Raw genomic sequence first — 265,058 nt, 5'->3', positions numbered from 1 at the left:
TGCTTACCGGTCACTGGACAATCGACACACACGCGGAAAAGCTAGGGTTAACATTTAACCCTCATTGCAGAAGCTGTGGAGATTTTTCAGAGAAGGAGACTGTTGAGCACTTTCTCTGTAAATGTCCGGGTCTTGCAGTTAGCCGATTAAGATCATTGGGTTCATACTACAACAAGAACCATCATAGTATAATCCGGAGTTTCGACTTTATATAAAATTTGTTAAAATTCGGCAAATTTTCATCAAAATTTCAATCTTTTTACTCAGAATTTTAAAAAAATTTAGGAAACTCAGTTTCACATATCATTGAATTTTGGTATAAGAAAGTGAAAGTTTCAAGTAATTTAGAAATCGTGTGGATTTTTGACAATTTTTTCTGATGGCGGTGATTGTTGTTTCCTTCCGCATAAAAAATGTGAGAAAATGCGTTAAATGGAGAAAATTCACAAGACCGACAATTTTTCAAAAAGCAGTGTGATTATATAAGTAATATATACTCAAGCTAATCAGCTCTCTTGATGACGCCAATTGACCTCAATGAAGCTCCAACTTCACATCGCTAGACCATTCGGAATTCACAGAGAGAACGTCGGTTCGAATCTCGGTGAAAACACCAAAATAAGAAAAAGATTTTTCTAATAGCGGTCGCCCCTCGGCAGGCAATGGCAAACCTCCGATTGTATTTCTGCCATGAAAAAGCTCCTCATAAAAATATTTGCCGCTCGGAGTCCGCTTGAAACTGTAGGTCTCCCCATTTGTGGAACAACGTCAAGACGCACACCACAAATATGAGGAGGAGCTCGGCCAAACACCCAAAACGGGTGTACGCGCCAATTATATATATATATTGTATATATATATATATATACTCATTCGAATAAAGCAAAAGTTATTGAAAAATAGCTAAGGGTGCTTTTATAGCATTTTGAAAAAGAAACCACCCAATGACCCACCATTTATAGTACCTCGATCACCCGAAAGAACTGCCAGAAGATGCTCAAAGTCAACTGATTTGAGTTCTGTTTTCTTCTGTTCCCTTTTTCTTTGTTTTTTCGTTAAATAGTTAATCTGTGATTAACATTTTTACAAAACACTTTTATTGCCATTGCTTGACATTTGTAAAGATTGCACCGTCGATTCGTCTTTTCGATGTTTTACAGTTTTAAAAATGGACATCAAGTTGCAATGGTTCAATGGTGCGAAAGTCTTAGAAATGTTGAGAAGCTGTTTCAGTAATGAAGCTCAGCCATTTACGAGTGGCATAAACGTGTCAGAATAGATCCTGAGACCCTTGAAGATGACGAAAGTAGTAGCAATCCATCGTCATCGAAAACTGATGAGAACATTAATAAACTCAGAGAAAAGTTGATCAATAACTGCGAGCTAAACATCAGAGAACTGGCAGAGAACTTGAGCAAAACTTCATGAAAAACACAGATATCGCCAGAGAGATTTCCAAGACGGAATCTGACTCAACATTCATCAAACGCAACGTTCCTGGAGACGAGATATCAGGCGAGTGGATGGAGAGCTCCGAATGAACCAAGACCAAACAAGACCACGTCGTTTAAAGTCCAAAAATAAAGCGATGCTTACAGTTCTTTTAGATTTCAACAGGGTTGTCCATATGAATTTTTTTAGAAGATCAAGCAATTCATAAGGACTATTATTTGGCTGTAATGAGACGTTTGCGTGAAAAAATTCGCCAAAAAGAAAAGATTCGTGGGAAAACAACGGGTGGATTTTGCACCATGATATCACGCACCATCGCACAATGCCATCGATATCCGTGAATTTTTGATTGAGAACGAAACGAATACCAAGCAGTAGGCATCTGATTCACCTGATATGGCTCCCTGCGGTTTTTTTCTCTTTGTTCGAGTCAAAAAACCACTACGGAGACACATTTCAACAGCCGGAAGAAAGTGATTAAAAAATGAAAATAATCGAAGACGGCTCTGATAACTATACCGAAAATAGAGTTCCAGAAATGTTACCAGAGCTGCATCAAACGCTGTCATAAGGCGCTGATGGGGTTGATGGGGAATACTTTGAACGCGTGAAATATCACTTTTTGGGAGTAAACTGGAACTTTGAGTTTTCTGAATATATTCCGGGAACTTTTTGATCAAGGTGCTATGGAATTGCAATATGCAATTTGTGCTACAGCATTTTTAAAAAGGAAAAAACCCATTATATGGGGGTTAGGCTGAGCTCAGCTTCTTCAATTCGATAAGGACAACCCGCAGCCTTAGCGCCAATACGCTAAATACCATGAAACTGGTTCATGGCGGACGGTATTACAATTAAGAGTATAAAACATAGTAAAACATTAGTAAAAGACATATCGCAAATAATAAAAATAATAAATATTTACAAAACCGCTTCTCGGGCACTTGCGATTTATAAAAACTGCGTCGATAGTTGCTTGTTTATTTAATTCATCAATATGTAAACAAACATTGGCCGCTAACGCTTAGTGCTTAGTACTCATGCACCACTTCCCTATTGAACACAGAGTGGCCGTACAAGCACAATGCAGGAAGACAACAAGTGCAAGGCTGCCCAGACGGCAACCTCCATCGATGTGACTACCGTAAAGCGGTGATTGGTGGCCGATGCGTAATTGAATTGACGCAATGCGCAAAAGTTGCATAAAAAACCACAATAAATAAAAACTTAATAAAAACAAAGGCTCCCAATTAAAAAGAACCACAAATACTCGCACACGCACACACACACATACAGGCCCAAAAGGCTTAGAAAAACAATTAAAGCAGAAAAATCACACCACGATTTGCGGTTTTATTTGGTTATTTCCTTAAAAGCAAAAGCATCAACAGCTAAAATTGATGCCAAACGAGCACAACAAGAGATGAGGCTTACACAAACAAGAAGGTAAGCAGGTGAGTAGACCAAATTCAATTGTGTGTTTATGTAGATGTTTATGTGCTATGGCATACAAACAAGAAGTAATATTTCAGTTTATTAGCTTGCGGCATTTGTAATGGGTCATGATTTGGTACCAACAAACTGTGCTATTTTTTTTTTTGTTTTTGCACCGAAATGCAAATTAGCTGAGCATTCTTGCACTCACACCACCGAATCATGCTGGAATGCGCTTACTTTACGTCTCGCTTACCAGCTAACCCCATCACCTGCAGCTCTGCGCCTGCGAACCTCGGTCGCGTGCGCTACACATAAACCCCTTTTTAGTGCTTTCAACACAGCAGCAGACATACCCCCCCTGCAGTGCGCTCGGCAAGAACTGGTTTTTAGAACAATAAAAAGTGTTCAGGTTTGTAATAGTGGTGATTGCAGCAAAATCTAAGTGCACACTGGCTGTGCTTTCGGGCGAGAATTGCATATTACGTATACACACCGTTGGCCCTAGTGCTGTGGCGTTGGTTGGGCCATCGCGCATAGGTATATTTACGATACGTACATAAATAGTTGCATGTGCATTAGATTGTTGTTGTTGTTGCATTAGATACTTATAAATCATTTGTGGAATTCTCAACACCACAGAACTTGATTGAACTATTGACTAATGGCACAAGCGAACACACATACATACACATAGTAAATACGTACATTAAATACGTATGTATGTATGTATGTATGTCTCTTGTGTACTTGCAAGCAAGTAAGTTTGTGCTCCTATGTTCGCTAGCGGCCTGTGGAAACCACTCGATTTTGCCGTGGACGTTAGAAGTTGTCGCAGCCAGCGCAAACATTCAATTCACATGACATATTATATTAGTAAATGCGGGTGGCAGGCAGGTGTTGTTGCTGGAATGTCTGTGTTTTTTTTTCTTCTTTTTGCTGTCTTTGTTTCTTCATTTCATTGCACTTGTTATTGCTTTTTGCAGTTAAAGAGTAGTTCACCTTCTGCATAGCAATCAACTTTTTTATTTGCATTTTTTTCCAACCTTTTATTCTTTGCATGTAATTTTAAATACTGCTGTTGTTGTTTTTCTTTTCTTCTTTTTTTTCTTGTGTATATATGTGTACGTCTATACGTTATGTGAGCCAATGCATAGGTCGTGCTTTAAAATCATCTATCGCAGCGAGTGGCGACATTTGATCAGGAAATTTGTAGAAACTACTAAAGCGAATAATAATGTCGGCGGGGTTATGAGTCGGCTGGTGAGATAATAGTGTGACACATGCATACATACACATATGCACTTAAAAACAAAATGTAGAGGAAGTATGCGCCAATAAATTAAAATATTATATTAACATTTAAAATGTTCTGCTAAAGAAAATTTCGACTTCAAAGAATTACGTGAGTCAAAATATTATACAAATTTGACAAAAAATACATAGGGAAAATCTTTTTTAAATAATATTAAATTAAATTAAATTAATAATTGGCATTACACTTGACCAAGGTCCTTCCCCTATTTGTGGTGTGCGTCTTGATGTTGTTCCGCAAATGGAGGGACCTACAGTTTAAGGCTGACTCCGAACGGCAGATATTTTTTATGCGTAGCATTTTCATGGCAAAAATACACTCGGAGGTTTTTAGAGACAACTTTGTCTATCTTTTGTTGTTGCGTGCCAGGAGATTCGAACCTGTGTACTTTGAAATGATAGCCGCACATCAACTCATGCCGCTATGGCGGCCACTAGATTTTCTATTGGGATTGAGGCTTAACCTTTCCTGCTTTAGCTCTAAATTATTAGAGGCGGTAGAATTGGAGGATGGTTCCATGTGTAGAAGTCCACGCAAGTGGGGAAAGTTACTGATCGCCATTCCCTTGGGAGTGACCAGGACGATTCTTCTGCATATGGTTCCTGCAGCTCACAACGTCCGGGATTAGCCCACGTATCCTCTGGGTAGCTTCCGAACACCCGTTTGGGAGTGAGCTAACGTGAGAAGGCGAAGCATTCCAGGATAGCTGGTTGTGCGTTGGGTTTGGGACCCGCCACTTAAAAATCCCCCCCAATGAAAAGAATTACAAAGCCTCGGATGAGAACTACCTTTACTGATGACGACCCTTGCAAAAGAAATAAGGAATATGATTTGAGGGTATGCACCTTGAATGTCCGGCCCCTTAATAGGGAAGGTGCCTTTGCCCGGCTGGTTGATGTACTCGTGAGAGTAAAGGCTGACATCACTGCCATCCAAGAGATGCGATGGACGGGGCAAGGTAAGAAAACCATAGGACCTTGCGACGTCTACTACAGCTGCCATGTAAAGGAGCGCAAATTCGGTGTCGGATTTGTTGTGGGAGAGAGACTTCGTCGCCAAGTACTGTCGTTCACTCCGGCGGGCGAGCGTCTCGCAATAATCCGCATCAAAGCGCGATTTTTTAACATCTCGCTAATTTGCGCCCACACCTCGACGGAAGAGAAGGGCGATGCGATCAAAGATTCCTTCTATGAGCGCTTGGAAGGTTCCTATGAGCGCTGCCCCCGCCCTGACATAAAAATCGTGCTTGGTGACTTCAACGCCAGGGTGGGCAAGGAGGGAATTTTTGGTCCCACAGTCGGAAAATTCAGCCTGCACAACGAAACACGGATCATTACCTTGTTGCAGCCAAACTGCGCACACGCCTCTGTGCAGCAAAAAACGTACATCTACCTACGCAAAGAATGTTCAACATCCAAAAGCTGCACTCACAATAGACAGCCAGAAGATTCGCCACTCGACTCTCACTCCTGCTCTCAGAGAGCAATGCACAGTGGTCCGGCGGCCGGACAAAATTCAATTGTTCAACATTTTTGAAATAAAAATTTGATAATGCAGATGTTTTCTTAAATATTCGAGGCAGATTTCCTGAAAATATTACTTAATTTTAAAAATTTTTCATTGTAGTTTTTTGACTTTAAACATGTAATTGTATGCAAATCGTACTTCGTACAAGAGTTTCATTTTCATGTCTGCAAATAAATATTACCATTTGATTGTTAACCAAATATTGAAAAAAAGAAGATAATTGAATATATTAATAATAATTCTATTAAGTTGTGGTACAAAATCCAATTTTTTTTTTTGAAATTTCAAAATTTTTCTTTTAAGATCATTTTTTCGAGTGGTCCACACCGGTCCACTTGAAATCAACATGAGTGATGTAGCCACATATTTCAGCTATGATCTCAAACTGAAACCTGTTGCGCAAAGTTGCGCAAATTAAAAAAAATGTAGCTTTTGTGCATTTACCCACAGGCAAAACGTTACATATGGCTTATGCAATTTTGTGTAAAAGACAGAAAAAGACATCACAGACCCCATCAGCATTAAGAGACAACTAAAAAAAAAAAAATTTTATTATAAAAACAAATTTTTTTTTTTAATATTATTAAAATATTAATATGATATACATATGTATGTATATGCATATAACACTATATACAATAAAATTAAACATAATAATATAACATTTTTATCTGTCACTGACAGATTTATTAAATGCTTTGCTTTGCTCATCAGATGTAATTATAATATCAAAAACTAAGGTTCCGAAAAACAAGCCAAAACTATTTTCAAAAAAGGTTCTTGCGCTTTTAAATTTGAGAAATGATCCAGCCTCAGAAAACAGCTCATCAGAAACCGAGGATTCTGAATCATAAAAAAAAATTTAAAATGAAAAACAAAAAAACAACTAAATATCCGAAAAAAATTTAAAAACTAAAACAAAAAAAAATTTAAAAATTAAAAATAAAAAAAAAATTAAAAATTAAAAAAAAAAATTTTAAAATTAAAAAAAATAAAAATAAAAATAAAAAATAAAAAAAATCTAAAAACAAAAAAAAAATGAGGAGAGAATAACCTTACCGTAAACCTCCACGTGGTACTCTCTGCGGTCGTGAAAAATGTAAAAATAAACTCACCAGCTAATTACGGAAGTAAAAATGTATTTATAGTATTTAATGAATTTAAAATTTGCTAAAACTAAGGTCAGATTCGTCATCACTGATCCTTAAAACCCCTAAATATATATTTTCAGCTTAATTAAATCAGTTTTTGAATTTTGTCCGCCAACGCCTTCCGGTCGGACCACTGTGCAATGCCCAACAAACCGGCATGCACGAGCAATGGAGCAACATTTCTCGTTCTCTACGTACCGCCGCAGAAGAACAAATCGGATACCGACGAGCCCGAAAAAACAGTTGGTACGACGAAGAATGTCATGCTGCCGCCGAAAGAAAAGATGCGGCCTATAGAGCCACGCTGCGATCGGGCGCAACGCGAGCCATGTGGGATCGCTACAGAGAACTAAAAAGGAATAGAGACGTATTATCCGAAAGAAGAAACGAGAGGCCGAAATACGTGAGTGCGAGGAGCATGAGATGCTGGCCAACAGGAACAACGCCCGAAAATTTTATCAGAAATTTCGGCGGCTTACAACAGGTTTTAAGACCGGGCGTTTTCCTGTAAGAACAAAGACGGCGAACTGGTGACTGACGTACAGAGCAATCTTAAATTATGGAGGGAACACACTCGAACCTGTTAAACAGTGGCAGCTGCGCATGTCACAGAGAATGTGAAGATCCCGATACCCCAATCGTTGACGACGGAATTGTCGTTCCGCTACCCGATCATAACGAGGTGAGAATAGTAATAACACGGCTAAAGAACAACAATGTCGCGGACGCCGACGAACTGGCGGCTGAGCTATTCAAACATGGCGGCTAGAAGCTGGTAAGGTGCATGCATCAGCTTCTATGCAAAATATGGTCGCATGAAAACATGCCTGCCGATTGGAATTTAAGTGTGCTCTGCCCAATCCATAAGAAGGGCGATCCTGCAATCTGTGCCAATTACCGCGGGATTAGTCTTCTAAATATCGCCTATAAGGTTCTAGCGAGCGTATTATGTGAAAGGCTGAAGCCCACCGTCAACAAACTGATTGGACCTTATCAGTGTCGCCTTAGATCTGGAAAGTCTACCATCGACCAAATATTTAATATACAATACGCCAAATCTTTGAAAAGACCCACGAAAGGAGAATCGAGACACACCATCTTTTCGTCGATTTCAAAGCTGCATTCGACAGTACGCTGCCGCGATGTCTGAATACTAATACGGCAATGGAAGATGACGTTGCTCAAGACCAGCAGCGCCCTCAGAATTGGGAATGACCTCTCCGAGCGTACAATTGTTGGCGTATGCCGATGATATCGATATCATCGGCTTTAACAACCGCGCTTTTAGTTCTGCCTTCTCCAAACTGAATAAATAGGCAAAGCGAATGGGTTTGGTGGTGAACGAGGACAAAACGAAGTACCTCCTGTCTTCAAACAAACAGTCGGCGCTCTCGCGTGTCGGCACCACGTCACTGGAGACAGTTATAATTTCGAGGTTGTAAAAGACTTCGTTTATTTAGGAACCAGCGTTAACACCGATAACAATGTCAGCCCCAACCAAACCCCAACCAAAATATTATTTTGCAGTATTTTAACTTAAGAATACTAATCTAATAATACTAGTAATAGTATTAGGCACTAGAAGTGTAAGAAATTAAAAATACCATAAATTTAGTTGGGAAAATTTCCTTTATTCAATGCAAAGTAAAAAATGTGTGAAAACAATACAAAATTATGAATCAATTTACTTTTGCTCGCTATGAGCACCTTTTGCCTTGACTATGGCCTTGAGATGGTCCAGAAACGAATCGCAAGCTTCCAGAATGTGACTTGCAGGTATTTTAGCCCACTCGCGGACAATGGCTTTTTTCAGCGCCTCGAGACTGGTGAATCTTTTAGTTGGGGCAGTGCTCTCCAAAATGGTCCAAAGAGACTAATCCATCGGATTCGCGTATGGTGAATTTGAGAGCCATTATGTGGACGTTATAAAGTTTGGAACGTTGTTTTTTAGGCATTCTTGGCTCACTCGAGCTGTTGAAACGTCCCTGGTCTGCCTCCAAAATATTTGTCTGCCCACGGCTTCAAGGCAACCTCCAGAATACTTTTCAGATAATATTTCGCACTTACTTTGACGCCAGACTCGATGAAAACGATTGGAGAGCGCCCATCTGCAGTTACAGCGGCCCAAACCATTACCCGTGGCGGGTGCTGGCTCCTGGTGGACAATCGATGACTCAAATTCTCGTATGAACGGTCGGTCAAATAAACCCTATCGACTTGGGAGTTTGTGAATTGCTCAATTTCAAAAATTTCCTCGTCAGAAGACACAATGTTCGGAAATCTTTCACTCTCTCAAGTCTGACTTGTTGCTGCTTTGGTGTGAGATCATGAGCCTTTTGAATCTTGTAAAGCTTGACTTTAGAGATCATTTTTCAGTATGCGGCGGATCCTACCGTCAGATATTTTCAGTTCTTTCGTCATTTCATTGGCACTTCGTCGGGGTTTTTACTCCAGTTGCTATTTGACTTTTTGAACCATTTCACGTGACGTTGCAGTCTTTTCATGACCACCTCCATGACGTTTCGCGAGGCTACCAGTATCATTGTAACGAGTAATGGTGCGATAAACAAAAACTTTAGTTACTCTAAGGTGCTCGAGTTAACGAACAATCGCTGGTTGTGATTTTCCAGCCAAATATAATGCAATCACACTTTTACTTTTAAATTCCATTACCGATTTGCTTTTTTCGCGTTTACTCTCGACAAAATGCTTCCGCACGCCTAGAAACAATACTCTGGACTGTCATTTAGCCAACTAACCGACAGCTGATGGCCGTGCAACAGCTGCGCGAGCGGTCTGAAGCTGGTTACACTTCGAGTGCCGGACCCTGTAATAATATTATGAGTTTGGAAGAAGAGAAATACAGAAGTGTGGATCGAACAATTTAAAGTTTGTGCTAAGAAGGCCAGTACCATCCGGGCTCAGTCGCATTTAATTTTCGCAGAATTTTAGTGCAATAAGACACATCTCACACCAAATTCATATTTCGCTCTACAAAATGCTGTTCTAAGGAAAATGACTACTTCGTGTTAAACCAGACAAATATTGAAGGCATAAAACTTATTGTACGGAAATGGCAAAATTCAATGACACTTTGTACGAATTTTGTGGCCGGTCATAAATTTCAAATCCCCCCACTCGAAGTCTAGACATCTGGTAGCCTGATCGATACAATTTCCCATATGCACACATACACGCATGACTACTCAGTACTTTGATTGCTACTTTTGCAATGAGCAATCAACATTTGACCGTGAAATTATGATTACTACTTACCAGCTGCTTTTTAAATACCCACCTATAAGTCGATTCCAAGTAAATACAGTTTTTGTGTGGCTGCCTAGCCGCAGCTTGGGGCCTGCGTTGCGCTGCGCGGCTTTGCTGTGGTGTGCTGTGCTGCGTTGGGTTGGGCCGGGCTCATTACCCTGTAATCAAATTGCGCGTACACATATGCACTACACAAAGCTGCGCCTGAAGATCAAAGTGCTCAAGCAATGGCCGTTGTGACGCATGACTGATGAGAATGGAGACATTATTTAAAAAAACTTTCAGACACACTTCTTATTTAATTTTTTTTCTTAAATTCTGTTTATATGTATGTAAAGGGTGTTTTTTTTAGAGGTTAGGTTTTCAAGATGAAATAAAACGTATATAATTTAATGTTATGGCCAAGAATTTAGCTTTATTATAAAGATAAGGGTTTGCCATTATGTTTTAAAAATGATTTCAGACAAGTGGCCGCCGCGGCTGGCTCGAATAAATTCCAGCAGAGAGGCCCAATTTTCGACCACTTTTTGCAGCAATTGGGGCCGTATGTCAGCAATAACGCGCCGAATATTCTCTTCCAAGACGTCAATCGTCTCGGGCTTATCTGCGTAGACAAGCGACTTCACATAGCCCCACAAGAAATAGTCCAGCGGTGTTATATCGCACGATCTTGGAGGCCACGCCACAGGTCCACGGCGCGAGATAATGCGCTCACCAAAAGTTTCCTTCAATAAATCGATTGTTGCGTTGGCTGTATGGCATGTAGCGCCGTCTTGTTGGAACCAAAGGTCGTCCACATCAACATCGTCCAATTCAGGCACGAAAAAGTCATTAATCATGGCTCTATAGCGCTCTCCATTGACTGTGACATTATGGCCGGCTTCATTTTTAAAGAAATATGGACCAATGATTCCCTCTGCCCATAGAGCACACCAAACAGTGACTTTTTGAGGATGTAACGGCGTCTCAGCAATGGCTTGTGGATTATGTTCACTCCAAATGCGACAATTTTGCTTATTGACATACCCATTCAACCAAAAGTGAACTTCATCGCTGAACAAAATTTTCTTGTGAAAATCGGGATCGGTGGCCATCTCGTTTGGGTAATAAATTTGCACGATTTGCAAACGTTGTTCAGGTGTAAGTCTATTCATTATGAAATGGCAAACCAAACTGAGCATAAATCAAGTGACAGCTGTCAAAAAGACCATCTACGAAAAAAGTAGTGCCAACTTGAAAACCTAACCTCTAAAAAAACACCCTCTATGTATGTGTTTATGTAAGACTGTAAAATAAAGATGAAACTGCTCGTATACATGGAATACATTTAATTTTGTCACTAAATGTACCTGCAACGCATCACAAGCAACGTTTGCTGGAATTACCATCGCGATTACTCTCTAAGCTTTGTTGTGCTCTGTTCATTTCCTTTACAGCTCACATTGAATACTAAATAGCTCTTTAATTCTTGATTGTCTTTTTTTTACTCTTTTTCTGGATGATTTAGTGGCAATAAAAACGTAAAGAGTGGCTTTGCATATCTTAGTCAAATGAGGGTGAAGATAGGAGAGTTTTTCAACAGCAATCGAGCTGAATCTACTACTAGATTGAGGCGGGGGTCTATGAGGAGTGTATGTATTACGTGCTTTAGATGTTCTTTGGTGAATCCAAAGTAAGGTCTATAACGCAAATGTTCATTAGGGTGGGCCAATGCACCGATTTTTCTCGACATCGTTTCTAGCAGATTCGGATTCTACATAAATTTCGAATACAATTTCGCGGGTATAGCTAAATCATATTAAGGTAATATATTAAAATTTAATTTCGAGTTCTCCAAACTTTAAACGAAGTTATGTTTTTCTTACAGGATATTAACATTGGAACACTGCTTCAAATCGCTTCTCATACGTAACTCTAAGTTTTAATTTTACCGGTCACCCTTCTATCAGACATACTGCATATTTTATTTACGACGCCTTCAGTGCTGCCGCAATTAAAATCGTAAAAGTAACGTATCCAAAAATGGCACACTAGGAAGATATGAATTAATAGAAAAAAATTTTTTCATATACATATTAGTTTGAGGGGGGATAATCCATTATTTTTGCTAAAAACTTTTACGCAAATGGTTTAAACTATTTTACGGTTCATCTTTAGCTGCTGGGCGATGCTACTACTACTAGCATAGTAGCCGCCGTACCATTCGGAAGTGGCCATTCTGGAACTTCCAGACACACAACAGCAATTGATAGGAACATTTCTTTTTAATGGCGGTCGTTCCTCGGCGTTAATGGCAAACCTTTGAGTGTACTTCTGCCATGAAAAATCTCTTCCTAAAAAAATCATCTGACGTTCGGAGTCGGCTCAAAAACAGTAGGAGCTTCCCATGATTCAATTATTAAAGGTTTGCTCACTTGTCACTTAAATTATATATGATACAAACGGAAATTCCCAGAAATGATATTAAAAAAGAACCCAGATTGAAATTTTGTAAATTAATTTTTAAATTGGAAACTGATCACGAAGTTGGGAAGTTTTGCTAATTTGACGCTATTATATTACCTAAGCATTATGGCCCTAATAAAGCTTTTCAGAGGTCAAGCGAACTCATCATAAATTTAGTTGACTAACAACAAGCTGTGAGCATACTCACGTCCACGTAAGTTTATAGTTTCGAGATTATTCTTACATTCCTAACTACTTGACAAACTAGCCCGGCCGTGAAACACCAAATGATAGAAAATGTTGTTTGTAATACCGGAGGCTCCTCGACAGTCAACGACACACCTCCGAGTGTATTTCTGCCATGAAAAAACTCCTCATAATCTCTGTCATCAGGAGGCTGTGATTAATTACATATTTTTAAATGAGCTCTTGTTGGTACTTATGTATCTTTAAGGTAACCTAGTGAGTACCTGTACGCCCCCAACCTGTATTTGAAAGGCATCGGATTCAAATTGTCAAAACGTCCATCTTTCTCGTTCATTGCCCCAAAAATATGCTTTATGGTATCCTGATTTAAGCTGTATTTCAGTATGTTTTCCATACCGTTTTGGTTATTCACATACCGAGCAAGTGCTTATACACCCTTTTGAAAACAAAATTTTTTTCCTAAAAATTTTACTTTTCTTCCACTTCTGCTAAAAATTTCTATAATTTGCGACCCAGTGTCTTGCTAAGGGAGCCGATTTGTCAAGAGGGAATGAGAAAGCTTCTTACTGAGCAAACCTTTTATTATTGAAACATGGGTGCTTCCCAGGTTTTCAAACAAATATTCGTGTAGATATTTGGCACAGCTTCTTTGAAGTGCAGGACATTCAAAGAGGAGGGGTTGTGCCGACTCAAGTTCTTCTTCATCTCCACATCTCCTGTAAAAGTCATTGTGAAGTACACCCCTTCTACTAGCTAAGATTCCAATGACCTGTTTTAATACCTATGAGAACGCTGGTAGTTGATCTGTTGAATCCAAGCTGATATTTTGTCCTCTTATGATTGAGTTTTGGCCAGAGCGTTTTGGAGACCTTGAAGTTAGTAGTCAAAGGCCACCTGCTATTGGTGCCCACTTACAGTTACTGCTGCATGTTTTTAGATCTAAGTATCTGAATAGCAGAATAGCTCATCTCGCATACTTAGAACTTTAGTTGATATTAAACTTACCACCTCTTTTGGAAGGAAAAACTTGCTGTTATAAGCATTTACACAGCCAGGCCAGAACTCATTCATATTGAGAAATCTCTTAGTGAAAATCAGGAAAGAGCAGAAAACCACTTCCTCACATCGCCAAATCAACAATCAGTGGATCAGTGAAGTCTTTCAAACAGTTAAAAGTTGTAAGTGCAAGTAACAACACAGTACAAGATTTGTTCTGCACTCTACACGAAATCCAGCATGGAGCGAATTTACACAAGAAGGAGAAGTCGATAATGCTCCGAAAAGTTGTACAAATTTAATGCAATTTTTTATGAAATCCCATTCAAAGTTGCCTTTATGTTTAGCTTAATGCCACAGCACTTCCTTTCAGCTGACTTCGAGACAGTATTTAAATTTTGAATACTCACTCTTGTAGTTGTAGTTATATATCAAAGAAAATTAAATTGAAAAATTATTATTACTAAAATAAAAAATTACTATCTTTCTTTTTTGACTGCCATGATTCATTACTTCGCGAGCAAAGCACGCCATTGTATTTTTGAAGCAAGTACTCAAGTATACAAAGGAAATTACCATAAGTATGCACATACATACATAAAGTAAAAGTAACAAAGGGACATATCACGCATCAAATGATATTTGAAAAAAAACGAATGAAAAAAGATATATCATACAAAACGGCTTAACAAATCGACAACAGAAACTCACCTACTCACACCTACGCCGAATTCCGTGAATATGGAAAAAGCTGCAGAGCAACATTACCACCAACAATGTAATTACATATTCTTGGGGAATTAATATCTACAAAACAAACTTCCAAGCGAGTAGGTATTGCATTGTATGTATTGTGAAAAATTATGTAAATACTAAATCGGCTTATGCACCCCTGACATTTCGCCGAAAAACTGTTGGCTTGACATTTACCATCACTTGACGAGAGTTTATTTTTTATAATATAAGTTATACCTCGTATATGTTTCTTATCTTGAAAGTGCAGTCATTTTGAGTTCCACAACACATTCCACAAAAGACTTCAACGCAAGCAACAAACTTGGACTTCAAATTTCTCCGCTTTGCTATGGTGAAAAAGGCCGAAAGGCTGGGGCGCAAGAGTAAAAGAGCGTTGCTCGTTGCTACACTGATTGGTATGTCCGTGGTAAATATTGGCAGATTAAATATTTGAAGCGATGCGTTATTTTTTGCGATAGTATAAACAAACTTGTTTACAACTTAACAAAAAAATGTAATGCAATTGCAAAAAATTTGGAATATTTGAACACTTTTTAACGAGCACGCTTATAACATGCTTATTAGTATTGGTGGGCAATAAGGGGAATAGTTGGCATGGTAAGTATAACTTGAGAGCGCTTTAACAGGATTTGGCAAAAACGTATATGTTTTGAGTAATGAAATTTAAATACTGCTGGCAACAAATTTTTGACGCTCATTACACATACACAAATTTTTACGAAATCTTAAAATAAATACTCGTTTTTTTATTAATACAAGTTTTTAATTAAATTGTGTGCAATACCTTCACTCCACCTATAACCAAACTCTGCCATACTCAACCAAGGTAAGCTACGAATGATTTCTGCGAATTCTGACTTTTCAAATTTTTGCTTATATTTTCTTCCTCCTTCTCTCCGTCTCTCCCTCTCTCTGGCTCTCTTTTCTCTCTCTCCTCTTCTTTTAACTCTCACTATGATTCGCTCTCACTTGCCCCTTCGAAATACAGTTTTCTTATGTATTTTCTTGCGCTACTTGCATACTACAAGAAATTCACCACACTGCCCCACTGAATTGGCCATCTTAATAAATAGAACTTGTTGCCAGTGGCCAACACCTAGTGTAAGCGTGGCTGTGTATCGAGTGAAAACCTCGAGAGCTGCCAGTTGAAGATATAAACCAAATTTTATAAAAGTAAATTAGAGTTTCATCAAAATATTACTAAAGTTTGAAATTTCATAAATAATCAAATTTTTTCCATAAATTTCAGTTTAGTTTTAGTGGAAACACATACGCAATATGGCGCGTGTGTTGCCAATTTTCTCTATATTTTTGCTGTGCTGTGCGCTGGGTGAGTAAGAAAAAGAAGGAAATGAATTTTTAATGAAATTAAATTAATTTTAAATTAAAGTACACAGGAATGTACCGTTGCTGGGTTATATAAAAATAAAATGAGTATATTATTTAAAGGAAAGTGTGTATTTATAAGTATATGTGAACGTTACTTTTGCTGAAGCTTCAAATTTTTACATTAAAAAAACATTGTTTTTCGTTTTAAACATTTTTTCCTCAAAAAAATTGGTTTCGTAAAAAATTTTTTCCTAAAACAAAATTTTTTTAAATTGAGTTAAAGTTAAAAAAAAAAGTATTTCTTTTAACACAAATTTCGTTGCCGCGTTTTTATTTCAAGAAATGTATTGTTAATCTATAAAAAATGGCGTGTGCGTTAATGGATTTTCAATAATTAATATTTGTTTTCTGTGATTTCAACCGGAAGTGATGTAGTCTCCAATTATGTCGTCCAACTTTGAGTGATAGAGCTCCTTTTATACACATCGTGTTTCCAGTTATCTGAAAAAAAAACCAAAAAAAACGTAACTCTATTTTAATACAGTTAAGTGAAGTAATTAAAATTTTTTCCAATCATAATTAAAAATTTTAAAATAATTTTAAAAAGTGATGCTTATACAATTTTCTTTAACTTTTCCCCACTAACTTGCAACCAATTATTTATTTCTAAGAAAACGTTTATTTGTTTTTATATGAGTTAGTTAATTTATTTTTATGTATTTTATTTTGTATACTTTTATTTTTAGCCAACTATTTAGATATTTCTTTTTCATGCATTAAACTGTTACTCACATATTATGGTTACATGCTTATGTTAAATTAAAACCAAAAACAAATTTCTCGAACTTAAGAATCGTTTGAATATGCCTGCATATATCGTCAAATACATATATATATATATATATATATATATATATATATAGTACATATAATTAGCCCTTACATCCCTTGCATGCTTCTTGATGTTTTTCTACAAATAGAGGGACTTACCGTACAGAAATACAATCGGTGGTTTGCCATTGTTTGCCGAGGCCGACCGCTATTAGGAAAAAAAATGTCTACTATTTTGGTGTTTCGTTCTCACAGCACGTTCCGAACCCGATCCCTACCGAATGCAGCTACGGCGGCCACAGTCCAAAGTACTACCATCCAAAATGAAGAGAACAAAATCATCAGCAACTGTGGAAGTAGCTAACATACGGCAATGCTGTTGTTGAGATGAGAATAGCAAACAACAGTGCAAATAGTTAACAGACTGCAATGCTGTTATCCCGCTTTTGAGGTCAGAATAACAACACACAGTAGAAATACTTAACAGACTAGATCACTCTTGTCCTGTTGTTGAGGTCAGAAAAGCAAGCAACAGTAGCGGTACATTTAGCAATTGTTAATTGTTGTTATTGTTTAACTTCCGTACCTAACATTTCTGTAATTGGAAAAATATGTTTTTTGCATTTTTATTTTTTTTATTTTATAAAACGTATAAATTTTCATAATTTTTTGTTATAATATAAAAAATAATACAAAAGAAAAAACCAATAATTATCCGCAAACTGGTTTATTATTGTCGATGTCCATCAAGCTGGTTAAGAAAAAATCAAGGTTGACAACTAAAGGCTAAACGCAATCAAATACGTACTTAACCACATGCATACATATGTACATACATATATACATGCACATATACGTATTGACATTTGAATCTAAACGCTTACAATTGAGAATGGCAAAAGTTAAATTGCAGTGCAGCAAAAAATTGATTTGGTATTTGCAAATAACAATAAAAAAATATGGACGAGTTAACTCACTTCAACACAAACTCACTCACTCACACGCCTTCACAAGCACGAATTGTTTTTAATAAATCGTTAAAGCCATGCAATGTTTCGAACTGTGACTTCAATTAGTTGGCTTCATTTGTTACTCGTACCATTACAGCCGGTTGCTTGCTCGCTTTTTTGCCTACATTTGACTGCACTTGCATGCACAAAACCCACATACAGATGTGTATATGTATCCACATGTTCACACACATAATAACATATGCGGTTACATATCTCTTTGTCTGCTACCTTTGAAGGTGCGGCCTCTCGTAACAGATTCCACTTCAAATTCTTAGATGGCCTTTGGGAACTCGAGTTGAAGAAAAACTTGTAACTACTGCACCTTAAATTTATATATTACACATATATGTATGTGTGAGTATGCATGTAATTCTTTGTGTGTGAGCGATGAGGGTGTTGCAAGAAATTTGCTTAAGTTAAAGCATGAATGCTTTTTAAAACTAAAGAATGAAAAATTCAAAAAATAAGATTAATTTTATTGGGTTTCATAGCTCATCTGCCCTTAAATTCAATAACTACCTCCAAACATTTTTAGAATTTTAATGACTACTTTATTATCAGAAGATATTTTAAAATATTATACCATTTCGAAGAATTTAAGAAGCCTCTTATCAACTGCAATCAACGACCTCCCCACACAAAGCTCCAATAAATAAAATATTTAAATTTATTTTGACTATTTATTTATTGGAATAATAATTATGAATAATTTTATTGAATTACTAAAGGCACTAGTAGCTTAGACTATCGTCCTCATCTTAAAATAATAAATGAACTGGTGCCAAAGTAAATATTAACTCCCCACACAACTTTATAGCAACTGCTAACTGGGAGGGCGCAATCTGGTATTCTATCATACTTGTCAACTGGTCACGCATAACATATTGGCCGATGGCTCTCTATTCATAATCAGCTATGGACAAAGAACAGTTAATAGCATTAACATTAATTAAGTAGGGGAATTTTTTCATAATAACAGTCGACGAAAGATAGGTGATTGGCGATTCCAAGATCTGTTATTCAGGCAATTCCGCTTGTTTGTGGGATAACATAATGATGAGTTGAAGAAGAAGTTCGTTGTAAGCCTTTCAATTTTTAATTGTTATTGATCTAATTGTTATCGCGGCCGCCGTAGCCGAATGGGTTGGTGCGTGACTACCATTCGGATTTCACAGAGAGAACGTTGGTTCGAACCTCGGTGAAAACACCAAAATTAAGAAAAATATTTTGCTAATAGCGGTGGCCCTTCGGCAGGCAATGGCAAACCTCTGAGTGTATTTCTGCCATGAAAAAACTCCTCATAAAAATATCTGCCGTTCGGAGTCGGCTTATGTAACAACATCAAGACGCACACCAAAATAGCAGGAGGAGCTCGGCCAAACACCCAAAAAGGGTGTACGCGCCAATTATATATGTATATATATATATATATATAATTGTTTTTGTGTTTTTTTGTTTTTGTTGCTTTTTCAATTTATTTGTGATTAATAATACCGATTTTAATTAAATTAAAATTTATATTTTATTTTTAATTTTTATGAATCTATATTTAAATTTTATGAAGCAAAAAAATTAAAAAATTAAATGTTGGCCTTCCCTGCTATTTGTAGCCAATTTTTTGTACTCCTTTTTTATTTTTATTTTAATTATTTAGTAAGCCATGTGTCGGAACCATTTAAAGTGGATATTATTATATAATATAATAAATTTATTTTTTTTGGTTATTTTTATTATTGTTGATTAAAAATATATAAATATTTTTTTAAGCCTTCATTGCATTAATATTACAATCTTTATTTCAAAAGAACTAAATATTTTAATGACTTGCGAAATTCAATAAAAATTATGAAGAGTGTTAATATTTTTTGCAATAATATTTTAAAAAATTTCAATTTAAATTGTTTTTAATTTTAAAACTTAAATTTGAATTTAAACTTTATAAAAATTTTTAATTGAAACTTTTATCATAAAAAAGTGATAATTGGCATACGCACTTCTGTTAGCTATTTGGCCGAGCTTATCCTTCTATTTGTGGCTAGATGTTGTTGCACAAAATGGAAGAACCTAGAATTTTTAAACCGACTTCGAACAGCAAATGGTTTTTATGAAGAGCTTTTCGTGGCAGTCAGGGGCTTGCCATTGCCGGCCGAGGAGCGATCGCCTGTTTTTCTATAATTTTGATGTATCCTGCACGGAAATTCGCACCAACGCACTTCCGACTGGCAGTCACCCACAAACCCTTTCGGCTACAGCGGCCGCTTATTATTGTAATAATAATTTAATAAATTGCAAACTAGGCTTGAGTCCTTATTAATAAATAATCAATATCCTATTTATTAGAAAGTGCATTTTTTTATTGAAATGTTCACATAATTATTTCAATTTTTATAAATACAATTATCATAATAATTTATTTCAAAAGAATTTATCTACTATTACTTTATTATATTTATTACTACGTACAAAAAAATTTAACTATTTGTTACAGTTCCAAATAATTTTTTTGCTTTTTTTTAATCTTCGTCTATTAAAAAATTCACTTCATTGCTGCATAAAAAATGCATTTTTCAATTTTACTTTCTAATAAATTGCTAAATAAATCGAAATCTCGAGTGAGTTTAAAATTAAAATCGCTTTTTAAATTATTCATTATTGCATAAGACAGGCGTTTAACTATTTCAAGCTCCAAGAAGCCATTAAAAAATCATTATAATTATAAACCAACCAGTTAGCAGCTCGAAATTCACAATTGGCTTCAATATTATAATTAATGATTACAGCTCTTCATTAAAATCTAAATATTATGCAAAACGGTGATTTTATTAAGGCCAGTAAAACCACAACTGATCCAATACCAGTTTGTATTTCCACACCGCACAAAATTAATTAGCGAATTATGTTTGTGTTCACGCAAGTGTGCACCCATTCATATGTATTTATGTACCCGTGTATGTACATGTATGTGTGCATGTACAAGTATAAAAGAAATACCAGATTAGGCCTCACTTTGACTGCAAATCTCCCTAATAAATTAATAATCGCTTATCCCAAAATTCAATATTTACATAAACAATAGATGATGCCACCTCTGCAGAACAAAAAAAAAATTATAATAATTTTGCCTTCGGCTTTTTCCACTTGAAATGTAAAATAACGCACAAAAGCAGTTCAAGTTGTTTACACTCTTTTCTTATTCCATTTGATAATCGGTTTTATGCAATCGGTTCGTAATCTGTAAAACGAGTTGTTGATTTTCTTGTACATATTAGTAGATTTTGTTGGTAGCACAAACAATGCTTAGATGCTGCAGCTTTGGCAACACGTTCGCCAACCGCTACTGCTGCTGCCGCATAACTTTTACTTTTTATCGGCATCAATAGATGTATTTGTGTGTGTTTTGCTGCGGCAGTCCGAACAACCGAGCCGTAACCGGTTTAATGGCATTAATGGTTTGATATTTTCCAACACAACTTTTGTGTTTATCTCGAAATGTAGATAGTACCAACCATTACCAGTCTGCAACGGCTGAGAGCATTTCTCCTTTCAGATTCGTTATGTGGAAAAATGTTAATGCATATGTATGTAGGTGAGTGTAGAAGCGTATAAATGCGGTAAATTGTGCATGCATGCATGCATGTATGTATGTATGTGTTAATTGTATATTATAAATATTCATTACCTACAAATTGCATTAATTATCTGATATGCAATGCCTTAGGTTATTTATCATATTTTTTTTTAAATAAAGTGCTAAATTCAGTTGAAGCACTAAAAGCACCAAATGCTTTAAAAATCATGAACTGCGAGAGAACTTGCAATGGCTTTCAGAAGCATTTATTTAAGGGGGGAAGCTGGTCTAGATCGCAAAAAATGGGCATATTTTATGAATTTATTTTGACTCAACAAAGGAATCAATCGAAAATCTGTGAAATAGGTTTAATAATATAGCTTTCATGGTACAAATACAAAATTTTTCGTCTGAATTAATTTCAAAATGGCCGCTGTCCAGCAGTTCTCCTAAGGCGCCTTTTTTTCTAGTGGGTCCATTGCCGAAGACGTAAACTCCTTAATTTTTGTCCTGGATCAAAAAATAAAATTTTTTTAGTTTCTATATAACAACAGAAAGAGACGTACGTAGGATTTTTTCGATATTTTGTTTTTTCCCGAAATGGTGCACGTTTGAACAAAAAGTTACAATTTTCACTATAAAGAACGACATAAAATTGTTGATTAAAAAAAAAACTATGTAATATAAATAAAAAATCCTACGTACGTCTCCGGAGAAAGGTATTTCGAATGTATTGTCAAAATTTCGTAAGAATCGGTAAAGATTTGTTCCAGTTATGTCTTCGGCCAGTTTAAAAAAAGTGATTTCGAGAAAAACGCGTTTAAAGTTGTAATTAGCGTTCGGGGCATACCTGCGAGGCACTGCCGTCGAATGAAAAATTTGGGCATTTAGACATTTTTGCTGGCATCCCTCATTTGGTATATTATTTCTAAGACCCTAAAGCACCTTTTAAGACAAAAAAAAATTTTTCGATTTTTTCAAAATTCTAGACCAGCTTCCCCCCTTAACATAAATTGCACGGCAGTATTTTTACAGATCACTGAAAAGCCAACAATTGTCAGAGCTTGCCGCCTTTCGCTCATTCGCAATAATTTAATAACAATTTTTTTTTTTATACCAGACTTAGAACAGAGATCGTCAAACTCTTTTAATTACTATAAATTGAGTTGAGTTGAAGGTTTATTACACACTCCAACCCGGTGTATGTAAGAAGACTCACTCACCCGGTGTACCCATTGCAACACCACTTACCTTCCTTTATTTTCCCCTAAGTTCAATTAAACGAACGTCTCGTGAAGCAGGCCCAGCTCGACAGCTAGAAACAAAATACTTTGCAATATTCTTCAAGATGTATACTTTTTTATTAACTGGAGCAACTTCATTTAAGTGGCTGCCTCCACTAACTCTGCAGTAATGCAACTTAAGAAGCCAATTATCAAAGGCTTTGTTTGCGGTTTCTGACCTATCTAAGCCCCTAAAAGTCTGAAGCCAGACTTATTTTCTTTGTAGAGTTTAAAGCTTCACCTTCCTTGGATTCCTTTATACTGAAATGTCCTTTCAAATGCTTTTCGGAAGGGCTTCTGTCAAGCAATTTGCATTTAATTGTGAATTTGTTTATAATTTTTTTACTTAGATTTATTTTGAATTCTAAAATTACTATAGACACTTTTTCGCATTTTTCTTTAAAATCTGGGTATCATGACTAACTTTTAAATCCAATTTAGTTGAAATTCCCGAATGAAATTGCAAAAATTAGTTTTTATTTTTTTAACTTCACTTACCATATGAAACAAGTGAACCAGTAGATTTTGGATTCTTCTCAGTTAGTGTAAACTTAATTTACATTATTTATCTTAACTTAACTTAACTTTCTTAACTAATCTTAACTTAGCATTTACTTTGTGGATGATCTTCCTTTTAAGCTGCAATTAGTGGTGCCGTAACCATAACGTCATAGCCGTAACCATAACCATAGCAGCAACATAGCAGTATTTGTCGATTAGTCATGCCGTAACATTAAACAGCCGTTGTTGAAGTAGAATTAATGATAACATTTGCATATTGTCTTAACAACATTGATAACTTTCCACTAAGTCCATTAATTTTTCGACACTCATTTCTAATACTCAATTTTTTATCGCAAATATCAAAACAAATGAAAAGTATTGCACAGCTGCTTACGGTTATGGAAAAAAAAAACAAAATTCAATAGATGCAAACGGCTTGTTATGGTTACGGCGTTATGGTGCGCCACCTACAATCGTTTACAGTGATGTCCAGATGTTTGATTACAACATCTGATTGTTATGGTTACGATTAAGGCTAGGGTACGGCACCTATAATCGCAGCGTTATTTTAGCGTCCACAGTTGTAGGTTTAATATATTTTATTTATCACATACTACAGGGTTGTATTTATCATGTAATACTTAGTTTACACAGTGAAATCTCTTGATTAATGTTTTATTTAACACTTGATTTTATTTTTACTTTATTATTATCTATTAATTTTTCCTTATTCTATTTCACTTTTTCTAATTCTTTATAAACTCCAGCAGCGAACATTCCTGGGAACTTTTGACAAAAAAAACTGAAGTCGACTTAACAGTTTGTTAATTTCTTAACAAATTAATTTAGCCTTCCTAACAACTTCTAACTTTTAAATCATAAATTACTGCATTTTGATATTTTATGGTCTTTTAAATATAAAAAGAAGTCTGTAGAAGATCGTCATTTAATGATCTAAAAATAAAGCTTGCAAAAGCTATTTAATTAAGCCTTTTTATTTCAAAGGTTCTTAGCTGTTATCTCTCAAAGTCTACCTTAACCTCATTTTCGAACTTCTTTTACATATCTAATAATTTTTTTAATTTTCCACTATTTCCTCCATACAGCAACTTGCCAGGACTCCAGAGACAAACTTGAGGGCGTAGATGTTGAAGAGGTGTGCTCCGACAGACCCGCTGATGAGTACTTCCGTTTGGATACAGAAGGCGATTGCCGTGAGGTTTACAGGTACGCTTCAAATTTTCACAAATAGTAAAAAAATCTAATCACATTTCAAAATTAAAAAAAAAAAATTAAAAATACATAAAAAGTCCTGAATATGAAATTTAAATTCGTAAAAATACAGGAAGTTTTTCACATCAAAAAAAAGTAACTTCTTATGCTTGTACTTGTGTAGGCTTTATTAGCGTTTGCTTGTTTTTATATTAATGTTGACATTTTCTTTGCAAATTGAAGATGTGACAACGCCGGTGAAAATGGCAGCACGCGCCTAGCCAATATTAAATGCGCTGGCGGCCTGGCGTTCGATATCACACGGCAGACATGCGATTGGAAGTCGAATGTCAAGAATTGTGATCAACTTGAGAGTAAGTCGACCGTGTATGGTCTGGCCTGAAAGTTCAGTGATGTTGTTGTTTGTTTGTTTTTTGTTGTTTTTTTTCTATTCGTTGTCCTCAATCTCCATACATAAATACTACTACTTAGTAAACACTGCACACAAAAAGTGAGAAATTGTGCAAAGAGAAAAATTTAATGCTAAAAATTCCACAATACATTGGCACAAAAAAAGTAAATAAATTTGCATACGCATACTTACATACATACATATTAACCTGTTTAATATGCGGTTTTTTTTTTTGTTTTTTCGTTGTGTGTCATCTGCTCGTACATTACATACTCGTATTAAGTGCCCCAAAATTTTTTCATACTCTGTGCCTTGCCATTAAAGAAAATAATGTCGACCGCAAAAAAATGTATAGTTTTTCTTTAATTTTTTGCTTTCTGCGACATAATTGCCAAAAATGTGAAAATTATTTTTAGCGCCGACTTTATTTCGTTTACTGGCGAGGCGCTGTGTCTTTGTTTCTAACTTCAAACTGGTGGTTTTAGCCGCACTGTTGCACTCTTCTAACTGTCAGTTCAACTGTCATAGCTGGCATATTGTATGTTCGTACTACATTTGTTTATTTTCATGTTGGTTGTCTTGTTTTCTATGTTTTTATATTTATTTCGTTCTCGTTGTTTCTCCTTACATGTAACTAACAAATTCTATGTTTCCTTTATTTTCCATGTGTGCGAATACTTTTCGTATATACTTTCCTGATCTTTACTTAGCATATATTTGTAATTACAATAACGCAAAAAGAATTATCAAAAACTTCTGTCGAAAAACCAAAGTTCTGCGTATTTTATGTGAATCAACGAACCCTGTTATTTTTTTTTTTAAGTTTTTATATAAGGACTTTTGTTACTAAAAAGTTTACTGTAAAATTTTCCAAATATATATTTTATTAAATAAAAATTTGAAAAACCAAAAAAGATAGAATAACGAGTACACAAAGCCTTAACAACAGACACATTTTGCAATCTCTTTGTGTTCCCATAGATGCACAAAATCGGGTTTGAAAGAAATTCAGTGCCCCTCCGGCTTGGCCTTCGATATTTTAAAACAAACCTGTGACTGGAAAGCAAAAGTAACTAACTGCGATGAGAAAGAAAGTAAGTGTCTGAAACTCAAATACAACTACAAAAATAATATCCGAAATTTTTGCTAATACATACATAACTGTAAATAGAGTAGACATATTATTTGCGTTCACTGTACACTTGCTATGTACTTAAGTAGCTACTTTAGTTCAGAGCTTTCGGCTTGACGGCGCATAATTGCAAATGTTTTGGTCAACATGGCAATTACGTCCACCGCCGAAACTCATTCACATTTAATTGTCTGCATTTATTTCAACAATGAGAGAAAATGTATACTTTTGTAATAATGTTTTGCACAATGGAGGATTTTATCAAAATTTTAGAACTTTGGTTTTGGTGCTGTTACACATAACTGACTAACACATTTTCGGTTTACACGTTTTTGTTTTCTCCTAACTCTACTCTACACAAACTCTACCACTTTTGTATGTCTATGTAAATAGTTTTATGGGTATGCTAAACATAAATTTCTAAACTAAAGTTGCATGTAAATCATCACTCATTCATGGCAATAAATAATTCAACTTTTTTTGTGCTTTCGCTCAACTTAGAACCACGAAAAGTCAAGCCCATATTGAAGACTGATGAGCCCATCTGTCCAGAGGGTAAACTGTCCTGCGGTGATGGTGAATGTCTCGACAAAGAGCTTTTCTGTAACGGCAAGCCCGACTGCAAGGATGAATCCGACGAAAACGCCTGCTGTAAGTAGTGCACCTGATTTCATAGCACATCCACATTTCGTCCACAGTTTTTATTTTATTTTTATTCAAACCTTCTCTATTTAAATTTTGCAGCTGTGGATGACGATCCAAACCGCGCGCCCGAGTGTGACCCCACACAGTGCGCATTGCCCGATTGCTTCTGCTCTGCTGATGGTACCCGCATTCCCGGCGCCATCGAACCCGTGCAGGTGCCACAGATGATCACGATCACCTTCAACGGTGCCGTTAATGTGGATAATATCGATTTGTACGAAGATATTTTCAATGGTCAACGCCAGAACCCGAACGGCTGCTCAATCAAGGGCACCTTCTTCGTTTCGCACAAATATACGAATTACTCAGCTGTGCAGGATTTGCATCGTCGTGGCCATGAGATCTCCGTCTTCTCGCTAACACACAAAGATGATCCGAACTACTGGAGTGGCGGCTCATACGATGATTGGCTTGCCGAAATGGCTGGCGCTCGTTTGATTATTGAACGTTTTGCGAATATCACTGATGGTTCAATAATTGGCATGCGTGCTCCATACTTGCGTGTTGGTGGCAATAAGCAATTCGAAATGATGGCCGATCAATTCTTCGTGTACGATGCTTCAATCACTGCTTCGCTGGGACGTGTGCCCATCTGGCCCTACACACTGTACTTCCGCATGCCACACAAGTGTAATGGTAATGCACATAATTGTCCATCGCGTAGCCATCCAGTTTGGGAGATGGTCATGAATGAGTTGGATCGTCGTGATGACCCGACTTTCGATGAATCGTTGCCCGGTTGTCATATGGTGGATTCATGCTCGAACGTCGCCTCAGGTGAGCAATTCGCGCGCCTTCTGCGTCACAATTTCAACCGTCACTACAACAGCAACCGTGCTCCATTGGGTCTGCACTTCCACGCCTCGTGGCTCAAGTCCAAGAAGGAGTATCGCGATGAGCTGATCAAGTTCATTGAAGAGATGTTGACGCGTAACGATGTCTTCTTCGTGACAAATCTGCAAGTTATTCAATGGATGCAGAACCCAACTGAACTCAACTCGTTGCGTGATTTCCAGGAATGGAAAGAGAAGTGCGACGTCAAGGGTCAACCCTACTGTTCGTTGCCCAACGCGTGTCCATTGACGACGAGAGAACTGCCCGGTGAGACACTGCGTCTCTTCACCTGTATGGAGTGCCCTAACAACTATCCATGGATCTTGGATCCTACAGGCGATGGTTTCTCAGTTTAAGTTCGTTAGTAGATTAGAAAAGAATACACACACACTCACACACACACACAAAATGTAGAAAGCAGAAGGAAGAAAATTTTAGTAATTTATACTTAAGCCCGGAAGAAGTTTTACAAATTCTATTTTATTACCTTTATTTGTAACTTAATAATTTGCAACTCGTAGTAGTTCCACCGAGAGTCTGATCTATTAAACAAAAGAAAAAACTAAATTTTAAATGTAATGATTTCTTCAAAATGCAAAACGAAACATTGTTACCGTGGAAATACTCATTCTTCCCCTTTTCGTGCCTTCTTTTTCTAAAATTTACTTTTCCATTTCTCTGAACTTTATCCTTAACACTTTTTCTTCACAGTTTATTGAAGACCTAAAGTTCTGTTCTATTTCTTCGCTCAACTGTATCTAATTCTTCTATTCTAATTTTAAACTATCCAACAGTACCTCCACTTCTTCCTTTTCTACTTATTACTTCCTTCATCTAACTTTATTTATTTATCGCTCCCTACCATTCTTTACACTTTCCATACTTTCCTGAATTGCATTCTTGCTCTCCATCATAGTTTTCCATATGACTATCCTTCTAGTGTATGAAATTTCTTGTACAAAGTGATATATTCTTAATTTTCCACTCCTTCTTTTCTAAAGACTTTTCTCTCTCTTTCCTCTATACTGATTTCTCATTTCCATCTATTCTGTTTTTCACTTCAAGAAATGCGCCAAATATATCACGACAGTTTATATTCGTTTTTAATTATGTTAGTATTTTTAACTAAGGAATACAAGAAAATGAATTTTTCTCAAAGAAAATTTAATTGTTTTAAAACAAAATAAAATTCCTAAACAAATTAAAACGTCAAGTTTTTTATTTACACGTATTTATGTATGGAGTTATCAGACAGGAAATTTAAATAATAAAGAAAACAACGATGAAAGGGTTGGTGCATGATGAAACGGCAAATCTTAACGAATCCTTCGGCAGCTGGATGTCTTTGGTACTTTAGGAAGATGCTAAGGGCCTGGAATTATAGATTTACCAGGTTTGGCCCATAACTATGGTGAAAAACAAAATTGTGAGGGGAACCTCGGCTACCGCGTCACAGGGAGAATCCCCAGACGAATTCGGCACGATCATTTCACATGTATTCACACCCTCATCCAATTAGAGTTGTTCAGACGGCAACGAAGTGTCATTGGGTGATTCCTTTCGTATATCACTAACACATTCTTAATTTTTTTCGTAAGTAAACCGATTCATAACCCCTGCTACATCAGCTCATTCGCGTATAATATTGGCCACACCTCAAAAATCTTTTCACCATGGCTAAAACATAACAATTGGAATAATTATAATTTCTAATTGGGCACTTCATATTAATATTATATATGCAAGGTGACTCAAATCATCCCATTTTGTTTTTTGAATTACTTTTTTATTAAATAAAAAAATTATCTCGAGTGATGGAATTCGGAAGTCAAATATCTTGGTGACTTCTGTAAAACGATGTTCGGGAAAAAATGAGGTATCAAGCCACGTATCGTACTCTGCACATTTTAGTGGTTCTGATAATTTGGACATATAGCTGCCTAGTTTGGTGCGTAGCTTTTCAAAAGGACTGTAACACCACTAAATTAGAGAGAGTGCAGAAGGCTGCATGTATTGGCATCACTGGGCGCGGAGAACATACCCCCCTACCACCCTTAACGCATATCTGCACTTACTTCCGGTTGACCTTCGAGTACAAACATTTTGAGACAGATTTCTCCTTCCTTCTGTACTTCATAGAGATTTCTCCATCCGCAAACTAGCATTTGAGAGTTGTGGTAGAACTTTATTTCCAAGCAGGCTGGATTGGAAGGACAGGAGAGTCCGCACGGACATAGGTACCTCTGGTTTCATCGACGGACCCAAGATCGAATCTGGAGCTGGAGCAGGGGATTTCTCTAGATAAGCCAATATTTCAGTCTCCTTTAAACTGCCGAAAACTACTAGTGTTTTTCAAGCAGAGGTCTTCGTGATCCTGCAGGCAAGCAAAATGCTTAGTGATCGCTATTGGGAGGGAGACCTTAATATCTTTTCCGATAGTCAAGCTGCGATTAATATTTGCATTGATAATTTCACACACTTTTTTAAACACCGCTTGACGGCATATCCTCTATAACATTCGAGTAGAGAAAGACCGAACATCAATCTTAAGACAGTACTTCAGTCAATTTCAGCCGAAATCGAACCGAACATTTTATAGGGCCCTAAAAATAAATAAGCAAAGATTTTTTCAAAATTTCATATTTCATTTTATTAATAAAAAACCAAGAAAGGTGCATAAGTCGCAATTACATTAATTTCAACCATTGAGTAAGTAATAATGTAGAGTCACGTAGAACGAAAATTATGTATGTATTTTGTATGCAGGACTCTCTGACAGTGCTGGCTCACCATTCCCACTCAAACATGTTGTGGCCCCCTCAATATGGCGATGTGCATTGGCGCTGAGCGGACTCTACTCTTTAGTTGTTTATCACTGAAGATGTATCGCTAACAATGACAGCGAGTTAGGTGCTTGTTAGAACTTCTTCAATTTGTGGTGCGCGTGCACATTAAAATCTACCGAACTATTTGTTTTAGATGCTACTGAATGGCGGATTATTAATATTATAATATGAATCCACGATGTGTAGGATACAGAAAGGGCGCCTTCCGAAAATCACTACTTTATTTTTCGCGATTTTGATAACCGCACGTTTTTGTCATAAATGAACAAACAAGAAGAAGAGAAGATGCTTGGTTGTGAATATTCAGCAAATGCAAGGATGACAGGATAGGATAGAATTCACCATGCGGTGAATGCATTGGTGCATATTGTGATTTCAAGATTTGTGATTTTTAAATTAAACAAAATAATAAAAATGCATATTTTTTCGCCAGCCAATAATGCATAACCAATTTCATAGTAAAGTCATAGTACTAGTATAGTTATAGAATTCAGCAGATAAAATTATGCAACCATTATGATCAACAATTAAATTGATGAATTAAATTAAATTGATCAATTAAATTAAATGGAACAATGAAACGCTCCCACAACAGTCGGTTCTAGGAACCGAAACGACACGGATTTATATCCGGCCAAAAGCTATTACTTCAACGTATATGTATGGGGAAAGCTTTATACTGCTACAAAAACAACAACTTTAACAATTAAGGTTTTTCAATTTTTTTTTTCGTTAAATTATACTTACTTAACGGAAATTATCGTTCCTTCATTTTTTATTTACTAAAGAAAAATTTATTTCAAGAACTGTTTTGTGTAAATTTGGTGTTTGACCGACCTACTCCTCCTGTTTGGGGCGTACGTTCTTGATGTTGTTGCACAAATGGAGGCACCTGCAGTTTTAAGCTTTTTCGTAGCAGAAATACACTCGAGGATTTGCGATTGCCTGCCGAAGGACGACCGCTATTAGAAAACTCTCTTTTATTTATTCGCAAAATGTACTCTGCTCTTTTAAACGACGGTAAAAAATAGCTTCTGGCAGCTCTGTTTGACTTTATTCTCAAAATATTATTTCTATGACATATTTTGCAAAACACATTTGCCTGACAGCTGTCACGATTTGACAGCATTAATTTATTTCATTAGCTGGGTTCAATATTATAAATTAGTACGTGTTTCTTTCGTAGCTTGGGTGTAAATTTAATATTCTTGAAATAAATAAATTATACTTTATTGCAGCACAATGACAGATTATCAGTTTAACGACCGTGCTTACGCCAAAATTATTTTTCATTCCGCCAAATATCCACACTTGGCAGTGAACGGAGTGTTGTTGAGCGAAAAGTCGCCCAAAGGTAACACAGTGCAAATTGTGGATGCAATACCACTATTCCATCAATGCCTCTATGTAACCCCAATGGCAGAGATTGCGCTTACACAGGTACATATGAAATTTTAGTAGTCAGCCGTACCTTTATTTTTGTAATTTAAAAGGTTGACGCATACGCTGATCGTGAAAATTTAATTGTGGCCGGCTACTATGTTGCACCCGAAAACTTCTATGATAACAGTATAGAGAGGGCACCCGCCGCCAAAATAGCAGAAAAAATACTTGAGAGTAATAAAAATGCATGCTTCGTGCTGGTAGATAATAAGCTAATGAGCCTAAATCAGTCAGAGGCGGCGCTAAAAGTGTTCAGTTGTAATGGAGAAGCTACACGTTGGACCAAAGCTAATTTCACATTATCGCAAACAAAGGCAACATTACAAACAGTATCAGAGTTGTTACAGCGAGGTGCCATGCGCGAGGTAGTAGACTTTGATAACCATTTAGATAACCCAGAAAACGACTGGACAAATCAACACTACAACCGCGACTTGAAACAGCTAATGGCCATGTACTAATTAAATTGAGAAGTATTAAATTGAATGGGGGTTAAGGTGTTTGTTTAACTGTAGCGTGCAATTTTATTTTTAACATATATGCATTTCAGTTTATTGGTATTTATATGAAAATATTTGAACAACTATGGGACTTATTTAAAACATAAATAAAAAATAAATGTAATATAGCATGATAAACGCGCATTTTGTAGTATATTTATTTGATTTTAGTTAATCTCTGAGAAATTACATATTTTTAAAAATTTTCACACGCTTCGAATACATTCCGCTTGAGTATAAGTTTCGTTAACACTGAATTTACAGCCAAAGGCGTACTTGTTGGTCCCAACTAGTAGAGGCAAGGCACATGCCATTCGGCGAGAGGCCAATGCATGTGACGCGATTTTCGTGACCTTGCAAAGTGGCTGGAAATATATTTAAAGAAAATTTTAAGAATATGTTTAGAGCTCGAGTAATTTGAAGGGCTAACCGTTGTGTGTAACTTTAACAGTATCCCAAGCGTAAATATTGCCCTCGATTCCTGAGCACATCAAATATCGACCACTTGTTGATAGCGCTGTTTAAAAAGAGTTGTATTTTATTTAAAATTTCTATTGAAAGATGGAAACAAAAAGTATTGTTCATTTACCACAGGAAGTGAAGCCTGTATTTTTCTGTGGCGGCTCATATTGAGCTATTTGCTGATCCGACCGAATGTCATACAGGCGCGCTGTCTGGTCCTCCGAACAGGAAGCAAAACCTTGACCACTAGGGTGATACTACGAAGAAATAAAAAAGGTAAATTTGTATCAAAAAGCAAAAACCATCTAAATAGAAGTAAAATGAATTCATAATTACAATGATTTTTACTTACGAAAACGGAATTTACGTCCATTTCATGGCCAAAGAACATTTGCTTGTATGTATCCTCACGCACATCCCAAAGTTTGGCTGTCTTGTCGACCGAGCCTGTTATGTAAGTATTCATGTCGGGTGACAGACTTAAGCCAGCAATATCACCAGCATGACCATTGAAATCCATTGTTTTCACACCTTTTTCCAGGTCCCAATGACAACTGTAAACGTTTTTGCGTGTACAAATTTATATGAGTGAGTTGTTCTCTAGCAAAATTCAAGCATTCAATCTACATTTTCATATCACCCGAACCAGTTATTAGATGTCCATCGTCTAGAAAACGACAAGAACTCAAAAAACCTTCGTAACCCAAAAGTTCTCGAGTCATCTTGGCTACACCCGAAGCATCACGATTATTAACATCGTATACAGTGCACTGATTATCCATTCCCCCACAAGCTACGAAGTTGCCCGATGGTGAAAAAGCGACTGTCATAACCCAAGCCGAACGCAGTGGTATAACCTAGAAAAACAGAATTTATAATAAATCAATTGCTTTGTAATTCATATACATATACATACATACACACGTGCGTATGTATATATTAATGTAATTAAAAAAGAAGAAACCACTAAAATTTACCTGAACTTTGTTGGCCGTCCATGTGTCCCAAATTATTAGTTTTCCATCCAGAGAACCCGTTACACAATGCCTAGAATCGCCAGCAAAGTGTACGGAATTAACTTTGTTTATGTGACCCTTCAGAATCTTCTTCGAACTGAGTCGCAGCTTGGGCACATCACCCATATCGCCACATTTTTCCGCCCATGTACAGTCCGCTTTTGCTTTTTGGTCGTCCTAAATATTTATTTCGAAAAATTAATTCAATTAGCACATTTTCTGCTAGCTAACGGTTTGAAAATGTTTGTGGTTAAAGTAAAATGATTTATTATCGAAGCTAAATAATTAAATTATAATTTTGTATATTATTGAGCGCCACCTTAAATTTTTGAATCATTCCGTTGATTTCATCATAGAGTTTTTGAGTTTCCGGATCAATTTTAGGCATTTTGATGGGCAAATATTTTCACTTTTAATATTTATTTTATATTTTTATATATTTTTTTATTTTTTATATATATTTGTTTACTATAACTAAAACTTTTTTAATTTTTTTATTCAATTTAAATATATAAGGGAATAATATATTATAGAATAAGAGAAATTCCTATGCAACCAACAACCGTTAAGTCTACCCGCAACCACCGTTTCAAAGCCAACGTCTGCATGCAAACTGAACTACAAAAACTTTTTGAAAATTTCCACTGTTTTGATAATGCGCCGTTTTAAAAACAAAAACATTAATGCAATTAACTAATTGGATTTAAATTTTAGTGTGCAATAAAGAGCGAGGGTGCATGTGTGAACTGAAAGTGAAAGGTTCTCTCATAAAGGCATGTTGCGCTCATTATTATGGTTCTCATGACCGGTAAAGAAAATAACTGAAAAATGAACGTTTGAATAGGCTTTTCCCGATATACATTTTGGAAAAATCTAGTAAAATTATGGGTAAAAAAGCGAATTTGATACTCTTGGCACTTTCTATGTGATATTGATTGTTGTTGGCATCATTGTTGTTGAAACAGCAATGAACATCCACAAAACATTTATAATTCAGCGAATTCCATACTTTTGCTGAGTGCTTTCGATTGTCGCTATTAGACGTTATTGCTATTTTTGCATGATAGCATTGCACATTCCACAAACATGTTTTCAAAAAGCTTTAGAATGACAGCCCTTGAAAGAGGAGAAAATTCGCACAATTCCTGTACCGTAGGTTCAAGTGTACTATTGTACTCATAGATAATATTGTACTATAAGAGAACCCTCTCATCTTTGCTGTTGCCTTCTCTGCCTATTTACATTCTGTTGAAATTTTTCAATTGTCTTGTTTGTTTTTTACATTCCCATTTCCCATTGAATTTTAACATTCAAACCACCAAACCTCAAAAACAGAATGCAAAAGTGAATTCATAGAAAATGATATTCGTAGAGCAACAATATTAATATTTTTTTGTTGTTGCAATTTGGTGGTTTGAATGTTAAAATTCAATGGGAATATAAAAAACAAACAAGGCAATAGAAAGAAGTAGTGCACTTTGACATTAAAACCACCAAATCGCATGAAAAAACATATCAGCTGTTCTACCTAAGTCATTTTCTCAAAATTCATCTTGGTGCTACAGAAATATTTTTTAGTAACTATTACTAGTAATGTGCTGATTTTTCGGTACGTAATACTTCTACCAAATTTCGGTACTTCACACTTTGTGCTCATTTCTTGGTACGTAATACTCCTACCGAATTTCGGTACTAAACACTTTCTCTCCTATTCTCGATAATGGATACATTGATTTCGCGATACACTGGCCGTTATTGTATCGGGAGTGTTTTAGCTGCATGAGAACTGTCAATATTGATATTTATGGTTTGACAGCTGAGAATGGCAAACTCTGTTGACATTTCCGTTCAGTAACAACACTTCGTATGATTTAATTACTTTATGGATTACTTTTTATGGGGGTATATTAAGTCAAGGGTTTATGCCGACAAACCAGCAACTCTTACATCATTGGAAGCCAATATTCAAGCCACTATTGACGCCATACGTCCAGATTTATGGGAAAAAGTAGTCAAGAATTGGACTGATATAATATTCAAAAAGTAAATATGATACCAAGAAATTGTGTACCTAAAGGTAATAAAAAAATTCATTGCAACAATATTTTTTATTTAGTATTGTGTTTTCTCATCCTTATAATACGTTCACATATAAGTAGATGATCTACTTTTTCTTGCTTAACTCCCAATCCGTAATTAAAAAGCGCGATTTCCCATACAAAATTTCTCTCTCAAAATCTGAGATTGTAAAATAATCCTAGGTAATAACCATACTTTTTGATATACAACCCTGTGTTATTGATAATTATTATTACTCGTAACATGCAAGCACATCAGGTAATGTAAGGAGAAACAGCAAATTAAAAGCCAAATAAAATGGACCAGGCAAAGAAAACAGGTTTGTAGACATAATTCTAATAATTTTTTTGTTAAATATTATTAATTATGCATTTACATTATAGAAAATAGCGTCTGTCCATAAACGCTTTCTCATCTTATTACTTATTATAAATTGTAATATCGAATTTCTAATGCTTATTGGTGCCATAACTTTTTGAAACCTCAATAAACGTCGTTTACGGATTTCCTCCAACTGTTAATTATTAGCAGCCAATTGCGCAATTAAATTAAATTTTCCTTCTCCTCCTAAATTAGCTATAGTTAATAATAATTAAATAAACCAAAAACACCGAAATATTCCATCAAAATAATTTCTATGAAGAAAAACCTTTCACAACAGTATTGACAGCTGATTGTCAATTTTGCAGGTAATCTGCCATATGTGATGCGGGTAGATAACTTTTGTTTATTTATAGGTAATTAATGCCTATGTGAACGTACTTTTACGTTTGAACTGTGATAGTTATTTGCATGCCCGTGTTCATCGCGTTAATTAATGATATGGCAGCACCAACATCCCTTACATTTGACAGTTTGTTTAATCCGTAGTTTTTGACATTTCACTTCACCCACAGAAAGTGGAAAAATTGTTTTTCTGATTTCTATTTAAGCCAAATATAATCTTCCACATTTAAAGGCTATGGAAAAAGTATGTTTATATTAATGAGTAAGAACAATGTGCAGAAAGTGACAACAACGCGAAAGAATATAAGAGTGTGATGATGGATACTTTGGCATTGACCGAAACAGGTAGCACCACATCCATGCATGTGCAAGTCCATCTGGATGGGCAATCGCCCCAATTAGAGCAACAACGGCATCATTTAAATCAGCAACAGCAGCATAACATCGTTAGTCTAGGCAATATCTCGGAACTAACACACGAATTACATGAAGACATTGTGTCCATACCCAAAGAGGTTGTGCTCATATCGTTGGTAGCGCAAGAGCAGGCCCTTTATAATCCCAAGCATGAGTACTATCGTAATAGTCACCGAAAGGATGCCAAATGGATGGAAATTGCAGAAACTGTTGGTTGGTCGGGTAAGTTTTACAAAAATAATAAATTGTGCTAGTTAAGATCCATATTACATATCGGCCTTCATCACACAGAGGCACAATGCAAGTCCAAATGGAAAGCCATGCGAGACCAATATTGTCGCGAATTGAAACGCAGCAAGTTCAATGCCAAAGCTAATGTCAAATGGCGGTACTTTAAGGAGTTGGATTTTCTGCGGCCATTTGCGTTGTCAAGGAAGTAAGTGAAATTTTTTTAAAATAAAGTCAACATGTTCTTGGATACAAAATTGTGTATAAGGTTTAGTACAGGCGTTTATATAGAGTTCTGAACCGCGTCATATTTTACATCTTTTAGCTATCGACCACGTGCCAACACTACAATTGCCAAAAGCGACAATTTAACTGGGCCTAATGCTAGTGGTAACATTAAATGCAACAAACTACCGAGTATCAAAATCGAAAACGGCCAATTCACTAGCTGTGAGTTTAATACGGATGAAAATGTGTTGGATGCGGAAGACAAACATGAGGCAACAACTACACGTCTATTAACATCGTTGACGGACGAGCAGTTAAACTCAGTTATGCAACAACACAGTGGAAGTTGGAATTACCTTACCGCAGCGAACACAACAGATACTCGTAACATGCAAGCACATCAGCACAGCGTCCATGAACTGGATGATAACAACTTATTGCAGCATGCACAACAACACTCGGGCGCTGATGACATGCTGTGTGCCTTGGTGGAAAGCGTAACGGCTGCAGCAGGTCAAATGCATCAGTCGCAATCACATAATGACGAAGAAGATGACGACCCCATACACACTTTTCTGAATATGGAAGGCTTTTTCGAAAAAGACCTCATCAGCATGGTACAACAAGAGGATATCTTGTATAATAATTTTCATCCGAATTATAGAAATTCGAAAGTAAAACTTGAAGTTTGGGACGAGATTGCGCAAAAATTAAAAAAACCAAGTAAGTTATTTACAAAGACCAAATTATTTTTAATTTTTATGTTTATGTATGTTTATTTAAAATTTAATTAACAGTTGGGCGCTGCCGCTTAAAATGGAAGGCACTGCGAGATCAATACATCCGGGAGCATAAACGGCTAAAGGATCGTGAAAATTCCGCATCACTGCCACGTTGGAAACACTACGATGCACTTAGCTTTCTCAAAAAATTTATCAAACATAAAACAAGGTAAAATTAATGCAGCTTAAAATTGCATTACCGTATATTATCAACAATTAATTTGTAGGGATTTTGATGCCAAAAATATTGTACAACTACCCAAAAATGAGACAGACACAGATTTAGAAGAGCAAATAATTGACAGTTCACCATTGCGTTCGCCTGCAGAAGTGGCAGTAGAGACACACGAGCTGGAATCGCAAACATTACCTACACTATCAGGCCCGCATACACAACACCACCAGCACCAACACCAACACCAGCACCAGTTGCAGCACGACATTTGTGTTGTTAGTGGTAGCAGCGTTGGTGGTTATGACGAGATGGACATTGACCACTACATAATTGGACATGCCAGCGATACAGGTGTGAACGACGACGGCGATGACATGGATGCAGAAGATGACGATGAAGATCGCAAATCACACCAGCACTTTCCGGATTATGCACCAAGTTCAACAAGCAACACAACTATCAATAATAATTCAAATCAGCCAGAATGCGGTAATAATCTAGAGAGACAGGAGAACGAGTACAAAGATATAAAGGAAAATAATGCAGAACAACAAGGCGTAACATTACAGCAACAGCAACAACATCAACCACAAGAGCAGCAAACGTTATTGAAAGTAGCAACGCAATCTACGCAGCAGCATCATCAGTCGCAACAGCAACAGCATCACCACCAACAACAGCAACAACATTTGCTTACCCTAGAAGTTGGTGGCGAATCGCACACTGCCACACTCACCACTAGCGATGAATCGATCATACAACATCAGCAACATGACTACGCTAATGATATGAAACAACAACAGCTACCGCAACAAACTCATGCACACGGTTTGATTAATGGCGGGAACACAAACTTAACTGCCAACAACAACAGTGCAAATGTGTTGGGTGAAAATTGCGGCATGGCGGCGATAATAAACGCAAGTGCCTCACTCAGCATGGATAGCATCAATCTACAAACTCTGACGAATAGCAGTCCCATGACAAGTAGTGCGTCAACAACGGCGACTAGCGGGACAATGAGTGGTGCTGCACCCATTGCTGCAGCTGTCACGTCTACCTCAACAATTGCCAACCTAACATCGACTGAACACTTGGGAGATGACGAGGTTGGCGCTTTCTTTAAAGCAGTTGCAATGAAAATTCGCAGCGCTAAAATGTCGCCGGTGGCATTCACTGACCTACAAATCGATATACTGCGCGTTATCAACGAGACATTGCGAAATCATTAATTGAAAAAAGATGCAGCAAAGGCTCTTTTAAATTATTTATATGCAACACTTGGTTGGTTTTTTAAGATTTTGCTTTTAATTGCTCTCGGTAACTATGTTTACTTATGTAGGTATATTAAAAACTGTTTCTGCACTGTACGTACATATGTATGTGTGTGTGATTATGCGAACCTGAGTAGGTTAGTTTGTAGGTTTTCGCCGAGAGCTTACATTTGATGCTCTTAATAATTACATGTAAAAACATAGCTAATCACAGCAGTTCAAAAAAAGAAAAACCTGTTAGATTTCTCGACTGATTCTGGTATGTGTGAATCACGGATATCAAAAAATAGTTCATCTGATTTGGTTTCCACGAGCTCTGGAAACATCATGTGCTGCATGAGAAACATGAGTTGATTTGTATGGGCATAAGAAAACCTTTTAATAGATTTTGCCTCTCAGTAGGCAGAGCTTAACTTTCGGCTGTATGCATTTCTGATATGAAAAAAGCTTCTCATCCACCGCCTGTAGGTGGCATAAAACTGCAGATGCAGTTAGATTCCGCCATTTGTAGGGCCATGTCAATATGACGCATGCCGTAGCTTCTAAACTCTGAAAGCTCGCTTGATATAGAATTCTAGCTTTAAATTTCTATCTTAAAATATCAAAAGAAAGTCTACTACTAGAGGAAGAAATCATGTTCACAAAGCAAAGTAACAAAGAAAAAAAAAACAAATGTACACGGCAAGAAAATAAATTTAATTTTCATATCCTGTTAGATTTAAATAATTCATATAAAATGATCCTGTATTCTGTAGCATCTTACACTTGGCCGCTTGGAGCTCTGAAGCATCTAAACTAGCGACTGCAAGGCTATAAATTAATGCTGAAATCTGATTGTTGTGTGGTTTTTTTTTAATTTTTTTTTATTATAAGAATTTATATCCACACGTATGGCTATTTTATATAAAATCAACACTTTCAATTCGATAAAACGGTAGGTAAAACATCAATTTCTGAAATTACACAACAAAAAAAGAAATGCCCAGACAAAAATTTAATTTTGAGTAGTAGATTACGGATCTATATTCCGTTCTTTTGTAACAGGTAATTTTATTTTATCAAGTATTTTTTAATGAAAAAATTCGAAGTTTATTACTTACTTTCTTATATGGCCTGATCAACGACGAGAACCCGTTACCGGATTAAAGCCGAATGCAGTTTTTTGGTACTATGATTAAAAAAAAAATCAACATTAATATAAAAAGTTGTTTATTAATATTTTCCAATTTTGGACACTTCAACATATTTCTTCCAAAATTTTGTACTTAAAAAAGCTCAACATTAACATAGAAAGATGTTCATTTTCAATGGACTACAAATCATCCTTTTCATTTTTTTTTACCTATTTCTACCAAATTTTTATATAGGACTATGAATAAGTTCGTTACGGTTTTACAACAGATGGCGTAACTTGATTATTATTCCATCGATCCACATTTCCAAACATTCATTGGAGAGCTACTGTCGTAAGGCACAAACGTCAGTATAAGTTTTTTATTTGAAGCGTAAACAACAATATTTTTACCACACTTGAAAATGTCGAATTTCGTGCCAAATAATGTGTTTTTGCGGGGAATTCTTCTTCATTATTTTAATATGAAGAAAAAAGCAGCCGAAAGTCATCGTATCTTGGTGGAAGTTTGTGGTGAGCATGCTCTATCTGAGCGAACGTGCCAGAAGTGGTTTGCACGCTTTAAAAGTGGTGATTTTGGCTTGGAAGACGAAGAACGCGAGGGTGCGCCGCCAAAGTTCATGGATACCGAATTGGAGGAATTGCTCGATCAAGATCCGGCTCAAACGCAAGAAGAGGTTGCAAAAACTTTGGGAGTTGATCAATCAACCATTTCCAAACGTTTAAAAGCCATGGGAATGATCCGAAAGGTAGGCCATTGGGTGCCGTATGAATTGAAGCCAAGAGACGTTGAACGCCGTTTTATGGCATGCGAACAACTGCTTCAACGGCACAAAAGAAAGGGTTTTTTGCATCGAATTGTGACTGGCGATGAAAAGTGGGTCCATTACGACAATCCAAAACGTCGGGCAACGTATGGATACCCTGGCCATGCTTCAACATCGACGTCGGCGCAGAATATTCATGGCCTGAAGGTTATGCTGTGTATCTGGTGGGACCAGCTGGGTGTTGTGTATTATGAGCTACTGAAACCGAATGAAACGATTACGGGGGATGTCTACCGACGACAATTGATGCGTTTGAGCCGAGCACTGCGAGAAAAACGGCCGCAATACGCCGATAGACACGACAAAGTTATTTTGCAACATGACAATGCTCGGCCACATGTTGCACAAGTGGTCAAAACATACTTAGAAACGCTCAAATGGGATGTCCTACCCCACCCGCCGTATAGTCCAGACCTTGCGCCATCCGATTACTATCTCTTCCGATCGATGCAACATGGCCTGGCTGACCAGCACTTCCGTAATTACGATGAAGTCAAAAAATGGATCGATTCGTGGATTGCGGCAAAACCGACCGAATTTTTCACAAAGGGAATCCGTGAATTGCCAGAAAGATGGGAAAAAGTAGTAGTAAGCGATGGACAATATTTTGAATATTAAATTTGTAACCATTTTACGTCAATAAAGTTTCAAATTTCGAAAAAAACCGCACGAACTTATTCATAGTCCTATATTTAAAATTTTTTTTGTAAATTGTAGTAATTTTTTCGAATTAAGATAATTAGGCAAGCCCTGAAAATCGTGTGATTTAATGCCGTATCCGAAATATCGATTCGCACGAAAGGGTTCAAGTCATGACAAATTAATGAAAGTGACTTCGCTAAAGCAACAACAGCATTTACAAGTACATATTTTGTTTTTGCACCTTTGATGAATGTGAAAATTACATTGAGAATTGAGTCAGAATTGAGAATGTAAACAAGCAAAGCAACAACAAAGAAGCTGGGCACCTCGACATGCAAGGCAGCAAACCGGGAGAAAAACAAATCAGCTGCTATAGCGAAGTTACGTTATGTGGTTTCTCATTGGCTGAAGGTTGCTATTTAATTTTGAAACACACTGGAGAAATTATTACACTGGTGAAATTATTACACCGGAGAAGTTACACGACGTATTTTAAAAGAACAGCATAACCCGTTGGATATTCCAAAGCCACTCTGTCGTCTTTTACAGAATTATTGGTTATGTTTACATGCAACTGCATAAAACTTAAAGAAGTTTTTTTTTAAGTTTTTTTAAAGTGTTTTTTTTAGTTTTCTCTTAAAAAGTTTTTTTTTTTTTTTAAGTTTCACCTAGAAATGTTTAATAACCATATTTTAATACAAAACGATGCAATACTTACGAGCACATTTTTACTGTGGTGTTTTAAAATTTCGCTTGCCTTCGATCTAATACTTAAAAAATCGACAATTGATTTGAACCACTGATCCGTGCCATAGAGAAATGCATCCAATGCCCGAATACTTTACAATAGCTGCGTTGGCAAATCATTATATTTTCCAGCGACTGAGACTTTTTTCTTTAAAAAATAATCGATAAATCACTTGAGAGTCTTGAGAAGCTTTACATCGAAATATTTTGAAAAATCTAACTGATCCAGAAAAATGCAACACACAGAGACAATACAAACTTAGAATCGAAATATTTTGAGAAAATTACGTGCTCCAGAAAAACGGAACACAGATCCGTAATCTATGGCCTAAAATAAAATTTAAGTGTCTCGGCGATTTTATGTGTAATTTTAGCGTCCCTACAGTGTAGCATGGACTTTTTCGCTTTGAATTGTATAGGTACATTAAGTGAAGAATTATAGGCAATTCGTATGTACATAAATATTTACGAACTTAAGCACTTGTAAAAATATTATTAAAAGAAACTTAGAGATATGTAAATAAACATTTTAGCTAAACCAAAAATTGTAATTTTTTTAATGTAATTGAAAATAAGACATTTTCAACATTTCACGAGTGATTTCACCCAAATTGCGACATCGAGGAGAACTGTAGGTCAGATGAATCAGTGAAACGCAGCACGAAAGTGACCACATACACAGACAATGAGCTAGGCGTACCCTTGCTCATTCCATACTCAACCGCCTCCCTACGATTTATTTAACCATAGTACCGGAGGCGATCGGTACAATGAGGGTGGAGGGTTTGGTTCGAGTTAAAGTCCCACACTGGCGGGGTAAAGGCTTTCGTTGCTTCCCCTTACTACAGACAAACGAGAGTAAGTCACTTATTTTTGAGAAAATTGTAAGAACAGCGAACGAAAGATGGCGTAACGAACGCAGTTGCAGAATCGAGCAATAATTGTGGCCTACTCTCAATGCTAAACGCACAAAATCTCTTATATGCAAAAAATGCATAATATTAGCCCATTGATAGCCTATAATAGGGCAATGTGTAGTAAGCAGACACGCCCAGGCAGGGCCGTAGAGAGCATATCCGGGCCCCGGGGGAAAATCCGGGCCCCGGGGAAAATTGCAAATGCGGGCCCTTTCCAATGATGTCTAATTCATATAAATACGTATAATCTCGAGTCCGGGCCCCTCTGAAAACTCCGGGACTGGGGGAAAAAGTACCCGATCCCTCCCTCTCGTCGGGCCTGCGCCCAGGTGAATTGAGTAAAGATACATGACTTCTGTTGAAGCTGTCCACTTATAGAGGAAGAAGAGAAAGAGATGATTTTGTACCTTCTGTGTCACTGTCCTGCTCTATCCAGACGCTTATTTACCATTTTAGGTAGACAATTTTCCAACGAAAGAAAAGCTGCAAGATCTCAGCTCGATGGAAATCGAGGGACTTCTAAAGTTTCTGAACGGTTCACATTGATTTTAGGAGAGATAAGAAAAAGTTCCCCACGCATCACCACTATGGACTATGAGCCTGAGTGAGCCTAGTGTGTTCACTAAGGACAACCGCTACAACCTAATTTAACCTACACTCATAAGGCTATTTACATTTGTGTGAACCACTTCAACTGATGAAATTCACCAAGTGTGTGATAACTAAACCTGCTATAATCGCAGGTGTCGCAAAAAAGTGAGCGCCAAGACGTCTGAACAGGCCGTGGAGAGAGTATTCAGGCCCCGGGGGAAACTTGAGATGCGGGCCCCTTCAAATTTTTTTTATTTATCAAAATGCTTATTATGTTATAGTGATATAACATTTAAACATTGAAAAACTCATTGATGAAATTTTTGATAGAATTAATTATGAAATATTGATTAAAATTAATTTTAGAAAACTCTTCAGCAAATCTGAAATAAAAAACGCAGCTGAAAAAAGTTAACATTTTTAACAATATTTGAAAATGACTGCCACGATGCTTAGAATTTTGCTTTTCTTGCTTTAGGTGAGGCAAAAGCTCTTATAATATCATCGAAGTTTCCTTGCTAACTCAGATTCCAAATACAAAGTTGCCAATCCTGTTACTCGACTCTGAGTTGAACAAGAACGGTGGTAGTCTTTGATCCTTGATAAAGCGCTGATCGATCTTTCGGCGCCGGCAACCGATACTGGCAGGGTGCAGAATATTCGCCAAGCAATGCAAATGTTCGGAAACAGAGTATCCAAGTTTTTAGCTGTGATGGCATTCAACAAGTCGAACGGAGGCATACAACATTCCCAATTTCCAGTAAAATTCGCCTTGTACAGACTCTTCAAGTGACACATCTCAATTGAGATTTCTTCCGACACATCAGAAGGGTATTTTTTAGCAAACTTAAGAGCTTCTGTCTGAAGTTCTGCTTTTTCAATTTTAGGAAATAGCCACAGGAATGAGAAAATGTTGTTTATGTTTTTAATTGCAGTAAACCGATTTTCAATACTAGTGATAACTGAGTCCATGATGACGAGAAATGTGTTCCTCTTGAAATCAATTTCTTCGGCGGTCATATTTTCCGCTAAATTCTCAGGTTCTTCATCATTACGTTTCTTCTTTCGGCTTGCTGGCAATGTTGACGAAGTATTTGGCAAACCTTTTGCAACAGTTTGACATTCTTTTAAAATCGATCCCCATTGGCTGCGTAACAATTGTAGCTCTGCTACTAGGCATTCAAGATTCTTTACCTCGACGTCAATCGTTGCTTCTTTTCTTTGTAAAATCAAACTGACGTAGTTTATTGCTGTGAGAATCTTGAACCATATGGAAGACATTAAGACACATTCAAATTTACTTATGTACTTAATAATTCCATCGACATGGCGTTTCGTTTCTACGGTGAGATTAAGTCCTGTCACTTTTGTAAGAGCTTTCCTCAGTCCAGGTAGATTTTGAGCAAACGCTTTGCCAGCATCAATTCGATTCAATATTCAAAATAACTTGTTTTATTTTTTTTTTTTTTTTTTTTTTTTTTTCCATTATAAATTACGATCTGTTAATATTAACAATAAGTAATTGGTGTTAGGGTTTGGAATTAAAATGTCCCTTCCCTTTGAAAGAGAACATTATTGTCTTTGGTGGTATTTAGTTACAATTTTACTAATACATAGTTTTCTACAATTTTATATTATTATATTTTATTTTATATTACAGTACGAGCAAGATCTGTGGGTGTTTTGCGCTTTAGTCTTCTTGGTTTAAGTTCCATTTCCGGTATCAGTCTCATCTCATGGTTTTTGTGCTCTAATAGTCGCAAGATGTGCTTACTGCTGCTTCTTTTTACTGCTTCAGTGACAGTGTCTATGCCGAGGTCGCGGTGAATATCGTCATTTTTTATATACCAGTTTGCGTTTGTGATGGTCCTTAGCATCTTAGATTGACTTCTCTGAATGATTTGTAGGTTTGATTTACTGGCAGTCCCCCAAATTTCTAGTCCGTAGGTCCATGTCGGTCTGATTATTGATTTGTATATCATTTGTTTATTAAGTAAGCTTAGGGTTGATTGTTTTCCTAGTAGCCAGTAGAGTTGTCGGAATTTGTTTTTCATCTCGTTTCTCTTGTTTAGTATGTGTTTTTTCCATGTGAGTTTTGAGTCAATCGTTATACCTAAGTATTTTGCACTTGAGTGTATTTTTATGTCTTCCCCGTTAATTTGGATTGGATATCTTGCAGATTTTCTCTTCGCGTATATTACATGTTGTGTTTTGTCTTTATTGACCTCAATGCCCCATTTTTCAAACCATTTTGTTGTTGCTGATAGCGTATCTTGCAGTGTTTTTGTTGCTGCTTCTTCATTGTGGTTAGCTGACATTAAAACTGTGTCGTCTGCAAATGTAGCTATCATTGATCCTCGAGTAGTTGGCGTTGGTATATCTGCTGTGTATACTAAGTATAGTATGGGGCCCAGTACGCTTCCTTGAGGTACTCCAGCAGTCGCCGTCAAGATAACAGAGCACTCATCGTCATATTTTATGAAGAAGTGTCTATCAGACATGTAGCTTTTAAGGATATTAAATATGTTAAGTGGTAAAATGTTTTTAGTTTATATAGAAGTCCTTTGTGCCATACTCTGCCAAAAGCTTTCGCGATGTCCAAATACACGGCAATGCAATATTTCTTCTTATCGAAGTCGTCTGTAATTTTGTTGACTACTCTGTGAATCTGTTGCACAGTTGAGTGTTGTTTTCGGAAACCGAACTGGTGTGAGGGGATAACGTCTTTTTGTTGTAGAATCGGGGCAATTCTGTCAAGCAGTATTTTTTCAAACAATTTAGAGAGGATGGGCAGCAAGCTAATTGGTCTGTACGAGCTAGCAACAGTGGCGTTCTTGTTTGGCTTGGGGATCGCTATAACTTGTGCAACTTTCCATGCTTTTGGGAAGTATTGTAACCTAATTATTCCGTTGAAGAGGTCTCGTATGTATTTTATTATAGTATCGGGTAGTTCCTTTAGTATTTTCCCATTTATTTGGTCATATCCCGGTGTCTTTTTGTCTTTAAGTTTCTTTATATAATATTTGATTTCTTCTTTTGTCGTGTTTTGTATTGTGTGGTCTGCATTCTCAATTGTGTTCGGCAGATTAATGTCTTTATTATCCATGCTATTTGTAAATATTGTTTTAAAGTGGTCAGCTAATGTTTCAGCCTTTTCTTTGCTTGTTCTAGCCCATGTGTTGGAGTTTGTTTTTATTGGAGGCTTGTGTATGATTGTTTTAGTGAGTTTTTTAGTTGCTTTCCATAGGGAATAGTTAGTAGCTGTAGTTGTTTCGAGGCTGCTAAGGTACTTCTTCAGTTGGTTGTCATTATGTTCTTCGAGAATTTTTTTGAGTTCGTTTGATGATTTGTTTAGTTTAGCTTTATCGGATGGGTGTTTGGAGCGTTGCCAGTCTTTCCTGAGTTTGCGTTTTTGTTTGATTTTGTCTAAAATAAAAGCAGGGATTTTCTTTGTTATTAAGGTGTCTAATATTGGTGTCGATTGTGTTACTGCTTTTATTATGTTATCGTTTAAGTATACGATTGCATTGTCCAGTTCGGAGGAGGATTTCAAAGAGACTCGAGTTTCCATGTTTTCTTTTAAGACATCACGAAATATATTCCAGTTCGTCTTATGGTTATATAGCGAAGTGATGGTTTTTCTAACAGGTCTATCCTGGAGCGTTATTATTAATGGTGAGTGGTCTGATGATAAGTCAAGGCATGATTTTATTGCAATGTTTTCGTGAGTTAGGTTTTTCGTAATACAGAAGTCGATTAAGTCAGGAAGTTTTTTATTGTCAGTTGGCCAATACGTCGGTTCTCCTGTGCTTAATATGCTGTTGTTATTTGCCTTAATGGCCTCATATAGGTGTCTTCCTTTCGTGGTGGTTATCCTAGATCCCCATGTTACGTGCTTAGCATTGTAGTCTCCCCCTGCTAGGTATCGATTTCCAACTGATTTAAGATAATCAAGGTATTGGTGTGTTGTATTATTATACTTGGGTGGACAATAAACAGCTGATATATTTATTGGGCCAGTCAAAGTGTTGATGCAGACTGTAGTCGCCTGTATATGTTCTGCTTTGTAGCCATCCATTTCTTCGCATTTTATTGCTCTTTTTATTATGATAGCTGTGCCTCCATGAGCTTTGTTGTCAGGGTGATTTGTATAATAAATATCGAAGTTTGGTATGTTTATATAGGTCTTCTCAGTGGCATGGGTTTCGGAAATGAGCATGATATCAATTGCATTGTCTGTTAAAAATATTTTCAATTCTAGTAAGTGGCGGTATAGTCCGTTAGCATTCCAGATAGCGATTATTAATTTATTGTTTATCAAGTTTAGTTACAAGCAAGGTTATGATATTCATCATGTTGGTCATTTGAGCAACTAGTTGTTTCATCATTTGTTTCAATTCTTGTAAGTCGTCTTGTTGTTGCGTCGGGTAAGTGTTAATTGTGGGAGGATGCTGTTTATGGCTCGCTGATGAAGGCATATTTTTGGTAAGTGCTTCTGCGTACGTTATTTCTGGGATTATTTGTTTATTTGTGCCAGAGTTCTGATACTGATCTGTGGGTGGCGTTGGCGTTGCTGGTAGTTCTTTTTTACGGAGGGAGGGGAATTTTTGTATTTGTAGGGCTTTGTAGACCATGCATCCTTTATAATTTGCGGTGTGATTTTCGCCGCATAGGGCACATTTAATTTCATTTTTGTTGGAGGAGTGATGGATTTTGCAGTTAAGGGTGTTATGTTTACCAGCACATTTTACACATACTGGGTCTTTTGTGCAATAATTCTTCGTGTGGCCATATTTTTGGCAGTTTGTGCATTGGGGGATTGTCCGCTTTTGGTGAGGTGGCTCAAACGTGACTCTGCAGTGTAGAAGGGTTACTATTTTGTAGATTTCCTTGTTATTGTCTTGCTGCTTTAGTTCTATAGCGAAAAGCGGGAGAGGTTGTTTTGTGTTACTGCGTTGAATGTTGTGTATGTTTAGCACTTCATGACCAAGTTCTGCTAGTTCCATTATGATTTCGTTTTTATCAGTTGCATGATGAACGTTGCGAAGTATTACTTTGAAGCCTCGTTGGTCTTTAGGTCTAAATGTGTAGAATTTTGTTTCTTTATCTTTTAATAGTTTCAGAATGTTTGTGTAGTGAATGTTTTCTTGTGGTTGGATTTTAATTTCATTTGTTGAGAGTGCTTTAAGTTCGTATTTTGTATCAGTTAGTGATTTAAGGGCTGTTGTTAATGCATGTACATTTTCAACGTTTTGCACATAGATGGGTGGTGGTTTAAGTTTGCGTTGTTCTGTTTGGATTTGTGGTTTTGTTTTCGGTTCTGTCCCACTGTCAGTATGTAGTTCATTCGTTTCAGTTTCTTGTGCTAGCAACTCAAATCGGTTGCTTGAATTAGGCTTGTCCAGCCAGTACTCTTTGAGTGTCTTTTGTGCAGTGTTTTGAGTTTTGTTTTTATGTTTTTTATTAGTGTTCATCTGTTCGTTTGAGTTGTTTGGGGACTGTCCGTCACGATGTCGTTTTAGGTTTTCTTGCTTATTTGGTTCTTTGGGGCTAATGGTGTAAATATTTTGTACTTGCGATGTTGTGGAAGTTTTTGAAGTTACTGCCGAAGAGGAAATCAGATGTGCCAGGGAACATACTGATGTTGTAGCTGCTGTGTTTGTTGTTGTTGTTGTGTTGGTTGTTGATGTTATTGTGGGAGGAAGAGTGGAGAGAGCGACCTGTTGGTTTGGTATTGTTAACAAAGTGGAGGAGGATGTACCGGTTGATGTTTTTGATATGTGCGGGAGAATTGGAGTTGATGGTGATGCGCACTGGGCACTCCAGGGAGTATTGATATTGATATCTCTATCAGGCGCGTTAAGGCAACTGTTACCTTGGGTGTGGCTTGGTGCGTGTGAATATGTGAAATATGCATTATTCACTTTTGTTTTTGTTTGAGGCTCTCGCCTTAGAGTTTGAGCGTTATTCACGCTCATTTTTTTTTTTTTGTTTGAAGTATCTAAAATGCGAAAAGTGTTCACTTGTTCAGAACGTATAAGTTTTAAACTCAAAATAATTGACAAAATTACCAGAATGTAACGTTATTTCACACAGCAAACTTTTCTTGAAAGGGGCCACGCATTAGTTGCCGAAACATAAAAAATAAAATAAAAGTGTGAAATTGACTGGGGAAACGAATTAAAATTATTTATATAATAACATACCCAGTGAAAAATCAAAAATTTCTAGTCTATAAAAAGTATTATTGATATCTCTACATTTAATTCTTTATCAACGTAAGGACAAATTGCTTTAAAGAATAACTACGTTTCAAAATTGTCTTCATTTAAAATACAACTATCTAAATTTAATCTAATCATCACTATAATTATTAATTACCTTATAAATCAGTAGCATAAAATGTTCCATTTTAATAAGAGCTCAATAATATACACTTTTGTATCACCATATTATATTTATTCTTCGTAATCGTGATCATAACATTCGATATGGTGACACCAAAAAAAGTCTGTGACGGAACTCTAGTAGAAGTATTATTTACTATATTTTTTCAAGCAGGAAATTTCTTGGAATTACCCTCGAGTCCGGGCCCCTCTGAAAACTCCGGGCCCGGGGGAAAAAGTACCCGATCCCAGGAAATTTATAAGCACTTTGGCTTTGTGAATTAGTAAAATTGTTTTATTTAGAGCAATATTATTCGCAGGTAACTGTATAATCAATGCAACTAAAAAAAGTAAAAATTGTTGTAATTGTTGGTGTTGGCTGTAGGTGACAGCCGGTTTGGATGCCTCATCATATACACACAAGGGCCACCAAATAAACTAATCAATATTTTTTCAAACTTTTTTTTTTATTTTGAAGATTGAATATTGTCATTTATGAATGAAAAATAATATCGTTCAAATAACTGCCACGACGGGCTTTACAGTAGGCCATTCGATCAACCCAATTTTTAAGCACATTTTCGATTGTTTGGGCTCCAATTTCATGAATGGCAACTTCGATTTCGTGTTTTAAAGCACCAATCGTCTCTGGATGGTTTGCATAGCATTTGTCCTTAACGGCTCCCCACAATAGTCCAACGGGCTTAAATCACAGCTCCGAGCCGGCCAATTGATATCGGAATTTCGGCTGATTATTCGGTTTTCAAAAACGGTAGCCAAAAGTTCGAGTGTAACTTTGGCAGTGTGACAATTCCATTTTTGGAAACAACTCGTTGAGCATGTCACGGTAACGCTCGCCATTTACTGTAACCGCGGCTCCTCGCTCATTTTCGAAAAAAAATGGCCCGATGATGCCGCCAGACCAAAAACCGCACCAAACAGTGACTCGTTGTGGATGCATTTGCTTCTCTATATTAACGTGTGGATTTTCTGAGCCCCAAATCCGACAATTTTGCTTATTGACGTAGCCACCGATGTGAAAATGAGCTTCATCAGAAAAGATGATTTTTCGGTAAAAATGCTCATCTTCTCATTTCTCACAGTTTGAGTAGAAAACTTACCACTTTGGAAATAAGTTTTCAATATTTCCCAATTTTGTTCAAGCGTATAGCGTCCCATTTCGTAAATGTCAAACCTTTAAGTAAATTATGAACACATTTGACATGTCACCCTGTATAATCGTTGGACTGTGATCGAATATTTGGTAAAGTTAAATACACCGAAGTAATACATTGGCTTGACCCAGTTCAAATTATACGAAGAGCCGGTCTGGCTTGCCAAAAAGTTCTTCAATGTAGATAACACTCTTCTACGGCTACTCCGACTGGAATCATGCAAAATATTCACAGTGCTGTGACGACTTTGAAAAACTGTACGAATTTCTAAATTTAATTTATAGGAATTATTCAGCCGTCGTCGAATCTCAGATGGCTTCATGAATAGTGTTGAGGGCGCTAATTTTTACAGAATGCTGCCAACTGTTCGCGGGAGTAATATGCGTCTGCAAATGATGCTTATTTTTCGGCACATCTGTTATTCATACGAAAATTTTCTTAAGTAATTTTAGGAACCAAATTTAAAATAAACTTTATAGTATTCATTTATTTCATTTCAACGTCAACGATTTGGTTTTGTTTCGTTGATTAGTTCCTTATCAGATAGAAGTCAATTTCCTTACAGTTGCTGAACATCTCTGTATTTGAAAATTCATAATGAAATATTTTTCCACACTCGGGTATTCTGAATCTTAAAAGCTTTGTAGCGATTAACCCTTGCCACATGTGTATAATACATATCAAAATGCATATTCCATCATTAAGGGGGGAAACCGGCTTAGGTCGATAAAAAACTCGATTTTTTTTATTGCATAAATCTTTAGTATAACTACTCAAGAATATGTGGAATAATTTTAAAGCGAAATTCGCATTATTCCCGATTCTATGAGCACTTAAGTGACTGCCCGTCGGTTCCGCACCGTAGCGCGCGTTAGTTAGAACGACGTTTTTCTCGAAACTCCTTTTTTTCAACTGGTGGGAATTCTAGCTTAAAAAGTAATCGACCAATCGTTCTAAAATTTTTAGGGATGTTTTCTTTATTCAATTATAATCTATACGAACCTAATTTTGGGATTATATTATTATTTAAAATATGGGTTTTTAAGCAAAATAGATGAAAAAATATGCTATAAAAAAACTACTTTGTGTTCAAGCGCCTCAAAAGCATGCAATTTTCAATATTTTATTACCACAATTAGGTTCATATTCTTAGGAAATATGTTGTTAATTAAAAAAAAAATTGCTGTTGATTTCAGAGAAAAATTGCAACTTCAGGAATTCCCACCAGCAAGACACTCGGATGGCGATCGTTCATGGACAGCACGCGCCCGCGGAAATAGCTTCAAAAAAATTTAAAAGTGTACCTAAAAATATAAATAAAATATCCTCTAAACTTAAACAATTTCTGATTATTCCTTCTTTGTTCAAAGAATTCTCGAAAAACACAAAAAATTTGGCATCCTAAACCGGTTTCCCCCCTTAATGCCGTACAACTCTCTAAAAATCCGCACGTAAAACGAGCACCGGAACAATGCGCGATACCAAAATTATATGTCTCTGCGCATGACGTCACAGGACAAGGAATTATAAATTCTTAAATAAATTCGTACCCAAGGGGGTAAAAATAAAGCAAATAATTACCAGTACATTCCACATTTGTCCGCTGCTGTGCGCTTTGTAAATGGTTTACAAACAAAAAGTACCCTTTAGTCATGACTCAAGGTTTTGAAAATCGGTACGGTATGAAAAATTCGCGAAAACTAATTATAATTTAGTTTTTGTATATATCTACCTACATATGTATGCATATATTTCGGCAACGGTCTCAGTGAGTTGGTTTATAGACCGACTGTCAATTCTACCTACCTATGTACTAGGTTGTTCAATAAGTTTTGCGGTTCGATAAGAGAGGTCGTTGTTAGTGTCGAATTTGTTTCTTTTTTTTTTGTTTTGCTGATACACTCTTCGTATGAACGTATGCGAAACTTCATTTCAATTCATTCGTTGTTTACAAACCATTTAGTATCGACGTGTCACAGCTTTTTCTACAACAGAAAAAATTAAGCATCGCCGTCAATTAGTACAAAAGAAACCTGGGGTGCTGAATTGAAACGTAGCCCTACAAGCCTTGAAGACGATCCACGTCAAGGACGTCCAACAACACCAGATATCGTAGAAAAAATACAGGAATGAACAATAGAACAAAATCACATTCGAATGCGACTTTCTCAGCAACATTGAGAGCGTTTTCGAAAGCACAAAGTGGATTGTGTGTGTCGATTCATCACTATGGACGAGACTTGGGTCTACCACCATGATCCTAAATCAAAACAAGAGGCTAAAGGGTGGTGGAAACCTGGTTCTTCGGATCCGAAACGAGTTCGTGTCCAGAAATCGGCCAAAAAGATGTTGGCGTTCCCACGACAGTCGGTTCCACGTTACCTTAACGCCCCGGATTTATATCCGGTCAAGGACTGTCACTTCAGCAGCATTCCCCATATATATATGGGGATGGCTTATGCTCCTACAACAACAACAACATGTTGGCATCAGTTTTTTGGGATATGAAAAGGAATTTTGTTTGTGGATTACTGGCAAACTCGTAAAGCAATAAATTCTGAATATTATTGTAACCTTTAAGAGCAGCTGAAGGAAAACTTTCAAGAAAAAAAGGCTCAGACGAGTCACAAGAGCATTTTGGCAATGGCTAAAATCTCTGAATTAATGTTCGAATTGTTGGAGCATCCCCCGTATTCACCAGATTTGACCACTAACGACTTCCATTTGTTTCCAGATCTTACAAAAAGTTCATACGTGGAAAGCAAAACGCCTCATCAAATGATGAGGTCATAAAAGCTGTGGAAGCGTATTGTGCAGCTCTTCGAGCTTCTCACTTCAGGGATGTAATTCATAAATTTCAATCCCGTTAGAACAAGCGTATTGATGATCAGGGAGACTTTACTGACTAATAAAGTTATTTTGAGCCATAAAATTGTGTTTTTCTTATCGAACCGCAAAACTTATTGAACAACCTATTATTTCTGGTTTGACTTACTCTTTTTTTTATCAAAAAAAAAAAATATATAAAAAATACACAAAAAATGAGAAAAAGTTTCAAAATAGAGGTTTTGATGCACTTATTGCGATTATTACAGAGAAATATGCGAAAAATTTTATTAAAAAAATTATAGTTTATCTTTGTCATAGGTCAAAAAGCGAGTGCGGGTTTCATACTACATTTCTGAAAATTATTAGAGCAACCCGAATCTACTTGAAAAGATATTACTAATATGTCCATACTTTGATGTGCGTCAAAAAGAGAAAAGTGAGTGCAGTTTGTTAAAAATATTTTTTATGATGGTAAGTGGCTTGGCACTTTTCGGAACTACACCCAAAATGTTAATACAAGTTTTATTTTTTTTTCGTGTGCTCTCAGCAATAAATCAAAAGGAATTGCTTGGGATGAAATTTCACAAAAGTAAATTGGAACCAATTTTTTAGCCACTGGATCTCCATAACACTATTTCTGCATATACTTTAAGTATATTTTCCCGAACGATACAACTTCACAAAACTCCATCAAAAGCGAGACGGCTAAAAAATTTCATAGTATTCAATACAAGTAGTCTGTAAAAAGTTTTTTATGCCTTTCAATTTATACTCTCTTCCTATGGAGCGCCCAATTACATTAAGCGATTTTGCTTCCATGTATTGAGAATGCAAACATGAATATGTAAGCATTTGCTCTTCACGCCTTTCCTGTGAAGTCCGTAGTCGTCACTTTGTACTCACTACTGCAACAATGCAGTCAGAAACATTGTAAAGCTGTCAGATATCAAATTCTAGGTAGCAAAATAAATGAAGATGATTGTTGGCAACAGTCAACAGTCAACAGTCAACATACAATTAACACAAAAAACTCTTGACTGTTTTAAAACTACCGAAGGGAAGTAAATAAACAAAAAGTAAAAAACTACAAACAAACAAAACATGAAGAGCTACCATCTTGGTAAATAAGGAGCGCTAAAACGGCTCAGTCCTGGGCTCAAGTGTGTTCATTATGCGAGTAAAATGCAGCAGTGCCTAGGCGTCACAGGTGTGACCGAGATGGTGTTTCATGCGCTGCTACCAAGTATATAAACACTTGCCCACTCTCTCAAGGTGACCGTGCGCTGCTGCGGGAGTGAGTGCCTATATCATCACACCAGGAGTATTCTCAAACAGGTTTATGAGAAGCACCAATCATCGAGTGTGTGTGAAAGAGAGCGCGCATTATACGCTTACAACTTGTGTTGCATGGCAAGCATGCCTGTGTATATATTTACTTCTGACTAAAGGTTGGGCGTGGTTACGCTCCAAACAAAAGCGGGGAAATGGTTTTAGCGATGGTTGCAGAGTGGGTGTGTAGAACTCTGCTGCTGCAATAAATATTGTATCAAATGGAGCATTCTGTATTTTTTTTTGTTTTGCTGATGTGCAACGAAAACAGAAATCAAAATCACTGATCTTTTTGCGAAAATCAAAGTTGTTTGTTTAATTGTGTGTTTGTTGGCTTTTCCCGTTTGTCGATGTGATTTGTTTGATATTTTTTTCTGGGTTTATTGGCGCGCATTTCGGTTCCGCCACAGTTGATTGATTTTTCATACGAACACCCAGTACGAATCCGCAAAATGTTGCTTACTACAATTATTTATGCCATATATGTTTTTACGTACTCTTATATGGACGTTTCGTTTTTTTTTACCATGTCGGTACCATGTAATGCCGTAGTTTTAATTAATGGGAAATGAAAGGTTTGACTATTCATTTAATTGCAACGAATTGAAGTTTTTAAAGCGAAGTGACCCGATTAGAGGCGTGGGCGCCCTTAAATTTGTTCATTGTTCAACTTTGTTGGATGTAGGTAATTTGTTGTGGAGAAATATGGGGTAAAGGCACAGGTAGGTAAGTGATGTGCTACATTTCAAATTTTTGGCCTGCTTGTCGCCATTAATTTCTGTTGGCATTACCTTGCCTTTGATATATAGTATAACATATGATAGATATGTTTCGCTTGATGAAAATCAGAATACAAAAAAAAAAAAAAATCTCGAGCCCAAAGTTTTTATTGTATGTGAAAGTAATCATTATTTTGTAAATTTTTTTTTATTCATCTGATAGTTAAATATGTTTGTATGTAATATTTAGTTTTCGAATACGGGGGCGTTAATCCGTGAATCCACGCAAAATAGTGACATTGAGGTTATATGCAAAAAAAAAATTGTGAAATTCCAATTATTATTATTATTTGAAATGTATCGACATGCAATACCGCAACAAAAGGGCCTTCCAAAAGTGCTTAAGTCCTAAATGTCAGTGATGAATAATTCTTAGACGATACCTTTTTTATGCCAACTTTGACATTTGTCAATCAAACAGATTCCGATTTTTACGCAATAGAACAGGGCTTAAAAATTATTGAAACTTATTATGAAAATGATCGATCTTTGAGAGCAACATTTCGACGAATTCTTAATTGTTTGGGGGGAAATAATCATCCAAATGAGTCACAATTCAAAGGTTGGTGAAACAGGTTGTGTTTCTGTCGAGGTTAGAATAAGGACTGGACGTTCTGTTGAGAATACTGTTGTTGTAGCGCAAAGAGTTGCTGAACAACCTTCAGCATTGATATTTCGACGCTCTCAACAACTAAGCATTCATAAATCGACTGTTTGGCGGATCTTACTTGTAGACAATGGGATTATGCCATTTTTTACTTAAAATTTTTAAGAGCAGTATTTTGATTAAAAATAGTGTAATTTGAAAGAAAAACAATTTTCACAATTTTCTTATTTTAAAACAACATCCAGGCGTATCTTTAGAAATAGCCTTTATTTGCTTTGATAACTTTTCAAGACAATTTCTTAATTCCATTAATGAGAAAATCGTCGTCCCTGCGGTCAAAATATCTTACCAGCTAATTTTTATAAGACTGTTGTTGTTGTTGTTTTAACAGCATAGTTAGCCCTGTCAGTGTAGGTATATCATCTGTCGTCTTCGTCTAGCTCATCTAGGGGTAGGCCCAGGAAACATGCTGTTTCGACGGGTTGGGTCCAGAGGGAGAGGGGGGTTAGATGAGTCTGATTAAGGGGGCATGTGAAGAGGTGGTTAGTGTCGTGCGGGGTACCTTCACATGCCGGACATGTGTTTGGTATGTCGGGGTCAATTCTGGATAAGTAGGAGTTTAACCTGCTACAATATCCAGAACGTAATTGTGCCAATGTTACACGAGTCTCACGGGGAAGCTGGAGCTCTTCATCTGCAATGGGTGGTGGTTGGACTCCGATTACGGCATTCACGGGACGGGAGTTCATGAAGGTGGTAACGGACTCCCGGTGAATGTCGTTTATTGACTGTCTGAATACTGTCCGGTCCAGTAGGTCTCGGTCAGTTTTGTCCTGGAGTTCGTCAGCGTAGTCGAGGAGGTGTCTCCTGACGTGCCTGGGAGGCGGCTCAGGCTCAAGCAGGTGTCTGCAGGGGTGAAACCTGCGGTAACACCCCAGCAGGAACTGCTTGCTGAGCAATTTGTTGTGCTCCGCGACTGGGAGCATTTGTGCCTCGTTGTGCAGGTGTTGTATGGGTGACATCAGGAGGCACCCGGTCGCTGTCCGAATGGCGGTATTCTGACATGTCTGAAGCTTTATCCACTGCGAATCACTAGTACCAGGCGACCAGACAGGCGCAGCATAGTTTAGAACCGGCCGGCCAATTGCCTTAAATGTCGAAAGCAACAGTTCTTTGTCCTTGCCCCAAGTGCTGCCGGCCAGCGATTTGAGGACCTTGTTGCGATTTTGGACTTTAGTGGCAATTGCGGTTGTGTGCGCAGAGAAGGAGAGCAAGCTGTCAAAGGTTACACCCAAAATTTTGGGGTTATTTACAGTCGGAATTGGTGTGTCGTCGACTTTTACCTTAAGGGACAGCTTGACCTCCTTTGTCCAGGTGGTGAAAAGGGTCGCCGTGGACTTGGTTGGGGAAAGTTGGAGATTCCTCGCAGTGAAAAAGCGAGAAAGGTCGGTGAGGTAGTTGTTCACTTTGGAACACAGGCCATCGATGTCATTGCCCGACGCCATTATCGTGCAATCGTCAGCGTATGAGATCAGGGAAACTCCCGCTGGTGGTTGGGGGAGCTTCGAGATGTAGAAGTTAAAAAGCAAGGGTGAAAGGACACCACCCTGCGGTACGCCTTGCTTAATCTTCCTCTGCTTTGACATTTGATCTCGAAAAATCACTGACGAGTGCCGACCGCTCAGGTAGTTCGCGGACCACCTCTTCAGCCCTGGCGGGAGTGTCGACTGATAAATATCATCTAGTAGCGTGGAATGGCTGACTGTATCGAAAGCCTTCTTTAGGTCCAACGCTACTAGGACAGTCCTCTCGCAGGGGCGGTTTTGGTTAAGCCCGCGATTTATCTGGGCGTTTATGGCGGTGAGTGCCGTGGTGGTGCTGTGCACTCGTCGGAATCCGTGCTGATGTGGGGCTGGGGCCAGGTGGGTCGTGAAGAGTGGGAGTAGGAGGGCTTCAAGTGTCTTCACTACTGGGGAAAGGAGAGTTATCGGCCGATAAGACTCCCCTTGGTTGGCGGGTTTCCCAGGTTTCAATAGTGGGACCACTCTCCCTGCTTTCCACTTGTCAGGGATGATGAGAGTGGCCAGAGACAAATTGAAGACCCTTGTGAGGTATCCTACTCCCAGGGGTCCCAGATGCTTCAGCATCAGCGCGTTAAGTCCGTCAGGGCCAATGGCTTTCGATGATTTCGACTTGTTGATGGCCCCCTGAACCTCATCACCGGAGAAAGTAAGTGGCGCACTGTCGTTCGTCAGTTTGTGCAGCCTTCTGGTAACACGACGTCTGGTTCTGTCGCCCGGAGGATGCAGTGTAAACAGCCGGCTAAAATAGCTCGCGCATCTCTTCGGGTCCGACGAAGTACAACCGTTGAAGGTGATAGCCACCTTGTCGTTGTGTTTCGTCGGGTTCGACAGGGACCTAACGGTGGACCAGAGCTTACTCACTCCGGAGGTGAGGTTACAAGTCTTCAGGTGCTCAACCCATTTAGTCCGCTTGTGTTGATTTACCAGTTGCCGGATCTCCAAATTGAGATCCCTTATGCGGGGATCCCCGGGATCGGCCTGGCGTAGGTGGTCACGCTCGTTTGCTAAACTGGCTGCTTCTGCTGGGAAGTGAGGACGGATGTCCTTATAACATCCAGCTGGGATGAAGTGAGCCGCAGCAGCTGTGAGCACCTTGCGGAATGCGCGTTCGCCGACGCGCACATCAGTGGGGATGGGAAGAGCGGCGAAGGTGTCCTCGGTGAATTCCGTGAAGCCGGCCCAATTAGCTTTTATAAAGTTAAAATAGGACCGGTGATTCGCGGAAACGAAATCGGCAGGTCTCTCGATCGAGACGATAATGGGCAAGTGGTCTGATGCAAGCGATAGCATAGGTCGCCACGTTATGCTATTTATCAGACCCGCGCTAGCTATTGTTAGGTCAGGCGAGCTGCTACAATTGCCCACTACCCTGGTGGGGGCGTCGTCGTTCACTGTGCTGAATGTCGAGTCGTCTATCTGCTCTGCCAATTGCTGTCCCCTACGATCATTTGGCAGGCTTGAATGCCAAAGATCGTGATGCGCATTAAAGTCACCTACAACCAATCGGTTTTCACCTCTGATGAGCGCACCTATATCAGGGTGATATCCTGCCGGGCAGCAGGTGACAGGGGGTATGTATATATTAAAAATTTCGAGCTCGGAATCGCCTGACCGGACAGCTATGCCTTGACATTCTAAGGTGCTGTCCCTGGGGTCGATTCCTTCATCGATAAGACGATACTGCACAGTGTGGTGGACTATAAACGCTAGGCCACCACCGTTGTCTCGCTCGCGATCGTGTCTGTGCACGTTATAGCCATCCCTGGTGATCAGAGATGACCTAGCGTGCAGCTTTGTTTCTTGGACCGCAGCTATCTTGATACTGTGCCGGTTCATAAAGTCGACTATCTCGTCGACCTTACTCGTAAGTCCGTTGCAGTTAAACTGGAGAAGCTTGAAGCTTCTCGGTGAGGTCAGTGTAATCCGGGGGGTGAGGGACGCGTGGGGTTGTCTACGTTGGACCTGCTGTGCAATCCACTGTGGTTGTTGCGGCCTGATGGTGGTGGGCGGCCGCGCCTCCGGGGGAGGTAGTGGGTGCAGAGCTCTGCAGCAGGGGGCAACGTAGGCAGTTGTCCACTCACGGGTGGTGCGCAGGCCGGAACATCTCCGAAAATGGCACCAGCCACTGCAGGAATTGCATTGGACTGATACCAGATTCCGAGGTATTACGGTCTGACACACGGAACAGACTGTACGGGGGACCAGGAGCTGCTGGTTTGTCCCCGCACTGGGGTTGGAGCAGGAAGGGATAGGAGGGGTTAAAGGGGAGTTGTGTTGCTCCGATAGGCTCCTCACCGTGGAGGTGTGGGTTGTGGTGGCGGTTGGTAGTGCCGACCTATCAGGGGGTGTGGTAGCCGTGGAGGCATCAGACGCCTGTTGGCGGGAGCAACACGTGGCCACATACCGTGTGGACCACTCCCTGTGCGACTTAAGGCCTGAGCAGGTCTTAAGGTGGCTCCACCCGTTGCACTTATTGCCCCTAACCGAGGTGGAGTTCGGGTGGAGCCGTTGATGGCAGACGCAGCAGTAGAATACCTCTGGCCCAGGGTTGGAATCGACTCCAGCCCTGAGGAGAAGTATTTGGAGCAGGTTAGCTGCGAGAGTTTGCTCCTGTGACGTAAGGGGTGGGGTGATATACGATACACTAGACAGGGCTAGTGTACTGGGGCGGCGGCCCTTGATCGGGAAAAACCCGAGTCATTCCGGTAACGTAGAACCGGCTGCCATGGGAGTAAATATATACTTTATAAGACTGTCTTGTGGCCTGCTTTATACCATTCCGAACAATTTGCAAATGCTTGAAAAACTGGCAGGCCTTCTAGAACCTTCCGTCCAAGCTTTTGCAGCCTCTGGGGTGCGTTGTTAAAGGAATGTAAGAGTAAGCGTTGTCTTGGTCAAGCACTACATTCTTAGTATTCGCTAATTTAACCGCTTTTGGTGGATCAAGTATTTAGCCAATTAAGAGCTGCTTATAAGAGATGAATCCCCTCTAATCCTACCAAACACACAACAAACCCTTTTTGGACAATAGCTCGGTCCTGGTCGACCGTTATTCTCGGATGTGGCCCTTTTCCATCGCTCGTTACCATCCGCTTCAATAATAGGTTAGGTTAGGCATATCTGGCTGATTTGAATAAATCTCACATAGGCCACAAGGGTCCGTAGTGTTACTAGTTTTGTTGGACACGTGTTAAACATAGTTCGTGAGACATGTCATGGCGAGTTTTAATAAACAGTTTAAACTTTTGTCAGCAATATCCTTGAGAGATGAAAAGTATACCGATCCCAGGCAATTGTAAAGAGCTCTGCTTAGAGCAGGGCAGTGGAAAAGGAGGTGTTCTAACGTACCCCTTTCTTCGTCGCATAAGTAACACGCGTCGTTCTGGACCAATCCCATTTCCAATCCCGTACTCCAACAAATATTTTACATTCCTTCTTTGGGAGTAATAAAATAAAATTGGTTGTTTTTGTGTTACAAATTCGTAGCTTTATTTTGGCACTCCTACAAAATTGGGCTTCCCATATAGATTGTGCTTCGAGACTTAGTTCTTCGTCTTGTTCCGTCTTCAAAACTGAGAGTGAGAGATATATGTTCGACGGCAAGCAGGTTCCTAGGCAAACAGGTCAAGGCAACAGCCTTAGCAAGCTCGCCAACTCTCTTATTTTCCTTGAGCCCTGGCACCCAGTAAATTGTGTTCTAAGATTTGTGAGTCTTTAAAGCCATTATTGCTTTAATAGCAGCTGCGAGTATCGAGAGCAGTAAATTCTTACGCTAATTCAGCTGCTTTGATTACAGCATAGATCTCGGCTTGAAATATGTTACAGTGATTAGGAAGACTGTAAGACTTTTGGAGATCAAACTGTGGGCAGACGACAGCCGCTCCTACTCCTTCCGTCCTTTTAGATCCATCTGTCAAGAAATTGTATGCGTGCTAAACGGATTCTAAACCCTTCTGCCAGCCATTCTAAAACGAGAAGTCTTTCTTTTGCCGCTGTTGGAATTGTGCTCTCCAATGATTTAACGTACTTCATTTTATCACCACCATACTAGCGAACCATAGAGAGTTAATGGTCTAATGACCGACATGTATATCCAATTTGTGAGTCGAGGAGAGAAGCCCCAAGTCTTACACTTTTTCAAAATAATGCATTATTTTAGGAATTATGTGTCGGTTTTTTGGGAGATTTCTAGAGAGAACGAGAACGAAAAATTCGTATAAAATTCTTATTTAAAAATCGCGTTAAAAAAGTTGGTTGTAATCTCGATTTTTTAAATTATTATTTTTAAATTAAATTCAAATCAAATATTTCAATTAAAACAAATTAAAATATAATAATAAAAGGAAATAGTTTTTTTTAATTAAAATTATTATTTTTATTTCTCTGTTTTGTAAAATATTTGTATTCATTGACGGTAGTTAGAGGGCTGGCCCTCAGCCAAATCGACCACTAGTCATAGTGCCAACTGACACTTCTTATCAAAGAAGAAGCAGTGAAAGATTAGAAGTGTATCCCAAATTAGCTCAAACATACATACACATATACATACCTACTCTTTGGCATTTGCACTATTTAAGAAGCTGCATTTTTCACTTCGTATGTGTACAAGTTCGCAGGAAAATTCGACTGCTTCCAAATGCGAGAGTATGTCATTTTTTTGGAATTTTTTTGAAGAAGGAGACTTGTTTCAATTCCATGCCATAACCTTTCTTAACAAATCATTAACTTTTATGGCATACAAGTGTATATACGCCCCATACTGCAACGCTGTGAACAATAATAGTATCACTTTTCCGCACCTATAATCAGGAAATGAGTCCATCTCCGAAGGCGCAAAAAAACAGCTTTTCGTTTTGCCAACGAAATGGCAAACAAAATTTAATTTTCTGCTTCAGGATATAAAAATGATTATTTTACGAAAAAGTGCAGCAGTTAAAAACGAAATTATATATTTTCCTTAACGAAAAAAAAACCGATTGATGTTGAAATAGCGAAAAATGAGGCAAAGTGAAAGAAGTTTTGCACATTTACCCGCAGCCTGCGGCAGTCACTGACGCATTCAGGCGCACCAAACGCGATGACACTCCAGCGTAGTTGGCTGAGCTGTTACATTTTCACGTTACGCCTGCTTGCCGCCCACTCAGCGCGCATTCAAAGGTAGCCGAGTTGAGACTCTCTAGGCAGAATTGAAAATCCTTGAATGATTTCAGCGTGACAATTTGATTTGAAGTGTGTGCGAGTGAAGCGCTGAACCATTAAAATGCACGCTGAAGTGCCAAACGCGTTGTCTTCATAGGCGACGCTTGGGAAATGAATGTAAAAAGTATATAAAAATAAACGGAAAACCTGTAGCATAATTTTTAAATCGCTTTAATAAAAATCCATCAAGCGCGCATTAGTGCAACTGAGTGCAAAAATAGTTTCCGGCGTTGGGTAAAATGAAAAAAAAATTACGTAGGTATAAAAGGATTAGTTGATAATTTTTTTATTTACTTTTTAGTGAGTGTGGAGCAGATTGAAAAGTAGGTTTAGCGCAAAGGGTTTCCAAAAAGTGATGCTCGAAATGAATTGTGTTGCTGAAGCAATGACGGTCAAATTTGTTGGGAATTTGAGTAGTCTTTGACAAAAGCCATGCAGTTTAGAATATAAAACAAGGTAATAAACTTTTAAATTTTTAATTTATTCAAAAAATAGCGACCGATTTGAGAAATATTACACTGTGCTGCGGCTTACCATACGCTACTGCTGTGCGGGAGTGTTCCAAAATTTGGTCTTTCTGTGACTTAAATTTCACATCGAGTTTGTAGCAGCATAAAATTCAGCAGACGCGGGAACTTAAATAACTGAAAGTTGGTTTGTGTGTTTGGAAAGCGCTAAAAAGTTTTTTTGGAAAATATTTATTATAAAATATTTCATTTATTTCCTAGGTTGTTGAATAAGTTTTGCGGTTGGATAAGAAAAACCACAATTTTATTGTTCGAAATAACTTTATTATTCAGTATAGTCTCCCTGGACATTAGTACACTTATTCTAACGAGATTCCAATTTATGAATTCCATCCCTGAAATGAGAATTTGGAGGGGCTGCAAAATACGCTTCCACATATGACTCATCATTTGAAGAAAAACGCTTTCCACGGATGAATTTTTTTAGGTCTGGAAACAGATGGAAGTCGCTAGAGGCCATATCTGATGAAAATGGTGGATCGTCCAACATTTCGAACTTTAATTCATGGATTTTATTTAGCCATTGTGAAATGCTCTTGTGACTCCTCGCATTGTCCTGATGAGAAATAATTTTTTTTCTTTTGCAAACTGGGTATTTTTGAAAAAATTTTTCCTTCAACTGATCTAAAAGGTTACAATAATATTTAGAATTTATTGTTTATCAGCAAGTAATCATCCATAAAAAAAAATTCTGGACACGAACTCGTTTCGGAACCGAAGCATCAGGTTCCCATCACTCTTTAGCCTCTTATTTTGATTTAGAATCCCGGCTTTACTCTTTCGAAAATGCGATTATTTTGAAAGACCTTTTATATATAATTCACTCACTTGAAATATTTATTGTGGATGTTTTGGAAAAAATAAATTTTTGTTAAATTCTGCTTTGACCCCTTAACATCCCAAGTATGGACACTGGTAGGTCAAAAGTGTATATGAAATACGAAATACTCCCAGTTTTCCTTCACATAAAAGTTTATATTTATATTTCTCCTCAAACCATTTATTTAAGAGAAAATGGTCTTCAAAGCAATGTATCATTTTTGATCAATTTTTGGGCAATAAGTGAAAATCGCATGTCGCAAAATTCGCGAGTAGCTAAAAAAATTAATATGATACTTTTGCTACTCCATACATTTCGTGTGCGCTGTGTAGATCATTCATATGTATGTATCTATGTGTGCAAGTATATTTGTTAACTATATAAAGAATTTCAGCAAAGAGATTTTTTCTGAAAATTGTTAAGTTTTTAAGGTAAAAAATTTAAATACTGCTTAAAATTTGTTTAATTAACTTAGAAAAATAAACCATTTTTATGTTTATTTGTTAAAAAGTACCTCCAAACGCAAAATATATTAGGTTGCGGAATAAGTTCGTAGCGACTTTTATTTAAACAAAAAAACTTATATCAATAAGTTAATCAATTAAATATTCACCGTTGCTGTTTACAACCTCTTCCCACCTCTCAACTATTTTCTTGATGCCGTTCCGCCAAAAATTGCCTGGTCTGGTGTCAATGAAGTTGTTGAGCCAGTTTTTAAGGACCTCTATGTTATCGAAGGTAATGCCTTTCATATGATTTGACAGTGAGCGGAAAAGATGGTAATCGGTCGGTGCAAGGACCGGAGAATACGGCGGATGCTGAAGGACCTCTCATTCGAGCTCTTGGAGTGCGGCTTTCACGACTTGGGCAACATGGGGCCTGGCGTTGTCGTGAAGGAGTATGATTTGACCATGTGGATCAGATCTTTTCAGTCGAATAGCCTCATTCATGCGATGTAACTGGGCAATGTAGAGCTCTTTGTTAACCGTGGCATTATTTTCGAGCATTTCTCAGTACACCATGCCCACACATATCATGATCTTCTTTGGATCCGGCTTGACTCTCGGCTTTGGCGTATCGCCTGGCGCTACCCACTCCTTCCTTTGCTTCATATTGATGTGTAGGTAGCATTTCTCATCTCCGTGGCGATTCGGTACAAAAAGCGCTGTTTATAACCGCGTGTTGCTTGATGGTGGACGAGATGCTGAGAAATAATTTGAAGGCGACTTTCTTTGTTTTTTCGTTGAGCTCGTGAGACTCTCAAGCTTCTAATTTTTCGGTAAATCCAATTGAATGAAGGTGATTGAGAATCGTTTAATGATCGCAGTTAATTTTTTCCACCAATTCACAACGTGTTTGCCGACCATTCTCCTTCAAAAGTGATTCGAGACGTTCTTCATCGAATACAGAAGGCCTTCCGCTGCGGGACGTGTCACCGACGTCAAAGTCGCCACCTGCTCTAGACTCGCCTATGATACCTTCTCCATACACGTCGCAAATGTTCCGGGCTGCTTCGGCAGCTTTTTCACCTCCATGAAAAGCAAAAAAGAGCACGTGTCGAAAATGTTGGTGTTCCATTTCTAAGCCTCAAAACTAATAAAAAATGTAATACCTTAAAAATACATTTTAACATAGTTTTGTAGAGCAAAAAAGTTCTATCAAATGAACACTTACCTTTTGCCAAACAGCAAACAAATTGTTGTTAAATAAAAGAAAATGGAAAAAAGCTATGAACTTATTCCCAACCCAATATATACATATGATCGTGGTGGCTCAATATTAATCACCCTATCGGAAGATTTATGGTTTTTGGATATGGCGTTGTACGCCAATCATATTTGACACTTGAGAATGAGACAAACAGATATATATATAGTAAAAAAGTTATTCAAAAAGAAAACAGGATACCTAATTTTTGATTAATAAATATGGTTAAAATAGAATGGTCTCATGTAATATGTTTGGAAGCGTTATCTATACTAATATTATAAAGAGGAAAACTTTGTTTGTTTGTTTGTTTGTTTGGTTGTAATGAATAGGCTCAAAAACTACTGGACCGATTTTAAAAATTCTTTCACCATTCGAAAGCTACATCATCCACGAGTAACATGGATTATATTTTATTTTGGAAATAGGGCTCGAGATATAGGTCAAAACGTGGACCCGGGTAACCTTCGGATGTGTATGTACAATATGGATATCAAATGGAAGCTGTTGGTGAATGCTTTAGTCCAGAGTATATTTCATGCCGCTCCGTGACTGGGGTCTCGAGATATAGGTCAAAACGTGGACCCGGGTAACCTTTGGTTGTGTATGTACAATATGGGTATCAAATGAAAGCTGTTGATAAGTGCTTTAATACGGGGTAATTTTCATACCTATTGATGACTAGGGTCTCGAAATATATGCCAAAACGTGGACCCGCCGTGTCTTTGCACCGAATTAAACCAAACTTACGCACATTGTTAAGTAAGTATTGAAAATGGGTCTCGTAAAGTTTGGTTGTAATTCGGAGCACTGGCAACGGGTACAGCGTTCTTTTGAACCAGCCATAATGTCGCTTACTTTTTTAACGCTTGGGGCGGAACTGAACTGTCAAATTGACAGTGTGAGTTACAATGTGTCAATATTTCTTTCTGATTTGGATGCCATAAGGAAAAAACGTAAGTGCAACATGTAAAAATTGTTTGTGAACTTTTTTGGAGTGGATTTTGGAACAGTGAATAATTTCTTACGAAATTTGAGAATTTAATGTGAAATCCGAATGAAATTATGTGTTCGTTGAAAAAAATTTTTTTTTCGTTTTTTTTTTTTTTTGAAAAATATAAATGGATAATGGTTAAAAAAGCTCCAATGCTTAATAAAACCTATAAATTGAAACGAAAAATTCATGGATGATCAGGAAAAAAGACGATTGCTTATTCATATGCGTTGATTTGAAATTTAAAAACAATCTTCTTTTTCCCTGATTTTCAATTTATATTTTATATTTACTCAAAAACAAATAGAAAAACAAAAAAAAATGTTTATGCCAAAGCGCTTGAATAAAGAATAAAGAAATAAATAATATGAAAATCATATATTTTCTGTTCTAAACCATATCTATTCTATTTTAGTGTGCCCAGCGAAGGGGGCCGGGTTTGCTATATTATATATAGTAGCAACAAAAAAAATATTTCTATATATCTTCAAAATCTTGTTATTTCCATGTCTCATTCACACAAAACACCCTCATTTTCTTATCTACTGGTTTTTTACAGAAATCTACGAGAAAATAATCGATATTGAAAAAACAAATTGTGATAGGGCCTTGTTATTTTAAAGTGACGATATGTAGCCAATGGCCCCGTTAGTCCAGCTTTACTCTATATAAAGGATAGAAATTGTAGATAAAATTGTATATGTATAAAATTAATTTATTTCATTTTATTCGGTCTTATTTGATTTAATTTGTCGTTTTATTCTTTTTTTAATTTTTGTTTTTTTAGATTTTATTTAATATTATTCATTCCTCATTTTATTTTCTTTTTAATTTAATTTTCTAAATTTTTATTTTATTTTATTACTTACTGCACTTTTTTAAGTTTTTATCTTCTTTTATTTTATACCAGTTTTTAATTTTATTCTATTCCATGCTGGACTCATCTTTGTTTTATTTTATTTGGCGTTTTATTTAATTTTTTAATTTTATTTTATTTCTCATTTTATTTTCTTTTTTAATTCAATTATATATATTTTTTTTTCAATTTTATGTTTTTATTATTTTATTACTTATTGCTACTTTTTTTAATTTTTATCTTCTTTTATTTTATGCTATTTTTTAATTTCATTATTTTATTATTATTATTTTTGTAAATTTTATTAATTTATTAATATTTTTAATATCTTTAAATTTTATTATTATTATTTTTTATTTTATCTTATTTTTGTTGTCTTTTATTTTATTATTATTTTTTTTTATTATTTTTTATCGGGTCAAAAATATTATATTAATTTTATTTATCTAGTGGAGTTTACTCGATTTCGCGCAGCTGATTCGACTATGTACATGCGTTGCTCGCGCGGGTGCGATTGTGGAATGCAATTTCGAATGAAATTAGCATAAAATAACAACAAAACATGCCGTGTTGGCCGAGGATTCAGCAGTCGTAGCAATTCATGAATAAAACATTCAGTTAGACTTGCAGCATTTTTGCTGTCATTGTGATCGCCAATGGGCTTATTGTTGTTACTGTTGCGATGTTGTTTTATCATTGCAGTTGCCACATGGTAAATGGTAGAGAAACGTTTACAAACTTCCGTACAAGCCATCAAACATTTGTTGTCATCGATGACTTTGTTTGTTGTATTTGCAGTTTACTTGCCAGCCACATTGGCGGCAACGATGCTGTGTGAACGCTAAACTGTAGATATATGCATACATATTTACACATTTATGTATTTACATGCATATGTACGTGTAGATCGGAGTTGTTTCTTGCAAGTTCGGGGTCCATTGCTGCTGTTGCCGTTGGCGTCGACGCTGGCGTTGTTCCGAGAAACAATTCAAATTGCGCCATCATATGTCGTTATATAGGCCATCATCACTGGGGTCGGACTGCACTCAACTCTTAGTGCTTTTGGACACTTTTCTTGCCTTATGGCTGCATCTTGGTTGCCTACTGTGGCTGTTTATTAACAGCAATAAATCAGTTTCCAAGCGCTGCCGACGAACTTGGCTAGTTGGTTTATTGCTGCACAACTTGGTTACACCTTTCTTCGCTTCACACATACCACTTATGCATGTAGTATGTATGTGTGTGCATGCACGCATATGTATTTCTAACTTGCTTGTGTCGATTCATTATTTCTTTTTCATGAATACAAATGTCTATCGCAACTCCAGGTCATTTCAGGACAAAGCGCCCAATATGGACTGCGTAAGCGCTCAAAATGGATGGCGGGAGCTGTAGCTGAATGTGCTTATGAGTGTCTTGATGGCAGCAGGTCCAAGGATCGAAATAGAAAGCGGGCATGTAGCGTCGAATAAAATTATAGGGCCTCCCATATGCAGAACACTCCCACTCTTAACAAAACAACTCAGGAACTAAGACGAGAAATAAATAATTTAAAAAATGAGTTAATGAATCTATATTTATCTGAGTTAACAGCTAATAAAAAAACGACTTCTCTCTTTGGAAATGCACGAAATATTAAAAAAGACCAAACTGTCACGTTCCGCCAGTGAAAAACGCGAACGACACTTGGGCGAGCAGTGATAAGGATATGGCAGTAACATTTGCAAAGTATCTATCCAAAATTTTTCTACCGAACGAGAATCAATGTGACGACTTATATTCCTCCATAGATCAAGAAACCACTCAAATCCCTTATTTAACTATAACCGAACTGAAAAGAGAAATCAAGCAAAGAAAAGAAAAATTAACAGCTGGATTTGATTTTATTACAGCGGAAGTATTTATCAAAACAACTACGCGGGGTGCATTTTATATTTCGGGATTAGAGAACAAAAACAAATTTTAATCATCGAAAATCACTTTATTGTTTTTCAAAATATTCTCCATGAAGATCTATACACTTTTGCATGCATTTGAACCAATTGTCTAAGCACTTTTGCCACTCTGAATGAGGTACCTCCAAAACATGCATTCTGAATGCCGCAACCGCTTCGTCAGGTGTAGAAAAACGTTGACCTCTCAATTTGTTTTTTACGTACGGGAATAAAAAGAAGTCATTCGGTGCCAAGTCAGGACTATACGGTGGATGACCCATTAATTCGATGTTTTGGGTGCTCAAAAATGCAGTTGTTTGAGCCGATGTGTGAGAGCTTGCATTGTCCTGGTGAAGAGTGATCCGTCTTTGGCGATTGGTTTTCCTAATTTCTTGGAAGACAACTGGCAAACAAATGGTTGTGTACCACTCAGAACTTACTGTTCTGCGTTGTTCTAGTGGTACGGTTGCGACATGTCCAGTTTTTCCGAAAAAACAGGCGACCATTTACTTGGAAGTGCTTCGTGCGCGAACAACTTTTGTTGGATTTGGCTCATCTTGAAACACCCATACAGTCGACTGCTGTTTACTTTCGAGTTCATACGCGTAAATCCATGATTTATCACCTGTCACGATGTCATAGACGTGTTTCGAAGCCCCGCGATCGTATTTTTTGAGCATTTCCTTCGACCAATCGACACGAGCCTTGTTTTGAGCGATTGACAAATTGTGTGGGATCCAACGCGAACAAATTTTTTTGACAGTCAAATGTTTATGCAATATTGAATGTATGCTGGTCCCACTAAGTCCTAAGATTGTCTCAATCTCACGATAGGTCAGATGATGATCTTGCAATATCAGTTCGCGCACAGCATCAATGGTTTTCGGAACAACAACTGATTTTGGACGACCTTCACGAAATTCGTCTTGGAGTGAACTACGACCACGATTGAATTCACCATACCATCGATAAACACTGGTCCTTGATGGAGCTTCATCGCCAAAGAATGAATTAAGTTCATCCATGCAATGTTGCTGACTTAATCCACGTCGAAAGTTCTAAAAAATAATCGCACGAAAATGTTCACGATTTAATTCCATATTTGGACCGAGATGAATCTTTTAAGTTACTGTAAACAACACAAATAGCGCCGGTATTTCAAAACGTTCTGAGTACGTAAAACCAAGAAAATGTCAAACTTTGCGATACAGCTGTCAGTTGCCAGATTGCAACACCAGGGTTGCCAAATCCTGCCAAATAAAAGGCACCCCTCGTACCCAACGAAAGCCTAGTAAAATTAGCCATTCGCTTCGAACGCACCAGAGACGTATATAACAACTTTAGAGTATATGGATCAACAAAGTCCGAACTAAAACGTCGAATACACGCAAGCACAGAATAAGACTTTGAAATGGTGTATTTGAAATGTCTTTGAAAAGAGAATTTAGAATCAAATACCACACCAAGATGAATAATTTTACTTCGATCGGATAAACTAGATCCACAAATGTTGTAGGAAGTGGGTATAAGAGAACAAGATTTAGAATAAGAAAAATAAAAACACTTGCTTATATTTAAATCTAACTTATTTCTTTTACAACAAGCAACAATGTTATCTAAATTAGATTGAAGGTTTAAGGGGGCAGATACCTGTAAAATTTCGAAAACAATTTTTTTTTTTTTAAATGTTAATATAATCTTTTAGAATATGTAAAAAAATTTTTAGAACGTAAATTTAAGTATTTCTTATATTATAGATCTCAACCGTGACGACTCTATTCTTTGCGTTCGCGCCTGGGAGAGGTATAGTTACGTTGTATTCAAACTTTAGACGCGTTTTTCTCAAAACTATATTTTTCGAATTGGCGTACACGATAACTCGAAAAGTTATTGACCGATCTCCCTGAAATTTTGCACACATATTTTTTATGATATTACTTTCAATGTGAATTTCAGTTTTCGAAAATTTTTCAAAAACATAATTATTTCGAAGGCAAAATAGAAGGAAAATTCGCCCCAAAGTTCATTTTTTGATGCATTTTGTTCCGCGAATTTTTTTTACATTTTTTTAAATTCATATAGAAATTATATCATATATTATTGTAATAAACAAAAAATTTTTGGTTTTTTGTATTCAGGTCACTGACGTCGATGCTACAATGCCCGCCGATTGAGAAGCCCCGCAGCGATCTTTCTGGAAGAATAGAGTGTACATCCGCCATTTTAAACGATTAAAATAAAAAAAAAAAGTTTATATTATTTTAATGTATAAATAATGTATAAATAATTTTAATGAAAATCAGGGAAAATATGGCCGTTTGTCCCCTTAAAGGTTTTGATCTTAAAGGTCGACCATTTCTATAACAAATTTCAATAATTTTAACGCGTTCTTCTGTCGTGTAAAACTGTACGTCAGTCTATTTGACAAATGTCAATGATGTCATAAAAAAAGTACCGTCTAGGAATTATTCATTACTGACACCTAGGCGTCACTTTTTAAAGATCCTTTACTTCAAATCGTTTTTTATTATATTTAGTATAGATTCATTCAGTAGTAGCTTTTTAATTGTTATGGATTTTTAAAGTCACGGGAGCAGTTCAGAATGAACAAAAACACTAATTTCATTTTAAAAATTACTTTTCAATTTTGTTTTTTTATTGTATATATTTGTTTATTACATTATATTTATTACATTACATAAACATAACATCTGCATTTGCTACAAAGCATGAAAAAAGGCTGGACGAGTACATAAACCCGGTAGCTTCAGCACTTAGATAAGACTACGAAGAACCAAGCCTCGAGACTTAGTAGCCAACGCGCCATAGTTATGTTGTAAAATTTTAATTGTTTGTATGTTATCAATTAATTATTTAGAAAAATAATACTTATTAGCTTTGCTAGGTGTAATACTGTGAAATGTTAAGCTTTCTTTGTTTGTTACGTTTCAATAAAAAACATTTCTTACTCATGTTCTCGTTTTCCCAACATTCAAGAGAACAAATCTTTATTTTTCAATTTCCAATTGCCTAAACTATATTTGTCTAAATCTATGAACAAAAAAATAACAACAAAAAATACACCAAATTGACGCACAAATCACCCAAAAATATTCTCACTCGCTATAACTCATCCACTTTCTCTATCTCCAAACGGGATGGTATACCACTTTTTCAAAAGAAACAAAAAAAAAACCCCACAAAAAGCAGAGCAAACTTAGTCTACTGTATGTAGATATGCACAAAAAAGGATGTTAATCGTCAAATTTACAACTTCTCTAGATACGCTTTAAAAAATCTCAAATGGGGCAGAAATAAAAAATACAGCAAATCGTTTTGCAAACTACAGAGCCATTACACGACGAAAAACAATTCGAACAAATGCAGGGGAGTCGAAATTCACAAAAGCGACAATTACCACTTTCCGCCACATAACACCTCCATCCCCATGAGTATCCCCACAACATGCTACGGTGCCACGATGCCACTATCACTTACTTTAACTGCCAGCGACAACCGACCGACGACAAACTCAACCATATCCTCATTCGGATCTGCAACCGCAATTCACACACATCCGCTTCCGTTTGTAATCGACGCCTAATACTCGCACTCGCACTCGCTCTCGTGCAAAAGTAAGGATTAGCGCAGGGGTTAGAGATAAATATGAAGCGGCTAGTATGTGGGTACATAAGTTTGTGCGTTCAAACGTTGAAAAACATTTGAAAAATGTACTTTGACACCATCGCAGCTGCTGGCACTTGCCCTGCACCGATGGAGAAAAAGGGTACTTTCACACTACGGCTACTTTAGTAGCAGACACTGGGAGTCACTGGGCTGTGAATGTGTTTGTTGTAAAATACCATGAAGCCTTTGTAAGTTAGATAGTTACTTTTAGATGTATTCTTGTTGTTTTTTGGCAATGCTTGTAAAGAAAAAAACTTTATCTTTTCTCGCTTGACAAAATGTTGGGCACATTTACACAGAGTTAAAATCTAGCGATGCGATTCGTGCCTTTTAATAACTCAACTTGTGTGCATTTTGATATGTGTGTGTGTCTTTTTTTTAAGAGAAGGAAGCATTGAAAGCCTTTACTACCTCAGTGTTGGACTTTAATCCGAACTAAACTTCCTACCGTCAATGTACCGATTCCCTCCCGATACCACGGTTAAGTAAATCGTCGGGAGGTTGTTGAGCACTGGGCTCTACGCCAGTTGTAGTACCTACTATTCAAATGCAGTCCGCCAAAAGTTGTGATGTACTTTAATTTTCTCACGGTTTAGTTTATTTCCGAATAAACCACCCTAGTGGTACCTGTCCACCCACGCATACTTATCGCACGCATATAATATTTTGAAGGCATTCTGATGTCAACTATGTTTTGTGATATTATAAGATCTTCGGATAGTGTCGCTAAATCATACCTGCTAGTCGCAAATTATGGACATTATTTTTTATGTATGTGCTTACGAATATGTATATGTACACTAGCCAACGATTGGAATTATAAACTTAATTAAAAAAGTATAAAACTAAACTTAAGGATTGGAAATTTTAAAAGAATAAACTAAAAAATACGAAGGAATTCTTTGTTAATGCTCGCCGGGCTCAATGAAAACGACTGGAGAGCGCCCATCTGCGGTTACAGTGGCCCAAACCATTACTTGTGGCGGGTGCTGCCTCCTGGTGGCCAATCGATGACTCAAATGCTCGTATGAACGGTCTAATAAAGCCTATCGTTTTGGTAGTTTACGAATTGCTCAATTTGGAAAAATTTCCTGGTCAGAAAACACAATGTTCGGAAAATGACCGCTTTCTTGTCTGACTTGTTGCTGCTTTGGTGTGAGATCATGCGCCTTTTAGATCTTGTAAGGCTTGTCTTTGAGATTTGATTTGATTTTTCGCTATGCGACGGATGCTATGGCCAGATATTTTCAGTTTTTCGCCATTTGATTGGCACTTTGTCGTGGATTTCGCTCAAGTCGCTTCTTAACTTTTTTAACCATTTCAAGTGACGTTGCAGTCTTTTGATGACCACCTCCATGACGTTTCGCGAGGCTACCAGTATCATTGTAGCGAGTAATGGTGCGATAAACAAAAACTTTATTCAGTTTACGGTGCTCGAGCTCACGAACAATCGCTGGTTGTGATTTTCCAGCCGAATATAATACAATCACACTTTTAGGTTTGAAATCCATTACTGATTTTCTTTTTTTGCCTTTACTCTCGGCAAAATGCTTCCGCGCGCTTATAAACAATACTCTGGACTGTCATTTAGCCAACTAACGGACAGCTGATGGCCGTGTATCAGCTGCGCGAGTGGTCTGAAGTTGGTTACACTTCGAGTGCCGGACCCTGTAATAATAATAATCATGATTCTACAGGAATCATGAATTGGATCAGCGATTATGAATGCAGTTTACATAAAGAACGATGGTCCAATCTAGAACGCTGCAGAACTGCAAAGTGTTTTGTGACTTGGTAGAATGTTGAAGACTTGGTAGAAAATATTTTCGATTGATGGTCGGTATTATTACAGGACACAACGCATGGGGCAGTATATGACCACCATTGCAATCATTGAGAACCCGATTTGCCTGTATGAGAATGAGTGAAATTCGTTATCTAGGGCTGAAGGATATTTTCAGAATCTGAAGAATTCTTACATGACTAGCTATCTCTGTATTTGTCTCTATTCTATCCTATCTCTTTCGCTCTGTCACTTCCTCCTCGACTATCAACCTTTTGACTTCCCAGTGCTTTGAATACAATGGACATTTTAGTCGGAATGTTTTAGGAGTTGCCATTCTTTCGGTGCTTCTTCTAAAAGTTCTTTTCAACTTGTCGGCGAACAATTTCGAAAATCAATAGTGTTCAGAAAGGAGTGATCCGAAAGTTTAATACAGCGTTTTTCAATAGGTGCGCTTCAACTTTTTTCCGATAGGGAGGGCGAACGACGCAATATTTTTTATTTTTCGCTTGTCATTTGTAAACTTCATTAGTATACATTTCATCATGGAACGCTACACACTTGAGCAGCGATTGCAAATCGTGCAAATTTTTTATGAAAATAATCGTTCTGTTGCTGCTACTTTAAATCCAAATAATTCCAAAAAATCATCTTCAGTGATGAAGCTCACTTTTGGCTCAATGGCTTTGTCAACAAGCAAAATATGCGTTACTGGGCAGAAAGCAATAAACACGTGATTCATCAGGCACCGTTGCATCCCGAAAAAATCACTGTTTGGTGCGGTTTACATGCCGGCGGCGTAATTGGCCCATATTTTTTCGTTGACGAGAACGATCGCCACGTTACTGTGAATGGAAATCGATACCGCGATATGATAAATGATTATTTTTGGCCGCAATTGAATGGTATGGACTTAGACGACATGTGGTTTCAACAGGACGGGGCCACAAGCCACACAGCACACGCTACAATTGATTTGTTGAATAGTAAGTTCGATGAGCGCATTATTTCCAGAAATGGACCGGTCGAATGGCCGCCGCGCTCGTGTGATTTGACGCCTCTAGACTATTTTCTTTGGAGTTAGGTGAAGTCATTGGTCTACAGTAACAAGCCGGCGACGGTTTGTGAGCGCAGAGCCAATATTGAACGCGAAATTGCTGGAATTTCGGCCGATTTATGCGAAAGAGTGGTCGAAAATTGGGTTCAACGATTGGACTTCGTAAAACGTCCACGCGGTAGTCATGCAAAAGAAGTCGAATTTCATACTTAAATGTATATGTTCAAACTCGATAATAAAAAAAAATTAGTTAAAAAAGTCAAACCGTTTGTGTTTTATTCAAAAAAAAAAGTTGAAGCGCTCTTACTGAAAAACGCTTTACTTTGAAAAGTTACTTTGAAGTTGCAAGTGCTACTGCACTCGAATGTTGTCATGTGACATTATATGCGAATTGTTATTTCAATAATAATAAAAAGTTTGCTGAAAAGTAAAAAATAATGAATATTCATACTTTCTGAAATGCAAATCCACAAGACTTTTCAATTCTAATTAGAAAGGTTTTGCTTTTTGATTCAGTTTAAAAAAAAATTTTTAATCTTTTAAATTTTTTTTTTTTCAAATCTAAAATTAACTTACTAATTTAATGATTTTTTTCTTATTCACTCCTCTCGGGAGCATAAGGCCTCGAAAAGACTCTTCCATTGCATACGATTCAGGATTGTTGTTTTGTGCTATCCTGTGTGATGTCGGCATCTGCTAGTTCACGCAGCATCGACCTTCTCCAAGTGTTTTTTGGTCGACCGCGACCTCTGCTCCCTCGCAGGTTCCAGTCCAGCGCCATTCTCGTGATGCTATCTGGTGGTTTTCTCAATGTGTGACCTTTCCATCGCCACTTTCTGCGTTTGATTTGCCTAAGGATGGGTTCCTCATTCGTTAATCTTCACAGTGCGTCGTTACTGATGGTGTTTGACCAGATGATGCGGAGGCATTTGTTGATGAAGGATTGTAGCCTCTATGTGATGGTGTTAGAGACCAGCCATGTTTCGCTTCTGTACAACAATACGGACTTCATGCATGAGATGAATATTTGTTGTTTAGTGCGCCTTGAGATTTTCGAACTCCCCCATACTGTATGCTTTCGGCCGAATGCTGCCCTTGCTTTGTTTATCCTGCAGTTGACATCTTCATTTGCTCCACCATCTGCCGTGATGATGCAGCCGAGGTAGCAGAAGCTTTCGACGAATTCCACCGGGCATCCGTCAACCAATATCTGCCTTGCGTTATTGTGGTTAACTCTCATAGCCCTGGTCTTGGCGATGCTAACCTCCCGTCCGACAGTGCGTGCCAGAGCGAATAGTTTGTCCGCCTTCGCTTGCATGGCAGCGAGTTTGTGAGAGAGGAGGCAGATGTCATTGGCGAAGTCCAAGTCCTCAAGATGTCTGGTAAAACTCCATATGATGCCGTTTTGTGTGCAGGATCAATTGGCTCATGGCAAAAAGAAGGGGCGACTGGGGACTACCTTGCCTTACACCTGCGTTGATAGTGAATGGATCGCTGATATCGCCTTTGTGAAGCACTGCCAGCTTGGAACCATATAGTACGAATAATTCCTTTTTACACGAATTGTTTTGTTTTAACATGATTTTTTCAATATTTTCTGAATTTTTCTTGAATCTCGTAGAGCGAATGGAGTGAGATTTTTCGACACATGTGGAAGGCAATTAAGCAAGCCTCAGGAAAAGTTTCTGAGACTCGGTAGTTTTTGTTCTCGCCGTTTAATAATTTCTTTCTTATAATATATTTAATGAATTAAAATGTGTAAGCAGGAAATAAATTCTTAAGTGAACTCTAAAAAGAGTTTTTTAATACTGTTTTTACATAATTCTTTTTTTACACGATTTTTTTGCTAACGAATCTATCGTGTAAAAAGAGAATTAGGTGAATACAGGAAATTTTTAAGCGTTAACCGTAATTTGCGGTCAAAGAAAGCCCTCTTTTGTATAGTTGAAATATCTTTACTGCTCGTCGCTTGAACGAACTTTACGCTCGTATGCGACCCAATAGGCGAAAGAGCTGCACTCGCAATGTTTATCAACTTACAAAGTAATGGCTTTTTTGCACAAAGTATTCACATGCATGGATGTGGCTTATTTAGAACATTTATAACTACGCTGATAAGTTTTTAAATTTTTTTTCTACGCACTCAGTTTAAAGATTCAGCAGACTGATAAGAGTTTGTAAAGCAGCCGAGTAACAGTAATAAATCCACCACTAAAGCGGAAGGGACCGCTTGCTGGCACACACATATGTTTGTGGAATTTGTGCACACGTGCCAATTGGCCATCCACACACGTTGATTATGTAAGCAATATCCAAGTAAATGGTTTGAAAACTGAGCCCAGTTGCATTTTCGCGCACAATAAATTCGAATGGTGTTCTACAAATTTCAAATAAAGGTTGGCCAAAAAGTCTTGCGGTATTTTTATTGAATTTTCAATTGTTCATAAAATTGGTTATAATAATGCGATTTAAGTCAAATATGCGCCGTTTTGTTCGATGACGAGTTCCCAACGAGATGCCAACTTCATAACGCCCCTCTTATAGAAGCTCGCTTCCCTATTGTCAAAAAACTCGGAGAGCCAATTTTCACAGGACTCTCTTGTGAACAACTTCCGACTACCAAGCTCGTTCGCCATGGACAGAAATAAGTGGTAATCTCTTGATACGAGATCCGGACTATACGGTGGATGCAAAAGAACCTCTCATTAGAGCTCCCGGAGCTTCTGGCGCGTCACCAAAGAAGTGTGTGGCCTGGCGTTGTCCTGATGGAAGACAATTCGGCCTCTGTTGATCAAAGATGGCCTCTTCTGCATGAGTGCTGCATTCAAGCGGTCCAGTTGTTGGCAGTACAGGTTCGAATTGAGCGTTTGGCCATAGGGGAGCAGCTCATAGTGGATGATTCCCTGCCAATCCCACCAAACACACAGAAGAAGCTTCCTGGCCGTCAATCCAGGCTTGGCCACCGTCTGGGCAGCTTCACCGCTTTTCGACTACGACCGTTTGCGCTTCACGTTGTCGTAAGTGACCTACTTTTCATCGCCAGTCACCATCCGCTTCAAAAACGGGTAGATTTTGTTGCGATTCAGAAGCGATTCGCATGCATCCATACGGGCAAAAATGTTCTCTTGCGTCAAGTCGTGTGGCACCCATACATCGAGCTTCTTTTTGAATCCAAGCTTCTTCAAATGGTTTATAACGGTTTGATGACTCATGCCCAGCTCTTGGCCGATGCTACGGTTGCTACTATGCCGGTCTATTTCGATCAATTCAGCGATTTTATCGCAATTTTTGACGACAGGCCTTCCGGACCGTGGCGCATCTTCGATCACCTCTGCACCAGAACGAAAACGTTGAAACCATCGTTGTGCGGTGGAAATGGAAACTGTATCGGGTCCATAAACTGCACAAATTTTATTGGCAGCATGAGATGCATTTTTGCCTTTATCGTAGTAGTACTGTAAAATATGCCGTATTTTCTCTTTATTTTGCTCCATGTTTGCGACGCTATAACTCACGAACGACTAAAAGCAAACAACAATTAATCAAACACGTGTTAGCACGTGAAAAGAGCTTTCCAAAAAGCTCTAGCGTGAACCGATGCGACGAATACAACTAGAACTACGCGCTTGCAAAGACAAGCTTGCGGAAACACCGCAAGACTTTTTGGCCAACCTATGTAACATTTATGTTCCACGTTTTGCCATTAAAGTTGCCATAGCCTAAGCAATCGCATAACGTTTCAAATTCCTTACAAATCGTTTACTAATTTATATTTAGTCATTCCCTGCACTTCTTCGTGCGCTTGCGAAATTCACGACACATGTGTCCTCAATGACGTTGATTGAGCATCGATTCTGTAAATCTCAGCACCGCCGCACCCACTCGTCCTACTTCTATCTACTTTTACATACACATACATATACAACTTTGCAACCTTTCGCTTTTACTGCTATCGTAACGCTTGTTGCATGCCACTGCTGCTGCTTAATCGTGCTTATCACACACTTGGTGCCTTCCCCACGCAGTATGAGTAGTATTAACACTGATGACATTTCAGAATTTGTAGCAATTATACCCCACCTGAGCTGCTTGATTCTGTTGTTGCTTTCGCTATTTTATATGCAAGCGCAACGCAGCATGACGACTTGCTTGCAATATTGCACATATCAACAACACAAATGCAACATATGCAGGTTTGGCAGCAACAACATACCGGACAAATCACTTTTTGATGATAAAATTGGTCTGGTGATAATTAGACGAGTAGACAAATGTTTACGCAAATAAACTTGAACGATACTGCAGTGGATAACATAAATACTTGTGCTGGTGTGTGTATCAGATGGTTACAATAATTGAGTTTGAAATGCCGGACGTTGCTTTATAATTACAGTCGGTACTCTTATGGCCAAATAGGGTGAGAACTTGGGTCTTAAAGCGTGCTGGGGATTTGACAAATGATGCTGCATAACCGAATGCATATTTTGGAAGATTTTGTGAAAGAACTCAACTCGTAAAGGGCGGACCAAATACAACTTCCAATCACAAAATAAAATAGTCAAGGCAAACTAAGCAAAAAAAAAAAATGCTTTGTCAATTAATTCAATTTATTTTTTAAGTTAAATTTGGTGATCCAATCCAAAAGGTGATAAGTGGTCGTAAATGGCGATGGATCGGACACACTCTCAGAAAGGACAGGGAAAGCATTTACAAAATAGCATTGGAATGGAACCCGCAAGGACACAGACGACCCGGTCGTCCACGAAATACTTGGAGGTGTTCTAACCTTCGTGAACCAGAAACAGTTAACCAAACGTGGGATGGCGTAAAGAGATAAGCTGTTATCAGAATAAGATTTAAATGTTTTGTTGAAGCCCTTTGTCCCAAGTGGAATAATAAAGGAATAAAAAAAAAATTACTTGTAAAATGCACATTTGATTGCTAAAAGTAAATAAATAAAAAAAAATAAATAAATAATTGGCGCGTACACTTCTGTTAGGTGTTTGGCCGAGCTCCTCCTCCTATTTGTGGTGAGCGTCTTGGTGTTGTTCCACAAATGGAGGGACCTACAGTTTCAAGCCGACTCCGAACGGCAGATATTTTTACGAGGAGCTTTTTCATGGCAGAAATACACTCGGAGGTTTGCCATTGCCTGCCGAGGGGCGACCGCTATTAGAAAAATGTTTTTATTAATTTTGCTTTCACCGAGATTCGAACAACGACCTCTCTGTGAGTACCGAATAGTAATCACGCACCAACCCATTCGGCTACGGCGGCCACAAAATTAACTTAATTAAAAACAAACAAAAAATAATATTGCGTAGAAATATTTTGAGAAACTGCGAATTTAAGTTGAAAATTTGTTTAAGTTTTTTGAGTTGAATTAATTCATTATATGCATTTAATTGTTAACAGTAAATAAATGTGAAATACAAAGAAATTTGCTTTAATACAAAAAAAAATATATATATAATGCGTAAAATTTTTTTAGAAAAGGAAGAAGACCAAAATGAACTATCCAAAAAATTTAAAAACAAAAATTTACTTAATAAAAAAAAAAACGTATGTTGCCTAAAACTTTTTCTAGAATAGGAAAAAGAACAAAACGATGCGCAATATCCAGCGAAACTAAGTCAAATTGTTTTTTTTAGTTTTTTGTGTTAAATTCTTTATTTATATACATTTGATTGTTTCAGGTAAGTAAATAAGATTAAAAAAATTTCGTTCAATAAAAAAACATTATTTTACGTATAATTTTTTTTGAATAGGAACAAAGCAAAATTAATTCTCGTATGCTTAGCGAAACTGCGTCGAAGTTTGTTTTGTTAGTTTTTTGTGTCGAATGATTTGTTTACATACATTTGATAGAGATAGCAAATAGTGCTGTTAGACTACCTTTTGAACCAGAGAACGACATACCAAAACCGCTAAATACAATATACAATGAATTGGACGACTACATGAAAAGGCGAGTGGAAGCTAGGTGAACTAATCTGACCACATGCAAAACAGCCAAAGTCATGTGTAAAACTAACGACAAAAAACTGGCTCAATTCGTACTTACGCTCTCGCGAAAGTACTGCAGAACTATCATAGGTATGCTAACAGGTCATAATCTATTGGCTGCACATGCGTACAAGATAGGGATTGCTAACACGGACAAATGCAGGAAATGCAGAGAGGATGTGGAGGAAACTTTAGAATACCTTCTGTGCGCTACTCCGGCATTATTAAAAACGCGTTTAAAATGCCTGGAAGCCCCATTGTTTGAGGGTCTGGAGGACGTCTCAAAAGCGGATCTTCCAGCGGTGCTTAGATTCGCCAAAAGCGCTGACATCCTACAAGATGTCTACTTTCGGTATTTATAGAGGTCGGTCTCCATCTGGTATTGCTAGGGGCCAAAAGGTCTATGTGTGGCTTGTTGCCAACCAGGCTAACCTAACCTAACCTTTAATTAAATAAATAAGATTAACAAAAATTACTTCTTTAAAAAAATCTTATGTTACGTAAAATTTTTTTAGAATAGGAGCAAAATTAACTATCCAATTCCCGAGTCAAAATTAATAAAAAAAAAATGTATGTTGCGAAAAATTTTTTTAGAATAGAAGAGCAAAATTAATTATACAATTCCCACGCTAAACTGAGCCAACAAAAATTTTTTTCGGTTAAATTAATGCTTTTGTACATTTGATTGCTAAAATTGAATAAATAAGAAATTAAAAAAAAAAATTAGCTTAATTGCAAAAAAAAATGTATATTGCGTAATTTTTTTTATAATAGGTAAAAGGGCAAAATTAACTCTCCAATGCCTAGCGAAACTGAGTCGAACTAGTATAATGATGCTATGTAAAAATAAAAACACACTTTCCAAATTTAAATATTACAACAAAAAAATCTCCGAACTCATCTTCACGAGTGTAAACGGTCCTTTAATTCGATAAGAGATACATACAAAATTTTAGTTGCTATTATCTACTAATCGGTTTGGCATCTCCTTACATACAGTTGCATGTTAAAAACATAACCAGACTGACAGACGCCGTCAAAGCCTTTGATGAACCGTAATTTTTTGTATTATTTTTTTATTTTTGTTTTGTTGCGAATCGCTGAAAACAACTGCCAAGCAAAATTCTTAATTCACCCATAACAATAGCGAATTCGTGAAAATTAATCATCGCATTCCTTCACCAGTAGAGCCGGTGGTGGAATAGCTGATCCAAGCTGTAGACGTTAAAGTAAACCCATTGGCAAGTAAGCAGGTAGAGATCCCACAAAATATGGTGCCTGTGTCGGTTGCTTTATCACCACAGAATGGCAACTTTATTAAATGAAATTTTATAACTTGCGATCCTTGCAGCGTTCCAATGTTGAGAGTCTAAAAACTGCAACACGTACAAAATTCCAACATCACACATCATTATTGGCGCAAAAAGCGCTACCAAAGGCGACATCGGACACAGACATCGTACATTGAGGCAGAAAACTTGCTTCGAAATTTCACTGCCAACAGACGAAATAAAAATTCTCGACAGGAATTTTTGCACATGTGACAACTAAAATTGCAATTATTAATCTATACGCAGGCAATGCTGGTGTGCAAGGCGGTAAGGTGGTAAGGCGACGAGGTGATGGTGCAGAGAAACTCCAAAGTTGGTGGCAAAAAGTGTGCTCAACCATGCGCTGAGGTGACGCTTCACGATGCGACTTTTGTTACACCTTTTGCCATTCCAAACGCACGCTTCCGCCGTTGCGAACACAGCGCGATCGGTAAGATCCTTGATGTGTCCCCGCGACAGTGATGGACAACTTGTTTGAACACTTTTGTAGCTGTTAAGTATTTGTTGTTATTGCTATTATTAGTATTACAGATGATGTTATTTTTGCGTCTGTTTTGCCGGCTGACATTTATGATGAGGTTCTTAAGACTACCAAGAAAATTTAATTGAAATACCGAAAATGGACAAAGTAGTGAATTGAGAGGCGGCGCATGTGTGAACGAACGGCACGATAACAGTCCCAACATATGCATCAGGCAATCAGCAAACCTATCGAAACTCACAAAGTTATGATGAAGACGTCAAAATGTCTGCGATTGTCGTCGGCAAATGTGCCGTTGATCAGAGAAACTCTTTTTGCGCAAAATGCTTTAATGCGCATTTTTGTCGGAGCGAACGAAGAGCTAAAAAACAAAGTTTTGATGATTCTCTGCGCTTTTGTTTCTTTTTGTGGGTCGGCAAACTTTGTATTGCCCGCTTTAGAGCAATTTTCGCAAAATTTTTTATTGACTCTCGGTTAATAAAATTGAGTTCGAGCATTGATCACTTATACAATGCTGACAGGAGCGACAAACAGAACTGTTTTTCTGCAAAAAAAGTTATAAATAAATAAAATAAGATGTCAATTTCATTGCAACTGTTGATCACCATCACTGTTGTGCCTAAAGTAACACCAAAAAAGCTCAGATACTGTGCGACAGTGATCTTAACAGCTACATATCAAAGAGTGCAAAGAATGTGGACAAAAGGTATACACGCAGACGTACATATAGTACTCACATATACATATATATGTATGTACATACTTACTTGTGAAAGTATCGGCAGTATTAGCGGAATATGGAAGCAGACATACGTCTCAACAATGTCATCACGTCACAATTTCAGCGTTGATTTTTTACTGATTTTCTGCTGATGTTGATGACGCCGCTCAATATGGTCTGTTATTTTCAAAGAAAGAAAATAAAAAAACATTAAAGTTGCTTTGGCTTTTTGTTCGCTTTTTTACGAATTTAAACAGCCACATCCAAACATGCGCCTCGATTTTACCCAGCTTCTTTATTGCTCATTTTACAATGAAATGACTTGCACAGCCAGGGTGTGGAAGTTGGAAGTAGTTTTCACGCGACGCGCTCAGCATGTGACCAGTTACCCGCAAGGTGGCAAGAAATGTGTGCGTTTTTCCACGCATCTACATAAAGACATTAAGGTAATACAAGTTTGCGTGAAATGAAATTTAAACTATAGAAAACGAGATAAATTTTTAATTTTAGCGGAAAGTAGAAATTACGATTTTTTCACGAAAAAAGCTGGAATTTATTTATTTTGTTAAGTATCTACAAAGTAAGTATCGATTATTGGTATACAATTTTTGTTTAGTATTATTTATTTATTTATTTTATTAAGTATCTACCAGGTCTGTATCGAATACTGGTATAAATTTCCGCCTTGAGGGGTTACATACGATCAGCAGCGCCAAAAAATGCGCTAACAAAAAAACTGTTTCTAGAAGGGATAACAATAGAAATAAATATAGAAACATTTTTAGCATTATTTATTAGTACTTAAACTTTATAAAAAATGTATTTTAATTTTTCTTTACAAAAATTAGTACATAAAAAAACACGTGACAAGCAGAGTGAAAAAAAAGGTCTGCATCATTTTTCCTTGAAATGTTGATGGATCTGTAAAAAGTAAAAAAATTCTTATAATATCAAGTGGAAGCCGCATTTTTTAATTTCGAAAAATGTTGCAATTTATGGCGTTTAAAAAAAAAGAATGTGTTTTACGTCACAAATGTCACACTTTAATTTTGTTTATAAAATTTTTTAATAAAAATATCAAAAAATCCGGCTCAACAAACTATAGAGAAAACCATTTCGAATATTCTAAAACAAACAACATCTAAAACTATTAAAAACTATATGAGTTCCGTAATTTCGAGAAAAACGAGTTTAAACTTTCAAGTGCCTCAAATGAAAAACAGCTACTTGTGCGCGTAGAACTCTTGTCGGGAAGTTACATTTTCTACCATAACTTTGTATCTAGGGGGAATTTTTACAATCGACTTCTACAGAAATAAGCCTAAAACTATATATATATATATATATATATATAATTAGCGCGTACACCCTTTTTGGGTGTTTGGCGGAGCTCCTCCTCCTATTTGTGGTGTGCGTCTTGGTGTTGTTCCACAAATGGAAGGACCTACAGTTTCAAGCCGACTCCGAACGGCAGATATTTTTATGAGGAGCTTTTTCATGGCAGAAATATACTCGGAGGTTTGCAATTGCCTGCCGAGGGGCGACCGCTATTAGAAAAATATTTTTCTTAATTTTTGGTGTTGCACCGAGATTCGAACCCATTCGGCTCCGGTGGCCGCCTAAAAAGCCTAAAACTATAAGGGATAATAATCTGTAAAAAAAAATCGTTTTTTTTTTAATCCTGGACGTATGTAACCCCTTAAGCAACGACTACATTTAACATTTTGCTACACAACTTGTTTCACTTGACTACACTAGGTTTGCGATCTGTGAGTGGAATATGAGCTTAAAAAGTGATTCAGAAAAGCTCGATATTTTCGCTATGCATCATTCTGGCTAACTGAGATATGCCCACAATGAAGCCGAGTATATTTGTAAGTCACACACCAGCAGTAGTACCCTGATGCAATTCCATTCTTGGCATAAGAAATGAATTTTTCAAAAGCGACCAATTTTCAGCGTGTAATAGAAAAACCTCCGAGTGGCCTTGTGCCGTGGAAAAACTGTTCATAAAATTCAACAAAAAAACATGATCGGTAAGGAAATTCAGTTTAGACAGCTTTCAAAGATACAGTACAAGTGCCATTATTTATTTTATTACTACTTTGTAGCGAGTGGCGTACAAAGTGGACCGCGACCTAGGTCCGCTTATAAATGTCGAAAATGTTATACGCTTCATCAAAGCGCACCAGTTACGATGGTTCGGTCATATAACAAGAATGAACGGTGCGAAGACGTAGAAGGAATTTGTAGAAGCCAGAGTGTACAACACTAGAGCAAGAGGAAGACCGAGAATAAAATGTGTCGACGATTTAGGGGAAAACTCAGTAAACTTGGGATAAGGAATTGGAAAAAAGTCGCAAGCGATCGAGATGTATGGAGGTCCCACGTGCAGCAGGCCAAAGCTCACAAAGAAGTGTGGTGCAAAAAGATGATGATGACTTCTTATTCTTCAATCATTATTCACACCGGGGGTCGCACCGACAAAATGTCCAACTACTGGTTCAAATCAAGGTATCAAACTGTAACTACTTGTATTCTTGGGCGTTCAAATAAGCTCGACTAGTTTTGATGGAGCAACGACGTTCGCGTCTGCCTCTTCTGTTTTAGACGTCATTTCATCCAGAAAAATCTGAAATATAGTATACTCCAGTTGAAGATTCGTTCTTATAAAAAACATTGATGATAACAATTAAGTCATTTCTTAGGATTCTTCATGTGCTCGAAGTAAAATTTCTCAGCAAATACTAAAAGATCACAAATTCGATATAAGCAGACGGTTCTTTAGCTCATACATATCGAATAAAAAATAAAAACTGATCGTCTTATATCCAAGTTACTAGAGACGAAAGTCGTTTGAAAATCTCGTGCAAAGTCAGGTAGATTGAGATTAAATTTAGTTAGTAGCATCTCTTGGAAGAACATACACCAAGTTTCAGCCCGATCAGTATATTTCTTTGTGTTTGGGATGCCTTTGAATCGAGGAAGTCGAGTTTGCCACCAGCCTAATTTGAATAAAAGGCTGGAGGTGGAAAATATTTTATTCAAACGAGGAGTGAATTGCAGAAACGAATGGCTATTTTTTAGACTGGGACAAGCCCTATTATTCGGAACGGGTCAACAAACTAGAACAGCGTTGGACGATGTGTATATAAAAGGAGACTATGTCGAAGAATATAGAAAAAATTCTTCCTCACTCTGCCAGATTCAAATTGTAAATCGAATTAAGTGGTTATATGAAGTGGTAGTTAAGTGAAAAGTAACAAAAAAGTGTGGACTTGCAACCTATTCAAAGTCAACTATCAAACTATACCAATGAAGTGAAATGTACCAACTTGATCAAAGAGATCCCGAAATATATTCAGAAAATTCAAAATAGCAGTTTATTCCTCAAGCATAATATTATCGCCTTCAAAGTACTCCCCATCGACAGCTACGCACCTATGCCAGCATTTGATCCAGTTCTCGAAACATTTCTGGAACTCTAATTTCGGTAAAGCCATCGATATTTCCATTTCTTCTTTCAAATTATATATGAAGTTTATGGTACGTAAAATAATTTAGTGTGCAGCCAAAAAGAAAGAAAGAAAATCTTACCTCAAGGGTCTAAACCATTTCCAGGCTATCCGCATGATATTAATATTTTCAAGGTATGCCACAAAAAGTCTTAGAGGACGTAGCCTAAGAAAACGCTGCTCTGGAATAACAAAATTTCAAACAAATTCTTTGTTCAACTTGAATTTCCATCGTTAAATTCGAAGAACACACTCGAGCTTGACTTGTTTACAGTAGCACAGAAAACAAACTATGTGACATATCACGCTGAAATTTGCCATGTAAGCTTATAACAGTCCTACCAAAAAACAAAAAATTTATTTTTGCCATATGTCATCCGCGGACCGTTTTATTGATAACGTCTCGTTCATCTTTGAGCAGAAGGTATATATATATAATTGGCGTGCACACCCTTTTTGAGGGTTTGGCCGAGCTCCTCCTATTTGTGGCGTGCGTATCGATGTTGTTCCAGGGGCTTATAGTTTCACGCCAAATCCGAACGGCAGATATTTTTTGAGGAGCTTTTTCATGACAGAAATACACTCGGAGGTTTGCCATTGCCTGCCGAGGGGCGACCGCAATTGGAAACAACTTTTTCTTCATTTTAGTGTTTCACCGAGATTTGAACCTACGTCTTCCGAATGGAAGTCACGCACCAGCCCATTTGGCTACGGCGGACATACAAAATTTAACAGAAATTCTATTTGGTAAGAAAGTATCCCAAACACTTTATGGGACGCGTACTTTAATGCTCAAGCGATTGGTGGATCAGGACAAGTGTTAACTGACTGACTTTATCAGAAATATATTTACACTACAGGTGCTTCTTGTGCATAAACATTTTTTGTTGTGACCTTATATCGGCCTGTATATACCTACGCATTTGTACACTCATATGAACTTCTTTCGGCTGAATTTTCATCACCATTCACCCATAAAATAAAGTGAAAAAGCCAAATTGAATTTTTTACAAACTTCTTCGTTTCTGAGTAGCCTCAGTTACAAATGTCACAAGCAATTTAAAATACCATTTCTACAATGACGATTTATTTGTTGACATCTGCGGAAGCCCAACCCAGTACCAACTACTTGCACTATTCTTTATAGTGTTGATCAAAACGAAGCAGATATGCAAATGCCACACCTATACACAAAGATTTGCAACTTTACATGTGTTTTGCTTTAGTTGCGATCCAAGAGATGTCAGGGCGCTTACATGTAAGGAGACTAGGTTGAAAGTACATATGTGAGAGTGTGCACCACTCGATGGAGGATTATATAGATTGGCAGTGAGGCATGACGACCTGAGAAGTAGTAAGGCCAAGTCAATGAATGGTCAAATTGTGCACACTCGCACACAAACATATGTATGGTACATATAGTTATATGTAGATAGCATGCAATAAATTTCCCAATGTCAATATGAAATCGCTAGCCGAACGATTTACACAATACTAAAGGGTGTGCCATCGATTGGTTTTAAATGGCATGGCCGTCGTAGACTAGAGGCTTTGTGAGAGACTGCCATTCAGCAGGTTCCGAATTCCGAAAATACTGTGGGCATGAAAAATCAAATGAGAGAGTTTTCTATGATAGCGATCGTCCCTCGGCGGGCAACGGCAAACCTCCGAGAGCATCTGTGTCAGGAAAAAGTTGCTCATGAAAAACTGTTTAGCATTCGAAGCCGTCATAACACAGTAGGTCGCTCCACTTACAGAACAGCATCAAAATGCACACCAAAAATTGGTAGAGGAGCTCGGTCAAACACACAACAAAGGATATACAGGCTCGATCAGCTCAATAGAGAATATTGCTTCTATCCAGAGAGCTCGTTGCAAATCTTAGTAACTAAAAAGTAGTCGCATTCGTCTGAGAAGAATTTGACATAAAGGCCTCTTGTTTATTCGCTGATATAAATAAATTACAATTGAGCCAAAAACTAGACGCAAAGGAGCCCTCGCTTTTATATCATCTTTTAGGCTTTGGCAGAATTACAAAATTGACGTATTTGGAGCTAGAAAACCATGCATAGCCGTTTAGAGGCCAATGAATTCGGAGCTTCCGATTTTTTGGAGCAGTTTATGCGGTGTAGCATTAATAGCCAATTTTTTTTTAAATGAAGACAGCAAGGGAAAATGAAGAAGGTTACAGAGGCAAGCTAGCGATTTTTATTTTACTTTTTTCTTAATTTTAATCGAAGCAAGCTGCCCGTCGTTATTTTGCGCACTAAACTCCATAATCCCTTTTTGTGCAGTCAGATGCTCCCTACGGGGCTGCGATTTGGCACCATTAGAGATATTTGTGGCGTGTCGTGAAAGATCTATATTACGAATTGAGAAATAATTCAGGTACGCAACTATTCAACCGAAAAATTAATATTTTAAGAATTGTTTACCATACAGGAACAAAAATATTTTTAATTATCAGATTTGGTTCAAGACTTAACAAAAATCAGAAATAAACTTCTAAGGAAAATAAAGTAATACCGAGGCGAATCTTTTAAAGGTGGTCTTGGTAAATCAGCTGATTTGTTTTTTTTTCGTTCGCCGTGTAGTTGTGGCTGTCAGCCCACAATGAAACAAGGCGAATTAATTATTTGTTTTCTTCTTTGCGAACACTTTGCTACAAAACATTGTTGTTGGTCTAGGGCCACCACCTTTAACTAATGCGCCTTGAGTAATACCCAATTATTATGCGGTAAATGGGATAGAGGAAGGTTTGCTGCTTAAAAGCAGTACCGAAGGTGTGCGGGACATAACAAATAGGTGGCCCACACCACTGCTGTCTAAAGGATTAAGGCTAGTACTAAATTCACAGCCCTGAAATTTCACCAAGAATATGGATTTGACTTACCGTGAAATGCTGCTAGCCACATTGATTATCAAATGAGAAGAAACCTCAAATTTATAAGTTTCGCCCCTCAGCAATTGGCAAATTTTGGTAAAAAAGTGATTTAAACAAATTAATACAAATACAATTGACAGAAAAAAATATAAAGAAGATTTAGTTACATTCTTTGCGAATACGTTTCGCTTAAAAATGCCATGCCTTCAGAATATTCGGCACTTCAGAGGTTATATACAGCTAGAAGGCCAAAAAAAGCAAATTTTGCAGAACTTTTTCTGAGAAAACTTAAATTGTTTATAAAAAAAAATATTTATGGGTGAGTAAAAATCTTCGATTAATTACTAAAAAATATATTTAAGAAACTCGTGTTAAAATTTGAGACTAATCGGTTTAACCGCTTTCGAGTAATGTTGGTCACCGACTTTGAAAACACCATTTTGAGAAAAATGCACTCTGAAATGCCTTTTCAAATTTGCATGTAACTTCGAAAATATTCTCCAGAACGATATTAAATTATCGGTGTGTATTCTTAAATATAGGTATGTACAATACATTAAGAAAAAAGTACAAAAAATCGATTTTTTGTGAATTCTAACTGCATATAACCCCTTCAGTCGCAAACGAACTGTTAGTTTTCGACAGTAGGTGTTAAAAATATATTGTCGGCATGTTGCACGGTATTTTTCCCAGCGTGTACTGAGTACTGCATTGCCATGAGATACATATGAAATTTCACGCATATTTCACGCCAATGCAATATGTATGGATTTCGAAACCATTTCACGTGAAACTCGAACTTGATACTATGCTTTGAGTACAATATTTTCAATATTCCCGAAAGAGAGGTCAAAATCATCGGAAACCTGCAAAAATTGGTTGTCAGGATGCACTTTTGCAGAATCAGCTGAATCAGACGCTTCAGATCAAAATGTGTAAAATTTCTAATAAAGCATAAATCACAGCAAAAATATTGATCAGCACTCATTTAATATTTTAAAAAGATAGCAGCCTATGGCCTAACCTATATTTACAGAGTACATACATTTAATTTTCTTTTTAAGCTCGATGCCATCTTCATAAAATACAATACAGTGCACTCGCGATAACTCGAACTAATTAAAACAGGCGCTGTTCGATTTATCGAATTTGTTCGACTTATCAATTGAGTGTGCTATGTTAAAAAAACAGTCATCGATATCGATTTTTCGATCGATTGTTGAAAATGGAAGCCAGTAGAAAATTTCTGTAGTATAGTTTCGTTATACGAATTACATTTTGGTCCATTGGCTGGATCAATGGTGTCACATTCGGCGCCATAAACATGGTTAAAATTAAACCATCCTCGGACTTTAATTCGATTTCGTTGGGATGTGATGGGGCATTACCAATTAGAAGAAGAGCCTTCTCAGGTAGTCCCCCATCTTTCAAATATTTTCTTACCTAAATATTAAAGTCATTTAACTTGGTTAAAAAAATTGTTTTAATGAATCTGGATTTTACCTGCGGCACGAACGAGTTATGAAACCAGTCTTTGAAAATCGCCGAAGTCATCCAGGCTGATTTGGAATTTTCGTACTCCACCGGACAGTTAAAATTTTTGAAAATACGAGGATTTCTTGCTTTGTCAATAACGAGAAGTTTAAGCTTATGGTTGCCGGTAGCGTTAGTGCAAGCCATAAATTGCCTTATCTTTCTTTTTTATAAGACTTATGGTGGACTTGGCTACCCCATATTCCTTCGCTAGAGAAGTAGCACTACGTCCACGTTTAATTTTGTTAAGGACTTCAGCCCTCTCTTTTAATGTTAAACACTTCAACCTTTTACGATCCATTACTCACGTGCACTGATATACTACAAATGACAAATTTAAAGCAATTTGGTCAATGCAAGATGTTGTTCCCAGAAAACCAACGGGATATTAACGCCGAAATATTCATATGGACAATACACTAGTATACATATAATTTATATACATATACTATTACATATGTATGTATGTACAAAATGTACATGTTTGAAAAGAATGTGTGTACAAATAAATTTGTTTTTTTGTTCGAGTTATAGCGCTTTTTTATTGTTCGAGTTACAAAGAAGTCAATAGGGGAAAAAATGTGTTCGAGTTAGCACGTCGTTCGACTTAGCGGCTATTCGAGTTACCGCGAGTGCACTGTATAATGAAATATATTTGTTTGCTCTATGGCCTTCTTTCCTTTCTCTCTTTTTTCTCCTTTTTCCATTACCAAAATTGCAATTCGTGGCTTTGTTTTTCTCTGCCGCACTGCCGCCCATTGAAAATCATTCATTTTGTCTTTCAAAACTCAATTTGCGCCAATAAATCGTCAGCGAAAATTTTTTGACAGTTTACGCGGTCCAGCGTGGTGCGGCATCATCGTTTAGATGGCGCGTATAAATCTTGATTTTGATATGTGATTGCGTTTTCTTTGATTGTCGGCCAAATCACTCCACTTCGGGCCCATCAAAAGCAACTCAACTCTCAAGCCCGGTACGACTGGAATCGTCGCCGCCGAATTGGTGAAGTGGCCGCCGTCGATATTTGTGGGATCAATGGACCACTACCACTACCCCTGCATATAGGCATCTTCGCATTGCCGTTTTTCGGTAAACACATACATATTTAGCATTATTTGTTTCTTTTGTGTCGTTTAACATTCCACGAATGCAACAACAACACTAAGTGGAGCATTGCCAGCCTGAAGCGCATAGTCATAACCTGGCTGGATGTTGCTGTGCTTACGGTGGCTACTGTTTACGAGTATGAACCTCTTCAGCGCGCGATTCCGAATATTCTGTTTTTCTTGCCTAGCAGTCACTGCCGCTTTACATACTACCGTTTCAAAGTTGTTTCAATGCGCATTGTATTCAATTTGGTTTCTTGTTTGTTGTCGCCTTTTTTTGGTGTCGCTTGTTGTCTTGTCGTCGCTTTGTCTGTCAGTGGCGGTTAAAAGCGGCCAATTGCGATTTTCCGTAATCGGTTTTGGCTTCTGAATGCGAACTCGTGAAGTGTATATGTTTGTGCATATGTAATACATGTACGTATGTATGTATGTATGTGCAAATGATACAAGTAGGAATTTGATCCAACACTGGCGAATGACATGTGAAAATTTGTACGACCTAAGACAATTTTCGTATATAAATATTTTTAAATCACTATTACAGTTAATACAGTTTTCGGAATTTTCAACATCTGCGCCTGAAAAACGAAATTGAGGGAATTACTTTGGCTGTTACACTACAGGGGACTCGATAGCCAATTGCTAATTCGTTTATCACCAACACAATCTCAGCTTTTTCGTAATCAAATCGCTGTCATGATCTCGGTTATACCAGCCAATCAGCTGGTTCTTTCAAATTCGCTAAGAGCAAGTTAACGGTCTGAATTTCTTTCACCATGGCCTGCGCCTAAACTATCTAGGTCCTAAAAGGAGTCAGCCAGAATTCTAAACTGCATTCTTAGCAGTGGTGAACACTCGCACAGTCATCTGTCTGTCTTTTTTATGTTCTTCAGTTGTTCATCCCATCTCTAAATAACCTAAAACTGAAAGCTAGCGCTCGAAAATATTCTTTTAAGGAGTCATCTATTCGATAACCTAAACATTAGTAAGTTTGCAAGTCTTTGAAATTTAATTCACTGACTGATGTCTGGGTTAGTCCTGTTGAAACCGATTGTGGTACGAGGCTTTCTTCGACGTGTGAGAATAGGAAACCCAAAATGACTTTGTATGACTATTTTTTCTTGCAATCCTCTGCTTTTTGCTTTCTTAGACTATTACTTTGTGCAGCGGCCTTTTGTACTTTTAAAGAAGTTACAGAGAATTTCTAATACATAATTCTAACACGGCTGAAGTTCTTCGCCTATATACATATGGGGTTTTTTTCTGGTTTCTCAATAAAACATTCATAGGACGGGCGACGGTGAAAGTAGCTATGATCTCTGGATGAATGTCGTTCAAGGTCTGACGATATACCATTTGGATCGCGTCAGTGCACAAAGAGGTAAGTTCTGGTATCTCCCGGCTTGCCTTCCAGTAGGTGTTTCCTGGTGGGATCCTCGCAATAATTGTGCTCCTTAGCTAGGTATATGGGGTAACGTATATGAGAAAACGGAAAGCACTCCGTTTTTCTTCTGATTTCGATGCTCTTGAAATCGCTTTATTCGCTCTGGCCTGCTGGTTCCCGGCGACCAGTTCTGGGATCATCAAATGGAGAACTGGAACCCCATGTGGATTATATAGGATTTCAAGCTGATTCTTTCGAGAGAATGACCTTTGAAGTTTTGATCAAATTCAATTTCCTCACTGTGATGAAAACTAAGACAAGAACCTGAATTGAGCGATTTGTTTGGTCGGCTAAGTCATGTTCGAGCTAAAATACTTTATACAGAAGTTATAGGAATTACGTTGGCCGTTTGAAAAATCTGTTCAAATATAATTGAGCCAAATGAGCCTGATATCGAAGTATTCGGATGCAATCGAGAGAGAAACCAGACATTCCCGACGAATATCGAACGCCCACACAACGAGCCCAAGGCCCTAATTGCCGCTTGGCTATCGAAGTAAATATTTACTTCCTTAACGGTAATTACCGAAGTAAGCAACCAATCCCCTGCTTCCTTAATTGCGGCTACCTCCGCTTGGAAAACACTACAGTGGTCCGGAAGCCTGAATTTGAGCTTGATGGGGAGCTCCTTACAGAATACTCCCCCACCAACCCTTCCTTCCGTGGGTGTACATTGATCCAGCACCATGGGGATGAAAAAGGAAAATCACTCGACGTCCTCGATTCAAACGAATGCCAAACACAAAGGAATAGACCGATCTGGCTGTAACTTGGAGTGTGTTCTTCTAAGAGATACTACATAACCTCAATACGCGCAGTAGGCCATCTTTCTGGAAATCCAGATGGCAGTTAAGTCGATTTGCAGCCCGAAAACGGTATTAAACTTGGAAAGTTCTGCAAATAAAAAATTAACATAAGTAATAATAACAACACATTTATTTTAAGACTCTCATAAATTTTGGTTGCACCCCAATTTTTTTTTTTTATTTGACACCTAAAATTTGAGTATTTTTATAGAAATTTTGCAAGCATTGTGTATGAGTTTGTTTGTATATTAAATAGAAAAAGGTTTTGCAATACTAGTAGACTTAAATTTCAATCCATTAACCTTTAAATGTCTCAGTCAAAAAGATCAGTTTCCAATGGCATCCAAAATTTCTCAGTTTTATAATAAAATTTTTGTTACGTGAATGTAAATGTCTATGTATAGCTAAAATTAATTATCTGATTATGTTTGATGAGCAATGAAAATGTTTAAATTATGCTCTTTAGCTATGCACTTAGGACACTTTAAACAAGAGTTACGAGAGGACATAAATTTAAGCAGAAGGGGAAGAATGTTTACATTCCGTATGGCGTTAAATACTTTTACAGCAGATATTGAAAACTCAAACGCCCTGCAAAAACAGGAAAAGCATGCAAACAACAACAAAACCCAAACTAAATCGTCCAAAAACAACTGCACACAGCCGTTGGACTTTGGCAACAGATGGAGGCAACAACACCAAGTTGCAGCAATGAAAATCATATTGTAAACAGGAATGTGACTAATTGGAAAATGTGTGCAATGACAATGAAAGGGGAAACACACAAAAAGGGAAAAGGACAAATAGCTATGGCATGGATCATCAATAGTGGAAACAATGAAACAAAAAAAAAGTGTAATAGCATTATTTTAACGCACAGCGATGCTTTACAGCGGCAGCAGCAAAAGCGACGGCAACCAGTTGCAAGTGTATCGCTTTAAAAATAACAACAAACATCAAAAGTAATGAGCGTAATTAAGTGAGATATGGGGAATGGGGAATGGAGAATGGTGAAAGGGGAAAATGAGGCGATACATACACACATACATACACACATACATACATAGGCACAAGCGACTCTCACGCACATGCGACTCTCGACTCTAGGGTGCGCCGTCACGGATGGGGGAGTTGTGAACACGTCGCTGGTGGACCCACACAAAACCGCGTACGCGTACCAAGCGCGGAAGTGTCTCGGCGTCGATTGTCTTGTTGTGGCATGTCACACGCCGCATGCTTCATGCCGGCCGCCACACGCTCGTTGAGCGCCAACACAGCCATGTATCGCCAAACATAAATTGCCTACTCTGCACAGCGGTTAATGTGCACATCAAAATGCGAATGGGTGGCAGTTGGGCGTATGGCCGTGTAAGATTGAGAATTTACGCACAAATTAAATCGTTCCATTTTCCATTTAACCCCTTCATAGCATTGCTTTTGGTATGGTTGGTATCTTTATTCATGCCACACCATTGAGGAATTCAATTTGTTTACTTTTGCCACACCCAGCCGCTCGTCTTATGTATTCATACACGCATAGCCTCATAAGAGTAGCCAGCGCTAAGGAATCACTAAATGAGTTGGCATGCAAACGTGCGTGTGTGTTTGTATATTTGCATACGTCGCATATCTTTCGAATGGGTTAAGTACTTCTTAATCTTTTAGTGACTTTTGCATTGTTGCCTTTTGCTTTAGCTGCCTCTTCTACATCATCGCTTTACTTGCAATGCCTCGCTTTGAGAAAATCGTTTGGTAATCGAAACATACAGAATATTTTTGTGTGTATATTTTGTATGGGAGATGCGGTATAGTCTTTGGCGTGTGGAAGTTGGCGCCATATGTTGCCAATCGGTTTCAATTTCACTCACCATGACTGTGGCAATCATACGAATGACGATGATGATGTGGCTGATTTGTTAGAAGCAGGCTTTGGGGGGTTTATAATGTGCCTAATTGCCGGAATTCATTCATGCAACTGAGTTGTTGTTGTTGAAGCACACTGAAAGGTGTCGAAACGGGGTGTTACTCGTGCGACAAATACTGTCTACTTTTTACCGACTGTTTTAAGGAAAAAAATATAAAACTTTCATTGTGCAAAAGAAGTGCAATGACTTGAGCTAAGCATGCAAGTGGAATGTTTTTTTTAAACTTACCGTTGACACAACAGTGTCAACAACATCAGTACGCCGCAGTTGCTTTTATAAAACACGAAAATTGCCAACAATAAATAGCATAATACGCCTATGCAGCATTGCAATACATTTCGACAGCAGTGCGCAACAATTATTGCCATAGAAATCAGCGGGCAAATTAGCGCGTCAATTGCAGCCGTTGCACTGCCTCATTTTCAGCGCTCCATTTTATGTCTGCATAGACATTGGCTTCGAAAGAGTGGGCTTTGATAGCAATAAGACCTTAACGCATTTCCAGTTCATATACGCCAGTCATGCCACATCAGCGCGACTTGCAGTAAGTTGTTAACACAATTTCGGAAATTTGATTGGAATGGCTAACCATTCGAGATGTAACATATCGCATCAAGGTGTTCTACACAAATTAGCTAACCGTAAGGCACGTCGATTTCCTTTAATATTTCAGCTCGTTTGTCAGAAACTTCACGCTGCCAGGCAGAGATCTGTACGAAAGTATGTTTGCAGCAACATTTATTCATTGCAATTTGGAACGCAGGAAGTAATTGATCTGCTGTAGTAGAACAGAGTTTTCGGGTGTGTTAAAATTTATGAAAATCAAACTGGACTTCAAGCAATTTACGAGAAATATCGGCATTTTGGTTTAGGAACATTTGCGTATACTTTGAGGAAGCGTTAGATATACAATTGGCGCTTGTAACGTTTTTGGAGGGCTAGCCGAGATTCTTCTGCTATTTGTGGTGTGTGTCCTGATATTGTTTCACAAATAGAGGGGCCTACAGTTTTAAGCCGACTCAGAACTGCAGTCATTTTTTATGAGGAGCTTTTCGATGGCAGAAATACACAAATGGAAAGGATTGCCCATATCCCGGAGCACAAATCGATCCACTGTTTGAGGGTTCACTACCTCTTCTTCAGGCGATAAGGCGTTAAATGCTTTCTTCAATTAAGCTAGTGCGGTAATACCCCATGAGTTCCTTCAACCCGGTCAAACTGATTTGTGGCCCGGGGATTTTGCACCAAGGAAATATAAATCCAACCCCATTTCTTTCGCTGTTAGCTTGTGACAAAAGGTACAAATTTTCGTGATTTTACTGATGCCAGAATATTCGGGGATTCAGGATTCCGGGACTGTGCCAAAATTAAGAAGTTTCTGATTTTGTTAAAATTTCTTGTTGAAACAGTTTCACATGTACATATAAACGATCTATCATAGTATCATTTTATAGTAAAGGGTTTTCCAAGTAGAAACTACGGCATTAATAAAAATAGAACGATACACGCTTAAACAACGCATTGAATTTATTAAAATTCACTATAAAAACTATGAAAATTTGGCAAAGACGGTTCGTAAAACTCGAACATTTTGGGTCATCGTGAAGCATCTTGTCGGACCGCAATACAGAAATTGGTGAAAAAATTCGAGCTGTTGGGACAAGTTAGTGATGTGAACAATAAAACCCGTGCACGTCGCTCAAGAACAGCCGAAAATATTGCTGTTGTAGCCGAAAGTGTTCAAGAAAACCCAGGTTTGTCCATTCCTCGTCGTTTTTTGGAAAAAGGCATTCCACAAACGTCATTACACCGTATTTTGCATACAAATTTGAGTCTTAAGGCTTATAAAGTCCAGTTAACTCAAGAACTCAAGACGGCCGATAATCAAGATCTGATTGGGTCTTACTGGAAAACCCTTTATTTTAAATCAAAACAACGTATCGGGTGTATGACGACTATCGATATCGATAACTATGATTTGACAGCAGAGAACTTGACAGCTGACATTTCTTTTCAGTAAGGTTTGGCAAGACATCATGAGTCGTTCAGCATCAGAAAAACGACACCAAATTCTGGAATAATTTTTGTTTCCAAAAATTAATCAGCTAAACATCGACGACATTTTGTACCAACAAGACGGTGCAACTTGCCACACAGCGCGCTTAAAGCCACCATTGACGCCATACTACCATATTTATTGAAAAATAATAAAAAATTGGACTGATTGAATGGACCACATCACCTTTAGCCACGGGGGATATATGCTGGATATGATTTCCAAAATTAAATGGCATGAAATTATCTACCAGATTATAATAAAAACAAATAATTCATTCCAACAATATTTCTGTTTTCTATTATCATTTTAAGTTCTTAAGCTCTCAAGCCTGATATAAGCGAATTGCTTTTTAAGATTAAATTACTGTTTATTTTGATTAAACTGTGATCGTAAATAAATTAAACCCAAAAAATAATTTTACTCAGCAATTACTAGATTTAAATCGACTAGTCCTGCGATTTCGGGCGGCCGCCGTAGCCGAATGGGTTGGTGCGTGATTGCCATTCGGAATTCACAGAGAGGTCGTTGGTTCGAATCTCGGTGAAAGCAAAATTAATAAAAACATTTTTCTAATAGCGGTCGCCCCTCGGCAGGCAATGGCAAACCTCCGAGTGTTTTTCTGCCATGAAAAAGCTCCTCATAAAAATATCTGCCGTTCGGAGTCGGCTTGAAACTGTAGGTCCCTCCATTTGTGGAACAACATCAAGACGCACACCACAAATAGGTGGTGGAGCTCGGCCAAACACCTAACAGAAGTGTACGCGCCAATTATTTGTTTTGTTTTTTTAGTCCTGCGATTTCCGCATTCAAATAAGGTCCAACAAGATTCAAAACCTACTTGTAAGGTACATGCAAATAATTGTAATCAAACTGTAAAGCAATTCTCTTAATTTGAAGCGCTGATAGTTTGAAACAAGGCGCATCTATTAAAGGTGGTGCCACTACCCCAAAAACCAATGTTTTGTACGTTTGATTGTCAAGGCAAAATATTGACGAAGTAGAAAACAAAGAATTAATTCGCCTTGTTTCATTCTGGGCTAACATCCACATGGACACGTCGAAAGGAAAAAAACAAATGAGCTGATTTACCCACACCACCTTTAATATATTCGCCTTGGTTTGAAAATAAGGGGAGCAGGACGATTTGCAACTGGCTGTACTCGTTGCTCCCAAAATTAATTTCCATAGCAGTCGTTCATTTTTTCTTCTATGTATGTATGTATGTTGATAATGAATTTTTAAGTTTTTATTTTCTATTACTAGTTTCGTCATTACATGTAAATATTGCTAAATTCATAACTTTTTCGTCGTTTCTGTCATAAAGCAACAAAACCCCGTCTTTACCTCTATGGGTTTTATGAGTGAGTGGAGTAGAGTGAGTGATGAGTAGAGCAAGACGTTCACAATTAACTCCGACTGAGCCACCCGAAAAATGGGAAGGCAAAATCTATAAACTCATAGACGGATCAAACTTTGACAACTACTTGGCCGCCTTAGGCGTTGGTCCCGTATTGCGTAAAATAGCTAACTCAGTTCGCCCAGTTATAGCTTTGCGGAAGAGCAAAAATTATTACTCTCTCATAACGGCATCGGATTTTGCCACAACCATATTGAAATTTCAGCTGTGTAAGGCTTTTGATGAAGAGACGTTGGATGGACGAAAAATGCGCACCACTATATCACTGTTCAACAACGTCTTGATCCAGCACCAACTGGGTGAAATACCTTCAACGATAGTGCGAGAATTTCATGATGACAAAATGATTGCCAAATATATGGCGAAAGATGTTGAAGCAGTACGCGTCTTTCACGTGGTCGATGAGGATATGTGCAGACAAATATGGGAGGCGAATGCACAGAACCCAATGTACCAGAGCGGTTGTTCGAATGGATATGGCAAAGCGCAGGAAAAGTAAAATGGTGAAGAGAACAAATTCGTTTTTGTGTGTAAAAAACAGGCAATGGTATGTTTTAAATGAAATTTTACCGTGAGTGATAAAAAATTTTAAGTTAATTAAAGACGGTATAAAAATATTGAGGATATTTCGTTACCGAATTATTTTTAACTAAAAGCATTTTATCATTCTACAAAGCATTTCAAAGGTACTCTGTTAATAATTTATGCATTAAAATTAGTACACAGCACTAAGTATCCAATTTTTGGCTTTGTAAGATGATATTTGTATATTTATATGTAAACATACATAAATAAAGTGTTGTCCAATACATGCGAAGTTTCGGGGATTTAGAAAGTAGTGGACGGTTACGGGATAAAGCCTTAATATTAAAAGGCATCTCCGATCTAAAGAGTGGAGTTATGAGAGAACATTTAGCGATCTTAGAATACTTTCAAAATACAGCTATGCGTTATGGGCAAGATACGTTATCTCCCAAACCCATTCTCTTAAGGAGCTTCCAAGTTCTCATTAATGAACGTACAGCCTGGAAATTAGAAGATAGTAGAACAGGGCCGGGAATTAATTGGTCTAAACTCAAAAAATCGATTCCAATGGGTTTTTATCCAACAACATTTCAGGCAGAAATATATATATGCCATAGAAATATGTGTGAGGGAATATCTCCGCAGAAAAATGAGAGGAACTCACATTAACATACTTTCATATAGACAGGCGGCTTTAAAAGTCCTACTATCAACTAAAATCACCTTAAAAATGGCAGGCAGCCTGAATCTTCCCAACATGCTAGAAAACTTCAACACATTATTATTAGGTTTGGTTCCTCAACACGAAGGATATGAGAGAAATGAAATAGCAGACCATCTAGCTAAAAAAGGGGAAAGCATCCCCTTGATTGGTCCCGAAACTTTCTGTGGACTTACAAAGGGCCACATCAACGAACTTCTCAGAAGGTGGGAGGAGAAGAAGTTTGTTGAACACTGGCGAAATTTTATCGGCCACCGACAAACGAAACAATTCCTAACGCCGGATAGACGAATTTTTGATAAGATACTTTAACTCAGCAGTTAGACTGGTTACTTTACAGGCCACTGTAGCCTAAGATACCACTTAAATAAACTTGGTCTCTGTAAGACCATCATCTGCCGATTCTGTGAAATGGACACTGAAAATTCAGAACACATACTTTGTAAATGTCCTGCACTAGACAGAAAATGGCTACACCACATGGGTGGTACTGCCGTGCCTCCATATAAATTATGGAACAATAAACCACAAGAATTAGCTAACATTTTTAAAAAGCCTTAAAATATATGGTAACTCTGCCGGCTTTGCACAATAAAGGCAGTAGCCTAATAATAATAATAATATAAATAAGGGGTAAAGTACTGTGTCCCACTTCTGTTTCATAACAAATAGAACCTGTCGTATTGCTAGCCTGATTTCTTTGATCATTTAAAATGATCGCATGCGAAAAGAGCCCTAGTGTGGGGTAATGTAAAAAGTAAAGAGTCATGATTCAATTATTAAAGGTTTGCTCACTAGTGACCTTCGATTTTTGACACTCTCTTACAAAAGTTTATATTTAACAAGAGGAATGAAGTGTAACAAATTAAATCCTTTTTGGTAAAAATAGTAGCAAAAAACTACTTTCTTACCTAAATGGAAACAAACTCCGAACGGTTTAAAAAATTAATTTTAATTAATATTGGAATGTAAATAATGGTACAAATACGAGTTATTAGCGGAAATTGCCTCGTGCAATATTAAAACAAGAAATTATTTCACTTAATCCAAGATTTTATTTTGTGAATTAATTATTAAATTTAAAACCGATCGCGAAGTTGCGAAGCTCCGCCAATATGCAACTATATTGTTAAAAATAAAAAAATAATTGGCACGTACAATTCTGTTAGTTGTTTGGCCGAGATCCCCCTCCTACTTGTAGCGCGTGTCTTGATGTTGTTCCATAAATGGAAGCACCTACAGTTTTAAGCCGATTCTGCCAGATGGTTTTTATGAGGAGTTTTTTCATGCTGGTACTGTGCTATGCTAAGCCTCCTCTGGACACTTCATCCATCCATGGTAAGGTGGGCTCATTGGAAACACGTTCCGTCAATCCCAACTTTTTCATAATGAGGTATGCAATGTTATCGGTCGCGTCGAGACTATTCAATTATTCTCCCAGTCGTAACTCTTTGGGAAATGCTAGCTCTTTGCAAAACATGATATCCTTCTAAATCAACGCATCACAAGAAATAAAGCTTCGTAAATTCTCCACTCATCGATCTTGGATTACGTCAAATACTCTATCATGTCCTGACTTAAGAGGTATGTATTCAATGTAATACTACCATAGTCCTGAACATACCGATGAAAACTCTTGAGCGAGTTGTTGCTCGTTAGCAGACCGTTTTCAAAATGAAATGTCTTTTCTACAAATTGTACTTTTCCTCCACTTTTACTCAAAATTTCTAGAGCTAGCATCCCAGTGTTTTGCTAAGGGAGCCGATTTGTCAAGAGAGAACGAGAGAGCTGCTTACTGAGCAAACCTTTTATCATTGAATCATGGTAAAGAGTAATCAAAAAAAGCTCTTGACAGCGCTTTTGTTACATTTGCGAGGGTTGCCTTTTATACTTTCGCCCAATTGGAAAACTAGAAACCAAATAATGAATTCGCCTTGTTTCATTCTGAGCTGACTGCCCCATGGACACGGCGAAAGAAAAATACGAAATCAGCTGATTTGCCAACACCACCTTTAATAGATTCGCATTGCATTAAGTTGAAAAAATTTTCAAAGTACTTTTGCCACTCAGAAATGGATACCTCCAAAACAAATTTTTTTAATGAATTTTTTTATTGTAATCTGGTAGATAACTTAATGGCATTTATTTTTCGAACATGCGGAATATCAAGCATATGTCCGCCGCGACGCGTGACATGGCCCATTCGATCAGTCCAAGTTTTGCAATGGCGTCAATGGTGGCTTGAATATTGGCTTTTACTGCTTCAAGAATTCCTGGTTTATCGGTAGAAACCATTGACTTAGCATAGCCCCAGTAATCCAGAGGCGTAAAATCAGACGAACGAGGAGCACAGTGAACAGAACCACTTCTGGAAAGAAAGTTGTCTTCAAATTGGTTTTGCAATAAACTGATTGTTAAGGGGTTATATACACTTGTCAGGCTGAAAAGTCACGTTTTTTTGAGAATTTTTTACAAACAACGATTTTATTAAACAAATACAATTTTTAATTATTCAAATAATTTTGAGAAAAACGCGTTTAAAGTTTGAAAAGCACCTTACATAGGGTAAAAATTCTCTGAAACGCCTTTTCAAATTTGCGTGTAACTTCGAAAATATTCACCGAAACGATATTAAACTTCCTGTGTGCATTCTTAAACATATGTATGTACATTAAGAAAATAAAATAAAAACAAAATCGATTTTTTGAAAAATCTAACTGTATATAACCACTTAAGCGCGCTATATGGCGAGTGCTCTATGAACTTCGTGAACAGATTTATTTATTTTTTTTTTTTCAAAAGTTAAGTTCCAAAATTTGGAAGCGTTTTTCTAGCGTTAAACGATTCATGATGACTTGCCAAACCTTATTGAATAGTGTTGACATTTCTCTCCTGTTTGCCATTCTCAGCTGTCAAATCATAGTTGTCGATATCGATAGTTTGCAGCTAACAGAAACACCCTATATTTGTAGAAGTCCGACATCCGATTAACAAGTCTATTTGTTAATAAAATTCGTACTGGACCTATGCACGCTTTTTAAGTTAAAAATTAATTAATTCCCTGTGGGCAACACTTTTGAGGTAGCTGAATTACAGAAAAGAAATCAACAATCCACTACTGTGCACGAGTACCAATCTCTGGAGACCTTAGAAGCCACGTTAACCCATCATTTGCATTTGCAGCTACCAAGCGCAATCAAAGAGAAAAAACTAAAAAAAACAACAAAACAGAATCTCTTACATATCAAAGTTCAACTTCCTTTGAAGCCATATGGCAACTGCAAAGGCAACGCTGCAGCACTCATTGTTCAACATTGGGGTATTGTATGAAAATTATGTAAGTTCGGTGAGCTCTCAAGTACAAGTTGTCTCACCCAACTTAGTGTTGCAAGTTATGTACCTTGGACACTTCGACCGCGCAGTGCATGAGTACAAAACCAAAGGAATGGTGGTGTGCTGCCACAAAACGAAGACCACAAGCTGAATAAAATGTAAGTTTAAACAAAGAAAAATAACTTCTCGATTATTATTTGCTATTCATATGCAAAAATGTAAGTTATACACCAAAAAACAAACATATTTACATATACACTACATACACACGTAACGTACATTTAAGCATGCACACTTCCTAGAATTCAGCGCAACAGTAAACGCATTTTTTACCTTTATTTTTTTCCACTTCTCGATCTCGAATTTGCCGACATTGGACGCTTCGCATGATCAAATACAGGTGTTTGATAATAATTTTGTAACAACTACATACGAACGCAATACATGCATAATAGCAGCGGTAAGCGGACCACACTTGATCAGCAGCAGAAAGTATGGCAACTACCCAAAAGCTGCAGCGCTTTGCTGCACACATTCCGATCCACCTCTAGCGTTTTTAGCAACTTTTTGCACATATTGTTCGCGCCGCTTACACTTTTCAATCCTCTTTGTTGTATTTGTTGCAAAATTTTACGCGCTACTGTTCGCCAGATTTGCTTTGCGATTTCACAAGCACAATAAAAACTACAACATTTGCATATCGCCAATTCTGTATGCAAATATGCAATGCCAAAACCGAAATGCAGTGAATATCTGCACACGATACGAATGGACATCGAAGATTGTCGCTGACCAACGTTGACATTGCCACGAAGTCAAAGTCCCAGGAAGAGGTCGGTGTTTTGGCGGCATGATGGTACTTGAAAAGTAGTCAAATGAGTCGGTTCGCATATGTATGGTATGCCATCACGCTGTTGGAAATTATGTATAAATGAAATAACTACCCTGCAGTATGTCGTACTAGCGCAGTACTGATACTCGCCCTTCCCCTTACAATGCTTTGAACTGTAAACTTTTACACGGCGATGTCGTTTGTAATATTCGAGAGATTCGATTCTTCTCGTAAGTATGAGATGTAGCTTTTCTACAATAAATATAGCTCAACTGAATCCTTTGTACTAGGTGGCACAAAATTAATCATCCTTTTTTTCAAATCAGATTTTTACTAAATAAAAACAACTATTTTAAGGGGTTATACGCAGTTATGACTTACAAAAAAATCGATTTTTTTATTGCATTTTTGTAATGTACATATATTCAAAAGTATACGCACGAAATTTGAAGTAGATCTAAGCAATACTTTCGGAGTTATACCTAAATATGTAGAGATGCCTCGGCACGTTTTAAGGTAGGTATTGAAACTTTAAACGTGTTTTTTTCAAAACGGCATTTTTCAAGTCGGTGTACACGATATCTCGAAAACGGCTTGTTTGATCGGTCAACCGTTTTAACTCAATCTTTAAAGATACATTTTCTAGTAATTAATCATTCCTTTTGTAAATCTGATACTTATTTTCCATTTTATAATCAATTTACGGCCAAATTTTAACGTAAAAATCGAAATCATTTCTTTTAAAAGCTGCCATTTTGTGAAAATTCACTATTTTGATTAGACGAACGATTAATTACTAGATAATCTAATATATTAACAAAATTTGTTTGGTTTTTTGATTTCAGATAATCCAATCTTGAGTTACGATGTACACCGTAAATCGTCTTTTTTTTAAAGGAGGTTCCAGAAATCGCCTGCAGCGCGCTCTATAATCAACATTTTCATAAATAAAAAATTTTGTTACGTTCTTGAAGGATGCTTTTATAACCGGCAAAAATTTTCAAATTAAAATATTCTGAAGTTTCTTCAGGATAAATCCTTGACAACCCGTCTTTTATTTGCTTCATAACTGCGTATAACCCCTTAAGTCATGTAAATCTTTATTTTGGCCTTTGTGCGCTCCATTACTTGTATGTTTGTGTACTGCAGCTGTGTAGTTCACAAGCGTCAAATATGAATGTACGACATCTATAAAAATGAGAAATCTTCCGATTGGGTGATTAATTTTGCGCCACCTTGCATTATCTTTAACGTATTAAAATCTCATTATTTACAGTTTCTTGAAAATAAACCCCAACTTATAAAATAGCAATTCATAGTTTTTGAATCAGAGAAGCTGTAACATTTCTCCACTCTAATTCTAACCAGAATTCGGAGCCATCAGCAGTCGTAGTCAACTAACGAGGCTAACGTCGTCATGTTAGTTATTATCTTTTTAAACAGTTGGTTTAAACAGCTGACGCACGTTTCGTGTTTTGTTTTACTGTCAAACATCTTCAGTTTGGTCTATAATTTAACCATGAATCGTCTTATAAACGAACAACGCTTGCAAATCATTGAATTTTATTTGAAGTTTATCGCGCGCTTCTTCCATTTTATGGTCAGTTTAATCGACCCACTGAAGCGGCTATTCGAGCTATTGTGACTAATTTTAGAACCAAATTTACATTATTGGACATCAAACCACCAACACATTTACGTAGAGTGCGAACTGAAGCTGTATCGGCCAGTGTTAATGATGGTCATCAATTATCGATTCGTCGCCGTTCGCAGCAATTGGGCCTCTGATACTCAACAACGTGGAAAATTTTGCGAAAGGATTTAGGTGTGAAGCCTTTCAAAAACAGCTGGTGCAAGAATTGAAGCCGAACGACCTACCGCAACGCAGAATTTTTGGTGAATGGGCTCTTGGAGAGTTGGCCGAAGATCCACTTTTTTATCGAAAAATTGTGTTCAGCGACGAACTCCTTTTTGGATCAATGGGTACGTAAATAAGCAGAATTGTCGATTTTGGAGTGAAGATCAGCCAGAAGAATTGCAAGATCTACCAATGTATCCAGAAAAGGTCACAGATGCTGCGAATCGTAACGTAACTGTGAATGGTGAGTGCTACCGTGAAATTATATCCAACTTTTTTTGCCCAAAATGCAAGAGCCTGACTTGAATGACATGTGGTTTCAGCAAGACGGTGCCACATGCCACACAGCACGCGTATCAATGAACTTGTTGAGAGGCGAGTTCAGGAACATTTTATTTCACGTTCGGGACCTGTCAATTGGCCACCCAGATCGTGCGATATAACACCTTTAGATTATTTTTAGATGTTTATTCAGACAAGCCTGCTTCAATTAACGCATTGGAAGACAACATAAAAGCATTTATATGTGAGATACCGGCCGAAAAATTGGAAAGTGTATGCCAAAATTGGACTAAGCGGATGGACCATTTGAAGCGCAGTCGCGGTCAACAATTGCATGAAATAATCTTCACACATTAAATTATATGGACTGTACTATCGATTTAAATAAAAATGCCATGCATTTTTCTGAATTTTACGTGTGTTTTTTTGAAAAAACTTTCCTATAGCTCTTAAAAAATCACCCTTTATATAATCAGTGCGGCTACTACAGCAAACTCTAATATTAGCTGTCATTCTACTCGTCTATTTTACACTAGTTCGTATATGGGCTCGAAAGTGTAGTTCGAAATTAGCACTTTCTGGTACTAGCCCAATTTTTTACATCAGAGTACAACACTTTTTAATATAGAAAAATTTAACAAAATATATTTGTCTAATTTAATAATATACATATATGTTTGTATGTATGTACATTAGAATCTACAAAATTTTAGTTTATACAAAAACATGAAAAAAAATTTATATTTACCAAAATTATTTTAAATTTGTAACTTGTGCATACTAAAAAATAGTCCACTTATTTTTTCTTAAGGCATTTTGCGCTTTAAATGAAATCATCTTAAAAGTTTCGCATTTATGTTAAGATTCGGGGCAAATTACTATGTTTGCGAAACCAGAATTGATGAAATAGAATAAACAGTACGCAGAGGGCACTTGCCGCCTAGTGAACCAATTTGAATTTATGGCACGATCGTTGAAGCAGCAATGCATGGTGAAAAGATTTTTAGAGGTGTACTACCTAGCAGACCGCTATTCGTCTCTGAGCGAATTTGACAGATAAGCCGACGTCATTCGTTTTGTGTTTCACAAAATTTAGCTTCAGCTTAATGATTCCAAAGTTCTCTTGAAAAAATTTTTTTTCACAATACCTAACGAGCAAACCTAGTATCTATCATCTTTGGCAGCAGTGGTATATCAAAAGCAACGCTATTTCTGTTACTTTAGCAGTATTTTCACTCAAGCCGACGTCGTGAAATTCCGATGAAAACATTCGTCATGCTATTCACAGTTGGCGAGATGTTAACTTCATGTTATTCAGAGTTGTCGTGCTGTTAACTTCTCTGCTCTGGTCCGTGTCAGATAATGTTAATAAGATTGAGAAGAAATACTGAATGTTAATGAACAATGAATGTTAACGAATCGTACTAAATATATCTAACATTTGCACCATATTTAACATTTTATTAATATTCTCTGCTAATATTAGATTAGATTTGGGTTGGACAAGTCCAAGCACTCAGTCAGGAGTCCATTGTACTATCTGCCAATATTATGTTCCAAAGAAAATAAATTTGTACGTGGTGCGTCTTCTATACTCGTATAAAGTGTGTTGTGTTACCACACAAGCGAACCGTTTTATCTACTATCTTTAAAAGTCACTTTATAGTGGTCGTAAATGGATTTTCGATATCTCAAGCGCTCTTGAGTCGGTATAATAATAATCCGCTCTTTTCGTAGGTAGCTTTATTAATTTAATATTTAATGATACATAATTCTTACAACTCAGTTAACAAATATGAGCTTAAAAACTAATAGTGAGAGTCAAAATGTAAATTGTTGCTGTTATGTAACAAAGACAAATAGACTGGTTTAGATCAAGAATGATAGAAACAAGATTGCGCTCATCAGAGAGTGCGTGACGTCACGTTTGACGAGTTGTGTAGTGTTGCCAACCATTTGCTCTTCGCAATAAATTTAGTGCTTTTTTATTTTTAAGTTGATGTTTGTTTCTTTATTTAATACAAAGCTACCGAATCTGTAAGTTAAAAAAACTGTATTATTAAACAAAAGAATGTTAAAAAGGTCACTCTGAGAAGATTTTAGTGCTAATACAAATTTGTTGGTTCTTATAAAGTTTGATATTTTGAATGTTCTTCTCTCAACTCTTCTTAACATTGAAAACCGTTTTACACATTTTAAAAAGCGTTTGAACTTACTGAATGCGAATTGAAGCCATATAGTTGTAATCGTTTCGTCCGGTCCTCAATCCTTAGTGGGCATCAAGAGGTTTATTCATAGTAAAAATAAGCAACAAAATACCAGAAAATACTGAAAAAACCATAACGACATTTTTACAAAAAGAGTACCTTATTTTGTTACATAACCTGAAATATAGCAAATAAGTCGTTCACTTAACAAAAGAGTTTCTCTATACAAAAAAAACTCATAAATTAAATCGTACATAACCATAACACATTTATTTAAAAAAGCGCACATTTTAAAGGCAATTCGTCACGCATACAAAGTTCTTTAAGCAATTCAATAAATATTTGGTATTTTATTTTCTTTAAATGGGCATTTTAGTACGTTTTTATATCCAATGCTAGGCAACAACTGCAATCGCGAGCAATGCTACCAGATGTTAAAAAACTGAAGCTAAATAAAACTGAGAGAATTATCGAGCTAATTTTTAAAAAATGTACAATATATTTCACAAAATTATAAGCATTACATTTTAATTAGAACAGGCTAGAAAAATGCCATGAAGAAAGAACTAAAACTCCGAGACTAAATAACAAAAAAAAAATGCCAAATCAAGTTACGAAAATGGTAATAGGAATATGGTGCTAAAACGACGTAACTCATTGCCGAATTCGCTGAGCGCAAAGTAACGGTACCACGATAGGAGCCATCTCATTATTCTTTCCATCATGGGTTTAGATAATATCATTTCCGAGAAAAGAGCAAATTAAGTGGGAGAGGTAAGGGAGAAATAAATAATTAGTCAAATTGGGATAACAAAGTTTTGATTCGTTCATTGTAGGCAAAATGACATAAAATGTACGTGTGCATGTATGTGTCAGAAAGTTAGAAACAACAGAAATTTAATAATGTGAAAACAAATTAGGTTAATGACAAGAACGCAAAAGATCTTTTAAATCAAAGTGTAGGCCATTGGCCACACTACAGATACAAATATACTAACACACAGTTTATCCGCTATTTGTCTTGCAAAGCAGTTTATTATCTAGTAAAAAAGGTCCTATAATTTTTATATATTTCTTTTATTTTTATATATTTCACAATGCATTAATTCAAAATTTTATTTAATTATCTTAGCTTTTTCATGCTTTTTATCTCTTCATATCTATTCTGGTGTTAAATTCGCTAATTCACTTGCACTTTGATGTTTGAACCGTTAAAATTTGACTCCGCTTAGCATATCTCCATCTGTCGCTTCCTGATTGTAAGCTTCTTTGCTTTTGTTTTCAATTTGATTTTCTATCTTCTTTATTTTTTTTCTACTTGTACATTCGTGTTGGCAGGTGTTGCCTGTCTCTCCATCGCTAATTGTAATTTTTTAAGTAGCGCATTTTTCTCGAATTTTTATTTTTTTCTCTCTTTTTTGGGTCGAAAATCACCCCAAATAAATAAGAGGCAAATTGTTGCTTAATTAAATTTTTTCTTCGGCTTATTGCCTTCACTGAGTGGTAAGCAGGTTTGAAGATTGGCATTCTGTCCAAATGCTTAACTAACTGGAAGAGGCAGTTTGGTGGTGTCGTTTACGGTTTGGTGTCGATGGCGTGATGATTATGCGGATTTATAACTTTACAGCGTTGATTAAGTGGAGGAGGATGCTTTTTTTTATTATCAATTCAATTCTAACGGCTGATGTTAATTTAACACGCAGTTTAGCAAAAGTGGGGCAAGATTTGTTAAGTTTCAAATAACAGGTACATATTTGTGTACATACAGACACAAGTACGAGTATATACCTATATTTGAAATATACAGAGACAGGTTCAAACAAGGGTAAACAGGTTCAAGTAATTTTCATATGTCACTGGTAACATTATCACACGTTTTACTAACTATTGGTCATTTCGTCTCTCTCAAATCAGTGTTGCCTTTTCATAAGTGCGAACTGGTGCGACAATTCAGTGCTCGATTCTAAAAATGCAAAGGCAAAGGGCCATTTTCTCCCTTGCGAAGCTTTTCAGATCGGTTGGTTGTCTTGAAAATGAGCTGAATACTTAAAACGTGGATATTAAGAAATCTGTGTGCAGTGACTTGTGCTCTTTTCTGCGTAGGCAAAAAACATGCCTGTTTACAGGGTTCAGTACAATATTGAGCAATTTGTACAACGTGGAAGGGCTTCATTTTTTCATAGAAAGAAAGGCACTAGCAATGTTGCCGAAATCGTCCAAATAATAAAAGTGATGTTTGCACAAAAAAGCATCAAGATAATTCAATATTCACATATAAGCAATATTCTTCTAAATGCATTAAGATTCAGGAGTGTGAATTCCTTTTTGAGGCTAAAATACATCGCGGGTTGTGCTGCTGCTTCAATTCTGCGGCTACCCTTCTACCTTTTTCAGTAAGCCATTAGATACCCTACGATCAGAAAGTACCGGGAATGTTTAATTTAAACGAACCTCGCACGTGGGAACCCGTCCAAATTTTTCTCTTATGTTGGTAGGACTATAAGACACACATCTGTTACTTTTTAGCACCATCGGATCATTAGTATCTGCCTGGCCGGCCGGAAATATGGGCAAACAATTCTTGCATTTTGCATGATGATAACGCGCCATCGCACCGCGCATAAATTGTGCTGGATTATTTGGCAAAATACCAAGTAAATACCATCGTGCAAGCACCGTGGAAGGAGATTTCAGTCGATAGAGGAGATCAAAGAGAATGCGACGAGGGAGCTGAAGGCCATCGCTTCGTCGGCCTACCTGGGGTGCATGCAGGACTGGGTTAAACGTTGGCACTTGGTTGTTGCTTCTGTCGGGCCATATTTTGAAGGAGATAAAATAAATTTGCCTGAAATTTAACACTGTTTTGTTTTATTTAAACATTCCCGGCACTTTCAAATCATATGGTAAAACGTCGAATTTAAAGGTCAAAAAAAGGTATTGGAGTTTTCCTATGTTAAGTAGGGAGGCTTAAGTGGGGACATCACAATGTACCCAGCACTACCACTCTGACCTTTCTGATGCCGCAGTGATTACTATTCCATGGTTGGGATTAGTTTGAGCTTCCAGCCAATGACCGTATTGTTAAAATTTCGTCTTCTTTTCTTAGTATACGAGTAGCGTTTTTTTCTCAAATTGTGGTACCTGCTCCAAAAAAATGTGCAACAATTTCTGCCTTCTACCAAAAGTAAAGGTGAGCCTTGTTGAGGTGGTTTTTGTTTATCTGTAGTGGTACAGAAACTTTAATTGTTACAAAAGTACCAACCACACTGAGCGGACCGGATTGAGGGCTGTACCTTCCCTTCCCCAGACAAAACTGAGGCCATTCGACCCGAATTAGTTGAATTTCGACTAGTCGATGAAAATAACGTTGCTCCAAAATTCATTCGAATTGCTCAAGTATTCTTTAGCATAGCTTAACCTTTTACTCACATTAATCCTTGAAATAGGTTGTATAGGTTACTGTGCATAAAATTTCTGATAGTTTGTGGGTGTATGTCCACAACTGACTAATTTTTAAGTGATGTGGCAATATTAATTCCAGAAATTTTCGGGTTCTTATTTACTAAACGTATAATCCTTCTCTTGGTCACATTTGAATTTTGGAAACTCTTTGAGTCCACTTTTTGTAAGAAAAAAATGGTTTTCAATATATTTTTATTATACTGTCAACTTAGGTTTTTTTCGCGATTTCACCCACACTTTTGTCTTCGGAATGGTATTTCACCGTTAGTTCTTTTAAATCTCTCGCTGTTTGCTTATTCATCTTCACTCTTAAAAATTGCAAACTCAATGGCAAAATGTGAGAAATAATAATAACTTTTGCAGTTCCCTTCCGAAAAAAATAACGGAATAAACATAGTTCTCCTAAATGTATATTTATTTTATTATCTTAATTAAATAATTTGCGGAAGTATTAAACTTTTATATTTTCAAATGAAATACGCAACATTTTCACAGGGCGTATGGCAATATTTTCGTAATGTGGGAATGTAATGAGGAGGCATCTTTTTTCGAGAAAAGAAAACACTATTCGGCGCTTGGGGCGAAATCTAGCGAAAATTTATACGCACACTTGACAACCTGGTATATTTACAGATATTCTGACGAATCGAACTCTAGTTAATGGCATTTGAAGTTGTCAAGGACGTCGTCCATTAAGAAACCTGTGAGGTCCATAGTAGTAATTATATCGAGGGCAAACTAGTATTGAGATCACACGAGTTGACTTATTCGCTGTAGAGCCGGAAGAAAAAAGGGAAGAAAACCGTGTCAAACCTATCACAGCTGGTCTAACAGACTTGTTTCTTCTTAAACCTGTGGACGTGCCAAAAACCCAAAAACTTCACCCTATACAAGGTGCGCCATCTTTTATGTCGGTATGTAAACGCTAAATAATAAATTTGTCATTTACCAACCGATTGACTTCAACATAAATGTTTTCGACACGTCAATTCAATACAATTTCAACCATGGATCGCTTTACACCGAAACAACGCGCTGAAATAGTGACGATATTCATCGAAAATAGTCGTTCTATTGTTCTAACTCAACGCGCATATTGCAAAAAAATATTGCGGCAAACAGGCAACGTCTGACAGTACTATACGTCGTTTGGTGTTGAATTTTTGAGTACGGGACAGTAGAAGATCGTCAAAATGCCGTTCATCAACGACCAAGACGTTCCGATGAACTTGTTGAAGCAGTGAGGTAGAGCGTCGCCCAGGATTCAACAGTGTCGTATGTAAATAAGTTTTTTTTTTCCAAAGTTATTCAATTCATACCGACATAAAAGATGGCTCCTGTACATTTTCGTGGCTCTACCAGCTGTACTCTGCTGTTTTCATTTAGGAGCAAATAATTTCTGGCGTCTTCGCAAAGCAAAAAAATATCATATTTTGGTCTAATCCATGTTTGACTTCATTTATAATATTTTTACTACGAATGTACTAATTCTCTGCATTTCATATTTTTCCCCTCAAAATACTGTTGTAACTTCTCAAATGCAATTTATGCCGGATTTACGTGGCCACATATGATGCAGGAATACAAAAAGGGCCCAATGAATAAAAAAGGGCAAACTGAATAGAGAATAAACGAGTACATGCGGTTGTGCATAACTCCCACCAAGCAGCGAAATGCAGGCTTAAATGAGCTCAACTTATCCATGAAGGCCAGCATTGATTTTTCTGCAGCTAATGCTGCAGCTGCGGCTACCACTTATGCAACAGCAGCGAAGTTTTTTCTTATAAAATGTAATATTCAGCTTTTCACCCCCACAAGAGGCGAGAAAGTCTCATCATAAAACCCAGTCATACTTGTGTGTGTGTGCGTGTGGCGGCGTTTGAGTGTGGGAGTTCCTGATTCGCGGGGTAAAAGGCGGAAAACATGATTAGCCGTCGCATTAACATATCAGCTTGTGGTTTTTGTTAATTTCTGCTGTTGCATGCTTGCCATTTTTTATTACCCATCGACCAGTTCGCCTCTTTTCATATATACACGGTACTCAAATATTGCTTTGTTTTTGTCACCACTATTACCCATACAAGGGTATGCAAGTTGTGAGACAAGTTGAATCTGCATTTATTATGCGTGCATTGCGAAATCCTCTGCAGGTGGGGACGAAATCAACATGTAACATAAATTACAACAGCTTGCGTTAAACGTTCGGCAAGTTGTGGTAAAAAGCTGAAAATAAGCAGCAAGCACTAACAAGTGCCAGATTTGCTACCAATTCGCATATCTTTTCACACCCCACTGCAAAAACTTATTTTTTATTTTGTTGTTTTAGGTTTTGTTTTTTCTTTGGTGCTGTCTAATTTCGCCCAGCGTGCCAGTAGCACGAACACATACAAGTATATGTGGATTTGTGTGGTCATTTGCTGCTAATCCGTCAATGATAAGGTTGGATTGCCACATCTTGTTGTTGTTACAGTCTACTGTCATTCTGTGGTCACTGGTGCTCAACATATCCGTTCTGCGGCAGAACATTTAGCTATTAAAGTTGTATTATAATCTCATAAACACCCAACTTGCGCAAAGTGATGGCATGAGCATCAACTTTCTTGTTGTTACTCGTTTCTTGTTTTTTTTTTGGCATCAGACAATGCTAACTTGGGCATTGAGGACAGTTGCGTTTAACACACAGAGTTGAATGTAGTTGCATATCGTCATATCTCACCCCCTTCTCGTCTGCCAGCCCGTTATTAGTATTCTTTGCCAACACAAATTCATCACACATGTTCAATGTTAATATTTTTCGCGAAACTATACAAACATACAAACAAGCAAATGTAGTACTATGCGCATTACCGTTAACTTCCATGTGATGAGTGTAAGAAAATGTGTGAGAGCAGTAATTTAAACTTTCTTGTCATTCATCATAATCAGCTATAGGTAAAATCACAGTTGTTGGTTGGTTGTCTACAGCATTTGAGTGATAAAGCTCGATTAGACGTGGACGGCGGCAGTTGTTTGGACTTTATTATAAAAGTTGTTGACGTAAGTTTAGCACTGCTGGCTCCATTGTCTATAAATAAAACTTTCATAGGTATAGTCGGGTATGAACGTACTTGCATGCCAAAAGTTACATAGCAAAAACTTTGGTAGTTTAATAAAATAACTAGTGCCCTGCCATTCATCTATTCATCTCGTGACTGCCTACAAATTGATTAAAAACAATGCAGAGTACGCAGTTGACACTCTGCCCTGCGTTGGCTGCGCAATTTTGTATTTCAGGGGTTTTCTATTACTTTTTCACTGCGACTGCCTTAACACTTATGGACGGGAAGCCTATTAATAGGCTTTCCAGTTGCAGTTATTTTATAGAGGAGTCAAATGCATAAAAGTACATTAGGCATAATTTTACTGGAAGTGAGTATTGTTACAGGAGTACGCCCATGTACTTAAAATTTTGAGGAAGAATCTCGGAACTCAGCATCGATGTTTGGTTCGTCCTGTCATAAACCGGAAACTAAACTATCAGTCGCCTTTAAGATCCTACCAGCTAATTATTTTTTGAGAAATATTTAGCAAACGGTAGGGTGTAAACAGTGAATTTTGAATTTCTTGTCGTTAGTGCAATAGTGTCCTAGTGGAAACCGTGAAAAAGTAGTTATTGAAAAGACTCGTTATCGGAGTCTCATTTTATAATAGTATTGGTTGTGTTTTACAGTGTATTTACGTACTTTCAAATTGTAATCCTTTAAAATAGATTTAGCGAAAACGAAGAAGTATTTGTTGATTATTTGTCTGAATGTTCTGTGAGCAGTGATTTCAGTGATGATAGCGATGATAGCGGGGATAGCGATATTATAAGTTACCAATAGCATTCTGGATTGTCACCACAATACAGCGACTCAGAAGATGATGTTACTGTGATATATGATAATAGTCGGCCAACGACTGATAAACCAATTACTATGGAACCTTTTGAGGGAAACTCCGGGATAAAAGTTATCCCAAAATCGCAAGAATGCGTAGCACATGTTATAGAGTTGTTTATTGAAGAAGATTTACTTGAGCATATGGTCGTCCCATCAAACATATATCATTCTCAAATAGAGAAAAGATTGAAAATATCATCAAAAACAAGAAAGTGGACGAACATTAAAGTACCAAATATTAAAAAAGTTTTAGGCTTAATTACTATAATGGCTGAAGTGCGCAAAAAACGACTTAAAGATTATTGGTCAACTGATCCATTTATTGAAACACCAATATTTTCAAAAGTTATGAGCAGAGACACATTTATGCAAATATGGCAATAAACTTTAATGATCGCAAAACCGGCCCGGTTTAGGTGCAATTTACTATCCAATTTGTCCGCACATGAAGTGTTAAGTTAGGTTACACTTTTATGGCAGTTGGTTTAGGATAGCTAACGCACTTAGACCATGTAGATCCGTTTTAGTACCACTGTGTAACACGAGAACCTCAGTGTTTATGCATCACAAGCCACGACCTTCGAGATGTTTTCCCTTGAGAGGTTAAGCAATTTTTCTGATCTCACTGCCTTAGGAAGTAATTCTTTTCAGACGCTCTTGTACGCTCTTAAAATTCGACGCGTACATTAATTGCATATAGAATTCTAAAGGCTAAAGAATTTCGAATCATGTTCGTGCATTTATTAAAAAATTTAGCATTAAAATCAATAAGAAAAATTAGCTTAATTTCTTCACTAAAATTATGTAACTTATGGCTGAAGTTTTGACAAACATAACTGCTTTCATTTCTTTCACTAAATTGATTTATTAATTGTATTTGGACTTGATTTGTGAAAAAATATCAAAACGCTCTCCGCAAATAGGAGGAAGAGCTCGAAAAAACACCCTATGCAGAAAACCCAGTTTCACATTCCACACAACGTAGGATAGGATAGGACAAATGGCTGCCAACGCGAGGCGCCCACTTGGAAACAGAGCGAAAAGAGCCAAATCGGGGTAAAAAAGAGAGAGAACCCTTGAATTGGAGGATTACGACAAACAGTGACTAATTACGTTTGTATCAACCGCTTCAAGCTACTGATGAAATTACCAGGTGTGTGATATTTAAAACTGCTATATGGCGGCCGCCGTAGCCCAACCCATTCGGCTAGTTTCACGGATTTTATTAGTGCCATCAGTTCAGCCTGAAAGACACAACAATAGTCGGGAAGCCGACTATACCCAGATGTTTGAAAAAAACGCCTCTCCCCACTCTTGAGTAAAAGGGCAGTTGAAACAATTCAATGTGAACGGCATAACAATCCCATTTGCTCTGCCTGTTTTGAGTATGATGGGGTGATGGAATAATCTGCATGCACTTGTTTCGGAAAGAATGCGTTGATGTGATCCTAAACTCGCCAGACGGCGAATTTTTCAGAGACCGTAGAAATATCGTCAAAATATAATATAAAAACTGCTTACGGACTGGTTTTTTACTTTGAAAAGAAAAAAAAAATAATGATGGAGGATTTAATCAAAATTGTTATTGTAACCTAAATCTCAGAGAAACTGTGTTAAATTTTTTATTTTATTTTGTGTTATGAATGTGACTAACTTTTTTTTCCTTGTTCACTCCACTTCGGGAACATAGGGCCTCGACAAGACTTGTCTTACGTTGGTTTCGTTAATCTATTTCATATCTGACAGGGTAGGAGTTTAGCCTGCCGCTACCAGTCCTAAATAGTGGGAATGCCCACGCTTAGAAACAACGCCTTCTTACTGCTTGGATAGCCATCTGTGTTTCACATTTTTCTGGCAGAAGGATCGCACAGATTTTGATTTTTGGTGTGTCTGCGCTATTACCGCGGCTGCCCACTTCCTTTTACTGGCGCCACTGATGCATTATGTAACTGTGTGTTTTTCTTTGCTTTTGCTTGTTTTGCAGCCACAATGCAAATGCTGACTATTGTGCGGGAGTAAGGATGGAAAGGATACGTTTTTGGGTTTGAGGAATGAGATTTGTTTTTTTTTTTTTGCTTTTTTTTAGAAACAGGGAAAGTAGGTAAATTAGGAAAAGTTCGAGGGCCGTGCTTTACGTGGGATTCGAACTCACAACCTCTGGGATGGCAGGTTAGTGCACTTACGCTAGACTACCGAGGCCGCGTGACTAACTTTCTTGGCTATATTTGGTTTGAGATTCCACAGCTTGCCAGTATTTCCTTTAACACCATTTCAGTTCAAATACGAATCAAGCAGTTTATGAGGTTTTACCCTTTTGGTAGAGTAAATGAAAAATTTTGCTATTTAAATACTATTTTAGTCAGTTCTCCCAGTTCCTATATTCTGTGATGAAAGTAAATTTTGGTGCAATTTTAAGATTGTATTTTCCCACCTACGCGTGTACATCGTGCAAGACTACATTTATCACTCTCAAATCACGCCACTAATGCGCACTAATTGACACTCTAATTGACAACAACATCAAAATAAACTGTGATAAATATTTATAGCAAGCCGTGTCTCTGAGCTCAAATGTAAGCAATTTCCAAATCCTTACCGTAACTCCACTCCACTCCACTTGCTTTAATCGCATTTGCCCGAAATGGCCAGCAAATTATCCTGCCGTTGTAATTTATTATCATTTGTGGTCGAAGTGAAAGTTATCGAAGTCATCGTCGTTGCTTAATAAACAGTTTCCTACAATATCAGTGACAAAAACAGCAACAACATTTGCAATAACTATGCGTACAATAACATTTTGCAAGGACATTATAGCCAACTATTGACTAGTGTCAAGCCCTCTACAAATAGTCCCCATGACAAGAATGATGCTGCTATTCACGTAAGGGTGTGTGCGTGTGTGGGTTTTTGTAATCTCCCCTTGAACTTCTTGAACTTTTAACTGCTGCTGGGCTTAAGTGTCAACTTGCCCAAATCGTTAGTTTACATAAATGTTGGTGGTCAAAGAGATACGCAAGTACAACAAAACAAAGCTCTTCACATTACTAAAGGATGCACAGCTCTTGGAAAGGATAACGAGCATTTATAGCAGTTCATGGTTGTAATGGTGTTCACGGCCGTAAAGAAAATCTTTGAATACAGAAAATTCATAGTAGTGTTTTCACCATTATTGTTGTGTAATTTGTTTCCATTTTTATAATTCACCTATGCACCATTACTCTCCCTTTATAACTCAACTAGCCCTTTCTTGCTTAGAGAAAATTGTTGATGTGCCATATAAAACTTCGTACCTGATGGGATATAACCACTTTTCTGACTCACTCTAAATATTTGTTAAAAAAAATAATAAATTACCAAGTGTCATATCTTGCATTTAAAGTCCACAGAATATTATTTCGAATACCTTTTTTCACTTAATTTCTTTGAAATAACAAATTGCCCGTAACGTCTCAAGTAAATTATGACTCGAAAAATATGAATACAAAATAATATTACGTTGAACCGTTTTATGATAATGGCATTTGTATCGTAAATCTACGGCTTACGATTATTCAATTTTAGATGTGTATATACATACATACATATATTTACACATATGCCGCTCGGAGAAATTTAAAGCTGTTATTGAAGTTTCGATGTATTTACAAACGGCATCACTGCTTCATTGCGAATTTAAAAGGCCCGTTATATTATTTTGGCAACTAAGTAATTGCGGATTCAATCATTGCGGAGCAAAAAAAAATTTTCATGGATATAAATAAATTTATTCTGTAATATATTCCCCATTTTGATCAATAAGCTTTTGCCATCTTTCAGGCAGCATCATAATCCCACATTCATAAAACTTCTGTTTTTATTAGCAAAAAACTGAATCAGGTACGATTTGACATCATCATCATTATTGAAATGTTTACCATTCAAGAAGTTTTGTAAAGATCGAAACAAAAAGTAATCAGATGGTGCAAGATCAGGACTATATGGTAGATGTGGCAAAACATACCAACCAAGCTCCATTAATTTTTGCCGAGTGACCAAAGATGTATGTGTGGCATTGTCATGATGGAATACAATACTTTTTCGATTTGTCAATTCGGGCCGCTTTTCTTCAACTGCATTGTGTAATTTCGTTAGTTGTTCAATGTAGACATCAGAATTGGTCGTTTGGCTGGGTGGTAAGAGTTCAAATTAGACAATTCCTTTGTAATCCCACCAAACTGATCACAAAACCTTCTTTCGATGGATATCAGTTTTTCCTGCAGTTTGAGTTGGTTCACCTGGCCTGCTCCCCGATTTTTTCCCCTTGACACTGCCGTTCTTTTAAGGATTCGACACCATGAACAGCACATAACTTTTTATGAGCTTGCAATGCAGTGTTCTCTTTGGGGAAATAAAAAAGCAAAATATGACGAAAATGTTCCTTTTGATTTTCCATTTTTCAACGAAGGCCAAACGAAAACTACGCAACCGATCAAAAAATGTTTCTTACTGATTGACAGCTGAATTGCCAACTGTCAAATAACAAAATGTGTTTTACATTTGTACTACGGCTGCAAACCTAAAAATTCAACTGAAGCCATCTATGAGTGAAATCCGCAATTACTTAGTTGCCAACCCAATATTAAGTTGTGTTATTGGTTGCACAGATTCGGTCATTTTCATAAAGTGTAATTTTTGGTACCCACTAATAACATCTATTAAAAATATGAATTTCTTTCAAATATGGGTCATGCGCCGCATTGCACAGTTGAGGAGCAGCGGCTTGTTGTCAAATACAAAGAAAAATCGTACAAATTTATGGCTGAGTCACTTGGGCAGTCCGAAAATTTTGTTCTAAATGCCCTTTCTCTTCATTTTTTGTCGCATTGAATAAGACTGGTCAATATGAATTTTGAGTCTGAGTTCTGTACGTCTGATTTTGATTACTTATGCCTGATTACATAAGATTTGTTGAAAAAGTCCAAGCACTCAGTCAGGAAGACCATTGTACATACTACAGACGGATAAATTACAGTGGAAATTATAGAGAGACAGACTGGACGGGAAAATTGGGTTGAGGGCACTCTTTGTCAAATCTTTTGGATTCATTGATAAATCTTAAGAAATCCGGTAGAGCAAGAGGATGAACTTTATAGATACTCAGTAGAAGTATATCGCAACCCAACAGCCTAAGTCTGATTATGGACAGCTACAGAGAAAATACTCAAAAATCACTTAGCTACTCTGGATACTCATGAGTCCAACTCAGACCAACTACTTCTATGGGTAGACCTCATGAAGTCGACAATCCATAGTTGAATCGATGCAGAGTTGACACCTAGAAAGGGTTCAGGGCCGAGTGGTATGCTTGCAGAGGCTTCTTTAGTCAGCTTATCAGCCAACTCGTTTCCTGTAATACCATAATGTCCAGACATCCAAATAATACAAGCTTCGTGATGTTTTGCAACACTGTTCAGTTTTGTTTTAAATTCACCGACTAATTTCGAAGAGCAGCGAGGGTTAGCAGACCTAATTAATGAAAGAAAAAATATTTTTATCTAATAAAGTTTGCAGTTGGATCGAATGCTCGAAGAGCCGCCTAATCAGTTATTTTTATGGCCAAAGTTTCTAAGTCACACATTAGGAAGGGCTTGATGATGGACTGATGAATTGTGGCTTTCTTTTATTCACCAAGATAGAGGTGCCCACTTGCCAACTCAATTCGACGACTGTTAATATTAACGGTACTAGTGCTGATTCCGAGTGAATGATCTACCTGAAAATTGTGACTGTCAACGTGATTCCTGTAGCAGGAATAGCTCTATTTATTTTACTTCAGGGTATACTTTGCCTTACTCTAATTCACCTTCAGACCAGTTTAGTAAAGGCTTAAGTAACAACGTAGCTTTCAACGCCGGTGATGTCAATTCAGCATTCTTATAAAAAAATGGTACTTTAGCGATTTAATTCTGCAGTATATATTCTTTTTCAGCAACCAATTAATTAAGGTCACTCTAGCGCGAGTCACTCTGCTTGAAATTTCGTTTGGTGTGAAGCGCCTCGGAATTGTGATGGAGCTGCTGGTGCTGCTCGAAGCTGTGCCGGGATACCAAATTCGGGCATGTCAGTATATGGGTAATCCCTTTCGGCATTCAAAGGCTTCTTTATTATCAATAAAGAGATGGTGCACAAACACTTTTCTTAATATCTGGTGGATGGCACATTTAAAGTCAAAGTCATGAGATCCACATTAACGATGGGCTTAAGACTTTCACAAAATACCTTAAATACCTTATTTGTAGGCAAAGATTACAGGATTGCCCTTCTGGTGGGTTGAGCACAGTACACGCTAAATTTTTCCGAGAAGTTTACATATGCACAGTACCAGTTCCTCGCCACCTTGTGTGAATAATTCATCTGCTAATTAAAAATACCACCAATGTAATTATAAATGATTTCACACAAAAGTACGAAATTTTCCCATTTGTAAATTTGGTTGGACATATACATCAGGCAATAGTTAATAAATTCGCCTCTTCGATACCCTTCAAATATGAAATACTTCTGGCCAATGGCAGATAAATTTGCAATCACGTTTTTTAAATTTCAAACGCATTATTTCAAGTTCGTTAGCTTTCAGAATATCAAATACGATATCATCCACAAGTCAAACATAATCGAGAATGCAAAACATTGAATACAAGTGCAATAAAAGGTAGGTATGTATGAGTAGTAGGGTGAAGAGTGAAGGTGGGGGTGTAGAGTGGTAGGCTGGTTAAAGTGTCGCAAAGCAAACATAAATCGCAAGTGAAACCAATGCGACTGGACAATACAGTTTGCAAGCGTTTTAAACAAAGCTGACAGTTTGCAATTTATGCAAATCTTTTTTGAGGGAAAATTAGACGAGGATTTGTTTTTACAATTGGCTGCGTAGGAAAATATGTAAAGCTGTGGAAGTGAAGGACTTTGTGTTAATGTGGCACTTTTCGTTTAGAGAAAGCGGGGTTCGAAAATAAAAAATGCTATAATCTGAACTACAGATAGATAGGAGGCTGCCGAACCCATCGCACTGCACCTATGGTAGCAATTTAAACAAAGAAGACGAAATCCATTTTTTTTTTATTTAAAATTGGAAAAGTAACGAATTACAATCACAATGATTTTAAAGCATTAGCGGCTAGGCCATTAGCTAATTTTTATTAAGATAAAATGCATGAAATAGAAAAAGGTTTTTCCAATAGCGGTCGCGCCTTGGCAGGCAATGCAAACCTCAGAGTGAATTTCTGACCTGAAGAAGCTTCTCATAAAAATCAGTTTGACGTGCGGAGTCGGCTTAAAATTGTAGGTCCCTCCATTTGTAGAACAACATCAAGACGCACACCACAAATAGGAGGAGGAGCTTGGCCAAACGCCTAGCAAAAATTTATGCGCCAATTATTGTTTTTAAATAGATGAATGGCTTAGGTGTTGTAGCAAACCATTGAATAGTGGGGAGATATTTTCGGGATTAAAATATCCGCACTGAAAAGCAATGAACCAACAGAGTACATTACTATCATTGCAGGCACTGCGTTAAATTCACGTCTTGGTTATACTTCTTATTTCTAATTAGAACTGGATAGCAGGTAGAAAACCATCGAGTGGCCCAAAACTATTTATTTCCAATTATGCCTACGCAAATGTGAACCAAATCTAAACTTAAATACCATATTTTCAGATATATATAAAGAAGAAAGTGCATTAAATTGATATCAAGCAGTAAATACATTCTTTTTAGTTTCGGTGCCTGCGAATATTTTTATTGGTACGTATTTCTTTTCGTGTAAACTATTTGAACCAAATCGAATTGTAAATAGATTTTTAGTATTTTGGGCTTTGAAAAAACTTAAAAGCGGAAAAACGGTTTTATCTTCCTAAAAGTCATAAAGAAGCCTTCGCAAGTATTGAGAGAGCAGCAAAATGTATGGGTTTAGAAAAAAACAAACCAAAAATAAAGGGCTAGTTTCAACTACATCGGACTCTGTCAGGCACAATGTGGGTAAAATACTAAAAATCGGTGACTATGGTTTCGAAGTACTGAAGGAATTTAAATATCTTGGTGTAGTCATTAATCATGACAACAAAATTTCTGCAGAAAGCGGCCACAGAATTCTTATGGCCAACCGCTGCTATTTTTCGCTTGTAAAGAGTCGCCTCCTAGACAGAAAAACAAAGATTTCACTGTATCACTCAATTATAATTTTCATCTTGCTTTACGGTAGTGAAACGTGGACACTCAGAGATACAGATAAACAGAAGTTGCTGATTTTCGAGAGGGGAATTCTGTGTGGCGGAAACGCTACAATCATGAATTCGAAAAACTACATGCGCACCCATCTATGATAAACACAATCATGATCAACAGATGGGAGATGGGCAAGTCACATATTGCGGGCTAACACGGGTTACCTCAACAAATACTCTTCGGTAAATGCCAGAGACAGAGAAGAAGGAGCCGCCCCCGCTTAGATGGATTGACAGTGTAGAAGAAGATGCAGGCTTCTTGGGATTTCGGGCATGAAGGGCACAGGCACGAAGCCGAGACAATTGGAGGCATATGAGTATGCTACAGCAGGCGAAGACTCGACCAGGGTTGTTCTGCCAACAATGGTGATGATGATGAAAGGAAATAAGTATACCAAATGAGTTATTTAAAAATATATATATATACGAGGCACGTTTGAAAAGTCCGTGCAAGTCACAGAGAGATTGCACTACTGGCGCGTATTAAGGTTATGTTTAGTTAGTAATATCTGTTTCAGCCAGATCGGTATATTTCTTTGTATTTGGCATTCGTTTGAATTGAGGAAGTCGAATGATTTTCCTTTTCCATTAAGACAATGCACCAGCTCACGCCTCAAGTCGCAAAATTAATGGAAATAGGGTTCCAACTCGTTTCACATCACCCATGTTCTCCAGACTTGGATCCCTCGGACTGCTATTTGTTACCCAATGACTTGCGGGAAAAAGATTTTATTCAAACGAGAAGGTGTTTGCGAACGGCTATTTTTTAGACTTAGAACAGCATTGGGCGAACTATATAAGCCTAAAAGTGTATAAATGGAAAAATAAAAGAGGTTTACACCAAGCAATTAAGTTGTTTTTATATTTGCAAAGACTTTTCAATTGACCCTGGTATGTATATGGAAAGCGGTTCAGCATTTTTTGAGCCAGCCCGTTTCAGGCATTTGTCGTATAAGCAATTCTACATAACAGTATAAAAGTTGTCAAAATCGAGCTTTCCACTTTACAAAACCAAGTCCTCCCACCTCGAAGATATTTGCCAAATTGTCAACACAAAATATTTACTACTAAGAGTTTGATACGATCCCTAGAAATCAGGAGTAACAGCACACATTTAAATATAGCCAAAAATTAAACTTTTTTCCAGCAAACTTCCCATCCAAATAGGCAAAAATTAAGAGTGGTGAGAAGTAAAGACAAAAATGGCCAACAGTTTTGTTGCTGTCAATGATATTTTCATTAAGTTGACATCAATTTTCTCAGTCGATAAATCCGTTGTGTACACCCACATTTACAGAAATCATTACTTTTATGTGCACACATAAATACATATACATATGAACGTATGTATGTAAGTATTTTTACTTTTATTTTCATTTTGTTTTATTTTTTTTATTTTTTTTTTTTATTCAAATACAGAATGAAAAATGTGCGAGACTTACTGCGAATCAAATTAAAAACACAGCTGGTCCAACGGCCATTGGTTTCGATTGACAAACACAATACAAGAGCCATTCGCCGACAGTAATCGACCGCTGGCCACAGTCTGGCCGACAAGTCTGGTCATCTTAATTGCAGGCAATGCCCAAAAGTACACCGCTATAACATGGATGGCTGATTGTTCGTTGCCACGTTTGGTTGGTCGTCGGTGTGGGATACAAAAGTGTAGTGGTCATGAATTAAAAATGGCTTAAATAAAATGGAATAATACATGCAATAAAAAGTAAAACGAGAAAGAAAAATAAAAATAAAAAGCGAATACAAAAAACACAACGAATGCGTTTACAAGATATACAACACAAAATGACCACCGATCACAACATGATGAGTAACCAAAAATGGTGTTTATTAAACGACAACTGGCATACTGTGATTTATGATGTTTGCTTGCGATACACGGAGTACAAGTAAACTGTTGTAGAACAAATATACCTACATATATATATTCGTACATATATAATTACATATATTATATTTATGATATTAGTGCATACATTCGAACACATATAGTTGCCATTGCAATCTTGGCCGAACATCTGTTCTGAACGTATAAAAATATACAAAACGATATTGAAAACTACATATATAAGTATATACATATGTAAACATCGCTCGTTAGCTAGAAGAACATCATAACTCAACAAATCAAAAGCTCGAGAAAAGTAAGTAAAAACACGTATCCATCTAATAAGTTACAGCTTGAAAATATTTCCATGGATTTCTTACACAGCTTAAGAGAAAAGCTGGAGGTTATGCCTGCACACTTATCTAAAAAAAAGGTTTTTTGGGTTATGTCGTCCTTCCAGCAAGCAAGTGAAATATATTTTTTCATATTTTTTATAAGCAGTTTGAGTTTAAATAACTGATCTCATCATAATAACTGATCATAAAAGGTCTTTCAAAAGACACGCCTAGTTGTTGTTTTAAAATAAAACATGTAAAAGTTTAGATTCGTTGAGGTTTCACCATTTTTATCCAAAATAGCAATTATTAATAATTATATGTGAAAACTCACATCATTTGAATGTTCACCATACGCACTTCTACAGGTAAAATTCGCCAGTTAATTCATGAATGCCTAATTGTTGAGTGTCGAGATGTTGAAGCAATATTCTCAACAGAATGTCCAGTTTTTGGTCTGTCAGTCGTTATTTTCTCAGAATCAGTTTCTTGAAATTCTCAAGAACCAGTTTCTTGAAATTCGTCCACCAATGTTCGAATTGTCGACTCGTTTGGACGATTATATATGTATAGGTATAATTGGCGCTTACACCCCTTTGAGGTGTTTGGCCGAGCTCCTGCTCCTATTTTTGGCGTGCGTCTTGACGTTGTTTCACAAATGGTGGGACCTACCGCAGTTGCCGAACGTCAAATGGTTTTTTTATAAGGAGATTTTTCATGGCAGAAATACACCCGGAGTTTTGCCATTGCCTGTCGAGGGGCGACCGCTATTAGAATAAGCTTTTTCTTCAATTTAGTGTTTTACGGAGATTCGAGTCGAATACACTTCGAATTCTGAATGGTAGTCACGTACCAATACATTTGGCTACGACGGCCGGACGAATATTTCCATCAAAATAAAACGAATTTTGTGATTTTCCACTTTCCTGATAAGTTTCAATAATTTTAACAAAAATGCAAAATTGTGCATCTGTCAACTTGACAAATGTCAAAGATGGAATAAGAAAAGGTACGGTCTAGGAATTATCCATTACTGGCATCTAGGCTTCACTTTTGAAAGACCCTTTACATACACATTTGGTCATATTATTTACTTTGAGACTTAAGAATGTGGCCTATCCGGTTAAAATAAAGGGTTTTCCAATGGTCGGATGTTTATTTCATTATAAAGAAGAAGGTTTGCCGTTAATAGTGGAAAATAATATCAGGCAAATGAACACCACGACCACGCTTACAGGCCAATATCCTTTTCATGAAAGTTTCCATAACTAAATTGCAAAGTGGCTGCCCTTTGTCCTCGATAGTCTTACGAATTCCATCATTGAGGTCTTGAATCGACCCTGGGCTGCTGGCGTAGACCTTCTATTTCACGTGGTCCCAAAGAAAAAAGTCATAGCGGGTTAAATCACAAGATCTCGATGGCCAATAGTGATCACCTCTTCGAGAGATAACACGATCCGGAAACTTTTCCCGTAAAAGATCAATGGTTTTGTTACTTGTGTGGCGCAGCGCCGTCTTGTTGAAAATAAACATTGTCCAAATCAATACCATCCAATTCCGGCCATACAAAATCGTTAATCATCTCTCGATGGGGCAATCCATTCACCTGTAACAACTGTTGTTGGAAAACCCTTTATAATATTTTTGTCTATAACCAATGGGCTGAAAAGTTCGGTGTCTAACACATAGATGCGACTAGTTTTATTGCATTCACTACTTTTTCAGTTTGTGCTAACCTTAGAAAAGACAGCTGTTAAAATTTCATGATATTCTCTGCATTAGTTCGTGAGTTATTGGGCTGAGAGTGACGCTACTTTTGTTATTCTCAAAACAATGGATCCAAAAGAATTTCATTTTTTAATTTTTCACTGATTCTTAATGGGAAAAATACCATTCAAGCAAAGCGACAGCTTGATAAGTGTTATGAGGACTCCACTCCATCAGAAACAATAATAAAACGATGGTTTGCAGATTTCAAACGTGGTAATAGAGACACCGAGGATGCACAACGCAGTGGACGTCGAAATAAGGCGGTAACACCAGAAAACATCAAAAAAATCCACAAAATCGGTTTGAATGATCGAAAAGTGAAGTTGCCTGAGTCAGTAGACATCGTGAAGATATCAAAAGAATGAGTTGGCTTTATTTCGCTCTGTTCAAAGTGGGTGCCGCGTTTGCTCACTGCTGACCAAAAACAAGAACTTGTTGAGGATTCTGGGCTGAAACTGAGGCCTATTTTGAGTAAAAAAATATAAATCGTTCTGCAAAAGTTGTACTGAAATGTTAAAGCGGCGCTGGATGAATAAAGCTAATTTTGAACAAAAACAAAAACGTGTTTTCTTTTTTAGGCCCGGGACTTTTCAGTCTATGTGTTAAAACTCTTGTTTTAAAAGGCTTTGAATTAGTGATTAATGAGTATATCTCATAAAGTTATACTCGTATAATGCCAGTTATAAAATATTTCACGTGGTAACACATTGTGAAACCACGGCGCCATATACGAAACATATTTAATCACATCAAAAACCAAATTTCAAGGCAGGCATTTGGACAACGCATTGAATATCACCAAAAGCACTAGCACTGCAGCCTCGCTTGAAAATTAAAATGAATAATTTACTTTTAATTAGCTATGCGCTGCAGAACCCGAAAAGGCGTAAGAATTTCAACATTCTGTTAAAATCGTACGAGCTCTGTGTGCCTATTAGTGTATACACTTATTTTAGTGGGTTAACGCCACAGTAAGTGAGCTAGAAAAAAATTATTCAGCGGTGTGGGACTTTATTATTTATTTTAAAAAGCTGTGATGTGTGGTGGAATTATAAATAATTGCGAGCCATTTGCGGCACTTGTGCTTCAGTTAGTTGAATATTTTTGCATGGACTGGGAGGTTTATGGGTCAAGTGCGGCTGTGCAGCAGCACTATTTCAGTATTTATTGTCAAATATCACAACAAAATTGCTAAATGAAGCGTTAAGACCGCAAAGCTCAAATTTGCCAAAAATATGTTTTTAATAATTAGAGAAAAGCTAATAAATATAATTTAATAAGCATCAGTGAGCAGAGTTGATTTATTTAATTGCGTAAATTATGGCGGTGAGCACACATTTTTTTATTTTATATTAGTTAGACGGTTTAATGATTGTAACAGAAAAATATTTAACTAAAAATGACAGGGTTGTAACGTGTTTAGTTAGCTTATATTAGAGGAAACGCCGAGGCCAGCGTTAGTTGATTAAAAAATCTTTATTGATAAAAAATAACTATTTAGTAATCTTAAACGCAGCTATCGTTAGCGATGTGGACGCAAAAAGTAGGAAATGAAAATCCAAGAATTTCAAAAATTTCAAATAAGGACCTGGGTTACTAGAGTGCGTGTACATACATATATATCATTTTATCAAAGCATATATCTTATAGAAAATCAGTGCGCTTAACAATCCATTTATTGCAATATGCAAGCCACCATTGACGCCAGATTAGTTGGAAAAAGTGGTCGAAAATTGGACTAACCGAATGGGCCATGTAACTCGTAGCCGCGACAGACGTATGCCGGATAACATATTCAATAAACAAATGCCATGAAATTATCTACCTAATTATAATAAAAGCAAAAAATTCATTCCAAGTTCTCAAGCTCTTAAAAAACACTCGACACATTAATGGGAAGCATTTATCAAGTGACTATCTTAAGTTTTAATTTTAGAAAGCGGCAAGCATTAATGCCACTTTTGTATAAATAATATGAACGCCGCTCCAACGCTGAGCTGGCGTAGACATAATTTGATCATCACAATTAATTTTGATAGGCAACGAAAATAATTATGCAGAAAACTATCACTAGAAATATTTACTCCTCTTCAACTAAGATCACTTTGCCCACAAGATCATACTGCTAAGAAAATATATGGAAAGCTTCCACCTTGCTTATAAAAACCAAAAAACAAAACATATATCCTCTTATTTTTTACTCTTCATCTTTAAGTTGCACAGATGTGCACACAAAGTCCCATAACGAACTCTACTTCACAAGAAATGAGTGGACTTTTGCTTCATATCTTTTTATACTTTTTTTATTTTTCGTCTTCTACTATAAGGCCAACTGGAAGCTCTCATGGACACTCCATAAATTAGCTGGCACTTTTTTGACAAACATTCGCACAAACCGATGCCCAAGTCAGAGACGTAGAAATGTGAAGAATTACATATGTATGTACCTACATAGGTACATATGTGTGTACAATCTTTTGCACCCATAATGAATGAATACACAAATACATGAACAACGAAATCAGCAAAAAATAAACTGGGCATATAATTTATTAAAAAGAAACTAAACAAAGCAAGTATTTAATTTGCTGATACTACGAGCTGTCATAGATGCACAACACGTATACGCCATGCAGTCCCTAATATGTGTGTGCATACACACACTAATATTTGTTTGTGGGCGTCGGTGCCGAATCCTGAGCTGCGGAGCTGTCTACCGTTGTATAGCTACTCTCAGAGCTGTGCACTCGCAACAACATAAATAAAATGAAAAATCTACTGGGAAAATGCACTGGTACATAAGCGACTTACTGCCAGATGGCTGGGCAGGTCGTGAGTTACACGAAGGAAGTAAGCGAGAGCCAACAACAACGGTGAAGGGGACTACTCTACAACTCAGAGTTCACTATATACGAGCTTAGGTACATTAAAGAACTTGGCATACGGTAAATAAAGAAGAAGAAAGAGTAAAGGCCAAAATAGTATGATGAGCGAAGGAGCGGATAATAGTGATAGGCACCAGATGCTATGGCATACCTATGTATGTACAAGTAAAATATGCATGCATGTGGATGTACATAAGTTGTTGGTACAGAGAATTATTTTACATAGGAATACCCGAAATTAGGGAGCATGCGCTCCATCAAAGTTGCTTAGTTTACGGTAGAAAACAGTAATTGTTGAAAAAAGGTGCGAGAGAGAAAGAGAGCGAGTGTGTCAAGATGTAGTAGAAGTAAATGTAGAAAACGGGCATTTGAAAAAAATTAACAGCAAATTACCACAGCATTTGAAAAAAGTAAGATTGCAGACGACGCCAGATGAACTCTTTTCTTTATACAGCACATCTTTCGGTCTTTCTTACAAGAATGTAGCAACAAGAATTATTAAGTCGCATAGCCCTCACAGTAAAGATTTCACAGCAAAGCCATTGCAAAAGATGTTTCGCTTCCAGCAACAAAACAGACTCAAGTGAACACCACAAGAACTGGCAAATACAGTTTTTTCCAAAGAAAATTTACTCACAAAACCTAATTAAAAAGTAAACTCCGGCTACGAACTAGGCGGTGCATGACAGCCGTACACACATACATACATATGTATGCACGAAAAAGGTGTGGTCGTTCCACTACTTCTCTCCACATACACAGCATTTTTGTGAAATTACTTTGCTGCCATTTTCGTTTCTTCAGTTGTTGGTTTTATTTAATTTAGACTGCAGTACATTTTCTTGCGATAGTTTCGCTTTTTCTGCTTGCCTTTGCTCCGCCTTGATGTGTGTACACTGTACAGCCATTGAATTATATATTTTTCTTTTTTTGTGTTTTTTTTTTTTCGTTTTGTCACTATCTGTTTTTAGTAACTTTCTGGCATTCTTTCACTTTAACAACCGATTCGCTTCACTCAACTTCATTTCTTCCCATGCCGTACCGCATATTTTTTACGGCGTATATATGTATGTTTGTGTAGCACTAAGTATATAATAAGTTACAGACATCTGGTTGCATGCCTGCACAATCAGTTGACCAATTGTCGCCAGCATAGAGATACTTTATTTAGTTATCTTCATGTTAACGCACTTAAACAGCTACTGAAATCAGTTTTGCGGCAGGCAGTCGCTATTGTTGTAAACGTTGTGCTTTTTTGGTTGTTGTTATTGCCTTTACGGTACGCCATTATGGTTTTCCTTGTTGTTGGGTGTTGAAAAGGAATTCAATGTTGTGTCTGTATGCCATTTTGCCTTTGTTAAAATTGCCTTTGTACTTGAAGAGTATTACCACAGTGTAGACGAAAGCGATTTTAGCAAAGAAAATATTTTCATTATAAAAGCATGATTTGTATTTTGAAAGGGTAAAAACAAACGTGCATCATTGAAAAAAGTGCAATTCAGACTCATATTGGTGATATTTGAATTCCAAGAAACAGAATGTTTTTGAGTGATCAGAAGGGACACAGGAAGAGTCTTCAATTTGTAAGCAAAAGTTTTCAAGCAGAATTGTCTTCTTTGATTTCGTGAGTAATGAGAATCGTATTTCAAATTTTCTACTAGGTTATTATTGTTATTGTTGGGGCATATTGTACTACGATCTTTGATGTGGTCTATTACGTGGGATTTTTTTGGTGCCGACATCCATTAATTGTATAGAATAAATGTATTTTGGTGAATCATCAGCGGTTCTTGCTTCTCAGTAAAACACCTCCATCTGATTCTATTTTTTGCAAAAAGCTTGATTTCGTTCCAAGTTTTTCTTAACGTTTCAACTTCCTTCTGAATAGTTCTTTTCCAAAATATTTTTGGACAGCCAACCTTGCGAGCACTTTGTGAATTCCAATCCAGTGCTTGACGACAGATGTCATTTGCATCCTTACGAAGCGTATGCCCAATCCACCTCCACTTTCGCAGTTTTATCATGTTAGCTACCCACTCTATTTTGCACCTCTCGTATAGATCGTCGTTACCTCTGATGAAACACCAGATCTTCAATATAATGCGTAAACATCTGTTCACACAGCTTTGAATTTTGTTTTCGATCCAATTATTTGTGAGCCAGGTTTCCAATCCGATCGGCGGATGGTTCCATGTGTAGAACTCCACGCAAGTGGGGAAAGTCCCTGATCGCCATTCCCTTGGGAGGGGCCAGGACAATTCTTCTGCATATAGTCCAAGCAGCTCGCAACTTCCGGGCTTCGCGCAAGTATCCTCTGGATAGCTTCCGAACATCCGTTCGAGAGCGAGCTAATGTGAGAAAAAGTAAGAAGAAAATCCTGATGAGGTGACTCCGACATATCCGGTTTAAGGGCTATCAGTATTGCAACGTCTGTTCACCATGTTAGGTGCGGCTGCCAACGGGTGTTGCAGCAAGCGGCTCGTCTGAGCCTTGAAATCTGTGCTAGTTCAGAAAAGGATGGTACATCCTATTAGCTTCTGCTTTGCACTTATAATCATCGAACGGAAATTACCAACGAATACTAGTTTAGCAAACATGAAACATAAATAATGCAGATATATGAAATTAAGAAAACGCAAAAAGCTTAAAAAAGCTAAAAACAATCAAAGTTGCGGCAATGCTAAGAAACGTGCAGTTAGAATTACTTTTGCCGGTAATATGGGGCACTGGAGTATTTTAATTTATGTGATGATAGTTCATTCTAGTTAGATGATGGTGCAAAACTAATCACTCAATATTATTTCGAATAATTTGTTTACTAAATAAAAAAAATATTTTAAGTGATGGAAACCTTTACTTTGATTGTGTGTTTGTATAGTGAAGCTGTCCTCCTCGGCCAAGCAATCAATAAAAGGGGAAGCGCCAATTAAAAGCATAGATACTTATTCTCAGTTACGAAGGGACGAAGGTATTAATGTTGAATAACGGCGTATTCAACCCGTGGAATTCAGAATAACCGAGTACACATACGCTACATATCCCTATTGGGAGCCTCGATTCTAATTAGTATCTGCGATTAGCAACAACTGTTTCTAAAAGGTTGTTTTTTAAGAGCTATAGGAAATTCTTTCAAAAAAACACACGTAAAATTCAGAAAAGTGCATGAAACTTTTATTTAAATCTATAGTACAGTCCATATAATTTAATGTTTGAAGATTATTTCATGCAAATGTTAACCGCGACTGCACTTCAAATGGTCCATCCGCTTAGTCCAATTTTGACTTACACTTTCCAATGTTTCGGCCGGTATCTCACATATAAATGCTTTAATGTTGTCTTCCAATGCGTAAATTGAAGCAGGCCTGTCTGAATAGACATGAGCTTTAACATAGCCCCACAAAAAATAATCTAAAGGTGTTATATCCCACGATCTGGGTGGCCAATTGACAGGTCCCGAACGTGAAATAAAATGTTCACCGAACTCGCCTCTCAACAAGTCCATTGTTACGCGTGCTGTGTGGCATGTGGCACCATCTTGCTGAAACCACATGTCATGCAAGTCAAGCTCTTGCATTTTGGGCAAAAAAAAGTTGGATATAATTTCACGGTAGCGTTCACCATTCACAGATACGTTACGATTCGCAGCATCTTTGAAGAAGTTCGGTCCAATGATACCTCCAGCCCATAAACCGCGCCAAACTGTGATACATTGGTAGCTCTTCACTCACAAATCGACAATTCTGCTTATTTACGTACCCATTGATCCAAAAATGAGTTTGTCGCTGAGCATAATTTTTCAATAAAAAAGCGGATCTTCGGCCAACTCTCCAAGAGCCCATTCACCAAAAATTCTGCGTTGCGGTAGGTCGTTCGGCTTCAATTATTGCACCAACTGTATTTTGAAAGGCTTCACACCTAAATCCTTTCGCAAAATTGTCCACGTTGTTGAATAACAGAGGCCCAATTGCTGCGAACGGCCACGAATCGATAATTGATGACCATCATTAACACTGGCCGATACAGCTTCAGTTCGCACTCTACGTAAATGTGTTGGTGGTTTGATGTCCAATAATGTAAATTTGGTTCTAAATTTAGTCACAGTAGCTCGAATAGCCGCTTCAGTGGGTCGATTAAACTGACCATAAAATGGAAGCAGCGCGCGATAAACTTTCTTAAGAGAACACGCATTTTTATAATAAAATTCAATGATTTGCACGCGTTATTCGTTTGTAAGACGATTCATGGTTAAATTATAGACCAAACTGAAGATGTTTGAGGATGCTTCGAAACCATTGCTATTTTTGGTAATTCCTTTCTAGTGCTGCCAACACATGTTTATTAATGCCAGTTGCTTCATCTATTCGCCACGTAGGCGCCTTTTGATTCACAAATAAACCACGCTTTTCCGAATTATTCTGAAATGCTGAATCCGAGCCAGCACGTCAAGTCTTCGAGTTGCAGAGCAAAAAACAAGAGTTTTGGCTATGACTGATGTTATGTAGCATATTGTGATAACTTTTTCACAAGGCCGTTTCTTAAAGAACAAATCTCCCCAATATGTTTTTACCATATCTTCCGAGGATCACGTCTGTTGAGCTTAGGTGGATGCAACTTTTTTCTGCTCTTTACTATATATGACGCTGACTAAAGTGACAGCTGGATGCTATTCTGAGTTCAGATTCGAATTCAGTACGTAAAAAGTCTTTGAAAAAGCGTAATAGTCGTAATAATAGTCGCATGGTGCCGAATCAGGCGAATGCGACGAATGGTGCAACAAAATAATTTTGTCGCAAATTCACTCACAACTCTTAACGGATGAGAGGTTCTTCAATACGTGTTCGGGTTCGATAAGAGTGGGCGTTCCTACTAGCCTAAATTTTTCCTCTTTTGAATCTGTCAATTCATTCTTTGAATGTCCAACAACACCAGACAGCAACAACACCAGAAATCGTAGAAAAAATACAGGATATCGTTTTGGAAAATCGTCGAGTAACTGAAAGAGATTTAGTAAAAGCCCTAGACATCCCTTATCTGTGTAAGCAATATTTTGACTGAAGTATTGGGTTTCAGAAAGCTATGTGCACAACAAAAACACATTCGAATGCGACTTTCTCAGCGTTTTCGAAAGAATAAAGTAGATTTTGTTCGACGATCCATCACTATGGTTGAGACTTCGGTCTATCACCATAACCTTAAATCAAAACAAGAGGCTAAAGAGAAACACACCTACGAGGGCCAAGCACATTTATAGAGTGAGCACGTGAACTAAACCGTCTCTATCCAAGGGAAGATGCAAAACCTTCAAGGGACCAAAAGTTGGCACAGAAAATGGCGTCACTTGACGAACGGCAGCGAAGATGGGATCACTCTGCTGCCCGCTGCGCGCACGAGTTTATCCCTTATGGCGAAGACACGGAGAAGTATTTTACTTCCTCTCCCAAATGCTGAGCGGACACTTTTAGTATTATCTGCATAGGTTTGGTGTATCCGCTTCACCACTCTGCCCTACCCCAGAAAAGGTTGAAGACGCGCGAAACGCACTCTTCTACTGTCCAAGATTCGCAATAGAACGTGAGGAGTTGGACACTATCCTTGGAAGACAGCCACGTGAAACTAATTTAACTGGCAGTGTGTGCATTTCAAAACATTTCTGGGATGCTGCATGCAAGTTTCCCAAGCAAGTATTGCGTACGCTACACAAGCAGGACGATGAAAAGCGAACAATAGAGCTGTTTCAGTACCGGCAACTAGAGCAAAATAATATTAACACCCTGTGACGCGTCTGATTAATCCGAGCATCCCGACAAGTGCTAAAATTAACATGAAACAGTGTTCCAGAAGAGATCGACTCAGACATACCGACAACAGTTACGGACGCTTGAGTTAACGACTCACGACCATATCATACGTAGACAAGAGGTAATGCATACGACATTACTACACACTCGAAGATCCAATTACTTCTTAATGGAGTAATGGAGACTATCAGCGACGTATAACCTCCATACGTCATAGGTAGAGAGCGTGGACGCAGGTTTATTTTGTGATTGTTATGCACAATCACGGCTTTACCCTCGATGTAACGCAAATGCGGTCCCGAGGAGGATATGTAAGAAATTTTGTTAGTGGGGTATTTGGTTATTTATATTGGTAAAACAATAAATTCTGAACATTATTGTAATCTTTTAAACCAGCTGAAGGAAGAAAAAGCTCAGTTTGCGAAAGGACAAAAAAAAATTTATCTGGACAATGCGCCGTATCACAAGAGCAATGGCTAAAATCACAGACAACGGCTAAAATCCATCAATTAAAGTTCGAATCGTTGGAGCATCCATCGTATTCACCATATTTGTCCCATTGCGACTTCCGTCTGTTTCCAGACCTAAAAAATGCATGCGTGGAAAGCGTTTTTCATCAAATGATGAGGTCATGACAGCTGTGGAAGCCTATTATGCAGCCTTCCAGCTTCTTATTTCAGGGATGCAATTCATAAATTGGAGTCCCGTTTTGGAACAAGTGTATTTACGAAGACTATACTGAGTAATAAAGTTTATTTCAAACCACAAAATTGTGTTTTTCTTATCGAACCGCAAAACTCATTGAACCACCTAGTATTACGTGTTATCGATGTCGATTTTCCTCATTATGAAAAATTTGTTCTATATTTGCGTAGTATAATTTGGTCTTTGTTGAATTTATTGCTAGTCCATAATCGAGCGGTAAAAATACCTCTGTGAGGCACCACAATTGCTGTATCCTCGGAGTGTGCAAATTCTTCGCGGTTTTTAAGAGCTCTGTGCAGACTATTCTCGTATAATATATAAGTGAACCTAATGTAGATCTCTGCGGGCTCGATGTGAACCTGTTTTTACTTACCATATTCACTTTGTACTTTAGCTCGCGATCACTTGGATAGTACTCAAGCAACTATGTGATCGTTTGGCTGTCTGTAAATGAATTGACACTTTTTCCATGCCTGATTTTCGATATCAGCCCATTTATTACAATCTAGATAAATAAATTATTTTTTACTAATTTGCCCTTATAAAAATGACCAAATAATATGTAACTTTTGCATTATTTTTTACGCACATAAAGTATGTATCTTAAAAAAAAATTTTAATTCATATAATTTGTGTGACTACAAATGCGTACAATTTTTACGTTTGTCGAAGTTATTTTTGTCACGAACTCACTAAATTTGTGTACTCATAGATTATGAATAATCTGTTTTCGAATTACCTACGAACATTAACGCCTATTTAGCATTATTTCATATAAATCATTAAGTTTAGCAGAAATGTACTTACAAGATGTAGTGTATTGCGTACATATCAGTCTAGGCTTACCTATATAGGTATACATGCACATATATTACATACATACATGGATATGAATGGATTTGTTCCCAGCGCTGGCACAGGTGTCAAACAATAGCTTCCTGAGGACAAGCGCTAGACAGCTAAATAAATGAGTTGAATACGCGCAGTCAAACCAAAAGTTGAATATCTCTCTACCTCGATACACACTTAAGTAGATAAACAGATATGTACACTGGCATATGGGCAAAGTGGCAAACAAACATTTTGGAGAAACAACTGACAGTCGGAATAAACATTAAATGCAAAGTGCCAAAGTGCCAAAGTGGGGGCGAAAGAAGGCAATTCACATGCGCACGCTTCACTGCTTAACAACAGCAACAGCAAAAACAACAGCAGCAACAATAGAAAGAGAACTAATACAACAATAATAAGATGTAAACAAACAAAAGCCTCGCATACATTGCTCGTAAAATCATGAAAAGTAAATGAAGCGAAACATATGGAGGCCCAACTGGTGCCTGGCGGACCAGCAATCCATTTAGTACACACGGATATGCACGCACACTTGCAAATTAAGGTCACTCATGCAGAATCATACATGCATAGTAATATGGTCAAATGTACATACATGTTCACAAATACATATATATATATATATATATATATATATGCACATCAAGAAGCACCAAGTGGGAACTAAACATGTAATGAGGGAAAGTGCAGTAAGTGTGAGCGAGCGAGTCAATACGCCAAGTTGAATTCACTGGTACTTTACAGCTGCTGGTATTTATATAACAGCATATTCACTACAAACAAATGCCAACAGTCAAGTAGCCAATCAGAAACGTTTGCGCTTCCCCGCTGAACCAAATAGGCGTTGCCAAACACCCCTGCGCTCGATTTTTAGTCGCATAGTAAATGGGCGCAGTGCGCAAGTATGGCCCCGGCCGCATAACCAGCTACGGCAACAACAATAACAATATGACAAGGACTTGAAACAGGTTTGGCTATGCTACTGCCGCAGTAAGTTCATTGCAGCAATTCAGTTTAGCGCAGAAATCGTGTTCACGCGGGTGTCACAAACGTTCGCACGAGTCGACGGCAAAATCGTATTGAACACAATAACAACGGAAAAAAATCGAAAAGTAAATACCTATTGTAATAGGTGGGGTGAGCAAGAAAAGCTCGTCATAAATGCATGCATACATAAGTACGTATTTATATGTATGCACACAGTATGTATAGAAAAAATAATAATACATAACATGAAATTAATTAACTGCGCTGCAGTAAGTTCGGTGCAGTGTTTAGTGGCAGCAGCAGTTGTTCAGAAGTAATTAAATTCATGCACGTCGCCAACTTAAACGTCAACCGACAGACACCAACGACATCAGTTCATTCGTGAGCGCATCAAATCAACCTACGCGAATTCTTTAACGTGCCAATTACAACAAAAATTATAAAAAAAAGCTTAACTGAATAAAAAAAATAAATAATAATAATAATAAATTAATTATAAGATTAATGCAAGTTTAATGAAGTATAGCCCAAAATAAATCTCAGCACTTTCGAATGTGTTGTAGCCGATCAGCACCAGCAATCACTGGGTACAGTTTTTCGAAATTGTTCATATTTACATTTTTCATTGTGCATCAGTAACAAAATTGTCTATAGTGAATATGTACGCGCTTAGCTGCGACCGTCGCCATTACCGTGATTTACTTTGATGCACATAAACACCAAAATTATTTGGCGTCACTTGAAATTTAAAAATTCATTAAAGACAATAAGTATTTGACCGATTCAAACTTATTGCTGCGTAGTGTACAGAGATTCTTTGCGAGCGTTTGTTGCGAGCGTTTGCCGACGCGCGCGTAGTATGGAAAGCAACGCATTTGGAAGCAGCCATTTGCCGTCACAAGCTTTAGTCGTTCTTTCGGAGGCTGCTTCCGGTTTGCATGAGGCTTTAAGGGGCCAACGGCCTTTTCCAACACGAGTAAGTTCAATTGTAGTAAAAAAAACAACGAAAAAACACAAACCTTTATGCAAAAGTGAGGATTATGCAAAGGATCCTCTGCATAAGTGAGTGAAAATAAATTCTAAGGCAGAGAAACGTTTGTTTGACGGCCAAAGGCATTGAATGGGATGAAATGATTCTGCGTAATTTCTAACAACTTTATATTAAATATAAATAATTTCTTATAGAGCCACTACGTCGGCGATACTACTTGATTTGTTCTCTAAAAATAGTTAATAATATAAATAGTTGATATCCTGCAAAAAGAGAGAAGATATCAGAACGCTCTTAGCGCTTTAAGTTCCTCTACGTTCTCTTACCATTTTATTCAATTTTTCTACCCAAGAATTCTATAAACAATTATGAAGCTTTGCTGTTATCACCTATTTGGACTAGTTTGACGGGCCTACGGCGCCGTTGGCTAAAGTTGTTCGAACTAAGTCGACAAATTATTTATAACCTTGCAGTACTGAAACTAAGAAATAAGTTGGTTTTTTTCTTTTCTTTTTAAATAACCAAAAATCGTGAGTTATTTAAAGTTAATAGTGGCGATCATATAAAGAGCACACCGAAAGTTCCAAACGACAATTGCAGAAAAAAAAAACAAAAATTATTATTTCGGCGATTATGAAAAGTAAACATAAAAAGATTAAGCTGACATTAGAAATAAAGGATGATCAGATTGGAGGTAATTCTCCAATAGTTTTTTTTTTGACAGATCACACGTGACTACAGTCAAACTAAATACATACTTTTTTCTGTATTCATTGACTTTTCATCATGGAAAGACTTACGCTTCAACAACGTTTACAAATCGTACAACTGAATCCCGAAAAACGAGTGCAAACTATCGGAAAATTGAAAATAATTTTAAGTTATTGGATAATACTCGGCCGATTAGACCAGTACAGTCCGAAGTGAAGATAATATTGCGGATCTAAATGAGAGTTTTGCCGAAGGCCTGCAAGAATCGACTCGGCGCCGATCTCATCAACTTGGCCTATTTTATGGTCTTGGGCGATTTTACGTAAAGATCTTGATTTGAAAGTGTTCAAACACAGCTGGTCCAAGATTTGAAACCGGCCGATCTTCCCAGTTGTCATAATTTCAGTCGTTGGGTTCTTGAAAAACTCGCTAAAGATGCGCATTTTGGGACTAGAATTTTGTTCAACGTTGAGGCGAATTTTTGGTTTAATGACTAAGTCAATAAGCAAAATTGCCGTATGTGGGCTGAAGAGGAACCCAAAGCCATTCAAGAATAGCCATTACAACCACCCTTTGGTTCGGTCTATAGGATGGAGGAATCATCGGCCCCTATTTCGTAATTTCTCCAAAGACGTGGATAGTGCCAATGTAACAGTGAATGCCGAATGCTATCGCGCCATGATAAACGACTTTTTGATACTGCAAATTGAAGCCCGTGGTCTCCATAACATTTGGTTGCAACGAGACGCGCTACTGGCCATACAACCCGTCAAACAATGAAACAATTCATTTTCTACGTCGTCGTTTCAGTGAGCCACAGAATTGGCTACCAAGATCGTGTAATATCACAGCTTTGGACTTATATTTGTGTGGATTGGTAAAGTCTAAATGCTTAATGGAGAAGCCAGCTTCAATTGAGGCATTAGAAGCCAACATCACTCAAGTTATTCACGAGATACCGACCGAAGTCCTCCAGCTAGTCATTCAAAATTGGTGTTTACGGATGCCCAAATCACGGCGCAGTTGCGGTCAACATTTGTGAAGGGATTATCTTTAAAAAATAAATGTCATTAATGGTTCTATACAAAAATATTGAAGACTACCCAATCAATTTGAATTTTCGTTGCTTTATTTCAAATTAAAATCCGATACCTCTAAATAAAACACCCTTGTGAGCCTTTTAGCTTGACAAAGTTCTTGTGTGACTTCCCAATTGGCAATTCTTTGAGTATTCTCCCAACTATTTGTCCTCCATTTAGCTTCTGCCCAGTTGATATCACAGTATGGTTCTGGACTGTGAAAATCTGCTGTCGATCCCGCCCTAGCAAATTCATTAGCAATTTTAGAGTAAACTCTAGAGTGACGCAGAACCCAGCAAAATACAATCTTATTTGTTGCACTAAGTTCGTTAAGGAGCTGATAACTAAGCAAAGCTTTTGGCATCAAAGTTAATGTCTGTAAGACAAAATACTTCGTTATATCTTTAAGCGCCACACTCCATGGCAACCTAGAAGTCTGCTCATATTTTTTTCACAAACTGGACAGTTTTAAATACCTGGGTGTAAGCCCTAGCAGCGCTGCAGGCCCCCTAATTGGAGTGAAGCTGCTAATAAAAGTTATTTTGCTCACCTGAAACTTCTCAAAAATAAATTGCTATCGAGGTCGTGTAAGCTAGAGTCTAGAGGACACTATTAAGACCAGTAGCAACATATGGCTGCGAAGCATGGGTACTGACATCTAAGATAAAGCACTACCTTCTCCGCTTTGAACGTAAAATCCTAAGAAGGATATTTGGACCAGTAACAGAAGCTGATGGATCTTACAGAATCAGATACAACGATGAGATCGAACTGCTGCTATCACGTCAAAACATTAGGCGTTTCGCTACAGTCAACTGTTGAGATGGTTTGGACACCTACTCAGGATGAACGACCGCAGAAAAAGAGCTTCAACTCTCTTATTATGTGCAGTAAAAAGCGTGTAAAACCGCCAATAAGATGAACAGAGACTGTTGATGCAGATTTACGCCTTATAAGTAAATGCTAGGAGAAGCGACGCAGTTAGCCGAGTCGTATGGGGCGCGATTGTGAAGAAAGCACTGGCTCATGCCTGTAATTGACGATGATGTTGATGAGGTTGGTTTGGGTTGTTAAGGCATTCGTACACTAGTTTCGATTCCTCGGAATTTGAAGCTAGTGCTTTAAATGCAGCTTAACTGTTCAAATATATATGCAGCTATGCTTGCACCCTCGTTGCCGGTCATATGATTTATCTTCGTACAGATTGAAATTGCTTGAATTTCAGCCTGAAAGACGCTAAGCCATTTTTCGTTTATTTCATTTATTTTATGTCTGAAACATAATTTTACTTGCTACAGCCTACTTAGAGCTAATATGAGCTTAAATTACTACAGATAATTAAATAAATAAATTAAAATACAAGAGTTTAGAAATTCATAAAATTCATTATTTGACACCGAAAAGTCAAGCGGAATGAAACTCGAGATCTCGTTGAATTCTCTTAAAGCGCGGGCAAAAGGAGCATTACGCGCATAAATCGTGTTAAGAAATTTAAGATGAAGTTTGTAAGTGTTATGTAGTTGCGTAGAGATCTAGTTAACATATATGAAAGTGAATGATCCATAAAAGTGATAAACAATCAATTTCTCCTTTAATTACACTAAAAACAAAAGACAGTGAGAACAGTGAGCGAATGGGCCATCTACTCTCTAGACACCTTAAGTTAAGTAAAAAACAAACAGGAATTATAGGAGGGGATAGAATTTGAGAATTTTAGCCACCTGCGAGTATATTTAAGGGGTTCCGGTGGCTTATGTAGGGTAGGCCATGTAAAATTTGCTTTTTGAATCGGCTATAAAAAAAAACTAATCAATATTTTTTCAAACTTTTTTTTTTTATTTTGAAGATTGAATATTGTCATTTATGAATGAAAAATAATATCGTTCAAATGACTGCCGCGACTGGCTTTACCGTAGGCCAGTCGATCAACCCAATTTTTAAGCACATTTGTTTTGTTTGAGCTCCAATTTCATGAATGGCAAATTCGATTTCGTGTTTTAAAGCATCAATCGTCTCTGGATGGTTCGCATAGCATTTGTCCTTAACGGCTCCCCACAAAAAATAGTCCAACGGGCTTAAATCACAGCTCCGAGGCGGCCAATTGATGTCAGAATTTCGGTTTTTAAAAACGGTAGCCAAAAGTTCGAGTGTAACTTTGGCAGTGTGACAAGTTGCACCGTCCTGTTGAAACCAAATGTCGTGCATGTCATCCTCTTCAATTTTTGGAAACAACTCGTTGAGCATGTCACGGTAACGCTCGCCATTTACTGTAACCGCGGCTCCTCGCTCATTTTCGAAAAAAAATGGCCCGATGATACCGCCAGACCAAAAACCGTACCAAACAGTGACTCGTTGTGGATGGATTTGCTACTCTACAGTAAAGTGTGGATTTTCTGAGCCCCAAATCCGACAATTTTGCTTATTGACATAGCCACCGATGTGAAAATGAGCTTCATCAGAAAATAAGAAGACTCACCACTTTGGAAATAGGTTTTCAATATTTCCCAATTTTGTTCAAGCGTATAGCGTCCCATTTCGTAAATGTCAAACTTTTAAGTAAATTATGAACACATTTTACATGTCATTTGTGTTACCATTCTCAAAAAAATAGGTGGTTCAAAAAGCAAACGCTATAAGGCCCACCCTGGGGGTATTTTCAGGAACTTTTTTCTAATAAAAAAAATAAAAACGATATTTAAATTTTTTAGGCTTTTTACTTTACTTTTTCTACATACAGAAACTAAAACAAAAAACCGTAATTCATAAATTAAATTTTGTTTCATAAATTATGTCCCGTACTAGAATAAAAAAAAATTTACAAAATGGCGCGGTTTTGAATTTGGCACTCTAAAAATCGGGTTTTTTCAGTTTTTTAATAAAAAAATACGAAAAAATTGAAATAATAATAGGATTCTAGTACGGGCAATAGCCACTAATGTTGTGAACAGCATATTAAAATTTCAGACGATTCAGTTTAATAGTTTTTTTTACAATACCCCGCCGAAAATAGTCCATTGATGCCCCCGCGTGACGACTCTAGCTCTACCTGCTAAAACGGCTATATAATCGAAAATACTAGAAATATCCTTCCAAAAATTTTACAGTATATTCTTAAGAGCCTATACTTTCGAAATCTCAAAAAAAATCGATTTTTTGAAAAATCTAGACCACCGGGACCCCTTAAGCAGCACCTTCTGTACCGTTCAATTTTCTCAACTGCAAATTGGTGGCAAGGTCTGCAGATAAATGTTACATATTCTCATTTAGAGCGAACAAGGAAAGTAAAAAGTAATTTGAAGGTGTAAAGGTCCGAGAACTTTGAGCTATTACGCCATATAAAACCTAAGATTGAGTATGAAGTGAATACAACAAAGGTAATGTAACTTTTTAATGAAAAATGGGAGTCAAAGATCACACCTTTGAATTCATGAGCAGATTAAATAAAAATATTATCAGTACTTGGCTCCTTGGCACCACAAGACCTACTCAGATTTCTTCGGATGTCGAGTAGATTTAAAGAAAATTAATAAGGGAATCGGAGTGCAGAACAATGGACTTAATTGTGTCTGAGGGCTGTACTTGCTAGTCTGTCCCTACAGAAAAACAAAAAACTATAAAACGACTGAAAAACATTTTGAGTTTTGTCGAAAGTAACATGAAAATATTTCTTGATATTTAGAGAGATGCTGGAGTTGCTGCACCAGCGAACGAGCGCATTAATTTCCGATTGCAACATGGAGCATTCTCAGTTTTTCTAATCGCAAAAAATAATTTCAAATCATCAGCAAATCAAAGAAAATTGCCAAAAAAGAAACATATACTTCCATTATTAATAAACAGAACAAAGAGTGTAGGCCCTAAAATACTGTCTTGTGGCACCGCTGAAGATGCAATGAAATGTCCCGCACATTTACCCGCAATCGTTACCACCCGACGTCTATCGAATAAATAAGATTTCAGCCATTGAAGGGAAACAAAATGAAAACCAAGTGAGGCTAATTTACGTAATAGAATAGTATGAGAAGCTTTAGCAAATGCTTTAGAAAAGTTCACACACATTAGTTTTAAATAATTTTTTACTAAAGCCCCAATTTCGAACTTCCAAAGTCAATAACGGGCTTTTGGAAGCTAGCTTTGAAAAACGGAGAAATTATTTTTTTTTATGCCATTGAGCCTCTTAAAAACATTGGGTTGGTCGAAGACCCAAAAAAATTTTTGATTTTGCCTTATAGTCTAATCGATGCACTGTTCACCAATTTTTGCAGATTTTTTTTTTTTTGTTTGTCATACATAGGCGATCATTTTTAAGGTATACCTCAGAGTAGAAAGAATAATTCTTTATCATGGGTGCTACTCATTCAATTACATTAGCAAAGTTCAGAAGCTTAAAATAATTCAGTTTTCAAAGTAACAAAAAACATTTGACATTTGTATGCGATAAAAATTGTTGTAAATTACATAAATGAAGTAATAATTTCTATTTACTCAGCTTTGCTACTGACTCTGCGATTAGTAAAAAATTAGCTTTTACAATTAAACAGATGCAACTAACAATGAAAAGCCGTCAACCAGTCATTCTCTCACAATCAACAAACAGTTAAGATGAACGTAAATTAAATTCCATTTAACGACAGCTGCAATTCGTGAAAATTGATCACTGATCGATCATTCGAACATTCAACCGAACATTAATGCGATGCATCGAACATTTAACTGATCGATTGATCGGCCGTTAATGGGAAGCACGACTATTTTCGCATACGAACTACACTCACTTGTCTCAGCAATTTCCAAATGAAAACAAACAGTCATACCAATTATGGCAAAATGTGTTAGCAAACTGGTTGGTAGAGTAAAAAAATTGCACACCCGTCAATAACTGATAAATTACTGTTAATTAATATAATTATCTACAAGCGCTGACACAAAATGGTAGAGAGCGAGAGAGAGCTAATGAAAGTGCGGTAGGGTGGAGAAATTTCGTTTACGGTTAAAAGTAAGACAGCATCCCCTAAATGGAAAAAGCAAACTGACTTTACTTCTTTTTTACTAATTTATGATTACTTTGCTTTGAAAATTGTGAATACTGATTAGTATCGACGTGAAAAGAATGCTATCAACTGCACTGATCTGTCAACGCGCGATTAACTTGAGTATGTACTGAGCCAGTTTAACAATTTCAAGAATTATAAGATTCCTCTATACAGCCGACACATCTGAGAAGATCTTTGCGCTACCGGACATATTGTTCGCATGTTTAACATAACTTTACGCGGTTGGAGACGAATAAAACTGCTGCAATAGCACTCTACGTTTTCTCAGTGATCTGACAGCCGTGTCACGAACATCAGCAGTCAACCAAACTTGATCAAAGCGAATATTTTTCATCATTTGTAGCATCAGCGTCAAAATCATCGCTCATGTTTACAATGACAGACCAAACAACCGACAAACAAACTTCGTAACAAAAAGACAAACAAGCGCATACATTGAGTTCCAAGTGAGCAGCAGGCAAGCACCTATCTGTACACACATTCCCACATACTCGCACATAACGCAACCTCTTAGCATAACCAGTGATCGAACAGGGCAAACAGAAGCCAACAACCATCAAGAGACGGCGGGTAGGGGACAACGGACAGCAAGCAGCCAGCAGTAAGCAGCAATGCATTGTAGCAATCATAAATCGTCAGGCAAATCTGCACACAATGGGTCACAACACAACACAAAACGGAGCGATGTGGAGCAGCAGTAGCGTCAATAGTGGCGACAACAAAACTTACTGCCTCCGGAGGCGCAGTGACAACCGGCGTTTCTAAGTTCTACCAAAGTGGCAACAGCTCCGCGGTATTCGTAAACTATTGCTGGCTGAAATGAGGCACTTTTACTCTTTTTCGTTTTTTTTATTTTTATTGTTTTTATTTTTTTTTCGGTTTGCAAAAGTAGTGCATTGTTTCAATATTCTGCAGTTTCCGTCGAAATTGTATGCTGAGGCGTTTTGATACATTCAAAATCGAAGCGCGCGTCCGAATGCTCATTGAACGGGTGTGGTGATTTATTGAGGCAAATAAACTACTGTACTCGCGGAGTCCCATGCGATGCGCGCGCTACTCAACTCAATTCGACATTTTATGATCGTTTCAACTGAATTTATAAAAGTGGTTGCCAATAAAAAAAGAAACTGTGTTATAAGTATTTATCTACATATGAACCGCAAAATTTAGAAAATAATAAAAACAAAACTGTAGAAATTAAAAAATGCAAGTTTTATTAAAAATGCTGTAAATGTAAATTAAGTATCTTTTAAGGAGCAATTTACACTTACAGAGGAGAAAATTGATTTACTTATAATTCATCGAACTCACACCCTGTGCCAAAATAGTGGCACATCAACATTTTCACCATGAAAAACATATATTGTAAAATTTTGTGCAAAAATTATAAAAATTCTAAGAGTCCAATAACCATGCTGAATCATATCGACCTCTGCGAGCCGTAAAATCCCAGCTAATGAAGCTACTGAATCATCAGATCATACAATCCCGTAATCTGGGTATAATGAGTGACCCTAGCGCCGGTTTGCACGCGAAGGAAACGGCTGGCATGCTTTGTTACTTTCGGTCAAAATCGCATAAGCAGTAATCGCCCCAATCAAGAAGAAGAAGATTAACCCTAGAACGTAGTTTCTATGCGTCGCACATAGCAGGAGATGGCAAAAGCACTATTCATTAGATATCCACACTCACTTTTCTTTTGTGGTAAAGTGTTTGAAGTTGATTGCAGTTTTTTATTTATTTATTATTACTTATTTATTTATTGGAAATATTACGTTACGAAAGGCTCAAGGAGCTAAGACTGTCAGCATATTATTGTGATTACAGTTTTATTTTCAATGAATTATGACTCGATTTTATTGCGTCGGAACATAAAAACAAAAACAGCACTTGGACTAAACACTAACAACACTTCTTTCTTTCGTCTGTCTGGCAGTTTTAGCGCTCATATTTGATATTCTTGATAACGTGGCAGCTAAACAAAAATGTACCGCCGATGAGTTCTCTAAAAGATTATCGATAGCTGTTATGTCTTCGTCATAACTTCACTCTGGCGTCAAATAACTTCACTCTGAATCTGACTTGAGATTTTATGGCGCTCAATGTGGACAATTGAGAAACTGATGATTAGAGTATACGAGGTGTAAGTAAGGCATATTTTCAAATTTCGAGGGTAAACCTGTTTTGGTATGCTGGGCGATTTTCTGCTATCGTAAAAAGTATATCATAAAATCGCGAAAAAAATTCTTTTGCTGTTTTTTGTTTATTCAATTCAGTTATGATGTTAACAATGGAAGTCAACAAAGAGAAATCTCGGTGGATTTTACAGTTTTTCTTTGATGAAGGCGAAAATGCAACCTAGGCAGCTGAACTTGTGGATGGTGTTTATCGTGCCGATACTGTAACAGTAAACTGCAAATCACGTGCAATTTTGGTTTCGCCGATTCCGTTCAGACATTTTTGATGTTAAAGTAAATATCGGTAATGTCGAAAATGTCTATAAAATCACTGAAATAATCGAAGTTGGCTAGCATGTTAGTAGTCGTAGCCTCGCGCAAGAGCTAAATATCCAAATGTCCGAAAATAGTCCAAAAAAGTAGGAAAAAAGCAAGAGAAATAGTTGTTTTTGTTTTTTAATTTTGAATTTTGTTTTCAACTTGTCAGGCTCACTACAAAAAACAGTTTACGTTGTTTTATAACATTTTTTATACAGCATAGAGGGTAGCATTAAATAAAAATTATATATAGAAATTTTTTTTATATATTTTTTATATATGTTTTTATATATACTATTTTTTTATTTTATTAAATTTTTTTATATTTTTTTTATATATTTACTTTTTATATATGTTTTTATATATAAAATTTTTTTTTTTATTGAATTTTTTTTTTAATTCTTTTATAAAATTTGTTTATACATATATATATATTTTTTTTTTGTACGTTCCAAGTATATTTGCCAAGTATGCACTTTCATTCAAACAAACATTTCAGTTGCTAAACATTAAGCATTTTTCTCAACATTGTAAAACATGAATATGTATGTGTGCATGTAAGCTAGTATAAATTGATTTATTCATTTGTAAGTCGAAATAATAAAAATTAATAATAGCCAAAGTGTAACGAATACACTCACCCGCAAACTCAAACCGCAATTCATACAAGCGAAGAGGTGGACATTTGGTTCTTCCTGACTGTGCAACATATTAAAAATGTCAAATGACTTAATGGTGACGCGAGGATAATGTCGTCATCAATTCTCATATATGTATGTATGAATGTAACTTACAAGCGAACCGAACAATAAAACAGCGCGCATAGGCACTAAGGCAAAAACAACAAAAATTGCTAAGAAGCATGAAATTTCCATCCCTTTAGGCTACATGGATGCTTTGATGCAATGTGGCCATATTTTATTTTTTCATGCAGTGGAAGTGGTAGAGAGTATAACAACTTTCACTTTACCTCTGCATGGCAACACTACTACCCCATCCATATGCGACACTTTCACGCACTTGCCACATTAAATGGAAAGCTGAAAATACATATGCGTGATTTACCTTTCAAATTCGCAGCCTTGCAACAAAATATGACATTTTTGGCGACGCCACAGCATGTGGTACACGCCAAAAATTATGATGCCTGTTGTGCTTTTCGCTATGCAACGCTCACCACTCTCCCTCCACACGCATGAAATATTCCAATAGCTTTTATTTTAATTTAATAACGTAACTACAACCAGTAGCCAAGAAAAATAATAAGAAATAGTTAACTGAATTCCTCTCTTCACACATGCACGTATACAGTAAATGCTTTGAGTATGTGTGTACGTGTGTATGCTTTGTGTATTATAAAATGTTCGCAAGGCGAAATACGTACATGAGCATTACACCTTTTGGTTGCGTACTTTGCAGCTACTTTATATGTGTGTGTGCTCGGTTGCATATGCAAGTTCCTGCCAGTCCCATTCCAGTAGCGTTTTACCGCATTCCATGGCACTGGCTCAAATTAATGCAATAATTCATTGTAATAACTTAACTCAACCAACTGACTAACTGGCTAATACTGGGCTAGTGTGTGGCAAGTGGAGTGAACTCGTCTAGTTTATAGGGCTTTTTGTGCTCTTTGGTGTGTCCGGTTGCTATGCCACCATTTGCTGTATTGCTTATACCGCGCACAATTCATTAATGTTTATTATTTTTATTCTTATTGTTGCTGTAAGTTTCGGTGCATATTTCTACTGCTGTTGTATTATTATTACTTTTTTGAGATATATTATTATTATTTTTTGTTTTTTTGACTAAGTTGAGTTGCCTTCTCCCACGAGTATTATTTTATTCAATGGTCTATTTTCTAAAAATTTTAAATTTTAATTCTTTACGCAGGAAACAGTGATGTTGAAAATGAAATTTAAAAAAGGCAAGCCAAGAAGCACCGAGAGAATGGTAACTCCTAACACACTCCAGACTCTTTGCCAAATCTGAAAATATCCTGCAGTTTGAAAGAACGAATATTACTCATTCTCATGACATCGGAACCCAAAATGTGTAGCCTCACTTTAGCAAAGGCTGGACACGCACAGAGAAAATGCTCAGTGATATCCGCCTCATTTAAGCAAGACAGGCAAATCAGGTCCTCAGTGATTCCAATGATAATTTGAAATATTTTTTTATAAATATATAGTTCATACTACAATAAAAACCATATAAAGCAAAGTTTCGAGGTTAGTATAAAACTTGTAAACATTCGACAAATTTTCGTCAAAACCCCAAACTTTTTACACAGAATATTTAGAAATATATGGGGTATGCAGTTTTATAGATCATTCATCATTTTGTTCCAATAAAATGAAAGTTTTAAGTAGATCAATAATCGCACTGATTTTTGAGAATTTTTTCGGACGCGTTCTTATGCATTTTCCCCATTCAACGCCTACTTCACGCTGGCAGTACATACAAGTGAAGTCCAAAATAAACAATACTGACCTAAAATAGAAACGACAGGAACTTTGATCTGATAACTTCGAGTTTATTTATTCAAAATAGTCCCTTCTGGCCTCGATACACTATTTTGCGTGATATGAAAGCTTTTCGAAAGAATGTTTCAGGTAAATGACTTGAATGTCCTTCAGGATGTCGGTACAAGCCTTTTGAATGGTCTCTACGGACGCAAAACGTTTTTCTTTCATGGCCAAATGCAATTTTACGAATAGGTAGAAGTCACAGGGAACCATATCAGGCATATATGGTGAGTTATTGATGGTTAAAATGTGATTTCTAGTCAAAAATCAGTCAGAAGAGTGGATCGAAGAGATGGTGCATTGTCATGCATTGTCAGCGACAGCTCCCTCCAACGCGGTATTCAGGGCGAATTCGACGAATGCGATGCAACGAACACTTCAAAGCGCTAAGATAGAAAATTGCATTCACAGTTTGGCCCGTTGGCACGAACTCCTTGTAGACAATTCCCTTGGAATCATAAAACCAAATGAGCATCGACTTGATTTTTGACTTCTCCAAACGCGATATTTTGGGTGTGGCTCATCTGGGGCCTTCCATTCGGCACTTTGATGCTTAGTTTCAGGTTCATGTTGGAAACACCGCATTTCATCACCAATTACAATGTTGTAAAGGAAGTTCTCATCTTTTCTCGCCCCTTTAATGAGGTCTTTCGAATGTTGAATTCTGAGAGATATTCAACTCCGATTCCATGAATTTCAATGATGAATCCGGTTCATTTCTGATAAATTTACGAACAATTTCGGCGGAGTTTTCGGTGATTACTGATTTTGGGCGGCCCGTATGTTCATTGTCAATTATATCCTCACAACCATCTCTGGAACGTGTAAGCCACTCTTGAACTCTGGCGCGAGATAGACAATCATCGCCATACACTTTTTGCATCAATTCAAATGTTTCGGTAAACGTTTTACCGATTAAAAAAAATAGTAATTTGTTCTAAACTCATTTTTGTACCGATGACACAAACATACTGACACTTTAGACGCAATAACTTCGCTTCCACTGAACCGAATGTCACCAAGTTTTCACTGGAAATCAGCTAGTGATGTGACTTCCAAAGCATTAACTCACTAAAAAGATGGCGCCATCAAAAACATTTTTATGGCACCAGTCTTTTTTATTTTGGACTTCACCTTGAACATATGAATGTTACTTATTACGACTGAAAAATATATTTTAAAAAGCGCGAAATTATCTAAATTTAGCTTTTAGAGTTTCCTTTCTGCTTTTGACTGTTTTAATTCGATAAGTGGATTAATAGAAAAAAGTTCATACAAGCATAGGAAAATTGCTATAATTAATCGCTTTTGAACTTGTTTTTTATAATTTTACATTTGTTTGCCATTGTTGAACATTATTCTTGAATTAAAAAGCCACCAATATTTAGCAAAAATTTTTCTAATTGTAATTTATGTACAAATGTAAAGAGTGGTTAAATTTTAAGGGCCGATATTGAATGTGAACCACACCTAAACGTCTAGTTTTTTACTGCATTTCATTTGACATTTTCCAATTTCTGGCTAACTCAATTTTAACTATAGAAAGATACACAATCGAGCAATACGTTAAAGTTATTCAGACTTATTATGAAAACGGGCGTTCAAATCAAAACGCATATCGCGCACTTCGTATTCATCTTCATCTTCAGTGATGAGGCACATTTTCACCTCAGTGGACTCGTCAATAAGCAGAATTGCCGCATTTGGGCGAATGATAATCCAAGAGTGATTGCCGAAAAACTAATGCACCCACAAAGAGTGACTGTTTGGTGCAGTTTATGGGCCGGCGGCATCATTGGGCCGCATTTTTTTTCCAAAATGAGGCCGGTCAGGCAATTACTGGGAATAGTGTTCGCTATCGTGAGATGATAACGAACTTTTTATGGCCCGAATTGGAAGATATGGATGTGGACGATATGTGGTTTCAACAGGACGGTGCCACTTGTCACACAGCTAACGAAACAATGGCTCTTTTGCGCGAAAAATTTGATTGTCGAATAATCTCACGTCGCGGCGATGTCAATTGGCCGCCAAGAGCACCGTTGGACTTCTTTCTTTGGGATTATTTGAAAGAAAAGGTGTACGTCGATAAGCCAGCAACAATTCAAGAGCTAATGGATGAGATAATTCGGCACACTAACGGCATAGAACCTCAATTATGCCTCATCGTCATCGAAAATTTGGACCATCGGTTGGAGGCCCATATTTTGTTCCATACGTAATTGAGCCATACCAATATTGTCGTAATAAAGAGAAATGACAATAATTTTCTAAATTTATTCAAAATGAACACCGGGCCTTGAAACTTAATCACCCTTTATGTAAAAAAACATTACTAATTTTTCTTTCAACTAAATACATTCGTTTACAAGCCTCCATACATGTGTATAAAACATTTCCGCAAAAGCTTGTCTCTAAAATTGGCCACACAATACTCGTATCATTAGCAACTGAACGACCTATGCAATAAAACTTCTCTTGACCACATAATTGCGCCCATAATTTACAGCGAAACAATGCTTCGACAGTGTGACGAGTACCAATTATCCTCTAATAAAATCATTTGTTAAATGCACGCGTGACTCTATGCCGCAGAAAACAATTGTACTGAGCAGGTTAACCTGCACTTTTTGAGGCATGCTACAAATATACATGCACACATCTACATACATAATATGCATATACATTTGTTCTAAAGCAAACACATACATACATACATACGTATGAAAATGATTATTAGTTCCCAGGGAATATCATTTTTAAAAATGTAGAGTATACAAGTATACCTAAGTGCGTTGCATTATATACCCATCCACACATACATATAATTAATATAAAAAATAAAAAAGATAAAAAAATTTGAAATAGTAAAAATAATATTTTCTTCAATTTTGGTTTGAATTATCAAGCTTGGCTAACATTTTGACTTATTACTTATTAATGTTTCTCTAACCCACAAGTGAGCTTGGCAGGCTGAGAGAGACTGCAGATGGACAAAACTGATGTTACCTGTCATATCCGAAGCACATGGAAAAGGTAGACACCTCAGACAGTGTACTCTGCTCAGCTTGTGGAGAGGAGGATGAGACGGTAGACCATTTTCTGTGCGTATGCGCGGCCTGCACTCGACTCAGGCTTGAGGTCTTTGGCACTGTTGTGTTAAGAAGCGACCACCTTGGCTCCTTGGCACCAAAAGATCTACTCCGACTTCTACGGCGATAGAATTGATTAGAGAAAATTAAAAAGAGAACCCGAGTGCAGTGCAATGGACTTAATTGTGTCTGATAGCTAAGTTCTAAGTAAAATACGCCCACAATTATGAATAAACAATAACCACCAATATTAATCTTCCAATTTTGTTTTAAAATAAATGAATAATTGGTGCGTACACTTTTGTTAGGTGTTTGGCCGAGCTCCTCCACCTTACAGAATATTATTAGGTACGCAACTAAGTTCCCAGCAGTGAGTGCTAGTCGATTCTAATGTAACGTCATAACCAAGCTTAGACATATGGTAAACAAATTGCTTCTACACATTAGTGATTTTGCTTTTTTTTTTTTTGTATCATATAATTTTGGTTTTGAGAAAATGTCTGATTTTGTGCCGAATAATCGTTATTTGCGGGAAGTGTTGATTTTCCCCTTTCATTCAGAAAAAACGGCGGCTGAAGCGTCGAGCTACAAAAAGTTTATGGATATGCTGCTTTAAGTGAAACAACGTGCCGAGATTGGCTCCGTCGCTTCAAAGACGGTGATTTTAATGTTGACGACCGTCCGCTTGAAGGAAGGCCAAAACCCTTCGAAGACGCTGAATTGGAGGCATTGCTCAATGATCCGTGTCAAACGCAAGAAGAGCTTGCTTCAGTATTAGGAGGTAACCGCCAATCCATTTCCAAGCAATTGCATGCTTTGGGAATGATTCAGAAACAGGGGACTTGGGTTCCTTATGAGTTAAAACCAAGGGATGGTGAGCGTCGTTTTTTCGCCTTGAACAACTGCTCCAGCGGCAAAAAAGGAAGAGTTTTTTTCATCGCAGCGTGGTGGGTGATGAAAAATGGATTCATTACAGCAATCCAAAGAAAAGAAAGTCATGGGGACTGCCCGGTCATGCTTTCACGTCGTCGCCTCGGCCGAATATTCACGCTACGAAGGTTATGCTATGTATTTGGTGGGACTAAGTTGATGTTATTTATTATGAACTGTTAAAACCAAGCGAAACCATCACTGGGGATCGGTATCCACTTCAATTGATGCGATTGAGCGGAGCACTGCGCGAGAAGCGGCCGCAATACGTGGAGAGGCATGAAAAAGTGATTCTACGGCATGACAACGCTCGGCATCACGTTGCCAATCCCGTTAAAACCTACCTGGAAACACTGAAATGGGAAATCCTACCCCACCCGCCATATTCTCCAAATATTGCGCCGTCCGATTATCACCTGTTCCGATCGATGGCACATGGTCTCTCTGACCAGCAGTTCCCTTCATAGAAGACATCAAAAATGGCTTGATCCGTGGATAGCCTCAAAAGATGAGCAGTTTTACCGCGACGGTATACGAGATCTACCAGAAAGATGGGAAAAAGTAATAGCCAGCGATTGGCAATACTCTCAATGATTCACTTGTAACCATTTTTTCAGAATAAATTTGTATTTTCACAAAAAAAAACAGAAACTTAGTTGCGCACCTAATAACAATAGCTTTACAGTTTTCCATCGGGCGTAGCTCGATTCTGAACTAAGTAAAAGTCTAATTAGACTAATTAGTCTTATTTTGTTGTTGTTCTTGTACTAGAAATTAATAGCATTAATTAGTATAAAAAAGGTGATTCAGTTGAAATAATAGTCTTTAAAAACTCATTCAGAGACATTAGAGGGTTAAGCAATTTTTATGTATATTACAAAAACAGCATCTCTTACTCAGAAATTGAGGGAAACTGCTGGGCTGATGAGCTGGCTGTACAGGGTACGTTGGAGAGAATTGCATCGCAAAATGAGAGGATTTTGCTTTCCCTCTACTTCTGAGCTGGTGTGCAAACGTAGGCCACTAAGGCTAAGAAAGCGAATTTGGTAGATATCTTTCCGGGCATTGTCCGTTAGGTGTCCATGCGGTGAGACTTGGTTGCTTGAAGCCCTTTCTGCAAAAGATGTCTGGGGGTTAAGTGCAATTATCTCAGCAATTTCTACTCAACTGCCATGCTCCCGTCGGGCGAATAATGAGACAACTTTTTGGCTACACCTGCGCATATTGCAGGCTTAAATATCACACACCTGGTGAAATTCATCGGTAGCTTGAAGCGGTTAACACGAATGTAATTAGCCACTGCTGGTCGTCATGCTCGAATCCAAAGCGCATTTTTCCTTTTTCCACTTGTCTGCATATTTTCCTTCTCCTTTCACCTCCTTGTATGATATCACATCGAATGAATTTTGCATTGCATTGCCTTTGCATTGAATTTAATTCTTAAGTCAACTTCAATGAGATCTTAGGGAGGGCAAAATGCAGCTTATGCTTTCCACGACTTTGGCTTGACTCCACTTTGGCCACGAAACTAAAACAAACACAGTTCAGGTGAGGCGAAAACCAAACCTAAATTTCGGTAAATGGATGGTTTTTCTTGTAAAGTATAATATAATATATAATAAATTTTTGTTTTATATTATTATTTTCATTGTTATTTTTCTTCGGCAGTATCAACAAACTTGCTATTACTAATATAATATTTTCAATTCGAATACCAAAATCAGTGCTTTCTTTGCGAAAATGAGTACACATTTGATGAGGTACCAAAATTATCAAAATTGCATGAAACAACTTTCAGCGTTAAATTATGATACTTGTGTAGATAATTTAGTACTTTTCGCTTGACTAAGAAATTAATATTATATTTTAAATTTTAGCCCATGTTTTTTTTGTATTAAAAATTCAAATATCCGAGTGTAGTTTGTCAAAAGCTCTTAAATTCTTTTAATGCAATGCAAATAAAGGATTTTTTTATTCGTTTGTTTAAGGAAAGTCTTACATGCGATTATGATAACGCGACAAGTTGAGTGTAAAAAGCAAACAGAGTCTTATGCAAATTCCAACCAAACCAGCCAAAGCACTACGACGCGCACTACCACCACTATTACGATGCGCACAGCTGACCCCGCACGTACCATACCCAGCCACATAACGGCTGTGAGCGGTGCAAAGTGGGTAGTTATAAGAGATAATATTGGATGATCAGGGGTTGGTTTTCATTTGAATGGATGTGCACAAATCACTTTAATGCCCAATATTAAAACACACAAAGGAAAGTAGCCGATTACACACACCAGGCTGAGTGGCTAGTATTTTTACAAAAGTAAACAGAAAAAGCACAAGCGCGGGGTGGTTATCCATGCAAAATCATCATATTTATCGTTGTAAATCAAAACAATGTTGCTGATGTAATGAAATAAAAATTTATCCTAGATAACAATGCGCTGAGAAATTGGTATAAGGTTGTGAAATGCTCGAACACCTGCGTCCATGTTGTTGGCTGATGAATTATGAGCGAGACACATATTCGTAAATATGGAATTACTACTTGTTTATTGTTAGCAAATAAATGAATTACACTTTTTTGCATATTACGAAATGAGACGGGAAAAATGTGTAAAATGCGTAACACTCAGTGACAAGCCGCGTAGTAATTAAATGGCGATTTATTGTAGGATTTTGCAATTAATCAACGAATTAATAAATCACTGTTGGGCGCCTGAGTTGTGGCAACGGAAAATCATAGAAAATGTCAGCTATGCTGTGAGCCGACAAATGCAATATTCACAAGTCAAAGCAAGATAAACCTAATTGGATTGACGGCTGAAAATAATTTGTAGTTAAAAATTGGAGCATGCGCTGATGAATATCGATTTAGACATATTTTACGCTAAACGTATTGGTTGCGATGTTTACAATCACGCGTGTAAGCATAAGACATAAAATAAATTAGAAATTTTCGTTTGCAATTTTGCATCAATAGTTCACTTCAGACAGGGAATTTTGTACCATAGAAAAAAAACTGCTCCAGTGCAGCCCAATATCGGTGCTACGAGTATTAAGAAACAATTCATATAAAGTGTAGGTTATGTGCTTGTGTATGTTTTGAATTCGTTGTTGATCGAAATCGATCTGGTAAAATCAAATAAGAAATCAAAGGAAATTTAGATATGAATAATCAATGAAAGTGTAAAAAATCCAGTTTGGAAATTTTTAAGAGTATACAACGAGTCTGCTATCATTCGACTGGATACTCACTAGCGTTGTGTTTGATTATCATATACTCGTAGTCTACTGACGAGACTGAAAGTCTTAATTTCCATCGGATTTTGTAGGTATTATGTAAAGTTAAAAATTACAAAAAAGTACAAAAATATTCCAATGCGAATATTTTAAGGTATTGATGTATCCACATCAAACCAACCCTAATATATGATAGTTAGTCAGCGGCTATGTTGCGAATTGTGTTGAGAAGGCCGAAAACGTGTAAATATCAGCAATAATTTTTTTTTTAAATATCAGCTTTTTTAAATATAGCTAACAAATACGTAGATGCGAACAGCAGTGCACAATTTCAATAGAAATTAGTATATTTCGTGGGCATTTAACTTTTTTCGCTTCAATTCAAAACTTCTTTTCCTGTTTAAGGTATGCATTTTTTAGTAATTTTTAATATTTGCGCAACCTGTTCAAGTATACTAAAGGTGGCGCAAAATTAATCAGCCTAACGGAAGATGTTATCATAATAAATTTGCAAATAGCATCGTGTGTCAATCGTATTTGACAGTTGTAAACTAATCAGGTGCAATATACAAACAGACAAACAATGGCGTGCTATACCCCGCAAGTGCGTGCAACAACTGTGTCGTTTTTTTCACCAATATTTGGTCGGTGGTGTTGGCGCAACGTGATAATCGACGTCGATTTCCTAATCGTGTCGCACCAAGTGGGCAAACATTCCGGCGCTTAGTTACTCGACTCGAACGGACTGGAATCACACGATAAATTGCAGGGCGTGACCACCACCGAGCTGGATGTTCGGCCGAGAATATCGCTTATGCCTACCTTTGTCATTGAGACTCGAAACAGAATTGCAGCGGGATAGCGGGTAACGGGTTAACGGGTGGTAATCAGCTGGTCCACTTCTGCCGGGAAATGTGGTAGAAGCATGTCGGTTTTCAGCTGACATTGGAGGGCTGACGGTGGTTACAATAAAATAAATTTTGTACTAAAATCTTTTCGTTTGCTATATTTGTGGAGCAACTCGTTGAAGCTCATTCTTACAGAAAAAAATTACTTACTCCTAAATTATTGTTAATTTGCAGGGTTTCTCGTGCAAATCGAATATTATTTGCTTGTCATTTGCCTGGTGTTTCTTGTTAACAAATAAATTGTCATCAAATAATCAGAAAAGCAACCCCGAGACTTCATCCCGTCGGACCAAATCGAAATAAATCTAATTATTTTGACGCCGTAAAAATAACCGTCAGTGAGAAATCCTTCCCCGCCGCAAATCTGTGCAATTTCATGGTATTAAATGTGTTCTTATTTTGACAGGAGATACCCTCAATTGGGTCACGCACTTGGCCGCCACCAGACATATTCTACAGCAGATTTTATTGAAATACTGACCCATATTCACGTACAAAGTGCAAAGAGTGCATCAGTTAATGCCTACTAACCGTCAGACGCGTTTGAATTACTGTCAATCTCAGCAACGAAGAGGACGATTTTGTGTGAAAAATCATCATCGACGAGGCGCTTTTCCACTTACGCAGTTACGTCAATAAGGAAAATCTTCATGATAGTCCGCGTATGATGTACGAAGAGCCATTACATCAACTCAAAGCCCCTGTGTGGCGCGACATTCACGCGGGTGGAGTGATTGAGCTGTATTTTTTAAGAGCATCGTCGGCCAACGTTACAAGGCCCTGATAAATGACTTCTTACTGCCGGATGTAGATGAGGTTTCAGCAAGATGGTGCAACCGCGCACGCAGCACAGGCTACAATAGATATTAGAAGGAAGCGCATAACCAGCCGTTTCGTCGGTTTGGCATGGCCAGTAAGAGTGCCCGATTTCACCATCCCAGACTTTTTTCTTTCGAACTATTCGAAGTCGCGTAGTGCACTGTGAGAAGATGGGCATGCGGCACGCATATGCATTTGATTTAATAAGAAGTTTTTTTAAAAAAATACAATAATAAAAAAATAATTCAATTTTACTTCAATTTGTTTCTGTTCCCTTTAGATTCTTTAACAGTATATTTCAGTTTTTCTAAAAACACACAACTATGCCACTACTTTTGCTCAAAAAGGGCAGAAGATTAGCTTAGAATTTGCTACGATGACCTGGTCAAGCTTTGTTTCTGCGATACTACTCGTACCTGTACATATTATGACCATCAATGAAGGCGATGATATATGTTTTATTTCATCTTAGCCCAAAAGCGTAATTACTTGTGGAAAACAAAACCTACAGGGGTGATAAAGCGTTTACGTGGCACTTGATAACATCTATTAAGCGCAATTGACTTAATGCTTTGTATCAAAGCGGACAGTGTTAAATAAATGACTTGGCATCTTATTGCAAAAATAAATCTTCTAGGATTAACATGCATGCATACGTGCATACTTACATACGTATATAATTAGTGCTGCCATAAGTTCTGTTACCAGTTAAGTCCATTATAGATATGAAATTATAATAAATTTTTTAATGAAGTAAGTTTTATTTAATTTTTCATTCGAAATGGTCACCATTTTGCTTTTACAAAAGCTTTCAAACGATTAGGCCATTCACCTATTGCAACACGCACGATTTCCATGGATATTGACGTCGCTGCTCGAACCAAAGATGATTTGAGACTCTCCAAATTTCTGTGATTTCTTAACATGTCATGATCTCCAATTCTGACCACAAACTATAGTTCAATGGATTCAGATCTGGACTTCCAGACGGGCAATCTTCTGCGGCTATGAACCCAGAAAAATTGTTTTTTTAGCCACTGCTGGGTGGTTTCTGCCTTATGGGTTAGAGCGGACTCTTACTGGAAGATCCGACGCTCTCCATAGAAGAGAGTACTGCTGAACTACTTCACCACGCTTTCTAAGACATCTTCTTGGTACACTTTTGTGCCGGTCTTAACCTCTTTTTCGCTAATTTGAAGAGATGTAACGCCTGTATAAGACACGGAGGCTGGATGGTGACCACGCTGAACCATTGGAACAAGATTTTTTGCGTCTTTAGAAGTTTTAGCACAGATTCTGTCGTTTTGCTTATTAAAAACTTCTTCAACAGTGAACATTTTGTGAAACGAATATTTTCATGGCCGTTGACCGCGTGCCATCGTAGAAGCTGCTTGCATCTGTCGAGTCTAATTTTCTTCAAGCGCGTTGTTGAGCAACGGTAATGCAAACTCTGCAATGCGATTTTCCTTAGTTCTCTACTCCATTGTTAACAAGCGAAGTTATGCTCGAAACTGAGTATAATTTATGAGTAGGCAATGCAAACGAACAAAAGCAAAAATAACGGAACTTTTTTCAGCGAATTTATAATATTTGTCACGGAATTTATGGCAGGCTCTTCTTCTTCTTTTTATTTGGCGCGATAACCGCTTACGCAATTTTGGCCGAGTGCAACAAAGCGCGCCAGTCGTTTCTTTCTCGTGCTAACTGGCGCCAATTGGACACACTAAGTGAAGCCAAGTCCTTCTCCACCTGATCTTTCCAACGCAGAGGAGGCATTCCTCTTCCTCTACTACCACCAGCTCGTAACGCATCGAATACTTTCAGAGCCGGAGCGTTTGTATCCATTCGGACGACATGACCCAGCCAACGTAGCCGCAGGATCTTTATTCGCTGCGCTATGTCTATGTCGCCGTAAAGCTCATACAACTCATCGTTCCATCGCCTGCGATATTCGCCGTTGCCAACGTCCAAAGGTCCAAAAATCTTGCGCAGAATCTTTCTCTCAAACACTCCAAGCGTCGCTTCATCGAATGTTGTCATCGTCCGCGCTTTCGCGCCTTACACACATGTGGGCAAGAGAGATTCTACGTTGGATTTCCAGGCTGACATTGTTATCGGTGTTAATGCTGGTTCTTAAGTATACGAAGTCATAGCTGCCAACAGTGACGTGGGTGCCGATACGCGAGTGTTCCGACTGTTTGTTTGATGACAGGAGGTACTTCGTTTTGTCCTCGTCCACCACCAGACCCATTCGCTTTGCTTCTTTATCTTTGCTTTATGGCAAGACTAAGTAGGTACATCACATGAGATATTCGTGTTAGAAGGCATTTTTTGCTCATTTTTTCCACTTATTAAGAACGAAAATAAGTAATCAGCAATAGCCATTCTAACTCAACTTTTAACGCAGTATTGAAGCTATTAAAAATGCATGAATTAAAAATAGCACACACAAACAGCTACAGTAACATTTCTATGTTCACATTACTCGTTAATTGAAAAATATCACACCGGTATAGGTGTGAACTTTTATTAAGTAACTAAGCCTTACGACTTCATTAAGTTTTTATAAGTTAAAAGCAAATAATTTGCATTATTTATTATTTTCTTGCTTTTTCTAGAGAAACTTAAGGCCTGTTTTGCTTTAGACTTAAACGCGAATATGTTTGCATACGTGACTGTAAGTACATAAATCAACACATGAGAGCTGGCGCTTAATTGCCATGCGAGCATGTTTCTGTTCAGGTCGTACCACAGCACACATACGCACATTCATATGGCTACGAGGAGTTTTTACAGTTATCTTATAAAGTTAAGAAGTTCATAATGACACCCAAATGAAAGAAGCAACTTTACCTTTTTCAATACGGCAGCACTTGCTCTGTTTGCTCATTAATCTCGAGTTGGAAGATTAGTCGCGTGATTTATTTACTAAAATATTACACTCCTAAAAGGCCATTTTCTTAGTCAAAGTAGTGGGATGTGTTATCTTAATTTTAATGCAATAAAAGACATTCTTGCTAAAATAGCAATGAAAGCAAAAACCTGGTTGTATGCTACATTAAGTAGCTTTAACTAGTGGAAAAATATTCGAGTTAGGAAGTCTTGAAATATGGCATCATCACCACTATGGCTCACTAGGAGGCCAACAAACATGTGCTGTTTTGAATCCAGTTGATATTGATTTTCTATGAAGCCAATTCCGCATTATTTCCTGCATTTTAAAAACCCCAAAGTGTCAAAAATAAAGTCAACACTGATTTACTTTTAAAATTCTAAAGGCATAGACCTCAAGTTGACCATTTCACCGAAGCAAGCCCAAAGTTCTATCGTGCTCATACGAAGAATGATGGAATACAAGATTTTCCCATCAAAGGGTCGTGACGTCAACTCAGAAATAAAGAAATTAAAAGAAGAAAAAGAAGAAGACGCGAAAATAAATGAAAAGCCTAGGTAGATAAAATACATCGTGCACACATACTTTTGCACACACAGGTTTGTTTATTTTCTGCACTGTCCTCACTCAGTTTTCAAATTCGCCAAGAACAAAATAGCGATTTGCCGATGGCGCCACCTTTGTGTTCCCTACATCGTGTGCTTGCCGGCCTATAGAAAGTTAGCGCCGGTGGAAGGGAAAAGAAACAAGGTGTTAATATGAAAGATTCTAATATATTTTCGGCTAGTGGCTCAAACCGGCCTACCGTAGATCTTATAATTGCCGTTGAGCCGGTTTAAGCGGACATTCCAGCTGCCATTTACAAGAGCCTGATTATAACAAAGAATCAGCATATGCTTTGAAGCTGTTGGATCTTTATGCACTGCCCTTTGTTACCAGTTTCGCTATGAAGCTCAGACAACTTAAAGTGTGTACCATCGTCTGTGAAATTGATTGCGGCAACTCGTAAAAGTCCTAATTATGGCACAGTAGCTGCTAAATATAACTCAACTAAACCTGAAGCTAATTCATCAAATGTTGTTGCTGTTGTAACATAAACATTCCACATACATGTTTGGGAAATACTACTAGAGGATATAATTGCGGTTCGTTCCAGTAGTTTAGAATCGGCTATCGTGGGAACGAATATTCATCGTCCAGACTTCTGACACGTACTTTACAAGAGAAGTAGTCTTATGAGAGATTTATAAGATGTGATTTTATTCGTCAAGAAAGGATTTCACTACTCAATTGACTACTGAGTTCAAAGTGGATCTTATTGGTAAGATAAATAGATTATCCTTTGGATTTTAAGGCTGAGTCATAAGTTTTGATAATATTTCCCAAGTTATAAAAATTGTGTTTGCTGTTATTTTTAAAGAAACTCTTTTATTTTGGAAGGAAAGAAAAATTCAGACACTGTTTAGTATTTAGGTGCAAGTCATGGTGAAAAAGATTTTTAGAGTAAGAATGTTCTTACCAGCAACCATTTGCATATATTTAATATTTTTTCTAATTTGCTACAAATTTATAGACATGAGAGCATACTTCAGACAGTCTCAAATTAAAACCTTATTTCTCCATACAAACAGATATGTACATATATGTAGTATTGTACATATCACAAAATACATTAGGGTACACGACTCTCCTACCAAAAACCAGTACTGTTTTTCCTTCAGAATTATAAAATGTATTATATTTGAATACTTCTGCTAAAATATTTCGGGAAAATATTAATGTTTAATATGAGTTAGACCAATTTTAAAGCACCTAAAAAAACGATTTTTTTATAAATAATCTCAAATGAAAGAGGAGCTTAAGCTTAAATGGTCTACATAAAACTCTTTGAAAATTGCTTCAACAGAATCAAAATAATGGTTCTTACGAAAAAATATGAGATGTTAATAGGTTAATTTTGGTAAGAAAACACCCTTCCAATAAAATCTTAGACCCCTAATTCAGGACTTGGATGAGTTACTCAAGCTTTCCTTAACCTATCTTCCAAAACGACAAAAATAATACCAAAAAAGGCATTATTTTGATTTCGTTGGGAAAATTTAAAAAAAATTTCATAGCAAACCTTTCAAGCTTCAACTCTTCTATTATATACAATACATTGTTTAAAAAGTCGGTGCAAAAATAAAAATTACTTAATTGTTTGGGGTGAACCTTTTTTTTGTTTCGATAGGGTATGATCTGAAAGTACCGAGAAAACAAAACAGAGTTAAATTTCAGGCAAATTTATTTTAACTTCTTCCAAAAATATCCCCCGTCAGAAGCAACACATTTGTGCCAACGTTTAACCCAGTCCTCCAAGCACTCCTGGTAGGTCGACGAAGCGATGGCCTTCAGCTCCTTCGTCGCATTCTCTTTGATTTCCTCTATCGACTGAAATCTCCTTCCACGGTGCTTGCACGATGGTATTTACTTGGTGTTTTGCCAAATAATCCAGCACAATTTGGGCGCGGTGCGATGGCGCGTTATCATCATGCAAAATGCAAGAATTGTTTACCCATATTTCCGACCGGCCAGGCAGATACTAATGATCCTCTCGCTAAAAAGTAACAGATGTGTGTCTTATGGTCCTACCAACATAAGAAAAAAATATGAACCGCTTCCCACGTGCGCGCTTCGCTTAAATTAAACATTACTGGTATTTTCTGATCATAGGGTAGTACCTATCCTTTTCGGCTTATACACTTGGTCCAACGCTGTTCTAGTTTGTTGACCGCTTCCGAATAATAGAATTTGTCCAAGTCTAAAAAATAGTCATTCATTTTTGCAATCAACCTCTTTTTCTCGCCATTTGTTCTTCAAAAGAACAAATAGTAGTCCGAGGGGTTCGAGAGAGCCAAGTCTGGAGATTAGGGGGATGCGAAACGAGTTGGAAACATATTTCTATTAACTTTGCAGCGACAGCCGCTGAGGTGTGAGCTGGTGCGTTGACGTAATGAAAAGGAAAATCACTCAACTTCTTCAATTTAAATTAACGCCAAACACAAAGAAATACCAAGAGATGCTACTAACTCAACATAACCTCGATACGCGCTATTAATGTCATTTCTATAACTTTGAACGATCTTTTCAAACGACCCTCGTATATATAATTACTACTTACACGCTTTTTGGATGTTTGGCCAAGGTCATCCTCCTATTTGGGGAGTGCGTGTTGATGTTTCCCACAAATAGAGAAGCCTGCAGTTTTAAGCCGCTTCTGAGCGGCTAGGTAGATAGGTGAAATGGTTGAAGTGTCAGTCTGGCACTCTTCAAGTAGGACTAAAGCGCCGTTTTGATACCATTATGAGACCTCCGACAGGCAGATATCTACAGCCAGCCAGAGCTGTTGATATAATGGACATGATTGATGGGACTTAGGTTGGCGCACTGTCCCGGGCTGTCGAAGAAAGGAGCACCCAGTGATATTAAACGGCTAACTGCCAAACGCGGACATTTACAGAGAAAGTGCTCAACCGTCTCCTTCTCTGAAAGGTCCCTACAGCTTCTACAATGGGAGTGAAATGGTAACCCTAGCTTTTCCGCGTGTATGCCGATCATCCAGACCGGCAAACATAGCTAAGTGATTTGGAAATTGAATGGCGAAGCAGGATCGCAAAGACTTCTGCTTGAAAAACACTAGCAGTATTTGGCAGTTTAAAGGAGATAGATAAATTGGCTGATTTAGAGAAAACCCCTGCTTCGAGTTCCGATTCCATCTCGGAACCGTCAGTGTAGACTGAGGTGCAAGCTTCGGTGCAGATTTTCAACTCGATCCAATCCTGCCTATTTGGAAAGATTGCCGTAGCACGACCCTCAAACTCTGCGGTTACTTTTTGGAAAACAAGTTTTTAAAAACTAGTTTTATACATAAAAAATTCATTTTTGGAGATTCAACTTACGTAAATCTTAATATTTTTCCGAACTCTTTTTTCGGTAGTCTTAAAATATTATAAATTTTATAATTCGGAGAGAAAAGCAATACTGATTTTTTTGATGAGGCACCCTAATGTATGTATACACATATGTATGTACATATGTATATGCGTGCCTATAAATATTTTTTTCTCTACCGCCGCCTTACGCTAGTCATGTGTCGCGGATTTTCCAATAACGTTTAACCATTTAACAAAGTAATAATCTTTGCATAATTTACGGCGCATTTACGCGACGTTTAGTCGAGCAATTTTCAGAACTGTTGTCAATGAGCAAGTTTATTTAAATTTTCTACTTATCGCACTCATATAAATTACATACAAACATGGAGTTTCCCCACTTTTATACGGAGTGCAAGGGGGCGGGGGATTACAAGAGTATTACACACGTCATTTGTGTAAATGATATGTGGCACACACGCGCGCACCCACGCACACCCACGCACACATCACATGTGGATAGATATGTGATTACGGCAGTGCGGTGACGGCTGATGTCGCAGTCAGGATAACGACATTTATGCTAAACCTAAGCGTCGGCAGTAGAACATGTGGCCAGGCAAGCAAGTGTGTCACCAACCCTCGCGTTTGGTTTATGCTCCGGGTGGCAACGTAGTGTGGATGCTTTGGCCACTGCTACTTTGTTGATTTAGTTTGAAAAGTTCTAAAACATTTTGTTTGTCAAATTATCGTACAAATTGTTCGGAAAATGTGCGAAAATCGCTTAAGTATTTGCATGGATTTTTGCGCCTATTACATCACACATTAACATATCCAAGAATTCCAGTGCAATTTAGTGGAAATTTAAATAAGTATTTATATACTTGTAGAGACGAGTATGTATGTATGTGTGCTTTAAGAAGTTTTAGAATAGGCGAACTCAAAAGAAAAACAAACACACAACTAAAATTTTTTTGTTATGTTTTTTTTTTTCATTTGCCATTTATTTTCTGTTTTTTCTTTTTATTTTTGCTAACTTCCCATACTAGTCCACTTTTTGCTCTAAACCTAATCAAATGTACTTGAAGAATTTTATAAAGCCCTACAAAAGCCCATGTCTTAGCCCCACTCCCACATTGACAGCTTTTCTGCACAATTTGATTTTACTCATAAAAAATACTCAACCCATTCGAATGCAATAAAGTTTCCACTTCATGCAACCGTCAATAGCCACAACTGACCCACAACAAATCCGAGAGAGATGAAGACAAGCAAAGTGACCCAAGCTTAACATGTCATTACCCTGGGTGGCAGAAGTGCCAATAAACAACTACACTTTATGTCATGCATACAAAAATATTTTCATATTGTAAATATTTTCATATTTTCGTGCAAAAAACTTCACATGTGAATGAATTGGGATAGTTTATTTGCACGCCATAGTAGCCGTAACAAAGGAATGAAAGTGTTTCATAGAAAAAAATAATAAAAAAAAAAGGATTACCATCCACCTCCTTGGTCAAATAGGTACACAATTTATGGCAATAACTTCACTTCACTCTGCACTGTAATTCTGCATATTCTGTACTTACTTCTTCTTTTGTTTCATCCGTCTTTCAGTTACCAGACGCCAAAGATCTACACAACATGTCACTTGTCGGCAGTTATGGCACACATCTGCTGCACAGCTTCCATCCACACCTTCTACAGACGCTCAACCATGGCATGCTGGCGGCCAATGGCGGTCCAGCGAGCTACTTTGCCGATCGCGGACTCGGAAAACCGTCGGTGCTATCGAATTTTCAATTGCCTTCTGCGTTTTCACCACCCAAATATATTGGCATATCACTCGATCAGGTGAGTTTGGTGGGAATGTTATTTAGCAAGTTTTAAATGTAAATGTATGTACATATGTTCCATTTGCCGTTCGGAGTGGGCTTAAAACTGTAGGTCTCTCTCAGTTTGTGAAACTAAACGCAATCCACAAATAGGAGGAGTAGCTCTGCTAAACGCCTAACAGAAGTGTACGCAACAATTATTTATTTATGTATTGTAAACATGTTTGATGTAAATGACTACGGAGTAGTAACCAAAATATTATCCGATAAAATTATATCCTGGTACACATATGAAAATAAGCAATCCAGAGATATTAAAGTTGTAATAAAAAATTTGCACCACTCAAATCAACTAAGCAGTTTACTAAAAGATTTAGAAGCGCAAGGTTTTAAGCCAAAAAGTGCCATTAACAAACTAGCTTGGAAAACCAAAAAGCCACTAGATATGTTTCTTGTCAGCTTTGAACCAACCGATAAAATAGAAGATATATTCAAGATAAATAGAATATTAAATACTGTAGTTAAAGTAGAACCAGTAAAAAGTTCGACATTAATACCATAATGTAAGAACTGCCATTCGTATGGACATACTAAAAATTATTGTGGAAAACCACCAAAATGCGTAAAATGTGGAGAAAAGCACTTTACAGTTTATTGTACAAAACTGTCAACTGAAAAACCAAAATGTAGCAACTGTGGAGAAGCGCACCTAGCAAATTATAGGGGATGTGCAGTTGCCAAGGACTTCAAAAGCTCAGAAATAAATCTCGCAATATTTTAAATACTAAATCGCATGAAAAAGAACCTGAAAATAAAAATTTAGAAACAAGAGCACAACAGACATATGCTACTATAGTTCGATCTGATAATGCACCGCAGCCAACCGAAAACTTGGATACTAGTCAAATCTTACAAAATATTTTGTCAAAGCTATTAAATATGGAAGAAGCTATTACAAATATTGATGAACGATTAAAACAACAAGAATATAATAACGGAAAGAGTATCCAAAAGAAGAAGTAAACATATTGAATACCTTCGAAGTAATGCTATGGAATGCAAACGGTCTTTCTAAACATGAACATGAGTTACAAACTGTTTTAGACAAAAACATAGATGTCTGCTTAATAGCAGAAACACATTTCACAAAACAGTCGTTTATAAAATTTAAAGGTTACAACTTGTATCACACAATACATCCATCAAATTCAGCAAGAGGAGGTAGTGCCATAATCATCAAAGAAACGTTAAAGTGCAGTGAAGAACCAAAATATCAAACGGAAAAAAGCCAGGCAACACTAATTAAAATTTATACAAAGAAGTACAGCATAACGCTAGCAAGTCTATATAGTCCACCAAAACATGCACTTAAAACAGAAGATTATATTGTATTCTTCAAACATGTTGGAGATCGCTTTATTATAGGTGGCGACTTCAACGCAAAGCACATTGGGGATCCAGATTGACAACAACGAAAGGAAAGGAGTTACTATGTGCAATAAACCAGTATAATTGCGAAACTTTTTCATCAGGGAGTCCAACATACTGGCCCTCAGATCAAAACAAAGTTCCAGACTTAATAGACTTTTTCATAGTAAAAATTATCAGTTGCAACTATCTACAAGTGGAAGAAAGCGCTGATTTAAACTCTGATCACTCACCAATTGTATTCACTTTAAGCGAATACTTAATATCAAAAATAAACAAACCAACACTCTGGCAAAGTTTTAAGTTACTCTCTATAACAACTTATAAACTCTCTACACAACTAAAAGAAGAAATAAAACAACTTAAAAATGACTCCATTAGAGATGCTCTAGAAAATTTAACGAGCGATAAACGTACGGACTATTCACTTTGGAAGGCAACTGAAACCTTGAAAAGGCCTATTATGCATTCCCCACCAATAAAAAATTATGATGGCAGCTGGGCCAAATCTAACGAACAAAAAGCTGAGAGTTTTGCCGAATATCTTCAAAACATTTTTCATCCTAACGAAGGAGATGAGTTAGAGTCGACAAAAAATCGATAAAATCCCCTTGACTTCCTTTAAAGAGGTAAAGGACACTATTAAAAATAAAATAGATAGCAAAAAAGCACCCGGTTATGACCTTATAACAGGGAAAATATTAAAAGAATTGCCCAATAATGCTATTGTTAAATTGACACATTTGATTAATGCTGCATTTCGTTTAGAATATGTACGGCAACAATGGAAAATAGCGGAAGTTATTATGCTTCCAAAACCAGGAAAGCCACCACACGATGTGACATCATACCGGCCAATATCGTTGTTACCAATTTTATCAATCTTTTGAAAAAATCTTGCTAAAAAGATTAAAACCATTGTTAGATGCAAAATGCCTTGTACCAAACCATCAATTTGGTTTTCGAAATGAGCACTAAACGATTGATCAAGTGCACCGCATTGCTCATGTAATTGAAAAATCACTGGAAGAAAAACAAATCTGTTCTGCGGTTTTCCTGGATGTATCGCAAGCTTTTGATAAAGTATGGCATGAGGGACTAATCCATAAACTTCAAGCAGTTCTACCAATCCAGTACTCAAACATTTTAAAATCCTGCTTAACGAGCAGATACTTTAGAATAAAGCAAGCAGATGTCTATTCAGAACCGAAAGATATTAATGCAGGTGTCCCGCAAGGCAGTGTACTCGGGCCAGTTTTGTATCTCTTGTATACTAACGATATACCCACATGCAGCAATACAACAACTGCAACATTTGCCGATGATACTGCAGTATTAGCAACTGATGAAAAACACTTAGAAGCAATTCAGAAGTTACAAGCATCAGTAAATGCAATTCAAAATTGGACCAAAAAATGGCGTGTCAAGTTAAACGAAACCAAGTCTGTGCATGTTGACTTCACTAATAGAAATATAAATTATAAACCAATATTTATCAATAATACGGCAATAACGCATGCAAATACGGCAAAATATCTAGGAATGACCTTAGATGCTAAGCTGAGATGGAAAGCACATGTCAAGAAAAAACACGAGGGGTTAATTTTTAAATACAAGAAAATGTATTGGCTGTTAGGCCGACATTCTAAACTCTCTATTTATAACAAAATACTTTTATACATCCAAATACTGAAACCAGTGTGGTCATATGGATTACAGCTCTGGGGCTGCACCAGTGAAAGCAAAAAAAACATCATTCAACGATTCAAAATAAAGTATTACGCGACATCGTTAGAGCGCCGTGGTACATTCGTAATTGCAATCTACATAAGGATCTTAATATAGACACCATTACGGATATCATAAAAAAAATCGCAAATAAACATAAAGAGAGACTTCAGCAGCACATCAATGATGAAGCAGCCAAACTACTTGTAACTGATGGCCTCACGAGAAGATTAAAAAGGACCAAACCGCATGATCTCTTTTCATAAAAGTTTGTCTTTACTTGAGATGTTTTAGAATGCAATAGTAATAAAATTAAAAAAAATGTATTTTTATGTATGTAGAAATTAAGAACCTGGTTAAATATTTGCAGAAAGAGGTAGATATTAAAATAATGACTCTTAAAAATTGCGGATGGAAAAAAATGCGCTCTGTTAAAGAGAAAATTTCTCAGCTGCTTAATAACAAATGCCTAATATCTTTTTATCAAATGTTTTAAAACTATTTTATGGACAATCTTTAGCACCTGCGCGATGCTACGTCAACTGCGATTATTTCTGTGGTATTATCGACATTTTCTTTAACATCAAAAATGCCTAAACGGAATCGTCGAAACCAAAATTGCACGTTTCGCTGTTGGCTGTTATAGTTTTGGCACCATAAACACTATGCACAATTTCAGCGGTCTGGCTTGAATTTTCGCCTGACTGTAAAGTGTACCGAATTCTCTCTTTGTGGGGATAGAGGAAATTGCTCTCTAATATTATATAACAGCTAGTTTTCTTGCATACATTCTTTATCTGTTAGAGAACTGTAAATTAATTAATGTGGTATAAAACCGCTTCATATCATATAAATTTATTCAAAAAAATTGCAGATTTTTATTTATTTTAAATATTATATATTTATTATTTATATATTTTTGCAAATTTGCGAAACTTTATTTTCGTTGAAGCAAATAAAATGAGCTGATTTGACATGCTATCCACAACGTAAAAATACATGCTATATCACCTACATACGTATTACTGAATTGTATTGTAACATTAACAGAAGCGGTCCAAATACCCCTTCTATTTTCTCGTGTACGTGTATACTATCATTAACCATATACTCTCTCATATTTTCTCCTTAACAGAATCTTTTCAACGGCAACGATTCATTTCGCACAGACTCGGCAAGTCCCACTTGCACTTCCCACGAATCGATGGAAGGATCAAACGATTACGACAACGGTGAAAAGGGTGAAAGTCCGCGCAGCAACAACTCCGATCCGAGGGATTTAAGGCGTAAGTTTGTATTACTTTCCACTCAAATGCTTGTATCTTTTACCACACACTTCACTGACACTACAGAATTTGTGGGCGTATTTGCATTTGATTACTTTCGCAACAAAAAAATATACATAAAACTAATAAATAAATAAAAAATTTGCATCCGCAAAAAATGCGACCCAAGATATGTAAGTCAACGAAAAAACGTAGGATGAATGCCAGGCTGCTTGAAACATGATAAAAATCAACAGCTTGTTTGCAAAACTCCTTTTTGACTTTGATTTTGTGCGCTTTTTAAATAGGTACGACACAATTTTATAAAATTAAATTTTTTTCGATTTCCAAAATACTTAGCAATTTTAACGCATGAATGCGCTGTTGAATTGAAACGTCATACATCAGACTGTCAAGTCATCCTTTTCAAATAAGATATTTCACTAATTTCGGCATAGGAAATGTTCTATATGACTTTCATGCACCCACATACAAGCGTATGTAGGTGTACAGTTGTGTGTATGAAAATAGCAATTCAAGAGTTAATATATTAAGATTTGAATTTGAATGATGAAATTTAAAAATTTTGCAATGCTTGCATAGCAGATTATTAAAATAACATAAAGAATTACTGAGAAAAAAATTCTATAAATTTTACCCATATTTTTTATTTTATTTTTCATTCCTTCCACTCCTCGAAGCAGCATAAGGCCTATACAAGGATCTTCCAATGTACACGTTTTTGTGTTGTAACTTTAATAGCATCCCAAGTGATGCCCATTGAATTTAAGTCGTACAGCGTGGATCTTCGCCAGATATTTTTTGCCATATACTTTCTGGAATTTGCGTAAAAAAATCGTCTGCCGTTAAAATACTAGTGATTGACATGAGTAGCTGAAAATATAAAAAAAACGGGAAAGTCGCCATGAAGAAATCGATTTTATAAATTAATATTTATTTAAAGGTTAGAATGAACAACCAAAGCAACACCTAAATGAAAATTACAAAGCAAAATGGAAGTACCATCTCGTAATATTTAATGCAGTAGTCTATAAGACTGTAAGAACAAAGACGCCGATCTGGTGACCGACATCCAGAGCATTCTTAAATTATGGAGGGAACAATTCTCGAACCTACTAAATAGTGACAGCTGCGCATGTCACAGAGAATGTGAAGATCCCGATACCCCAATCGTTGACGATGGAATTGACGTAACACGGCTAAAGAACAACAATGCCGCGGACGCCGACGAACTGCCGGCTGAGCTATTCAAACATGGCGGCGAGGAGCTGGTAAGGTGCATGCATCAGCTCCTATGCAAAATATGGCCAGATGAATACATGCCGATTGGAATTTAAGTGTGCTCTGCCCAATCCATAGGAAGGGGATCCTGCAATCTGTGCCAATTACCGAGGGATTAGTCTTCTAAATATCGCCTATAAGGTTCTAGCGAGCGTATTGTGTAAAAGGCTGAAGCCCACCGTCAACCAACTGATTGGACCTTATCAGTGTGGCTTCAGACCTGGAAAGTCTACCATCGACCAAATATTGACAATACGCCAAATCTTTGAAAAGACCCACGAAAGGAGAATATACACACACCATATTTTCGTCGACTTCAAAGCTGCATTCGACAGTACGGAAAGGAGTTACCTGTATGCCGCGATGTCTGAATTTGGTATCCCCGCAAAACTAATACGGCTATGTAAGATGACGTTGCTCAACACCAGCAGCGCCGTCAGAATTGGGAAGGACCTCTCCTAGCCGTTTGATACCAAACGAGGTTTCAGACAGGGTGACTCGCTGTCGTGTGACTTCTTTAACCTGATGTTGGAGAGGATCGTACGAGCCGCAGAACTTAATCGCTCACGCACAATTTTTTATAAGAGCGTACAATTGTTGGCGTATGCCGATGATAACGACATCATCGGCCTTAACAACCGCGCTGTTAGTTCTGCCTTCTCCAAACTGGATAAAGAGGCAAAGCGATTGGGTGCGGTGGTGAACGAGGACAAAACGAAGTACCTGTCATCAAACAAACAGTCGGCGCACTTGCGTATCGGCACCCACGTCACTGTTGACAGCTATGATTTCGAGGTTGTAAAAGACTTCGTATACTTAGGAACCAGCATTAACACCGATAACAATGTCAGCCTTGAAATTCAACGTAGAATCTCTCTTGCCAACAAGTGCTACTTTGGACTAAGTTCATCTCTCGATGAACAAAACTAACACTCTACAAGACTCTCATCATGCCCATCCTAACGTAAGGCGCAGAAGCGTGGAGTGTTCGAGAGAAAGATTCTGCGCAAGATTTTTGGACCTTGCACGTTGGCAACGGCGAATATCGCAGGCGATGGAACGATGAGCTGTATGAGCTTTACGACGACATAGACATAGCGCAGCGAATAAAGATCCAGCGGCTACGTTGGCTGGGTCATGTCGTCCGAATGGATACAAACGCTCCGACTCTGAAAGTATTCGATGCGTTACCAGCTGGTGCTAGCAGAGGAAGAGGAGCGCCTCCTCTGCGTTGGAAAGATCAGGTGGAGAAGGACTTGGCTTCACTTGGTGTGTTCAATTGGCGCCGGTTAGCACGAGAAAGAAACGACTGGCGTGCTTTGTTAAGTCTGTGAAGTCTGAGACTTTTGCTTATGTAATATTGCAAGACCAAGCCTCGGCTTACTCTAACAAGATTAAGAATTACATAGAATCTGTCGATCAGCGGTGTAACAGCTTGTTAATGACTAATTGAAAATAATTTGAAAGTGAGATGTTGCAGGAAGAAATCTCTTTTCATCCAAGAAGTACGTCAATGTAAGACAAAAATTTCAGAAGACCACCGATAAATACTCCAATACTACGAGTATCGCTGTGGAAACTAAAAATTTCCAATATTATATTTTGTATGCCTTATTTAAAACACTTCCAAAATAGTTGCCAAAAATGTCGACATATCCATGACTCAAGAGTCGTTGTTAATGTTATTGATGTAGTAGCACAACCATTCCCTATACAAGTACGAAGAATGCTGTTGGAGGGACAGTCCTCGGGCGGTTATAAATCCGGCTCGTTCCAGTAACGCGAAACCGACTGTCGTGAGAACGACTCAATGGTCGTATTGCCAGGTGATATATGCTGTCAGCGTCAAAATAAAGTGTACACCACATATTCATAAGTTTTGACTATTTATTTTGTAATTTCATTTTTTTTTTATCATCAAAATTTCAAACTTTATACTCAGAACTCTTAGAAAAATTTCTGGTTTGCAGTTTTATAGTGATCGCCCCTCGGCAGGCAATGGCAAAAACAGCTCTTCATAAAAACTATTTACCGTTCGGAGTCGGTCCCTCATTTGTGGAATAACATCAAGACGCACACCACAAATAGAAGGAGGAGCTCGGCCAAATATCTAACTGAAGTGTACACGCCAATTATTTATTTATTTTTATTTTTTAAATGCAAGTTTCAAGTTGTTTAAAAATCCGTTGCAAAATTATAAACACACTACCATTTTTTTATAAAAATATAGTTTATACTACAACAAAAACAACATTTTATAACTTTTCTGCGTATGCAGTTTTATAGTTCTTTGGATAGTACACCAAAGCGCAAGTTTCAAGTGACAACAAATTCCGTTGATTTTTGAAATTTTTTTTGCGCTGAGATGTCTTTTTTTCCACATACTTCGTGTACGTGCTCGAATTATTTTTGTGTATACTCACTCCGAATTTTTAACAAATGAATCAATAAATGCTCTTAAAAGTAATTAAAAATTACTTAGATTACAAAAACTGTTATGTTTATCTTATTCTTTCTCAACTTGGAAGTTAAGACCCAAAGCCCTACTATTTTCTTGAACACAGCTGTCTAAATAAGCATGCATGGGGTGATTAGCATATGAGTGGGTGTTATTTTGAAACAACAACAAAATTTGTATAAATTTAGTTTTGTAAATACATGTTCATATATACACCTACATATTCATATACACAAAGCCGAGTAACTGTTTAAGTAGAGCAAACGTATTTGAACATTCCAGTGCCCCTCACAAATAAACATTCCCGTCACCAAAACCTCTCCACATGTTGCTTAATCGCATTATATGAGTAGTCGCCATATTGGCTTTCCACCTACTAACTAAATATGGAAAGCATTATTTGCATGTTGAGTTCACAATGCCTATGAATGGATTATGAAAACCAGTTTGTTATTGTGTAAATTTTAACTATTGAATTTGTTTCCAACCAACCGGCACTCCGCGGCGGCCACAATTAGCCATGGCGTATCCTTTGGCAACGCGGTTCGTATACAAATGGCCGTCTATTTATTTAAATATAAATGATATGTTTTTAATTAGCTTTGGCTTTGAAGCGGCGGTAATACTTTTTAGAAATGCACTGGCTTTGCATCCTAAATGGACAACAGTTGGCGCAAATTGCCGTAAAATAAAATATTGGAAATTTAATAGTTGTACATTATTTGTGAGAGTATATACATATGTATGTATATATTGAGTGTATAGCAGACAATGAGTTATGATTATAAATAAGCCCACAACAGCGTGCAAGCGTGTAGCGCCGATAGTTGTATGTATGTAAGTAGATATCGCTCGGCGATTGGTCACGTTCCCAGATGTTTGACAAACTTTTCTAATTACTCAAATATATTTTCAGTAAACAAGTGCAATGTTGAAATTAATCTGTGACACATGAGCTTGTGGGCATATTTAAATGAATACGAGTTTTCACTGGAAAACTTTTGAATGTGAGACGAGAATTCCAAAAAGTCCTCGATTTTCCTCCCATTAAACATTTAGGGCTGCAATCAGCTGGTATCAGAGTTGAAAACTAAAATGTTTCTTAATTTTTCAATAATGAATCTCAAGAGTACCTTCAATTTAGAGTTATAACACTTCCAACAAAAAAGGGGTTTTTTTGGGTGTGGCATAAATTTTTCGAAAAACCTCCTCATAAAAAAATATCTGCCGTTCGGGGTATGCTTAAAACTGTAGGTCCCTCCATTTGTGGAACAATATCAAGACGCAGACCACAAATAGGAGAAGGAGTTCGGCTAAACACCGAACAGAAGTGTACGCGCCAATTATTTAATTTTTTTATTTTTAAGCATTTTTTAATGAAGACAATTTTATATATAATTATTATATTATGTTATTATTATGTTATAAATTCTTCAAAAATCATAAACACCCAAAATTTGATATTTTTCACAGTTAAAAAAATTATAATTAAGAAATCGGCGATTGAATTGAATAATTGAAAATTCTATCAGCAAAAAAAGATTAACAAATTGAAAATGAATTAATGTATGCTTTATACTTATACCGACGGCATAGTGAGACCATATGGTAATGCTCACCAAAACAACATAAATTTATGTACACAAATACAAGCTGCAATCATACGGCAGCCAAGCAAGCATCAGCCCAACACAAGTACGAATGTTGCAGGCTGCCAAAGAAACTTTGCTGCTCACTTAAAATAAACGAAGTCAATGCAGAATACTTATATGTGTGTGTGTGAATGCATGCTCATTTCGAAGCAAGAGTGTATGGAGCGAAGTGCAATACAAAAGTCACGAGTTCCAAATTGTGGCCACACAGAAAACGTCAAAAGTCAAAAAGTTACATTAAAAGGGGAAAGGTACATACGTGCATATGTGCGTGTACGTATGGATGATTGTGTGTGACACGTTTATTTAACCCTTTCTACAGGCACCCAACAACATTACTAAATGTGGGGTGGGTGAAAATGTGATTTATAGCCGCATGTATACATACATATCAATGAGATTGCATACATATGTGTACGTTTATATGACAGTTTACATAAGGAGAATGCGGGTGTTGTAGCAAATGCGTGAATTTTCGAAACGCTTTAATTGGCTTATCACATCAATTTTTGTTACTTTCGAATGCTTTAATAAAAACCAAGGGTTTTACAAATATTTCAATTCTCATTCATTTGTAGGTAAATTAGGCCATCAAGTGTTTAAATGACAACATCAAACGATTTACATATTTACATGTATGCGCATATGTTCGTGCACGTGATTGCCATAATAAAGCGCCGGGCAAGCATAAATAAACGCGTCTTCTGGCCATTATGCGGCTGGAGTGTGCTCTTGACAATTGTACTTGTACTCTGTTATTGTGGCAGCGCTTCTTAACAACACTTACGTTGTTTTTTGAGTGGTGCCACAAAGGCTTACATCGCCAATGAAAATGCAAACAACCCTTTGAGCTGTTCATTTTTTCATTTTCCAGTCTTCAAAATTAGCTATTAATTCAGCCGTTTCCAACCACTTGAGTGTCGAGTAGATTTTTCGCAACATTCAAGTGTTGATCGAGCTGCGTTTGGCAGCCTGTGCGTTTTTCTTTACAGAAAATTCTTTGATATTTTTAAGTACTCTTAATCATCTTTTTGATTGTGCGAAAATCTGAACCTTGATATATTCAAAACTCATTCAATAAGAAATTTGTCATTCAAGAGAAAGGAGCCATGGACAAAAAAACTCTTTGCTAAACTGATTTATATCTACATACGTATGTATATATTTGTTTAATTTATATTTACATACATATGTATGTATGTATTTGAAATGCAATGTCCGTATTTCATTTTGGTTTTCGGGGTTTAAAAATTTAACCTCGGAAAAAAAGCACCCTTTATATGCTAATTAATTGTTTAAGAAACAAGCAGGTCAAATCTGATTAAAATGAAGAAAGCACAGTGCTTGCCAACAAATTGGACTCATCAATAATGCCAATTCTAAGCGGTGGAAAATTTAAAATTTTATAATTAAATATAAATTTCTATAAATTAATTTCCATCTGGCAATATATCGGGTGCTTTTTAGACCTGAAAAACTTAAAATGATAACACCAAACAGAAATATTTTTGAAATAAATTAGTTTAATATAATCTGGTAGATAATTTCATGGCATTTCATTCAAAAAATCAATAGTCCATTCGATCAGTCCAATTTTTGACTACTTGGCAAACCTTACTGAACAGAAATGTCAACACAGTTTCCCATCAAACCTTTGTTATCGATATCGATAGTTCTCATGCAGCTAAAAAAAAACTCCCGATAAATGCTATAGTGGTTAAACTCGAGCCAACACATTCGCTATTGAATACTGCGGTGCTCATGAAAATATCGTAGTTTCAGCCCGATTAAGGAACTCTCAGTTGTTGCCTATAGCCAGTCTTGCGTTCTCGTTCTCGTTACGCCCTCGTTCCATAAGAAAATATAATCTTGAGAAATCTCATTTCAAACAAATCCACAGTGCTCAAGATTTTTTCGTATTATGAAAAAGTAAATTTCGAAAAACAAGTTTTAAATTTTCAATACCTTGCACAGGGACAAAAATTCCCTGCTCTGAACAAAATTCTGCTGATAACTCAAACCAAGGATTTTCAACTCAAGTCGTTTTTTTTAAGGTTGTTCTATCGATCTTAATTGCCACCTTTTTAAAATTATGAATATAACCTCAAAAATTCGTTTGAATTCTACTTTGAAAATTTGTATTGGAAGTTTTTTGGGTCACTGATGGTAAATTTAATTTAATGTGGAAAAAAGACTTGAAACAAATTTAAAGAGTATAAAATGGTAGCCGGAATACGACAAATATTGGGTTGCCAACTAAGTAATTGCGGATTTTTTTTTAGAATATCAAAGACAATTTTCTCATGGAACCTTTTGCCATCTTTCAGGTAGCTTCATAATCCCACATTTATCAAACTTCTGGTGTTTATTAGCAAAAAACTGAATCAGGTACAATTTGATATCATCATCATTATTGAAATTTTTGCCATTCAAGGAGTTTTGTAAAGATCGAAACCAAAAGTAATCAGATGGTGCAAGATGTGGCAAAATATACCAACCACGCTCCAATAATTTTGGAGGAGTGGCCAAAGATGTGTGTGGCCTTGCTTCGATTTGTTCGATTTGTCTATTCGGACCGCTTTTCTTTAACTGCATTGTTTAATTTCGTTAGTTGTTCAATGTAGACATCATAATTGATCGTTCGGTTTGGTGATAAGAGTTCAAGGTAGACAATTCCTTTGTAATCCCACCAAACTGATAACAAAACCTTCTTTCGATGAATATCAGCTTTTGCTGTTGTTTGAGTTGGTTCACCTGGCCTGCTCCACGAAGCAAATATGACGAAAATGTTTCTTTTGATTTTCAATTTTTCAACAAACGCCAAACGAAAACTACGCAACCGATCAAAAACCTTTTCTTACTGATTGACAGCTGAATTGTCGACTATCAAATAACAAAATGTGTGTTACATTTGTACTACGTCTGCAAACCTAAAAAGTCAACTGAAGCCATCTATAAGTGAAATCCACAATTACTTAGTTGCCAACCCAATAGTTCCCCTTAAATTGGGTACCTAAATGTTATATTATTACTTGAACAATTCTTTCGTAAAATCGAAGAACCTTTCTTATTAACAAAATTTTACAAAAATCACTAAAACTTCATAAAATTGCTACATCGGAAATAAGTATATTTGTACATATACACACCTAATTAAATGTACGGGCATTCCTGTAAACGCTTCCAGAAATAATCTTCCTTATAACATTGTTCTTATCGCCGTAGGGGAACCTCATTTCACCAACATCAATAAAAAAATACCATCTCAAAAAATTACTATTTCCTACTATGTACAAATAAATTTATTTTTAGTTGTCTCTTATTGAAATTGTTTATATTTTTTATCAAAATAAGTTTATTTCACTGTTAGCAACAGCTAGATGATACTTTGGCAGGAGTTTAACTGCAATATCTGAAAAATACACCACTAAGCACTACCCAATTTCTACTCTCTATTTTGGGCTTTGTGGTGTAGTCGCGCATGAATTCTATTTTCTGACCAAAAAAATTAAAAGCACATTTGTAAATATGGGGAAGCGCTGTTAAATTCATATAAGAGTAATACAAATATGTCTACATGCATATGTATGCGCATATGTGTGAGTGAACTATGGTTAACCACAATGTTATGAAGGCACAATAAATATAAGCAGTTGTCACAGCGAACAAGGCAAACACTGATGTCTAAATATCTAATACAAAACCTCTGAATTAAACATAACCAACTAACGAATCAGTAAATAATAAGCCGATTTTTTTCTTACTTTTATTTGTACACGAGGCTTCGCATATCTGGCCTAAAATATTATACAATATTTTACATTTTGGTTTTATAGAAATTTTTCAACTGAATCAACTGCTGGAAACAGTTACAGTTGGACTCGTTTGTTGTTTTTAACAACGACAATTTGTTTTGCGGTTTTCTGTGGTCGGCAACAGAGTTTTGCTTGTGACAGTTGGATTTTTTTTGCGGGCGCTAAAATTATTAAAATAATTAAAAGAGGTATAAATGCGGACAAGCGTACATTCCAGGGTGTACATGTGTGTTGTATGTAGCTGCATTGGTATGCAAAGGTGTTTTTGCGATTAAAAACTGTTGTCTTCACGCCCAGTTGTTATGCGAATACTTTAGTTGAAAATCAAAAAAAATTCTAGCGACTTTTACATTAAAAATTAATGTTTTGTGTAAAAAGTAGTTGGCAGCATGTTTTTGAAAATGATGTACATCCTTAGCAATTGCTCGCTCCTATTTTCCCTTCCTATCGTACGAGTCTTATGTGGAAAAAATAGCCTTTACTATGATATTGTAAATCACAAGATTTACATTCCTTCAGCGTATCTAATAAATCGCAATAATTGCTATGTATTACAACTATGAAAACCCCCTAAACACATTCTAACTGTACACTTAGACATTATTCAAATCCATATGCATGCAAAAGTCGTTAACTCTCAAATCATTCCCGTACACTCTCCTCGAAAGCCGGGGAAGGATATGTGCAGCAATCAAAGTCAAAGCAATTAATTAAACCAATTCGAACACGTTAAATACGTGTTAAAAATATCTGAAACCACCCAACGTATCATGGATTTTATTGGTCCACCAACAACACTTTCTGCCAGTAACAAAGCCGGAAAATTTATGACCTCAATATTCCATGTACTACTCGTGTAATGCATATTTGTTCAATGAGCTTTACATATTTTCGAATACCTAAAACGATTGCCCTTTGCTAAATAAAGAAATTTATCTAAACTGGGGAAAATGTTGAACACTGAATCCATTCCCTTCCCCTTGTTTTCACTTCACCATCTACACTTAAGTAAATATGCCGGTACTATGCAAAATAAAGTCCCCCTATTTCGAGTGTGAGTTTTATAGATTTTCAAAAATGTAATGAAAACAATTTTCAAATTCCAACGGCACACTTTTGTTGGCATTCCTTTTCCTATTTCTGTTGTGTCGTTTGCAATGTAGTGGGGAAATGGCTTTATATTGGGGAGCAAATTTTTAAAGCCAAATTTACCGCATATTTGCTTCTTCAATAAGCAGACGATTAATTTTTATTGCTGTAAATGGTACGTAATTGGCAGTAACCAGAATAAGGGAGTATGCATTCTCAGATAGGGTGGGGGTGGCCACTTTTTGCTTCGTATGTAGTGTTTTTCAACAGCACAAGTGATTGATGAATTATAATAAGATTTTGAAAATATGGTATAGTGTAGAATTGGTTGTTTGCAAGTTTTAATACAATTTATGAAATATTTCAAATAAAAGATTTGTTGTGATTTAATTGAAGGACATTCAAATTTTCATTGTAGACCAGGAAATTGTGTGACAGTATTTGCCTACTTTTATGGAAAAGCAGTAAGCATTAGAGGCCTTATTTGTTCCATACATTTTGCTAAATTGTTTGCAATCTTTCCTTCGGCAGTAGAATATGTATGAAAATAGGATGCTGAAAACCAAACAAAATGGAAATTAAAATTACAGTTTTGAAAAAATTGAAAACCGCGATTTAAAAGTTTGCTATACAACAGCTTTAAGTCCTGAAGAAAAAAAGTAGTTTGGCCTTTTATAAAATAAGCCAGCCTGAAGTGTCTATTTGCTACTTTTTTATGAATTTTCAAATATATTTGTGAGAATTGTCCCAAGGCGAATCTATTAAAGGTTGTATCCAAGGCGAATTGAGTATCTTAGGTGGCGCCATTAAAAAACTATTACTTCATTTTTCGTGATTTTGACAAGTCTGACGTCAGCTCCCTTCGCAATACAAAACAAACGAACAAAAAAAACAAAAAGAAGGACAATTTGCAGGTTTGTGAAAATTCAGTGAGTGGCCTAGTAATATTGTGATTTGTAAGATTAAAACTAAACAAACGAATGCAAACGAAGTGCCGTTCGTTAATTGTTAGAGCACAAATTAATATAATGCCTCCAAATGCATGTTTTTTGCGGATGGCGCCGTGGCAAGAAAGTGTGTGTGTGTGTATGTGCGTGTAACTTCTGATGTATAGTTGTTCCCATTGCTTTCGCCCACTCTTCTGCTTCACAAACAAGTAATTCCCCTTGCTTTTGGGCATTGACGACACAGCGAACTCGGAAGGCGCAACCATGTATTCTATCATTCTTGATAAAACAAGGCGAATTCATGCTTTGCTTTCTACTTTGACAATCAAACCTACAAGACATTGTTGTTGGTCTAGCGCCACCACCTTTAATGAATGCGCCTTGGGTCCAGATAGTAGCAGTTTTTCCTAAATTCAAATACTTTAAATTGTAGAAAATTTAATGCAGTTAAAAAAAACAGGTTTCAAATCAAATTGTACAAGGTGGCGCAAAATTTAAATACAAATACATCGAAAAATGAAAATATTGTAAAATTGTGTTAAAAGAAGCAAAAGTGATACTACAAGGTGGCACAGAATTTATCACTCACTCGAATTATAATTTTTTCAAATAACGTCGTACGTCCATCATATTTGACACTTGTGAACTGGACTACACAAACAAGCAAGCAATGGAGCGCGTAAAGGTCAAAATAAAAAAATGTCCATCACTCAAAACAATTTCTTTTTTAATTAGCAAAAAAGTTATTCAAAAAAAAAATTTAATGATTAATTTTGCGTCACCTTGTATTTGAATTAGCCTTACATAACGGTTTATCAGAAGTTTATCCTGAAGTAAATTTCCATTCAACAGATAAATTATCTTCCCACATCTACACCCTACGCGTATTCTTAACATACTTAGGCATTTCCATCAACTTGGTACCGAAAGGTGCCGTTGTGATTTGACCTCTAGAAACTATGAACAGTCATACTTGATATGGTGGAAAAATATATTAATTTTTAAGGCCCTAATAAACGTTTATGTTGTATGTATTTATGTATGCATGTATGTACATTAGGCCGAGTAGATTTGTGGGGAGGCAAAAAATCGCCCATTGCTCTGTGAAAATCATATTCTAGGGATCAAAATAAGAAACTTTGCCGAAGGAACCATACCTCTAAAACGAATTCTGATGTCCCCCAATTTGGGTCGAACTTTTTAGTTTTTTTTCTCATGTAAAGGCCAAAAATGGTGATATTTTGAAATGATTGTATGGGGAACCACCCAGGGGAGTTCCAGGGGTTGTGCCACTGGCATGGGTGGATCGGCCGTCCAAAGTTAGTGGGGGACGGTCACACATTTGGACTCGATTGGAGCACTCTAAATGGGTCAAAGTGGTATTTTTCGTTCGACCCAAATTGGGGGACATCAGAATTCGTTTTAGAGGTATGGTTCCTTCGACAAAGTTTCTTATTTTGATCCCTAGAATACGATTTTCACAGAGCAATGAGCGATTTTGTACATATATAATATGTATGTATATAACACCGGATGCAAAAATTTAAAAAATTAAAAAACTTTTAAAAATTACTGTTCCAGAAATTTATTGAATCTTCTCTTTAACAACGCTTATTTTCACACATAGTTACGCGCAAGCATATTTTTTCATATATACGAGTGCATACATATGTATGTGTGTAAATTTTCGAATATAAAATTTACTCATTAATTTTTTCGCAAATATGTTTTCATATCTTTGTACCTCAATTATTTTCCACTTAACTGCACTCATTCAAACGTGTCGGATGGCCAATTAAATCAATTTAACATACATTTAATTAAATGCCCACACATTACTGTCCCTGTTGTCGTTTGACATGCCTCAGCCATTATGGCACACAAACGCGCAACAAAACCAAAAACATGCAGATACGCATTTCAGCAACCATTCATTCAAACAGCCAATTGCCCTTCCTTAATTTTTTGCGAATTGAAACAGACCACAACAAAAAACAATGCTCCCAAAAAATATTTCAACTGATTTGTTTTTTTTTTTATTCGTCCTTTACCACAGATGTCCACAGCAACAATGGTGGCGGCAGCAATAGCAGTAGTAGTAGCGGTGGCATTGGTGGGATCAAAGCGTCATCAGCAGCTGCAACGGCAACTTCCATGGCGGCCGCCGCTGCGGCCGTAGCCGCCTCAGTGGCGTCAACCACATCCTCGCCTGCGTCAGTAAATCATCTCGGTCATCACCATCATCATACACACCATCATCACCATCATCCGAATGGTGGCCTGTTAGCCGCGGCGAGTTTGGGTGGCATGGGTAGCCTCGGTATACCGGTAAGCTGTGCAGGTTTGCGCGGTGTGACGAGTGGTCTCAGTGGCTTGACCACAGCTGGTGCCGTTGGTGTGGGCATTGGCAGCGGTGGCAGTTCGAGTGGCAGCAATAGTAGCGGCCTAGCAAGTGTACTCAGTTTGCCGCCAGGTCATGTGCCAGATATTTGCCCCATCTGTGGTATTAAAATTTCGGCAGAAGAATGGAATTCACACTTTCTGACCGAACTGGACCGGCTCTATAAGCTGAGCTCGGGTTTGGAACGTACGAATTTACAAGCATCTTACATGTTTGCACCGCCATGTCCGGCGCAAGAGAATGCCATACGCACCAGCCATAATCGCTGGGAGGTAAGTGAAATGATGTCGTTGTTGTGGATTTATGTGGCATTAGAAGTTGTTTATCACATTTATTTGAATAGTCAAACAATTATTAGTGTTTTGAATGTTGTTATTTGGATTTATAGACTTTCCAAAGGATACGCAATAATAGACAAAATCGTTTAAGAATAAAGGGGCGAAAACGGAAATATGGAAATGATCTGTACTTTATGGAAAATCTCTTCTGCAATTCCTGCCCGATATGCAAGCGAAAATACGCGATCGAAGCTGGAAAGATGCCGCCGGAGGTGAGTTGACACTTTGGCTAGAAAAGTTAGGAAAATTCAGGTGAAAGTGAATAAGAGCTTAAGTATTATAGAAAGTAGCATAAAGCACTGAGCACTACAATTGCCCTAGTATAGATTTAAATTTGGATTTATTGGAGGTTTGCACTTCGACCTCATTATCTTTCGGGCTCTGCTCTCGTATATAAATATTAGTTAACAGTACTATGTTTAACGGTTAACAGTATTTTTTGAAGACTGCCTAAGTGAGGGCAGCTATTTGCTGATTGCGCACTATTTTACTCACCCATATCTAAATTTAGCCATATCAACTTAAAAAACAAAAATAATTGCTTGGTATATTCTACGAATTTATAAAATTTAGTGTGGCAAAAAGTCTGGCTGATATGTAACAGACGGTCACCCATCCACATGCGCCAAAAATATTAAAGAAAAAAATGTACTCGATGAGAAAGCAGCCGATGCTGATGACTCGCTCGTATCGGGACAAAACTTTTACACAATCTTTTGGGAAAAAAGGTTTTTTCGGTAGCTTTAAATTAAAAAAAGAAACAAACACGAAACTTCCAAAAATTTTCCCATTTTGGGTATAAAAAAACACTAAATTTATTGCGAAGAGCAAATGGTTAGCAATACTGCACAACTCGGAAAAACGTGACGTCACGCACTCTCTGATGGGCGTAATCTTCTTTCTATCATTCTTGGATAGATACCAGGTTTGCTCGTTAGGTATGGTGAAAAAAAATTTTGAGGGGAACTTTGGATTCTCATTCGTTTTGTATTTCACAAAATTTAGATTTAGCTTAGTGAAGCACAAAACGAATGACGTCGGCATATCTGTCAAATTCGCTCAGAGCCGAATAACGGTGTGCTAGGTAGAACACCTCTAAAAATATTTTCACCATGATCTCAGCCCATCAGCTGATTCTGTCAAATTCGCCCAGAGCCGAATAACGGTATGTTAAAGAGCTCACCTTTGAAATCTTTTCACCATGAGTTCAACGGATCACGTATCTCACCTTGTACTCGACTATATGAAAACAACTGGGTTGGTAGCTTTCCTCATGCTACGTATTCACCTGGCATGTCCGCGTGTAAGTTGTTCTTGCTCGCACAGTTCATGTTGGAATGCAAAGAAATTATGGTTGGACGGAAATTTTAAAAGCACTCAGGATATATTGGTCATTGCACTTAAGGCTAGGAAAGGGGACTCATATTACTATTTCGAGGAAAGAGTTTTGCGGTGAATGTGGCGATTAAGCAAACAGAAAGAAGTTATAAGAAACGTTGGAAAGTATATCAAATAAATATGAAAGAATAGTTGAAGAGATTTTATTTCAGTGATAACTTCAGGGTCATTTTTTTAACAGAAGTTGTGCTTGTATGCATCACACAGGGTGCGCGCGTTTAAAGCCATCTTCCGGAAATTCCTTATGAATCTTTTAGACAACTTCTTGCATTATATTTTAGTGCCGATAATTTTTGATTCTGCGGAATATTCGCTTTTTTTGTGGTGCACAATTTTATTTTTCTCAGGTTAGCTCTACTATTGGGCTAAGATTCTACACAACTTTTCTGCTCTCTAACTTCTTTTTTATTTGTATTTACTAAAAACCGTTTCAGGAGGACACCAAAATGCAAGAAGAAATCGAAACGGTTGATGTGGAGAGTTGCAATGATGATGTGCCCGATTCCGGCTCCGAACTCACCTCACACTCTCAGCTCAGTGTGAACAGTTTGAGCCATGGACATCACCATAATAACATTGGTAATACGACGTTGAGCACCAATATGCACAGCAGCAATAGTCAGCCCGGAAAATTAGATGGAATCTTGTACCGAACGGCTTGTGTGATCAATAAAGATGCAGCAAATAGTGAGGATGATTTGAATGCAACCAGCACTAGTGGGGGAGGAGGCGGTGGTATTGCACCAAATTGGAATCAGGCGCAACACAATACAGCTGCCACCATTACGACGCAACAAGGACATATCAGTGGTAAGAAACTTTAATGAAATTTGTGCGTATATTTTAGAAATAATACGCGCATGAACACCCGGCATGCATACTTATATACAAGGTGGCGCAAAGTGCATATTTATTTTGAACTTTACGGACCCGATGCCTTGTCTGTTTGTATACTGAAGTTCACGATGTCTCAAATAGATGAACGTCATACATTTACAAAAATTATAAATCTTCCCATTGGCTGATAAATTTTGCGCCACCTTGTATACATTGATGACATATGTATAACTTAAATGTGCATGTAATTTGTTCGTATCCATTTTTTAAATCTACCTACTTTCTTGTACTCATTTTTACTTCCCTTGCCACCAATTACAGTGAAAAATGTCAGCGAACTGTCATCGACAACCCATCACTTCTACAACGCGGACTCGTGCGGCGCCGTTGATGAGCGCTCCAGCAGCGGTGTTGCGGGGGGAGGCAACTGTAATGGCAAGGATGTTTCAATGGAAACATGCAATGCCAATGACAGCGACGAGGATGTCATTGTGGACGACGATGATTCTATTAAAATTACGAATCTCTGCAGCAACAAGAAACGAAAGTACGAGGAAACCGTAGTTAGTAGCAGGTGAGCAAGGCGAGATGAAACTCTTTCGCATAAGCTTTAACACGGCCAAAAAATGTATGTATGTATGTTTAATTGCTTGTCCTTTTGATGTCTTGCAGGACATCGGATAATCACTCTCCAATACTTGAGCAAGAACGGCCACGCTCGGAGCCACAAGTGACCAGCACAGAGCCGAACATGGAAATGGCTAATAATAATAATAATAATATCAACAACAACAATTCCAAATACACCACCTTCGAGGAGTTGCGTGCAAAACAACAACAGCAAACGGAAGCGGAGAATGGGCATAGCATTGGCGGCAACGTAGGCGGTGTTGGAGGTGGCAATGGCGGTGGTGGTGTGGGCAATTGTGGCTCGAATGTGAACTTAATGGTGCCGGGACTTACGCAATTGGACACAAAGGTGGGATTTAGTTCGGATAATAAACCGGACGATGAAAACAAATGTTTCATTTGTAAGGTACGAGTAAATTGAGTTTCTGTTTTCCGTCTTCATAAAAACAAAAAAAAAAAAACAAATACAAAAATGCACTAACTTCTAACATGCTCGATGTCCTTATAAGTACTACACTATAAATTCTATTTGCACTCAAAAATAATCTTAGAAAATCACTTAACTAAGTGCATATGCCCATATTCCTGATTTGTATGCTTGTGCGAGTATTTAAAATTTCAATCGCATTACTTTTCTGCTCTTCTCTTTAAGACAGGTATAAAGGATTTTGCAACGGAATCCTTCTTTCGCGGCCGCAACTTGTACTTCCATCAGAGTTGTGCGAATGTGATGAGCAGCTATCGGCTAAGTAAGGACTTGCAGCAGCAACAACAAAACCTGATACAACAACAACAGCGAGAAGCACAAAAATCACCATCGCCGCAACAGTTGGTGAATCTTTAAGAATTTATATTATTAAACCCCCACATACAACACCCTGAACCACATAGATAAGTACATACATCCATCCCCCTGCACATGCAAACTCGTAACTCGTATAAAAAGTGGAAAATGGACTAGCAAAGGTGTGCTTATGTGTACCGTAGTATTTCAAAATTAAGAAAGTAGTAAAGTGCGGGTAGTGTGGCGCGCCGATATACAATACAAACACGAGTTAGGGGTGTTCTTATATGTATGGTATTTTTTGTTTGTTAATAAAATGTAGGTATTTTTTCTCTATATATAGTTTTTTATATATTTGAGGGCATACGGGATTATATTGTATAGAGACGCAAAATTAAAACAACCTTTAACAAATTTTTTTTAGTTCTTCTCAGTTATTCAAACAATTATTCAACCGATAGCAAATTATATAAGTATACGTCCCTGTTATGCTGAAGAAAAATACGTGTGATTGCGATAGCAAAACAGAAATCCTTTTTAACTTTTAGAATCTTTATAAAATGTTGCATATCTCTCATTTAAGGAGAGAACATCAGGAAGTGGATTATTGTACTGTTTAATATTACAGTTTTTGCTGATCATAATGAAATATTAAATATTTTGGTCCAAAAAAAAATTTATTGTCTGGGTGATATACGAAAAAAATCAACACAGTCCTTGCTCATGTTACTTCGTTTCCGTCTAAAAAATGACTTATTGGGCAAGTGTGTGAATACGTGTAAAATAAGCGAGCAGAAAACCTGGTAATATATCATCCTCGTTCAAAACCCACATTTAAATTTTTCATCCACGTCACCGAGGATTCGGCAGCCGAATTCTGCAAAAATCTTTTCGCCATGAAAAATGTCACCCTTGAATGACGTTCAACATTACATTGATCATAAGAATATACATGGGTTACCAACGCAGAATTGTTATGTCCCTACTGGGAAACCTGTTATTAATTAAAAATTCATGGCTGTAGTCGAGAAATAATTTCTATGAGACAATATCTACAAATTCTAATAGTATAGTATATATATAGTATAGATCAACAATACCTAAAAAAATGTCCATAACATTTTTGACCTTTTTATATTATCACATAAAAAATTCACCATACATATACTGGAAAAAATTTAGAGTAAATATAAAATGTTTACCCAAGGAAGATAGGTTACCAGGTTTGGCCAATGTACTAGGATGCGAACAACTTGCTGCGTCACCGGGAACTCAGCAGCCGAATTCGGGCTGCTCATTTCACACGTATTCACACACTCGTCGAATCAGTCGTTCAGACCACAGACGACAACGAAGTAATATGACCGATTTGTTGATTTTATTTGGTATATCATCAACACAATCTTAGTTTTTTCATAAGAAAACGCTACCGTGAACCCAGTGACGGTAGCCAATCAGCTAATTCTATCAAAATCGCTTTGATGCAGCCTGATATTGGTCACACCTGTAAAAATCTTTCCCCATGAAAAAAAAATTAGAGTAAATAAAAAATCGTTTTCCTATTTTTTCTACAGAATAGGTATAGTAAATTTTTTTAATGATGAAATAAACGAGTCAAATGTCGTAGAAAAAATTTACAGTAAATAAAAAGTTTACCCAATCCTTTTTCCATTTTATTTAGAATATGAATAGCGAATTTTTTTGTGATGAAGTAGAAAGGTCAAATGTCTTCGGCGGGCCTCCGTATATTTTTATAACTTAAAACTCGTTCAAAACAAAATTGAGAATAATTTATTCCCATATACTCTAAAATACGCACTGCAGTTCGTTTCTACTCAAATATATCTACAATTTGATATACATCTCGCACAAGATATATTTTCACTGGCACACAGCCTTAGAAGAACTTTGAATATGGACGGCAATTATTATGGCTTTGTTCGTCTCCAGGCACCTTTTTTCAGATTTCTAACTTCATAACCAGTAAAGTATTAAAGAATAACCAGCTTTTACAGAAAAAAATCTTGCGAAAAAAGTTAAGACAATTTTGAGAATTCTTGAGTATTATTATTAAACAAATGTCTTGACCAGTTTAAGAATAACTGCCTTCAGCTCGATACGCTTCTATTAAATGTAGTTCACTTAACCTGAAAATTTGAAAACATTCTATTTTATTAAGGTCCCAAAATTTGTATTCTCAATGCAAATTAAAGGACACCCCTAACTTATACTCGTACACACAGTTACACACACACACGATTAAACATTAGCTACAGAGTTTTAGTGAAAATGCGTGGAATCCGAATGTATGCCGATTAACAGTACATTTTATTTGTAGACTTCCATCTTTTTATTTCTACGTTAACATACAAATTTTTAAAGTTGTTTTGTTTTAATAAATTAGTATTAAAATGCATTTCAAATAATTTCGTATTGATATATCAGTACTGGTAAGCACAATGTTGATCTGTAAAAAAATTTATAGCTGTATTTCTGATTGAATAAATACCTACTAAATATAATTTTTTAGATTCATATTTTTAGTTTTGTTGTTTAGAAAATATTTATTAATTTATGGTTTTAACCTTTTTCTAATATTTAAAAACAAAAATTGTGTGCTATAGTTGTTAAACCTCTGTGTGTATCTTCAGATTAATACAGAAATGTGTATTTAGTTTCTAAGCAAAAAGTGTATTTAATGAAAAAATGTAATTACCTAAATAATACTATTAAAAAATAGTGCTAAATAAATTAAAAAAAAAACTAACGCATTAAAAATACTTATAAATCCCTAAACATCTGAGTAATTTATTTTTATGAAAATGGGTTTGTATTGCTTGTATTTTCTTTATATTTAGTACCAAAAAGTTTCACATGAACTTTAAACACCGCCTGAATTGCAAGAAGTGCTCAATAAAGAAACACTAACACCAACTAAACTTCCGGTTCTCTCCCTTACAACTGGCCGATGCTCCACAAGTTAATATCAAAAATTTGGTATTGCTGCGTTTCTGGGTGTACGTTGGACGATTCTACTCAATGTCGATTCTTAATAGGACTATGAATAAGTTCGTTACGGTTTTACAACAGATGGCGTAACTGGATTATTATTCCATCGATCCACATTTCCAAACATTCATTGGAGAGCTACTGTCGTAAGGCACAAACGTCAGTATAAGTTTTTTATTTGAAGCGTAAACAACAATATTTTTACCACACTTGAAAATGTCGAATTTCGTGCCAAATAATGTGTTTTTGCGGGGAATTCTTCTTCATTATTTTAATATGAAGAAAAAAGCAGCCGAAAGTCATCGTATCTTGGTGGAAGTTTATGGTGAGCATGCTCTATCTGAGCGAACGTGCCAGAAGTGGTTTGCACGCTTTAAAAGTGGTGATTTTGGCTTGGAAGACGAAGAACGCGAGGGTGCGCCGCCAAAGTTCATGGATACCGAATTGGAGGAATTGCTCGATCAAGATCCGGCTCAAACGCAAGAAGAGGTTGCAAAAACTTTGGGAGTTGATCAATCAACCATTTCCAAACGTTTAAAAGCCATGGGAATGATCCGAAAGGTAGGCCATTGGGTGCCGTATGAATTGAAGCCAAGAGACGTTGAACGCCGTTCTATGGCATGCGAACAACTGCTTCAACGGCACAAAAGAAAGGGTTTTTTGCATCGAATTGTGACTGGCGATGAAAAGTGGGTCCATTACGACAATCCAAAACGTCGGGCAACGTATGGATACCCTGGCCATGCTTCAACATCGACGTCGGCGCAGAATATTCATGGCCTGAAGGTTATGCTGTGTATCTGGTGGGACCAGCTGGGTGTTGTGTATTATGAGCTACTGAAACCGAATGAAACGATTACGGGGGATGTCTACCGACGACAATTGATGCGTTTGAGCCGAGCACTGCGAGAAAAACGGCCGCAATACGCCGATAGACACGACAAAGTTATTTTGCAACATGACAATGCTCGGCCACATGTTGCACAAGTGGTCAAAACATACTTAGAAACGCTCAAATGGGATGTCCTACCCCACCCGCCGTATAGTCCAGACCTTGCGCCATCCGATTACTATCTCTTCCGATCGATGCAACATGGCCTGGCTGACCAGCACTTCCTTAATTACGATGAAGTCAAAAAATGGATCGATTCGTGGATTGCGGCAAAACCGACCGAATTTTTCACAAAGGGAATCCGTGAATTGCCAGAAAGATGGGAAAAAGTAGTAGTAAGCGATGGACAATATTTTGAATATTAAATTTCTAACCATTTTACGTCAATAAAGTTTCAAATTTCGAAAAAAACCGCACGAACTTATTCATAGTCCTATTACTTCGACCCAAAGTAAAGCCTAGATTATGTTGGTGACCCATTCATTGAGATGCGCTATCCAACTCGAGTGAACCTTGTAGAAGGTGACCCAAAATTAGTCATCCTTTTTTACTCAATAAAAATAAATTATTTTGAGTGATGGAAATCTTTAATTCGACCATTATGCGCTCCACTGCTTCTCTGTTACTGCGTCTAATACTGCAGCTGTCTAGTTCACAAGTGTCAAATATGATTGACCTACGACGCCATTTACAAAAGTATTAAATTTTCCGATAGGGTGATTAATTTTGCGGCACCTTGTGTTATGGTGGAAAGACATCGATCTTTAAAAGTGGTACCCCAAAGCTTTCGGTTTAAGAGTCTACTAAAGTAACAGCGTCGGTTCACGACACTTTTCAGCTGAAAACCAGCATTAGATTTAGAGCAGGCGAATCTCTGCATAAAATAACACCTACGTAAAGTCCTCTAGCAGCGAATTATAACCACACTCTATAGGTCTCTCATCACGCCCATCCCATTTTCTGGCACAGAAGCATTGACGATAAGAACACCTGATGTAAATGGCTCTTAAAGTATTTAAGAAAAAGATTCTGAGCATGCTTTATTGGACTTTGCGCGTTTTGGCAACGGCGAATGTGATAGGTCATGCAACGATGGGCTATATGGGATGTTCACAGACATGGAACTAGTGCAGCGAGCTAAGATTCAGCGGCTCCGCTGGCTAGGTCACGTCGTACGAATGAACGCAAATGCTACAACTATGAAAGTATTCGTTACGATGCCTGTGTAAAGTAGTAGGGGCAGAAGAAGGCCCGCACTGCATTGGAAGCTCCAAGTGGAAAAGAACTTGGCTTCACTTTGCACTTCTAATTGCCAAAACCTCTTAGGCGTTTACTGCGCCAATAAAGATGAAGATGTATAAAAATATACCCCACAGAGTTCCGAAAGCAAAATTACGAAATGCTTTGAATGCGAACTCCTCTTTTTGATATGAACTTGGATCTATATTGTCTTCAGATCCAGTGAAAAAACATACTTTAAACGAATGATTACCTCAGTTTAGAGAATATTTCAGGACCCAGGCAAATTTCTATAGTTAAAAGAATGGTGATCTTATGACCGTTCTCAGGACCATAACTGGTTGTTACTTTCTTTCTGCTGCCGGGTTTTCACGTTCCGTGCGTTTACTGATCTATCTAGTAACATTTGTAGCAAAGAGTCGTCTGGGTAACATCAAAGGTACCATTCTCTAGGTAACTACAAAATATACTGCTACTAATTGCTACTATCTTGTTCTTATTCTTCGTGACTGGCGCGATAACCGCTTAAGCGATTTTGGTCGAGTTTAACAAAGCGCACCAGTAATTTCTTTCTCGTGCTAACCGACGCCAGTTGGAAACACCACGGTATCGCAACAAATACTTTCAGAGCTGGAGCGTTTGTGTCCATTCGGACGACATTTATTCGCTGCACTATATCTATGTTGTCGTTAACTCATACAGCTCACAAAGGTACAACAATCTTCCGCAGAATCTACAGAAAAATTTGTACCACACTTTAAGAATGATAGATTATCATGTTTAGCCATTCAGAGCAAATTTGTGAGAGATGCTGCGTCAACGGAGACTCGGCAGTAGAATTTTGCTCGCTCATTTCACACGTTATTCGGGCAGCAACAAAGACTTCGTTGATTATTTTCGCCAATATTACCAACACAATCTCAGTTTTTTTTGTAAACAAACCAAATCAGCTAACACGTAATCAGCCGATGACTTCAAATTCGCTGAAAGCCGGTTAACGGTCTAAGGTTGGGCACATTTCTGCATTCTGTACATCGTGACCAAACTTCATGTCAGATTTTTATAATTTGCAGAGCCTAACCGAAGAAATGTGAAATTAAATTCATCTCTTTATGCAAAATTCACCACTTTGTGGACTGAGAGATCCGCAATCATTGAGCACGGCGTAGATTTGTTGCATATGACTCATTTTGAACTGAAACAGCGATGTTTTTGGCATTTCGATCGATTCACTTTCTCGCTGGCACTGAGATATTCTATAGTGCGAATGTGTGCGGGCCGACTCCAGTTTATTCATTATAGCAAGCATATCCCCACTGCGTAGACTATGAATTATTACTTTTGGCACTTCGGTGTACTAAAATGCTTTTCTCTCAGTGTCTTATTTTTGAGCAAAGAACTGACCGAATAAGAATTATTTTCGATCTCTACTTGTACAACATACATATATTGGGCTACATATAAATACATGTATGTATATAAATACATTATATATACATATGTACATGTCCATATATGGAAGTAGATCAACATACAATCTTTTGAAACGGTCAATGGAAAGTTTTTTCTTTAAGTTGATGTAAAATCAAGAAGCTTAATTGATAACGAAATTTACAGCGGCATCCACTAGCAGCAACAACAATTTAACTAGTCTCTCGCTTTAGTCTCTGAATATGTGTATGTGAGCATTTTGCGTGGTAGGGGAAATGAAAAAGAGGCTTGGCAGTGTGAGTACAAAAAATACAACAAGAAGAAAGCACTAGTTTTTATCAGCTACCGTGAATATTGTGCGAAATTATCGACAACACGTGTGAATAAATAACACAAATGATAATCGGAGAAAACACGAGTTATAACAAAAGACCAACACACCAAAACAATTCGTTGGAGCATTCAGCGATCGTGCGAACGATGCTCTATTTCAGTCATAGGGGAGAAGTGTTGGCGTAAAGTACTAATCCCGGGAAACTTAAGTGTATATTAAGTGAATTCTAGTAAACTACAAAGTGATCATAATCATACGTGCATACATACATATACGTAATAAAAGAAAATTTACGTATTTCCAGTATTTCTAAAGTTAGAAAGTGAGTGAAACGTATTTGACTATTATTATTTGTATTAATTCTATAATAAATAGACGATTTCAATTTTTTTTTCTGGCGACCGTCGTGCGATGATTTAAATAAAATTATTTTACTTTCAGAGACATTTCTATTTTCGCTCATTATGTTCTCAAAATTCTCCTCCAACTTGGCTGTGCGCTACATGAGCAGCCAACAGCAAAAGCTCCAGCAGACTGCACACAAAGTGACATCACAACAAGTATTTGACCGTGAAAACAAATACGGCGCACACAATTATCACCCCCTACCGGTGGCGTTGACACGTGGCGAGGGTGTTTTCGTTTGGGATGTTGAGGGTAAACGTTATTTTGACTTTCTAAGTGCCTACTCAGCTGTCAATCAAGGCCATTGCCATCCAAAAATTGTGAATACTCTAACGGAACAGGCGCAGAAGCTAACGCTGACATCCAGGTGAGTATTTTAAAATTTATTGGTGTCCGTTGTGACAGCAAAAAAGAAAACACAAAAGCAATGTCTTTGACACTTGGAAATTTAATTTGTTTCATTCGATTTTTGTATGTACATATGTAAATATGAAATTGGAAGAAAATATTTCTAGCGAGTTTAAAAATTCTTTATACTATCACTGTCCATCAGTGTTAGTGTTTTACTACTAAAGTCGCAATTTGGGCCTTTTTGAGAGCTTATCAACATTTTAGACATTTTGACCCCAACATTTTAGAAGCTTATCATGATGCGACTTTTAACAACAAAACAATTGATTTATTACTTTTGAGTGGATTTCTGTTCGAATGCAACGTAGTCAAATAAAAACATATCCCGTTTGAAATGCACAATACAAGAATAGCAGCGCAGAAGTTAAATTGTCGGTATTTATGCTAAAATTTGTACTAAACGTACTAATTGCTGTCACATTTCCCTTATTCGGTGTTGTAATTGCTAATATCCTTACAATTTTCTCTTATTATCCTTACACTTGGAGAAATTTGTACTTAGACTCTTCGCCTGGTCGAATGCATATTTTGATTAATAAATTCACTTCTAAAGGGTGTTTTATTTAGAGGTTAGGTTTTCAAGATGAAATAAAACGTATATAATTTAATGTTATGGCCAAGAATTTAGCTTTATTATAAAGATAAGGGCTTGCCATTATGTTTTAAAAATGATTTCGGGCAAGTGGCCGCCGCGGCTGGCTCGAATAAATTCCAGCCGAGAGGCCCAATTTTCGACCACTTTTTGCAGCAATTGGGGCCGTATGTCAGCAATAACGCGCCGAATATTCTTTTCCAAGACGTCAATCGTCTCGGGCTTATCTGCGTAGACAAGCGACTTCACATAGCCCCACAAGAAATAGTCCAGCGGTGTTATATCGCACGATCTTGGAGGCCACGCCACAGGTCCACGGCGCGAGATAATGCGCTCACCAAAAGTTTCCTTCAATAAATCGATTGTTGTGTTGGCTGTATGGCATGTAGAGCCGTCTTGTTGGAACCAAAGGTCGTCCACATCAACATCGTCCAATTCAGGCACGAAAAAGTCATTAATCATGGCTCTATAGCGCTCTCCATTGACCGTAACATTATGGCCGGCTTCATTTTTAAAGAAATATGGACCAATGATTCCCTCTGCCCATAGAGCACACCAAACAGTGACTTTTTGAGGATGTAACGGCGTCTCAGCAATGGCTTGTGGATTATGTTCACTCCAAATGCGACAATTTTGCTTATTGACATACCCATTCAACCAAAAGTGAGCTTCATCGCTGAACAAAATTTTCTTGTGAAATTCGGGATCGGTGGCCATCTCGTTTTGGGCCCATTCACCGAACGTGCGACGCGCTTGATGGTCGTTCGGCTTCAATTCTTGCACGTGTTGGATTTTGTAAGCCCGCAAACCAAGATCCTTCCGCAAAATCTTCCATAAAGTGGATGGGCACATCTCCAATTGCTGCGCGCGATGGCGGATGGACTCATTCGGGTCTTCTTCGATACTCTGCTCCACAGCAGCAATAGCGTCTTCGGTGCGCACTGTACGACGTCTCTGAGGATGCGTATTATCCACTAGAGCAAACGTGGTGCGAAACCGATCCATGGTTAATCGAATTAGTGACTCTGATGGACGAGTATGTCGACCGAATATTGGACGCAGCGCGCGATGCGTCGCGCGAACCGAACCATTATTTTCGTAATAAATTTGCACGATTTGCAAACGTTGTTCAGGTGTAAGTCTATTCATTATGAAATGGCAAACCAAACTGAGCATAAATCAAGTGACAGCTGTCAAAAAGACCATCTACGAAAAAAGTAGTGCCAACTTGAAAACCTAACCTCTAAAAAAAACACCCTTTATCATATTTCATAAAAAATATTACATTCAATGAAGTATTCATATTTCATACTATAATTTTTCCACTCGTAAAAGGATAATCAATTTTATATATACCAATATCATGCTTTATAAAAAAAAATGTTTCTTGGCAATTTTTTTATATTTATTTATTTGATATGGTTCAATATTTCCCTCTTTAATAATTGATGAAATTTGTTAAAACAAAGTAAAGACAGGAAAATGCCAAAAATATATAGGAATGCATCCGAAAATGTGTTCTGTGATATAAATCTGGAAAGTCGAATATATGAAGATTTTAATGACAATATTACGAAGCACAAAATTATAAAATGCTTTGAAACATCTTTTGTAGCCGAACGTTCTAGAAGACAGGAAGTCCATATTGCAAACCTTATTAGTCTGATGGATCAAGCTTGAAGATGGGAAAGCCATTCCATAATTTTTCATGTAATAAAATTGTGTTGTAGAGAGCGCCATTAGGGAGGGATTTCCACGCAATTTATTTACAGTCAGCCAACCTTACGAGCTCTGCAACCTGATATAATTGCATTCAATTCACTGAGAGCCAATAATATGGAAATAATCTGAAACTCCCAGATATTTCAAAAATATGTGTCTTTGTGAATGTGTATCATATAATATAATGTATCATATATCCGATTCTGAGCGAAAATGATATTGTAATGACGATGTAACGAAAGGGTACATATATGAACTTTACAGAGCCATGCATATTATACAACGGCTCCGTTATTAGGTTGTTGCTGTTTTAACAATGCATCAAACCCTGTCAGTATGGTGTAGTCATCGGTCGTTATCGTCTATCTCATCTAATGGTAGGCTCTTGAAATATGCCGCTTCAACGGGTTGGGTTTAGAGTGAGAGGAGTGTTAGATGAGTGCGTGCTCCGTTATTGAGCCATGTGATACGAAGGGATACAAACGCTAATTCCCTGAAGGTATACGCTGCGGTGATTTGCTGGTAATAACAGAGGAAGAGAACAGCCAAAATCGCATAGGCTATTAAAATAAATAATTGGCGTGTACACTTCTGTTAGGTGTTTTTCCGGGCCCCTCCTCCTATTTGTGGCGTGCGTCTTGATGTTGTTCCAAAAATGGAATTACAGACCAATAAAGAAGAGAAAGAATTTTTTAATCTTATATATAAAATAAAGTCAACTTTTTGTGTGTGTTCGCTAACCGGCCGTGTCTTTGCACCGAATTAAACCAAACTTACACCAACAGCTTCCATCTGATATCCATATTGTACAAACACATTCTAGGCTCCACGTTTTGGTCTCTATCTCGAGACCCTAGTCACGGAGCGGCATGAAAAATACTCTGAACTAAAGCATTCACCAACAGCTTCCATTTGATATCCATATTGTACAAACACATTCTAGGCTCCACGTTTTGGTCTCTATCTCGAAACCCTAGTCACGGAGCGGCATAAAAAATACTCTGTACTAAAGCATTCACCAACAGCTTCCATTTGATATCCATATTGTACAAACACATTCTAGGCTCCACGTTTTGGTCTCTATCTCGAGACCCTAGTCACGGAGCGGTATGAAAAATTCTCTGTACTAAAGCATTCACCAACAGCTTCCATCTGATATCCATATTGTACAAACACATTCTAGGCTCCACGTTTTGGTCTCTATCTCGAGACCCTAGTCACGGAGCGGCATGAAAAATACTCTGAACTAAAGCATTCACCAACAGCTTCCATCTGATACCCATATTGTACATACACATCCGAAGGTTACACGGGTTCACGTTTTGACCTATATCTCGAGCCCTATCCACCAATAGGCATCCAAACTATACGTAAGCCATCTTCAATACCTACTTAACAATGTGTGTAAGTTTGGTTTAATTCGGTGCAAAGACACGGCCGGTTAGCGAACACACACAAAAAGTTGCTAGTATATATATATAAATAAATAAATACCTAATTGAACAAGACAAAGAAGTTGTCCCTTATAAGCCGAATTACTCTACAAGTTCCCACATTAAATAGCCGAGTCGCTGCTATAGAAAGTCTAAGTGGCTTCAATTAAAGATAACCAAGCTTTATTTTGCTGTATATGCGTATATCACTTCATATACACTTACTCTTGCTACCCTGTAGGGAAAAGTGAAGCTAATACGGAAACATTAGAAAGGGTGATTTTTTAAGAGTTATAGGAAAGTTTTTCAAAAAAACACACGTAAAGTTCAGAAAAATGCATGAAATTTTGATTTAAATCGATAGTACAGTCAATATAATATAATTTAATGTTTGAAGATTATTTCATGCAAATGTTGACCGCGACTGCGCTTCAAATTTCAATGTTTCGGCCGGTATCTTACATATAAATGCTTTAATGTTGTCTTCCAATGCGTAAATTGAAGCAGGCTTGTCTGAATAGACATGAGCTTTAACATAGCCCCACAAAAAATAATCTAAAGGTGTTATGACAGGTCCCGAACGTAAAATAAAATGTTCACCGAACTCGCCTCTCAACAAGTCCATTGTTACGCGTGCTGTGTGGCATGTGGCACCGTCTTGCTGAAACCACATGTCATGCAAGTCAAGCTCTTGCATTTTGGGCAAAAAAAAGTTGGATATCATTTCACGGTAGCGCTCAACATTCACAGTTACGTTACGATTCGCAGCATCTTTGAAGAAGTATGGCCTATGATACCTCCATCCCATAAACCGCACCAAACTGTGACCTTTTCTGGATACATTGGTATCTCTTGCAATTCTTCTGGCTGATCTTCACTACAAAATCGACAATTCTGCTTATTTACGTACCCATTGATCCAAAAATGAGCTTCGTCGCTGAACACAATTTTTCGATAAAAAAGTGGATCTTCGGCCAACTTTCCAAGAGCCCATTAACCAAAAGTTCTGCTTTGCGGTAGGTCGTTCGGCTTCAATTCTTGCACCAGCAGTATTTTGAGAGGCTTCACACCTAAATCCTTTCGCAAAATTGTCCACGTTGTTGAGTAACAGAGGCCGAATTGCTGCGAACGGCGACGAATCGGTAATTGATGACCATCATTAACACTGGCCGATACAGCTGCGATATTTTCTTCAGTTCGCACTCTACGTAAGCGTGTTGGTGGTTTGATGTCCAATAATGTAAATTTGGTTCTAAATTTAGTCGCAATAGCTCGAATAGCCGCTTCAGTGGGTCGATTAAACTGACCATAAAATGGAAGAAGCGCGCGATAAACTTTCTTAACAGAACACGCATTTTTATAATAAAATTCAATGATTTGCAAGCGTTGTTCGTTTATAAGACGATTCATGGTTAAATTATAGACCAAACTGAAGATGTTTGATAGTAAAACAAAAGCCGAAACGTGCGTCAGCTGTTTAAACGAACTGTTTAAAAAGATAATAACTAAAAAATCACCCATTAGTTCAGATACTGGTATTTAATAGAAGAAATCATACTAGATTGTCATTGATTAAAACAATGTCGGTTTAAAATGTTCAATTTGTCTGCAAATTTGTTGATTTAAGGCTCGGCTATTGTATAAAAAATGGTGCTCTTCAAAAAAGGGCCAGGCACATAAAATATGAAATCGAAATTACTAAAACGATAACAATAAACGAATATTAGTAAATTTTATACCTTAAATTATATTCCCTTATTTTTAATTTTTTAATATTTATTAATTTTTTTTTTAAGAATTTGTTTCATTTTTTTCGGATTTATTGTGTAATTTTGAACAAATATTTGTATGTTGAACCAAATGAAGTTTCATTTAATTTAAAAAAAAAAGTATAATTCTTTTAATTAATATGTAGAATATTTCAAAACGTTGGAATGGAATGGATGTTTTTCCATATTTTAATTGGTCTAAAAGTGGATTTTTTAGAAACATATCGAACTATTGTTTTTTTTTTAGTTAGTATGAAGTGGTATTTTGGTGACGCATGGCTAGACAATTGGCATTTTCTAGGACATTGGCGCGTAAAAAATACCCCTTATATGCCGATAGCCTAAGCTGCTAGTTTTCTTACTCCTGTAATGTAATTATTTACAATTATACACCCCCTTTTTGGGTGTTTGGCCGAACTCCTCCCCCTATTTGACGTGTGCGTCTTAATGTTGTTCCACAAATGGAGGGACCTACAGTTTTAAGCCGACTCCGAATGGCAGATGATTTTTTATGAGGAGCTTTTCCATGGCACAAATACACTCGGAGGTTTGCCATTGGCTGCGGAGAGGCGACCGCTATTAGAAAAAACTTTGTCTTCATTTTTGTGTTTCACCGAGATTCGAACCTACGTTCTCTCTGAATTCCGAATGGTAGTCACGCACCAATCCATTCGGCTACTGCGGCCCAATTATATTTAATATAAATAAATAAAAAAATACCACTTGTTTACATGGAAAAAAGATAGAACACGAACTGGTTGAGGTGAAAATGTGACCTGGTAGTGTCATATTTCACAACCAGTATTTTTCCCTGCAGGGTATCTGCTTGTATGCATATTCATATGTATGTGACAAAAACTTTCCATAACTTGGTGTAAACGACAAACGTTCATCAGAGCCAATAAAAATGTAAACAAACACACATAACACATAATTCAAGTACTCTTGGCTACACAAAAGATTGATTAAAACCACAGTTATCTATCATTCGCAACGTCTATTTTCGCGAAGACTCGAGCTTCTCAGGCTATTTATAAAATTATTTATTAATCGTTAAAAATATATACTCACATATAAGTGTACATACATACATATATTGAAGAAAATATATTTAGGAATTAATTGGGCATGAATGAGCGGTGTTTGGCGTATCAAATTTATTACTTGCCGCGAAATGAATCTATATATATTCACGTACATATTATCAATAGACATTTACATATATAGTACATACATGCAGCGCTTATCAATATTTTTGCCTTGTTGCGATCGCCGTAGCTAAGTCAGCTTAAATGTGACTATCATTTGTTCGGTCACCGGTTCGCAAACAATGTAAAGATGAAGCATACAATGAAAGAAAAGTGCTTTAGAGTAGAGGAGTATATTTTCGCCATGAAAAAAATTTGCCCGTCAACACCGTGCACACCACAAATTGGAGAAAACGATCGCCAAAACACTTTACGAAGGAGTGCAGACTCTATTAAAATGCATAAAAATGTACGAGTATGTACTTATTAGCATTGATTATATAAAAGCTATGATAAGTGGCATACAGTCGATAATGTCATATTTCCGTTGCAATTTGCGCATCGCAAATTTAGTACGAATACAAAATACACAGTGGGAAAATAAATATTTTCGGATACAAAAAATTTTATTTTTTCTGCATATTGTGTAACAAGTTAATTAAATTAAAATTAATTAAAAAAATAATTTTCTTACATCGCAAAACAACACCGTTCATTTCCCCAACAGTCGATTCTACGATATCGGAACGACCCGAATTTTTATTTAACCAATGCCTGTTACTTTAGCAGCTTTCACCAAAATTTATGGAGAGTGTCTTTTGCTGTTATACCAGAGAATGTTAGCCCCTATTAGAAAAATCTTTTTCTCTCATTTTGTGTTTCATGCTCGGAGAACCTACTCCAGGAGATTCGAACACACCCACGGATAGTAGTCACACACCAAGCCATTCGGTAACGGCGGCTGCTATATCATCATTTTTAGCCGTAGTTCAATATTGAAATTTTTAACGTGCTTCAGTTCGAAATAGGCGAAATCAGTCGATTACACACGAATTGGCAAATTTCGCGTGGAATGAAGTTTCTTCATCACTTGAAGCGTCGAACCTTCTTTGGTATCAAAAACTTAAAAATTAAAATCAAATATACTGAAAGCGGGCACGAATTGCCTCATAAAAGCCTCCAATGTAACAACAAAACTAACCGATGGCCTTTGTCGCTAGTGCTTAAATCACATTGATTAGCATGTGCAATAAATAAAATTGAAACAAAATAAAATAAAAAAACGAAAAAAAAATAAAAACAAAAATAAATAATAATAAAAAAATAAAAAATAAAAAAAAATTAAAAAAATACAAACAAAAAAATATTAATAATAAATAAAATAAAAAATAAATTAAAAAAACAATAATTTTAATGATGTTGAAGCCAAGACATTTTTGAGCTAATAAATCAAGATTAGTCCAATTTTAAATTTAGTTTATAGGCATGTAAGTACATATGTATGTAGGTATACAGATACTATACTTAATCCAGAAAAATGATTCTGCGCTAATTAATTTCCATAGAAACCTATGTTGAGTACATAATGGTCCGCCCGTCCGATTCTAGGCACCTTAAATAGTATTGGTTATTTTTTAATCAAATTTTGCTAACTGCCAATTCTTTCAATGTGAATCAAAAATTATTAAATTCACATTTAAAGTCAACGCTCCAAAATAGTACACGATTAATACAAAATTAAACAATAAGAATCGTACATCAAAATACAATTAAAATGCTAACGTTTAATTTTTTTTTTTCTTCAGAGCCTTCTACTCTGATGTTCTGGGCGAATATGAAGAGTTCATAACAAAGCTTTTCAATTACGAAAAAGTTTTGCCAATGAATACTGGTGTTGAGGGTGGCGAAACCGCTTGTAAAATCGCACGTGCCTGGGCGTACATGAAGAAGAAAGTGCCAGATAATCAGGCTAAGGTTTGTTCAGCAAATTACGATTACAGAACTAAAAAACATATAACATTTTTACGCTTTTTAGATACTCTTTGCTGAGAACAATTTCTGGGGCCGCACCTTGTCTGCCATTTCCGCATCCACTGATCCATTAAGTTACGAAAACTTTGGGCCTTATATGCCTGGTTTTGAAATTGTCAAATACAATAACCTCGAGGCTTTGGAGGTAAGCCTACTTTTCGTTTCTTTAAATCGTAAAATTTTTTTCTATGCACTGAAAAAAACGCACACTTTCAGAAAGCCTTACAAGACCCTAATGTTTGTGCATTTATGGTTGAACCCATCCAAGGTGAGGCAGGCGTTGTGGTGCCAGATGCTGGTTACTTGACGAAAGTGCGCGAGCTTTGCACCAAATACAACGTATTGTGGATAGCGGATGAGGTGCAAACTGGTCTGGCGCGCACTGGACGCATGCTAGCCGTCGATTATGAAGAGGTTAAGCCTGATTTACTTATACTGGGCAAAGCGCTATCGGGTGGCCTCTATCCAGTCTCAGCAGTATTGGCTGACGATGCAGTGATGGAGTGTATACAACCTGGACGCCATGGCTCAACATACGGTGGTAACCCCTTGGGCTGTAAAGTGGCCATTACTGCGCTGGAAGTGCTGCTAGAAGAACGCCTAGCGGAGAATGCAGAAAAAATGGGAAATTTACTACGCAGCGAACTGAATACGCTGCCCAAGGACATTGTGAGTATCGTGCGCGGAAAAGGTCTACTAAATGCCATTGTAATCAACAAAAGTGAGTAGTAAATTAATTTAAAATTTTTCGATTATACTATTCTAAAAAAAAACATCTTTTATTCCATATTAGAATTTGATGCATGGGACATATGCCTGAGATTACGTGATAATGGCCTCCTTGCCAAGCCCACACATGGCGATATCATTCGCTTTGCACCACCACTCGTCATCTCAGAGGAACAAACGCGCGAGTGCGCCGAAATCATTAAGAACACAATCCTGAGCGTTTAAACGCTTATTATATTTTTTTATAGCCTTTGGCATTTATTAGCATTTTTTAGACACGTAAGCGCAGCCTTTAAGATAGCAACTAAAATTTCGGCATGAATGTATGAGTGTTTTGGAGATGCTACAAATACATCTGTATTTTTTTATAAAATCGGTTTATTTATATTTACTGCACTGAGCATTGAGCTTTGTGTGAAGTGTTGGGTTAAACAGTCTGTGTAATTAAATAAAATAAATATTTGAAATTTCTCATATTGTACAAAAAAGTCTGCTCAACCTTTTTGCGCTTCGTTAAATAAAAAATGTAAGTAAAGAAAAAATCACTGACTCTTTTAATCTTTTGATGTTAACCACCCGCCAGGAAAAGCCGACAAATAGTGTCTCTGCGCAATTGACTAAAGTGTGCCAAACTTGGCGAAAGTCACAAAAAGTCAACCCACCACCCTGCAAATGCCAATGTCCGTCACCGAAAACATTTAAAAATCCGATAGAATACCAGAAAAATTACAGTGAAAAGGCAAACGGAAGTTTAATATTGTCAAAGAAATGGTGTACTTCAACCGTCAGTCGAAACCATAAAGATAAATATTAAACACCCTGGCCTTAGCACTGCTTCAATAGCAGAAAAAACGTAGCGAAAGAAATTAAAAAATCTAATAATGTAAATACTCGAGCGCGGCATTATGAACACGCACCAACACCACTGCAATGTGATACCACAGGGTGAAGAAAATAATTAGCGATTTTAACGTTTTAATTAAAGTAGAAAAGGCAACAATAAACGAACGCAATGGAGGTCACACAAACAATGCAGCATACTTATTTATAATTTTAAGTGGTAGTCTCTGCGAAAAAATTGTGCCTAACGTCTTAAAGAAATGAAGTGGCCTTTGACAGGCAAAAGGTTTGTTCAGGTAAAAATTATGCAGTAACTTAAGGGGTCCCGGTGGTCTAGAAAAAAAAAAAATCGATTTTTTTTTTATATTTCGAAAGTATAGGCTTAAATAAAGGAAGAATATACTGTCAAATTTTTGGAATGATATACCCAATATTTTCGATTCCACAGCCGTTTTAGCAGGTAGAGTCAGATTCATCACGCGGCCACTCTCAAAACTTGAAACTCAATTATCTCAAAACTACTTTTTTCGTCCAGGTGTAGTCAAAAAAAAAACTGTTCAACCGCATCGTCAGAAATTTTTATAATTTCTTTTCAAAACATCAATGGCTATCGCCCGTACTAGAATCATATTATTATTTCAATTATTTCGAATTTTTTGAATGAAAAACTGAAAAAAAAACGATTTTTAAAATGTCACATTCAAAATTCAAGTTTTTTTTATTATAGTACGGGACATAGCTACAGTCATAGGTAAGGTTAGGTTTGACAGCCGCATCGCACATAGAGACAGCACTGCCACTTAGACCACGAAATGGGTCCGTTGTGAGCCGCAGGGGCTGGGCTATATTCATACTGAAAAATAATAATTTTTTGGGGTTTTGGGGAGGGTCAACTTCAGCACCAATTTTAAAATTATTAAAATTAAAAAAAAAAATTCATTTTTGTATGTAAAAGAAGTTTAATAAAAAGCCTAAAAAATTTAAATATCGATTTTCATTTATCTTTATTGTAAAAAAAATTCCTGAAAATACCCTACATTTTCGAGCTCTAGACCACCAGGGCCCCTTAATTTCTGAGAACTCGCTCTCAAAAAGAAAAATATCAAAAAAAAGTATGTTGCATGAACGCAACACCAGTAAAAATTTTCATGATAAAATTGTTCCAAAAAGTAAATATTATTTTCTTGTGGTCAAATATGTATACTTTTGGAGTGACTGTTTATATGTATTAATTCGCAAATAACTTTTTTATAACAAAGGCACATCTTAAACACCACAAATGTTGCCACTTTCACGCCTAACAAACCGGCTTCCGGCAGCGCTTGATACAAAGTGTATTCAACTAAGGTCAAAAAATTAACTTTGGTGCTGCATCAAACTGTCTTACGCTCTATGGCCAAAGGTTGCGAGCAAAAAACGCAGAAAAATTCTTCGGAATTCCATCAACTTAACGGTATGCAGTTAAAGTTAAAATAGCGTCTGGCTTCCTATGTAGCACTTCCTTTTTTAATTTTAACGCTTTATTTAATTATGTTGAAGATGATAAGATAAGATGACGACGTCGTGTCGACATAGACTAGACTACTTCAAACTGCAACTGTTTAATATAATCAAAGGAAAATCTGCCTTCTTTTGGGTGAAATTTCTCACCAAAAAAAAGGCTACAAAAAAGCAGCGATTATTGGTCGCATGCCATTCTTTCCCCATTTCTTTTGCTTTTTTATATTTTAATAAAGACATCTTGTACGACAACAAAAGTTCAAACAAGTGGCGATAAAACCATAAGATTATGGCACCCTTGGTAAGCACTTGGCTACGAACGGCTACGCCACCCCTCCAATACAACTGTAAGCACCTTGTGGACTTGTAGAGAGTAGAGTGTAATGTCCATTTGATGACCGTTTGTGCGCACAAACACAACAAACATACACAAACAAGCAGACCATTGCAGCAGTTGGGAGAGCACCAAGTGATGATGGGTAGGGGCGATGGTGTATGTTGATAAGCTGAAAACAGTTAAAAGAAATAAATTCTTGTAAAAAACATTGAGCAGAATTTCTTTTTTCTCTTCTTTTTTATTGTACGAGTTTTCTAAGTATACTGCATACGCTCCTACTCCAACTTTCTATACGAGTAAAGCAATAACAAAGAACATTTTACACTTCCCATTGCTATAAAATTGCGGAAAGTGTTAAGAGTTGCATTTGTTGCAGATTTATTTATTTTTTCTATTTTTGCTTTTTATAACCTTAAAGATAAGATTCCAAAATAAATGGCTTAAGAACTACATTATTTATTTAGGCACAAAACATAAACTTAATTAAAAGTTATCTGAGTCGGCCGAAGTTGAATTGAAATAATACAAACGCATACATGTGAAAGTGTACAATGAGATATTTAAACCAGATTTCATTTACTTTTTATTTAGAAGTTTTGCTGCTTGAGCTACTGCCTTCTATTCTGAAAATTAAACGCTTTAACACTTCTGACATACATCTACTATAATTGGCTGCTCCCGTTAAAAAATAAACCCAATTCGATTTTCTCTTAGTCTCAATTAGAATATTCCAAGCACGTTCGCTTTAATCTCCCTCAAATTAAGTACATGACCTCAGATTAAAAGCCTTTTATAGTCCACACTTCCCCGTTTTCACTGTTCATTTGTTCCTGTTTACTCCTCCAAATGCATACGCTTGACTTTATCACCTCGAATTACCAAATTACTTTCAACGCCATTACAACAAATTTGCTACCGGCAATTTATGCCTCCCGCGAAAGTCATACAGTATTGATTTCAATTGATTTTATTTACACAAATCTGCTGCTCACAAATAATACTCGTACTTCCAGTACAAGTGGGAGTACGCGAGCTGAACAAAAATATCCCCTTTGCGAATGGCAAAGGTAAATATACAAAAAATGGTTTTACAGAAATTGGTTTCAAAAACATTTTTGCTTCAATTTGTTTACGAGGAGATGAAAATAATAAAATCAAACTAATTTTTCTACATATTTCTAGCTATGGAGCAGAGCTTAAGGAGAGAAATTATGGGGTGGTAAGGTTTTTGATTTTTTTTTGTAATGAAATGAATTAAATAAATGCTGAATATCTGAAGAATATTCTGTCGAAATTTCTAGTCGATCGGAGCAAAATTGACGAATGGGTTGATGCGTAACTACTATTTAGTAGTGTCCAGGCTCGAAACCATGGACAAGAAACATCAAAACAAAGACAAACATGTGTCTAATGGCGCTCGCCTCTCGGCAGGCAATGGCAAACCTCCGAGTGTATGTATTTCTGCAACACAAAAGCTCTCCTACCGTTGGGAAGCGGCGTAAAACTGTAAGTCCCTCCACTGAACTAATTGGAAATTTCGCACTAAGAGTTTTATCTGTTTTTTTTTTTAATAATTATTAAACTTTCAATAACAAATACGCCGATATTTTTGACGAAAATTGGTTTTTAGCTTCGAATTGCTGCGATTGAAAAATTGAAAAATTTTCGGCGGGATACTGCGAGAAACATTTCCCTTAAAAATTCATAACGATTTTTTTGATTCAGATTATTCAGTTATGATGTAAACCACAAAACCACTTTTTTCGAGGCGGCTGCAGAGATTCACTATCATCTGCACAACTTTCAATATTTGATTTGCAATTAAAATTTAGAAAAATATTCTTGAAATATTTCATTATTATGTAGAAGTTGGCTGAATAAACTAACACTGAATCGCCAAAAAAAAATTAAAAATATTACAAACAATCAGCGAATTTATCTCAAACGCATCCAGAGTCTGCAGCGTCTATTACCAGTAGGTTCGTTATGTGGTTAATGTGGTCCCAACTGGGGACCAAATGCGAGGACTGGGTTCCGTAAAAACTGCTACAAATTAAAGGACCAAAACAAGGCCTCTTCTGCTGACTTCATTTGCCTTTACTGATGAATATTTTAAGCCTGATTCTATTTTGATAGATAAGTCTGACGTGTAAATTTTCCGTTTCGACGTTACTTATTAAGCTGGTTTTCATAGACCTCTTTACAGAGGTTTTAATCATCCAATTTTGTTTTTGAATAACTTTTTTACTAAATAATAAAAATTATTTTGTGTGATGGAAATCTTTATTTTTACCTTTAAGCGTTTCTCTGCTTATTTGTTTGTATGCGGCACCTGTCTAGTTCACAAGTATCAAATATGATTGACGTACAACGACATTTGCGAAGAGTGCCCGCTTATTTTACACATATTCATACACTCATTTATTCAGCCGTTCTTCGGCAGCGAATAATATGAGCGAAGACTGTATGGATTTCCTTCGTATATCACGAACTCAATCTCAGTTTTTTCGTAAACAAACCGCTACCATGATCACGGTTACATCAGCCAATCAGCTAATCCTTTTAAATTCACTGAGAGCCGGTTAACGGTCTGATAATGACCACACCTTCTACATTTTTTTCATGGTTGTTTTACAACTGATTTTCATGATTTCTGCATATTTAGAAAGACTGACGCTTCTGCAATTACGTGCCGAAATTTGAAGCCAATCAGAGCAAAGTTGAGCGAGTTATAGCACTTTAAAAAAAAAAAATAAAATAATTGGCGCGTACACTTCTGTTAGGTGTTTGGCCGAGCTCCTCCTCCGATTTGTGGTGTGCGTCTTGATGTTGTTCCACAAATGGAGGGACCTACAGTTTCAAGCCGACTCCGAACGGCAGATATATATTTTTATGAGGAGTTTTTTCATGGCAGAATTACACTCGGAGGTTTGCCATTGCCTGCCGAGGGGCGACCGCTATTAGAAAAATGTTTTTATTACTTCCACCGAGATTCGAACCAACGACCTCTCTGTGAATTCCGAATGGTAATCACGCACCAACCCATTCGGCTACGGCGGCCGCACTTTTACTGAAAGGTTATATGTCAAAGTTTCAGGCCAATCAGAGCAAGATTGAGGGAGTTACAGCATCTTTACCGTGGAGATTTGATAGTCTTGGCCTCCACGTCTACACTTCAAATGTTGTTTCTGATGAAGTAAATTTTGTCAGTATGTACATTTGTGTTAACATATCTCTATTCATATTCTCTGTTGCAATGATCTAATCGATTCACATAATTATCGAAATTTCCAAAACACTTTAAAGTTTAAACTTTGACGAACCAATGATTTGGGTAATAAACTTCAACTATTTGTAAACTTCTCATCAATGCTGATTTATCGAATTTTGCTGAAAACAAATTTCAAACAACGCAGGTGAACGTTGGAAGATCGGACACTTCTATTGACAGCCACGTTATAATGGAAGAATCCAGTAAATTGCAGCTTCAAGATTTTAATACAAGTATTTTTCGTTTTGGATGGCACTATCATTAACAGCCTCTTCTCGGATGCAAAACTCGCTTACATGTTGAACACAAATTTATGCAGCAGCTTAGCACACTGATTACTACCACCCTATGAGCACATGGGACCTGCAGGCGCTAACGCTGCCTAGATACATCACCCCTCCTACTGAGCAGCTACTTTGTTCGCAAATAAATCGCTTTCCATTGGTGGGAGCAACTAAGTAATTCGGCAGACCCACGTAAATATATGCACTTGTATAATAAATATGTTTATTATGAATATAGCTATGTACGTATGAATGTGTACGTGGGCACACACATGATGTACGAAAATCCTGATGTGTGCATGTGTATGGGGCAAAAAAACAAAAACGCTAACATCAAATTTTGCGATGATAACATGGCTTTAAAAAAAGCTGTAAATAATAACCAAATAAAAACATAAAACAATACATGCAACAACAAAATTGCACAGAAGTTCAGAACGTAACGGTGCGGATTGCTCATGTACATATTTGTTGCTTGCATAATACTACGAGTATAAAAGATTTAAGGCAAGAAAAAAACAAAACACAACATATTTTTTCCACAGGGATGATCGGTATGTGATTTCTCCTTACGAGGGGTGATTGTGGAAACAAGTGGAAACTGGGTTGATCTGAGTTTCTTGGAGTCACAATTGCAGCTAGAGCGCTGATTTTCTTTTAAATTGTCCTTTTTTTTTGTTATGCTAATATGCATGGCAGACATTAGGTATTGCAATGGGGAGGAAAAACGTAGCACGAAGGAAACAAAGAATACCACAAAATGCGCAGTATCAGCCTTTTGTTAATTATATTTTTACGAGCCACTCAAGGTTTGCCAGTAGTTGTGGAGCTGTACAACCAGTCAATTTGAGTATTATATGAATTAAAGAAAGAGTAAAGTAAAGACCCGCTTTGAACATAAATGCAGTTTTATTAGCGGTTTGAATACACACTGCTCGTTCACTAGAAGAATGTCATTACTAACAATTAAAAACTTCGAAAAAAACGAATTCAAAAGACCTTTTCGGTTTTCATAGCTCTTTTTACACAACATAAACATAGAGCTGGTGGTCATTTCTATCAGGTGGCGCAAAATTGATCAGCCTATCGGAAGATAGATAAACTTTTTTTGCAAATTCCGTCGTACGTCAATCATATTTGACACTTGTGAACTGCAATATGCAAACACACAAGCAATGGAGCGCGTAAAGATCAAAATAAAGATTTTCATGACTCAAATCATTTATTTTCATTTAGTAAAAAGGAGTATTCAAAAGCAAAATTGGTTGATTAATTTTGCGCACCTTGTATTTCGTTTAACAAAGCTCGCCAGTCGTTTCTTTCTCGCGCTACTCGGCGCCAGTTGGATACACCCAGCGAAGCCAAGTCCTTCTCCGCCTGTATTTGTAAATACATATTAACTCTCGAATTGCAATTCAACACAATTTGTTCTTTATTTCCTTGCCCATAGTGCATACACATCGACAAAATAACCTCACATTTCAACGGCGTAGCTCACTTGCCAGTCGGCTATCACCAATCGTTTTCAGTACTTTTACCAATTTTCACCACTTGCAAGTAGAAAAAAATGCGTCTCACGAAAATGAGAAAATGCCATATTATTTTTGTAATTTTCAGCACTTTATGTGGTATAATTTGCGCCCTGAAATTGTCGTGGCACTTGAGCTTATTATAAGATAATATGCTTATGGCGGAATAAATTTGCGGAGAGATAAAAAGAAGCATTTTGTGGTTATGAGTATTATTATTTGATTGCCTTCAACTGTGCACTTGTCTTAATTCCAGCTGCACTGGAAAAATATGAAAAATCGTTTGATGCGATGTGGGCTCTCTAAAGAATGCCTTTTTTCATTGTTTCATTTGCGTTCAAAATGCATTAAACAGCTTTTTAAACTGAATAAAAAATAAAAAAATATTTTTATAAAATAAACTAATAAAAATATGTACATTTTTGTCCTCTTTTCGTACTTAAAATCAAAGATAATTTTGCCTTGTGTGTTTGTCCATATAGTTTCTGTATTAGTACCATTTTCTCTATGTAAAAGTCCAGGCATAACTTATGATTTCTAATTTTTAAAATTATTTTGAAAATACCAAGAAATAATCTGAAACTACCGAAGCGATTTCAAAAGAAAGTTTCATGGCATTTATGATGGAAAATAATTTAGGCGCACTCGATTTGGCTTCCAGGGCTTGAATAGTTGTTGGCTAGGAAATCACATTTTCTTCATCACACAAGACACTTCCCTCAAAAAGTCAATAGTTTCACAGGTTTCCGCTGAAAGTACAAGTCTTCTATATCACACTGGCCCACTGTTGAAAAGGAAAAAGTATGGTCCGGTTGATAAATACCCCGCCACCAGGTCTTCAAAGAAATAATCGCCAAAATATTTGGCAGGGCTGCTTTGAAGTGTAGGACATTCACAAGGGCGGTGTTGTACCAAATCAATTTCTTTACCATCTTACCCACTCACGGCTAGCTGGAATTCTAAAAAAATATTGTATATTATCTGTTATAATTTATAAATATTGAGATTGCTTTGTACTTTACTTTACTTGCAATCAATCAATTACCCCTTTCTCGCGTGTAACCGCCAATTCCCCTTTTGGAGAATATTACTCAAACGACTCAACTCCAAGTACTTAATATATATGTAGGTATTTTTGTATTAAGCTGCTAAAAGATGACAAACTTTAAAAATTCTGACGCTTTTTTAGTTTTACTATAACCTTTGCTGATAGAGGCTCCAAGCATAGCCTATCTCATGATGGAAGCACTGTAAAATAAGTATACACCTATAAGCAAACTCTATTCAGAGAGAAAATTCAAGTTGTCTCCCAAATCGGTATATGTATGTAGGAATTTGTGTGTGCATATAACCTGATATGAATTTTAATTAAGTCCACTTGTGTCGTAAAAAAATTTAAAAAAATTCTCCTTGCATTGCTACGTTTTTTCTACAAATTGCAGTCGTTTTTCCATTACTTGTCAACGGAACCGGAACTTTACAGTAATGGTAGCAATCGTGACAGTATGTAAGTATGCACATGTGTCAATCGACTACAACAAATACTTACATTTTATTACCTTCACGTCATAAATTGGTTGCTTATTCATGAAGCCACTAAGCCAGAAGAAGATAGGTAGGTAGGTAAGATAGCAAGAGTACCACAGGCACACTTCAAATGGCACTTACATGCCGTTTTGATACCATAATGCGGACCACTACCTGTGCAAAGAAAAATGTTGGGCAGAGAAAACCTTCTACAGCCATCCAGTGCTGTTGATGTAGTGGAGGAGAGAAAAGGAATCTAGGCTGAAGAGTTTCTTCAAGTCATCCCCAGAGCCGGACATTTACAGAGAAAGTGTTCAACAGTCTCTTTCTCTGCAGGATCCCCACAGCTTCTGCAATAGGGGTTGTACGGAATTCCAAGCTTCGCCGCATGAGTACCGATCACCCAGTGACCAGTGAACAGCGCAATGAGTTTGGAAATTGAATGGCAGGGGACTCCCATCACCTTAAGCGTTCTGTTTATATCGTATTGATCCATAGTGTTTTCGAAATAGCACACGATGAGAAAGACCTCCATCTGTCTTGCGCTTGTTTTAGAAAGAAATTGTGTAGTTTCTCTTTAACAACGGTCAAGAGGACACCGATGTCTGAGAGGGGGACAGCTGAAACCGGTTCTGTCGACCTCTATATTCCTGTGCCCAGGAACCCAGATAAGGGAAATGTTTCCTGCACGTTCGAGACGTTTGAGTTTCTCCTTACAGTAGTTCACCAGAAAAGAACTGCAATACGGCGACAACAGGGCCTTGATCGCAGCTTGACTATCGGAAAAAATATTAATGTCTCCCTTCCAACAGCGATCCCGAAGCATTTTACATGCTTTCAGGATCGCGAAGACCTCTGCCACCAACACAATCGGCTATGGCGGCCACCAGACAAATTACAAAAAGGTAATTTCAACGGCCTGAGAGTTTAAACAGCCTGATTGTGATGATTTAAATAATATGGAAATTTTCATTCCGACCTATGCCCAAACTGACAAAACTGAGTCATCAACTGAAAATTATAAAAGTAGATTTTTTCCTGAACACCCAGGGCTAGGCTCAGTATTAAATTCTCCTAACGAGAATAAAATGCCCAAAATTATGGGAATGCTAGAGATCAAGAAAAATCTGTTTACTTATTTTTTGTATTTATATGACAACTGAAAATAAAAATCGCGCATTCACAAACAAACTAATTTTCTTTTGCATCATTTGCCGCAAGTCATATAGATTCGCTTTGATTCTTCTTCTTCTTAATTGGCGCTATAACCGCTTACGCGATTTTGGCCGAGTTTAGCAAAGCGCGCCAGTCGTTTCTTTCTCGTGCTAACCGGCGCCAGTTGGACACACCAAGTGAAGCCAAGTCCTTCTCCACCTGATCTTTCCAACGCAGAAGAGGCCGCCCTCTTCCTCTGCTACCACCAGCTGGTACCGCATCGAATACTTTCAAAGCCGGAGCGTTTGTATCCATTCGGACGACATGACCCAGCCAACGAAGCCGCTGGATCTTTATTCGCTGCGCTATGTCTATGTCGTCGTAAAGCTCATACAGCTCATCGTTCCATCGTCTGCGATATTCGCCATTGCCAACGTGCAAAGGTCCAAAAATCTTACACAGAATCTTTCTCTCGAACACTCCAAGCGTCGCTTCATCGGATGTTGTCATCGTCCAAGCTTCTGCGCCATACGTTAGGACGGGCATGATGAGAGTCTTGTAGAGTGTTAGTTTTGTTCGTCGAAAGAGGACTTTACTGCTCAGTTGCCTACTTAGTCCAAAGTAGCACTTGTTGGCAAGAGAGATTCTACGTTGGATTTCAAGACTGACATTGTTATCGGTGTTAATGCTGGTTCCTAAATATACGAAGTCTTTTACAACCTCGAAATTATAACTGTCTGTCGCTTTGATTACGTAAGTCAAATCCGTTTCTGTACTGAATAAAGAAAAAATATCAATATTTTTATATTAAATGAGAAAATTTACTTACAATTTCAGAAATTCAATTTCCTCTACTTACATTATGTTCTGCTTCCTACTTGTGTGTATATACATAGTATGTATGTGAAAACCAAATAGCTGATATGCAGTTTGACACTTGGACAATTTTCACCCGGAGAAAAATTGTGGGCTGTTTCGTGCATGAAGAAGAACGCTCTTACTATCCAATACGTTCCAAATTTCACTCTCTTTATACTTTTCTGAGTACGGGAATAATTTCTGGGCTACTTTGAGCATTGAATTGTAGAAAGGATCTAACGGAGTACAAATACGTAATACTAAAGTAAATAATTTAATTTAAAGACAAAAGTTCGTTCAGTCACATATTTTGTAAAGGGTATAAAAATTGTCTCTCATTAGTGTAGTATTGCAACAAAAAAATTCTCACTTCAATTTTTTTTCTTAATTTTTATAATTAAAAGGAGGAGTAGGAGTTGGTGGGCTTGTGCGCTGCACGTGCAGTAAATAGCCAATGACGCGAACTTCAACTGACGGCATGTAATTTCAATGTCAATTGTACAATCAAACAAGCATTTTGTCTGGATATGAAACACACACACACACGTCTTTATGTATGTATACTATACATACGAACATATAGGTAGCCATATTTGCATGCCATATTTATCACATGTTGCTGAAATGGGCATACATACATACATGCAAGTATACCTGCAACCATACAAACGTATGTATGTGCGCATGAATATGCATGAAGCTTTGACAAAGCAATTAGGCAAAATTTTTTAATATTCAGAGTTCATCGCCGACATGCGTCACCAGTACTTTGCCGCAGTTTGACATTTGATTGTTGCTATTAACTATTTTTTACTTTCAATACTTCCTTTTTTTCAGTACAAAGCTCTAACTTCAATGTGCATAAATATGTATGAGCTTCTGTATATGTATGTGCATGCATACATGTGGAACAACAAAAGTATAATCCTTTAATTTTTTCTATATTATAATCATTACAAATAACTTTTACTACCATAGAATTTCATTGATGGGCCAAATATTTTAGATTCTTTTACAATTTTAAAATTCTGTAAAGTAAAATTACGAGTTTAAATTAAGTCATTTCCTTTTTTTATGTTCACAACATTTTACATTCAAACAGCTTAAACTATTTCATACGACTTTAAAAATCCGATCAGTAATTTTACAACTTAAGAATTAAAACAAAAAATATTTCTAAATTTTAGGTCACAGAATATTTCATGTAGTGTTTTTGTTTCTAAAAATAAATTAAATTTCACTCTACAACACTTGTACGAAATCAACCTTTTTTTAAGAAATTGAGTCATAAGTTGAAAAGCCATTTCTCCGTTTCCCGAAGTTAACCTCCGAAATCGAGATATGGGCCTTCGAAGATCGAAAATAAACCATAGTTAAACAATTTTGTTTTATCATTGTATGTAAATAACTAAAAAAGTAAAAATATGTACGTAATCCGCCTTCACCTCGTATTTATTTATGTATTGTACATTAATAAAAATTTTAAAGTGAAGCTCATGAAATGAGTTGTGAGCCACTAGATATCTTCTTGGCCACTAGATGTTTTCATGGCCGAAGTACACTCTGAGATATGCCTCAACCATCGTTGGTTTCTCATGCTCATAGTGGGCTTCGAGCCTGGACCCTACCGAATGGCAGTCGCGCACACACGCGATCGGTAACGGCGGCACCTTGATTTTGGATAGGTAGGAGGTAGGAGTTTAACTTGATAAAATATCCAGAACTTAATTTTTCCAGCGTAGTACGGGTCTCACGATGCAACTGAAGATCTGCGTCTACAATAGGTGGGGATTATTATACAGCATAGCGCGTGAATCGATTGAAGATCGTTTAGGATTTGTCCATATGGCATCGGATTAAGTGTTAAGCTTTCTAAAAACCATCTCGTCAGACATTTTGCAGTTCAGTTTGATGAAATGTGGCTGAATGAATGTCCTATATTGTAAAGATTTCGCGGTAAATCCGTCGTGGTTGAACTAAAAGGAGAGATATGTATATTAATTGGATAAGGTATTGGAAAATCCATATACAATGACTACTTCTGTGTTAGTTGGTTCTCAATCAGAACGAGAGTCTAAAAGGAAATTTATTGTGAGTAGCTCACGACCTACTGGAAATTGTAGCAAAGCTCATCATAAAACTTTAATTATCTAGCAAACGACTTAGCTCCCAGCTCTTACTGGACTGATGGCTGAAGGTTATGTTTGGAGACATAAAAAGGCATCCTGTAGAGCCCTGAGTGCGGTGTTCTGACAGGTAACTTGGCTACTAAACTCGACGACTTTGATGGCGCTAAATAATTTAAGACCATATATTTCTAAAAACTACTTTGTCTTTTTGGCAAGCACTGCTAAGTAGCGGCTAAGTGGTGTTTAGAAATTCGTTCGTAATTTATATGTCCCCTCCTCGCTTAACATAACACCCACCCATGATTAACGCAATAAATAACATCTTGGACCCGTAGTCGCTGTCCTTTTCCACAACTATGCTGGTCGGGATAGAATTTTCGATTTAAATTATAGACGATATTTTATTTCAGACGTCCGCGAAGCCATCTATTCACTGAAGAATGTTCGGCATTATAAATTATCTATAGAAACGGACCTGCCCGAAGTATGATCTTACAGTTGTGAACTAAATTTTGTTAGTCCTTTTCAATTCATTTTCCGAATCGAATATATGTATATATATATATAATTGGCGCGTACACCCTTTTTGGGTGTTTGGCCGAACTCCTCCTCCTATTTGAGGTGTGCGTCTTGATGTTGTTCCACAAATGAAGAGGCCTACAGTTTCAAACCGACTCCGAACGGCAGATATTTTTTATGAGGAACTTTTTCATAGCATAAATACACTCGGAGGTTTGCCATTGCCTGCCGAGGGGCGACCGCTATTAGAAAAATATTTTTCTTAATTTTGGTGCTTCACTGAGACTCGAACCTACGTTCTCTCTGTGAATTCCGAATGGTAGTCACGCACCAACGAAATATTCCAAAAAGTAGCAAAGTTCGGTGCTTTCGCGATGATCATATGCCTGAAATGATTTTCCTTCATTAATGTTATAAGTCCTAGAAAAAACAAACACTTACCCCTTAAGTAAGAACGAATTAATTTTTTTTTTTTTACTTGATCATTTTATGTACATATTAAATTTATGTAAATTCCTGGGGAAAAGATTTTTAATGTTGTGGCCAATATCATATCGTTGGGCTGACTTAGCAGGAGCTACCGTTCGGTTTATTCACGAAAAAAACTAAGAATGTGTTAGTAGTATACGAAAAAAATTAACACATCGTCACTTCGTTACCGTTTGAAAAACTACTGATTGGGCATGTGTGTGTATATAAAAAAAAATCAACACAGTCTCGGCTATATTGCTTCGTTGCTATCTAAACATTATCTATGATCTAAACGACGCACATACCGGTATTTCGTTAATCTAGGCGGTCAAAACTATTTTAACGTTTTTTATAGTCTTAAATACTTTTATTCATCATCATTTAGACAATGGACTTTTTTTATTGAATTATTATATTATTAACCCTTAAATGACCGTGGTATCTTTAAAGATACAACCATTTTGTACTAGAATAAATAGAAAATGATTTTTTTTTTGGGTATTTATAGGTTAAATTGTATAAAATAGACATCATTATTAATGTTTTAATTATTTATTATCAAATGCCAAGTTTCACAGAAGGTGTCAAATAAAATACATTATTTGAACCAAAAAAAACATTTAATTGAATAAATAATCTTACGTCAATAAGAACTAAAGCAAAATGAAACAAATTAAAGGAAAAAATTACAAATTTTCATTATCTGATGAATCAGATTCGTTAGGTTGGGCCGGAATGAGTAAACTTAACGTTTCCGGTAAATATGATTTTAATTTTCCTCTTTTCACATTTCTAGTGCTGCTAAATAAAGGGTCTGAACTTAAAAAAAGTCGATTAAAAATGTCTCTATTGCAGTTTTCTCGGGAAAATTTTCTTGCGAAGTCCTGGCGGTAAGTTCTAAAATGTTTATTCCTTGCTTCTGCAGCTTCCTCCGAAAGTTGCCCAATAGGCTCCAATGCATTTTTTATGATTAATGCACCATGCACTTCTCCGAGTCCACTTTATCTCCGCATGAAATTGTGTCCAATATGACTTTTGACCGATAAATGAGATCATAGTTGATTCCGGTTATTTCAGCAGCTAACTTTGGATCTTCGAAAAATCTCCTGCTTGTGTTACCATCATTCGTGTTTCCAAAGTTAGCTTTTGGCATATCAACAAGCAAGCTAGTCCCGTTACGGAATCTCCGTTGGATTTCAAGTTTCCTGTCTTTCTCGAGCGTTTTTTCCGCTTCTGTCTTTCTTTCTCTGTATTTTCGAACAGGCAACTTGTAGGCAAGATGGAGTATACTCTCAAAGAGTCTTATCCTGGCGTGCAAAACAGATAAACCAAACTCAAGGCATTCGTGGTTAATATCGTGCTTTAAATGCAGCTGATTAAAATCTTTGGATGTAGCGCCACAAATATAGCACTTATTGGTAGAAGTTGTGCCAGAAGCAGCGTTTCACACTTTGCCATCTACCATTGACAAGACGAACACGTGACTGACTTTAAAGGTTAAACTATTTAATTCTAAATCCGTAGCTGACAGCGATTTCAAAAATTCAGTTACGAAGTCAATTTCCTCTTTAGTTATGCCCACACTTTCTTTCACAAACCGGAACCTCAAAGGACGACAAAAACGAGCTGAAGAGGGCGTTGGATTTTCCCAAACGACTTTATCACTTTTTCCACAGACTAACCTTAATGGAAGAAAACAGGTTTGGAAGATATTTGAATCACAATCAGTATCACTTGTACTTGTACTTTGATAAGAAAACATCTTCCTTTTTATGTACTTGTAGCCACTTTTTCTTGATTTGTAATTTAAAATGTGAAAAATTGTGCTTAAGAGCTGATATCTGTTCGTCAGAGTATTTTTCACTTGACAAAAGCTCCTGTTGTAAAGAGTTTAATTTTTCGTCCAAATTTGGTAAATTCTGAGCTTGCATGCGGTCGAATAAGTATTTTCGAGTCACAATTCGAACCCCTGAAGTGCCTTGAGAACCTTAAACAAACAAAAAAATAACAAGTATAGAAAACGCTTTTAAAAAAAACTGTTCCATGAAACTTTTGTAATTCCACAATTAATTAATCTGCGGTTTTCTGCGGCTAATTCTACTTTATTCTACATCTCAAAGCATATGTACACAATCTGAAAAAAAAATTCAAGCTTGGACGGACTTGGAAGTATAACTTTCAGCTTAACAAATAAAAAAAATATGTGTGAAAAATGCACTATTTCTCCTTGTCCGGAATTCAATAAACTACGTTATTAATGAACAAAATCTATAAAATATTTATTAAATTTGGAAAAAGCATACCTGAAGCTTCAATTTCCATCATTAAAACGAGACATATAACTTTAAATATGTTAACTTTACTTTTTTGAAGATTTGTTGCTTGCCGAACGCCGAGCGAGATATGTGTAGTGTGATAAGCAATGAACTTTTGACTGCCAATACGGCGGTAGCGCACGCGAAGAAAAAGCGCGAGAGGGGGAGGAGTGAATACTCTATTGTGTTATCTTTCTATTTTATTCTTTATTAAAATCAATTAATGCATTTTACAAACTTGACTTTTGGCCGCCTAGATTATCAGAATACCGGTATGTGCGACGACTGATTTGCCGAGTGTGTAAATACATGTGAAATGATCGTGCAGAACTCGGCGGCAAATCACACCCGTGACGTTGCAGCCGACGTTCCCCACACAATTTTGTATTTCACCATAGCTATTGGCCAAATCTGGTAAATCTATTCACTATTTTATATAAACTTATGTTACTATATGTCTCCCATAAAAACTTCTGCCACGCGTTTCAAATTTTATTCGCTAATCACTCAGAGCATATCTACATACCCAAATACTAGAAAATAATCAAGAGGAAATTTGTCTAAACAATTTCCAACAAATAACACTTGTTTCTAATTTAACTCTTTATTTATATTCAAATAAAACGCACCTGGCAATACAAATCAGAATATTTTTGTGTCAATTTCCAATGCAACCCTGCTAGTCGACGGCAAGTGCAACAGCAGAAAGCAAAAAGAGGTTTAGGAATTGTGATTTTAAGTGCTCTAAAGCATAATATTCACTATCTAAATATAATTTTGAATATTTGTGATCCAACACGTTATTTCAGTCTTAATTAGAAATATATTTAATAAAAGCAATCTTTTTATATTCGCTTCAAATGAATTTGTGCAAATTGTAATGACCTCGAGTGAACCGAAGTTGAGCGACCTCCCAAGAACCTCAATGTAGCAGAAAGTAGCATAAGGGAACACAAATAAACCAGTAGAAATAATCAGGTGTAGGTACATACTGGAGTATCGTGAAGCTATGCATATTAATAGAAAACTTTGACTTCAAGTCATAAAATAGAACATAGAACTAAATTCGTTCAACTAAGAACATATGCAGTCGTCTGATATGGGCGCAAGTGGTTTCAAAACCGAAGGTAAGCGCATGTTTCCCATGTTTTATATCATTGTTTACGATTTTGCTTCCCACCACATTCGTAGATAACAAGGCAGCAGTAACGATTGTGCATCACGCTGCTGGAAGCGGTAATGGCAGTGGCGGTGTAACGAATACGACTGCGGCCAATATGAGCATTGAAACGTGTCTGGTGTGTGGAGATCGCGCATCAGGTATGATAACATAGAGAGTAAATAGGAAAATATATATATATATGTGTTCTACATTGTCACTAAATTAATAAATAAAAAACATTATCCCTAGGTCGTCACTATGGAGCCATTTCATGTGAAGGTTGCAAGGGCTTCTTCAAACGTTCCATACGCAAGCAATTGGGATATCAATGTCGGGGCTCTATGAATTGTGAAGTTACCAAACATCATCGTAATCGTTGTCAATTTTGCCGTCTACAAAAGTGTTTAGCCAGCGGAATGCGAAGTGATTGTACATACTTTTCATTTATTTCGACAACTCATTTGTATTCCCAAATAGCTTTTTGCCAGGAGTATACCCATTAGGATACGCAACAAATCTTTTGTAAATAGAACTATCTACAACAGTATTTACATCTTTAAACATAGAAATTTTGTATATATTCTATGGAAACGAAATTGTTTTGTTGAATTAGGCCAAATTAAAAAAAAGCATCTTTTGTATAAACTTAAAATATTTCATTAGGACGAAGGCACCAACCCAATATATAGTTGTAGAGTTGCCAGAACTCGTGCCACAATTACATTTGAGTCAGATTAGTTAGTATTTTTGTTCTGAATTTAATTTACACATCATTTTTGTCTCGCCAAGGTTAAAGTTTAAATATTTTTAACATAAATAACACAACGTAAATTTTAAAACTTTGTAAACAATAGGATCGCCCGACTTTGTTTATTTTGTGTTACTTATAGTTTGTAGTTTTCTATGTAGTTATGATGAACTGCGTCAACAGTTGGCTCAATCACGCTCATTGTCATATCCATTGTTACTATTCTTGAAGGCCAATATTGAATATGTTTTTAAAATTTTTACAATGTGCTTAGCTGTTCAACATGAGCGGAAACCGATTGTTGATAAGAAAGAGTTTGCAGGCAGCTCTTCTTCAGGATCCTCCACTTCAACAGTTGCCAATGCTGCCGCTGCTGCAGCCGCTTTGAACACCAACAATACTGCTACCGGCGGCGGAGCTATGCTCTTTAGTCACAACTTGGGTACCAGCGGCGTAGCTGCCAACAACTCGGAGTCACCATCAACTTCAAAACCATCTTCTCTATTCTCCTATAACATGACGCTACCCGAAATGAGGCAAGGTAAAGTTTTTTGATTTACTAAAATCTTTAGTTAGTTATTGGAAAGTAAATAATCCCGTTTTTAGCGATTGCAAACAATTCTGATGTAGCCGTGCCACCTTTACCCTTTCACCTAACATTTGCCGAAATGAGACAAAGTAATATAATTTTTTTCGCTATTAAGGATCATAGATTATTCGTAAATCAATTTGTTTTTAGTAATACAAAATGCAAAGAATTTCCAACAAGAGAAACAACTTTCTATACAAACTCAACAACCACAAACCTTTTACTACTCTCCGGAATTACCAAAGGTCGGAGATGACGAGGAGGATGACGATGAATCCTTGGACAATAGCAGCACCACATGCCTCCAAAACCTAACCACCAATGCCAACAATAACAACACCCAAAATTTAAATCTGAACATAGACCCTATGCACAGTCCTGCCACAGCAGTCGGACATATACAGACATCTTTGGACAGGCGAGTCATAGAGAAAGCATTACAATTGCTGATTCCTATACAGAATCAACTGGACCGTTTGTCCTTAGCAACGGGTGGTAGCAGCATAAGTGGCCTCACAGGCGGCTCGCCTATCATTAAAAATGAAATAGAAGACGAAGACATGGGCGAAGGTGCGTATTTGAAAATATTCATTAATTATGCTTGATTAGTTTTGTAATCCGCATTCTAAATTAGTGCCCATTAGAAAAATAAGAGATCGTTTATGAGTTACTTTTCATATCCCAGAATTTCTTGTTGCACTGTTCATCCATATGTAGCTTACGTTTGTATAAAACTCTTCCTTATTTAACCAGAATTTTATGAACCTTACAGACAGTGGCGCAGAGGATGAAGTTGATATGACTGAAACGCTACTTGGTGTTGGCAATGCAAAGGAATTCGTCATAAACGAATGCGTGTTCGATGATGAAATCTTGTCGAGTGCCCAAGCCACTTTCAACCTTCAAGCTCCCAGTTTGGTCTCTGCCTATCTCAATCTTCACTACATTTGCGAAACGGGCTCACGCATTATTTTCCTTAGCGTCTATTGGATACGCAAAATAGCTGTTTTCGATCAATTGGACGGGCGTACACAAATCAAGTTGCTGCGAGCCAGCTGGCCCGGTTTGCTTGCGATAGCGCTGGCGCAGGTGCGGAGTTTATCAGTGAACACCATTATAACCACGCTAGTGGCGAATGTGCGTCAACTGGCAGAAGTTGACAAGATCGAACCACAAAAGATACGAAAGCTGAGTGAGCATATAGCACGCCTGCATTCCTACATTCACGATACGCTGGCGTTGGAGTTGGATGACATGGAATTTGCTTTTCTACGTCTCGCTATTTCCTTCAATCCGCACATGCTGCTGAGAAATCGAGAACGGAATGTTCGAGACTTTGTGCGGCGCGTACAGTTATATGTGTTATCCAGCTTACGGAAACATATCGCATGTCAGTTAAGTAACGAGGATCAAGCGGAGGAACGTTTCAGTACGCTTATTATCACGCTATTACCATTGGCTGCCTTAGAATCGGAAATTATTGAGGAACTGTTTTTCTCTAGCTTAATAGGGCAGGTGCAAATCGACAATATGATACCTTATATTTTAACGCTAAGCGCCAATACAAGTCTATAGTCATTTAGCGGGTCCAAAAACATCAAAGTGGCTCGGGTGTTCCTCTTCCAAGCGCTGTTGAATAATGATAGTAATATTGCAGCTGTTTGCTTTGGGATGGCAAAACGCTATTCCGCTAATCAGACAATAACACTTTGATGTGCTTCCAGAAAAAACTTTCGAATGCTGCTTCGCCCTTTTTCGGTTTAAGATCCGATGTAGACCAATGGGACTTCCGTCACTTGTTCTGGATAGCGTAGTACTTAACTTATACCCAGCATTCGTAGTAGGAACCCATAACACAAACTCCTATCCTCGCACAACTTTCACTACCTTCAAATTATGTCGATGCAGATATATATAGATTAACCAATTTAGACAGACTTTAGAGAAGTTGAAGCGGCCACCACAAACGCCGTAGTATCGAGTCTTCACCTAAGTGCTAGCAGTTGCATTATTTTCTGCTAATACTAACTATAAAAGTAAAGAACTATGCTTAAATTAAGTGACAATAATAACAGACTGAGAGTAAGAATTATGAATGTTTTAATCTAACGCTTTTGGCCTTTATGTTTTTGGACATTTTGCTTCCAGTTAAAAACAAAGTCCCGAAATGTGGGTGAAATTCAAAATTTCATCTGCATAATGGATAAAATTAAGTGCAAATATCAAAGATCAGATCTTTGCAATTACAAATAAATGTAACTTACATTATTGAGTAGCAGCCAGTATGGGTCAAGCTATGTCATAGACTTAAGTAAAATAATTGGAATATGCATACAATGCGCATTTTTAATTTGCAATAAAGTCAACTTTTTTACCAAAACATTTTTTTAAGTTAATTTAAATGTAATTACGAAAATAACATAGTGTGATCAAACATCAAAATTACTTTACAATTGTGTAATAAGTTGCACACGTTTCCGCCACCCAGTCAAGGCCGACGTAAGGTCAGCAGATTTTATTACAGGCAAGCGTTTTAGTGAACTATGGACGCCGATGTCTGCAATTGATATTTCGTCACCACCAAAATATTTTTGTTTGCCCAGCCGCAGATCAAGCGCACGCAGCATTGAAGCGCGACTCCTACTCGTATTACAGCGCAAAAGCTGATAGCAGATGTCGAGTACAGCATCAATTTCATTGCAGTTAGGCGAGTTTTCATAACGATAAGCAATTGGACCGACACGACCCAAATACCGAATAATATTCACTTCGCCGTAAATGGGCACGTACATGGTGGGAGAGCTTATCATTTCAGTGTGTTCACCTTAAAAGAGAATATTTTTGTTCAAGTTTTAATGTAGTCATAATTACAATAATCGTGTTTTTATTACAATTTTTCCAAATGAGTGAGACGTTCACTTTCGGCTTTGATGGATCAATTTTCACTTGTGCTAGTTTTTTTTCGAATTCGGTTGCTTCTCCTCCAATATCTGGTATCGTAGAATGCTTAAACGTTTTCACATCAATAGTAAAGCGATCTTTCCAAGCATTCTTGAGCGCTAATAAAGCATAGGGTATGAACATGGGATGTCCATTAATAACAATATCGTGCAGTGGTTCCTAATAAATAGAAATTTTACAATATAGGCAGCTTAAAAATAACTCTTTTAAATAAATACCTCTCGCAAGCCTGCATTTTGCAAAATTGGCTGCACTGTAGACTCTGCTCCTTTTTGGCAAAGACCAAGAGTTGTACGTATATTGGCCATTTGTTGTTTGAGTTCCTGAAGTTGCTTTAGAACTTTCGCTTGGCGGGCAGAAACTGTGGCGACGTCATTTGAGGACTGTAATAAGTACAACATTTTGGTTAAATTAGTATTTTTACAGACATTTTGCAATTCGGTGGATTTTTGTTTTATATGTAATTCAACCTAACCTCATATAATTCATGCAAAGTAATAAGAATGCAATTATATGAAGCCTGTGTGAGACCAAAGCTACAATTCGTGGTGCCGTACCGTAACCATGGATATCAGTTGTTCTGATCAAGCAAAAATGAATTTTTATGGGCAGTCGCTCCTCGTCAGGCAATGGAAAACCTCCGAGCGTATTTCTGCCATGAAAAAAATTCTCATAAAAAAATATGATCTGCCGTTCAGAGGTGGCTTAAAACTGTGGGCCTCTCCATTTATTGAATAACAGCAAGGCATACAACAAATTGAAGGAGCTCGGATGTAAGCACCAATGATTAGACCATTTTACAAGCGCCTTAGTGAATAATGATTGAAAATATATTAAAAAGTCCATCAAAGAACCGCCTATTAATGCAATAACTGAAGTAATAATAATGATGTTGTTGTTGTTGTTTTAACAGCATAGGTAGCCCTGTCAGTGTAGGCACATCATCGTTCGTCTTCGTCTAGCTCATCTAGGGGTAGGCCCAGGAAACATGCTGTTTCGACAGGTTGGGTCCAGAGGGAGAGGGGGGTTAGATGAATCGGTTTATGGGGGCATGTGAAGAGGTGGTTAGTGTCGTGCGGGGTACCTTCACATGCCGGACATGTGTTTGGTATTTCGGGGTCGATTCTGGATATGTAGGAGTTTAACCTGCTACAGTATCCAGAACGTAGTTGTGCCAGTGTTACACGAGTCTCACAGGGAAGCTGGAGCTCTTCATCTGCAATAGGTGGTGGTTGGACTCCGATTACGGCATTCACAGGACGGAAGTTCATGAAGGTGGTAACGGTCTCCCGGTGAATGTCGTTTATTGACTGTCTAAATACTGTCCGGTCCAGTAGGTTGCGGTCAGTTTTGTCCTGGATTTCGTCAGCGTAGTCTAGGAGGTGTCTCCTGCCGTGCCTGGGAGGCGGCTCAGGCTCAAGCAGGTGTCTGCAGGGGTGAAATCTACGGTAACATCCAAGCAGGAACTGCTTGCTGAGCAGTTTGTTGTGCCCCACTACGGGGAGCATTTGTGCCTCGTTATGTAGGTGTTGGATGGGTGACATCAGGAGGCACCCGGTCGCTGTCCGAATGGCGGTATTTTGAAAAGTCTGTAGCTTTGCCCACTGCGAATCACTAGTTCCAGGCGACCAGACAGGCGCAGCATATTTTAGAACCGGCTGGCCAATTGCCTTAAATGTCGAAAGCAACAGTTCTTTGTCTTTGCCCCAAGTGCTGCCGGCCAGCGATTTGAGGACCTTGTTGCGATTTTGGACTTTAGTGGCAATTGCGGTTGTGTGCGCAGAGAAGGAGAGCAAGCTGTCAAAGGTTACAAACAAAATTTTGGGGTTATTTACCGTCGGAATTGGTGTATCATCGACTTTTACCTTAAGGGACGACTTGACCTCCTTTGTCCAGGTGGTAAAGAGGGTCGCCGTGGACTTGGTGGGGGAGAGTTGGAGATTCCTCGCAGTGAAAAAGCGAGAAAGTTCGGTGAGGTAGTTGTTCACTTTGGAACACAGGCCATCGATGTCATTGCCCGACGCCATTATCGTGCAGTCGTCAGCGTATGAGATCAGGGAAACTCCCGCTGGTGGTTGGGGGAGCTTCGAGATGTAGAAATTGAACAGCAAGGGAGAAAGGACACCACCCTGTGGTACACCTTGCTTAATCTTTATCTGCTTTCACGTTTGATCTCGAAATATCACTGACGAGTGCCGACCGCTCAGATAGTTCGCGGACCACCTCTTCAGCCCTGGCGGGAGTGTCGACTGATAAATATCATCTAGTAGCGTGGAGTGGCTGACTGTATCGAAAGCCTTCTTCAAGTCCAACGCTACTAGGACAGTCCTCTCGCAGGGGCGGTTTTGGTTAAGCCCGCGATTTATCTGGGCGTTTATGGCGGTGAGTGCAGTGGTGGTGATGTGCACTCGTCGGAAACCGTAATGATCTGGACCATCGCTTAAAATGTCGTTAGCATCTTGATCCTAAAATTGATGATCAAATTTTGAATAGCAGATATTTTTGTGGGATTTTTATTACAAATACCCAGAGAGGTTTAACCGAAGTGGAATCGAGTCTAGTGGCGGTAGTCACACGATGTGCAAAATGCGTAAGTGTGACCAACATCAGCATCAGCTGATGTGCGGACGTAATAAGAGTTATAAGAGTACTTTGTTGAAAACAGAGGTCGGCAAAAATTGAAATTGTGTTGGTCATGTACGAAATAACGGTCACCACTTACAAAGTCCTGCCAAATAAAATATTAAAGAAAAAAATTAATAACTTTCTTTCCTATTTTTTCGGCAATGCCACGTCCGCCTACTTTACACATATAATAATTGAAATTTATAAATAAAATATTAAATAAAATATTAAAGAAAATAAAAGACAAGAAAGTACTTTAACATAATTATATACGTTTTTCTTATAGCAAATGAAATCTACGCCAGTTGAATTAAACAAATATTAGTTTTAGTAGCTAGCAAGCATTATACAGACATTTTTTTTTTCAGTTTCTCCATATTAAAAAAATATTCTGCAGTCGATATATGAAGAATATGCGCAACACCGTCGGAGAATAATTTATAAAAATTGGTTTGTGGAATTTTTCTATTTTTGTACAAAGTTTAAATATTGGATTTACATGGGTTTTGTTAGACAATGAGTTATATTTTTATAAGAAAAATAACGAACATTCCATAAAAAATAAATATAATTAAAACTGGACAAAATATTGGTGTGCTGAGAATCCTTTTTTGTATACGATGATCAGAATTTTCTCCCATATAACATGTCCAGAAGACTTTTGACGTCAATTTTCTGTGACATTTTTGCAAATGTTGTATAAAGTTTGGAACATTTATAAAAAAATTAACGAATACCACATTTTTATTTATTTATTTTGTAATTTCAATTACTTTTTTACAAAAATATAGTTAATGCTACCACCAAAGTTTCGAACTATGTATAATAAGTAATGCAAGTTCCAAGTAGATAAAAAATCACACTGATTTTTAAGAATTTTTTTTGCTCACGGTCTTCTGCATTTTCTTCATTTAACTCCTACTCCACATATTTTTGTAGAGAAGGAAGCACCCAACACCATCAGCAGAAAAAATTGTCAAAAATCAACGGAATTTTTTAACCACTTGAAACTTGCACTTAATTATACCAAAATTCAATGATCTATGAAATTGTATAACTGAAAATTTTCTAAAAATTTTGAAATTTTAATGAAAATATGCCGAATTTTTACAAATTTTATAAATTTTTTTTTTTTGCTTTATATGGTTTTTGTTATAGTATGAACTTAATTTTTATGAAAAAGATATGAAATTGCAAAATAAATAAATAAATAGTCAAAACTTATCAAAATGTGGTCTTTTGATGCTGAGTATATATATTTGACGCGTACATCCTTTATTAGGTGCTTGGCCGAGCTCCTCTTCCAATTTATGGCAAGCATTTTGAAGTTTTCCCACAAATACAGGGATCTGCATTAGCACCCAGATATTTTATGCAAAAGGCGTTAGAACTAATAACTAAAACTCGTATTACTTAAACAAAAATAAAATGTATACATAAGTGAATTATAAAAAAACTTATACATTAATTTTGAAAATTAACCTTGAGTAAATTCTGGATTTTTGCACTTAAATTGTCCAAATCAAGCACGCACACATTTTTCTTCGGCACATCGATGGAGTCAGCGGACGTGGCGTTATAATTAACATTGCCACTACAAAAACCCTTTAATATGATTTATTATTTTTTGATATATTTTCAAGTTAACTTATATTTTCAACTTTATTAAACTTTATTTTCGCTTACGTTGCTTGCGCCAGCTTTTGAAGCCGCTCCTTTCGCCGAGGAGTTGAGCACCTTCATTGGGTACATGCAAGTAGGTAATTGTATATCATATTCCGGCAAAAGTGTTTTTAACTCGTACATTTTTATTTGTATATATTTTCTCTATTTTTTACTTGGAATATTTTACTTATAATTCGTAGCTATTTTTCGTCGCTGTCGTTTTCCAATTCGATATTTTTTCCAAATAGAGGTGTAGTTTGACAGCAGAAAGCGTGCACAAGGTCAGAGTTGCCGCGACCCAATTTTTTAAAAGGAATATTTATTGACTGTTTTTTGAAACAGTCTGAAATGAGTATGGTGCACAATTTATTTATTTATTTGTAATATTAGTAATGTCAAATATTTTACTTCAAGACCACAAAGGTAAAATCTGAACATAAATTTATTCAAGGCGAATCTATTAAAGGTGGTGTTGGTAAATCAGCTGATTTGTTTTTTTCTTTCGCTGTGTCCATGTAGCTGTCAGCACAGAATAAAACAAGGCGAATTAATTTTTTGTTTTCTACTTCGCCAATACCTTGCCGTGACAATCAAACGTACAAAACTTTGTGGTTGGTCTAGTGCCACCACGTTTAATAAATGCGCCTTGGATTTATTTCTTTATTTAATTATTATTCGAAAATCCAGTAGGCATAGGCATTTATATGATACAAATTTTGGTTGAAACAAACAAAACAAATGCAAATTTTTAAAATCTCATTTAATCTGCATTTCATCGAACCAAACATAAATTAATAATATATGATGGATTCGTATAGAGCATGAAAAGCAGACAAAAATTAGTTTTGTTTAGTTTTTATGATATCTTTTGAACTATAATGCACTAAATAATTTATTTATTTATTTATGTTAAGCATACAACCGTAGGCTATTTTTAAAATGATTGACCTTAAGAATAGCTTACATAATTAAATCCGATATAAATAAATTAAATCCAAATGAAATAAACCCTGCATCATTTCAATTATTATCGATTTATTCGTTTCCCTTCAAATATTTTCCTTATTCTCACTGCATACTACTGTAATGTCAATTTTGCGTTTCCTATTGGTGTAGTTGTCAGTATTTTTCTTTCATTTATTATTTTCGTATGTACTTTGTGATTTTAGTTTCATATAATTGGAATTTCACCAATTATATAGCTATAAAAATTTCTAAAACAATTCGATTTCGTTGAATAAGTTTGTAGTGGTTTAAATGAAAGTGAAATTTATTGAAAATATTTAGAAAAAAGTCGAAAATATTGAATTGAAAAGAAAGTGAAATACTCAATATCGTCGACGCGGTCAGAAATCATTGAGCAAAGAAAAACGGCGCCATTTTAAGAATGTAAATGCAGACGGATAAATTTGTATGAATGACGGAGGCAAAGCAAAAGCAAAGCACCAAACAGCAGTATACGAATGCAAGCGTGGAAAAAAAGCAAACGAATAGTGGAAAAACTGGCAAAAGCAACAAAGGGAGAAAAGTGCCAGCAAATAGATGGAAAAAGTGAAAAGTGAATCTTTGTATTTTGATGTAGCTAATTTTTTCTTATGATTTTAATTAATTAGAATAAATAAAAATTGTGTAAGCGTGTAATGTGAGTAGATTAGTAGTGAATCAATTAATAAGGACTTAGAGTAAGTGTATAGGCAGAAGAGTAAAGAAAAGGCAAAAAAAATTGCAGCGCACGTAGAAAGAAAACGAAAAATTGCAAAACGTGTAAGTGCACGGAGTTATGTATTATTATTGTTGCATTATAATTATGTGCAGCACAAAAATATTGCTATGCGAATTCTCTTACTGTGAACATAAAATAAAAAAATTGAGTTAAAATTTCAATTTTTAGTAGGCTAACACGACGAAGGGAACTTTGTTCTTTTTATATGTGTGTGTTAACAGGCGTATGTATTCACTGGTAACGGTGCTTGGCGTCATTGGTTATTTCGTCGGACTGGCTCACTAGCTAGTTGGTTTTTGGCTTGGTGGTTTGACCTACTTTGTATAATAAGATTGGTGATGATGCCACGAAATACGGATAACAACGGTAGAATATGTTGATAACTATTTCATAAAAATTCCAGTCAAATTACTTTTTAACGGCTTACCAATTGCATTTGCGTCCAGTTTCTAAATAATAATAAGCTGCGGGTTCGCACCCCAATTCTCTTTGGCACACAAATTTGCAAGTATGCAAGCTAAAGTTGCAGCTGCATTTAATATTTGTCCTGCTTCATACCTCAGTTAATCCAGTATTGCGAAACAAGGGACCGCTCCGATTGGTATTGCTTAACTCGAGCTCACAGATTGTACATACATACATATGTATTTGCCAGTATGGGGACGACAGCGGGTACCTTTGAACAAAGTCGCTGGTGGTAAAATTTTACATTTATGACTACCTATGTATGTATGTGGTCTTTGTCACGACAGCAATTGATGGTACATTTTTCAATACTTAAAAATGGATTTTGCAAAGAATCTCATATCTAAAAATTTTCTTGAATCATTCATGCTCGAATTTGTCTCCTGATGTACATATAATACATACATATGTGTGTGCATTCTACGCACAAGAAACCAATATCTCCAAGCTTCAATCTGTGTACAAACTTCATATAATTTTAAAAAATTTACAATAAAAATCAGCTCTTAATTCAAAATTTTAATAATTTAGAAATCGTTCAAAAGTTGTGACAATTTTTTTCGCTGAAATGTTGAGCATTTTCTTCTTACTTTCCTTATAGAAGAAGGCTTTAAGTTTTCCTAATCTTACAATAAAAAAGTTTTATATTTAATGGCCATTTTTTTAAATTCGTAAACTTTTTGTGAATTTTGTACATTTCGTATATATGCTCGAGAAATACTGCGGGAATGACAGTCCTTGGCTGGATATAACGTTTAACGTCCGACTGTCGTGGAAACGGCATTTAATGGCAATTTTTTTAAATTCGCAAAATAATAGTTAAAGTCAAGGCGAATCTATTAAAGGTGGTATGAGTAAGTCAGCTGATTTGTTTTTTTCTTTCGCCGTGTCCATGTGCGGCTGTCAGCTCAGAATGAAACAAGGCGAATTCATTATTTTTTTTTTCTAGTTTCCAACAATTTTCTTTGACGATTCAACGTACATTACGTTGTTGTGGGACTAGTGCCACTACCTTTAAGGGGTTACATGGTTTTGGTCGGGTAAAAAAAGGCCTATTTTCAATATTTTTTTTCTATGTAAAAATTATTTATTTAATGCAAACTTTTTTCTGCCTTATAGATACGTTTAATGAATAATTTCTGAAATTTTCAAAAATCAAAAAATTAAAACTCCTCCATTGTGACATTATGAAGCTTGAACGAGGAAAAAAAAAAAAGTAAAAATTGGAATTTTGGCAGACAGTTTTGCAAAAAAATGAAAATTTCGGTCAAATTTGCTTGACATTTTTTTTTTTTTTTTTTAAAAAAAAAAAAAAAAACAAAACCCCTCGTTCAAGCACGAGTAAATTGTATTTCGAACAAATGTATAAAATTTCATCAAGATCAGTTGAATAGTTTTCGAGAACATTTGACAACGCGGTTCCGAGAAAAACGCGTTTAAAGTTTTGAGTAACAATAAAAGTGGCTTGGAGCGCACACATTCCAAAGGCTTTATCTCCGAATTTATTATTCGGGTTGACTTGAAAATTTAGGATAATATTCCTGAGATGTTGTAGAAATTAATAAGCCAAAAACAAATAAATCGATTTTTTAACCAACGAAACCCATGCAACCCCTTAATAAATTTGTCTTGGTTAAAGCTTAATAATTCATCGCGCTCCTATTATTTTGAACAGATGTATGTCTGCGTGCTGTCTGAATTATTTAATTTTGAGAAATTTAATTATATCGTCCCCTTAGTATAACAATAGCCTATGTGCTCATAGGCTATAATTTTTTTTTTTGTATTTTTGGATTCTCCATCGTCGATTTTATATGTGGTCAAAATTTTGTCAAATTCTAGTTCCACAAAGTGGGTCAAAACGTCAGTCAAAAAATAATAAATATTTACAGACATAACGAGATTTGAGTGAGAGCTACTTTCGACAAAAAGTTTGAAATTCATTTTCTCAAAACATCAAAAAATGTATAGGCTATTTTAATACTAAGGGGACGATATATCAGATAATCCAATATCTCCTCGACAGACTGATAAACCGTGGAAGGTGTTTCTGTCTTCAAAAAGTTCCTAATATATGGTTTCTCCTGCAATATATTCCTTGGAGAATAAATATGAACAGCCAGTCTTTTATCTTTAAACATATTTATATGCTTTATTTTATTAGCAGTGGGCATGATTATCCATTGAAAAATAATATTTTTTTTAATACCTAGCGTTTTTGCATTACTAAAATATGAGCAAATCGATAAATGAGCTAGGAGCAGAGAATGTTTTGGGCACGCAATCACAGGACGAGCAAAAGCAACCTGAATCCCCTGGTGAAAATGAGGTAAACTTCAGTACAAAAATGATTCACATAAACTGCATCTTTTATAGTTATATGTCAATTTTAAGGAATCCGATTCGATCACAGATCAGTCGAGCAGCTCTTCATCTGAATCTACTACTAACACACAAAACTCACAACCAAAGACTTCAAATTCTAAACGGAAATCTAATCCAACGTCTACGAAGTCGTGCTCCTCCACAGTAACACAATTCAGCGTTCAACGTTCCGACGTAGACGGCTTACGTATGAAAATTTCTGCTATACGCCCCACCACTGTGGCGAAATCTATTTCCAATATCAAAAATTATACCCCAACCACAGTGCCGGGAAGCAACCAAAATTGCTCTCGAAGTAGTAGTGAAAAAAAGCAAAAAGGCTCACTTAACGATAGGATGCTTTATAATAACAATAGCATAACTAAACCGCTGACAGTAAAACTTAATAATATAAAGCAAACTGTACAACAGTTAAAGGCATTGACAGAGCCTACGCAAAGACGGTGTTCAGTCGGCCCTACAGAGCACCAAACGCCGCTTAGTAGTACCGAAAAGATGCCAGTAGATGTTGTGCAGCAGAATATTGGCACTGAATCAATCGAGGCTCATAGTGGAATTGGAAATCCCAACAATGCTGAGAAAAGCACCACCGCTCCCACGACCACTGCGCATCCTATTACAACAGCACCCTCAATTGGGCTTCCATTGGCGATTCTGCTTCCACATGCACCTTGTTTAAGCGACGCTACTGCAGAATCTGGATGCTCAGAGGCTACCACAACTACGATTGCTGCTGGCACAGAGAAATCTTTGATGGGACGTGTTAGAGTTAAACGGAAAAAGGTAATTCTGCTGGAAAATTAATAAAAATACTAATATTATTGTCAGACTTACTCTAGATTGTTATAAGTGCATGCATTGCCCATTCTAATATGTTTACTTTAAAAATACAGGCACAAACCAAACAAGCGCTGGAATACAAGAAACCCGCTTTATCTGCGGCTGCATCTGTTATAAAGGCGGTACAGGCAAGTAAGCAACATAATCTCATGACGTACTCTTCTGATTCAGAAGAAGATGTGTCCATTTACAAGCAACAACAGCAACAGAAGCTACAAAAGCGTGCGCCGCGTCTCCTTCTTACCGCTATCAATACTAGCCTCGTTAGTGAATCACAAATAAAACCATTAGCTAGTAGTAGCACATCTGTGCTCGCAGCTGGGTCAGCCACTTTTAGTCATGGCAGTGATAACAGTGATAACGAACTAAAACTGGACGATGTTGTGAATGCGGCCATTAAACGAGTAGAGAGTGATTGCGACGATACACCAACTGGGCAAGAAGGATATCGCAAAACGCGTGCCAAGCGACTGCCACAGTACCAGTCGACTTTATTACAAGATTTCATGGAAAAGACTCAAATGCTCGGTAGCAGCACAGCATCAACAAGTATAGAGCAGAAAAGTCGTAATTTAGATCTGTCAGCGAAAACAGCGTCATCAGTTCCATTAAAAAATAAAGTAACCTCTGAGGTGATATCCAGTTTCCCTTCTACGAACTCACCATCCGACAGCATTGCTTCTTGTGGAGTTGCCGTTGCAAACAGTATAAAGAAGAAACGTGGAAGACCAAAAAAATCCACTGTAACACCAGCCACGAATACTGTACAGTCTGATGTGATTCCTGCTGCTCCCACACCGGTTATTGTGGCAACTTCCGCCACAACAACCACCGCAATCAGCGCGATTGTATCGAATATCAATGAGTCTGCTGACTCTGGGGTCATATCTACGACTAGTATAGCCACCGTCCAAAGCAGTACCTCGCCATCGCCAAAACTTCCATATGTCATGAGCAGTGGTAATAGTATTGCAACACGTTTGAGTGCAACAACACCGAGCCAAAAAAGGCGCCACCGTATTGTGGAACCTTCTGAGAACGGCCGACAACCTTCTGTTTCGCCTTGCAAAAGTCAAACCCAAGATGGTAGTGGGAGCTGCAGCGCAAACTCACCCAAACCAAAAATCGATATTGCGTATTTGGATAAACGTATGTATGCCGCCACGGAGCGCGTCCTCTACCCGCCACCGCGCAATAAGCGCCGTCAGTCAGTAAGCGTATCAAGCGTAAATACTCCCAGCAGCAAAAATGCAGGAAAATCAATTGCCCTGTTGGCTGGCAGTAATTCGATAAACAATCTGGTAGCGACTGTTTCTGCAAAAGTAATATCCAAAGAAGAGCTCCAGCTTGATCCTGTGTGGCGCAAAATAGATGTGAACAAGAAATTTCGCCGACCCAGCGTAAGTGGTTATAAAAGCGATGGGGGTGGTGGTAATCTAACTATTTGCAGTAAAATACTTGCCGCTAAAAGTGGCTATGTCTCAGATTACGGTTCCTTTCATGCGCGTGCGCCGCGAGATCACTCGGGCTACAAAAGCGATGCCAGCGGCAAGAGTCGTTACAGCATGAAAAGTTGTGCTAGCCGACGTAGCCGGGCCAAAAGCTGCGGCTACCGCAGCGATTATAAAGATGGCAAGGACGGCGCTTCGCTGAAATCATCGAAATATCGACGAAAACGGCGCTCGGCACTGATGCGCGCACACTCCAAGTCTGTGGGAAATTTAACTGCGAATTTGAATGACGTTGAAAAGGACATACTCCAATTGGCAGGACTTTCGCTCGGCCAGAGCAGCGAAGAGAGCAACGAATATGTTTGCAAGCCAAATTTAGAGAGCTTGCCAACGACGAGTGCGTCGAAGAAATATGGTGAAATTAACCGATTCATTGCAACGGGTGAATATTTTGGACGTGGAAGTAGCAACAGTGCGCTGACAAGCGGTGGTAATATATTTTCAGGCGGCATGCATGACAATGCCGATGGTAGTGGTTCGCAAGACGGCTATGGCTTCAGTCGCAAGCTTTTGCTGCAGCGTAAACATTCTTCTGGTATCGTGCGTGGTCCAGCTCACGAAATGTTACTACCGCACGCCCATTCTTCGCGTAAAATAAAGTCTCGGCGATCATCTGTAGCCAGTTACTGCAGCTCATACTACTCAAGCACATCAAAAGTACGCAGGCGGCGCAGGCGCAAAAGCTTTCTACGGTTTCCATCCTCTAGTAAAAGTGGTGCTATAATTGACTCAAAGCTACTTACTGAAATTGATATACTTACTAACACATTCAGCTCACGTTGCCGCATACAAAGCGGAGCCATCGGCAGCGAAAAGGCTACTGGTAGCAATAGCAGCAGCAATAGGGATAAAGTCGTTGCAGAAAGTGGCGGCAAGCAACAGGCCAGCAACTCTGCTGCGTTGACAGGTAGTTTGGGAAAGCGGGAACAGCGCGACAAGCGGTCGTTAAAAAAGCGCAAAGTGAGCGAAAACCAAGAGTATGGGCTTTTGTCGGGCAGCGCTGGTGGCGCAAGCAGCGGTGGTGGCTTTGGTGGTTCTACTAATGTGGGCGGTAGTGGTAGTGGCGCAAAACGACGACACAAAAAGGCAAATAGCAGTTCTAGTCCGGACGACCACAAGTTGCCACTTAAAAAGCGGCACTACTTGTTGACACCAGGTGAAAAGTCCACCGAGGCGGCGGCAGCTGCAGCAGTAGCAGCTAAACTTTTTGGCAGCACAGCAGTGGAGGCTTGGGCGGCTGCTGTAGCATCAACTAAATTAGCTTCTGCTAGTAAAGCGCAACACAGTCAACAGCAATTTGGCGCTATATGTGGCAGCTCGGCGTCGCTATCCGTCGCTGGTAGTACTCATAGTGGTAGCACGAAATCTTCGAAAACCGGTCTGACACCAAAGAAGCGTCACTTCCCTCAGCAGGAGGCGGAGGGAAGAGAGAGCGGTAACAACGCACCCAAGGGCGGTAGCCACAACAGCAATAGCTCGCCTTTACGAATTGCTATCGATAATACGCTTAGTCAGAAATTACTCGATATCAGTCCCATTTCCCTAGCGGGGAGCACAAAACAGAGCGATGTAGTGCACCGCAAGCGTTCACGGCTCGAAGTGCTTGTTTCGAAAATAGTAGCCACTAGCAGCAACACCCAGTGCCAAGGCGATGAAAAGGAATTGCCTACCGCGGTGCTGACAAAACAAAAACAACAGTCGCCCAGCTCACACCTTAACCAACATCAGTTAGCTGGAACACCGCCGCCTGGTGTATTCGAGCCCTCTGTTGCGCTTGAGATTCAAATACCACCGATAGTCAAATTAAACGAAACGTCGAGCGGGGTTTCGAGCATTCCGCCTGTCGTTGCAAAAGCTGAGGTTAATTCACCGCTTATTCTACAAGACTTAACTCCGCCAACTGTTACAACAGTCACAGCGAAAACTGAGAGTACCACAGCGCGAGTCGTTGAAACGTTGCTAAATAAATCGGGAGTATCAAGTTTAATGTTAAAACGTAAGCGCAAAAAGATCAATCGTACCGGGTTTCCAAATGTTCGACGTCGCAAAAAAAGGAAAATCAGTGAACAATTGTTGCTAGACATCGTGGAGGATACAGTACAACGTACACTTCCGCTAAAAAGGCGCCGTCGAGGCTTCGCCAAACAGGCTCCACAATCAATCGTTTCTATGGGGACTGGTGGCAATGCGACTCCGGTACCTATTGCCCAAGCACCTCCTACTTCAACTGGATTGTCCACGTCTGAAAAGCCATGTGATCGTGTACCTGTCTCCGGTGAGGCCAGTGATAGTTTCCTTGAACGTGCCAATCGCACGCCGCGCCTATCTGTGGTGGCTTTGGAGCGATTGCGAGGCACGCCAACACCCACAGCTTCAGCAGCGGTGGCAACGCCAGCGACAGTCGCGGAAGAAGTAATTGAGGAGCACAAAGAGAACTCATTTGTGCCGCGTAAGGGTCGTGTGGGACGCAAAACGAAAAGTATTAGTACTATTCCAAAAGCAGGAAATGAACAAACGCAACGCGCTAAATGCGAAGAATCGAGTGAAGCATCAAAAAAACCAGCTGAAAGTTGTGAAATATCGTCGCGCAAACCAAGAGTGATAAATATGCCTCCCGGTGGTAATCAAACTACAGACGTGGAAGCTTCAGCAAGTACTCCCAAAACGTCTAAGCGAATGAAGACCGCTGAGCCTATTACTGGGGTTGAACCCGCTAAATCGATTCCAGCTGAAAAAGTACAACCTTTGGCTACCACAAACAATGCTTTGCCCCGTGCACGTGGCCGCAAACCAAAATTGTCAGCAGCTGCCATTTTAGCCAGTACTTCTCCAAATTCCTCCTCCTTCACTCCAGGTGATCACCGAAAGAAACCTAAGGCCGAGTCGTCACATAAAAGTAAAGAGCCAGCGCCACTTACAAAGCAAACCAGGAAAACGGGAACTACTACGTCGAACGCATTGAAAACTTCAGACCGACCGGCTAGCTTTAGCAAATCAACCGTACACAAAATTATTACTGCTAAATCATTAGAGGCGAAAGTTAAATTACCAGCCGGTATCGATCCCAACACAAATTTCAGTTGCAAAATACGCCTTAAACGTCCCAGTACAGTGCAGCCCCCGCTTGCAAACGCATTTCGTCAAAGTATGGATTCCAACGGTGATGGCAGCAGTGTCAAGGATGTACCACAATCAACGCCTGAGGAAATCGTGATCGAAGCTGCCGCCAAAGATTCAAATATCGACTACCTGGAGCAAAACGTATTGCCGCGAAGCGAAACGCCCTTCATCGAATCGGAACCAGTTACAAGTGACACCAGTGATGAGAAATGCTCCATGACTACGAACGCGACGAGTGCAAGTAGCACCAGTGTTGCTGCAATACGAAAAGTTGCCCGTATTAAGAAGAACTACTTGCCTGCTGGCCTCTTATCCAACTATTTTAAAAAAATGCACACGCAGATTAGCGTTAAGAAGTCGGCGGAGAAAAAAGATGTTGGGCTGGCGCCAACAACTTCAATTGCCGCTGTCGGAGAAGCCAGTACTGACCACACTGAAAATAAAAATGACAACACAAGTACCCCGGCAGCGCCTTGTCTTCCACCACCACCCTATTGTGAGCAATACTTCCGGCGTACACAAATCGATTTTCAGTTACCCTACGATATTTGGTGGGCATATACTAACTCTAAACTACCCACCAGAATCACAGTACCTTCGTGGAATTATCGCAAAATACGCACAAATATATATGCGGATGCAGTGCGTCCCAATATGGCTGGTTTCGATCATCCAACCTGCAATTGCAAACCGGACCAAGGCTGTGGGGATAATTGTTTGAATCGCATGGTATACACCGAGTGTTCGCCTTCAAGTTGTCCGGCACGTGAAAAGTGTCGCAATCAAAAAATCCAACGACATGAGGTAGCACCAGGTGTTGAACGTTTCATGACCACGGACAAGGGTTGGGGTGTACGCACCAAATTACCTATTTTGAAGGGCACTTACATACTCGAATATGTGGGCGAGGTGGTGACCGAGCGTGAATTTAAGGATCGCATGGGCACCATTTATCTCAATGATACACATCACTACTGTCTGCATTTGGATGGCGGTTTGGTAATCGATGGCCATCGAATGGGCAGTGATGGACGTTTTGTGAATCACTCGTGTCAACCCAATTGTGAGATGCAAAAATGGTCTGTGAATGGATTATCGCGGATGGCGCTCTTCGCCAAGCGTAACATTGAGCCGGGGGAAGAGCTCTCGTATGACTATAATTTTTCGCTTTTCAACCCATCGGAGGGGCAGCCATGTCGTTGCAACACACCACAGTGCAGAGGAGTAATAGGTGGTAAATCACAACGCGTTAAGCCGCTGCTGATTGAAGCTAAGGTAAGAAACGCAATTTTAAAGTTTTTATATATTTCGAATAATTTTAATTATTCATAAATAATATTATTTATGCTTTCCCTAAGCCTATCGAGCCCACACAGAAAGATGCTCGCAACGGACGTCAACGTAAGCGGAAGGCTCGCAAAAACACCGAACGCATACACTCGAAAGATGTGGTGGTGGCGCATGTGCAGCAACTCTCCGAGAAGGAAAAGAAGTTAGTTAAACAGCATGGCATATTTTTGGTTCGCAACTTTGAAAAGGTAATTATGACGCTAGTTATGTCATATTTATATGTAATTTAATGTGCCATTCTCATTTCCGCCGCAGATACGTCGCTGCAAAGCTCGCCGCACTGCAAACACCACTGGCGAATTGAAGGTGAATGTTATTTCCAACATGTCACCGTCTACTTGCGATACAGCCTTCTCACCTACAAACTCCAAAAGCGTTGCCGCTATCACAAGTCGTCGGCCGTCTACACCTGCGTCGTTGGCTGCGCAAATTTCAGCGCTTCGGTCACCGCGTAGCATAAAAACGCGCGGTCTTACCCATGCCGTGCAGGACCCTGAAGTGGGAAAAATGGCTAAAATCTCTGTTATATTGCGTGATATTTGTTTGTCATTGGAAATGCTGAAAGACCCCAATGATAAGAAGCAGACGCTTGCAGCTTTGGCGCTTACGGATGCCAAACATACTGCCAACATAGTTGGTGGCGCTGGTGACACTGTTAACAATAGCAGCGTTAACGGTAACAAAAGAAGAAAATCACTGAAAGGGCAATCAAAGTCCACAACAATGGACTTGAAGGTGATGCAAACCAACGTCGAGCAAGGCTACTATAAAATTCCCTCAGAGTTCAATGCGGACATGCAAAAGGTGTTTGCAATAGCGCAGCAACATGCTGTAAAGGGTAGTCGCCAGGAGACAGCTTTGAAGGAACTGATCGTTGCTTATGAGCGCATAAAACAAGAGTCCTATGCCCGCATGCTAGAGATTGTCGGAGGTGATGAAGCAATTTTGATGGGTTTCATGGGTGATCAAGCAGTGTTACCTTCATCATCACAAGTTGATGAAGGAATCAACAAGATGGAATCAAATGCTTTCGACACGCCGATTCATGCAATAACTGACATCACCGCATCTGTTATTATTCCAACATCGAATGAGGATATAATCCGTTGCATTTGTGGCTTATACAAAGACGAGGGTCTAATGATACAATGTGCGCGTTGTATGGTTTGGCAGCACACCGAGTGCACCAAAGCCGACGTGAATGCCGACAACTACCTCTGCGAGCGTTGTGAGCCACGCATTGTAGACCGTGAAATACCGCTGGACGATTACACGGAAGAGGGCCACCGATACTATTTAACGTTGATGCGCGGAAATCTGCATGTGCGGCAAGGTGATGCCGTTTATGTCTTGCGTGACATACCCGTCAAAGACGCATCCGGCAATGTGGTGCCGAAACAAAAGCACACATATGAAACTATTGGCATAATTGACTACAATGAATGCGACATTTTTCGTGTGGAACGCTTGTGGAAGAACGAGGAGGGAAAACGTTTTATATTTGGGCATCACTTTTTGCGACCGCATGAGACATTCCACGAGCCGTCGCGTCGTTTCTATCCGAATGAGGTGGTGCGCGTGCCGCTCTATGAAATCGTGCCAATCGAACTGGTTATCGGGCGTTGCTGGGTTCTGGATCGCACAACTTTCTGCAAGGGCCGTCCAGTTGAATGCATCGATGAGACGCATTGCTACATTTGTGAGCTGCGCGTGGACAAAACAGCGCGTTTCTTCTCGAAAGCAAAGGTTAATTATCCGACTTGTACAAAAATGTATGCATTTAGGAAGTTTACGGAGAAGCTGAAAATTTCCAAAAGTTATGCGGTGAGTAGGGCAGCATTCCCGTTATTCGGTGCACTATTAAGTTCACACATTGATATTATGAATTTATATTTACAGCCCCATGATGTTGATCCAGCTTTGCTGAAATCGAAACGTCAAAAGACTGAGATTGAAACGGTCACTACTACAAGAATCTCAGCCACTAGGTCTGTGACGCCTGTCACAGCTGCGAGTCCAACAGAAGTACCTACAAGTGCCGCAGTTAGCAGACAGAGCATGAATAAAACACCACAAAATGGCGGCCGAAAACGGCAAAGCGGTGGTAGTCCAGCCCGGGTGCATTTGATTTCTCCAATAATGCCGAGCGTGCAGGTAGCAAATAAATTTATTAATTTTTGCATATATATAGTAAAACACAAATTCCATAAAAACTTTTACCATTACGTATTCAGACCATTAAACAAAAGCGTACGCGCTTAGAGAGTGTACTCAAGGCAATGAAACTCAAATGGAAGAATACTCAGACGGTTGTCACCGAACAGCCCATTGATTTATCATATTTACTATCTGGTCGCGGTGCGAGGCAGCGAAAAACGCAAATGATGCCATCGACTACAACTCTCAACCACTCAGCAACGGCATCGACTTCATTAACAACCACGCCATTATCAACGATCAATGTGTCGACTTAACGTATCGTGCCTAAAAAAGGTTCGAAGTGACAGGAAGCCTATGAGTTATATATTACATCATAGAGTTAAGTTATTTAATGTAAGGAAATAATTCCAAGTTTAATAATGAGGAACAAATGTAAAAATGTAAACTAACACACAAAGCACAACATGCGATCAACATAAAATATCTTATATGTATATGTATTATATAAATAGCAATTTAATATTTATAATTAACGCCTATTTGATATACATATATGCAAGTACATGCTTGTGTACATACCATACGCATGGGGAATCGCGCCATTTGTGTGACATTAACATACAGCGTGGCCGTTCCACATGAATTATTTGTTATTTTCTGTTTATTGAATATCATTATAATCATATTTTAGCGCATGTTTAGGATATTATTATAATTATTTAAAATATAGTAATTTAAGTTGTATATTTATTAATGGTAAAACTAATCGAGCAGTCGATTATAGACAATTTACACTTTCTTTATATCCAATATTGTTTTGGAATTGAATTATTTATTTTTGACTAACTTATTATTTTGTTTTAGTTATATCTTTTTTGAATATCTCGAACTTTAGTTATCTAGGGATTGTGCTTTTAGATACATTTTCCATACGGTTCTTGAATTGTTTTATTGCTTATTAGTTGTTAGCAGCACGTAAATAATTTTTATAAAAAATAATATAAAAATTGCCTTTTTTGCAAACTACTAACTGCTTGTCTATTTTTAGACTATGGAGGTTTCTCATATGAACTTGTTTTCTTCCATAAAAAATATGTTGTTAAACTATTGTAAAAACAAAAAATTAATTATTTCTCAAAATTTAACAAAAAATATATTTTTTCATCGGAGATTCAAAACTTGTGTATTTCTTATCTACGTATCTAAATTAGAAGATTTTAAATGTATGTGTGTATGCCACTTTATGAACGAAAATTTTAGTTTGGAAGTTAGATAGTCTGATCGAATTGACATTTCTCGCCTTATTTGTAATATGAACTTAACTGTATGGGGAATGATTGTGGAGAGACTAAAGTTTGTTCACACTACAGTCGCACAGTTCACTTCTGCATGCAGCAGTGTGTGAATATGGATTTGGAACATGATTCAAATATAGAAGGTTAGGTAAGTAAGCAGCTTTCTCGCTCCCTCTATTGAATCTTGGATTTGGGATACATGGCCCTTATTATGAGCAACATTCGATCTTCGACTATAGTCGAAAGTGCTGATCGAACGAATTTTCATTTGGTATTATGGTGCTCATTCGTTGAAGAATAGGACTATTGTGAATTTCGATCGTTCGACGCATTTACAATAGATAATTTTTTCTCAGCTGATACAGCAAATTAAAATAAAAGAAAAACCGATTGTGTTGAAATTTTTTGCTAACAACATTTTTAAAAGAAAAAAAAAGCATTTTTTGTGAAAATAAGTACAACGGAGTTAGGTTTCGACGATTCATCGGTCGATGAAAGATTAGTGGAACTAGCTAGAAGTAGAAAACAGCTGAGGGGCGCATCCAACCCCCTAGAAATGGCTTCCACTGAGTAAGTTTGGTATTTTCAAAATGTGTTGACGTACTTAATATTACAGAAATTTCCTTACAGTTTTTTAAAGAACTTTAGATTATATAAAGAGGCGTTTATGAACCTACTGTCCAGTACAGAAAACCAGTTGCAGCAGTGCACCCGAGCCAAGAGCTCTTCACTATTCTCCAAAAAAAGCAACACAAATTATTAATGTGTGTGCAGCTTTGCACAACATTTGCTTGTTTTATAATGTTCAACTTCCGGATGAAGAGTTATCCGATGAGACCATCAACGATGATGCTGAAAATATTGAAGTGGAGCCAAATAACGGAGAAGCACAAAACATAAGAAATGAAATTCTTAGAATATTATAGAAAAATCTAAAAAGTATTAAATAGAAACCTTAACGCCACAGTTTCTGTTTTATTTTTGTTATAAATTTTCTTTATTCAATTATTCGTCATTCGAAAAAAATATGTATTTTAGTTCCTCTACGTATTTCAGCCCTTGCCTGCCAAGGGAAAATAAAAATGTATTTCTATAAACATCACAAAAAAAAAAACCATTATTAACCTTAATCCATTTTGCTGCCATTCTAACTGGTGGTCCCAAGCAATCCAGCTCCGTTGTAAATTCCTCCAATTTTTTTGCTGCTTGAACTTTGGTGCAAACCCCTTTTGCGAATTGTGGATTCGCCTTTCTAATTGTTGTTTGGTACTCACGACTTTCGACCTGCATAATATTAACAAAATTAGTATATATTTATTATTTAGTTACTATAAAACAATAAATAATCGCAAACAACTTACATTTTAACAAGTTTTCCCACAATACGCTACACAATCGAAAGCAAAATTGCATTCGACTCTAAATTCGGTAAACAACGAAAATTTCGATAGGGTTGCACCGCTCATAATACCAAATTGACATTCGATTTTCGATCTTCGACAACCAGCGAATATCGAAGATCGAATGTAACTCATAATAGGGGCCATGGTATTACAACTACGACGATTCTAAAATGCTACTTAGTTCTTAACCCCTTCGGGCCTCATGTGCAGAATTATGCACATAATGTTTAAAGCCTTATAATATTTTTATTTTACTTTGTTGACAACACTTGGGACCTAATGTGCATAATTGTGCACATGCCGTAAACTTCGAAAAACTTGATAAATATGTATGATTTTTCACACATTTGTTTTTATGATGTCATTCTTACTAATAATTAGTAAAAAAATAATTTTATTATCCATTAACAATAATTCAGGTCTGAAGGGGTTAAGGTAAATCTTAATCATCATCGTCATCATAGCATCACAGTTCGGAGTGATCCAGTGGCGTAGATAGCTTTTTGTGATGGGGGGGGCGGGGGGGGGCGGCGGGGGGGATATAATTTGACAATATCTTTTTTTTTTTACATTCAATATATTTTTATCGGTTTTCTTTTTCCATAATCATTTGAATCACTTACCATACTCTATATAAACAAACAAAAAATTACGGATACATTTTTTTACTTGGATGCCCTCAATATGCAAAAAATTCTTGCATCAATTAAAGAAGAAAATCAAGTTTTCGGGATTTCTTCGATGACTCATCTATGACTTCATCAGCTGTGATTGGAATATCATGATGAATAGCTAGAGCAGTCAATCCTTTCAAGCGATCCTACAATAAAAAAAAGAGACAAAAATAAATGTCTAATTTTGTAATAAAATTTATAGATCTTAGAGAAAAGATTCAGATCTTAAAGAAACTTACTTCTTTTGTCGTGTTTCTCAAAATCGTCTTTATCCATTTCAAACTAGAGAAAGTGCGGTCCGCAGTAGATGTTGATACTGGTAAAGTAGCTAATATCCTTAGCAACACATTGATATTCGGAAAATTTTCTTCTGGACAATGATCAAGTGCATCCAATGAGTTTCCAGGTTTGATATCGCCTTTACGAATTAAATATCTCTTCCACACTTTTAATTCGACAAGAACAGCATGTGGCCCCGTAATGAGAAATTCCTGGTAAAACTCGACTGTTTTGATGAATTTATCAGCTGCTTTGTCGATTTCGTTCAAATCACTCTTGAATAGGGCCGAAAATCCTTCGAATATATTTTCATGTTTGGTAAATCTTTCTCCAAGATCCACGATATAAAAATCTAGAAAAGGATTGAACGCTGTCACACGAAAATAATCTTCCGTGCTTGGAACTTCAGGATTTGCTCAATTTTTTTGTCTGCGCGCTATTCTTTTGTGTTTGATCTCAATGTCAAGATTTTCAGCAATTTTTTTCGAAGCTTCGTAAATTGCAGAAAAAGCGTCTTCTTTTGCGCGAATCTTTTTTACTTCCTCGCGCAAATCTTTGGCGAGATCCCCGGCTTGGACCAAATCTAAATTAACCTTTTGCAATTCACGACTCAAAGGTAACGAAAGTTGAAAAATTACATTGATAATATGTAAACATATTAAAAGTTCGAAATCTCATTTTAAAGTGGTGTAAATGATGTCATACTGCAAAAAGGTTGAAGGCATTTCGAGAAATGAACGCATATACATGTATAAGTACAATTTTTCAAAAATTTTAGTTTCAATTTCTCATGGGGGGGCCTGATTGATCCCCTTGATTCCCCCCCTATCTACGCCACTGGAGTGAACCATTGCTTCCGTTACAATTCGGATCCACGGCATATCTTCAGATTTAAGCAATTATTTCGGTTCTGCGGCTTTTTACTTGTAAAGCAGAAAATAACAGACTTAACAGGGATTGTTTTTTTTTTTTTTAAGTTTTTATCACACATTTCAAAAAACGGTAAATATAAACAAGAGGTAATTCAACATTTTAACCTCTGAGTTCTTTTCTAGAGAATTGGTGAATTTTTTCTATTCGACGGCAAAGGCTCATATATGTAAAGCTAAGATTTAAGATGTTTAGAGTATATCAAAAGTGGGGGCTCCCTGCCGTTTTCCTAAGATATAAAATCCCAACAACGTGTTTCTGTTCGGCATTATGCCAATAAATTTAATCTATGAAAGAAAAATCGCTGGACATAGATCCCAGTAGGGTTAAAAACGGTTAAATATAAGCAAATAGTTTTTAAAAGCAATACATTTTTGGCGGATTTGTGTTTGCCCCAACACTAGATTAACTTTGACACTGACACCTGTACAAGTGAACGCATAAGTGAAAAAATGAAAGTCGCAAAAAATGGCAGCACTCCACATGGTTGACGTTTGACAATTGTTATTTCTACAGCTTGTAGAATTACAATTACCTTTTCTTTTTCCTGCGTTTTGCGTGTAGCGAGTAGTGAAGTAATTGCATTGAATTTGTGCAAAATATCATATAAATCTTATGTAGAGCGGTGGTGAAATATTACTTTATCAGCGGTAGCCACTTTTCCGTGAAGCGCTACTAAAATTGCACAGAGGAGAATTCATTGAATAGCAGCGGCCGAACTGTATCTTCAACAGCGCAACAGTGTGGAAACTCAGCGTGATCAAATAGTGAATGTTAGTTGGTTACAGTGAAAGTATATAACGTTGCAATAGTGAAAAAGTGTGCAAACGGATAAAAATGAGCCAATTCACGCATATTTTACAACGCGAATTTCCAGTCATTGATAATGAATTAAAAGATTATATAGAAGGTGAGTAAATCGCTGCGAGCGTAACATTCATCTTATGTATGCATTTGCTGTATAGGTGTACTCTGTGGCAGTTTGGAGGATTTTGAGTCATGCGATGACATATATGAAGCAGTGGGTGATATTCTCCAAAGCATTAATACAGAGAAAACCGAGGATGATATCAGGTTTGCTATATCAAATTACTTAAACTAAATAAAATAAATACATTGGTTGATATTTTCTTTATTCGTAGAGAACTCTGTGATGAGTTTTATAACATTATCAAAAAGAATACGAAGAATGAGGCACGCAAAGTATTAAATGCACCCGTTAATATTGCCGCCATGGCCAAAGAGATGGAAAATGTTGACAGGCATATGCAAAGCATATGGCTCACTTCGAAGGATGGGGGATCGGTATGTTACATTTGTATTATATTTAAAGAAACAATTATGGAAAAATATACATTTCGAAATGTAGAAAGTTGACAGCAAGAAATTGGAGAAGGCCGAGGCAAAGCTACAGCAAAAACAGGAAAAAAGGCAGGACGTGGGAAAATCAGTGGTGGCAGCACCCGTGAAGCTACAGACTGCTACCGCTTCGCAAGTGCTCAGCAAGAAAAATACAAAAATGGAACAGAAGGGCACCAATCGCTCGATGGATATAAAAATCGAAAACTTCGATTTGGCATTTGGCGACAAGTACGAAAATACTTATATAATCACACGAAACACCATCTTATATACTTTTTTTGCAGGGTACTGCTGCAGAACGCTAATTTACTGTTGTCTTGTGGCCGACGATACGGTTTGGTCGGCCGTAACGGTTTGGGTAAAACTACGTTGCTACGCATGATCTCTGATCGCCAATTAGCTATACCCTCGCACATCAGCGTACTGCATGTGGAGCAGGAAGTAGTGGGTAATGATACCAAAGCCGTTGATAGTGTTTTGGAATGTGATTTAGAGCGTAATCGGTTATTGAACCGCGAAAAAGAGATACTTGCCACATTAAACAGTGGCGTGCAGGACACGAAATTAAGTTCCGAATTAAATGAAGTATATGCACAGTTGCAGAACATTGAAGCTGATAAGGCGGTGGCACGCGCTTCTGTTATATTACGTGGTTTGGGCTTCGATGCGGAGATGCAGCAAAGGCCGACCAAATCGTTTTCCGGTGGTTGGCGTATGCGTTTGGCATTGGCCCGCGCGCTTTTCTCCAAACCCGATCTACTATTGCTCGATGAACCTACCAACATGTTGGATATCAAAGCCATCATTTGGTTGGAGAATTACCTTCAATCTTGGCCGACAACGTTGCTAGTTGTCTCTCACGATCGTAACTTCTTGGAAACTGTACCAACAGATATCATACATCTACATTCCCAGGCTCTTGAAGCTTACAAGTGAGTTGATATATGAAATAAAGAAATGTGCCTGCTCTGTTGTATGCTATAAGTTTATTTTTCTTTTAGAGGTAATTATGAGCAGTTTGAAAAGACAAAGACCGAAAAGTTGAAGGCCCAGCGGCGTGAGTACGAAGCACAAATGGCACATCGTGCGCACGTGCAAGAATTTATTGATCGCTTCCGTTACAATGCAAATCGGGCTTCGTCGGTGCAGTCAAAAATTAAAATGCTAGAAAAACTGTAAGTCTTTGAAATCTTTTTCTGAATTTAGTCATGTCACAACGGTGTGCGCTGCTAGTTCTTAATGCCCTTTATGGAATATATTCATAGCTAATATATGTATTTCCTTTTTTATTCAACACCCCGTTCCAGACCGGAATTGAAACCTGTTGAGAAAGAAACTGAAGTTAAACTGAAATTCCCCGATGTTGAACCATTAAATCCACCGGTCCTAGCTTTATCCGAAATCGAATTTAGATACAATCAAGAAGATCCATTGCCCGTTTTTAAAAATGTGAATCTATCAGCTACCTCCGATTCTAGAATTTGTATTGTAAGTCAAATTTTGAAAGCATTATTTCCTAAGCAACTTCATACACACATACATATGTATATGCAATGATTTCTAAGAATTATGCATTTTTTCTAGGTGGGAGAAAATGGCGCTGGTAAAACAACACTATTAAAACTCATTGTTGGTCAATTGACCACTATCCATGGTAATATTGTGTCACACCGTGGTCTACGTATTGGCTACTTTGCGCAGCATCATGTCGACCATTTGAATATGAATACCACCTGTGTTGGCGTATTGGCCGAACTCTTCCCGGGACGGCCGGACGAGGAATATCGCCGACAATTGGGTAGTTTTGGAATATCAGGTCCATTGGCTTTACAAAGCATTGCTAGTTTATCAGGAGGACAAAAATCGCGTGTCGCTCTGGCAAAAATGTGCATGGGTATTGTATAAAGGAATGTGAATTTTTTTTTTTTTTTAAATAATGCGGAATTTAATTTTTTAGCCGATCCTAACTTTTTGGTACTTGATGAACCTACAAATCACTTGGATATTGAGACCATTGATGCCTTAGGAAGAGCGATTAATGCATTTCAGGTATATTTATATTTGTGTTGATGTAGTTCTAGTTTTTGTTAATGTTATTCTTATCTAATATGTAAAAATGAAGTATGCAAGGTGGGAGATATGATAAGATACGTAGCAGAGGTATGCACTTCGACATTAACCCCCTTTTGGGCACATGGGTCAGGCCAGACTTTTTCGACTTTGTACGAGAATTTAACATATTTCTATTATTGCTAAGGACTTGAGCTTCCAGGTTGCTTCCTAAAATTTAATTTTCTATCGATTTATGGATAAAACCTATTAAAAATGATTCTCGAACACCGCTCTTCACAATACCTCCTGCAACTGATTTTTTGAAGAAAATTAGGATGCCACTATACTGGGCTGAGTTGAGTGGCCGTGCAAAGCGAAATGCATATAAATAAATTATATTATCATGAAGGGAAGTGATTTCTGAAATACTCGCTATCACTTAAATCGCCCTGCGGCATTGTTGCTTTCGCCATGATAAGTCTACGTTACGCGAAAGCACTGATTTATATCGGCCCAGGTTCTCGGTCAAGCAACAATCCCTAAGAGTGCATGCGGACTGCTTTATGCTTTATCTTAATCGAAAATACTAAACTTAGGTAGCACACAACAACAATGCTAACGGATAAACAGACTTATGCCTCGCTTTTCATATCAAATGTATAAATTATTTTAGTTATGCAAATATGAAAAAACAACAACATAAATTGCGCTAATCGAATCTTTTACACTCTACAGGGTGGCGTAATTTTAGTATCTCACGACGAACGTCTCATTAAGGTGGTTTGCAAAGAGCTTTGGGTGTGCGGCAATCGTACAGTGCGCGGCATGGAAGGCGGCCTGGATGAATACAAACGCGAAGTATACAAAGAAATCGAAGCGGCGAATAGTTAAATTGAATTTTAGTGCAAAATTGTACTTTGTATTTATTCTAATTGTAATGAATGCTCGTGCACTGCAAAAGTAAACTGCACTGATATTGATTTTACAATTGCATATAAATTATTAGATTTCATCCATATGAAAAAAATAAAATGAAAACAAGCGGTAAACGCTATAAATGTTATTTTCTGTTTTTATTATGAAAACATTTCGTTGTTGTGACACCTTCGTATCGAATTTATTTATTGTAGGACAATTTTTTGTCTAAGATCATTTCAGTAGTAAGCTCAACACATATTGAACTATGTTAAATTCGGATGCCCGAAAAATGTTTTCAGTTTGTGAAGGTTCCGCTTTCGACTGCGCCTTTGATTTACCTCTGCTATAAGGGAGATCCTCGTTGGAAAGCATTTTGTGAGCTACACTTCTATCTGAGAGTTTTAGCGAGATCAAGCTAGTTGTTCCTGTTGTAGCAGCATAAACATTCATATTCATATACGAGAAATGCTGCTGAAGCGACAATCCTAAGTACTCGGATATAAAGCCGGGTGGCTCCGCTAACGTAGAACCGACTGGTGGGAACGTTACTAAACTAGGTAATAATAGCATCTAGGTAATAAAAAGGAAACTTTCGTTCTGCATTTCACCATTTTTTATTTATAATTTCAATATACTTGTTAGTTCCCAACAGTAAGCGGTAACTTTGAGTTACATGCATTATTTTTATTCAGTTCCTGAAGTGCTAAGTGCAATATTTTATAACATATGAAGCTATTTCTATATATTTATATGTTTATAAAGTTTCCAAACTATTTTTCAATCAAAATATGGTGCTTTATAGTCGTCTCTTCAGCGTTTAAGCCTTACAAATGCCAATGACACCGCAACCAAGTCGTGCACCAGCATTGCCTGTCGACTTGCTCAATTCGTGACCACCTTTGCCCAAGTCATCAGGATCAGCGTGCACAACAATAGTGCGTCCAACGATGCTGTTGGGGCCAAACAGTGTAATCTGATTATCGCAGATATCAACCTTCAAGTAAGCGAAAGATTAGAAACCGAACAAAAAAGTTTTAATTTAAGTCATTGAACCTTTGTCGAACCATTGCCACTGGCTTCAATGTTGCCCAAATCGCCTAAATGGCGGTTTTCGTCGGTTGGTGCTCCATGCTCTTTTCCAGCTGGATTGAAATGGGGACCAGCCGATGTGCAGCCGTTGGTGTTGTCTCCAAATTCATGCACATGGAAACCATGTAGACCCTTGGAGAGTCCCAAGACCTCACCCGACACTTTTACAGGCGAATTAGCATTCTAAAATGAATGACAGAAAAAATTTAGTATAATTTATGCAAGCAAATAAGGTAATGATAATTTTAAAAATAAATTCGTGAGTCGTCCAAAGATCTATTTTATACACAGTATATAAATACATATCTTCCAATCCAATTCAAATTAGAAACCGCTACATTCCTGGAGTTATACGTGCCGCTGACGATCGTAATAAATTAGCATACATTATAATAAAAGCCAAACCGACACACATATAAATACAAAGTAAGTATGTGAGCAAGGCTACATATAATTTCGCAATATTTCTTTAAATTTGATAATACAACTAAACATTTCAGTCTCATTCAAAATAAGCATTGCACTTAACCACAATCGCGAATAACGATACTTCAAAAACCTTACCGCACTCTACGAAGTACTATCACATCCTCATCAAACAGATAATTAATTCTACATTTTTGTTGTAATAATCTAACACTACAAATGCTTATTCATGCTGGATATTATTGTATTTGTACTTTGATAAATACTAGTTCGGTTTCCGAATGTAATATAGAGCCCTACTGCAGCCGCCGGTGGCATGACCTTGGACCCCAATAGAACCAAGAATCTCTGATTATTCAGCTCACTCACCTCCTGCACGAAGAAAACGGTACCCTTAGCATCACCGTTAATTACACATACAGCTTTAGCAGGCATTATTGAATGTTTTATATATTCTGCTGATTCTGACAAAAATAATTTTCTCCAGCACGAAGTTAAACGCGATAAGCTATATAGTCGATTTAAGACCGAACTGATTGCATGTAAATCGAACAGTGCTTGGAACAGTACTTGGAATAAATAGCAGCGAATTGCAGGGTTGCATTGTTACATCGCTGCTATTCACAACAATTTCGAGTGAGTGCGGGCACAGTGACCGACATACCGTACTCCCCAAGGTGGATTTATTAAGGTGACAGCATTCACCCAGCTGCATTTTTCGCCGTAGGTATGGCTTACGTCAAAATGATATGCTTTGTTTGTATGTATTGGTATGTTTACATTCGTATGTTTACATTTGATTACGATTTTGACGTGATGCTTGGACCAAACGCAACAACAAATACATGTAGGGTTTTACTTATATGTGTTTGCTGTCATCTGTAATAAATTCGCCTTGGTACTCCCTTACCGCAGCCACTAAAGAGCACAAAATTGAGCAAAACTCCTCTCGTAGAGAACAACTGAGTTCCTTTAATTACATATTTACACAATACATCGGTTTGAGTGTGTATGTGTTTGGTTGTATCTACACAATGTTGCCATTGATATTTTTGCTTACACGCTTTTTCCAACCAAAGCCAAAAACCAACAAATGCAAATAATTCATTTAACTATAATTAACATTATTCAACATTGTTTTTAAGTTATTTTAACAAAAATTAAATGATTTCGAAATGTACTGCTTGGCAACACTGTGCAGTGAGAGAGCAATCAGCTGACAGGGTTCTACGGGAATTTTCAAAAATCCTGCGGTAAAATCTACGGTACTACAATACGGAAGGGAAGTAATTTTTTATTTACATGGGGCTCTCATTAGTTTGATCGTAACAGCTGACAGGGGACTGCGTTTATGTCGGTGACTGTTTGCAGCATATGAAGAAGCAAAGGAAAACGGAATGTTCGAGTTGCTATACAACCGCTGTGGTGCTCGATTTTTCTGGCAACTTTGGCAAAAGTGTAGGGTTCTAATTGTCCAAAATTCGGTCATAGTTGTGCACAAAGTCTTTTAAATCAGCATCATACAATTTTTTTACGATTGCTG

General features: G+C 37.3%; 12 protein-coding genes across 20 annotated transcripts; 9 read left to right on the top strand and 3 right to left on the bottom strand.

The window, feature by feature from the left end:
- The first annotated feature begins 15,621 nt into the window (after nucleotides 1-15,621).
- LOC128861033 (chitin deacetylase 1) lies at nucleotides 15,622-28,344 on the top strand. Of its 2 annotated transcripts, none has more exons than XM_054098906.1 (6): nucleotides 15,622-15,723; nucleotides 15,800-15,880; nucleotides 24,185-24,305; nucleotides 25,684-25,796; nucleotides 26,336-26,485; nucleotides 26,579-28,344. In XM_054098906.1, the coding sequence occupies exons 2-6, from the start codon at nucleotides 15,829-15,831 to the stop codon at nucleotides 27,727-27,729; spliced, it is 1,587 nt and encodes a 528-aa protein (XP_053954881.1). In that variant the 5' UTR covers nucleotides 15,622-15,723; nucleotides 15,800-15,828; the 3' UTR covers nucleotides 27,730-28,344. The 2 variants fall into 2 exon arrangements, with proteins under 2 accessions (XP_053954881.1, XP_053954880.1); XM_054098905.1 differs by lacking the exon at nucleotides 25,684-25,796 and adding an exon at nucleotides 24,534-24,664.
- A 2,961-nt stretch (nucleotides 28,345-31,305) lies between these two features.
- On the top strand, nucleotides 31,306-32,300 carry LOC128861032 (ER membrane protein complex subunit 8/9 homolog). Its single transcript, XM_054098904.1, has 3 exons — nucleotides 31,306-31,386; nucleotides 31,458-31,659; nucleotides 31,713-32,300. The coding sequence occupies exons 2-3, from the start codon at nucleotides 31,462-31,464 to the stop codon at nucleotides 32,121-32,123; spliced, it is 609 nt and encodes a 202-aa protein (XP_053954879.1). The 5' UTR covers nucleotides 31,306-31,386; nucleotides 31,458-31,461; the 3' UTR covers nucleotides 32,124-32,300.
- Nucleotides 32,284-34,256, bottom strand: LOC128861031 (guanine nucleotide-binding protein subunit beta-2). Its single transcript, XM_054098903.1, has 7 exons — nucleotides 33,960-34,256; nucleotides 33,602-33,817; nucleotides 33,252-33,481; nucleotides 32,977-33,178; nucleotides 32,752-32,881; nucleotides 32,593-32,679; nucleotides 32,284-32,527 (listed from the first exon to the last, which is right to left on the bottom strand). Exons 1-7 carry the CDS (start codon nucleotides 34,026-34,028, stop codon nucleotides 32,421-32,423), a joined length of 1,041 nt encoding a protein of 346 aa, XP_053954878.1. The 5' UTR covers nucleotides 34,029-34,256; the 3' UTR covers nucleotides 32,284-32,420.
- Nucleotides 34,257-36,599: 2,343 nt separating this feature from the next.
- On the top strand, nucleotides 36,600-39,645 carry LOC128861030 (uncharacterized). Its single transcript, XM_054098902.1, has 5 exons — nucleotides 36,600-37,084; nucleotides 37,154-37,298; nucleotides 37,416-38,041; nucleotides 38,116-38,269; nucleotides 38,328-39,645. The coding sequence occupies exons 1-5, from the start codon at nucleotides 36,760-36,762 to the stop codon at nucleotides 39,505-39,507; spliced, it is 2,430 nt and encodes an 809-aa protein (XP_053954877.1). The 5' UTR covers nucleotides 36,600-36,759; the 3' UTR covers nucleotides 39,508-39,645.
- A 63,088-nt stretch (nucleotides 39,646-102,733) lies between these two features.
- Nucleotides 102,734-103,672, top strand: LOC128862473 (probable fatty acid-binding protein). The gene has a single exon (XM_054101126.1). The coding sequence runs from the start codon at nucleotides 102,851-102,853 to the stop codon at nucleotides 103,382-103,384; it is 534 nt and encodes a 177-aa protein (XP_053957101.1). The 5' UTR covers nucleotides 102,734-102,850; the 3' UTR covers nucleotides 103,385-103,672.
- A 39,870-nt stretch (nucleotides 103,673-143,542) lies between these two features.
- On the top strand, nucleotides 143,543-198,482 carry LOC128861027 (protein Teyrha-meyrha). The gene is made up of 9 exons (XM_054098897.1): nucleotides 143,543-144,438; nucleotides 173,734-173,970; nucleotides 178,243-178,393; nucleotides 191,692-192,308; nucleotides 192,425-192,586; nucleotides 194,207-194,582; nucleotides 194,931-195,183; nucleotides 195,282-195,645; nucleotides 195,892-198,482. The coding sequence occupies exons 1-9, from the start codon at nucleotides 144,322-144,324 to the stop codon at nucleotides 196,081-196,083; spliced, it is 2,469 nt and encodes an 822-aa protein (XP_053954872.1). The 5' UTR covers nucleotides 143,543-144,321; the 3' UTR covers nucleotides 196,084-198,482.
- A 4,597-nt stretch (nucleotides 198,483-203,079) lies between these two features.
- LOC128861025 (ornithine aminotransferase, mitochondrial) lies at nucleotides 203,080-213,421 on the top strand. The gene is made up of 6 exons (XM_054098896.1): nucleotides 203,080-203,250; nucleotides 203,370-203,700; nucleotides 212,094-212,262; nucleotides 212,324-212,464; nucleotides 212,536-213,040; nucleotides 213,113-213,421. Exons 2-6 carry the CDS (start codon nucleotides 203,393-203,395, stop codon nucleotides 213,271-213,273), a joined length of 1,284 nt encoding a protein of 427 aa, XP_053954871.1. The 5' UTR covers nucleotides 203,080-203,250; nucleotides 203,370-203,392; the 3' UTR covers nucleotides 213,274-213,421.
- A 17,028-nt stretch (nucleotides 213,422-230,449) lies between these two features.
- LOC128861023 (nuclear hormone receptor HR78) lies at nucleotides 230,450-234,521 on the top strand. Of its 2 annotated transcripts, XM_054098892.1 has the most exons (8): nucleotides 230,450-230,763; nucleotides 230,824-230,910; nucleotides 230,975-231,103; nucleotides 231,195-231,374; nucleotides 231,968-232,234; nucleotides 232,300-232,371; nucleotides 232,433-232,852; nucleotides 233,055-234,521. In XM_054098892.1, the coding sequence occupies exons 2-8, from the start codon at nucleotides 230,868-230,870 to the stop codon at nucleotides 233,855-233,857; spliced, it is 1,914 nt and encodes a 637-aa protein (XP_053954867.1). In that variant the 5' UTR covers nucleotides 230,450-230,763; nucleotides 230,824-230,867; the 3' UTR covers nucleotides 233,858-234,521. The 2 variants fall into 2 exon arrangements, with proteins under 2 accessions (XP_053954867.1, XP_053954868.1); XM_054098893.1 differs by having other exon boundaries at nucleotides 230,450-230,910; nucleotides 231,195-231,368.
- An 87-nt stretch (nucleotides 234,522-234,608) lies between these two features.
- Nucleotides 234,609-239,813, bottom strand: LOC128861024 (probable aminoacyl tRNA synthase complex-interacting multifunctional protein 2). 2 transcript variants are annotated; one of them, XM_054098894.1, is made up of 5 exons: nucleotides 239,555-239,813; nucleotides 239,351-239,473; nucleotides 235,462-235,626; nucleotides 235,174-235,402; nucleotides 234,609-235,106 (listed from the first exon to the last, which is right to left on the bottom strand). In XM_054098894.1, exons 1-5 carry the CDS (start codon nucleotides 239,672-239,674, stop codon nucleotides 234,730-234,732), a joined length of 1,014 nt encoding a protein of 337 aa, XP_053954869.1. In that variant the 5' UTR covers nucleotides 239,675-239,813; the 3' UTR covers nucleotides 234,609-234,729. The 2 variants fall into 2 exon arrangements, with proteins under 2 accessions (XP_053954869.1, XP_053954870.1); XM_054098895.1 differs by lacking the exon at nucleotides 239,351-239,473 and having other exon boundaries at nucleotides 239,555-239,809.
- An 856-nt stretch (nucleotides 239,814-240,669) lies between these two features.
- Nucleotides 240,670-254,329, top strand: LOC128861022 (histone-lysine N-methyltransferase ash1). Of its 6 annotated transcripts, none has more exons than XM_054098890.1 (8): nucleotides 240,670-241,084; nucleotides 243,935-244,050; nucleotides 244,116-244,889; nucleotides 245,000-250,852; nucleotides 250,936-251,115; nucleotides 251,183-252,751; nucleotides 252,827-253,081; nucleotides 253,162-254,329. In XM_054098890.1, the coding sequence occupies exons 2-8, from the start codon at nucleotides 243,955-243,957 to the stop codon at nucleotides 253,399-253,401; spliced, it is 8,967 nt and encodes a 2,988-aa protein (XP_053954865.1). In that variant the 5' UTR covers nucleotides 240,670-241,084; nucleotides 243,935-243,954; the 3' UTR covers nucleotides 253,402-254,329. The 6 variants fall into 6 exon arrangements, with proteins under 6 accessions (XP_053954865.1, XP_053954863.1, XP_053954864.1 ...); XM_054098888.1 differs by having other exon boundaries at nucleotides 240,670-241,091; XM_054098889.1 differs by having other exon boundaries at nucleotides 240,670-241,111.
- Nucleotides 254,330-258,170: 3,841 nt separating this feature from the next.
- On the top strand, nucleotides 258,171-262,145 carry LOC128861019 (ATP-binding cassette sub-family F member 3). Its single transcript, XM_054098883.1, has 10 exons — nucleotides 258,171-258,578; nucleotides 258,634-258,742; nucleotides 258,811-258,973; nucleotides 259,038-259,258; nucleotides 259,315-259,962; nucleotides 260,032-260,205; nucleotides 260,338-260,518; nucleotides 260,615-260,924; nucleotides 260,988-261,079; nucleotides 261,818-262,145. The coding sequence occupies exons 1-10, from the start codon at nucleotides 258,506-258,508 to the stop codon at nucleotides 261,971-261,973; spliced, it is 2,127 nt and encodes a 708-aa protein (XP_053954858.1). The 5' UTR covers nucleotides 258,171-258,505; the 3' UTR covers nucleotides 261,974-262,145.
- A 445-nt stretch (nucleotides 262,146-262,590) lies between these two features.
- On the bottom strand, nucleotides 262,591-264,080 carry LOC128861021 (superoxide dismutase [Cu-Zn]). Its single transcript, XM_054098884.1, has 3 exons — nucleotides 263,885-264,080; nucleotides 263,054-263,272; nucleotides 262,591-262,994 (listed from the first exon to the last, which is right to left on the bottom strand). The coding sequence occupies exons 1-3, from the start codon at nucleotides 263,948-263,950 to the stop codon at nucleotides 262,818-262,820; spliced, it is 462 nt and encodes a 153-aa protein (XP_053954859.1). The 5' UTR covers nucleotides 263,951-264,080; the 3' UTR covers nucleotides 262,591-262,817.
- Between the last annotated feature and the right edge of the window lie 978 nt (nucleotides 264,081-265,058).

This window comes from Anastrepha ludens, chromosome 4 (genome assembly GCF_028408465.1).
Source record: "Anastrepha ludens isolate Willacy chromosome 4, idAnaLude1.1, whole genome shotgun sequence".
Taxonomy (NCBI): domain Eukaryota; kingdom Metazoa; phylum Arthropoda; class Insecta; order Diptera; family Tephritidae; genus Anastrepha; species Anastrepha ludens.
Note: the sequence above shows the minus strand (reverse complement) of the source record. Positions and strands in the feature narration are given on the sequence as shown.

Excerpts from the sequence above, each read along its gene's own strand:
- LOC128861031 (XM_054098903.1), bottom strand. The coding sequence starts at position 34,028 with ATGCCTAAAATTGATCCGGAAACTCAAAAACTCTATGATGAAATCAAC. Across the intron at positions 33,818-33,959 it reads GAATGATTCAAAAATTTAAG|GACGACCAAAAAGCAAAAGC; the intron begins GTGGCGCTCAAT and ends ATAAATATTTAG. Across the intron at positions 33,179-33,251 it reads GGTTCGGGTGATATGAAAAT|TTGTCATTGGGACCTGGAAA; the intron begins GTAGATTGAATG and ends AAACGTTTACAG.
- LOC128861025 (XM_054098896.1), top strand. The coding sequence starts at position 203,393 with ATGTTCTCAAAATTCTCCTCCAACTTGGCTGTGCGCTACATGAGCAGC. Across the intron at positions 212,465-212,535 it reads ATAACCTCGAGGCTTTGGAG|AAAGCCTTACAAGACCCTAA; the intron begins GTAAGCCTACTT and ends GCACACTTTCAG. Across the intron at positions 213,041-213,112 it reads TGCCATTGTAATCAACAAAA|AATTTGATGCATGGGACATA; the intron begins GTGAGTAGTAAA and ends ATTCCATATTAG.
- LOC128861030 (XM_054098902.1), top strand. The coding sequence starts at position 36,760 with ATGATGGATACTTTGGCATTGACCGAAACAGGTAGCACCACATCCATG. Across the intron at positions 37,299-37,415 it reads CCATTTGCGTTGTCAAGGAA|CTATCGACCACGTGCCAACA; the intron begins GTAAGTGAAATT and ends TACATCTTTTAG. Across the intron at positions 38,270-38,327 it reads TTTATCAAACATAAAACAAG|GGATTTTGATGCCAAAAATA; the intron begins GTAAAATTAATG and ends ATTAATTTGTAG.
- LOC128861024 (XM_054098894.1), bottom strand. The coding sequence starts at position 239,674 with ATGTACGAGTTAAAAACACTTTTGCCGGAATATGATATACAATTACCT. Across the intron at positions 235,403-235,461 it reads AAAATGCAGGCTTGCGAGAG|GAACCACTGCACGATATTGT; the intron begins GTATTTATTTAA and ends TCTATTTATTAG. Across the intron at positions 235,107-235,173 it reads CTCACTCATTTGGAAAAATT|GTGAACACACTGAAATGATA; the intron begins GTAATAAAAACA and ends TTCTCTTTTAAG.
- LOC128861021 (XM_054098884.1), bottom strand. The coding sequence starts at position 263,950 with ATGCCTGCTAAAGCTGTATGTGTAATTAACGGTGATGCTAAGGGTACC. Across the intron at positions 263,273-263,884 it reads CCGTTTTCTTCGTGCAGGAG|AATGCTAATTCGCCTGTAAA; the intron begins GTGAGTGAGCTG and ends CATTCATTTTAG. Across the intron at positions 262,995-263,053 it reads GTGGCAATGGTTCGACAAAG|GTTGATATCTGCGATAATCA; the intron begins GTTCAATGACTT and ends GCTTACTTGAAG.
- LOC128861033 (XM_054098905.1), top strand. The coding sequence starts at position 15,829 with ATGGCGCGTGTGTTGCCAATTTTCTCTATATTTTTGCTGTGCTGTGCG. Across the intron at positions 15,881-24,184 it reads TTTGCTGTGCTGTGCGCTGG|CAACTTGCCAGGACTCCAGA; the intron begins GTGAGTAAGAAA and ends TCCTCCATACAG. Across the intron at positions 26,486-26,578 it reads ATCCGACGAAAACGCCTGCT|CTGTGGATGACGATCCAAAC; the intron begins GTAAGTAGTGCA and ends TAAATTTTGCAG.
- LOC128861027 (XM_054098897.1), top strand. The coding sequence starts at position 144,322 with ATGGAAAGCAACGCATTTGGAAGCAGCCATTTGCCGTCACAAGCTTTA. Across the intron at positions 194,583-194,930 it reads GCAACAAGGACATATCAGTG|TGAAAAATGTCAGCGAACTG; the intron begins GTAAGAAACTTT and ends CACCAATTACAG. Across the intron at positions 195,184-195,281 it reads GAAACCGTAGTTAGTAGCAG|GACATCGGATAATCACTCTC; the intron begins GTGAGCAAGGCG and ends GATGTCTTGCAG.
- LOC128861022 (XM_054098890.1), top strand. The coding sequence starts at position 243,955 with ATGAGCAAATCGATAAATGAGCTAGGAGCAGAGAATGTTTTGGGCACG. Across the intron at positions 244,890-244,999 it reads TTAGAGTTAAACGGAAAAAG|GCACAAACCAAACAAGCGCT; the intron begins GTAATTCTGCTG and ends TTAAAAATACAG. Across the intron at positions 250,853-250,935 it reads CGCTGCTGATTGAAGCTAAG|CCTATCGAGCCCACACAGAA; the intron begins GTAAGAAACGCA and ends GCTTTCCCTAAG.
- LOC128862473 (XM_054101126.1), top strand. The coding sequence starts at position 102,851 with ATGAGTAGAGCAAGACGTTCACAATTAACTCCGACTGAGCCACCCGAA.
- LOC128861032 (XM_054098904.1), top strand. The coding sequence starts at position 31,462 with ATGACAGATTATCAGTTTAACGACCGTGCTTACGCCAAAATTATTTTT. Across the intron at positions 31,660-31,712 it reads CAGAGATTGCGCTTACACAG|GTTGACGCATACGCTGATCG; the intron begins GTACATATGAAA and ends GTAATTTAAAAG.
- LOC128861019 (XM_054098883.1), top strand. The coding sequence starts at position 258,506 with ATGAGCCAATTCACGCATATTTTACAACGCGAATTTCCAGTCATTGAT. Across the intron at positions 258,743-258,810 it reads AAAACCGAGGATGATATCAG|AGAACTCTGTGATGAGTTTT; the intron begins GTTTGCTATATC and ends CTTTATTCGTAG. Across the intron at positions 260,519-260,614 it reads CCGATTCTAGAATTTGTATT|GTGGGAGAAAATGGCGCTGG; the intron begins GTAAGTCAAATT and ends CATTTTTTCTAG.
- LOC128861023 (XM_054098892.1), top strand. The coding sequence starts at position 230,868 with ATGCAGTCGTCTGATATGGGCGCAAGTGGTTTCAAAACCGAAG. Across the intron at positions 231,104-231,194 it reads GTGTGGAGATCGCGCATCAG|GTCGTCACTATGGAGCCATT; the intron begins GTATGATAACAT and ends CATTATCCCTAG. Across the intron at positions 231,375-231,967 it reads CAGCGGAATGCGAAGTGATT|CTGTTCAACATGAGCGGAAA; the intron begins GTACATACTTTT and ends CAATGTGCTTAG.